The 209,816-nt window shown below is 36.9% G+C and overlaps 1 protein-coding gene across 3 annotated transcripts; it reads left to right on the forward strand.

The window, feature by feature from the left end:
• The first annotated feature begins 21,861 nt into the window (after positions 1-21,861).
• On the forward strand, positions 21,862-203,786 carry LOC150081648 (tyrosine kinase receptor Cad96Ca-like). 3 transcript variants are annotated; one of them, XM_090379510.1, is made up of 10 exons: positions 21,862-22,121; positions 101,296-101,646; positions 126,073-126,221; positions 130,988-131,122; positions 161,367-161,553; positions 163,950-164,060; positions 169,392-169,573; positions 177,155-177,283; positions 197,368-197,479; positions 203,450-203,786. In XM_090379510.1, exons 1-10 carry the CDS (start codon positions 22,061-22,063, stop codon positions 203,719-203,721), a joined length of 1,689 nt encoding a protein of 562 aa, XP_090235636.1. In that variant the 5' UTR covers positions 21,862-22,060; the 3' UTR covers positions 203,722-203,786. The 3 variants fall into 3 exon arrangements, with proteins under 3 accessions (XP_090235636.1, XP_090235638.1, XP_090235639.1); XM_090379512.1 differs by lacking the exon at positions 130,988-131,122; XM_090379513.1 differs by lacking the exon at positions 101,296-101,646.
• Positions 203,787-209,816: the final 6,030 nt, after the last annotated feature.

Genomic DNA, 209,816 nt, shown 5'->3' on the forward strand with positions numbered 1-209,816 from the left:
GTTCCTGATGTTTGAGGCATCTGATCCTCCATTTTTTTTTTTTTTTTTAAATTTACTAGGAATTGGGAAATTTAATTGCTAATTTTGGGCCCCGTCTTCCAAAATAATGTGACTTACCTGTTGCTGAAACAAAATTATGATGTTAGTAATCCCTTATTTAAAACAAGAGTGTGTTATAGCATGTAGTCATTTGTTTATTAAATATAATTATAAGAATAGCGATAATTTATTAATTAGTGTAGATGTCCTGTGTTGTTGCAAAGGAGTAATGCCTCCTACCTATTCTCTTAATGCACGAAATCAACAATCTTACTACTTATCAGTAATCCCTTTAGATTCTTTCTCTTTGCGACTTCTTCTTCTGTGTAGACAGTTTTTCATCCCGCAAAATATTTAATCCTGGACACAATTGTCACCAGTGTTATACTGGGTGTTTTTATTTATTATGCTTCTTGCTTTCTTATTAATTACTTACTTTCGTTCGTTCGGACTTCTCTGGACAACACATCTGTATGGCGGGACACTTTCCTTCCTTAATCATTTGTTCAATGATAACCCCAGTATACTCATGTGATTGTCTAGTGGTTTTTCATATTAGGACAATGATCTCGGCCCTCGGTAAACTATTCAAGGGAATAGGAACTGCAGCTTCGATCAGGCGTTGTGAAAATACTCAAACTCTTTCCAATTATAGGTAGAAATTCGAGTACCCGCGGTATCAGTTCTATTATATAATTCTTTGCTTACTCATTCGTGTGAATAGAGGATAGGCCTGAGGCATATGTTTAAAACAAAATATAGTTTAATATACTCCACTATAGAATTGATACATGTATGAAAACTACTGCCCTAGCGGCAGTGACAAGCAAATCCTAAATCATTTGGTTACAATAATATAAACTGACTTTATGGAAGTATTTAAGAGTTCTTAGCATTTATTGATGTTTTGGAAATTAATGGGTTCTTCACATAGGTGTTCTTCGTGTGGATACTTCATCTCAGGCAAGGACTAGCATATGACATAATGGTTGTACAAACATGATGGGGTCAATACTAAAAATACTGCACTATTTAGGATAGCATGCTTAAGATACATCATTTACCTATTGTTAATTTGTGAAACTGACAATCTAAGTGATGCGCTATTTAAGATAGCAGTATTAAGACATTTTACAATTTATCAATGCTAACATAATTAATTATATTATTGAGGAGTAAGGTTTATGCATAGCTGTGGGATAACTTACCTAAGTAAGGATGACTCATTCTACGGGGGCGGAACTCGGTGAGGGGATTCCGTGCTTTCGCAGCCTTCCTTCGGTTCTGCTATCTTCGCTCGCTCATTCTGTATCTTCTTGCGCTGTTCTTCAAGCTTCTCTCTGTACAGTCATTCTGTAACGTAATTCCCGTTTCCAAAAACTTACTGTATTTTTTCACTCTCTCTCATACAGACTAACTAACCGACTGCTTCTCCCAAAAGCCACCACAAAAACAACCCCCTTTCGCTCATCGTCCACCAGGGTATATGCTCCTTATCGCATGAACTTTCGCCTCACACCGAGCTTGAACTAGGGTGGGACACTTTTCTCACGCGGTCAACATCAGACACACTGACCAGTATTTGTCAGGGAGAGCGAAGCTCGTATTTTCGTGGACTTGTGAACTTACTTCTACGTAGCGACTGTTATCTTCAGTTAGGAAAATAATGGCAAAGGGAATTTATAACTGAGAAAGCAACTAAGTCGAATTTAACCATTCTATATTTGACAAGAAACTGATAGCGGTTACTCATGTACGATTGGCATTTATATTTTCTGCTGAAACGGTCAAAACAACTCTTTAGCAAGAAGGGGCACAGCAAGGGGGGGGGGGGGGGAAATGCATGGGAAATATCTGTAAATTAATATGAAAAATGTGGGCATTTTACAAGACAATGCTGGAACATTATTGTTCACGATGGCAATCTGCGCTATACCAGGACTATTACAACTGGAGTCCCACAAGGCGGGGTTCTGTCCGGAATGTTGTTCTCAGCTGTTCTCGTGCCATTTGTGACAGGCCGAACTGACATCCTCACCTTTGCCGATGACATAAAACTGTTTACTCCCATCAGCCCTGGAGACACTGCTGAATACATCAATACCTTAATCCTTCAGAAAATCCGGAACCTTGAGGCCTTCCTCTCCGGTTTTGGACTTCAAATCAATCCTGAGAAATCAAAACAGTTGACTTTCTCTCTCAAACGGAGCCCAACAATAGTAAAACCCATTTTAAGAGGATGCGCGATTTCTGCAGTCCAACAACATACAGATTTGGGCGTTATTTTTGATCAAAAGCTCTCCTTTCTACTGCCCATAGACCACTTACAAATAAAGTTTTGTCGACTCCGGTGGATGATTAAACAACAACTAATGCACGTCCATGACCAGGCTGTTGGGTGCAGATATATTAAGACATGTATTTATCCGGTCATACTCTATGGCGCCGAAGTCTGGACTTCAACTGCTATGACCCATCTTAGACGGATTTTCGCGGGGGAATTCTGGCTACTGAAGTGGGCCATATGGAAATTTCAGCTTCCCCCTACACCAAGGACCACCCATATGGCGGCAGCTCTCAGCATGAGACGTTTTCCTGCCCTTTTTTTTTGTGTTTATTATGTTATGTGATTTCTTTTATGTGAACCCCTGGCTTGTAGCCGTGAAGGGAGATGTATACTGCAATGTGCTTTCTGTATATAATAAAGAGTTCTTCTTCTTCTAACAGTAGGATTTAGTGAAATTATCCTGATATCAGTTTTTATTTGTTATACCGAGATAAACGTTATTAAATTTACTAATCTTAAGTGTTCTTAAGATTAGTAAGTTCTCATTTAAACTGTAGAAAATGTGCTCGTAGGGTACACCCGGAAGGCTTCGGTTTTAAATACTTTCGTAATGTTTATTTAACCGGTTAACCTTTACAAGCTGATACCCATCAGGTTGATCGTTACGAGTAGCAGTGATTGACATGCCTAGTCCCCTATGGTTAGTGTTAGGGTGTTTATTTCCCCTCCCCTTGCCGCTGTTTTAAAATTGGAAAACGAATTCCCGATTTTAAAACAGCTGTAATGGGGGGAGAGGTTAAACACCCCAAGACTAACCATAGCGGGATAGGAATATGCAGTGAAGTTACGCCTCCTCAAAACTCAACCGGAAGGGTACCAGCTTGTAAAGGTGCAAATCTACGGGAGAAAACAATGTTTAAACTGCTTCACCGACGACAGTTACTTTTGGAAAATGTAAGATTCCCCAGAAGAAAGTCCTTAGAGAATTTATTAGAGATTAAGGATTCCTCTAAAATAACCTTGTAAGAAACCAGTCAAATGGGTGTTCTACTGAAACAATTAGCGCGAGTGTTAACTTGCCCATCACTTAGGGTGGTCAACGTACTCAAAGAACTATGACCCATGGATCATAATATCACCAAACATCAAAAATGTTAAAGTTCCAATGAGAACATTATTGAATCCAAATATGACCGGATTCAAGCCCGTGAATGCTAAATACGGCGTTGTTTCTTGTGTTCTCTCTAACTTGTGAGCTCCTCTGAGCGAGTGGTCGTCCGGAGTAGAAACAGAAAATTTATTTATTTATTGTACTTAAAATAAACACTTACACGTCCAACACACTACATACAAATGGCCGGTTTTGGCGTAAGCTTCAACAACACATGAATATCCCTGTACTTTAGATAATTTTTTCGCTGAATTCCATTTTAATATGTAGTTTGCTAAAAGCTTTCTCTGTCTCACTCAGAGAAAAAAAAAATAATAATAAATAAGTAAATTAAGAATTTAATAATTCCGAATTATTCCTTAACTAAAATTCTTGCTGATTCGACGACTGAATAAACATGAACCAGAATAGTATTTCTGAATGAAGGTGGTGCCCGTATTAATCTTGATAAACTACTGGATTGTAATTATAGTTACATTACGTCCAGCTTGAAGATGTCTCCCTGCAAGTAGCTACTACTAGCAGTTCTGTTACAAATTAATAAGTGAAGTACATGTACACATTTGGTAATAATCAGGGGTCGGAGTAGACTAGAGTGCACCGTAACATTGTTCCGATTCGTCACACGCAAGGGTACTATCACGTACGTACAGTATTTGATTATTAAAAATAAGGGTTATACTCGATATTATGGGTACACCTCCGATGGAAGTGGCTTTTAATTAATTAATTAATTATTTTTTTTTTTTTTTGCGTGAATCCGCCCGGAATTACTGGCCTAAATTAACCTTTTTTTTCACTAGCCAAAAATGAAAGTCCATTAAAAAACCCACACCTCTTTTGCTTGAATCCGTCCTGAATTTGGCCATTCCAGCAACGCGGTTACCCATAATCTGGAGTTCAGCCAAAACAAGATAGTTTACTAAAGGCCTGTTTCTTAAAATTTTTCACGTCGACCCCCTGGTCATAAATAATCATAAATTTTCTCGATCACTCTGTGGTATGTACAGCTGGTCTTTTTAGTTTAGACAAAATCCATTAATCTAAGACAGGGCTGTCCAACCTTAGGTAATCCGAGGGCCACACTTAAAAAAAAAAAAAAAAAAAAAGATCAATCCGAGGGCCGCATCCAGAATAATAAATACAGTACAGATACAGTACACCATGGCTTTTCCTTTATTTCGTAATAAAGGAAAAGTGCTTTCGCAAAGATATGTGCTCCTGAGCATTGAGCACATCTTGAGTCCAAAGTCCCTCAATTTCGGATAGCGCTCTCTCTTGGTAATAATTTTAAAAAATATTCTCCTTTTTCGATTCTGCCAGTATAAAAAGGGTCGGATTGCAAACCGCACAATTCCAGTTGGAGGTCAGATCTTACGTTTTCAATGCTGACAGTCACTGGTTGAATGAAAACAAACTTCTTCAATTTCCTTAATATCACCAAATCGATTCTCAAAGTCCTCCATGATTGTTTCAATGCACTTTATATGAGCTGAAAATGATGTTCTCTCAAATTTCTTCAAATTGTTTTTTGCAATTAGGAAAAAAAGTAAAAATATTATTGGCCAATGTTGATTTCAAAAGCTTCAATTTACTTTTAAAACCATTCAAATGACCATATAAGTTGGTAATATACCAAGGCCGCCATATCCGAGTGGTCAGGCACACGGGTTCAAGCCCGTGACTGCTGAATACGGTGCTGTTTCTTGTATTCTCTCTACCTTGTGAACTCCTACCGTGTGGTCGTCCCGGAGTATAAAGAAAATTTATTATTCTGTTTGAGTTGAACTTAAAGCTGCAGGACATTCAAATGGTTGGTCATATCTGTTAAAAACGCAAGATCAGATAAAATGGTGGGATCTTGCATTTGATTTTCAAGTTCTGTTGTGTTAGACTTCGCTTTGTTTTTAAGAAATATGGGCATTTCTTTACAAATGGCAAAAAAGCGCTCCAGACATATTCCGGCACCTAACCAGCGAATATCAGAATGGAGGAGCAAATCGCCATATGCAGCATCCATTTCGCTCAAGAAATCGCGAAACTTACGGTCAGAGATCTATAATCTCCTCGTATAATATTGGTTACTTTTACAGCTACTTTCATGGCATTGACTTCACGTAGAGATCTTCCACAGAATGCTTCTTGATGAATGATGCAATGAATGGTAGGGCAGTTAATATTATTTTGTTTCAATAGCCCACAAAATCCCGATTCCAGTCCCCGTCATAGCTTTGGCCCCATCAGTGACAATGCAGGAATATTTATCGAATCCTCCATAGTTTATAACAGAATTTTGAACTGCTTCGAAAACCTTTAGTAGTCCCATGCAAAGATACAAGACTGAGCAGTTCTTCATTCATAATAAAGTCCTCCTGAATAGTTCGAACAAAAATTAAAAGTTGACTTACGTCTACCTGATCAGTGCTTTCATCCAGACAATGAAAAGTGCCCACATTTTGCCATTGAATCACACAGCTTTTTTGAAAAGTATTGATCCATGTGTTCTGCGCGTCTTGCGACGGTCTGATGAGATAATGCCACTGTTTCGAACTTCTCGGTTAATTAAATTGTTTTGTCATTTCAATTGCACATTTCTTCAAAATCACACCGTCACTAAAAGGCTTTTTTTGCTTTCGCTAATTCTAGTGCTACTTTGAACGAAGCAGCAAGGCTAGAACTTTGCAAACAAAAAACTCGTTTGATGCGTAATTTTCTTCTTATATTCCGCAATAATGGTGCTTCTTGATTCCCCAATATACATCTCAAATCTTTTACTGTGTAATGTCGTTTCACATTATACTCTTTAGGCACTGACAAAACTTGCATGCAAACAAGACAGTGAATTTTATTCCTGTTGTGTTGTTTGTAATCAAATAGTCCGATTCCCATCGGCTTTGATACATTCGCTTTTCTTCAATTTTTCTTTTCTTGTGAAACATGGTTGTTCGACGATAAGTAGTAATTTATTAAGTAGAAGTGAAGTGAAGTACGTATATTGAAGGTTGTGTCACAGGGTGGGCCCCTGTGACACAACCTTGGTGAACGAACGACATTAACGACGGGCGACCCGCCCCGGAGCATGCGCGATGAAAAGAGATCTAGCATGGACGCAACGAAATGCACTTGAAGTCGCGCGTAGAAGCTAGGTTTGCACACGAGTGCAAAAGTAGTGTTTTGCGATGAGAGTTTTATTTTTTCGCGCGTGAAAATCAAAAGGCCTAACCCACAGAAGGACCGCACAAAATCGTTCAGTGGGCCGCATGCGGAACGATTGGACAGCCCTGATCTAAGAAAAAAGTCCCCAAGGAAAAAGTAGTAATAACTCATTACGTGATACTTCTAGTTTACCATGCAGAACATCACCAGACTCGGGAAAATAAAAAATATTTTTGCTACTTATCTATTTTTACACCGTTAGTTTTAGACTTGTCTCGGAATCGGAAATTACAAAAAGTCAAGGTCCCTTCAACTACAGTTTTGAATTTCGCTAACTGAAATTAGCATATCCAGTTAATACCAAAAAAAAAAAAATAAATTATATGAAGACTAGGCCCGCTTTTGATTAAGTCTATACGGTTATAAAATATGAACAGAAGTCGATAGTAATAAAAGGTAATGGCAGTTGTGCTAAAATTCTGAAATATTATTAGAGTTTAATTGCCCCCCCCTTTTTTTCCCATTTAATAAAATCGCAACTGGATTACTAAATTGATCTACCGATATTTTACTAACTACTCCACTTAATTTTTGTTGTACAGTTAGAACATTCCACGTAAAGACAGATTTCCGTGAAGGAATGGGGCAGAATTATGATATAGTGTCACTTCACTATATCTGTTACGTTATAGTTGTTCTTAGATTTAACGGGAGTTGCATACTGTAAAAAAAGCATAGTTAACGATGGATTATTATAATCAATATTACATTACTCTACCTCTCGTAACTACGCCGAGAGGTAGAGTATTGTAATGTATCTAAAAGCTTGTAATGTAATGTATCTAAAGTTCTACATCAGCATGTTCGGGAGGCAACTAGAGGGAGTAATACTCTTGATTTGATTATCAGCAGTGATTCTTCATGCATTAAGAATCTGCAGATAAATGAACCACTAGGTGGCAGTGATCACAGTGTGCTGAAGTGGGATTTACTCAAAGAGGTAACTACCATTAGGGGTAAAGGGAAGGGTTATTGCTTCCGTAAAGGCGACTACGATGGACTGAGACAGTATTTAAATTCTATACAGTGGGATCAACTGATGATGTTACCAACAGCAAATTCAAATTGGGAAGCATTCAAAGAACTTATCTTGGAAGCTACTAGGCTTTACATACCAACTAAGAAATATTGTTCAAGGTTTAGGCCAAAATGGATGTCAGATGAACTAATGAGGCATATGGCAGAGAAGAAAAATGCATGGGATACTTACAAATTAACACATGACACAGAAGCCTATGATGATACAAGTTGACATGCAACCAAGTTACAAAGGAGGTTAGGCAGGCGAAGGCAGATTACGAGAAATCCTTGGCAAGGGATGCAAAGAAAAACAGCAAAGAGTTCTTTACTTATGTAAACTCTAGAAGGAAGGGGATGAATCAGATTGGTCCACTTGATATTGATGGGTCAACTGTTGATGATCCTGCTCAGGTAGCTAACAAACTAAATGAATATTTTGCATCGACATTCACACATGAGGAGTTATTCAGCGAGGGGAATGCCAGAGGTGTATTCAACTCTAGCAGTAAGCTACAGAATCTTGAAATAACTGGGAGTAAAGTGGAGGAGAAATTGTTGAAGATAAACACAAGAAAGGCACCCGGGGTGGATGGGATCTATCCAGTTATATTAAAGGAGGCAGCAAAGGAAGTAAGCAAACCCTTAGCCATAATTATGAGAGCTTCCTTGGACTCAGGGGAGGTACCCACAGACTGGAAATGTGCAAATGTGACCTCAATTCACTAAGGAGGATCAAAAGCTGACACAAGTAATTATAGACCTGTGAGCTTAACTTCTGGTCCAGGAAAATTAATGGAGGCACTGGTTAAAGAAGCACTGCAGGATCATTTAGACAAGACTTCAGTTATAGCTCGGACACAGCATGGTTTTGTTAAGGGGAAGTCTTGCCTGACCAATTTGATTGGATACTATGATACAGTCACAAAAGAACTGGATGCAGGGAATAGCTTTGATATTATATACTTGGATCTTAGAAAGGCTTTTGATACTGTTGCACATGGAAGACTGCTACACAAATTGGAGCAGTGTGACATTGGAGGCAAATTGCTGCTATGGATAAAGGGGTGGTTGAGGGGGAGAAGACAGAGAGTGGTAATCAATGGACACTGCTCATCGTGGACTAATGTTATTAGTGGAGTCCCTCGGGGCTCAGTGTTGGGTCCATTATTGTTTTCTGTATTTATAATTGATATTGATGATGGTATATCAAGCTTAATGTCCAAGTTTGCAGACGATAGAAAGGTTGGCAGGGTTGTCAAGGACACTACTGACACTATGCTGCTGCAACAGGATCTGGAAAGGTTGAGCAGATGGGCTGAGAGGTGGCAAATGAAGTTTAACATTGACAAATGTGAAGTACTACACATGGGAAACAGCAACCCCAGAGCAACGTATCAACTCTGTGGTACTACACTGACAGTGGTAGAGAATGAAAGGGACTTGGGGGTGGTTGTGCAGGCAGATATGAAGTTCTCTGAGCAGTGCAGACGGGCTGCAAGAGTAGCTCATGGAGTATTGTCAATGATATACAGGAATTTTTCCAGCAGGGATAAGCAGGTGATTATTCCCTTGTATAAGGCAATGGTCAGGCCACACCTAGAGTACTGTATACAGGTCTGGAGGCCTCATTTCAAGAAGGATGTAGAGCTGCTGGAACGAGTACAGAGAAGGGCAACAAGATTAGTGAATGGAACAAAGGGGTGCTCTTACGAAGAAAGGCTTAAGTTTTGCAAATTACAGTGTCTAGAGACTAGGCACCAGCGAGGTGATCTGATAGAGGTGTATAAAGCCTTGAATGGTTTGAGCATGCTCAATGCTGATGGGATTCTTCCTCTAGCTCAGAATCACCTGAGAGGGCATAAATTCAAATTGAGGAAAGACAGATGTAGGATAGACGTGCGGAAATTTGCCTTTAGCCAGCGGGTGGTTGGTTGGTGGAACAGACTTCCATCCCTTGTCGTGGAGGTTGATAGCCTAAATAAGTTTAAGGCTCAGCTGGACAGGTATTTTGAACGAACAGAGGGGTGAAGTGGAAGTGGGTTTTTTTTTTTTTTTTTGGCTGATGCTGCATAAGCTTGCTTTCTTGCATCAAATGCCTCTACTAATGCTAAAGTAATGTATCTAAAAGCTAGTTAAGATCCCAACAGATTTGCATCCAAATATGCAGGTCATTATTCTGGGTCTTATATCTCTCAAATTACGTCAAATAACTAACTGGTTTGGAAGTTATTAACAGAAATTGAATACGAAATTACGTGTGATTTCAGTAATATTATCAATTAATTTAAAATTACGAAACGAACACAACTGGAGAGTAACATTGCTTTCAAGTTGAACTGTTCGCCTGAAAGTATTATAATACGAATTTCGCCGTTTGACTACTTAGCGTTGGCTTTCTGTGGCAGTCTTTCTGTGGCTTTCTTTGCCCATCAATTTAAGGCCATCGCCACCCTTATTTTATCATACAGATTGGATTGCAATAGAATCGGTTGTTGGTCGGAATTATATCACTCACAAATGTTAACTGCCAAGTCGATTTTTTGAATTCAATTACTTTATATTATTACTGCTTCGGAAAAAATATTTGCAATAATCGTTATTCGTGATACAATACTCATTATTCAGTTAATAGGTGAAAAATTTAAAGCTTTTGTGAACTACAGAAGAAATCGAATCAAGCAAACTGCAATTACGTATTCAAGGACCATTTGGCCGAGAAGTAGCGCTGCGACCCTATATGTCGTTAGTAGGCGAAATAAAATTTGCCGACCTAAATGTTGAATACTGATAAACGTTAACCATTCAAAAAGCAATGTAAAGAAAAGAGAAAAAAAAAAAAAAGCGCTCTCCTCAATCGCCGCCCGTAGGCGAAGCCTACCATGCCTATCCACTTGCTGCAGCCCGAGTGGGGGGGGAGGTAAAGCTGCATTTTCCGGGCCTGAAATTTGCTTACATTCTGGTAATCTAGAGGGGAACAGAATGTCTGTTCCCCTCTAGATTACCAGAGGGGATTTAGAGGGGAACAGGCATTCTGTGTGTTATCAGATACTCAGTCTAAAACACTGATGGATCCAATACCTTTCTATCTCAGAAGATTTAGGAGAAACCGGTTGGCCTGCCTCCCTAAAATCCACTCATGCAAACTTTCTTGATGGTAATCACTTAGGTGGCAACGAACGTGTAGAGTGGTTCTCTTCAAGACGCCTGGTCAGCGTGAAGAGGAAAAGACCAAATCCTCCAGCACACGACAGCACAACGAAACAAATGGCCCTCAGTGCCCAGCGGCTTTTACTCCCCCTCTTACGGCAGCCAGAGGATCAGAGTGGAAGCAGAGGGTGCTAAAAATCTCTGGGTATGACCAGGCTGCCATGCAAGGAAACTGAACTTGGCCTGTTACAACGTAAGATCGCTCATCGGTAAAGACGGGATATTAGAGCTGAAAAAGGAATTAAAAAATGTGACTTTGAATATCATCGGTTTGGCTGAAACAAAAAGAAGAAAGGAATCACTTATAAGTTTATCAAGTGGAAATCTGCTTGGAAACAATGGAAACAGTGAAAGGAGTGAAGGTGGAGTTGGCAATCCTGGCCCATAAAGATATAAAAAACAACATTTTGGATTTCAAAAGTACATCACCAAGGGTGTCAAGACTACTACTCAGGATTTCTAAGAGGTACAAGCTAAAGGTTATAATGATTTATGCACCAGCATCGAGCCATGATGATGAAGAGGTTGAAGAAATGTACACAGAAATTCAGTCTTCTAGATGAGCAGAAAACCCACTACACTATCATTACGGGAGACTTCAATGCTAAAGTTGGAAAGAGACAAAACAGCGCAGAAAGGGACTACAGTATAGGAAATTTTGGAATTGGTGAAAGATATGAAAGAGGTGAAAGACTTCTGGAAGTTGCAGAATCTCAAGGATTGTCAGTAATGAACACTTTTTTTTTTCAAGAAAAGGGTGAACAGAAAGTGGACATGTAAGAGCCCAAATGGGTTAACAATTAATGAAATCGACTTCATCCTCACTAACAGAAGATATATCGTGAATGATGTTACCGTCCTGAACGGTGGGCAGGAGCAGCAGTGCGTAGCACACGCTTCTTGATTAGACTGGGGTTCGAGCCCGTAATCACCAAATACGGAGGATGCGGAAAAGTCAGGGAATGACCACCGCATATCCCCGGAGCAATATGGGCTTAGTTGCTAATGCTCCTAAAAAAAAAAAAAAACACACACACACACAAGGTAAATGTTGGAAGTGATCACAGAATGGTAAGATGCACACTTGATATAGATATAAGAAAAGAAAGGAAAAAAATTGACTCGAGTAAATAATACAAAGGTCTTTGAGATAACAGAAGAGGAGAAAAAGCAGTATGTACTGGAACTTAAAAACAAGTTTTAGCTTCTGCAGACGGCTCAGGACCAAGATATCGACGAGGAATATTAAAACTTTCTGAAAGTGAAAGCCCAAGAAACCTACAGGTAAAAAGAAATCCAAAGAAGAAAAAATTAGTCAAGAAACACTTGTCATGATGAACCGAAGACGACAAATTAAGAGCAAGATAACACCGATAAGGAGAAAATTGAGTATACTGAATTATGTAAAGCCGGAAGAGACTCAAAGAGGACATAAGAAGATTTAACACAAGTAAAGTAGAACAAGCATTAAGGGAAAACAAAGGACTTAAATCAGCAGCCATGAGCAGTAATACAGAAAGACAAATGATACTGAAACTGAAGAATACTGATGGTGTACTTATAAATAGCAGAGAAGACATAACTCAAATAGCAGAAGACTACTAGAGAGAATTATACAATGAGTGAGGGAGTGATGCCAGCAGTGGAGAAGATGAGTCGCAAATGACATTACCGATATCCTTCCTGATGAGGTAGAACATGCGTTGAAGAAAATGAAGAGTCAGAAAGCCCCGGGGGGAGATGCAGTTACTGTAGAGCTGTTAAAATTGGGAGGAAGAGACAGGACACAAAAACTGGCAAGACTCTTCCAAAATGCATTAGAAAAGGTGTGATGCCTAAGGAGGAATAATCCAATTAGCTTGTTTTCCCACATCTACAAGTTGTTCACAACGGTCATTACTAACAGATTAGACTTGATGAGAATCAACCGAAAGAGCAAGCTGGCTTTAGGACAGGATTCTCAACTATGGATCACCTTCACGTAATATCACAGCTAATGGAGAAAGCAAATGAATATAAAACACCATTATGCCTGGCGTTTGTGGATTATGAAAAGGCATTACTCCGTACAGCATAAGGCAATGTTTCTGGCACTGGAAAAACAACGGATAGATACCCCATATATTAATATTTTGAAGAAAATATGTGAGAACGCTACCTCCTTTATTAGACTAGTCAAAGACAGTAGCAAATTTAAAATTGAGAAAGGAGTTCGACAAGGAGACACTATCTCCGAAGTTGTTTACAGCCCTTGAGGATGCTTCAGTTAGACTGGTCGTAGAAAGTAGTCAATGTGAATGGAGAGTACCTAAACCATTTACGATTTGCAGATGACATTGTGGTCATAAGCCACGATCCAAAAGAATTAGAGGAAAATTTTAATCAGTTATGCACAGTTAGTAAGGATTTTAGACTAAAGATGAATATGGCTAAAACAAAAGTAATGATGTACAAGTATGCCATAGAAAGGGATATAATGATTGAAGGAGCAGTAATTGAAAAGGTGGAGTCACATACTTATCTGGGACAAGTCATTGGCTGTGATAATGATAAATGGCTGGAAGTCAAGAGAAGAATAAATTTTGAATGGATAGCATTCAGGAAATATAGTCACATACTGAGGAGCAATATCCCAATTTGTCTGAAACGTAAAATAATGAACCAATGTATACTATCCACCATGACTTATGGAAGTGAAACTTGGGCACTCACCAAAAGAATGGAAGAGAAGCTGAACTACACAGCGAAGAATGGAACGAATTATATTTGGGAATCAGACTGTTTAGATAAGAAGAGAAACAGATGGATTAGGCAGCAAACTCAAGTAAAGGGCATTCTTATCAAAACTAAAGAACTAAAATGGTCTTGGGGCAGGACACATAGCTCGAAGATATGATGACAGATGGACTAAGGAGAATAACAGAATGGTATCCAAGAGGAGCTAGAAGAAAACCTGGAAGACGACGAAGGAGATGGACAGGTGAAATTCATGAGTTTGTGAGTAGTAAATGGATGGCCATTGCACAAAACAGAAGGGACTGGAAAGTGTGCTAGAGAGGCCTTCATCCTGCAGTGGATTGAAAAATGGCTGATGATGATCTAGGGACACCAAACTGTTCCTGGGTCTCCGAAAGTGCTCTATTGGGATCTGCTTGTTATTATGCAAAAATTTAAAATTCAAAACTAATGAGGGTTACAGCAACCATCATGACCGCTGGAGAAGTCGGTTATTTGACAAATTACTGAAAAGTGAAAGTTGTCGAAAATCATGGGTTTCCAATCCGAACTGGATTTTTTTTTTTTTTTTTTTTAACTTAGGACAAGCCGTTACAGCGCTTCCTCTTTGGCGTGTGAACTGTTAACCCGAGAATTTTGCTTTCCCTGGAACCATAACCAAGCTACACCAAAACGCAGCTGTTAATATTGTAACAGAAGAACAGCAGGCCTGAGTCGTGAAATCGTAGGGATCATATTGGCAGCCTAAAGCATGAAGAGAAACTTTTTCCGTTATAGCTAAAACGAAGTTTGTATCCCAAATCTGTTTACAAATAATTGCACATAGATTGATGTATGCTTTATTCATTATATGTTTATGGTGCTGAAAAATAGATGTACAGTATACATGACCTTTTTTGTCTAGAATAAATAATTGTTAAGTGTTATTTGAATTGTTGCATTCTCTCTGCCAATATCCTAAACCACGCCAGGGTAAACAAACTAAGAAAATGGATTTTGCGGGATGGAAAGGTGCTAAGCGACCTTCCCATTAAAAAACACAACGCGACCTGTTGCTGCAGAAGTTGAGGGCTCTAAAAATCTCTGATTTCTAAGGGCTCAGGTTATTGTCCTAACTGATATATATATTATTTATTTTATTTATTTTTTTTTTTTGAAATTACAAAAAACATGAAGATTCTACATCAGCATATCAAAACTTAAGGCGCTGAATATTCTTGTGCCGACACTGTTCCAAACTGACCAGTTATGGCGAAAAGCATTATTATTATGCTGGTATTCGGCTGTCTTGTTACATTGAACTTCTTGCTGCCCCTGCCGATTGTGTTTTAATAAATGCTTCAACTGCAAAAAAAAAATGTTGGCTAACCAGCCACTTGTCCATGACTAATATATATATGTATGTGTGTGAGTATATAATTATATATATTTGTTTTTTTTAATGGCACACATCGATCATAACATATAGTACAATGACTCCCACCCCCTTCCCTAGTACAACCAGTGCCGTACGTGGCACGTTTAACTGTCGAATCCTACGAATAGATCCTGTATTCGTGAGCTGCGATACATCTGTTTACATTCCTTATTTATGTATTTAGTTTTTTTAGATTTTTTTTTATATATGTAAAGTTTGTTGTGGGCACTTTAAAAAGTTCCTTCTCCCCCCCCCCCCCTTCATTGTTTAGTGTTTTACGAGCCGGTCAGCCAACTCGTCGTTGTTGGTTATTTCTTCGAATCATAGGTTGCCGACCACTTTTAAATGTCAAAACGGTTACGATAACTACACTTGATATCGCGAACGAATTTAAAAAAAAAATATATATATATTTTGTATATATATAAAGAGGGTGTTTCAAAAGTGATGTTCAATAATTTAAAGGTGAACTGTACAGACTACAATATGCAAAAAAGCCTAGTAAACATGACCTTGAGTGAATCGTTTTCGAGATATTGCACATTTCTAGTTGGGATCCACCGCTGACTTGTTTGTTTAGGTTAGTAGCCGAGTGGTCAGGAGCGGGAGTGCAGTAGCACACGCTCTTTGAGTAGACCGGGGTTCAAGCCCCTGACTGCTGAATACGGTCGATCTGCCAACCTGCACTGGACCAGCGTGGCAGATTATGATCCATTTCCCTCAACATGAATTGTTGAGGAGGCTTCCATCCTGCAGTGGGTTGATAATGGCTGCACTTGAACTTTTTTATGCTCATTCTCTGTTTCCCCCTCTCTCAATGCTCTGAGACGTAGCAGGCATACTAGTACTTGTCAAAGAATAGTTAACATGGAAAGATGTTACAGCAACGAAGAGTATGCGGACATGCACTTCATGTATGGTAAGCTGCAATACACTCGAGGCTGCACGTTTGTACCAAGAAGAAATTCCCTGCCGAAGGCAGCCCAACAGGCGCACATTCATCAGGATACATCAACGCCTTAGAGAACATGGGCGCTTCGGAAATGGAGTACGAGCAGGTAGGCCCAGAAGCATAACACCTAATGTTGAGGAAAGGGTGTCAGAAAGAATATTTTTCAAACTATTTTATTTTTTTATTTTTTTTGGCGCGCTCCAGGATTTCCCCTATTCGCCGCTGAAAGTAATCTACAGTATACATTGTGTACAATTTGTAACTACTATGTACAATGATTAATGATACATAAACAGACTATATACAATGATGGCACATAAATAAATACTGGGCTTCGGAGTCCAGCAGACTGATCAATACATCAGGTAAGAGTAATCCAAAGAAACAGAAAAGTCTAGCATTTTACTGAGCCTCAGGAGTAAGAATTCTTTTTCTCCGTTTAAACAATTTCTCTGCATAGGTGGAGAAGGCAGTATAATATTCAGAGCAGTTAACCAATCTTGGCAGTTCAGAGCAGTCAAATACATTTGTGAGAAGTTGAAAGTCCAGGCTGAAATCATCGTACAGGGGAAAGTAAAAGACGAGGTGCTCAACAGTTTCTTGAGCACCACAACTACAGAGAGGAGTGTTACTTAATCCTAGTGAGAACAATTTAAAGTTAAGACTGCCATGACCGGTATATAAAAACGTAACGTATAAGCCAGGATTGAACCAGTCCATTTTCTTGTCGTAATCAACAACCTCGGGAAAAAACTTAAAAGGTTTCCCTACCCGAGGTAGACCAGGTATTTTGCCACGCTCTACAACATTCATTTCTCATTCTTTTAATGTCTACATTTTCTTGCAAATCAGTATTATATGTTATACCATTTACAACCGCAGGAACGTTTTTTTCTTCTACAATATAAAAGATAGTGTAACATTCCTTCATATTGGATTGGCAGTCGATGACTGAGGACCTGGAGAGCAGCTGTAGAGACAGTTCGACAAGCTCTACTTACAGCGAGAAGAAAGAATCTTTGTGGTTGAGTAAGATATTTTTGAACAAGGGAGTTACCGATTTTGTATTCCCAAGCTTCAGCCGCATAACACACAATTGGTATAAATATACAAGAGTAGTATAATTTAATGGAAGATTTCTTTACACTAAAAGTACTCCTGGTAATCTTAATAATTTTATAGGTCATAGCTTTTATTTTCTGAAGTACATATTTTGCATGGTAATTAAAATTAAGACGGTCATCAAAATGAATTCCTAAGTATTTATGCTGCTGAGTACTCCTATCATTTCTCCATTCAACTTAAATAACAGGTGGTCTATTCACATCAAGAGAGCCCTTTAGTAACATTTGTTGTGTTGTTTTGTTTTATTAGTCGAGATTTGAAGTGTGTGTTTGACACCAGATATTCAAGTCCTCTAGAACTTCATTTGCTCTGCACTCTAGCTCCCGGCGGGAATTACCAAATATCAGAATAGCAAGGTCGTCTGCATAAGCAACCTGAAAGATGTCTCGATCAACCGAGAGCCACCCATCAAGGACCATGTTCCAGCACACAGGGTCAAGAACAGAGCCCTGAGGGCAGCCCCTAGAAACAGATTTGGAGACAGAGCAGAATCCTGAAGAAACTGTGATGCTGTGAGAATCAAAGTAGTTCGAAAGGAGACGGTAAATAGGAGCACAGACCCCAGCCTCTCTGGACCTCGCCAAGACACTCGGCCACCAAAGTGTCGAATGCCCCTTTGAAATCAACAAAGAGACCGAGGACATATTCAGAATTGGAAATTTGAACAGAACTCAAAACCCGACAAATAGCATCAAGAGAAGACCTTCCATGTGTAAAGCCAAATTGAAGTGGGGAACTTAGGTTTCTGTCAAAATAGTAATTTAGAAGACGAGAAACAATTAATTTTTCCAAGACGTGGTTAAGAATAAAAAAAAAAAAAATCCAGGAATTTAAACGAGGGTTGCTCTGTAAGAGCGTGTACTGAGTCATAGCAGTGTGTGGCGAATTTTACATCGCTAATTGCTGTACCCCTACCATATCTAGCGCGTACAAGATCTCAGTAATACAGACTACCTTCCCAGAGTGAACTTCTGCCAGTGGATGCAACAACAGTGTGTCCTAAACCACCAATTTTTTAAACAACATTTTGTTTACTGACTAAGCTGGGTTTACTCGTGATGGCATTTTTAATTTTCATAACTGTCACGTCCGACGAAAATTCCTAATGCAATTCACGAGTCACGACATCAGCAGCGTTTCTCGTTGAGTGTCTGGGCATGACTACTAAGAGACCGTATAATTGGACCACACTTTCTGCCTAACAGGCTAATAGGAGAGCTGTACCGTACCTTCAGAATGTTCTTCCATACCGCCTTGATGATGATAATGTTCCATTTCAACAATGCCAGAACATGTGGTTCATGACTGTTGGTGCACCGGCACATTTTGCTCGAGTTGTGACTCTGTATCTAACTAGAAGGTATGATCAACTGTGGAGGGGTAGAGGTGGGCCTGTAATGTGGCCTCCCAGTTCACCAGACTTAAATCCTACAGATTTTTGTATCTGGGGGCATGTAAAAAGCTTAGTGTACACTTCTGACATTAATACAGTTGAGGAATTGCAGCGTCGGGTTGAAGGAGCCTTTCAGCAAATCAGAAATGATCCAGGAATGCTTGAGAGGATTCGCAACTCAATGCAGAGAAGACTACAAAGCTGCGTACGGATGCAAGGACAGCATATTGAACACCTTTTGCAACATCTAAAATCCTGTGGTGTTGAAACCAAAAATTAAAAATGTATTATCTTATGTTTAATGAATTATCTTATGTTTAGCTTTTTACGAAACTAGTGCTCTCATAGTCAGTGGCGGATCTTAACAGAAAATGTGCATTACCTCGAAAACGGTTCATTTGAGGCACGATGTTCACTGGGACTTTTTTGTTTATTTCAGTTTGTATCTTTCACCTTTAAATTATTGACCATAATTTTTGAAACACTGTGTGTATACAGGATGTCTCAAAAATATTGGTACAAACGTTTAGGGGAGGTAGGTAACATCTAAAGGAATGTGAATCGCATAGGAACCCATAACGTCACCATAAGTCGGTACACGGCGCTGTTCAACCGTTCGCGAGAGGGAAAATTTCTGGTTTACTCATTCAAGCAGTAGTCGCCGCACGAAGAGCATGCATCGATATACGAACTGCGAGCTGGCAGACATGCACCTAGTGTATGGATTAGCAGAGGGCAATGGACGAGCCGCTCAACGAATTTATGGAGAACGCTTCCCAGACAAACATGTACCGGACCACCGTGACAGTAACCTTGACAGTAACCAACGAGAAAAACCTGGAACTAATCAGGTGAAATGAAAAGGAAACCGCAGTGTCCTATCACAGACGAGACCCCGACTGAGGTCAAATGTCAATTCGCGAAGCAGGCGAACAGCCTTCTACCGTAAACACAACAAAAGAACAGATAAACACTCGGGGATTGCCGGCACGGACGAGACCCCGACTAAAAACAAACCCGACTGGACCATAGGTACATCGACTGTGACGATGAAGAAGGAAAAACAAGAAGTGAACTTAATAATGAACACCCACGAGGTACACGACTAGTCGCCTACAAGCAGAACCTGACTACATCCACGTAGCTGGAACAAAGGGATCCTTGCTTCTGTTCCAGGACAAATACCGGACCGACAACTCGGACGGAGTTGATATGTGTGACAGGCAGCCCAGCTGCCGACGCCACATGGCGATCTGAGCCGGGAAACCTAGCCCGACTCTCTTTAAATCCTGGTGTGGGAGGACCCCCATCCCTCCTTTCCTTCTGGTGAGGCATGTGCAGCCTCACTGATCTACTGGGGTCGCCTACTCTATTGTCCCCATACTTCTGCCTTATTCCCCCCCTCCCAGTCTACTCTCTCCTCCCCTTCTATCTTTACGCAAGCGTATACCCCCACACCAAAACCTTAAAAAAAACTCCAAATTAACTACGCCCACTTTCGGCCTTTTTACATCTAAGCGATATTTTCCGACGCATATACGTACATATTACACACACGTATATATTTTATATGTGCGTGTTTATATGTGTATATATATATATATTTTTTTTTCCCCTCTTTTAGGTCCTAGCCGCTGAAATCTCAGGAAATTAGGCGGCAGGACCTGCCAGAGTAAAATTAAGTCTACTAGGTTCTTGGTCTGCCTCCACGGGGCGTAAGTGGAGCAAAGTTTGGCCTCAGCGGGGGTCTAGTGGCTAAACGACCAGATGAACAACGGTACACGACATAACACAAGGCCGACCGGACTAGCCGGGTGGGTAAAGTGCCTTCTTGGCAACCCAAAGGTCGCGGGTTCGAATCCCGCCTCGGGCTTGGATCAGAGTAGAAAATGCAAAAACCTTGGGAGGTGCAATATGGCCACAGAAGCCGATGCGCCAACAACTAACAAAAAAAAAAAAAAAAAAAACCAACACAACTTCAATACCCACACACTTTTAAATCTCTGGTTTTCCCAGCAAACTGGCACACCCACAATGTAAGCAACGCGGAGATGGGGGGGGGAAACCCCTGGTGCCGCTAAACATCAACATACTTTACACTTTACCTAAACATCATTGCTGACCAGGTACACCCTTTCATGCTATGATCTTCCCCTCTGGCGGTGCCGTCTTTCAGCAGGATAATGCGCCGTGCCACACCGCCCGGATTGTTCGAGACTGGTTTACAGAATATGAGGAAGACTTCCAGGTATTGGCCTGGCCTCCAAATTCCCCAGACATCAATCTCATTGAGCATCTGTGGTTTGTTTTGGATCAGCAACTCCGCTCTGCGGCATCTCAACCACGGACTTTACAGGAGTTAAAGGATCTGTTGGTTATGTATTGGTACCAGATACTACAAGACACATTTAGAAATCTTGTAGCGTCCATGCCTCGCCGGGTACGAGTTGTTTTGGCTGCGTGGAAGATCAACATCATATTAGGTAGGTGGTCATGTTTTGGCTCATCGGTGTATAATTTAATTACATTTATGAAAACAAAAGCGCATTTCTGCTATCTGGCCATAAGCGTCATAATTCCGCTTTTAAAAGAAGCACCGAATTAGTGCTTATTTTAAATCCCGCTTTTCTGCTATTAAAAGAAGCACCGAAATAGTTTTACATATCGAAAATAATTTAATTTACACGAAACAGAATTTTTTTCATTAAGGTGCAAAAGGAGAATAGTAGTTAAAGCAATGTTCCAAAGCACGTTCTCAGAATGACCTTGTGGTCCAATACATTCTGTAGAAATTCTATTTCAAGTGAATGAACACTTAGTGGTCCGTGTACAGGTCATAAAACTCATAGTACTGACAGTTATTGGAATAGTAACTGTTTCTGGAAAGTAGATGCGCACAGAGAATAAGGTTATGGGAATTGAGAAAGTAAGGTGGTAATAGTAGAAAGGGTTGAGCTCGTACTTTTTGCCTTTGTTAAGCATATTTGCGAAACAGATTTTGTATACATGTGTAATTGGTACAACAGGCGTTCTAAATTATTCCGACGAGTTTTTATTCACCCCCCCTCGCCTTCCTACCATAATCAAAGACGTGAAGACGTCCACTGCTAAACTGAAAAGAAAAATCAGTGAAGCTCTTCGACTGCCGCTAGGGACAGAAGCGTAGCCCGAGTACCTGTTGCTATTTCAAATCAGGTACAAGGAAGCAGATACTGTCCAATCAAAAGTTATCGTGCAGGTCAGCGTTCTGCCAACACGTAAGCTGAAGAGCCTGAGTGAACGTGAGTGTTGAGCAGACCAACCTGTTTGAGCGAGGCGCAGTGACAGTAGGTGAACTCCGTCGGCAGTGAAGTGACTTACCACAGCCACCCGCTGCATCAGGCTAGGAGTAGGCGTTCTGTTGATCGGGTTCCCAAAGAGTTCAGAATGGGTTTTCGGGAGATGAAGACGATGCGAAAACGGCCAAGTTTCTGTCCCAGGTAGTGAAGACGTTGACGATGAACAGAAGGTCACTTTCATTATTGGTTGGACTCCTCGCAGTTGTTGGGACAGCTACCGGTAGGTGGAGTTTTGTACTGTAGGAATTTTAATGACTGGCATGTGTGAAATAGAAATACACGCACCACTATTGGATTCGGGATTATTCATCAACGTTCCTACATTCGGTTATTCGTCTTTCAAAATAATATTTTTTAAGTTTGTAATTCCCAATTAATACAACGAAAAAACAAAGCGGCAACAGGAAACTGAGTGGATGATATGCTGTCGGGATCATGGATGACAAGAGCTGCTGACTGAATTACTTTCCCTTTCCATCAAGAATCAGGGTCCTAAGTAGGATTCTCCCACCCCCAAATATTCCCGACTGCTTTTTCTAAATATCCAGAGGAGTTTCAGCTGTTATATTGTTGATGTTGGGTTCAAAACTAAATGATAGCGTTCATTATTTTTGGGATTGCGTTGTGTGATGTGGTATTTGACTGTAATAAAACAAATGAGGTCGTAAACTTCTGTGGCCCGTACATACAGAGTATAAACAGAAATTTATTTAAGGTACTAGTATATGTGTATAGAAAGACAGACCAGATCAAGGCCCAAGACACTACTCATCTCGGGTACGTTGTTAAGAATGTTAAGTCGATAGAATACATAAAAAGTAATTGATGTTCAGGAGAAAGTTTGCATTTACTCATTTACTTTATACATGTACAGTATATACTTTTTAGATGTTATAAAAATACTGTGCTTATGCACATATGAACAGTTAATATCATACATCGTAGATAGTTATCAGTGTAATTTGTTTCTCTACAATAAACAAATTACAGTACATTGATTACACAAATGGATGCATAAAATTTTTTCTGTAGATAAATTAGTGGTTGAAAAGCACAATTTTCTAAAATTTCTTCTGTATTGCTAAATCAATTATCGACTACAAAACAAATGAAGTACAAGGCTATCTATACGTAGACATGTTTTACCCTCCTCCGTGGGGAAAGATATTAAAATAATAATAATAATAATAATAACCTACAAGGAACTCCAGAAAGTCGCAATCCTGAACACCCGTAGGATTGTCAGAGTTCCTCGACCAACAGTAACATCAGACATAACAACAGCCACCCTGTGTACTTGGTAGCAATACCCGTCACGAGGTGGACCCCCAATCAGGGAGAAATAATATAAGAGCAGCAATAATAATAATAATAATAATAATAACGAATCCTCTCATCTTTATTGTAAGTAGTGTTGCAGTCCATTTCCACAAAGACAAGTCAGTAAAAGCAAATCCTCAAATCGATTTCCTTGCCTTTCGGAGTAAAAATATATGCCTAAGATGAATATTGTATAATTTTCTTAAAAGTTTGAAGAGGATTTTCGGAGAGAGGTATTTGAACATCGCACTTCGATCAATGGATTTCTTAGAATACATACATACACTGTTCTGGATATGCGCATGTTTATTTATTTGAATTTAAACAGAATTAAATTGTTAAATTGACATAAAAAAATCATCTTTCCTTTCATGTATGGAACAGAAGAAGCTCAAACTGTTTCCTAGTTCTTCTGAATATCACATCTTTCCATGAACTCTAAATGTCAGTCTAATCACCATTCCCCTCCCCCTCTCTCCTTTCGGTTATTGATTTCAGAAGTATTCAGAGCATGTCTCTTAAACATCAAGTAGGTTCTGTCACTGAGTAAAACATGAACATATTTTGAAAATACACAAACTGTGATAATAATACTAGGTGTAAGTCGCAGTTCGTTGAATTAAAAGCATTCTGAAAGATTAAAGAAACCGCGCAATCGGGATTTCTAAAGAAATCCCGATTGCGCGGTTTCCATATGGACACTTGTCCCTAGGTTTTGGAATTTTAAACGTAATAACATACATAAACTGATTTATCCTATTATATATGTAAATTGTTGTGTTATAAATAATTTTGTAATGTAATCGCTATGCATGTTTGATTGTTATGTATAAACCTGTGATTAGTGATCTAATGTACTGTGAACTCCACTAGCATTTTGCTGTCCTGTGGTGAGACCACCTGTCTCTAATTTGAATCAAGTAAATACCGTACGTATATTGGTTTCTTTATGTAGGGGGTTGAGTTGCTTGCTTTTTCTTCCTTCTTTAACCCCCTCCCCTCAAACCTACTTTTGAAGGTCGTGATACATCGGCTTTCACCCAACGTTAGCTCCCTGCCCTTTCATTACTTGTCAATTTATTTTATTAACCATTCTCACCACAAGCACTATATTTAATATTTTGCTGGTTTTGGGCCTTTCTTGAATATAAAATTAAGAGCGGCCACCTGCCGTGCACTGAATTTAGTTTATACGTCACACAGAGTGGTGTTCAATCTTTCAGAACGTGTTTCGAACTTTCCTTTTGTGTGTAGTGATGGAAAATGTCTTTCTCCCCCCCCCCCATAAGAAACTATTTTAACGGTTGGTCCAGAAATATATATTTTAGCGTGAGTTATTCTTTTATAGTACAAATAATATAAACACATGTTAAATTAAAGACAATCTTATTATTCATTTTAACTCCTGTAACTTCTGTTATGTGAAACCCTTGCATGCATTCTGTATTATCCAGTACCCCGATTTGTTTCGGAATTGGCCCACAGCGAGAGAGAGAGAGAAGCGACAGATTTTAAATATTAACAGCTATTTCCCTCCAACGCGGCAGTTGCTGATTCAGGAAGGGTAAGCATTCTCCTTTCTCCTTCCTACCAGAGGCTGAGTAAATGGAACAAATACTGTATTTTATATGGTCTTGTATGTTATATAAATGCTGGTTAAAAATTCGAGTGTAATTTTCAATTATTGTTAATCATATATATCATCATTAACTTTGATCAAAATGACTATCACCCTCCTCAGAAATACAGTGTGTTTCAAAAGTGATGTTCAATAATTTAAAGGTGAAGTGTAGACTACAATATGCAAAAAAAGCCTAATAAAGATGGTCCTTAAGTTTTTTTTGATTTGGTAGTTGTTGGCGCATCGGCTTCTATGGCCATATTGCACCTCCCAAGGTTTTTGCAGTACTTTGATCCAAGCCCGAGGCGCGAATCGAACCCGCGACCTTGGGTTGCCGGGCAGGTACTTTACCCACTCGGCTAGCCCGGTCGGCGGTCCTTAAGTGAATCGTTTTCGAGATATTGCACATTTCTAGTTGGGATACTTGTTTCTTACTTGTCACTTACTTGTTTCTTTAGGTTAGGTTATGCTCATTCTCTCCCTTTCCCCTCTCTCAATGCTCTGAGGCGTAGCAGGCATACTAATACTCGTCAGAGGATAGTCAACATGGAAAGAGTTTACAGCAACAAAGAGTATGCGGACATGCACTTCATGTATGGTAAAGCCAACGGCAGTGCACTCGAGGCTGCACGTTTGTACCAAGAAACATTTCCCTGCCGAAGGCAGCCCAACAGGCGCACATTCATCAGAGTACATCAACGCCTTAGAGAACTGGGCGCTTCACACATGGAGTACGAGCAGGGAGGTCCAGAAGCATAACACCTGACGTTGAGGGAAAGGGTATTAGAAAGAACATCCTGTAACATGTAACATCTGTAAAATACTGTGGTGTTGAAATCAAAAATTAAAACTGTATTATCTTATGTTTAATAAAACCACCTTTAGCAAAGGATTCGCAGCATTTTGCTAAACTAGTGTTCCCATAGTCAGTGGCGGATCTTAACAGAAAATGTGCATTATCTTGAAAGCGGTTCATTTATTGCCCGATGTCACTGGGACTTTTTTTGCTTATTGTAGTTTTTTTGTACTTTTCACCTTTAAATTATTGACCATCATTTTTGAAACACCCTGCATATTTATCTTTATACGTGCCTTCTATCCCTCCCCCCCTTTAAAAAATAATCTAGAACTGTCCCTACATAATGGCTACGTTTTGGAGATGGTTTCTTACTAGTTTATTCAGGATTCACAAAGAATATATGTTCAGCTTTCAAATATCACTTCAGGGAAATGAGAGTTCACTGATGAGACATTTTGAACTTACAGAAAATTTTTAAAATTAGAAGACGAAGAATTTTATAAAAATACAAAATGAAAACAGGTTGTGAAATTAGAGAGGAAAAGAAATGTGGATGAAGTTATTAATCTGAATAGTTTTTATATTTAACTACTTCTGGCGTTATAACCCAGGGTAGATCGTAGCGTTCTGGACGATGTTCCACCAATAAATCCTCCCAAAATTCAAACCTCTCCAACTTATTCTCATGGTCTTTAAGTCCTTTTCTACGTCATCCGTCCATATTTTTCCTGGTCTTCCTCTCTCTCTGTAGGTTTCTATTTCATTATACTCTTAGTTGTTCAGCTATCATCCATTCTCATAACATGTCCCAATCTGATTTGTGAAGAGCCAGAGACTTGCCTGGCTCTTCACAAATCAGATGATGTCCACACCCTGAATAAGATGGTCAAGTTCATGGTTCATTCTGATCTCCAGAATCCTCAACATCTTGTACAGCCCAAAAACGTTTAGTAAAATTCTACGCTAGAACACTCTCAACAACTGTTTATCTTTACTCAATGTCTACTTCACAACCATATGTCAAAACTGGTCTAATGAGGCTTTTGCATACTCTTAATTTTAAATGTCTGTTCAGTACACTGGACTTCAATAGTTTTTCGTGTACATAGAAACATCTGTTTCCACTCAGGATACGGGACTTAATTTCATTAGTAATCGAGTTGGACTGATTTATATGTGAACCTAGTTCTTAATTTTTCAAGGTTATCTGCTGTTCTCCGGACTTAAATATATATATATATATATATATATATATATATATATATATATTTCCATTCCACATACAATGGTAGTTAAATTTGTGTTTAACTACCAACGTATAATTATTTCTCTTCAATACTTTTTGTTATACAGCATCAGCCAAAAAAAAAAAAAAAAAAAACACCTTCCCATTTTCACCTATCCATCCCCTCCAATAGGTTGTCTAGTTCTTGAATTTATTTAAGCTACCCACTTTCACGACATCAGACGGAAGTTTGTTCCTGCAATCAACTACACGGTGGCTAAAGGCCAACTTCCGCATATCCATCCAGCAACCACCTTCCTCATATGGATGGTTGCTGGACGGATAACCTGAGCAAGAGGAAGAATCCCATCAGCATTGAGCTTGCTCAATCCGTTCAAAGCCTTAAGCACCTTAATCACATTGCCTCTCAATGCATAGTCTCCAGACTCTGCAATTTGCAGAAATGAAGCCTCTCTTGGTAAGAGCATCCTCTTTGTTCCCCTCACCAATCGCACAGCCCTTCTCTATACCTCTTCCAGCAGCTCTACATCCTTCCTAAAATGAATCCTCCAGACTTGTATGCAGTACTCGAAATATGGCTAAGTTGTAATTATTCCGTGCGTTATAATGTACATTTGGAAAATCAAAGTAAAATATTTCATTAACTTGACGGAATGATGCGCAAAGTGCATACTGTTATTATTCCCAATCATAATTTTAATTCTCAAAATACACCGCTATGCTAACTGAGGCCAATCTCGAGTACATTAGCTTCTGCTATTCATTAAATAATAGAGCCTAATAGAAGATTATATGAGATGCATAAACTACAGATTAATTAAAAATCGCTTTTTGGATATCTCACTTTTGCCAGACGTTATCAACAAACGGTACAAGTAGACAACACACGAAAACCAATAAACTGACAAGTGCAATCTGGACCTGTCTTCAGATTAAGTTCAGCTGTAGTACGTACGTGTAGGTTGCTCCGTCAACCTAGCTTTACCGTGAGCTACATCTGTTTCAGTGGGTTTCTTTGGGAAGCGGAGGGGAGAAGAATTTAAATGTTTATACTCATATGGCCACTTGGAATCAGAAGAGCTGTTTTGCTCCCTATTATTTTTGAAAAACAGATGGCATTCTGGTTAGTATAGGGACGGACTGGCCAACTGGACTAGCGACCACGGTGTCGGTTACAGATGAGTGTAATACCAGCCCAAAGCATGGTTATGGACCGTGCTTTGAGCTGCTTCTGGTTTGTAATACACGGTTTCCGTTGACATTGCTATCACTTCATGAGGTGATTTCTGGTATCATTCTGAGTGAAAAATATAATACAATGTAAAAATATATTATGTCTGATTCTCAACAGCTACAGAGATGATTATTTTTAATGTAGCATGTTTCCAAATTCAGGCATCAATGTTTCTGCAAGCCAATATATGAGTAGCATATGCATACTGAACAGGGCAGTCAGATCGTTGTTTCGTATCAGAAGTAAATGTGAAAATGCCGTTTTCTAGTAAAAATATGCTGATAAGTACTTTTGACTATGGGCAGGGCCGATCCTGGAGTTCAGAGGATCCAGTTGCGAGAATTTATTCTGGGAGAAAGGACAGCAAGGAAGAGTTCTCCTTGCTTTGATGGAAGGGAAGCGCCATTTATTGGATTTCCGGCCCTTTTCAGCCCGGAGGCTGCCGTAGCCTAGTGGTCAGGCGAGCGGGTGCATAAGTACACGTGCCTTGAGTAACCGGCGTTCAAGCCCGTAACTACTGAATACGGTGCTGTTTCTTGTATTCTGTCTATCTTGTGAACTCCTCTGACCGTTTGGTCGTCCCGGAGTATAAACAGAAAATTTATTTATTTAATTTATTTCATTTACTGTATTCCCTAATGACCGGACTTGTGCATATGGATATGGACATAATATAAATATTGCAACAGTAACGCCAATGTTATCGTTGAGGAATATTGGCGACGAATTCCACGGCGAAAAATTCCAAACTGACAAGCATTCATAATGTTCACCAAGTTCTGCTAGAAAATGGCTCATTCTAGAGTGTGTCGCTGACACATTCTGGAATGAGCCATTCGAACGTTCAATACGAAAGAGACGTGGAGGAAAACATTAATGGAATGTCAGAGCGGGGCTCTTCAGTTAATTCAGAAATTGGTAAGCAGTTAGAATTTGGCAGCTGGTTAGTTGCACATTCCTGTCTGCATCACGTTTGCCACGAAATCAACAACACCAGAAACCCCTATTTATGGACTAGAAATCCATACGGAACAATGGAAAGTAACTTCCAAAATAGTTTCTCTATGAAGGTACAGTGCCCTTAATCACCATCTGCTTGATCGAATATCTGACATGTGATAAACACGCCGGGCTATTGCAAAATGAGCCGCTGGTCCTCTTAGCGAATGTTACTCAGCAAGTACGATTACACACACATATATATGTACTATCAACGTGAAGAAGCATCACGCATTATATGAATGGACAATTTCCTCACCAATTGATCACCGCGTTCGCTGGATCTCACCCCTTAGAATGCTACGTATGGGTCAGATGAAAAACCATGGTGTATGAATGCAAGGTGGATGCAAAAGATGAACTACTTTAGTGGATTTTTTTTTTTTTTTTTTTTTACGGCATAGGACATGTTAATAACGCTGCATTTTTGGCTCATTTGACTGCGTTCCGTAATCAAATGAGCCAGACTTTCATTCGAGCTGACAACGGACATTTACAATTACTGCAAGTAAGCGCCGGCCACAAACATGTTCAACCGGTCCAGTCGAACAGGGCCCCGCGCTCAAATGGTCTAAATAATAATATCATCCACGTCTTTTCTATATTTCTATCAACGAGCCTACCGTCGTTTTAATGTCTAATTACCCGCATTATCGTCACTGCAAGAGCTGCAAAATTTGAAAAAATAAAAAAAACAACTATTACAAAAATACCCCATATAAGTTTTGCACAGGACCCCAGGGTCCCACAAGTAATTCTTGAACAGTGCCCCACAAATTTTGGGGCTGGTTCTACTGTAAGTAATTACAACTTACTGGAACGATTACTCTAAGTTAAACTACGTAAACTGTGCAATGCAGTTATTTTCCTTATAAATACTTGGAAAATTAAATGCACTAGGCATAATCCTTATGGGTTTTATAATATCGGTGTAAATACACCATAGTTAACCCATAGATTTGAGCTACGATTGTAGCGTAGAAGGCATCGTTTTAATTGTACCTCATAATGTGGTTATTTGAAGTAATTCAATAGTAGCTCTCTTGTTGTGAAGGCAACCACATTATGAGATACAATTAAAACGATGCCTTCTACGCTACAATCGTAGCTCAAATGTATGGGTTAACTATGGTGTATTTACACCGATATTATATAGTTACTTATAAATACTGTATATATATTTTTAATACCACCCTCCAAGTCAAACTACATTTCAAATACCCATAGCTTAAACATCGGATCCATGTTGGCGCAACATTTTTATGACAAAGTCGGGGTGGATATATGCGCTTCTGCCGACTGCAACTATCCATCCTTGTGCGCGAGGTTAGGGGGCCCTTTTAGTACCCGAAACGGACCGGATAATGTGTTCTAGCATTATCTTAGCGGGGAGTGCAGAGAGAGAGAGAGAGAGAGAGGATTTCTTTATGCTCTACCCCAGTGATTTCTAAACATGAGTTACTCAAGTCATAAAAGAGTGATTTCCATTGAAGGCAACAATTTTTCTTAAACTCTAGGCATACATGAAGGAGGTCATTGTATACAAAGTTCTGGGACACAGTTTTGAAACCTGTGAAGTTTACTCACTAAATGACATTCACAGTGTTGGGCTTACAACCAACTGCTGAACACACACACTCTACTGCAGACGTAATATACAATGCCGCAATATGGTCTAAATCGCTGATGCACCTAAAAATCAGCAACGACGTGTTTCCATTTTGCGTGGTTAATTAACGTTTACATTTTTCCTGGAAGCATTTTCTGGACTTGTTTTCATAAAGTTTGAAAGATGGAGTTTCACCATATTATCAAATGAAGGTGCGACCTAGGCAGGTAGTCGACATTTTGTGTATATCTTGTCCATCATCTTGATTTTATCCTTTTTTTTTTTTTTTTTCTTATTGTGTGGGGCACTTTATCGTTTTTATGTTATTAAATGGAAAATTCACTACTTTTTTTTTTCATATATTTTAAAGGAATATTTATTGTTTTTTCCCCTAACCCTCTGTTTTCTATGAAACATTACTTTTCGATAATACTGACTTTTTTTATACCAAAATAATACCCAAAATGTGGATCCAGTAAGTGATGCCATCTTCACCCTGAGAAAAGCGCCTGTGTTCCTTGATGCCAACATCAATATTTATCAACAGTAATCGTTCACACTAAGTTAAAAAACAGTAATGCACGTGTACAATAAACACTGGTAAATAATGGATCATTTGCAGACCCTCTGGAAACCCCTTCATGGGTATCTGCAAGAAGGTAGATTCTCTGCTCATTATGTGCTCCACGAATCAGTAGCATAAACAAACAAACAAAAAAAAGTCTTAATTCTGAAAAGTAAGAGGCCAAGAGACCTTCTGTTTGCCATTTCCGGAAACCGAAAAATATAAGGGATGATATTTCTCATTATGGTCATTACTAATTCTAAGAGTTCCGCCGAGCACAGTTTGAAAATTACTATCATGTCGTGTTTTTTTTTTTTTTTCGGTTTTTTTTTTGTTTTTTTTTTTTAATCTCTTCTATCGTGTGTTAGCTTGTTCAGGTTTCACTGAACGGCAACTGTTAACAGCGCTCTACGAATATGTTATTCTTCAGTGTGAAATCGTTAGAAAATAATGTAAATTTGCACAAATATTTTTACACACAATAAATTCGAGTTACTCATATCATCTCCTTACCTATCATCCAGTTTTTCCCTCTAAGCGGTTCTTTACTTATTCTAGGCTACAGACCATATTTTCTTCCTACATATGGCCTTGGAAAGTTGAGACTACACCTAGGAGTAAAAATACAGTTCTTAGCCGGAGTAGCTATTTCAAGTTTTTTTATTATTATTATTATTATTTATTTTTGTTTCTTTATAGCGTGTGCTCGCGCACACGTGTAATGTATAGGCAAACAGAAAGGCATTTCACGTTGCACTTCGTTGTAGCAGTAATGAGAGCACGCGTGCACAATGAAGCTTTCACCAACAAGGTGAAAGGAACAAGCGCACGCGATTCAGAGAGACAGGCTTACGTGCCCAGCGAAATGCCTGCAGAGAATAGGTACGGGTCACGTAAATTTCCTGTTTTTTTTTTAATAATTTGTTTCTGCTAAACAGTTGACACCCCCATGGAATGTCTCTGATATCAAATCTTTTGAAAGCATTTACGAAATGTTAATTTCTTTTTTCTCGAACATGCTCATATTTGAATCGGGGGTTCAAAGATGATTTACAGAAAGAGCATAAAGAACAGCGGAAGTGTAGGAATTGTGCACCGATCAGATTGACTGATTCCCTAAAAAACTGATTCACTAATGATACTTTCAAAGATGTTTCGCATCAACGAATCATTCACTTTTATTTTTAAACAAAAACATAATCCATTAGGAGGATACTTTCAAAATATACTTAATTTTCATTTTTCTGTATTTAATAGTTCCTTACTTAGGTATAAATAGTGCCTAGTGCGCAAAATTTCAGTAAATTTTAATCCAATCTTTTGAGTCTCCTTAAGCGAAAAATTAGGCCAGTATTAACAGTATTTCAGGTTTCTTACCTCTTTAACATGTGCACCCTGTAGGAAAAGTTAACTTGGAGGTAATGGGGTAAACGTTATGGAAAACAAGGTGAAAAACAATGCACAAACCAGTGTTGAACTTTTTCCCGAACAGGTTTTACAAACACAATAGTTATGCATAGAAAACAAGTGAATCAATTGAGAAACTGCCATAATTTAATTAATGCTGATTCGTGTATGATATAAACCTAATGACTAGGACCAGATACATGTATATATAAATGGAAACTCGATCGAGCCAACGTATATGTGTAAAAACGTCAGTCTTTTGGAGTAAAACTTTATGAGATAAAAAAAAATCACAATAATATTAAAGGCTTAGTACTCATTTGAAAGGAACATGTAAAAAAAAAAAAAAAAACAGGAAGACAGCTCTGCAAGGATTTATTAAACGATCAAGCAGCATTTGCAACATCCGATACTTACGTGATATATTCCTTTAAAATTCCTATTTCAAATATGGATTTACTTGATAGTTTACAGGTAAAATACTAGCTAAGGAGCTCTCCGTGTTTGGAGGGGTTCGATTCCCGTTTATAACTAGAGTAATTTCTAAAGTCCTTTCATTCGAGGATGCGGTAATTAGCCGATCTCAGGCAGAGGGAGCAGGATGTTAACCCGTTGGTCGTTCCGGGTTTTTCAGCCAGCGCAACATCAAAAATTTCTCATAAACAAAGAGACAGCACATAACGCAATATTAGTCGCTGATGCGCCTTAAAAAACCCAACAATTAGCTAAGTGACCCAATTTTGCATGGGTTTATTTATGCAGTAATGATTTTCCGAAACGTTCAAAATTTTATTTGTGAGAAATATTTACTAGATCATGTGATAGAGGGCTCCTTCTGCTCTGGAAGTCATTAAAACTAACATGCAGATGCACACACCTTTTAGTTCCTCAGTATGCATGTATGCAAAGTTTCAGGTCTGTTCGTTTTGTAGTCTAGGAGCTGATACATGCCCATGAACAAGTTTTTATTTTATACGCACATACACAGGGTGAGTATAAAATAATTTCTCATGGTGAATTTTAATTTCATAAACAAATATTTAAGTACTCCATGGAAATATAAGGTATTGCAAAATCTGTCTCGGGCACAGTGCCGCCTTAACTATTTAGGCAAACGGGCTCTAGCCTTTTAGGGCGCTTTCGTCTCTTGCTTTTTTTTTTTTTTAAATCTATATTTAGTAAAATGAATATTTAACCTTCCTCGCTAAAATGTGTATTTCACCGAAGAGCGGACGCATTATGTTACTGTCTCAGAATTAAAATTTCTTAAGGCAGCCCTGGCATAGTATCTATGTCCTAAACTCGAGTTTAATGTGGACATCATAGTTTTCAGTTAAACTAATCGAAAAATAAAAGTACTTATGGAGTTATTAAAATGCTCTGGATCAGTACTGAAAACCTGTAAAAGGTTTTCAGTACTGATCCAGAGCATTTTAAAACCTGTTCTAGTTCTAATTCTGGGGGGTTTATAAAAGCGGTCTTTCAAGAAGACCATAACTGGAAGTGGCAAGGAATTAAATCGAGGCTTCGCGGAGGCCATTTAATTTCAAAACTCCGGGGATAATTACAACATTTTTGAATGCATTCTTCAAAAGACTAATTATATGATGAGGCGAAGCGCCATCTTTCTGGAACAAGATTCTCTTAAAAGACTCCTCGTTCACCTCACTTAGGCTAAACCACCCCCGATGTCAACCTCGCATATCATTCGCCAGTTACTGTAATGGCTCTGGGTATCTTATCCCATAAACTTCTTAATCAAAGAAATATGGAACCACTCAAAAACAACGATGTAAGGTTATAACAAACTGACTTTTTCATCACGTGGAGGATTTCGAAGTAAGCGGGGAATTGTCCTTTGTCCTTTGTCCAAATGAAACAATTGTGGGTGTTTACAATGCCATGGAAGTAGAAATGGGCATTAAACAACACCTTAGCTAGCCATCCAGATTTTCATATCATCTTGAGAGACAAATGTTAGGAATATCTAATCTACTCAGATGATAATTCGGAATTATTGATCGCCCTTCCATATGTCTTGTGTATCCAGGCGCGAACCATATAGCTGGCACTGCATATGCTTAAACTTTATGTTCAAGCAATTTTTTGATCATCCAATCAACCACCAAGATTTATTTATAAGTGACTGTACATAAATAAAAATAAATAAATTTTCTGTTTATACTCCGGGACGACCAAATGGTCAGAGGAGTTCACAAGATAGAATAAAGAAACAGCAACGTTTTCATCAGTGTTTTCAGCTTGAACCCCGGTCACTCAAGGCACGTGTACTTGTGCACCGGCGCGCTTGACCACTCGGCTACGGCGGCCTGTATATAAATTCCATTTCATGGACTGTTGCGTCAGGAGTAGGTCATATCAATCTAAGAAGTTTTAATTCATCATAGGAAGATATTTTATGCTTGCCCTGTATATTTGCTCGCGGCTAACACAGTGGGATACGTTCGCTGTTCTTCGAACACCATGAGGAAAAGATCAGGGCTGGAATAACGCTACGAGGAGAACAATTTTTGTGAGTTTTTCCACACAGTGAGAAAGTTGGTCGGATTGGGGTGAAGGTTGCATGGTTTTCGTCAAAAAATCATATTAAACTGCTGAATTTCAGCAAACAGAATAGACGCAATTTATAGACAATTCGCGGCTGCCTCATGGCCAGAGGTGTCTTTATAAAAGTATTAAATAACAATTAATGTATTTTATCATGCCATTTTTGTTTAAATGGAGCCCAAACGATGTAACATAAAATAAAGTCCAGCCAATAAAAAAAAAACCCAGGTAATGTGCAATGGCATTAGTCATTAAAATCAAAAATATATATAGTTTATCAATTCATTAAAAATTATAATTTATTTATGCAGTAATTTTAATTAACTTTGGTTTAGCAGTAGTTAATAAACACACACACACACACACACACACACACACACACATACACGAAGGGGAGGAGGGTTCAAAAAAGATCTGTATTCACTCAGTAGTTGGGATAGAAAGATGAAATATTTTTTGTTTGATATCTTGAAATCTCTATAGCAACCACACAAATTTTGGTTTCGATTTGACAGATTTTTTTTGTAGTGCTGAATTAAGTGAAGAATCACAATGGATAAAGTGGAATACAAATCACTGATTCGGTTCCTCTTTTTGCAAGGGAAAACACCCAAAGCAATCCACGAAGAAATAGTCACTATTTATGGAGAAGACTGCCCTGGTTACAGTGTTGTTGTTGCACATTGGTATAAACAATTCAAATGTGGAAGAACCTCAGTGCATGATGAAGAAATCCCAAGACGCTCAGTAGCTGCTGTAATGGAAGGGAGCGTTTCAAAAATTGTGTTATTAATCCTGGAAGATCGCCGTAGTGTCAAGGAACTAGCAGCTGAACTTGAGATTAGTGTAGGGTCTGTGGAGAACATCATCCATCAACAGTTGCATATGAGCAGTGTCTGCTAGATGGGTTCCCAGACTTCTGACACCTTACCAGGCGAGGGAAAGAGCACAATGTGCACACGAAATGTTGTCAATGTGCCAGGAAAGGCAAGAGCAGTTTTTTCAGCTAGTCATCATGGATTAAACTTGGATCCATCATTATGATCTCGAAACTAAACAAATGTCAAAAAAAAAAAAAAAAAACGGAAACATGGAGAATCACCCCCTTCCCCAAAAAGGAAAAGTGCAACCAAGGCGATACTGTCAGTTTTTTTTGGGTTCAGCATTGTGTAATACTAACAGATTACCTTCAAAAGGACCGCTCTGATGGCGAAGCATTATTCCAACCTCCTCAAGCTACGTGCTGCCATAAAAGAAAAAAAAGCTGTCAAAAGGTGTAAGCCAGCTCCACGATAATGCCTCTGCACATTTCTCGCATGCTGTTATTCACCCGACCTTGCACCCTCGGATTTCTTCCTCTTTCCTGACCTAAAGTTCTTTCTTCGTGGAAAGCACTTTTCTGCTGCCGAGTTGTAGTTTGAAGAACAGTTGGAGAAGTTCTACAAAACTGGCCTGCAGAAGTGTATTGACAGGTGGCAAAAAACGTGTCATTTTGTCTGATGATTATTTTTTATTATTATTATTATTATTTTTTTTTTTTGGTAGTTATTGGCGCATAGGCTTCTGTGGCCATAATGCACCTCCCAAGGTTTTTGCAGTACTTTGATCCAAGCCCGAGGCGGGAATCGAACCCGCGACCTTTGGGTTGCCAGGCAGGCATTTTGCCCACCCGGCTAGCCTGATGATTATGTTGAAAAGTGTAATACAGTACATTGTTTGTTTCAACCTTCTATCACAACTACTTCTGGATGAATACAAATCTGTTTTGAACCAACTCAATGTACATACATGCTGTTCAGTGAGATAGATGCATTATAGCCATTGTTGCTGACGTGCCAATTAAAAAAAAAAAAAAAAACATCCAGTTAATCTCCGTGGGTTGTCCAGAAAGCAGTGACAACATTGCTGAGGCCACACGCTCATGAGTAGGAATCAAACAGCACAGACTACATATAAAAAGGAGAAACAGCAGTTTGTACAATGTATAGCAGAAGTGCCCTCGCGGAAGAACAGTGGTCTTAGCCCTTCCACATTGGGTAGAAGAGGCCTGAGTTCGAATACAGTCAATGACGCAAAGATTTTTTTTTTCTTTCACAACTTACTTCAATTAGTCTGTTTCAGGCGAGGATTGCATGGCTTTTAAAAGAACTCAGATTTTTCGTCGAGCAAACCGACAAAAGAAAACACGCAACTATAGACACAGCCTTAGAGGATATGTAGGATACACAGCCTTAGAGTATTATATAAGACGGGTCCTGAATCTGTTCAACCACGGCAGAGTAGTTCTCTGTGATGATACAGAATTGTGTGCATATAGTTGCTTTGGCACTTAACTACGAATAATATCTAACATAACGACAGCAGTTCGTAACTGCTGGGGGAGTTCTGAACTATGTTTAGAAATCAAAATCGGCGCTCTTGAGTAAAGATCTAAGTATCACGGGTAAACGCAAAGGAATGTTTCAGTGGTTTTTAGAAATCATGTTGGCATGATGCTGTAAGATGTAAAATCTTACAAATTAAATTAAAAATATGTGTTTTGCTAGAAGTAAGGTTAAAGTTTGAAGAACGCTGGATTTGGTAATGGATAGTTTAAGCGTGAGAATTAAGAATAGTAGCAAAGGGGTAAACAAGTAATTCAAATAATATCAGAGAGCAAACGGGGACAGCAGGACTAGGTAAAGGGGTGCCATTTGAGAACGAGCGTGAAGGGGTTGCTTAGGGAAGAACAATAGGACGTGAAACGGGATTATACGATGCGCCTCCTTTGATCTATGACACCGTTTGAACCAAAACAAGAAATGAGTGGACGTCCAGTGTTCGCGTCAAATAAACCGGCGTCAGGCTGACTGAATTTTGGGTGGTGGGATACTTTTAGAGAGCAAGGTGTGAAACGAAAATGAGTTGCCGATGGACATGAAAGGGTCATGCTGCCTGTGAGAAAAAAAAAATAAGAAAGTTCGAGAAAAGGGTTGGTTTGCACGCTAGGGAGACAGCTTGGGAGAATTGTGTTAGCAAATAGGAAGGAACAGAAATTTAAACAGAAAAAGAAGATTGGTTGGAGTCCTTGGGGGAGGCGTGCCAAACTTGAGGGAAAGAGTGAAGTTCGGCGAGAGAAAAATGGGAAGAGAAGAGCATTCTGTGTCTGACTTCTGTGTGGTGTGGTAAAAGGGGAGAAGGTCGTGAGTGTGGTTGAAGTGTCGTGAGTCGTGAGTGGGTTGAAGTGGAGGTAGGCGAATTTGGTAATGTAGGCCCTTGTAAAGAGAATGAGCCAGGTATGTACACCTATGAATATATCGTCTACACAAGAAGGTGCGTCATGTCAAGAGTGCCCCAGCAGTGAACGTATTTCTGTTAGCCTCGAAGGAAAACCGGAGAGCCCAGAACTGGAGTAAGCCTGTCATCCACCTAGGAAGCCTGAACTCAAAGAAATTGGAAGTAGCGGAGATGACAGAATGTAAGTCTGTTCCCTGTTTCTTTATTGAATCCTGAACTCAAGGACTCATAACCTAGCTCTGTAAGCAATTGAGTGATAGATCGTCCTTGTAAAAGAAAGGAACATTCCTGTTGTTAATGATTATGAAGAAATGTAAGGGTGGTTCAGGAGTAGTAAAAGGAAAGTAATAATATAAAGGAATTAGCAAAGAAATTATATTTATAAGGGTAGTACTGTAAGGATGGATTAATCCATTAAATTAGGCCAAGTGCCAAACAATGTAACATATCAGATGAGGTGCAAAGAGAAATAAATTTTATTAATAGAAAAACCTCATGAGTAAAGAGGGATGACTAAGGTGATAACTAGGGTGTCTAAGATATTAATTAAGGCAGAATGGGTGACCTATAAGGAATGTTATTGAGATAAGAGGGTACCAGATGTAATACGTTTTATGTGTAATAGGCTAGAACAAATATTTTAAAGAGTAATAAGAGATGAAGTAAATATTATTGATGTAAGAGAAGGACAGAAAAACAAATTGGTAAGGTAAGAGAATGATTGAGTAATCATTGTGGAGTCAATTTTTGGTAAAATACAATTGATGTTAATAATTCGTATATCGAGAATAATTGAGGAGATAGAGAGACAATGTAGTGTATTGTAGCATGGTTTACATATGTATATGGGAATTGCGATGCTTGTATGTAATTATTTGTTTCTTTTATGTAAATGCTGTATTTATGTAAATGTTGTTGTATGTCATTAAAGGTTTGTTAATTTTTGTAAACAAAAATGTGTGGCTTTAATGTTCTGCTAACAACCGCTTTACACACCCTAGAGATTGGAATTTTCTGAAAATTGTAGTCAGATTTGCGTAGGTAGGGGTGATAAAGACGTCAGTACGGTGTTCGGCAAATTGCAAAATTTTAAGTTAATAAGAGAAGAGAATTGCAAATAATAAGATATAATAAAATAACAATGAAATAACATCCATCCATCTCCCCCTACAATGCAATACTGTATCGTACTGTGGCTAGGTAACATATATCAGTCGAACACAATATGTACGACTAGGATAGCTCATTCTGTGTCACCATTCCAACATGCTTACACGAAAATGCAAGCTAGTGAAACCAGTGGGGAAATCTTTGATCACCATTCTCCGAATGTGAGTCCATCAGACTTGCTTTATTCCACAAGACAAACACAGGTCCACGCTGTCGGACAACACAAGTCAGTAAGCAGTAGATCGAACCTGCCGTACTTCAACAAAGCCGGAGATTTAGAGGGAATGCGTAAATACAGTTTATTTTTTTATTTTATTTTATTTTATTTTTTGTAACAACTGTTCCCATTTATTCTAAAATAATCCTCATATTAATACAACTATTTTGCTGTAAATTATTGTCAGTCTATCGACTCCTCTCTGGATTGTAGAAAGACTAATCACGTAATAACTAAGACTTGTCGAGTATTGTTCCATAGGTATCGGGTTGTTTTTTTTGCTGAAAGAAAAGTATTCGGGGAAATAACACCATGTAACCCTCGTCAGAGAACAACTGTCTCGGCCACATTGCGAAGAAAGCCGATAAAAGTTTCTCCAGTCGAGACGTGATTCGAACCCAGGCTTTTAACACAAGATATGGAAAAAGCAGTCTCGTCACTTTTTTACCGCGTGGGCAAAACGCTATGTGCGGAGTGACGAATCACGCTACACATCCCAGGTATCACACGGTTGCGCCTGGATATGTAAGAAGAACGGTTTACCTAAAATGAAGGTTTCGTAATGGTATATGTCGATTATAGGTATATAGGTGATTTGGACTTGTCCACTGGTTATCATTACTGAGAGAGGAAAAAAAAAAAAAAAAACGAATGCTACTGTTCTGAACGATTCTGCCTTACATAGATCGGGGCCGTATTTATATCAGCATGACAACGCTCCATGTCATTAAAAAAAAAAAAAAATCACTACAGCAGTACTTTGAGGATTATTTTGTCTTATTTTGCAGAAATACTGCAAAATAAGACGTCTTTAGCACGAGCAAACTAGACGCAGCCATACAGGAGAAATGGAGAAAGGGTCCGGTTTCCGCATACCAAAATCTTGTAGAAAGTGTTCCTCAAAGTGGGGGGGCGGGGTTAATGGTATCATTAAAGCCCATGAGGTCATACTCTATATTAAAACTTTCGTTTTGATAAGTATGTATTTTATATTTAGTTGGAGAGTAATGTACATTTGTGTAATATGACTGTGACTAATGAAAACCAAAATTCGATAATTTACATTATCTACAGTATAACCATTTTCTCCCCGTCTTTCCTTCCCAAAACAAGAAGGAAGAAAGAAATAACAAACACCGACGATTATATGTTGTTATAGATATTTTAATACCGAATTATAGTTATTCCTCACATGTCATTTATATCAATAATATAAAAGAACATGCTTTGACATAGTTAAGTACTCGATTCTGTGTGTGTGTGTGTGTGTGTTTTGTTTAAAGCATTGAAGATTATCCATGACTTATGAGTACTAGATATGTGAAGGTCCAGACATATTTCCAAAATGTCCAAACTGACGTTCGTTTCTGATACCGCGACCCACTTTCAGGATTTGCATATCATGCGACCTCTCGTTTTTCTTCGTACAGTACCACCGTGAAAAATTTGGTCGTATACTGCAGGCAATTGAATTTTGTAATAAACATTATATTATTCTTAAGTGTCGTTCCAGTGACAAACATACGTTGATCTCGAAGATAACTTCGAGGCCAAGCAAAAGGCTTATAGGAAATGGAAAAAATCAGGATTGAATGAAGACTTCACGGACTACAAGAATAAAAGAGCCATTTTCTTGAAAAAGAAACGACATTCACGCTACGAAGAGGTTATTAGAAAGCTTCGACATTCGAAAAGAATCGTGAGCAAAAAGGCCGCTAAATTTGAAATGGATGAAACCACATTCGGACATTGGGCTAAGGAGTGCTTTGAAAGGATGCCAGTTGAAGGTAAAGCAAAAAATGTACAAGGATATCAGCTGGAGAATATGGCACAACATATTTTAGTGAGAGGAGGCGTTTGTGAGAATGCTTTATCCACAGTCACGATTTCTAGAGAAGATCTCATCAAGGCCATCAATTCCTTGCCTACCAAATCTACGATTGGCCCCGACAGGTTTCCTATCTTTATTTTAAAAATATGCAGTGCCTATATTGTTGATGTGCTGTTGCACATTTTCCAAAACATCTTGAGAGATGGAATCCTCCCCGAGAGATGGAATCACTACTTTGTGCGACCGGTGCCAAAAAAGAAGAATCCTAAGGCTTCTTCAGACTTTCGGCCTATATCCATCAGTTGTTCTCTTTTAAAGCTTTTTGAGAAAGCCATCCTTCCTGCTTTAACCCAACAGTGTTTCGCGCACAGGCCACCCCACCTCCATACCGTAGTACCGAGACGATCCACTACTACTAATCTGTTGGAGACTCTCTTCAGAATGCAGCACGCATTAAATGAAAAGCCCAAATGGACGTCATATTCCTTGACATAAAGGCAGCTTTCGATAATGTGTCACTACCTGCACTTGAAAACATATTGAAAGTATATTTCCGCATTGAGGGCAAACTATTGCAGATCATCAAGACCATTTTGAAGCCAAGGCACCTCATTGTACAACACCAAGAATTCCGTGCAGAATACACCCTCACTTGGGGCATCCCTCAGGGAGGAGTTTTATCAGCTTTGCTGTTTGCTGCCGCCCTAGAGCCTTTTCTGGCGCGAAATCAGAATTTTATTTCCTACGCCGATGATATTAAGTATTTAGTTGTCTCTAACGAAGGATCTCAGGTGTCCGACGTCAATTTCAATGCCAACGCTAAGCTGTGTGAACTGGAGACATACCTACGCAAAATCGGTTTGTGGCTAAACTCAGACAAGTCAGCACAACTGACAATAACTAATAAGAAGATAAAAAATCAAATCAAATTATCTATTAATGGAGCACAGGTGAAGAAAGTCAACTCATACACCGACCTAGGAGTGACGTGGGACGAGGGCCTAACCTTCCAAAGGCACTTTCAGAACACGAGAACAAAAACTCTCGCTGCCATATGGGCTGTAAGACAGGAAATAACTGGGATTCGAAACCAGCAGCTAGTGACCCAATATATCCAAAGATGTATCGTTCCTGTATCCTTATATGCTTCGACAATTTGGTCCTCTGCTCCAAATACTTATATCAGGAAATTTCTCAGCCTGGAGTACTGGTTGCTCCGGTGGTTAAATAGGATCGCCGGGAAGCCCTTCACAATTTCGAAATCCATACTGTACGCAAACTTGAACATAGCTCCGTGGATTCAGATGATCACAATACGTAACATCTGCACTCTAGCACAACTTCTCACTGGAAGTTTAGATGCCCCTCAAATTGAAAATCTTGTAGTTAGGCCCCGCCCTGGAGCCCGCCTCCTCAACCCTCATAGTCTCCGAAGCGCTCTCCACCACACGGACGGATTAAAGCGGATGTTTCCTGCCAATACTCTGGAGCTGTTTAGAGATCTCAAAATAGACCCGGACAGGTACTGCCACGAGAAAACTTACAGGAAGCTCATTGCAGAGGATCTGTACACAGAACTACAAATATGATAAAGAAAGTAATTGAAGAAAGACTTCAAGTGCCGAACTCATAAAAATCTTAAATGAACGATATATTGTGTTTCCAAAAGACTGTTATAGGACTGAGGGTATTCCTTTTGTTCAGAGAATAAAAATGAGGACCAATTCATAGTGTAAATGACGATGTCATTTTTCTATGTATGTACATTGTTTTGTAATTTTGTAATTTTTCTATGTACATATATTGGTTTGTAATTTTTCTGTGAATGCAGGATGTCTGTATGTAATTCTTCCTCTATGTGTATATATCTTATGTATTTATGTATTTGCTGATATTTAATCCTGTTACACTCTAATAAGTGATGTATGTATGCGCCACCCTCCTAGGAAATTTCTGTACAGGGGTGTTTGTTAAATAAACTGATAATAATAATAATAATAATAATAACTAACACGTCTCAAGGGGATTATTTATTCTAAATATAGAATGTTATGCAATTACAGTTAAACCTGATAAATTCGAATGTGATTTCAGCGTATGATTTTACAAAAACAGCCCCACTCTTTGCTAATCTAATGCGAAAAAAAAAAGCATGTGATTAGATTTTCTCTTTCTGTAGAAGGCGACGTAGATGTCTGAAATATTCGGAGCGGTGGATGGCTATTGGCAGGATGACAGTATAACAATCGCAATAATTAAATGGGTGATTATCAAAATTACCCATTCAGTAATTCATCGGTAACTTCTACAACGGTAATTAATTAAAATAATTAGAATTTTGTAAAACTTTTTAGAAAATTGTACCTCAAACCTATGTTCTAACTCCAAGGCCTGAGAAGATGGGAAACAGTAAGTTCCCGAAATGTAGCCAGAATTGTTTGTGTTTGACATTGAGGTGTTTCAGTCGTACAAATTCTAGCATTTAAATAATAAATTACTTAACTCTACAACATGATATATTATAGTCTCAATTAATTATCTCAAGTTTTTTTTTTTTTTTTGTAATTGCGCCCTCGTTAGTAGGATCGCCGTCCTCCCCACATCTGGTGAAACGACCTGAAAAATGCCAGTAAAAATTCCTCCCCTTATCGAGAGCTGATGCTCTCGATAAGGGGAGAAATTTTTACGGGCATTTTTCACAACGTGGCTGAATTAGTTTGTGTCAGGCGAGGATAGCATGGTTTTTTCTCCCGGAAACTCTGGTTTCGTCCAGCAAACAGAAAATCGACCTCCGAACACACAATTTGCAGACAATATACACGGAGCAAAATGGCCTTAGTCGCTGATGCTCCTAAAACCCTACTACAATAACAATTTCGTAATTGCTGAAAGGACAGCGAAGGTCACGAGGTGTCAGTAAATTTGAATGAAATGAAATCTTTATTGCAGCATAGTACACTGAAAGGACAGAATTAATGGGATACCTGGTTCCTGGGCAACGCGACGCTGTCACCCCTCTCGCTAGTGGATGAACCCACCGCTTGGCAGGTATATAGGTACACTGCATTCACGTATACGATAATTCGATGTCAGTACGAACAAACGTCGTGACCGACTTTGAAAGAGGGATGATGGTGGTTGCCCGATGGGTCACTATCGCGGAGGTGGTACAGAAATTGCACTATCCCCGTTCGACAGTATAAAGAGAGTATCGGGATACGCCATTTCCGGAATAACATCTCATCATGGACAACGCTGTGGGCGGAGAAAGCTGGTGGAATGAACGTGACCGTTGACGTCTCTCTCGTATTGTTTCAACCGGAGTGCGACAGTGACACATATTACTGCCGACTTCAACTAGGGAGGTGCAGAAACGTCTCCATCAAGACCAAAGGCGATCATTAACAGCAATAGGTTATGGGAGCTGCCGACCCACCAGAATCTCATTGCTAATACCACGACACAGGACTCTACGTCTGAAATGGACGAAAGAACATCGGCACTGGACCGTGGATGATTGGAGACGGGTCTCCTGGTCCGATGAGTCCCGTTTCCAGTTATTTCGGACGGACGGGAAAGTGCGTATCTGGAGGAAATCGCACCAAGCTATGCACCCGTCATGTCAACAAGGAACTGTTCAGGCAGGTGGACGGTCGGTAATGGTCTGGGGCGTGTTCAACTGGCACACGTTTGGATCTCTGGTAAATAAATAAATAAATTTTCTGTTTATACTCCGGCACGACAACCAAGTCAGTAGAGTTTACAATAAATCGTCAATACAAATATTTATCGTATTTAGTAGTCACAGGCTTGAACCCCGGTCCACTCAAGGAACGCGTGCTATGCACTCTCGCTCCTGACCACTGGGCTACGTCAGGCCTCGTACGTCCAGACGCATCTCTGTATGGTCAAGGTTACGTATCCATCCTTGCAGACCGTCTGCATCCCTTCATGGTCATCGTGCACCCACAGGGCAATGGACTCTTCCAGCAGGACAATGCGCCTCCCCACGGAGTCGTCCGTGGTGGCTAGAACATGGTTCGAAAAGCATTCCGCAGATTTTACAACCATGGAATGGCCTCCCCGTTCACCGGATATGGATGCTGTGGAAAAGTCCCCGTTCGAGCTTTGGATCTTCCACCCAGGAATGCGACGGAATTATGGACAGCGGTGCAACAAGCATGGATGGAAATACATGTGGAACGCTTTTGTGAACTAGTGGACTCAATGCCTCGCCGTGTGACTGCCCTTATCCAGGCGAAAGGTAGGCCTACCCGTTACTAGGTAGGCATCCCATGATTTCTGTCCACTGAGTGTACATATATATTACCTTTCACGGCCACAAAGTTAGAGGAGAAACTGACTAGTAGAGCAAAATATCGAGATACGGGCTCAAATCAATCAGGACGCTCATTACATGAAAATTATATGTATATAAAAATACTATACTATGGTATGGAAGAATACAACACAGTAACGAAGATTAACTTTGTACAGAGAGTAAAATTAATTTCGCAATACACACCATTAAATATCAATAAATGTACAGGTTATGTATTGTCCGTAAATTGGGTGTACAGTATTCTGTCCAGTTTTTGCTGTGTGTTGGATAAAAAAAAAAATAATAATAATAATAAAAATAAATAAAATTTTCTTCCGGAAGAAAACCGTGAAACCCTCATTTGAAACCAACCTCAGTCTCATTGTGGAAAAAAACTCGCACATTCCCTTTCGTTTTGACGGTTCAAACCCAGTACTTTTCCACACTGTTTAGTGTGGCAAAACAGTGATTATATAACGCTGTGCTAGTTGCGAAGACACACCAGGAGACGGAGGAGGGTCTCAAAGGCAAATTCGAGGTCGGTAAAGAGTTGATATCCCAAGAATTACGCCTGACGTAGCCGAGTGGTCAGGAGCGAGAGTGCATAGCACGCGTTCCTTTAGTGGACCGGAGTTCAAGCCCATGACTACTAAATACGATAAATATTTGTATTGACGACTGATTGTAAACTCTACTGACTTGGTTGTCGTGCCGGAGTATAAACAGAAAATTTATTTAAAATGACCCTAATGGAAAGATGTAGAAATATGCTCTCTCTCGATTTTGCAGCAGGCAACAACGGAATAAATTATGATCAACAAAACTATTTAATTCCCCCGACCGATCGACTTTACCATTACTCGCAAAGTACTTGTTCTTATGAACCGCGTTTTATTTCTGGCTTAACTGCTTCACAACTAGCAATCTGATACAAAAGGCGGCATCACTCTTATTGTAAAACTAGTTTTTGCCCTCCCTCAGGCAACTGTCCTTCTACCTTCAAACTTCTCAGTAGCCTTGTTGTTAATAGAGTGCTTGCTTGCCGATTCATCCTTGGCCCCTTCTGCTTCCCCTCTCCTACTTTCTACCTCCACCTGTCTTAAAGACAGCAATGAAGGTTTCTAAGTGGAGTCTGAAGAAGAGTTCTGTAGGTCAAAGACCGATGTAAATGAAGCAAACCTTTTGTATCATCCGTTGTTTTTGGACTTGATGGGGAGATAATGCAGGTTATTCTAAAGCATTTAACTTTTCAGAAATTGATTTCAAAAGAGCTTAAGAATTCTGTCTTAACCTTTCGAAGAGTATTATTTATTTATTGTATTAAGCTGTCCCGGCCAATACAATACAATAAATAAATAAATAATACCTCTTCGAAAAGCTAAGACAGAATTCTTAAGCTGTTTTGAAATTAATTTCTGAAAAAGTTAAAAAGCTTTGCGAATAACCCTTATTATCTTCCATCAAAACAACAGATGATAACAACATTTACACATCATTAATACATCTTGCTACGCATTTTATTTCGATAATAAAAAACACTTTATATCTGCCTTTTTAAAATTTCCCGCTGAGCAGCCATCATTGTGCATAGTGTTGCTTTTCAACTCCCAAGTGTTCTTTCTTTGTCGACATTTTTAGGTGGTGAAATATCACTGTTGAAGTTCCCGAATACACGAACTCCGTCCCCCTAAAAAAAAGTTAATAAATTTACCTTTAGATAACAATGCAAAACATTTTAATTCAAGATGACGTTTGAGGGCAGGGATCCGAGTTATCTTAATAATCTTTGCTGAAAAATACTGGGTATCATTATTTATTACTTTTGTTTATTGACCTTCGTTTCATCCCCTGTAGAACTGCCTAGCTAGAAGAGCGTATCATAAAAAAGCATAACATAAATACTGTACTGTATTACAAGGAAATCATTGCGTGTTCAACATATAATTTAACTTAAAAAGAAAATAAGTTAGGTTTACAGATGTATTCACAAAAAACATTAAATTAAGTTTAACATCCATTTACAAAGAAATGACTCAGTTTAACATAAGATAAAGTTTTTGACAATATAGTCTTTATTGGAAAGTTCTAAAATAGACTAATCTTTAAAAAAATTAACGAGTACATATTTCTAGTGTTCCTTTCAAATGGCTACATCAACTAGAAAATAGTATCTACCTGGTAGAGCACTGATTAATGTTATTAGTGTCCTATTAAAAAGCAGTAAAGTCAAGGAAATCGCACTTCCATACCTGAGGACTGCTGCACATTATGGATAGTTTCTAAACCGAAGAAAGGCAATGGCCAACCATCACTGAAAAACACTTGGGCTACAGGACATGCATTTACAATGTCATCAACCCTTTATAGTAAACATGTTACTGAAAATGCTTTCCTTGCCAAAGTTAAGTGTGAACGCCCTACGATGCAGAATTTCTTACCAGTATTTCAAGGTGATTAACAAACAAACGAAATGTCTAAGGGAAGCAAATTATCTGTTATGATTCCAGAAGTGGACAATAACAGCTGACAGTCCTTATTACTGCAGTGAGATGGGATATTTCCTGGAGGACACAACTATTTATTATTACTTTAATTCCATAATGCTTCACAAAGCCAATAACCACAGAAGACAGTATTACAGAATTATAGGAAGCTATAATAGCGAAATTACCATACCGCGGGGGTGTGGGGGGGAGAAGAGTCAGTGTGCACAGCGGTTGATAAGTTATGGTTGTTTCAGATTATATAGAGGCCGACCGGAATTTTTTCAGTGGGGTAGAATTTATTAGTTTCGCTGCTGAGCAATTTGTATTTGTATCCTTTTTCAAGAGATTTCCGTAATATAAAAGTTAGTACATTTGTCATTTGAGTGAGCTTTCATCCCAAGTCGCCATCCGGGTTCTCACCCATATGCGACTTGGTTCTTATTTGTGTTTTCAACTCTACCAGTCTAGTAGGTTAATTATCAAAACACAACGACCCAACTGGTCAACACAAAAAAACAATACAAAATAAATTCAATTTAATTTCGACCATTTGGCCTCGTGGCGGGGACGATCCAATCACACCCCACACCACGAGAAAGTAGGTCGCTACTACTAGCTGGGCATCGCCCTTCTAACAAAAGTTAGTACAGTCTAAAGAATACGGAATATTCTGAAGATTTCTTGCAATAAGCAAATAGGATTTAAATTCGAGTGCAAGGAGTCTCTTTTGGAAAGCAGGACGGAAGCCTCGAATCGAATATACATACCAGTTTGGCTACGTCCCGAATCGAACCTTGCCAGTGAAGCAAGTTTATCGCTTCATTCACAGAAGACCAGAATAACCCAATGCATGTCTGTAGTTTTTTTATTTTAATTCAGAAAAAGTATAAATAATAGGAGCCCATTTACTATGTATAGCAAAAAAAAGAGAGACGACATTCAATTAATTATAATGCATGAATATAAATAAATTAAAAATACAGTTGAGTGGAGAATTATAGTAAGCAGGAAAAAATTACTTCTTCAAGAATATATTTAAACTATTTACAATGCAATGTTTACACTATTGACGAGAAAACGATGAACAAAATCAGGTTTCACATATGAATTTTACAAAGCGCCAAATGAGCGGCAGCTTTTAGCAACTGAAGCAATTAAATTACATCGTCCAATTGACTGGTTTACAGTGAACCTGGAGAACCGATTAGTCTGAATGAATTCATTGAGGTTTGCAAACGCATTTAACATAAGTTAATTGACAAGGAAAACTGAACAGACGAGATCGCTGCGGTGATGGATGTCGTGTTGCGATCGTGTCGTGTTTCATATACCCGTATTGGGTATATGAAAGGTGAACTGCTGTCTTGTGCCAACTGCTGGAATGTGGAGAGAGAGAGAGAGAGAGAGAGAGAGAAAACTCTCTCTAAATATGCTGAACGCCGTCTCTGGTGTCAGAATACGTGCGACGAAGGTGTGATGGGGTAGTTTTAAATCATGCAAAACTCTGCGAATTTCCAGCAAATGCATATTGTCTCCTGCGAGACAATATTGGCCCTCTTTTAGTGAGGTAATTGAAGTGACTTTGATCTTGTTCAAAATGGTGTTTCAGTTGACTGGATTCAAAGCGGTGAGACAAATTCATTGTTTGGTAGTACTAGGGCCTTGAAAAGAACAATTGAGAAACGAGGATTCCTATAAATGTGTGTGCATTTCAACAAACTCTACTTGTTTCCTTGATTGGCAAATTGTACTGCTGATGTGATGATCATGAACTTATATGATCATCACATTACATGATCATCAGCAGTACATGATCATCATGTACTGCTGATGTGATGAACTTAGTTGTTTGAAAAGAAATCTTGAGTTCTCTGAAATAATAGCAATATCTAAGCCGGTGAAGAGATCTTTCTTCTTAGGGCCAATGAATGAGAGAACAGCATTTACTAGCGTTTATAGTGATCCCGTTGTCGGTTCCCTATCAGGCAAAGAAATTTATTACTTTCTGAAAGCATCATCAGAGACAGTGTTTGCAAACCTGAAATTTGACGTCGTCCACGAATATCACGGTTCTAACTTCACTGTTGTCAATTGTGTCAGTAAGGTCGTTGGTAAAGAGAAGGGAACCGAGGGAAGAACCTTGTACGACCCAACTGTGGGATAAAGGAACTGGATTTAGTTCTTTGGATAATGACATAGTTGCTCCTGTGTTCCCGTAGTAGCCCATAATCCACGTGGACAGAGGTCCGAGCGTTCCATAGTTTACAAGTTTGGCACCAAGGTAGTGGAACTGTCTGATGCTTTGGCAAGGGCCGCGAAGACAGTATCAACTTGCCTGCTAAGTCGACCTTTCCAATTATAGAATTTCAAAGAGGAATGAGATTTATAAATCGATGCTGTGCATTTGTGGTTTCATTTTTCACTGAATTTATTATTTTATTTTGTGTGAAAATGTGGTGAGAAACGTTTGAGTTTGTACGGAGCTATCTGGTAAAAGGAATATTCACATAAAATGGAATTTTATCAGTGAAGAGAAAACTTTCTGATAAGACACATGCAAATTTGGCACTTTAAAAGTCACGCGCCTAATTTTAGCAGATAGAACGCTTTCTTTGTTTCATCGATATTTTATGTAAGACGTAATCTTTTATTGCGTAATAAGACACAGCAAGTTGTAACAGCTAAGTGGGTTCTTATGAACCCACATAGCCTATACAGCTAAGGGGATGACAAGTTTGCGTAGATCTACATACACTCAGAGATATAATAACATGTGTGGACATGTGTATATGTAAAGGGCGGCTCCTAGAACGTTTGTTCAACTCCGCCTCGTATCTCTGTGAAGAACAGTATCACTACAAATGGACCAGATATGTGTGTGACGTCGGTTTGTGTGTATTATGCGTGTGTTCTGTTATTCTGTTCTGGCCGCTTGGCTACCCAGAAGCATCAGTCACCTGGACAGATGATTCTGGGTACTCGTCCACACCACGAGAAGGTAGGCCAATCCATGTAAAGCACATACTGTCTCAAGAGAGACTTTGACCCACCTGACGTTGTCAGAAGGTAGGCCAGGATCCTCTGGGGGCCCATTCCAGAGAGGGGAAAAAAAACGATCACCCATGGTGCTGGATATGGAACCGAAATTATTAAAATAAAACATTTATAAAAATAAATAAATAAATAATAAAAATAAATAAAATAAAACAAATAAAAAAAAAATAATAAAAAAATAAGTAAAATGGAAGAGAGAGATATAATAACAAGGAAAAAAGGAAATACTCCCTACGGAATTGCAGGTACACTAATATTTCAGTTATGGAAGGAGAGAAAATTATTTAATCAACCACCATAATACAGTAGTCAAATACGAGGGTACAACAGTACACGCGTTTGACTTGAATGTTGGTACGTGATGCTGTTTTTGTAATTTCTATCTTATAAAATCCTCCGTCGATTGAACACTATACGGCCATCTCAGAGTATAAACAGAAATTCCCTTTATATAATTTGGTTATAATAACAGGAAGTTAGGCTAATCTAGAATAATGGTTAATTCCATGTGGAAGAGAAAGAAAAATGACAATGAAAGAACAAATTGGTAGATGTTTAAATAAAACTGTATATAACTGCAATACACACAAACAAACAATATCCGTCGAAAGAAATTTTTTTTTTTCCTGGCCACTGTTTGATGTCACTAGGAACACACTGACTCTTCGAGTATATGCATTCATTTTTTTTTTTTTTTTTTTTTTTTTTTACGTTTCATTGCGCCAAAAAGTTGAGTGTTCCGTGAAATTATAGTGTTTTCACCATTTGTCACTCGTTTGGAGAGAGCTGGGTTCGAGTCCTGTTACTGATTGGCTGATTGACTATTGATTAATGATTGACTGGAGGGATTTCTAATGATCTCTTCAATCGGGGCTTAGCTAATCTTAGGCGGAGGTAGAATCCCCCGTGAGATTTTCCGGATTTTTCAGCCCGAAAATCGGTCTATGAACACCCACACGCACAGTTGTGATCAGGCACAATGTAGTCTAAATCGCTAATGCACCCAAAACCCAACTGGTATCCCAAAAAGGAAAGGCTTTTGCTCTCATTCTTTTGCTCCATTTTATCAGGTAAAGTCCTATTTGGATATTTAAAGTTCCAGTTTAATATCTTATTGAACGACAACAGCCGAGTGGCCAGCGTATCAATACAGGTACTGACGCCGCATGAGTAATTTTGTGTGCCACTAAAAATGCATTGTGTTTGTAATTCTCTGTAAATAATCCTATAACCTTATGCATTTGTACTGAAGTATAAACAGAAAATTTCAGCTCGCAGATCATACACTCATAATTTTACAGTGTTGACAGTTTTTTTTTAGGACTAAACATAAGTGTAGTGACAAAGCCACTATTTCTTTGCACTATTTATTTGTATGTGCAAACAAAATATGCTAAAATATTATATACAGTATATAACAAGTTAATGTACGCAGTTAATAGAAGTGAAAAATAAATAATTAGCCTGTAAATAACTAATTATCTTGTTACCAATTAATTATAATTTATTAACTAATAATATATAAAAGTAATTGTGTTCACTGAACTGCATATACTTCCCCAAGTTATATTCACTCCACATTTTCTGGAACAAGGACTACTTATTTTGTAATCAACAGCGAATGAAATCCAAAGCACAGCAACAAACGTAATATCTAATACTTCAGCTACATTACAACGGTATATAGATAGCCTATGGGATACGTGAATATTTCGAAAAATAAAGAAATATTAATTTCTTTATTTTTCGAAATATTTTTATTGGTCCCATTTTAATGAAATATGGGAAGGCTCAACAAATTGGAGGCACAATAAGTAGTCCTTGTTCCAGAAACTCAAAACAAGAACATTAACAAATCGCTCTAAAAGATCGAAATATAAAATTTCTTGAAAATCTGTCTATTGGGAGTTGAGCGTTACAATGAGGACAGACAAAGAAATAATAACTACCGGATTTCTGTTGATTCAATTTTAATGAAATCGAATAACTCGACAATCTCTCTGATAAAGTCAAATATAAAATTTTATGAAAAGCCATCCATCCACTGGGAGTCAAGTTATTACATACGCATGAACCGTCATGGTGGAAAAAAAAAAAAAAAAAAACACCTTACTGGTCTAAAAACCAATGACATCAAAAATAATAATATCCAAACGTAGCAGAAGACATTATATTACGTAATTTGACCTTCAATAGAGGTGTTTTTTTTTTTTTTTTTTTTTTTTTTGCTACATTAGCCAATATGTTTCATATTTAATCAAAATCGTTATTCAACTTGGAAGAAAATTATTATTATGAAATTTCTCAATCCTTCATGGCTTTTCGTTAATAATTATAATTTTTTGGGTACGTTTTATGTACTACTTCAATGTACAATGATATGAGTATGATAATTTGTTTTGTTATATCGGTATTGTCTCGAATTCAGCAGAACAGCAAAATTCCAGCTTTCAACTTTTATCGATTGATACATCCATCAGTTAATTTGATTAAATTAACAAATTCATTCTGTATCCACATTTTAACGTCATGAGTTGACTGAGCGAATCCTTTGTAAGTTTGAAGAACGCATGGCGAGGTGAAGAGGCTGATTCTTAATATGTAAGAAATAGATTTTTGCGATAACCTTTATTGCTTGTACCCCAGATATACAAACAACTTCGACAGCAAAGATGCCAGGGATTCATAGTTCCAAGTAACAAATATATGCGTGTAGGATATCATTCTGAGTTACAAATGACTACTAGGGTGCCGAGCCAAAAGAATAAATTTCGAAATTGAAGGGGCCACGAGCACTCCTTGAAATGTATAAATTTTGCCTTTCGTTGTAGTCTGCATACATCTAATTTCTTAGCGCTTGGAAAACGTTTACGAAACTCCCGCTGTGTAAAATCATTCGGCCGATGGATTTCTCTCTACGACGCTGAGTTTTCTGTTCAGTGGCGCGTTGTCCACGGCCTACCTGCAACCCGGATACACATCGCTGCGTTTGATAAAGATGGCCCAGGACGCGGCCCTGACCCAATATTTTCCTACTTGGCTTGATAACGTCCAAAGGACGGTTCTAGGGAAATGTGGTTTGTCTGTCAGTGACATGAATCGGGCGAAAACCATGTGGAAGGTCGCATCGTGATCAGTTGGCATTTATTATTACTGCTACGACTGATCAGCTAGATCAGATATCGTTGCTAACGCTATCTGAAAATGCGGGTGGACACTGTGTTGGATATGTGTAAACCCGTGTGCTGAAAATACTTTAACTTTAATATTAAAATCACTGTGCCGTCACGGCCGGCATGGACACTAATGTGTAAATCGATCCTAATCCTTCAACTTCAGAAAATGGAACTGATTTGGACAAATTTTCGTAAAGTCAAAGTATATCGTCGTATACTCTCTCCGTCGAATTGATCTCTACACTCTTCATCTCGGGTGATAATTGCGCATTCCCAGGGCAATGACCATCTACCAGAGCAGCAATAGATCAAGTTTTTTGAAGTCCTTAAACTAAACCTATGCACCAGCCACCTCGACTACGATTTCTACTCTTCGTAGGCTGTACTTTATGCTAATGAGGTTTTATAAAAATGAACTCAGTTTCTCCTGAACTGAGTTCATTTTTATAAAACTATTAAATTAAACACTTCAATTAAACACTTCCCACCTTCGCAGGTACAATGATACATGTTCACATAAGTCACTCATTCGTGTGAAATATTCATACGAAATGGTATGAATACTACACATTGAATGAGTGATTGATCCTGGTCAGTCAGCTGACTAACACGAACTTATCCTTTTGTCATTTGTATATTTTTACTTTTTATTTAAGGTTCCTACATTTTTAAATTGAAATGTACTTTGTTCTGTAAAATTTTAAGCGTAATGCTACTAGCCTTGACTGCCGTGTGGTTAAATCTGTAAAATGATTATTTATTGATTTTAACAATTTGGAAACTTTTTTTTGGGGGGAGGGGGGGAATCTAACGATTGAAACGTTTATTAATTAAGAAGGCTCTCCCGAAATGATATAAACATAATTAACGGAATGATGTTCTGGCGTGCTCCGACCAAGTTCGAGTAGTGTTTGCTCAGATAATTAAATGAGTTATTAGGGATTAAAATTTTTCAAAATAACGAGGAAATAACCGGAGCCGTGAAATTCTGGTTTTGACAATAATCACAAAGCTTCTTCGAAAAAGACATTTGAAAGTCAGCGCGCGCGCACACAAAAAAAAAAAAAAAGTAGAAGGGTTAAGGTGAAGAGTGGCTAATATTTGAAGTTTATGCTAATAATATTTTATATATGAAAAAAAAATAATAATAATAATAAATTCCATTGTAGATGTAACTTAGTATCCCCTAAATTTTGCGCACAAAGCGGCTGCTAATGTTTAAATCGAAGTATACTGCGTCCGAGACCAATCTTCTTAACGATAGTTTTCGTTCAGTATCCATACACGGGCAGGTTACGGATTACCTGCCTCGCTTTACTCAATAACATGCGTACAGAAGGTGATGAAGCCTTTTTTTTTTTTTTTTCTGTTCTTGCACGACATTGTCAACTCGTAAGATATCAGAACCACCTCCAACCGCTGCACGGCAAGAGGTCACACCCAAAGTATTGAGCTTCCGAAGTGTAGGACGAATCTCGGCCTTGGAGAACTTCAGTTCGAACAAGAAACGAGGAAGCATAAGCGAATTTGCAGCATTAAGTACCTGGTGTGTAGGCGCACTACAAATCTTCACCGGTTAGAGATTAACTATGACAATTTTGTAATTTAATTTTCATTTCTCTGTTAAAAAACAGTTTAGTCGTTTCGGAATACTTTGGTTTCATTAAAATATTATATGTCAATAAAGCAAAGCTGTAAATATATATAAAAAAATATATATTAAAATTGTAACCTCGAGCACGTAAATAAAAACAACAAAAACGTAACATTTCTAGTTAAGCATCGTTGTTTTAATTTACGGTATTTACAGACTAGGGAAAAAAAAAAAAAAAAAACTTAGATTCTAAATAATTCTCCGAGGCATTCAACATACAACGTCGGCTGAAGTAACGCGCTGGACACCTAAGTTTGAAAGGAAGTGTCGAAATAAAAAATGTCACTAACCGGTACGCTCTTTAATAAACTCTTAATTTTAATAATCAACTATGTTCATGACATTACTGGTGTGTATGACGAACCAGAACGGCGTTTCTGTGAGCTTCGGCCCATTCCGAGACATGGTGAGTTAGGAGAGAGTGGCGGGATATACAACACTTCTGTGGAGCTTCATGAAGCCTGGAAACATGGAAAGACACTTTCTGCGGCTGCAGAAATTCTTTAAGGTCTCTTCAATCTGGCTGTAGTTGACCATGTCCAGGTTGGTTATTTCATTTTTTTTTTTTTTTTTATGGCGCATTCACAGCTTAGGTCAACGCACCGAGTTAAAGAGGGCGTAGACAGTGTGTATCAAGCTTGAAAAGCTACTAGGGAGTAAGGATTTTCCTGTGAATTATCCTGGATTGCTGTTCCAATTCCTTATTTCAGCCCTTGCTAGTACTTTTAATTTCTTGCATATATTAATTTTTATTACTTTTCCTTTCTCTGCCTCTGTCGGGTCAGCCATGAAATTCACGTCAGCATTTCATATATTAACCGCAACGCTTAACATGGCTTCCACACGAGCTTATATTATAACTTGGCTTCTTTGTATCTACCATGTATAACAGAGGCCTTACTTCTTGTTGCATTTCAATTAGTTTTGACGGCTGACCCTTGAGAAAGACGTTAAAATCATCGAATTTGCAGCATCAAGTACTTTAATATATTATTTTTATCTGGCAGGTACCATTGTTTTACTGTATGATTTCGACTTACGGTTTTATTAGACTATATATATATATATAAGGAGATTTCGCAACTGTTTCCATGACAATCATTTAAAATTCTGTGGCCTTGTCAAATCTGTACATTTTAAAGCATAAGCCTTCTCAAGCGCTATGCCGCTTACTCGAGAACAGCTTCACCTCCTTAACAGAGAAGTTTGGGCCGAAACTCATGATAAAGATACAATTTCAGATTTTGTTTAACTTTTTTTTTTAATTGCCGAGCTGTGATCGCAGTTTACTGAAGAATTATAGTTCGTGCTACTTTCGTGCTAACTAACCCAGCTTCATAGAGTTTCTGGAGATGGTTTCCATTATTTAGTTATTGTTGTTTGGTTTTTAGGAGCATTAGCAACTAAGGCCATATTGCTCCGGGATATGCGGCGGTCATTCCCTGACCTTTCCGCATCCTTCGTATTTGGTGGTGACGGGCTCGAACCCCGGTCTAATCAAGAAGCGTGTGCTACGCACTGCTGCCCCTTCCCACCTGGCTACAGAGGCGCCTAGCCATTATTTAGTCAATCCCCGTGTAATCGGTTTCGAATAAATAGAGTAGTTGGAAATGTCAACCAAACAGAGTGAACTACTTTCTTTACTGAAAGCTATTAAATGACTACGAAAATGAAAGTCTGATACTGATCGCGTGTTGCCGAATCTAACTGCTGTTTTCGCTCTGGTAAAGAGGGACATGTCGACAGGCTACCATTTGCAGTTACATATTAAAAGTACCACCTTTATTTATATATATAAAAGTTGAATAAATTTTCGTATAACTCCTAATGCTTTAAAAGTATCTAATAAATTTAAGCTAATTCAAATCATCATAACTGGAAGTTACATTCTGTATGTTTTTACTTCTTTTTTTTTTTTTTAAGATTAAACACCAAAGATATTAGAATCTATAGTACTTAGTACCGTACATGGGTTGAAGGTTTAGGAGACGAAAGAAGATAATTGTTGACATTAGACTTGAATTTCTGTAGATTGTAATTTTCAGGAAATACGTATGAAGGAAGGTTCCAGAGAATGGAAGTTGAATGAATAAATGATGAAGAAGAAAAATTGGTTCTATGAGTTTGAAGTTAGACGGTAAAAGGATGTTGACTGGTTGCGGCAAGCGTCTGGACTACTTTGGAAGAGGGAGCAAGAATTATAGAAGCCAATTCAGAAGAACACTGCCCATGCAAGTATCTATAGAAAAGGCATGCAGTAGAAACAGAACATCTACGAGACAACAGTGGAGAGACTGTGAGAGACGAGTCTTTAATTAAACTAACTGCCCTCTTTTGAATGGAATCTAGAAGCCTGAGAGAGGATTTGGGAGCACCACCCCAGATATGGGAACAATATTCCATGATATGGAGGATTTGCGATTTCTATAGAGTGAACAGCTATTTGGAAGAAAAGTAAAGGCGAAAAAGAAAACCCAGCTTTTTAGATGCAGAGGTTAGAAGTCATGACAATCCCCAATAGAGAGATATATGACCTTGCCTATAAATCAGAGTGTCATCGAAAATAAGCATAGGAGTAGAAGAATTCTTTTTGCGAGCTATAAGACAGGACTGAGTTTTAGAAGGATTGAAATCAACTAATTTATCTTTGCCCCACTGGAGAATTACCTGTAGATCAGCGCTTAGCACTTTTACACTAACGTAATTGGTAGCGGATATTCGAGAAGTTGAAGCTGTTTTTGCAGGGCAAGGTTTCTCAAACTGGAAAGTGAAATGCAATGTGTTACCTTCAGCAAAACTATGGATAGGATTTCGGGTCAATGAAAGAAAGTCATCAATAGGAAGAGGAAAATAGTGGGGGAAAGAACTGAACCTTGGGGAACAACAGCATTAATGTAGAAGTTAGAAGACAGACAACCATCTACCATCACCCGCAGTGAGCAGTCAGAGAGAAAACTGGGTACCCAATTACAAAAAACAGATGACAGACCATAAGATGGAAACTTATTTAGAAGACCTTTATGCTAAACACGATCAAAAGCCTTTGAAATGTTAAAATGGGTAAAATAAGGAGAATATCACCAGTGGATCAACACTTAAGGAATGCATACCGGCGATCGTTGATGAGATGGAAGGTTTCTAGATAGTGTGCATAGTTTTGGGTTTCTAGATAGTTTGAGTTGGCGGTTAATTGATTTCTCCATTACTTTAGAAAGAGAAGAAGTGCAATGGGATGATAATTGGATGGGAGAGATTTGTCGCCCTTTATAGGAAATGAGCAAATTTCCAAGCAGAAGGGAAAAGAAAACACCTTTAACCCTTAAGCATTCTTTGTGTGCAGTGTACTAGAAGTGGAACGTCTTACTACGGGAATATCGTTTTGGTCTGTCTGCAGCGCTTTTCGTTATCATGATGATTAGTACCCATTTCATCATATGCCATAACTAGTGTCTGATCTCATAGTAACTAGTTTCACGTCTTCCTTCATGTGAAAGAAAGGAGAAACACACAAGAACAAATGCTTTCTGAAGCCTTGTGAATTATATTATGAAGTGCACTGTCATTTAATTATCTTTATTATCAGCTTGTATGACATGGCATATAATACTTACAAGAGCTACTTATTAGCATCAAAGTTAACTGCGAGGTGATTTGCCTGAGAACTTGCGAAAAGAAAATGGTTAGCTGTTAGTTGAACATAATAGGTTTACACGCAATGTCAATGGGATTTTTAAATATTTACGGAGAGGCTTCCATCGACATGTTTTAATGTTTTGAGATAAATTTTTAGTTGGCAATCACAAAGAATATATGAAACCATTAAATTTTGAAATAAAGGTGTTATTTAAATTAGTTATCGAACAATTAGGTCAGAAGTTAAAGTAAATTATATACGTACCAACTAAATTTGTAAGTAAATTTAGTTTGTCGAACTTTTACACTAACATAAATATTCCTATTTTACCCTCTTGCTCTTATATTGACTTATTTTATTCTGTATTAGTACTACTAGTGGAAAATGATGCCAGGAAGCAAGCTTTTATAGCATCAGTAAAAAAAAAAAAAAAAACACCACTTCCCAAACCACAACCTCCATCACCCCTTCTAGTAATTTGTATAATCCTTGAATTTGTTCAAAATACCCACCTCTACAACATCAGATGGAAGCCTGTTCCAACAATCAACTGTGTGATGGCAAATTCCACACGTCTACTCTGCAGACATCCTCCCTCAATTTCAATTTATGCTTCCCCACGTGTGTTTAGTCAGAGAAAAGTATGGCGCCACCAGCATTGAACTTACTCAATCCACTCAAAGCCTTAAACACCGCAATCAGATCTCACTGCAGGTGCTCATACTCTCAATGTTCTGAGACGCAGCAGGCATACTAGTACTGCAATTTTCAGAGTGAAGCCTTTCTTGGGAAAAGTACGTAGTTCATGTCTATATTAATTACCTAGTTTAATAAACCTTACAAACAAAGTGCAAATATGTTTCAAAACCGATGCATTTATATTTTTCTGTCAGTCACCATTCAATACTCCTGGATATGCAACTTATATAAAACAGCCGTATGTTGCAGCGATTATTTATTTATCTACTTAAAAATTTCGCGCATGTACATAGTATGCAGGCCCAAAACTGAAGTATAGAATCATGGTTAGCTTATAACTAATAATAACAATAATAAAACACTAGTTAATGTATGCAGTATGTTCAGGCACGTTAGCAAATAATTAATGATAAATTAAATTAAAATTAAGCCAGTAGTATGACAAACCAAGCGAGCGAAAATAGGTAAAATCTATTTAAAACCTATTTTCGCTGGTTTGTAGTTTTAATATATAAAACCTTATTATATACAGGGTGTTTCCAAAGGTCAATAATTTAAAGGTGAACTGTATAGACTATAACATGCAAAAATAGCCTAGTAAACATGGGTCCCTAAGTGAATCGTTTTCAAGACCAAGACATTGCACATTTCTATTTGGGATCCACCACTGACAAGGTGAACTGTACAGAGTTGGGATCCACCACTGACTTGTTTGTTTAGGTTATGTTATGCTCATTCTCTCCGTTTCCCTTCTCTCAATGCTCTGAGACGTAGCAGGCATACTAGTACTTGTCCAAGGATAGTCAACATGGAAAGAGGTTACAGCAACCAAGAGTATGAGGACATGCACTTCATGTACGATAAAGCCAACGGCAGTGCACTCGAGGCTGCACGTTTTTACCAAGAAGCATTTCCCCGCCGAAGGCAGCCCAACAGGCGCACATTCATCAGGGTACTTGAGAACATGGGCGCTTCGCACATGGAGTACGAGCAGTTAGACCCAGAAGCATAACACCTGATGTTGAGGAAAGGGTATTAGAAAGAACATCTTGTAACGTCTGTAAAATCCTGTGGTGCTGAAACCAAAAATTAAAAATGTATTATCTTACTTTTAATAAAACCAACCTTAACAAAGGTTTCGCAGTTTTTTGCTAAACTAGTGCTCCCATAGTCAGTGGCGGATCTTAACAGAAAATGTGCATTATCTCGAAAACGGTTCATTTGCGGCTGGATGTTCACTGGGACTTTTTTTTGCTTATTTTAGTTTGTACTTTTCACCTTTAAATTATTTACCATCCTGTATATACAGTGGTAGACAAAAAAAAAAAAAAAAAAACCTGCATCACCTTAAAAGTAACATTTGTAGTGACACATAAGATTTTGTTTGTCACAAAGCAAAGGGATTGCATCAGATAACGCTTCTATTGTATCAGTCAGTTGTTGTTGTTGTTATTTGGTTTTTAGCAGCATTAGCAACTAAGGCCATATTGCATTGTATCAATCAGTAATTGCAAGGTATTTCATCAGCCGTCTCTATAAATACGGCGTTGGAAGGGTATACACGCTCATTAGTATCCTGTTTTGCGGAGGTGTAAGCATGGCTCCATATGTTCAGTCGAAACCAAGAAAAAAAAAGTGTAGCTGTTGCTCTGTCCCAGGAACGGTTTTCTATCCGTGCTATCGCTGATAAAATAGTCTGACGCCAGTCAACTGTATCTCAAGTGCTGAAATTAAAGCATGAAGCCTTCCAAAGATCGATATTTGAAAAGCTATGCCTTCGTAGTCGCCATGCTAGTGCTCCTGATCTAAAAGTGGTCTTTGAGATGACCTCTGGTGTTGAAACAAGTGCAAGAATTATCCAAAGACGGCTTTCGGAATGTGGTCTGCAAGCCTATTGCCCCAAGAAGAAGCCTTTGTTGACCCAACAAATGAGGAAGAAGCAATTTTGCTTGGGCTAAAACACACGTTTCACGGACAAAAGAGCAATGGGACACCGTCATCATCTTTTCTGACGAATTGAAATTCAACCTGCATGTGGACGTGTTTTTGTAAAGGGTGGCTCCTAGAATGTCGGTTCAGCTCCACCTCGTATCTCTGTGAAGAACAGTATCACTATCAATGGGCCAGTTATGTGTGTGACGGAGGTTTGTGTGTGTTCTGTTGTTGTGTCTGGCCACTTGGCTACCCAGAAGCATCAGTCACCTGGACAGATAATTCTGGGTACTCGTCCACACCACGGGACATGTGGACATGTGGTTTTGTAAAGGGTGGCACCTAGAACATCTGTTCAACGCCGCCTCATATCTCTGTGAAGAACAGTATCACTACAAATGGGCCAGATATGTGGTGTGTGACGCAGGTTTGTGTGTATTATGTGTGTGTTTTGTTGTTGTTGTGTCTGGCCACTTGGCTACCCAGAAGCATCAATCACCTGGACAGATGATTCTGGGTACTCGTCCACACCACGGGAAGGTGGACCGGTCCCAGTAATACACATACTGTCTCAAAAGACACTGACCCACATGATGTTGCCAGCAGGTAGGTCAAGATCCTCTGGGGGCCCATTCCAGAGGGGCAGACAAAACAAAACAAAACAAAAAAAAACCATAGGTAATGGGGAAAAAAATAAAATAACAAATAATAAAAAAAACCACCCGTGGTGCAGGTTATGGGAAAAAAATAAAAATAATAATTAAAAAAAAAAAAAAATATATATCCAATATGTTAAATTAAATAAAATAAAACATAAGCCAGTAGTATGGCAAAAACTGTAGAGCGAAAATTAACATAAAAATAACCCAAATAAACAATCGAACGAAAAGAAAGAATAGATATAAATAGTAGCCCATAAACCCTTGTATAATTTCGAACTTTAAATCCAATTAAAACTGTACAAAATTTAGACTAATGCCAATTATTTATTAATTTAGCGGTACCCCCCAGAGGTACCAGTTCCGAAAGACGTGAAATATCACCAAAAGAGGGTTAAAGGAACTACCAGACGATAACAAAATCAAATTAATTAAAATAAAATAGACTGACCATCATGCCCCATATCGACAGAGGACCACGAGGCCAATAACGGTCATGGAATCGCTGCATTTCAATCGCTATACAAATCGTCGCCATGGTGAAAAGATCGAAGTACCACTTCACCCTCCCTCCTCCGATCGATCCACCAATGCAGAGGATTTGCACGGCGGTGGTCCTTATGCAGCGAAAAATAAATTTATTTATTTTTCGCTGCATAAAAATAATTATTTATTTATTTATTTCATTATAATTTAACTTTATTTAATATAATTCAATGATAATATATATATATATAATAAATAAAAGTAAGTGTGGAGTGGCTGACTCCAAACAGAATGCAAGGAGGAGAAGAGAAAAAAAAAAACCCATTGTTTAATCCACTTCAGGCCAAATGCCAGGGATGTTGACCACTCTATATGATCTCCTCCTTCGAGCAAAGTTGTGAAGAGCAAATAAACGTTCAGGGGTTTGGAGTAACTGGTCTAATTGATTTTCCGATATTGGGATGGTGTTCACTAAACCTTGTCTCAAGTCTTCGTACAGAATACATAGTCAAAAAGGAGGTGCCTCCAGTTTTTCTTGGCTCCACAATAGCACAGATCAGTCGTGCAGAGGCCTAGTTGGTGCAGTTTTTCATTAAGAGAGCCATGTCCAGTAACTAGGAAGGAAGGCTCCATGGTGAGGGAAAGGCAGGATTGGACCAAATAAATTAGAGGATGTAAAGGTTACATCAGGAAGGAATCTTCTAGTAACCACTCCAACCTGGGATGTATCCCAGCGGGTCTGCCAGATGTTCACTAACTCGTTGTAGCATCTGGCTTTCTCAGCTTTTGGGTCGGTGTCAAGATCAAGCTCGATGTCAAGGAACTTAGTGGAGAATGTTTTTAATTCTAAATACTAATCCTCTGTAAGCAGCATACAAATCCAGAGGAAGAGTTCCAGCTATGACCTGGATGGCTGCTGTAGAAACTGTTCTGCAAACTCTAAGGGTAGCCAGTAGCATTGTACGTTGGATGGAAATCAATCTGTCTCTCATCTTGACCAAGCCAACTCGGTGAAACCAGGTACCGGCTGCATATGTGACGATTGGCAGGAAGACTGCTTTATAGTAGAGACGAAGCGTTCTCTTGGAAAGGCCCCAGTCATTCCTGGAGATACGAATAATGAAGCCAGAAAGCTTCTTGATCTGGGATGGGTGAGGTGTGGCAGGAAGCTCAGTTTGTGGTCAATTACCACTCCAAGAATGGTAGCTTCAGTAACTATGGGAAGCCGGACTCCAGCGATTTTAACCTGTGGTGGAAGCCTGAGGTCTAGCTTGTGCTTAAAAAGCATCATTTTGGTTTTACTTGGATTAATGCGGAGTTTGTTCAATGCTGCCCACGAGGAGAGATCAGACAGGGACCAGATTGGCGTTATGTTCAATGGCACTCCTAGATTTTCCAGACACAATGATTGTAATGTCATCGGCAAAGGCAACAACTTTGGTGTTCTCAAAAGAACGGGAGAGCCAATTCTGTAGAACTATATTCCACACCACAGGCCCCAAAACCGACCCCTGGGGGAATCCCCGAAAGACAGGCCTGAAGACATGTTGATACTTAGATTTTAGGATAACAGTTCTTTCGGAGAAGTAGCTAAGGAAAAGTTTATATAATTGATGGGAACAGGAGGCAGACCGGAGGCGCTCCAAAGCGCTGTCCCACCAGATAGTGTCGAACGCTCCCTCAAAATCAAAAAAGATTGCCAATTCAAACTTGGCCTCGGAGTTTTCTATATGTAACACCAGGTCAAAAAGGGCCTCTTCAGAGGAGCGTCCTGGTGTGAAGCCATATTGATGTGGAGAGATTAGATTTTTTGCCTGGAAAAGACTCTTAGGACCATAAGACGCTCGAGAATTTTCCCGAGATTTGCCAAGAGTGCAATGGGACGGAAGGAGCGAGAATCTGAAGGTGGCTTGTGTGGTTTCTTTATCAGGCGCAGAAGAGCAGTTTTCCAGGCCTTGGGAAAGAAACCTCCCTGGAGGCATTTATTGTACAACAGGAGGTATAGTGGCCTTAGTTTAAACAGATAAAGATGAAGGTATATTCTATCAGGTCTAGGCCAGGGCACTTGTTGGGGTTTATTTTCTGTAATACTGCATTCAGCTCTTCCAGGGTGAAAGGATCCGTTGTGCTTTCTGTGGCATAGTTTCGATTTGCACTTCTGATTGCTGTATGCTCTGGGAGATCCTCAGCAACATCGTCTGGAGGAAACAATCTGTCAAGGATTAGGTTGGCCGAATCATACCAGTTGGAGGTTTCCTGGGAGTTAGCCTGTACAGTGTTGAAAATTTCAGGGGTGAAGGTTTTATCTCTTGTGATTTTATATACTAAACCCACCACACCACGGGATGGCTCGGATGGGAAGCAATATGTCAGAAGACGAAAATCGGAGGCATACCATCCTGACTGCATAACACCGACTGTAAAGTTCCGCGTCAGTCAGATGGTCTGGGGATGCATAACAAGCAAAGGGGTGGGGCGAATTAAGTTTATTAACGGAACGGTGAATGCAGAAACCTACACTGCTATCTTGGAGGCGTGCCTGAAATCTGTTATTAGGGATCACCACACAGACATCCAAAGCTGCATTTTTCAACAGGACTCAGCACCTTGCCACACAGCAAAATTGGTAAGTTTTATGCTATTTAGATTTAATGATGAGTTTGTCTTCTTGCCTCACAAGGCAAGAAGACAAACTCATTATTAAATCTAAGTGGCATAAAACTTACATCAATGTTTTCCCTCGTTTTTCTCCCTTAAGGTGTAGTCATACCTCAGAAATGCTGGCATTACAGTGTTGGACTTGACCGGCTACAGTGAAGATTTTAACCCTATTGAAAATTGCTGATACATAATTTCGTCTAAAATTGCTCAGAAGAAGCCAACAAGTAAGATTCAGTTGCAGGAGAACATTGTACGGGTGTGGCACCACAAAATTGGGCAACCGTATATCCAGAAGTTGATTAACTCTATGCCTGATCGTTGCAAGGCCGTAACTGCTGCTCGAGGAGAAATAACAAAATATTGAGGACCAGTAGCGTAGCTACCCTTTTTCGGGCCCGGAGGCAAAGAACATGTTCGGGCCCCTGCTTAATTAATGAAAGTATTTTCAAAGTATTTTATTAAAGTTTTGCGGGCTCCAGGGTTTCCCCTATCCGCTGCTTAATTAATGAAAATTGCAAAAACAGGAGAAAGCCAAAGACTACTCCGGGCCCTTTAAAGGCCCGGAGGCAATTGCCTTACCTGCCTAAATGGTAACTACGCCACTGTTGAGGACTTATTTTGCTGATTTACAGTACATAATACTATTTCATTAACTTGTCATTTCAGTTTGTACACGTAAATGCAATAAAATGTATGTTTGGTTGTCATGATTGCCATTTACATGATTTCTCATATTTCCATTAATTACTCATTTTACCCTTTGGGAAGATATTTATGGCAATTAGGTATATCAGGAGGAGTCTTTTTATTGGATTTCATTCAAAGAGATATATATATCCCATCTAACAAATGTATTTCAACATTTCTGCAACTTGCAATGCAGCGCAAAAAAACATTTGCAAAATGCAAGTGATGCAGTTTTTTTGTCTGCCCCTGTATATATTAAAAACTCTTACGCAAGAACTTGCCTTTCTGCGTATCCGCCACATTATTTATTCATTCCTCCCCAAGCTCATCGCAACAATAATTAATATGGTGCTTCAGCTACAATACAACGATACATGCATGGGTGGCCTTTGTGATGTGTATTAAAAATATATAATAATAATTGGCGCATTTTCTATTGGTCCTATTTTAATGAAATTTGGGAAGGCAAATCTATCTAAAACATCGAAATATAAAATTTCATGAAAATCCATTCGCTGGGACGCGAGTTATTACATAAGAGCGGATGGACAAAGAAATAATATTTACCGATTTTAATTAATTTAATTAGTCTGATTTTAATTAAATTTTGGAGTAGTTTTGAAAAATAATTTTGAAAGTCTCAAATATAAAATTTCATGAAAATCGATCCATTGAGTGTGAAAATCCATCCATCCAGTGATGCTCAATACGTTCTACTTTGATTTCAATATTTGTATAAGAATAAGAGAAGTTTACCTTATTCTTATACAAATATTGTATATGAATAATGTACTCAGAAATTAAAACTAATATAATATTTGTTTATTAAAAAATAAACGAAAAAGTAGATTAAAAAATCGAAAATATTACATTACAGTAAAAAATAAATTGAACACAATTAAAAATCAATTGAATGCAATTAAAAATTAAAAAATTAATTAAAAGAATTTAAGGAAAATATTAAACCGTTTTGCAAGATTTCGTTAAATTCTTTTAATTAATTTTTTACTTAATTTTTAATTGCGTTCAATTGTTTTCAATTTATTTTTTACTGTAATGTAATAGTTTCGATTTTTTAATGTAATTTTTACTGTAATGTTATATTCGTTTTAATTTCTGGAAAGTATCATACGGAATTGTTCTACGTATCATATTCAGGTAAACTTCTCTTATTCTTTTACAAATAAATAATAACTAGGGGGCTTCGCCCTCCTGCTCGCCAACCCCTCCGCACACTTCTGTACGTAAAATGTAGAGGTATGACGCAGTAAGTCAAATATTTTCTACGTAAAAAACACTTGTCGAAACGCACCAATGTTCTCCTTCCCCTTTTTACTCCCATCCTTCAGCTATATCCCTCACTCATGCTTTTTCCCCCCCTTTTTTTCTGTCAGGAAGCTCAGGCGACCCCTGATGGAGGGTAGCCAGAGTACTGTGGACAGCCTGGCTCACAAAATGGAGTCCCACTAGGGGCTCTGCGGCCAAGAAGCCAGCACAAACAACAGAACCCAACAGTAAACTACATATGCAACACACATTTTTCTGGCTTTTACAGAGTTTCTGTATTCATCACAAGAGTATTGATGGCGCAGATGGGGGAAACCACTTGTTTCATTACAGCCTTGCAACGATCTGGCATAGAGTTAATCAACTTCTGGATATACGGTTGCCCAATTTCGTGGTACCACGCCCTTACAATGTTCTCCTGCAGCTGAATCTTACTTGATGGCTTCTTCTGAGCAATTTTAGACGACATTATGTACCAGCAATTTTCAATGGGGTTCAAATCTTCACTGTAGCTGGGCAAGTCCAACACTGTAATGCCAGTATTTTTTCTGAGGTATGAGTGCACCTTAAGGGAGAAAAACGAGGGAAAACATTAGTGTAAGTATTAAGTTTTAAGCCTTGTGAGACAAGAAGGCAAACTCATCATTAAATCTAAATAGCATAAAACTTACCAATTTTGCTGTGTGGCAAGATGCTGAGTCCTGTGGAAAAATGCAGTTTTGGACATCTGTGTGGTTGATCCCTAATAACGGGTTTCAGGCATGCTTCCAAGATAGCAGTATAGATAACACCGTTCCGTTAATAAACTTAATTCACACCACCCCTTTGCTTGTTATGCATCCCCATACCATCTAACTGGCGGGGAACTTTACAGTCGGTGTTATGCAGTCAGGATGGTATGCCTCCGATTTTCGTCTTCTGACATATCTCTTCCCATCCGAGCCATGAAGATTGAATTTCGATTCGTCAGAAAAGATGACGGTGTCCCATTGCTCTTTTGTCCATGAAACATGCGTTTTAGCCCAAGCAAGTTGCTTCTTCATTTGTTGGGTCAAGGCTTCTTCTTGTGCCGATAGGCATGCAGACCACATTCCGAAAGCAGCCTTTGGATAGTTCGTGCACTTGTTTCATCATCAGAGGCCATTTCAAAGTCCAGTTTTAGATCAGGACCACTAGCATGGCGATTACGAGGTTTCAAATATCGATCTTGGGAAGGCGTAGTCACTCTCTTACGGCCTGATCCAGGTCTTCTCTTCACATCACCGGTTTCAAGCTTTAATTTCAGTGCCTGGGATACTTTTGACTGGTGGCAGAGTATTTTATCAGCGATAGCACGCGTAGAAAGCCCCTTCCTGGGACAGAGCAATAGCTACACTTTTTTTTCTTGGTGTCAACTGAACATATGGAGCCATGCTTACACCTCAGCAAAACAGGATACTAATGAGCATGTACCCATCCAACGCCGTATTTATAGAGACGGCTGATGCAATACCTTACAATTACTGGCTGATGCAATGGAAACGTTAACTGACGCAAAACCTTTGCTTTGCGACAAACAAAATTACTGTAATCAAACAATATCTTATGTGTCACTACAAATGTTACTTTTTTAATTAACGTTTTAATGCTTGAAATGCATCCATCCATGCTACAAATGCACCAGCAACTCATAAACGGATCCTAAATTGATTAGGACCCCTGCCCTAAGTAAAATAATTAACTGTTAACTAATGCAATAGCATTAATTCTACATATCAATAGCACTAACTTAAAAATCAAAAACACAATAAAAAAATTTTTTAATGCGTTGTAGTAACAAAAAACATAAAATAAAGAGATAATAATATATACGTAATGTACAATGTTTCGTATACGCTTTTTCGTATGAAATCAATTCAATTTACTATATACACTGGTGTTCAAAGAAAGTGCATCACCTAGGAATTTCACATTTCTAACCCTTTTTCGCGATGGTATGTTACATTAATGACTAGCATCACAAATAGAAATATAAACGAAAGATATTTATTAATAGTTAAGACAAAGCTAAGTAATATTTGACAGGTGCTCTCAAAATATTCCAAAATGAGCACTTGCAATCTTTATATAATAGTTTTAGTAAACACAACAATTATGGCTGAAATGTTAACCGAAGCCCTCAATTTGCTTCAGTTTATCATTTTAAATGGAAAACAAAATGAAAAGTTCGCCAGGTGGGTGCAAACTAATATTTAGTTGAACCGCCTCTGGCCCTAATAGCACACAGCAGCACACCGTCGAGGCATAGACAAGATCAATTTCTGAAGATAATCAACTGATAGTTCGTGGTTCCAAACACGAATTATGACTCCTCAAGTTCACGGAGGAAGCCAAGTTCCTTCGTGATTTCTTTCTGGCAACTGCAGATTTCACACGATGCCAACAGTTCTCTATAGGATTCAGGTCCGGGCTGTTTTCCGGCTAGCTAAGAGTTGTAATGGACCGTTCTTCCAACCATTTTTTCACCTGTAACAAATGTAAATACATTACTGTCGAACCTCTAATGCAGAAATGAAGCTACAGTAACTACACAAGTGCCTACTTACACTTTTCTCCGATGACAAGGAGCAGAGTCGTCCTGAAAGATTCAGTTACTTGGCAGTTTGAAATGGTCTCTACTAGTTTGCAGCAATTTTCCTTCCAATATAGCCAGGTATCTGTTGGCATTTACGGAACCTTCTAGATGAATCTGGATGGTATTCTTCACCACGTCTACGGCGAATCGTTTGTCTCCCACCAGAGCCATGCAGGTTGAACTTCTCATCCGAGAAAATAACTGACTTCCACTGCTTGGGGGGGGAGGAGGTCCATTTGACATGCTCCTCTACATCAAATTAATCGGGCCTTTTTCATTTTTTGTGGGAGAAGCGGCATCTTGTTAGGACGACGGGCTATAAGTCCATTGTTGAAGAGGTGTCTTCTGACTGTTACTTCACTTGCTACCACTCATGTATGTTCTTTCCATTCTCTTTTCGGCTCAGACGAAGAAGCTGTACGGTTTTTAAGGCACAAGCTCTTCAAAACCCTGTCCTGTTTTGGCGTAGAGACTCGTTTGCGTCCGATTCCTTTTTTCCTATCAGCAGAACCAGTATTCTTGAGTTTGGAAAGAAATCTACTCACTGTCGACTGATTACATGACACTCTATAAGCTTGTTATTTGTTTGTTTGTTATTTGGTTTTTAGGAGCATTAGCAACTAAGGCCATATTGCTCCGGGATATGCGGTGGTCATTCCTTGACCTTTCCGCATACTCCGTATTTGGTGGTGACGGGCTCGAACCCCGGTCTAATCAAGAAGCATGTGCTACGCACTGCTGCTCCTTCCCACCTGGCTACGGAGGCGCCCTCTCTATAAGCAATATGACGGGAAGAACATCCTTCCTCACGTAAAGCAACAATAGCACTTTCTTCGTGCAGTCAACTGCACGTAACTCGCCATCCTGACACAAGCAGAGAATGACTGCAACTCTTGCACAGCGTGCTTATATAGCTGAAGGTAACAGCTGATGCAATATTACGTCATCACCTACACTTGTCAATCTTATCTGATGCAATCAGTAAGAAATATTGCCATATACTTATTATTCGGACGACAATTACAATTTTAAGGGGTGATGCACTTTCTTTGAACGCCAGTGTACATTGGTCCATAGCATTCCAGACCACCGTTTTTGCCTACATATTCTAAAAAATCAGTGTTTTCTTATTTTTTCTCTTGTTTTGATCTACTTGCATTGGCAGAAATGTATGAAACGTTATGGCGCCAGTGTATTATTATGTCATTACATTAATCATATCATTAGCATTGTTTATATTCATTCAGCCTTTTACATCTCTCTTTCTTAAGCTTCCATTTTCTTTTCACTTCTTATAGTCAGCATCTTGCAGAATAAAGATTTCACCTCATTACTTTGACTAAATTACTTTCCTCTCTCTCTGTCAGTCAGTCAACACACACAGTGGGCGCTGCTTATTGTGATCACTTCTGGGGCCTAATTCGTAACAATAACCAGAGAAATAAAAATGCAACTGTTCAGCGTTATTTATTGATGCAAGAACAGACATGTATACATAAAAAGGTGGAAGTGGACATTACATTTATTGTATAAAATAGTACCTGCTAAAACTTTTGCAACATCGCTAGTCAATGTAGAGAATTACAAACCAATTCCACCCCTGCTTGTCCATTTTCAGGTGGGAGGACTTTAAAAAGACAAAAAAGTAAGTCATAACCAGGGGTAGCTCGTCCTTAGGCACTGCGGCACTCCCAGCTATTTAAATCTAGATATACAGTGAACGGAGTTATGAAATTTTGTGAAGAACAATGCAATGCAATGAATATTTTTATTAACAGGACCCGCATATAGTATGCGCATCCTCTATTTCCAGTAATCATTTCAATAATAAACGAATAAAAACAAATCGTTTCCAAATTTGAAGTTTAATTAATCGTAGGCCTCACTGTGCACCAGGCAGTGACACATTTTGCATTCCAGTGAATATCTGGTAGTTGGCTGCCATTGGCAACTTGCCAATATGCATTTTTTTATAGGTGAAACGAATCCAAGTCACTGTAGAGCGCGCAGTGCAGATTTCATCGTTTACCGTGACGTGTGTGTGTGTGTAGCCACAATGTCAGTTTCTTTTTGTTATTCGCCTGAATTCCCATTAAGTAACTAAATAATAGTGTTAAGTCAATACTCAACATTCAACAGTGTAATTATGTGATTACAGATGACCTGAGCTTGAACTTGGTAAGCTGAAGTTGTATTATGAGGTGATGTGTAAGAAAAACATTATTTCTACGACACACGATTTTGTGAAATTTGATTCGATCATGGCCTCCATGCTGCCCCATGAAGTAAATCGCGCGACAGTGAATAAACTTCAGCAACTTAGTTTTTCACAATTATCTCTCCAAGAAAAAAATGCGATTAAAAATAAGGCCGCCCCACACCAAAGATTTAAATTTCTCAGCGGAGAAAAGTAATAACAAGAAATATATTCGCAGTTTTAAAACTGAATGATACCAAAGGAAAAGTTGGCTTTGTGGTTGTGAAGTTAAAAATGCATTGTTTTTTGTTTTCCATGTTTACTGTTCAGAGGTGACTTAACGTGGACAAAAAGTGGCTTCTTTACAAACATAAACAGAACGAAAGAAAAAAGTCTAAAACATGAGAGTTCGAAGAAACATATTGATAATGTGATTTCGCTATCGCAGTTAAAATACATGAATACAGTATATAGGAAAGTTTAAGAATGCCATTCTAAAAATCAGGAATTCAATGTACTGTGAAAATCCTTCAAAAACACTCATGATTGAAGCGAAGGAAGTATGCGACTATATAAGTGTCGACATAGGTGAGAGATATTCTTTTACAAAGCAATTAATTGCTGCTAAATTGTTTAACAAGAAAAACTTATTTTTCGTAAGAAAATGCCCACGGGAGACTACTGAGGCATATTCCATGATTGAAAGAGAAAAAAACTTCTTACGGAATTATTAGTTTTCTATAGAAGACATGACTACACAATTATTGCAAATTAACTGACTTGCTGAAATTTATCTCAGAAAATAACCTAGCTGAAGTTCTTGGTGAACTTACAAAACTCATAAAAGTTCTTTTGACTTCCAATGACTACTTCAGAGCCCGAACGCTGCCATTCGACATTAAAAAGAATAAAAAAACATTTTTAAGGAGCACTATGAATCAGGAAAGGCTAAATGCTCAAGCAATGTTTTCAACAGAGAAAAGCTTGGTCAACAGTGCACCAAACTTGAATGAAAAAGTTATTAATCTATTTTCAACAAATAAAAAACGAAGAATGGATTTTATTTTTAAATAAAAGTTCAAGTCTGTTAATGGTAAATGTCTAGTTAATGTTTTGTAGTATTTTTAACTTGCTTATTATTATCATCACTGTGTGTGTCTAAATGTCTTATAACCAAGGCAATTTAATGCAACTTTAAGACGCAACATCCCCAAGTCACGAGCCGCCGCTGGGACTCATAACAATAATAACTAGAAAATAAGAATATGCATACATATAGGAAACAATTCAAGTTCAAGACTGAGGTTTGCAAGTCCAAGTTAAGGCGTCCAAGGCCTTGCCGAAGACAGAACTGCCAGAACAAGGAGCTTGAACTCTGTAGAATCATGAACTGCGCAAGGAGCTCGAGTTGCAGTAAATATAACAAACTGATGCCTCAAAACGATTGCACAGAACTCTAGGTAATCCAGCACTACACCATACCGCATTACCAATCCAAGGCTTTCAGATGCATAAGTGTCTTCCGCCTAACAAATATAGCAGCTGCGAAGGCCTGGAATGCCAAGAAGTTTTCCTGTTTATCAAGTAGAATTGTCTCGAAGTCTTCTGCCACAAGATTGTGATTACTCATTCGAGATACCAATTCAACTCTTAGATCGCTATACTCCTCACAGTTGTACATAACATTTTCTCATGATTCCCTGGACAGAAAAAAAACATCAAAATCAAGAAATATAAAATACTTTAATATGACTGTCCACTTTTCTTCGAAAACCATCAATGAAAATGAAAACTGTCAATGTTTCTGGAAATCCATAAAAACTACTAAAAACAAAGAAAAAAATATTAAAATCAAGAATTAGAAAAGGGTCAAGGCTCTACTGTAAAACAGTCAGATTGTTGGGAGTACAGATACGGTACTTTCTTTCACGGAGTAAGGACACCGACAAACATAATAACTGAACTGAACCTGCAGCGTGTCCGAGTTCAACAGCATATCGGAATCTTACGTAATCACTTCCACTGGACATGGTAAACCACGATAAGGCAAAAAAGCGGTAACATAAACGGAAGAGCTGATTATAATAAATGTCTTTTTTTATTTTCTTTTGCATGTACGTATGATCGGGAGTAATAACTCCCGATCATACGTACATGCTTCATAAGAGTAATAACATTATCTGCATTAACTTCATAAGAGTAATAACATTATCTGCATTAACTTCATAAGAGTAATAACATTATCTGCATTAACTTCATAAGAGTAATAACATTATCTGCTATCACAATAAGCAGTGTGCACTGTACATATTATATACTACATTGTCAGGGATAGGTATAAAAGCAACTGCATTCATGATAGAAAGCAGAGCAACGAAATACAGAAATGGGACGAGGTGTTTTGCTTAGAAATTTCCACTGGAGAGTCATCATAGCAATTAATCAATTTGGTTATTCTCAAGTGAGGATAACATAATAACCAAACGGAAATTTTAGAGCAGACAGCGTAAATTAATTGAGAGACTGGAAGGCGGTGAGAATACGTAGATCCCGTTTCAGTCCTCGTCGAATATTGCCAACCAGGACTTCCAGGAAACAACAGGAACTGATATTAGTACAAAGGTTATAGGTAGAATGCTGCATAGCATCAGATTTCACCAAAGAGGTGCAGCACTCAAACCAAACGTTATAGCACAGCGTCAACTTGCCTAGTGCACAAATAATCGTAATTTTTTTTTTTTTAATCGTATGATGTGAGCAATACACGAAGGAACCAGTTTTTTCCTGCTTCCTTCGTGCATCGTGGCCGTGAGGTCCAACCGGAGAGTACGGCACCATCGTAATATCCAAGACTCAGGCGGGTTCGAACCCGCGACCTCTGCGTTGCCAGACAGGCACTTTACCCACCCAGCTAGCCCGGTCGGCCATAATCGTAATTGATCCCCGGATTGTAGGACAGTTGTGTTATGGAGCAGTGAATCACGGTATAATACGTTTTACAATCCGATGTCGTGTTCGGCTGATGCCTGGAAAACGTTATTTACCGAAGCGTGTCGTCCCAACTGTTAAGTGTTGCGGAGGTGTCACTGTGTGTTGTTTTTCGTTGTTCTAACTTTGACCATGTGTCATCGTTCCTGGAACAGTGACACTGACATTCTGAATAACTCGCACTTCCAGCACTGTGACAACAGTAGGAAGTGCAGTTCTTTTTTTTTTTTTTTTTTTTTTTGTGTGTTAGCATGACAATGCATAATGTCATACTGCACAGCCAGTGATGACTTTGTTTGAAAATATGGGGTATGCAATAGCTTCATTGGTCTATCCTGAGCTCCAACTGAACTGGGATGTCAGCTTTCGGCGAGGCCAACACATCCCCAATCAATAGCCAAAATTGATGCTGTGATGAAGAAAGGAATACCGCTTTTGTTATCAAAAATTGGTTTGAAGTCTACCGACGCCAATACAGTTTGTAATTAAAGCCACAGTGAGTCGACGCTTTATTAAATATTGCATCAATAAAAGGGTTTCTGAAGTGCATAGTATTAGGGTCGGCGACACCTGTGGTTTCCCACATCTGCGCAATATGGACGCTGTACAGGACACTGTAAAATGCCAGAAAAGTGTTGTGTGTTGAAGACGTATTATTGTTGGGTTCAGTTGTGTGTCCTGGCATTTGGCCGCAGGGCCCTTGGTGGGACTCCACGTTGCCCGCACACACCACTAGGACGTAGCCAGGCGCCCTAGTGGTGTGTGCGGGCAACGTGGAGTTATTCTCTGGCTTGTCTCCGCCAGAGCTTCCTGGACGGAAGAAAAAAAAAAAAAAAAAAAGGTAGATTCGGGGAAGTACAGAGTGTACGCAAGAAAGGGGGGGTTTTAAAGTACAGCATGCAGGTTTCCCGTTACTTTCAGCAGTACACTGTACGCACGAGACAGAAGTTCTATGCTGAATAATGAATCAATTTTGTTAAGCTTTGGATTTGCCTTGAACAGTTTCCACTCGATCCTGGTATACTGCAACCCGGATGCCAAATCGTTTAGTTGTAATATAAATAATGTATGAATAATTTTATCATGCACATTATGCATTTATATCTTATAAAATGTCTACAATATAAGTAAAAAAATAAAATAATTAAGTTAAAGATAAACAGTTAAGAGGATTTTAACACATGCATGACTTTATTTAATTTAATAAGTTTATAAAATTTAATAAGTTTGGCTGTTTAAACAACTACCCATTTCGCTTATTTATATATTTATTACTGTTATTTTTTTCACAGTATGATGTAATACTACTGTGGTTTTACTCTATGGTAGAGAGAGGAAAAAAAAAAAAAAAAAAAAAGCCAGTTTTATGTCACTGGTTAAATTCCAAGTTTTAGTAGTGCTATCAAACGAAACTGCCATTGTTCTTGTGACATCTACTTGTTAGGAGAATTTAAGTTTTCGTCATATCTATGATCGATTAGTCTTTATTTTTCTTTTTCAACAGTGTTCGTTACTTTTCAATTGAAATTATTCTCATGTGATCTAAATTGGAGGAAGAAATTTAATCTGTTCTCGTTCTATTAATACGGGAAGCAACGCAAGTGCTAAAAAGAAAATCATCGGCCAGCTAACGCAGAAGTGAAAATATTTGGATGCACGAACCAGGTCAACCATATTTGACAAAAAAAAAAAAAAAACCATAAATAAATAAAACTTGATGTGACAGTGTGTTATTGAATATGACTTGCGTGATGACAGTATTTTATGGTCCAATGACCTATTAGATGCTACGGTATGTTGACAATTTTTCTTAGATTTCCTTTCTTTTATTTTTCCTTATCTTGAAGTCAGTAATATAGGTCAGATATTCTGTGCGTGAAAATCACGATTTTAGATCAGACTAGATCTAAAACAGTACGGCAATTATATTCAGGAGTTCATCAACATTTTCTCAATTATTTGTTTATAGTGAAAACGAAATGCTCGTTGATACAAGATTCAAAAGTATATTGATGAAATTAGAAAGAATTAATAGAATATACAAAAAGATGGAGAAGTATTGCACCTTGTGTTAAATACTTCTCCATCTTTTTGTATTTTCTATTAATTCTTTCTAATTTCGTCTATATATATATATATATATATATTATTATTATTAGCTGTATGGTGCAAGAAAGCCTGAGGCTTATGCTGCACCAGCCAAAAAAAAAAAAAAATTTCCCGAGTTACCCAGAGTGATAATATATCCAGCTCAGGACCCTGGGTGTGCCAAGCCCATACTCACCAAATGTGAGCCCCTGGGGTTAAATATATATATATATATATAGCGAGAGAGAGGGAGATAATATTCATACTGTATATCTCCAGGGTATTGCACAATTTAAGTAAGCTGAAAATCCTTACCTCAAGAGGCAAGGAATGGGCCTACAGACTCCCCCGTCTCAGGCGGATTTCTGCTAGTTCAGAAATAAAATAAAGTTGTACGGGACAGTTTAAATTTACATGACAAACTACTATCACATCTCTTGTGAAGGGATCTACGCCCTCTTTTTTTTTTTTTTCCTCCTCTCTCTCAACCCATTCTATTCTATTTGTCGAGCGTGTTGCTTCCGTACATAATGCTACTAATAATAACCGGCCATTAATTATTAATGATCTCTGAAATTAACCATTATTTTCCAGTGGTGAGGTGTCCTAATATACATTTTTTTTTTTTTTTTTTTTTTTGATTTGGTAGTTGTTGGCGCATCGGCTTCTGTGGCCATATTGCACCTCCCAAGGTTTTTGCAGTACTTTGATCCAAGCCCGAGGCGGGAATCGAACCCGCGACCTTTGGGTTGCCAAGCAGGTACTTTACCCACTCGGCTAGCCCGGTCGGCCCCTAATATACATGGAGGAGCGTGTATATGCCCTACACACTACACAACAATTTTTTTTTATAATTCTGAATGAATTTTATGTCACAATAAATTACTTTCGTAAGAAACAAGAGTTGCTGAGCATGGGGAACATTTGGTAAATCTTATTGATCCATAAACAGTAATGTCAAAAACATCCCACTATTAATCCCTCCCTCCCTCCCCTATTTAACATCACGCCTTTAATTAACGAAAAACTATCGGACTGTAATTGACGGCGAACAGGAAATGTTTTCGCACCTGTTAGTGGTCGCTGACTTGTCTTCCATTGCCTTTACCTTTTGTGTATGCTTGCGAAAGGGAGGGAGGTGTCTGACCCCGAGACAACATTTTAGTCAGCTTGAAGACCAGTGTGTGGCGTACAGACGTCACGCACCCCTATTCCTAGCGTTTCACTGGTTTCAACGTTGGTAACTGCACTTCCTGCATAATACATTACGGGAGGTAGTGGCAAAATTTAAAGGCATTCGGCCGTTTATATAAAGAATTTCTAGTAGATCAAAAAGAACCAGTTTTCTTTCGCCGGTAACATATCCTCCTACGAGAAAGGGTTGAAACATGTTATGTGGTAGATGTGCTGTGAACCGGAATTGTAATAATCCGGTTTAGGTCTAGCAGTATTTCAGTTTAGTTTGTTCTTAGATGAAGTAAAACGGAAGAGAACAATCTTCGGAATGTGTGATTAAAAAACGCTATCTTTGAACCATGAGTACATACGGAAGTTTTCATGGGGAGAGTAGGGTGCATTACAAATAGTTTTCATAGAAGGGCCTGGTAAAGTAAAAATAAGAATTATTTTTATTTGAGATGATATGAGTGATTTCCCAATAAACTAGTTTTTGAGCGATAATTGCAACAAAAGTTATAAAATACAATAAATGAGTGTAAGAGACTAACAACAAACTTCTTGATAGCCATTTACACTCTGATACAGTTTTTGAATAAAAAAAACATCTTACCCGTTGGTTATTTCTTATTTCCTTAATAGGCGCCTCCGTAGGCAGGAGCAGCAGTGCGTAGCACACGCTTCTTGATTAGACCAGGGTTCGAGCCCGTGACCACCGAATGCAGAAAGGTTAGGGAATGACCACCGCATATCCCCGGAGCAATATGGCCTTAGTTGCTAATGCTCCTAACAAACAAAACAAATATTTCCTTAATATATCTCTAACGTGAGACATGATCAACCGATATCTGCTGGAAACTTGTACGTATTTTTTTAACGTTAACAGTTCTATTCGTCTTGTACTGCTCTTTTCAGGTACACGTCCATGTGATAGTTTCCAAAGTCGGTGGGTCGATAGGCTTTATGAAGAGCATTTTCTAATGTGTTGAAGGATAGTAATGTAACTGTTGAGTTACTCTGCCATCATGAATTACGGGTGTGATATTTAAACATTGGAGTATTGATTCTAGTTATTAGTTTATTTTCTGTGCGGCAGTTCACATCCCAGCATACCCACGGAATGTCTGACGAGTGGTGATCGCAGTACTAATGTTTAGAGCAAATCCCCCCCCCCCTTAATTTCCTGTCGGATATGCCATTTGGGCCTACATACCTCTGATACCACTCTCAAATGAGGTAAAGGTTTAAAACTTTCTTATATTGCTTTAGTGTTTCTGTTTGCGATAGGTTGTTGTTGTTTTAAGATAAACACAGACAACTAGAGCCATGTGATACGTCAGTATACAGTGTTGTAAATTGCTTGTATTTTAGGCCGGCTTGCCTAAAATAAAAATCTGGTATTTATCGCCAATTTGAATTTTTAATACCAGGTTTTTTGGGCGAAAAAGCTTCTCGAGATCAGCTGATAACAGCCAAAAAAAAAAAAAAAAAAAAATACCTTTTATAGAAAATTCCTTTGCTCTGCGAAGGAAAATCGAAACAGTCACTGGTTTTCCACTTGAGCGTTAGCTTGAAAGGCTTGGATGAGTTCATAACTTATGTAATCCACTTGCGACCTCATTTAATCCCTTAAATCTATAGAGCCCCTGCTGTTCAGGAAATGTAAAAGAACTCCTGTCTTGAAAGGTGTTTTTTTGGGGGGGGGGGTTGAGCAGATAATTTCTCATTCTCTCTCTCTGCTGCTCGTTAATTGGATTCTTATTATGAGGTAAGAGACCATTGACTAACTTGACACCTTACTTTATCTTAGGAAGATAATTAACAGAGGTTTCAATATGTCTTGCTTTCTATAGCTAATGAAATCACGCTCCCCGTGGCCGTGTTTGCTACCTCTTCGAGGTAATTGTACAAGAATTCTCTAAGTGGTAGTGATTAAATGTTCATGGGAGAGGAAAGCAGGGAGCTTTGTGACCCCAGTTGTCAGTTTCATCACCCTAGGTGTGAAGATTATTCGTTACCTTCACTGCACGATAAGGAAACAAATCCTGTGATTTGAGAACGTGATAAGAGCTTATATTCACAGCGTTCGACTTCTTGTTTTATAATGTGAAATTCGAATAAGGTAATTTTTCTGAAAATATATTTAGCAAGATGCATACATATAATTTTCCCTCAGGAAGAATACATTGCATATTAGGATAAAACAATGAGAAAAGACAATGACCGTTTTTAGTATAATAATTTAACCCTAGGGCCTAGTTACCGTATAGCAAAAGTAGGCAAAGCCTATGGGGGCCTACTTCACCAGGCCACATAAACATATGCAAGTAGGGGCCGCCCCTACTACGCTAGGGTCTATAGATAGACGCAACATGTAATGAAAATATTTTTCTCACTGAGCTCCTCAACAGTTATACATCTAGAATAAGGAAGGCATTCTTCTTATATCTTATCGCCAAAACATAAACCCAGGCGACGGCAGTCTTTATTTTGCTTTTACAAATGCAACTTTGTATAGTAATCAGACACCCGTTCGGTTACTGTATGTGTATGCGCCATATTCGGTGTTCGGGATTCCCCAACTTGACAGGAGAAAAGGGGAGATAGGCCCACCGTATACGAACATTATTATTTTATTAGCCCTATGGTGCAAGGAAGCCTGAGGTTTATGCTGCACCAGCCAAAAAAAAAAAAAAAAAAAAAAAAAAAAAAAAAAAAATTCCCCAGTTACCCCTGAGAAAGAAAGAGAGAGAGAGAGAAGTAGAAAGGAATCATCAAGAAAGAGAAGAATGACGTTATCCAGCTGAGGACCCTGGGTTTGCCAAGCCCATACTCACCAGATGTGAGCCCCTGGGGTGAAATTTAGCCATATACGTGGTCAAAAGTTGTTAGTTGATTAATTTCAATTCAAGTTTGTTCAAGTTCAAGTCATTATCAAAATAGTAATTGACATACAAACATGTATTTGTTTATTATTGCTATTTGTATTTACAATGTAAAGTTTAAAATTAAATTAATAAAAGTTTGGGTTAAAAATGGATGAAATAAGGAGCCAGAAGAGGGTAAAGAAAAGACCAGCATTGAATCGGAAAATGAGGAATGAGGAAAGGAATGCTGCTGGTATAAATATATCTGTGGATCATTTAAATCAAGCAGGGTCATCAAACGAAAACAATTTAACAATTCGGAAATTAGTGTTGAACGCACTGCACCGTTTATTCCCTCAAGCGCTCTTGCAGAATACATAGACATCAACATTTCCGATGAAACAAAAAGAAACATTGAGTTTGTCACCTCAGAGACCTAAAGGACCATTTCCAAGGGAACCTGAACAAAAAATAGAAGTTTTAGTGACACGTACTACTATTCTACTTCAACATATGGTCCAGTTCCTCGTTGTGACCGTGCGACTCCGGACCACGAGATTGGAAAAATCTATCTTTTCGGATAAAAACTCAAGTGTTTCTCAACATCATACAAGGGCTCACATCTGGTTAGTATGGGTTTGTCACACCCAGGGTCCTGAGCTGGATATCATCATTCTTCTCTTTCTTGGTGATTCCTCTCTCTCTCTCTCTCTCTCTCTCTCTCTCTCTCTCTCTCTCTCTCTCACACACACACACACACACACACACTCACTCAAGAAAATTTTTTGGCTGGTGCAGTATAAGCCTCAGGCTTCCGTATGCTAATAATAATAATATGGCTAATATAATAATAATATCGAGGCATGTGCTATACATGAAATGTGGCAAAGAACGCAACGATTGATAAAGATCTGGAGGAACATGTAAGATACAGTTCTTCATTTTGAAAAATGGTACTAGAACGGTTATTTCGGATAACGCTTATGTCGGCTAAAAATTCTTTAGTTTAGCATTTCGCGGTCATCGGGAAGGATTTTCGGAAGATTGCAACGGCAATTTTTTATCGAAAGTGCGTTTACTTTCCTACTATGATGACGTAATTAAACAAATTATTAATAAGCCATCTGGCACCAAATTAACAAAAGAAAAGTATTACACTCAAAATTAATTTAGCACCATTCTATTCACTAATTTTGAATACTACTCAAGATCTCACAAAAAAAGATTAAGTATTATTGTGCGAAATGTTCACATAATTCGCGACGAAAATGAAAAATCCCAAAGATTTTGAAATTTGTGAAACGTTTTTAGGATTCTATAACATGAATAATCATTCGACAGAAATGATGACGGATAATATAATGAAAATATTACACAAACTAAATATTCCCATTGAAAAATGTTATGGTCAGGGATATATATGATGGCGCTAACGCCACAAGTGGGGTTTATAATGGTGTGCAGTCACGCATTAAAAGGATCCAATCAAATGCAGAGTACAGTACATTCATTGTGCAAGTCACAATTTAAATCTAGTTATTAATGATAGAGTAAATTATTGTAATAACGTTTCATCATTTTTCTACATTCTTCAAATTTTGTATAATTTTTTTGGAAATAGTACAAAAAGATGGGATCTTCTTGCTAAATTTACTGGGGAATCTGAAGTTACATTAAAAAACTCAGTCCTACTCGCTGGTCTGGTACATTACAATTAATAACAGCTCTGAAAGTTCGTTTTGCAGATATTATAAAAGCTTTAACAGAAATGATTCTTAAATCAACTAAAAAAGCAGACGGAGATGAAGCGCGTAGAATAATGAAGCAAATGATGACATTTGATTTTATTTTCATTTGTATATTTTTGAATAACGTGATGTGTGAAATTAATTATGCTTCAAAAACTCTACAGAAGCATGATATAGACCATGATGAATGTACAACTGTATTGGATCGAGTCAGTAAAAATTTACAAATCATTCGAAATTCATACGAACAAATTAAATACGAATCTGAGCAAATTGCCAAGGAGTTCGGGGTAGATCCCAAATTTGAAGACAAACGACAACGTAGAACTAAATGACAGTACGATGAATTAGTTTCAGAGTTTTTTTGTTTGATAATAGAGATTACTTGTTTTTTTTTAAATCAGTGTTTTTTACTGTTTTAAACAAAATTATAATACAAATTAAAAATCGTTTTGAAGTATGAAGTTAGTAAAAAATTATTTTGCAAAACAAGAACAGAAAAAAAATGTCAAATGCTGATTAAGTGAGTGTGAAAATCTCATAAAAATGTATTCATCTATACTCTCTCTCCAACTGCCGATTCAATATTGAAATTTAATCACACTTATTAAACAAGATCTATCAGACAATTTTTTTATTTTACTTTTCAGAAATTTTTACTTTATTTATGTTATTTTTTACCCTGCCAGCTGCCTCTGCCGAAAAAAGATCATTTAATATATACGAATAATAAAAGATTATAAAAATACTATTGTTCAAAGTAGACTGTGCAATCTTGCAATGTTGGCTATTGAGCATAAACATGCCAGTAAAATGGATTTTATTAATGATTTCGCAAAATGTAAAAGCTGTAAAACTAACATTTTAATTTTTTTTTGTGAATTTATTAGCTATAGTATAATTTTTTATGTTTGTCAAATTGTATTTAATAAGTAGTATCATATTGTAATATTAATTTTCACGCTTTTGATGTTTGTAAAATTATAAAGAAATCGTAAATAAAAGACATATTTCTGTTATTAAAATGATTCACATTTTTTTAATATTATACCTAATTAAAATTTATTTTAATAAAAATAAGGAGCCCAAAATGATTTCTTGCCTAAGGGTCCAAAAAACTTAACTACGCCACCGCCCAAGGGGCTCACCGCTGATGAGTATGGGCTTGGCACACCCGGGGTAATGAGCTGGATTCCTTGGTGGTTCCCTTCTACTTCTTACTCTTGTCTGTTCTCTCTCTCAGAAGCCTATGATAGATATAAGCTGGTCTGTAACCAAGTCACAAAGGAGGTTAGGCAGATTACAAGAAATCTTTGGCAAAGGATGCAAAGAAAAACAGCAAAGAGTTCTTTACTTATGTAAAGAACTAGAAGGAAGGGATGAATCAGATTGGTCCACTTGATATCAATGGTTCAACTGTTGATGATCCTGCTCAGGTAGCTAACAAACTAAATGAATATTTTTCATCTACTCACACATGAGGAGTTATTCAGGGAGGGGAATGCCAGAGGTGTATTAAACTCTAGCAGTAAGCTAGATAATCTTGTAATAACTGAGAGTAAAGTGGAAGAGAAATTGTTGAAGATAAACATAAGAAAGGTACCTGGGGTGGATGGAATCTATCCAGTTATATTAAAGGAGGTAGCAAAGAAAGTAAACAAAATGTTAGCTATAATTATGAGAGCTTCCTTGGATGCAGGGGAGGTACCCATGGACTGGAAATGTGAAAATGTTACTCCAGTCCACAAAGGAGGATCAAAGGGAGACACAGGTAATTACAGACCTGTTAGTTTAACTTCTGTTCCAGGGAAATTAATGGAGGCACTGGTTAAAGAAGCATTGCAAGATCATCTAGACAAGACTTCAGTTATAGCTTGGACACAAAATGGGTTTGTTAAGGGGAAGTCTTGTCTGACCAATTTGATTGGATACTATGATGTAGTCATAAAGGAACTGAATGCAAAGAATAATTTTGATATCATATATTTGGATCTTAGAAAGGCTTTTGATATTGTTGCACATGGAAGACTGCTGCACAAATTGGAGCAGTGTGGCATTGGAGGCAAATCGCTGCTATAGATAAAGGGAATGGTTAAGTGGGATAAGACAGACAGTGGTAATCAATGGGCATTGCTCTTTGTGGAGTAATGTTATTAGCGAGTCCCCCAGGGCTCAGTCTATTGTTGGGTCTATTGTTGTTTTCTGTATCCATTAATGATAATGATGATGGTATATCAGGCTTAATGTCCAAGTTTGCAGACGATATGAAGGTTGGCAGGGTTGTTAATGACACTAATGACAGTACGCTGCTGCAACAGGATCAAGGAAATTTGAGCAGATGGGCTGAGAGGTGGCAACTGAAGTTTAACATTGAAAAATGTAAAGCACTGCATATGGGAAGCAGTAACCCCAGAATAACGTATTAACTCTGTGGTACTACATTGACAGTGGGAGAGAGTGAAAAGGACCTGGTGGTAATTGTGCAGGCAGATATGAAATTTTCTAAGCAGTGCAGACTGTCCAAGAGTAGCTCGTGGTGTCTTGCCAATGATGTACAGGAATTTTTCTAGCAGGGATAATAAGGAGGTGATTATCCCCTTGTATAAGGCAATGATCAGACCACACCTTGAGCACTATATACAGGTCTGGAGGCCTCATTTTAAGAAGGATGTAGAGCTGTTGGAACGAGTACAGAGAAGGGAAAAAAAATGAGTGAATGGAACAAAGGGTTGCTCTTACAAAGAAAGGCTTAAGTTTTGCAAATTACAGTGTCTGGAGATTAGGCACCTGCAAGGTGATCTGATTGAGGTGTATAAAGTCTTGAATGGTTTGAGCATACTCAGTGCTGATGGGATTCTTCCTCTTGCTCAGAATAATCGCCTGAGAGGGCATAAATTCAAATTGAGGAAAGACGGTTGTAGAATAGATATGCGGAAGTTTGCCTTTAGTCAGCAGGCGGGTGGTTGATTGCTGGAATAAACTTCCATCTGTCATAGAAGTTGATAGCTTAAACAGATTCTAGGCAGAACTGGACAAACATTTGGAGCGAGTGAATGTGTGAAATGAGAAGGGGTGTGTGTGTGTGTGTGTGTGTGTTTTTTGGCTGGTGCAGAAAAAGCTTCAGGCTTCCTTGCACCATATGGCTAATAATAAGTAAGCAAGGAAATACCAGTTGATTGGAGAAAGTGTAAAGTACTACAAGAATGAACCCCAGGCAGTACTAGAGACCCAAACCCACAAGCTGTACTGGGACCGCACCATAATAACAGATAGGACAATCTCGAGTAACAGACCGGACATAATCCTGGTGGACAAGAAAAAAAAGGATACCTATTTGATTGACACAGCGGTACCCAACACTGGCAACCTGCAGAACCCATGACGAAAAAATCAGGAAGTACACGAACCTAAGACAGGAGATCAAAGAGATGTGGCATGTGCAACAAGTAACAACCATCCTGATCATCGTGTCAACCACAAGTATGGTGCCAAAGACCCTACATAACAGCCTAGCAGCAATAGATCTCCCAGCGAACATCTAAGGAACTCCAGAAAGTCACAATCCTGAACACCAGAATAGTCAGAGAGTTCCTTGACCAACAGTAACACCAGACACAACAACAACCACCCTGTGTAATTGGTGATAATACCCATCACGAGGAACCCCCAATCAAGGAGAAATAATATAAGAGTAATAATAATAATAATGTGTTCCTAAAAATCTACGCATTATGGTATTTTCGCATTAAAAACAACAGGGCCTATGGGGAAAATAGGGATAGGGACAGAGCACTCAAAAAAATGTTCAGTCAGATAAGTAAAACACTAAAAAAACAAGACAGAAACCCAATAAAATTGCTAACATGGGTTTAAACATCTTAAATTCCTAATAAATAAATAAATATTAGAGTAAATATAGCACATTACCTTGACAAGATATGAAGTTTGCTTTTTTGAAGTGGGTGTGTGAAGAGCTGTAGCTGGTGAGATATGGTGAAGAGGTAGAAGGAGGGTTATCATTCTTAGGACGAAATATGTTATTGTTATACCTGATGTGGAAGGGTGTGATTCGCTGTCCTGATTTTCTTTATTCTGCACTGGTTCAAAATAGCGAGCTAGCTTTCGTTGCTTCCTGCATCCTTCTTTCATACAGGAGCTGCCTGTATGGTTCCAAATGGGTCTGAATGCCACCAAGCACTACCTACTACTTTCAGCATTACAATAATTTTCTTCAACCCACTGCAGGTGCTTTTCAATTCCACTTAAAGCAGCTGATAACTCAGCTGTTTTAAGTTCTTGTGGGGCAACCTGCTGGACTTCGTCATCCTCAACTTGACTGGCTGCAACAAGTTGTTGCAAGTCTTCAGTAGACCCTCATTGTGAGACTCTCGAACAGTGGTTTTCGATTGGATTGGTGAAACAACATTCCAGGGGTGCCACGTAATTTGGGTTTAAGTTACTTAAACATTTTTTTTAAATTTATATATTTATTTCATTATAAAAAAGTGTATGATATCTTTTTAATTTTGTGGTGATCTATAATTGCTGTGTATATATATATATATATATATATATATATATATAATATAATTTATATTATGAATTGTAATTTTGTTTATAGTTATATTATTGTAATAACTATCATATAACATATATATTTTTAATATTATATATATATATATATATATATATATATAGAGAGAGAGAGAGAGAGAGAGAGAGAGAGAGGGAGGGAGGATCTAACAGGCAGAGAAATTGAGTAGGGGTGCCATTATTAAAAAAAGGTCGAAAACCACTGCTCTAGAAGCTCTTCTACATCTTCATTTTCTACTTCCTCGAAACCAACTTCTTTTGCAAGAGCAACACAACCTGCTTTGATTTGTTTTAGTTGCTCTGAAGGTTCAAAGCCTTCAAAATCATGAATTAAATGAGGGAAATGTTTCCGCCACACACGATTCATTCAAGCTGTCTTTTGTAACATCATTCCAGGCTTCAACAATCATATCAATGGCAACTTTGATGTTAAATCTCTTCCAAAATTCTATAAAAGTTTGTGCCTTGTCACCTTCAGTAGCAGCAATTAACATCTTGAATGTTCGCCTTAAATACTACTATCACACCACTGCTCAAGGGGCTGTAGTAGAGAGGTTGTGTTCGAAGGTAAAAAGATGAATTTGATATTCGGAGAAAGTTCAGCAACTGTCTGAGGATGGCTTGGTGCATTATCAAGAATTATTAGAATTTTAAAATCTAAGTTCTTCTTGCAATAATTCTTGAAAGCGTTGTGGTAAGCTTCAACTAAAATATCAGTGAATTGTTCTAACGGACTTAATTTTTCCTGTCTTTATATTTTACATACCCGTCCTTTATTTTTCCTACTACAAATTAATCCTTATTTATTTAATTACTTCCCTTTTTCAATGCCCATTTATTAAGGATTTATACAGAACCTTATTCTCTTATATTGTTCTAATACTAATGATAATAAAACCAGGTATTTTAGCAATTATTAATTCATGCCAATAAATGAGGAAAGTGAAAGGAATTAGGTAAATTAATTCCGGTGTAACTGAAGCCCACTGTTCTCAACTATTTCTTAAAATAATAACGTGACCGCTCCAAGGTAAAAGCGGACAGTGAAATTTAATCTGCCTTGCATGGTTGTAATTAGAGATAGATATCCGAACCTCTTAGTATCGAATAATTGATTATGTAAGTGTGGAAAACACAGACAAGTATCGAAGATGATCAGGTGCTATGGAAGAGATAGGAACCTCATCCCAGATCTGGACGGGCGAATGGAAAAGCTGATTTCCATAATTGGGGTGAGAGTTTTCCGAGGTATAAAAAGGCAGACCCCTTAGGAAACAGGAGGAGTTAGTGGTTGTTGTATGTTGCTGGGTAATGAATCGGTGTTAGAAGAGTTCAAAGGAGGAAAGAGGAGTTTTGACGGAGAAGGAGGCTGCAGAAACCATCCAAATTGATGGAGCATGCCGCTAAGAAAAGGAAGTCAATGCCCAAATATACAGGCTAGTTCTTCAGTCGCCTGACTGCCTGAACCTCTGAGGGCTAGCGCCATAGTGAGTATGGTAAGTGGAAATTGTCTATATCACAAATATTATTCCATAAGTATGGGAGGAGAATGTCTGAGTTAACAATGAGTTAATAGAAATAATCAGGTTAATTCCTACCAAAGTGGAAACAATGATAAATGATTCCTTCCTAATATTTGGTGTGGTGTCTTATGTACCTTTTTTTATTATCATTATTATTATTATTAATCAGTCTATTAAGTTTGCTTTTACCCCATGTATAACTGGTTGGCTAGAAGGGTGTACATAGAGTTTTAAAAACATAATTAGAAAAACATATATACATACATACATACATATATATTTTAGTATGTATGTATTCCCATAAATTTGGACCTGGTGCCCGTCAGAGGGGGGCTCTGTTAAATTTCTATTTAATTGGCTTTCAAAATTCAATGAATTATTATTCTTATATTTAGATTTTCTAAATTATTTAAAGAGTTTCTGCTGCAATATTTTTACTCTTGTTACCCCCCCCCCCCCCCCGTTTGGTTTGATTTAATTTCAACTATTTTCGCTCTTGTCTTGCCATACTGTTGGCATTATTTTATTTTATTTTTTATTTTTTATTTTAACTCTCATTCTAATTTATTTGTATGGTTATATTTCAAGCATCATGTAGAGGAATATGCTTTTTTCTGCCTCTGATGTATGCTGTACCTTTTTATTTTTATTATGAAAGATTCCGTTTCCATCTATTTTAAACGTTATTCAAATATATGTATAATTATATCACATGACAGTAGTGGGCGAACTGCTAACGCTGTGCCTGTGCTGCCATCCATAATTCATTATTTGTCTATATAATCTGATTAAGATTACTTTTGTCAGTAGTGTGGCTTTGCACTGGAGTGCTCGTATCTGTTCTATTTTTTTAATTTTCGCTGCATCAGGACCACTGCTGTTCAAATCCCCTGCATTGGTGGTTCGATCTGGGGATCGGATGGTGGACTGATCTTTCGATCGATTCTCCTTTGTGGCAATTTGTCTAGCGATCGAAATGCAGCGATTCCCTGACCATTATTGGCTTTGTGGTCCTCTGTCAAGATGGGGTGTAATGGTCAGTCTATTTTTGGTTTATTTTTGTTTTGTTTCATTGTAATGGTTTATATCTCTGTTGGTGATATTTCACTTAAATTTGGACTTGGTGCCCATCAGAGGGGGGGCGCCGTTAAATTTCTATTTAATTGGCTTTCAAAATTCAATGAATTATTATTCTTATATTCAGATTTTCTAAATTATTTTAGTGTTTCTGCTGCAATATTTTTACTCTCATTACCCCACTCTCTTCGCCCCCTGTTTGCTTTGATTTAATTTAGGTTTAATTTCAACTATTTTTGCTCTTGTCTTGCCATACTGCTGGCATTATTTTATTTTAACTCTCATTCTAATTTATTTGTATGGTTATATATATATATATTGTGTTCTTATTGAAGATTATAATAATGATATCTGCTAAAGTTTATAGTATTAGGTATTTGTCAGTTGTGCAACGTTAATGCTATTGTACATAGGGCAATTAGACATTATACATGCGTGAAATTATATTGGTCGATTTTATTTAATTAAATGGTATTTATCTGTAGGGAATTAGGTGTATATGGATCATGGTACATATACACCAAGCCACCAAGTTAGTAAAAGTAAACTAGCTTTAGCCTGGGTGGCCTATATAACTTTATATTAATGAAATGGAAATAAAAATAAAATAAATATAAAATGATGCTAAAAAATGAAAATATCAATAAAAATGACAATAAACAATGAAAATTGCAAAAAGCAAATAACATTCCCTCACTTGGCCATCTGTCTGCTACTTCATCGGGGGCTTTGAGCAGATCGACAGCCAGACTAAAGGAATGTCTCATAGCTACCCGTTTCTGTTGTCCCCATACCAGTTTTGCCAGTTATTAATTTTTAAGTGATAGTATTGAAATTAAATGTGAATAGATAATATGTTTAATTTAATTTTAGTAAAATTTTTAAATTTTGCAAATGTAGTGTCAGAAACAGCAAACTGGGATAGGCAACACAAAGCCCAACAAGTATGTATCAGAATAAATGAGAAAGGTTCTTACTTCCTTCTTGTTCTGTGGTGGTCAGACTGAAAAGGGGTCAATTCCTGCCTTCTGGTTGTTCTGTGTTGATTAGATTATACTGCGCAGATGTGCCTTTCATAGATTATGGTGTGATGAGAGTGCTTTGAAAGCTATGAGAGGGTTTATATTTGTGCTTGTGGGGGGGGGTTGCTTCTTAAGTGCACCATAGATCTGTGAGGCTAGTGACTATGGATGGTACTTTAGGTGTTCCTAATATTTTTCAACATCATGGTACTTTGGGTCTTAATAATATTTTTCACCATCAGTGTAGTAATGACATTTTAGACACTGTCATGTATTGACTCCCCATAATCTCCATTTTCGTCTAGTTGTGAGGTAGAACAACAATCTCATATATCCTCAATATTAAAGAGAGGAAAAAGGTACCCTTCCCTTTATACTGCAATTTGGATTGGTTGTTTTCATCAAAAGTCTGGTTATGCAAATGGCCGGACCCTCGATGCCTCAATTAACATATATCTTATTTCTACTTCTGGTTGGCATGGATGAGGGTTAGCAGAAAGACAATCATATAGGAAAACAGAACATTTAAACTTACACAATACATTCACAATTTAACATAAATAAAATAACAAGTTCGAATGGTATAGTAGTTTTACATTAGGGAACATATACCCCATCTTCCTTTATTTTAACTGCACACACAAACTTATATAGAAGGATTCCATTTGCATACTAAGAGCACTCAGATAATAGGATACATTAATAGTTAAGTATATGCACTGTGCATTTCGTCTTTAAAATACATTAATAGTTAAGACACCAGAAGACTTTGGCTGTCCTTTTAATAGAGTGTGAATTCATATTGCAAACTTACTTTTCCTGTGTATAAATTCTAACCTGAGTTATCTCCCTTATGTTAGTGTGTGTATATATATTGGTCGATTTTATTTAATTAAATGGTATTTATCTGTAGGGAATTAGGTGTATATGGACCAAGCTACCAAGTTAGTAAAAGTAAGGTAATAAGTAGTGCACTGCTCTTCCCCAGCACCATAAGAGAATATTTGCCCAGTCATCCAACCTTTCTTGCTAGATCTATAGTGAACACCAAGGCTGGATTTCACAATTCCTTTTAAAGCTCGTGGATTGGCAGTGATAAACCACTGCTGGTTTTAGCTTCAAGTCTCCGCTGGCTTTGGCGGAGAACATCACAGTTAAGTGATCTTTTGCAGCCTTAAATCCTGAGGCATGTGCTTCTGCCTTGGAGATGTAGGTCCTTGAAGGCATACATTTCCAACAGAGGCCTGTTTTATCCAGGTTGAAAATCTGATCCAATGTGTAGCCGCTGCATTCAATTATTTTCTGTACCACAGGTGGAAATGCCTTTGAGGCTTCCTATCTGCACTTGCAGCTTCGCCAGGCAGCTTAACATTGTGAAAAGAGTAGCAGTATTTGAAGCCACTAAACCAGCCACTACTAGCATTAAAAGGAGTCACCTCTGCAGGATTTGGCGATTTCTTTTTAAGGTCTTCATATATAGTTAGTGCTTTCCCTTTCACTGTGAGAAATCTTGCTTCAGTTTTTTTTTTTTTGTTTGGTCTTCAATCCATATGCTTAGCAGCCTTTCCATTTCTTCTATTTCTTTAGGTCTTGTTCTAATTGACTTTGCAGCACTTGAAGTTGTTTCAGCTTCAAGTGCTGCGGCTTTTATTTTCGCAGGATTGTCTCTGATGCTGCGCACCATCAGGATTGTCTCTGATGGTGCGCAGTGTGGATTCACTTAAGCCTGTTGTTCTAGAGATATCACATGTTCTCCGATTTCTTTCAAAATGTTTTATTATTTCAAGTTTCTCTTCTATACTTAATTCTCTCCTTTTGCATTCACTACTTGGCTTCTTGGAACTAGGACGTTTACCCATGTCTGGGATGCTGTATGAATATACTTTTTATAAAGAAAAGTTAACAAATGCGGGAGAACAGTCCAAGACACAAACTTGTAGGATAACGCACATGGATGAACTGAGGTAAGCGACGATACACGAGGTTCATGTGTGTGTAAGGTGAGAATAGTGTTTCTGCCTTTAAGGCAGAAACACACTATTATCACCTCATACATTGAGCTCACATGTAAACATGTTAAATTTCAAATGTGTGAGAGCTATATTTCCCATTTAGTTGTATTGGTTGGAGACTATGTACGCTTACGTATATAGCTTAATTATTACTGTTATATATACATACTAATTGATATTTCTGTTCACAGACTTTTTTTTTTGGATTGTAAAATTTATAACAGTAAAAAAGATAAGCAATCAATAACGACAAACACGACACACACAAAAGAAAAGATTCTGAAAGTTTGTTTTTTATATGATTTAAGAGCAGTGGTACATTATACCTTCATGGGGCCTAAGGCAAAATGGAATTTGGGAACCCATCTAAAGAAAAAACTAATAAAGAAAATTTTCAATTTCATTTTATTGTGACAACAAAACAAACAAATTATGACATAAGATGAAATACAAAATTTCATCAAAATCGGTAAAACCATTTTTGAAAAAAAAAAAAAAAAAAAAAAACAATTTTCTAATTAATCTTCAAGTAAAGTTCATTGACCTTGGCAGGTAGAAAGTTCAGTTTCCAATAAAAATCACTTAAAAATATTAGTAAAAAATAGCAATGAGTTTTTGAAACAGTGATTTTGGGACACCACCTCTGATTGGGGGCCCTAGGCAGATGCCTTTTTTGCCTTTAGGATAATACGCCACTGTTGAAGAGGAAGGGGAAATCTCACCATAACGTGAAAACCCACAGAATTCCAGCTATCGCTATTATTGCAAATGCAGTAAGATCGAGTTTACTACCCATTTATAATTAGACTGCGCTAACAGAAAAGTCCAATAAACTGGGAACTGCAAATTGTTTTATGGTAGTGACCTCCAGAAATGTGCTCCTCTGCTCATACTATCCCATCTCATGAAATTTTTGTTCGAACAAAAAATCTTGTGAAGACAGAGAATGACAACAGTGTCACCGACCAATTCAATTACAATAAATGGGAAATATAGCGCTCACACACATTTGACGTTCGGCATTTTTTAAGCTTCGTAAACTTGTATGTATTGCTGCACAGGTTGCTACATTCAGCTTGGTGCCGGGTATTACATTCACCTGGTGTTACTCGCAGACGAAATCGCGCATGGGCCAACGCGAAAATCGCGTTATAGTCACATTGTTCCCTAATACTGTATATCAATCGTTCAATGTAAAATATAAGTTATTTTTGTCTCCCAACAGCAAGGTCTGATGATGGGTATTGGCAAGATACCTGAAACGTTACTCATTGTATATTAGTTTAGGTAACACCTAAATAAAATATATTAAAAACTCCACGTGGTATAAGAGTGGTAATTTAGATATATTATAATTTAAATTTCAATCGTGTTGGAGCAAATTTGCATTGTGAAAATTCACGTTATAGCAGAACTGACTGTATTATGTAGAGGTCACCCTACACGCTCAAACCAAGAGTTCAAATTTGTGATTAACACTAGTACCAGTTGGACTGCACATATCCCGAGTAATTAACCAATCTTGTCGATCGGTCAAGAAATTAAACAGCATAATGCATAAATTTCGATATTTGGTTTTTGATTATCATATGATCGATATATCAATTTCATTCTTATATTGGTTTAGTGGTATGTTATGTGAAAAATGTGAAACCATTGTGCGCATATTGTATAGATACGATTATTATTATTATTAGCCATATGATGCAAGGAAGCCTGAGGCTTATGCTACACCAGCCAAAAAAAAATTCCCGAGTTACTCTGAGAGAGAGAGAGAGAGAGAGAGAGAGAGAGAGTCAAAGGTAAAAGGGAATCATCAAGAAAGAGAAGAATGATTTCCAGCTCAGGACCCTGGGTTTGCCAAGCCCATACTCACCAGATGTTGAGCCCCTGGGGTAAATTATGTATAAAGTGACCAGACATCCCGGATTTCAGTCCTTTGTCCCACATTGCAAACTGTCCCGGATTAGACATGTGGCCTCCATACTTAATAAGAAACATAATGCAAATCATTTGCATTATGTTTGCCAGGAACAAGTGGTACAATGGAAAGAGTTTTTTTTCGGTAATAAATAAGTTGTGGATGTCAACAAAAAAAAAAAAAAAAAAAAACACAACTGACTGGAGAAACGCTGAAAGCAATACTACAAAATAATGAAGAATTATTAAGAAAATTATATTTAATTATATTATTCAATTTCTCTTGTTTTTATAGTTAAAAGAAGTATGTATTTTTATTATTAGTATTATTCTACAGGAAAAAAAAAACATAACCTTTTTTCACTAAACAAAAATGAAAGTTGACCCCTCTAATGAGTGTTATTTGTTTCCTTCTAATAACAACTATTTTTCTCAGTTCATGCCCTTCATGCAACCTTCTGTTCGTCATGTAGCGTAATACAAAGGGTATCTTTCTTAACTTAAAATATAATATTTCAGAATTTTAATATTTTTTAATATCCTATACATTATATTTATTATCCTATTTTTATTTGATCTAAACTCAAAACATCGTTTTAAATTCAAAATGAAGACAGCTTCTCTACAAGAGAAAATCACGATAAATTACCTTTTGTCCTATTTTACGAATATTAGCGGGTCTCGATCACGCAAGTTGTCTGTCCAACATGAGGGGTACTACACTGAATTTCAGCCTTTCTGTAAAAAAAAATATAAAATATATATATATATATATATATATACAGGGTGATTCACTACCAATGCGACAGACTTGCAGGAGGTGTAGGAGGCACAAAGACAAATCGGAATCACATAGCATTGCAGGGTCCGAAATGCCTTCGTCATTTGGTAGAGGACGTTGAACGGGAGATCGCGCGAACAGCGATCCCGCTGGAAGTCAGCATTTGTGAATCGGTTCCCGAGGCAGTAGGATGGACGCACGTATGCACAGAAGGTTACCTGAGACTGGGTGTTTCATGAGAGGTACCATGAATCGAGAGCGAATGACAAGGACGTCAGACAATGAGGAGAATGTCCTACGTCTTGCAGAAGGCAATCCGAGTACGAGTACTCAAGCGAGAGGCCAACGATTGGGTATTTCCCAATCCACTGTATGAAGAATACTGTCAACAAACCAAATGAGTTCATACCATCTGCAATGCGTCCAATCATTGGAGTCTGCAGATTATCCACTCCGGAGGACTTTTGCTACTTGGTTTCTTCAACAGAAACGGTTTGCAAATGCTGACTTCCAGCGGGATCGCTGTTCACGCGATCTCCCGTTCAACGTCCTCTACCACATGACGAAGGCATTTCGGACCCCGCAATGCTATGTGATTCCAATTCGTCTTTGTGCCCCCTACACCTCCTGCAAGTTTGTCACACTGGTAGTGAATCACCCTGTGTGTATATATATATATATATATATATATATATATATATATAGACTATATTTGTTTTTTGTTTTTTTTAAGAAGTGTGATATTTTATTTTATAAGTTTAGTTCAAAGAAGTATATGCATTTAATTTATATTTTCTATGTGAATTTTTTTCTAAATAAAAAAATAAATTAAATATGCGTGTATATTGTTTCTAGGGGGTTGTAAAACTCTCTCCCCCCACGATGGAAGAATTTTACAACCCTATCTGGTCACTTTAATTATGTAAAATATATTTAGCCATGTGAATAGCTGTTAATTGTATATGGGATACACTTTTTACCCTTTAATTTTTTGAAGTTGAACATAAGAAAAGCACCTGGGGTGGATGTGATCCATCCAGTTATATTAAAGGAGGCAGCAAAGGAAGTAAGCAAATCCTTAGCCATAATTATGAAAGCTTCCTTGAACTCAGAGGAGGTTCCCATGAACTGGAAATGTGCAAATGTGTGCCCAATTCACAAAGGGGGATCAAAGGGTGACAAGTAATTAGAGATCTGTTAGTTTAACTTCTGTTCCAGGGAAAATAATGGAGTCACTGGTTAAAGAAACACTGCAGGATCATCAAGACAAGACTGCAGTTAAAGTTCAGACACAGCATGTTTGTTAAGGGAAAGTCTTGCCTTGCAAATTTGATTGGATACTATGAAGTGGTCACAAAGGAACTGGGTGCAAAAAATAATTTTGATATCGTATACTTGAATTTTAGGAAAGCTTTTGATACCGTTGCACAGGGAAGACTACTTGGAGCAGTATGGCATTAAGTACAAGTTGCTGCTATGGATAAAGGAAATTTTGAGGGAAAGAAGACAGAGAGCGGTAATCAATGGACACTGCTCTTAGTGGACTAATGTTATTAGTGAGATCTCAGGGTTTGGTGTTGGGTCCCCTGTTGTTTTCTGTATTTATCAATGATATTGATGAAGGTGTATAAGGGTTAATGTCCAAGTTTGCAGACGATACGAAGGTTGGCAGGGTTGTTAATGACAGTACACTACTGCAACGGGATCTAGAAAAGTTGAGCAGATGGGTTTGAGAGGTGGCAACTGAAGTTTAACATTGACAAATGCAAAGTACTACACATGGGCAGCAGTAGCCTCTGAGTAATGTATCAACTGTGTGGTACAACAATCAGGGTTGGCAGAGAATGAAAAATACCTGGGGTAATTGTGCAGATATGAAGTTTTCTGATCAGTGCAGACAGGTTGCAAGAGTTGCTTACAGTGTCTTGTCAATGATATACAGGAATTTTGCTAGCAGGGATAAGGAGATGATAGGCCCCTTGTATAAGGAAATGGTCAGGCCACACCTTGAGTACTGCATACAGGTCGGGAGGCCTCATTTTAGGAAGGATGTAGAGCTGCTGGAACAAGTTCAGAGAAGGACAACGAGAAGGACAATAAGGTTGGTGAATGGAACAAATGGTTGCTGCTACCAAGAAAGGCTTAAGTTCTGCAAAACTGCAGCATCTGGAAACTAGGTACCTGTGAGGTGATCTGATTAAGGAGTATAAGGTTTTGAATGGTTTGAGCAGGCAAAATGCTGATGGAATTCTTCACCTTGCTCAGATTACTCACTTGAGGGGACGTAAATTCAAATTGAGGAAAGACAATTGTAGAATAAATGGCAATTGGAATTGTAGAATTTAGCCAGTGGGTGGTTGATAGTTGGAATAAACTTCAATCTGTTGTAGTGGAGGTCAACAACTTAAATAAGTTCAAGGCAGAACTAGACAAGCATTTGTAGTGAATGGATGGGTGAAATGGGAAAGTTTTTTTTTTTTTTTTTTTTTTGGCTGATGCTATATAAGTCTGCTTTCTTGTATAATATGCCTCAATTAATGCTAATACTCTGTCTTAATCCTCGCGGATAGTAGCATACTTGATATAATCACTGCCCTTCCCACACCAGATGAAAAGGGCCTGAGGTCGAATCCCGTAAATGACATGAGGAATTTTTAATCGCCTTTTACATGACGTATCTGAATTAATTGGTCTCAGGCGAGGGGGTGTGTGGTTTTTCTTCGAGCAAACTGATTGAAGAATACATGAAAATACATGTATAGCCACAATATAATGGCACCGGATAGCCTTGTAAGTCATCTTCTTTAGAATGGTTCCTGAACGTTAGTTCAGCTCCGCTGTCGTTGTCTGTGATCACAATGATACAAAGATTTTTAAATGGTCCAGAAATGTGTAATGTTTCAAAAGTGCATGTATTGTTACATTGGAGTGTTAGTTGACAAAGCAACTGATGCTATAAGGGGAGACAGATACTGATAATGATACTAGACCAATTGAATTAAAATGTTTCAAAGCCAAATATCTGTTGTGTTGTGCCATTGTTTAGAACTGGGATATGTTCAGATTTTCCTGACTCAATAATAGGGCGCCTCCGTAGCCAGGTGGGAAGGAGCAGCAGTGCGTAGCACACGCTACTTGATTAGACCGTGGTTCGAGCCCGTCACCACCAAATACGGAGGATGCGGAAAGGTCAGGGAATGACCACCGCATATGCAATATGGCCTTAGTTGCTAATGCTCCTAAAAACCAAACAGCAACAACATCCTGACTCAATAAAAAAAAAAAAAAAAAAAAGTCATCAGCATAAGAGACAAATTTAGAGTGAGGCAAGAAAAACTGCTCTCATTTGCGATATTGGTGAGTAACTGTTAGGTTGCACAACAGACTACAATACATTTAGGTTATCTTTTCGATCCAGGTTTGAAACCTTAGCGAAGTCATACTTTATGTATAGGAATATGACATCCAGTTAGCTTTTTTTACATTCAGCGTACACTGGATCTTGAATAATGTACCAAGGAGATTCGTGGTAGTCAATCTCCTATTAATGGCTGCATGCAAATTTTTCTGGTAGATTTGCAGATTGTTTCGAGGGATAACACAGAAATATTAAAGAAGTTTTTTTTAATTCTCTTCAAAATCATACAATTTTTATATTTTCAAATTAACTTTCATATAAGTTGTTGGTTTTACAATGACAGCATCTTAGGCCATATTGTACCAGTGTACTGTGTCTGTACAAGTGTTCATATTCACAGGCTAATTTGGATGCATATAACGAGTAAAAATAGATATATACAGAGCATTAGTTTTATTTTAAAACATGCAAGCTTGTGAAGAGAAATGGTTTGTTACCACTGTCATACATGACCTGAGCATTTTTTAATTTTTGAATGGTTTCATGGACAGTTCTCAACTGGTTAAAACTGTCCTTATTAGGAAGTATGATACACGTGTAAGGTGTGTGTACATGTACAACACTCGAAAGAGTGGAGAGTACCTGTAAATTTGATGCAAAGACGACTTCATTCTTGTCAAAATATTTGTTTGGTGGTGAAGTTTGTTCGTTTTATATTTGATTCTGATAAGTATGCTTTTAACAAATTATGTAATATCTGAAGTATATTTAGATGCTAGTGAGGAGGTAGGGCACTATTCTCAATTTTTATTTTTTTACTTATTTTTTATAGTCTGTGTTGCTACTAATGCAAGCTTTGCTGAAGTCATAGCACTAGGGCAGGGAGACACCGATGAAGACCGCAATTCATCTTTTCCACTTCCTACTCTATCATCGACATCAGATAATCACCTTGATTCATCTACATCCCATGCTACATCAAAGATTGTCTCTTCTGAGCAAAACGAGAGCAACGGTAGTGGAACAGCCATCTCAAAATTCACTCTGCTGGACTCCTCAGTGGTTAAGAGCATTCCTTCCCACACGACCGGTCCATCATCTGATCGCAGTGGAACATACGTGGTGGTGACACGCATAAGGGATGATCCTTTTCTGAGGAATATTTATCGTAACAAAACACTTGGTAAGACAATGATAACGGAGAGTATAAATGATATTCCTTTACTTTAACTTGTATAAATATGTCTTGACAATTAAATTAAATGTTTGCTAATAATTACTGGACAGAACCAGTCATATACAAATGCAATGAAATATAGCATTCGTTATCAACTGTTGTGACAATGCTTGATTTACAGTATGTGAGAACAATTTCCTTATTCTTTTGTGGGACAACTGAAAAATATCTGTCATCCAGAGGTAAAGTTTTACAATAGACTTTTGTGGATGCTCCTATCATAATACTTGCCACATATGCTAAATAACCTCATGATTTAGTTGTTGAAAGTTCAGGGAGACATAGTGTTTGGAGGTAAGGTATCACCAGTGGTCTTCCCTAACTGCACCATCAGTACTCTTGTGAAGTATACAAAACTGTAAATTCCAGAAGTGTGTGGCAGGTTCTATGTGTATACTATTGTGTTGGGTTCTGTTGTTTCTCTGGTTACTTGGTGCAGGGCTCCAGTTGGGACCCTACATTGCCTGTTACTACCACCACCACCATCACCACCACTAGGAAGTGAGTCTGGGTCATTCTCTGGCTGGTCTCAGCCAGGGTCTCCCAAGCTTCCTGAACAGAGTCAAAAAAAAAAAAAAAAGTGTGATAGTTGAGAGCAAGAGTCAAAGCAGAAAGGAAAATGGAAGGACGAAGAGAGGAAAAAAGGCGTCTTCCAGATGAGGGAGGCAGGAAAGAAATGAAGGGTTGGACATTCGGGCTTGGAAGCCCACCCAAGCTCACGAAAGTAAAAGTTTACAGGGCAAAGAACCTTGAAAAGAGGAGTACCATTTGGCATCCCACACCAAGGTGTCAGTGGCACCTTACCCACTTTATGGTATACAGGTGCAGGTGCATGGTCATCCTACACCTGACGATTTTGATGAAAATTCCTGTGCGGGTTTGCAAGATAGGTTGCCCTACTCAGGCACGGGAAGGCAGTATCACTCTGCATTTTAGGGGAATGCCAGCAAGAAGTTCCTACCCAAAGTGGGGCATGCAAGTGAGATATCCCATACAGGGGTTAGCAAGGTGAAGAATCCCACACTCAGGAATACCAGCTGGAATACCACCAGAAATCTTACCAGATGGGAGTGACTTGCAATCCCGCAGCACCAACAAGAATTCTACCCCAAGAGGAGGTTTTCAGGGGGGGGGGTTGTTGTGCCAGAATAGAGGTCTGACCTCAAATGAGGTTTGCATACAATGGGCAGTGTTTCCCAATGAAATAGCAGTGGTTGTGATCACTAAAGTCAAGGTTAGTTGCAAAGTTTGCTGGTTGTCCAGAACACTTCCCAAAACGATTGTTTTTAACACATGGTGCAAAAACCTTATGGGTTTATTCAACCCCCCCAAAAAAAAACACTGTTACTAGCCCATCTAGAAAGTAAAGGTAATGAGATTATTTAGCTCAGCAGGAAATTTCCTAAACTGATGTTTTTAATCTGAGGAACAACCCAAAATTGGGTTGCCCATTCATTACAAATAGGTCACAATGCACGTCCAACTAATTTCCTTTAATACAAACTAACAATGGTGTGCAAAGTTAAAAATTTACACATCATTGTTAGTTTTAGTTTTGTTTAAATGTAACTGCATACACTAAATTTTACATTAAAATTTAATTTGGCTATAAAATTTTTTATTGGGGTATATTGTGAACACTATAGCTCCGTCACTCATTTCTAATTTAAAGAGTTAAAAGTTTTCTCTTTCTGCAGAGTGTAACTTAAACATTTGGAGGAACTGATGGCGATTATCTATCTATACATTAAAAAAAAAAAAAAAAGTTGGCACCTCCATAGCCAGGTGGGAAGGAGCAGCAGTGCATAATACACGCTTCTTGATTAGACCGGGATTCGAGCTCGTCACCACCAAATACGGAGGGTGCGGAAAGGTCAGGGAATGACCACCGCATATTCCCGGGGCAACATGGCCTTAGTTGCTAATGCTCCTAAAAACCAAATAACAAACAATTAAAAAAAGTTTTCCTTGTAGTGATATATATTCGAGCCAATGGGAGAAGAGGGCAAGGCAATTACATCGCTTATTCAAGCCAATAGGAGAAGAGGGCGAGGCAATTATGTCAATATGATTGTCATAATACTAATTCATTTTCATTTTTTAATGAACCAATATGATACGTTCCCAGAGCTCTAAAGACCCTGTTTGATCATTCATAAATAAGAGTTCTCAATCTGAATTCACTGTAAAAATTTAAAAGCTGGAGAGTGATGAAGTGAAAGAGCTTTACAGTTCAGACCCCAGGGGCTCACAACTGGTGAGTATGGGCTTGGCTTGGCACATCCAAGGTCCTGCTGGATATCATCATTTTTCTCTTTCTTGGTGATTCCCTTCTATTTCTGACACACACACACACACACACACACACACACTCTCTCTCTCTCTCTCTCTCTCTCTCTCTCTCTCTCTCTCTCTCTCTCTCTCTCTCTCTCTCTCTCTCTCTCTCCACTGATATCCTTTGATTTAAGTTACACCTTGCAATGAAATACAAAATTAAATTGAAGTGTTTGTACACCTCTAGGAAAGATGATACACAGTCAGTGAAAAACTGTTAAGTGTTCCAATATCACTTCTACCACCAAGTGAAATGTAATATCTTTCCCAGCATTGAAATGTATCTTAAATTTCCTGATCACAGAAACCCATACCATTAAATTTCATTGCGTTTCAATCTTCTTCTTAGGATTTAACCTAAGAAGAAGATTGAATAACAGATAAACCTAACATCTAGATGCCCTCGAAGGAACTAAATTGAGGGGCCCATCAAGCTCTCAGCTGCCCACATCAACGCTAGAGCTTGCACATTGTCATCACGCAACAGAGCGGCAACCCCCAAAGCAGAATGCACTGGTCCCACAGGAACTAGTAGTTGTTGGTGACTATTGTCAGGGAAACGGGGAACATGCTTTGTAAAAAGGATAGGCGGAACAGGGTATGTCTGCCAGCGGCAAAGGTTGATGATGTTGTAGAGCGGATATCATCTTTAAAGGGCACGAAAGGGGATATAGTTGTACATGTTGGCACTAATGATATCAAGAGTAAGAGACCGGCAGAATTACTTAACAAGCACAGGTCACTGTTGAAAAAAAGCCGTGAATTAGGGTTGAATTTGAAAGTGTCTGCAATTCTGCCCAGACACGATAGGAGGGAGTATATGATAAGAGCCTTGTCGATCAATTCGACCCTGGAAAGATTGTGCAAGGCTCAAGGGGTAGAATTTTTTTCAACCTGGACTGTACTTGTTAATAGTAGAGACTGCTTCTACAGGGATGGGATACACTTAAATAGAAAGGGTGCAAGAATATTTGCTGACGCTATCGAGGCAGTGTTAGGTGGGTCGGAAAACTGCTAGCTTGGGGGGGGGGAAGACAAAGACTAACAGATTAACAGTAGCCACTGGCAGAGGTGAAAGAGATTCTTGCACTGCTTCTATTGGAATGAACAGAAGCCTGAAAAACAAGATGCAGGATATTTCAGAGACTGCTGGGAGTCATTGCGGTACAAGTAAACACATGGGTTGTGTTAGGGTAGCTAAGAATAAAAAGAGGTGCATGTATACTTGCGTGTACACCAATGCTAGGAGTTTGGTAAATAAATTTGATGAAATTGAGGTATCGCTCAAAACATCAAAGGCAGATATTGTTGGGATATCAGAGACGTGGTGTCAAACAGATATAAGAAATGCAGAACTGGAATTTGGGGAGTACAACGTCTACAGAAAGGATTGACAGGATAGGAAGGGAGGAGGGGTTATGCTATTAGTTAAGAAACACATAAAATCCAAGGAAGTGAAGCCAGTCGACATCGCTGGACAGTGCAGTGTCGAGTCAGTTTGGTGTGACATAAGCATTGGGAGATCAAATTTGAGAGTAGGAGTGTGCTATAGGCCTAATGACTCTGATGAGTATAATAAGAAACTGTACAGGGAAATAGAGTGGGCCAGTAAATCAGAGAGTCTTATAATGGGGGATTTTAATTTCCCAGATATTGACTGGAATTTGGGGGCTGGTCACTCACACACTAGCAAGGCTTTTGTGGATTTATTGGATGATTGTTTTCTACATCAGCATGTTCGGGAGGCAACTAGAGGGAGTAATACTCTTGATTTGATTATCAGTAGTGATTCTTCATGCATTAAGAATCTGCAGATAAATGAACCACTAGGTGGCAGTGATCACAATGTGCTGAAGTGGAATTTACTCAAAGAGGTAACTACCATTAGGGGTAAAGGGAAGGGTTATTGCTTTCGTAAAGGCGACTACAATTGACTGAGACAGTATTTAAATTCTATACAGTGGGACCAACTGATGATGTTACCAACAGCATATTCAAAATGGGAAGCATTCAAAGAACTTATCTTGGAAGCTACTAGGCTTTACATACCAACTAAGAAATATTGTTCAAGGTTTAGGCCTAAATGGATGTCAGATGAATTAATGAGACATATGGCAGAGAAGAAAAATGCATGAGATACATACAAATTAACACATGACACAGAAGCCTATGATAGATACAAGTTGATCTGTAACCAAGTTACAAAGAAGGTTAGGCAGGCGAAGGCAGATTACGAGAAATCTTTGGAAAGGATGCAAAGAAAAACAGCAAAGAGTTTTTTGCTTATGTAAACTCTAGAAGGAAGGGGATGAATCAGATTGGTCCACCTGATATCGATGGGTCAACTGTTGATGATCCTGCTCAGGTAGCTAACAAACTAAATGAATATTTTGCATCTATATTCACACATGAGGAGTTATTCAGCGAGGGGAATGCCAGAGGTGTATTCAACTCTGGCAGTAAGCTAGAGAATCTTGTAATAATTGAGAGTAAAGTGGAGGAGAAATTGTTGAAGATAAATACAAGAAAGGCACCTGGGGTGGATGGGATCTATCCAATTATATTAAACGAGGCAGCAAAGGAAGTAAGCAAACCCTTAGCCATAATTATGAGAGCTTCCTTGGACTAAGGGGAGGTACCCACAGACTGGAGATGTGCAAATGTGACCCCAATTCACAAAGGAGGATCAAAGGCTGACACAAGTAATTATAGACCTGTGAGTTCAACTTCTGTTCCAGGAAAATTAATGGAGGCACTGGTTAAAGAAGCACTGCAGGATCATCTAGACAAGACTTCAGTTATAGCTCGGACACAGCATGGTTTTGTTAAGGGGAAGTCTTGCCTGACCAATTTGATTGTATACTATGATGCAGTCACAAAAGAACTGGGGAATAACGTTGATATTATATACTTGGATCTTAGAAAGGCTTTTGATACTGTTGCACATGAAAGACTGCTGCACAAATTGGAGCAGTGTGGCATTGGAGGCAAATTGCTGCTATGGATAAAGGCGTGGTTGAGGGGGAGAAGACAGAGAGTGGTAATCAATGGACACTGCTCAACGTGGACTAATGTTATTAGTGGAGTTCCTCAGGGTTCAGTGTTGGGTCCATTGTTGTTTTCTGTATTTATAAATGATATTGATGATGGCATATCAAGCTTAATGTCCAAGTTTGCATACGATACGAAGGTTGGTAGGGTTGTCAAGGACACTACTGACACTATACTGCTGCAACAGGATCTGGAAAGGTTGAGCAGATGGGCTGAGAGGTGGCAAATGAAGTTTAACATTAACAAATGTAAAGTACTACGTATGGGAAACAGCAACCCCAGAGCAACGTATCAACTCTGTGGTACTACACTGACAGTGGTAGAGAATGAAAGGGACCTAGAGGAGGTTGTGCAGGCAGATATGAAGTTCTCTGAGCAGTGCAGACGGGCTGCAAGAGTAGCTAATTGTGTGTTGTCAATGATATATAGGAATTTTTCTAGCAGGGATAAGGAGGTGATTATTCCCTTGTATAAGGAAATGGTCAGGCCACACCTAGAGTACTGTATACAGGTCTGGAGGCCTCATTTCAAGAAGGATGTAGAGCTGCTGGAACGAGATTAGTGAATGGAACAATGGGGTGCTCTTACGAAGAAAGGCTTAAGTTTTGCAAATTACAGTTTCTGGAGACTAGGCACCAGCGAGGTGATCTGATAGAGGTGTATAAAGCCTTGAATGGTTTGAGCATGCTCAATGCTGATGGGATTCTTCCTCTTGCTCAGAATAATCACCTGAGAGGGCAGAAATTCAAATTGAGGAAAGCCAGATGTAGGATAGACGTGCGGAAATTTTCCTTTGGCCAGCGGGTGGTTGGTTGGTGGAACAGACTTCCATCCCTTGTCGTGGAAGTTGATAGCCTAAATAAGTTTAAGGCTCAGCTGGACTGGTATTTCAAACGAACAGAGGAGTGAAGTGGAAGTGGTTTTTTTTTTTTTTTTTTTTGGCTGATGCTGCATAAGCTTGCTTTCTTGCATCAAATGCCTCTACTAATGCTAATCTCCTCAACCTAACATTGAAAAGTCATTCCTTTATTCTTTTTTCCCCCCCATTGTTTTCTGTCTTCCCAATCTCTGTCCATCAGTCCTCTTCTATTCATAGCTGCTCTCACACCCTGTATCCATGTCCTTCTTGGTCTTCCTCTCTTTTTCCTTCTCCATGGCTCCTCTGGACAATCTGTCATCCTCCATTCTCTTCACATGGCCAAACTACTCCAATCTTTTATTCTCTATTTTATCATTAATGATTTTTTGGATGTTCGTTGTATTCCTTATCTCATCATTTCCAACTTTTTCAGTCCTAGACTCTCTTGCTGATCTTCTCCAGGAATCCATCTCAACAGCCAGTAGTCTTTCATTTAAGGTCCAAGTCTCACATTCATATGTTTGCCTTACAGTATGGGATAATAGGAGCGGAGCTTTGATATCTGTAGGCCCCGGGTGCCAAGTGTTATAGTGATCAAGCAATTTTCCGAGTGATTCATAGAACGTTTCCTCAGAGCCACAGTTCTTCTTTAGTTTAAAAAGTTTTTTACGTTCTCTTTAATCAATTGTAAGCAAGTTTTCGGAAAGGAAATCCACCTTTCTTTCTTTTTTTTTTTCCTTAAAATAACATATTAACCCTTGTACCTAGCGGCACTGCTCCTGCCTTACCGTGGCGGGGCCGGTAACCTGGGAGAAGAAATCCACTCTCCCAGGGCTGAAAAGAGCAAAGATGGAAAACAGTTCATTTCCACCTTTAGAGCCATCGAGCTCAAGAACAATGAAAATGACTTTTCTCAACCTGAGAGGTTGAAAACAACCTCTCAAGAGGAGATACCAGCTTTCCTCATCTTACATTCACTCTCTGAACAGCCTCTGAGCAAATTATCACCTTTTCCTGTGCAGAAATGCATTGAGACTGCTGCAGGCTCACCTAAATCAGTAAGGCGACTCCAATCCTCTCCTTCTGGTTGAGACTACACAACCTCAACATTCTACAAAGCTATTAAAGCTCACAACTTTTGGAGGACACCCAATAAAAGTCACTCCCCATGCCACACTAAACTCCTATAAGGGAGTAATAACAGAATGGGATTTATTAACAGTAACAGAGGAGGAAATTGTCAAAGAGCTACACAAACAAAAAGTCATCCAAGCAAGGAGAATTATGACTCGAAAAGATGGTATTCTTGTTCCAACAAGGAGCATAATTCTCACTTTTAACACTCCTAGCTTACCATCATCTGTGAAAGCAGGCTATCAGCATTGCCGTGCCCGACCGCACATCCTACACCCCATCAGGTGCTACAAATGCCAAAAATACGGTCACTTTCAGACTTCATGTCGAGGTGAGGCAATATGTCCAATTGTGGATCAAAAGAGCATAATCAATCTGATTGCACCATTACCATCTGGCTTGTGAACTATGGAAGCAAGGGAAAAAAATTCAAAAATATAAAGTAGAAAACAAAGTGACATACTCAGAGGCAAGAAGAGAAATAATGAAAACAGAAACAAAGCGTACGTATGCCACAGCCACTCAACATTTCCAATCAGTGGGGATTCAAACTGATGTATCAGTTCCTCCGAATATATCCATTGCAAATTGGGCACATTCTTTGCTCACTACCTCGAAACAGTTCTCCTTCTCAACAAACAACTGAACAAGCCAGTAACACCCCAATTACCATACCAACCGATGTTTCCTCAACAAAAGCAAAAATGTCAGAAACCATGAAATCACAAATCATTACTCTCCACCAGAATGGACATTGATGAACGCTATGATGATGGAATCCTAGAATTGCATGCAACTGATGAGATGGATGTGACGCGCCCTTTCTTTTCTAAGAAAGACAAAACAAAAATGGATAGATACAAGCAAACTACAACTAAAAAGCAGTCAGAACCAAAAATATGCCATAAAACCACATAATGGAAAGAATCCTTCAATGGAATTGTAGAGGCTTTCAGAATACAAAAGATGATTTGCAAGATCTTATTGATCGGTACAAGCCAGCCACCATAGCTTTACAGGAAACTCTCTTAAATTCCCATTAAGAACTATGCTATCTTTAGACGCGATAGGAGACAGATGCACCAGCTCATGGAGGGGTGGCATTTTTGTTAGAAACAACATTCCATCCAAACATGTTTCTCTTCAGACTCCTTTTGAGGTAGTGGCAGTGTGCATTGTAATTGGTATTACTCTCACAATAGCTTCTATATATCTCCCTCCTAATTTCTCTTTCTCTTTGGATGACTTAGAAAACTTAATAGATCAGTTGCCATCTCCCTTCTGCTTATTCGGAGATTTCAATGCTCATCATCCGCTATGGGGGATCTCCAAAAGTTGACAAAAGGGGGAAACTAATAGAAGCCCTGCTGTATAGTCATAATCTTACCCTATTAAACACTGGTGAGCCCACATATATCCATTTTTCTACGGGATCCACGACTGCAATAGACCTTACAATCTGCTCTCCATCCATATATGCCAATACAGAGTGGTCAGTTCTAGATAACCCACTAAACAATGATCATCTACTGATCCTATGCAAGATACAAACACAAGTAAACTTGTTCCCATCGCAGTGCTCCAACTGGAAATTCTATCAGGCACATTGGCATGAATACTCCTGTCTAATTCAGTTTGATGATGATATAATCCAGTCCCAGCCCATAGATAACGTCACGGATCATATAACCAACCAGATATTACATGCTGCTACTTCTTCAATATCTAAATCTCAACCTGGGAAACGTAAACACAGCAGTTATTGGTGGAATCAGAAATGCACATATGCTTAACAAGAAAAAAAAAGAGCTTGGAACTTGTTTCGAAAATTTCCTACATCTGGTAATCTTATTAACTTTAAAAGACTCAAGGCAAAGTTCCGCCAAATAAGAAGAAAAGCCAAGAAAGATGCCTGGATAAGTTTTACTTCCACTATTAAAAAGGACACGGACAACAGACTCATCTGGAAGAAATTCCAAGCATTTAACGGTAAATACGTGCAGTACCCATCCTCAATCTTAAACTGGAAAGGACAGGAGTTGTCCACACCATCAGAAATAGCTAATGCATTAGGCGAATCATTTGCTAGTATATCAGCAGTGTCCACATACAACCAAACCTTTCAAAAAATTAAGGCATCTGCAGAAAAACAAAAAATAAATTTCTCTACTAAGGTATCACATCTGTACAATCAGCCATTCACTCTAAAGGAACTTTTGGAGTCTCTGAATAAAACATCCAGTACTGCTGCTGGTCCGGATGGAGTCTGCTATATAATGTTAAAAAAAACTAAATAACAATGCACTAAACTCCCTGTTGAAATTCTACAATAAAATAATTTTAGAAAATAGTTACCCGCAATCCTTTCCAATGTTTTCTGTATTTATAAATGATATTGATGATGGTATATCAAGCTTAATTACTAAGTTTGCAGATGATACAAAGGTTGGCAGGGTTGTTAAGGGCACTACTGACGCTATGCTGCTGCAACAGGATCTGGAAAGGTTGAGCAGATGGGCTGAGAGGTGGCAAATGAAGTTTAACATTGACAAATGTAAAGTACTACATATGAGAAACAGTAACCCCAGAGCAACATATCAACTCTATGGTACTACACTGACAGTGGTAGAGAATGAAAAGGACCTGGGGGTAATTGTGCAGGCAGATATGAAGTTCTCTGAGCAGTGCAAACGGGCTGCAAGAGTAGCTCATGGCATCTTGTCAATGATATACAGGAATTTTTATAGCAGGGATAAGGAGGTGATTATTCCCTTGTATAAGGCAATGGTCAGGCCACACCTTGAGTACTGTATACAGGTCTGGAGGCCTCATTTCAAGAAGGATGTAGAGTTGGTGGAACGAGTACAGAGAAGAGCAACAAGATTAGTGAAGGGAACAAAGGGTTGCTCTTATGAAGAAAGGCTTAAGTTTTGCAAATTACAGTGTCTGGAGACTAGGCACCAGCGAGGTGATCTGATAGAGGTGTATAAAGCCTTGAATGGTTTGAGCATGCTCAATGCCGATGGGATTCTTCCTCTTGCTCAGAATAATCACCTGAGAGGGCATAAATTGAAATTGAGGAAAGACAGATGTAGGATAGATGTGCGGAAATTTGCCTTTAGCCAGCGGGTAGTTGGTTGGTGGAAGAGACTTCTATCCCTTGTTGTGGAAGTTGATAGCCTAAATAAATTTAAAGCTCAGCTGGACAGGTATTTCGAACGAATGGAGGGGTGAAATGGGAATGGTTTGTTTTTTTTTTTTTTTTTTGGCTGATGCTGCATAAGCTTGCTTTCTTGCATCATATGCCTCTAATAATGCTAATCCTGGTGTCACTCAATTGTTCTTGCTTTTCCGAAACCAGGGAAGGATCATACCATCCCGTATAATTACAGGCCGATTTCACTGACTAGCTGTTTAGGAAAAGTCTTAGAAAAATGGTACACAAGCGGCTAACATGGTTTCTGAAAACCAACAATCTGCTAAACAGAAAATGCACTGCATCCCCCCCCCATCGGTCCTGGAATGTACTACTGCAGACTCTACTGCAATAGTGAATTCTCTTGGGGAAACATTTCCTAACATCTCAGCAGAATCACCTTACTCCCCAGAGTTTCTGGTCCTTAAACACAAAATTGAAAAACAGGCCCTTAACTTTACATCAAAGGGTTTCCACCCATATAATGGGCCATCCACGAGCTGAAAACAGCACTTGCTTTTACAAAGGCTGCTGTTGGACCCAACAACGTCCATTATGAAATGATCAAACACCTTTCACCAAAATCCATGCACCTTCTGCTCTTCCTGTACAACAGGATCTTCCTTAAAGAGCAGTTCTGGACACCTGGTGCAAGGCAACTATTCTTTCTTTTGCCAAGCCAGGAAAGGATCCTAATTCTTGGAAAAACTATCGTCCTATTGCTCTGACTAGCTCTTTGTGCAAAATATTGGAGAGAATGGTCAATGTTCGTCTCTTATGATACTTAGAATCAAATGATCTTCTCTCCTACTTTCAGTGTATTTAAGTTCAGTGCAGTTTCCGAAGGAACAGGTCCACTTTAGACCACTTAATTAGACTGGAAAACTTCTTATCTTGCCTTCCAAGTTCAAGTAAGATCCACCCTTTTTCCAAGAGGAGGGGCTACCACAAAGATCTGTTTTAAGTGTTATGCTTTTTGCCATTAAACTCCATTACCAAACAACTTCCTCCAGTGGTCAAGAATGCCCTCTATGTCCATGACTTCAGCATATTTACTCAATCATGCAACATGAGGGACATTGAGAGAAAACTGCAATAAGCCATTGACACCTTAACTCCTGGGCCATAACTGATGGTTTCAGGTTCTGACTGGAGAAGACTGTATGCATCCATTTTTGTCACAAGTGTAACCTTCACCCAGAACCTGAATTAAGACTTGGACAAAGAACCATTTCAGTAGTAGTGGAGATGAAATTCTTGGGACTCATATTTGACAAAAAGCTGATATTCTTCCAGCACATTCATCAGCTGTGTGCAAAGTGAATGAGAGGGCTTAAAATTCTCCGTTCTCTTTCTTCAACTTCTTGCGGTGCAGACGATGCACTTTACGCCATCAGTACCATGCATTTGTACACTCAAAATTAGATTATGGGATTCAGGTATATTCTTCCGCCAAAAATAGCACTCTTCGCTGGCTTGACTCCATTCACCAACAGGTCATTTTTTGTATTGCTACTGGTGCATTCAGATTTTGGAGAGGTAATGTTCTGAATGCACCAGGTCATTTGTATTGCTACTGGTGCATTCAGAACATCACCTCTCCAAAGTCTGCATGTTGAAGCAACTGAACAGTCTTTGTCGCTTTGACAAAAACAATTGGTTGTCTCTACAATATGCATTTAAGCTGAACTTGCTGCCAGACTACCCCACGAGGACATCCATTTTTGAACCACATTGGGTAAATCTTTATAACATCGGACTTCCAACCATCCGTTCACTACTTGTGTCCAAGAGCTACCCAGAGAGCTTAACATAATGGTAGACAAGGTTGCTCAATCACCAAAACAGCCCTTTCCCCCCTTGGCATGCTCTAACTCCAGCATGTGATTTCTTTGAAAACTGGATGAAGTCAGATACACTGCCTACTGTCTACCTTCAGCTCTACTTATAACACTGAGCCGAACATTGACTTCCTGCCTGTGTATACAGATGGCTTGAAGTCAGGATCGTGTAGAATCTGCACCTGTCTTTTATGACTATACTGTATCTGAGCAGAATCCTCCCCCCCAAATTCAGCATATACGCCACAGAACTACATGTTCGAGAGTCAGCCTTGGACCACATAACAACCTGCCAACATCATTGGGTTATTATATATATACCGATTCGTTGAGCACACTCCAGGCTCTATCAGCAATGAGATACAACAATCATCCAACCCTGTCCCGGATTCAGCAGATATGCTCTTTCTATGAAGGCAGATTTAACATCTGCTTCTGTTGGATCCCCAGCCACGTCGATCCCCTTCTGTTGGATCCCCAGCCATTTGTGATGCCTGAGACAAAACCTTATCATTCAGTCTAATTCATATCGTATTGTAATACGTATATATATGCAATAGTGCATATAGCAGCGCCTATTTTGTGCAGTGCCTGTGGCAAGTGCCTCACTTGCACACCCCTAGCATCAGGCCTTCTGATAATGCAGCCAAATCAGCAATCCTGATGAATAATCTTGGTCTGTCAGTCCCATATACAGACTACGGGCAAATAATCCATAAGATTAATTTGCAGTGGCAAGATTCATGGCATGGGTAAGTAACAAACACTATCAGATTATGCCTGTAATCAAATGTGGTGGTCTAGTCTGTGCAGGGATTGTAAAGAGGAAGTTGTTCTTGCTCGGCTCTGCGTAGGACATAGTCATCTGACACATTCTTTTCTACTGAGGGCCAATGATGTTCCTGTGTGTGAACAGTATAACATTGTTTTATCTTTTAAGCATGTTTTAACAATGTCTAAATTTTAGAAGTGCATGCTTTAATTGCTTTTAGCTGTCTGACTGAGCCTTATACACTCAGTCAGATTTTATCTAACAATGACCGTGTGTCAGCAGTTTTTAATTTTTTGTTTTATCAATATGTATAGATGTATATAAAATAGGAAACTTATTTTTATTCTGATACTGCCTTTTACTTATTGATGTAGATACATATATACAACTTTTGACGAGGTAACCTTTTAAAAGGTTACCTCACCAAAAGTTTTTATTTTATGAGGTATCGATATAACGTCCTTTATTATAACGACCATTTTTCTCATCCCCTTTGAGGATTGTGGATTGAGAAAAATGGTCACATACAGTCCATAACAAAATATAACCTACTGAAATCTTGTAGCTAAACAAAATGTTAAAGCCTATTGTTACACAACATAAGGCAAAAGCAGTGTGACGCTACTTGTACTTCTGCCGACATCAAATTTAAGTAACACACAAGTCTGTATGTGCTTTTTTTTTTATTTTAATTAATCCCAATAATAGATAAATGCAATGAAATTTAAGGATTTGGGTTCTGTGAAGAGGAAATTTAATTAAGACTTTTGGATGCTGAAAAAGGAATATTTCACCTGATGGTAGAAATGATATTGGGACAATTTTTCACTGACTTTGTGTATATTACCTTTTCTAGAGATTTACCGAGTACTTTGCAAGGAGTGTTAATTCCTTGCAATTCAATTTTGGATTTTGTCACAAGATGGAACCTAAATGACGGTGTTCTCATTTTATATAATTTTCACTTCGTTAATCTTCTAACTTTTTTTTTTTTTAAATTTATGAACGAATATGGTTGTGGACAAATAATAGTGTCAGTTTTCAAGTTAAAAATGCACATTTTATAATCAATTATTTATACTCATCAATTTGAATAAACAAAATGAAACAATTAGAATCAAAGAAATAATTAATTTGAATGATAAGCACTTACAAAATGCGAAATGTAATATTAAACAAGATTTTTAAAAAAATCGCCACTGACAAACATAACTCAAAGAAATAATAAATTAGAAATTAGAATAACAAACAATTACAAAAAGATGTAAATTATGATATTAAAGACATAAGATTAAAAAAATGCCCATGTGTACCCTGTATGTATGAAAGATGTTTTAAGTGAAAACATCTTTGACGATAACCAGAACCATTTTAAAATCGAACAAATAGAACCGAAGTCATGAACAATATAACGTTTTATGCTCACGCCCATTACTAACTCTACCGACTCAATGTTTGGAAGAAGTTAGCAAAATCCAAGCCAATAGCCTAATTACCCATTTGATTGTAGCCATTTGTTAAATAGTATGATTACAACAATACAAGTATTTGTATTAAAGAGTTTGTTTATGCATGGATACTGCACTTACATCATTTCTACTACCCAGGCTTCAGGCTGAAATTTATTAGGTTCCACCAAAGATATTTTCACATATAAAAAAAAAAAAAAAAAAAAAAAACATTTAGCACCTACGAGCATCTACTACTTTAATTATATCTCACAGTGAGATATAATTAAACGATGCATTCATATTACATAGGTAGTAGAAATGATGTAAGTGCAGTACCCATGAATAAACAAACTCTTTCATACCCTTAGGCATTTAGCCAAGAAATAATTTTAGAAGTATTTGTATTGTTGCAATCCACATTTTCGTTATATTGACAGAGAGGCTTATTTCTCCTCACTTACTGTTCATGCAAATAAGGCGCCTGAGACATGCATATGGACAATACGGCATACTTGGCCAAGTGATCAATATGCCTGTTTCAGTCAACACGATGATCCATCACTTGCCAAGGGAATAGACGACGATCATTGTATAAATATGCATATAAAATGCAAGAAAATGCACAAGTCCAGCTATTCGATTGAGCTAGTAAGAAAGCAAGTGGTTAAAGCACAGCGTCTATATCTGGTTGATACACCTCTCTATCGATTGTATCAAATCACGATAGATCAGTCATTCTTTGATGACAGTTATATGTAAATTAATTTGGCTCAAGACGACATAAGCGAAGCAGTTCCAATCAAGGAAAGTCTCATCGCTCAACAGCAAACTTTGTTGTGGAGCAACAATAATATCTTAGGATTGCCCCAGGAGAAACTAACATACTGCAGAGCGTACTGTTTGATGACCATGCAGAGCAACTGTCCTTTCCCAGCATTTATCTTGGACAATTACGAATATTCTGAGAGAATTTACAAGTGACTCCATTCAGGATGGCAACGAGCGAGCTCGGACAATCTGACTGACACGATGTTACTCCATATCATCTCCTTTACGTAGCAGTGAAGATAATGAGATTGAGAATGAGTGACTCTTTGACGGTGGCTTGCAAATGCATAGATAAAAATACAAAACTGACCTGCAAGTAAGTTTAATCCAAAGAATACGTTAACAGCTGTATTGAAAACAATTTGGCCTTCCCAAGGACAATTCCTAACTCGACCTACTACTAGGCTCAACGTAAGCGCAATCTATTCACTATGATTAGACAGCTCGGTAAACCTACAATGTTCTTGGCTCTGAGTGCCAACGAAACCAGCTGGTTGCATTTGCTTTGGCTATTGTACAAGTTACAGAATAATGGCATGACATTAGTGAGGATAATGCGAGCGACACTGACTTCATGCATAAAGCAACACTAGCCAACAAAGACACTAATTTGTGCGATATACTTCAAGAAGACTGTGGATGTAATTATGAACATATTGCAGTCCAAACGTTATAGACCATTTGATCAATTTTACGTGGTCAACTTTTTTCAGGTGCATAGAGTTTCAATATCGCGGTAGTCTACATGCCCACCATTTTGCTATGGCTAAATAACACTCCCAAAGATCCTTTAGGCAAAATCAAAGAAGATGCTGTTGCAATGATTGACAAGTCTCCGTAAGCAAGGCTTCGGGGAGCATCAAGCTTCAAACTCACCAACATACTTCCCACTGTCTTCATATTCACGTTTTATGAGAAAAGAACGCAGTTAAATGAGAGATATGTCAATTTGAAGCACCATTCGTGTCTTGTTGCATGAATGGTGCTTCAAATCGACAAAATTGTGTTGAAAACGTGATTTTGCAACATAGAAATTTCCAGTGTGCCGAGCAAACTGATAGTTATTGTTATTTGTTATTTTTGGTTTTTAGGAGCATTAACAACTAAGGCCATATTGCTCCGGGCGGTGGTCATTCCCTGACCTTTCCGCATCCTCCGTATTTTGTGGTGGCGGGCTCGAACCCTGGTCTAATCAAGAAGCATGTGCTACGCACTGCTGCTCCTTCCCACCTGGCTACGGAGGCGCCACCGAGCAAACTGACAAGCTGGACATGACATCATTCGGTGACTCAAAATCGTCATTTCCATCATTGACAACTCTTTTGTCCTCTTGGACTTCACTTTTCTGTCAAGATTTTGCGACACGTCATTTCAGTGTCGCAAAATCATAAATTGGTTTTGCTTCAGTCTGAAATTTAGTAGGTGCTGCCAAAGATGTTTTCACATCAAAAATCGTCATTGTCAAACAGTTTTATTTTGATATAAATAATTAGATATAACCACATGCCACCAAAAGCAAGTACGATTTTTATCAGCTATATATTTCCCCCCCCCCACGATCTACAATTCCCCACTAAAACAAAAAGTGCTATTTTAGCATAGCATGCGGTTTACCGGATGCTGTAGTTCGTTGTTGATTGGGGTTTTAAGTGCAAGGGCTACTTAGGCCATATTGCACTTATGGAAGTGGTGCATACTGCCTGCTTTTATTGATTTAGAAGCAGTTAAAAACGGCTATACAATCCTATTCGTTTTAGGAAGGAGAAGAATTCTATGAGATTTGATTTTTTGCCTATGATATGGCTAAGTGACAAAGGTTTCTTTAAATTTGACAGAGAACTGAATGAGTAGTACCAGTAGACCACACAATATAGTGCCAGACTACTGGCACTATATTGTGTGGTCTACTGGTACTATAGCGTGCAGTCTACCAGACGCTATAGTGGATGCTAAAAATATGATACAGCAGACTCTCGATTTACTGGGATCGGATTAACCAGGACACTTCAATATTCCAAATAAAATAAAAAATATAAAAAAAAATCAACAAGAAATCATAAAATTCAAGTAATAAATAGAATAGGTATAAACAGATGTTTTGCAAGTCGTAAATAAGCGGAGTTATAAGTTGTCATTAGGAGATTAGTGTGCCTATTATCTTGCAACCCCCACTGTCTTCACAACCACCACCACCACACAAAAAAAAAAAAAAAAAGACCAAATGTTTAGTTTGTTTTAGTGTGTCGCGTCGATTATTGTGTTCCATTGCACCCCAAAAGAACAAATTTTGTTTCATTATGCATGTCAGGGATGTCGGAAATTTATTATTTTTTTCACTGGTTCTTTAATGGTTCTTTAAATCTCTAAAGAACCATTATAATGTTGGTGACCAAACCATACGCAACATTGTAAAAAATAAAGGGAAGCATCGTATTGGACACGCGAGTGGTAAGTTCTTTATCTATTGACATACTTTTTACGTAAGTTGCTGAACATTTTTCGATACAGCAAGTCCCTGACTTACATTACATTATTTATAATTTTTTTTATATGATTGAAGTTTTCAAGTGAAGGGGACACACATTTCACCCAGTGGTGTATTCGGGCCGGAACAACGTTCCGGTACTTTTTCTAAATGTCATAAGAAAAAATCATTAAATTTATACACCTAATATTATGAAACAATGGCATAATCAAAGAGGAGGGAGAAATATCTATTTTACCCATTGCTACTAAATATATATATTAATAGTAATCTTTAAAATTAATAGATTTATTTAAAATTTTATTTAAAAACAAAAATAAAAATTCCGCAATGAAACTTGAACGTTTCTTACTAAAGTACAATGTGTTAGATAAAGAGATCCAACGAATGAGTTATACTGTTGATGCATGCGAACGCTGCATTTTGATTCGGCATGAGCTGAACGCTAGAACTGGTTGTTCTATGAACCGTGAGTCTGATTCAGTTACTGTACAGTCAATGTAGCGTTATCATATAGTCTTCTGGAGAAAGAGCATTCCGGTACTATTTTTTTTAGTAATACACCTCTGATTTCACCATAATGTAACAACTCACAGAATTCCAGCTATTGGTATTATCGCAAATGCAATAATATCGAGTTTACTATCCGTTTATAATTAATTACTCTAAAGAAAAGCCCACTAACTGGGAAAGTGCAAATTGTTTTTATTTTTTAATGGCAGTGATCTCCAGAAATGAGCTTTATAAAATGTGAGTTCGGGTGGAGTGATAATAGTAAGTTTTCACCTTAACCCTGTGAAATTCTTTTCAGAAATTTTCATTTTGACTGTTATCGTGGTGCCAACTAAGAGAATAATTGACAGCGGTACTAGTAAGTCTATCAAGAAAAGGAAAGTGATCGAGTTGGATCAGAAAATTAAAATAATAAGGATGTATGCAAATGGCCAAACATTAACAAGTATCACGCGGAATTCAGATTTGTCAGTGGCAATGGTGAACACAATAAAGGAGAAAGACAGAATACGAGAAGCGGTCGGCACCAATGAAGGTTAACTATAATAATAACCAAGGCTGCAAAATACATGCCAGTTTTTACAGTACAATAACATGCATTTTTTCTTCTTTTATGTTTTCTTTTCTTATGTGCCACTCCGACTACTTCACCACTGTCCCCAGATAAAGTTTTTAATTGAACTTATTAAAAATATATAACTAATTTTCTTCATTCTTTTGAGGATATTATGTGGTTTTTGTAATTTTGGCATATCAGGGGTATAACAGCAATATTTTATTATTCATTCCCGAGTTACGCAAATCTCGACGGTGCCGTCTGGGTGGAGGTGTCCACCGAGAATAAGTAACAATAGTCTTCTCTATTAGTGAAGCGTTACTTATTCGAAGTAGTGCAATACCATGGCAACTCATTGTGAAGGACGAGCACAATATGAGATACAGAGGAAATGATGCCTCCCACACTACTATCATAGTTTTTTCTTAAGAGTTATATAGTATGAATCAGAGCTGTAATACTCAATATGTTCTATGTTGATAATAATATTAGTAAATTAATAAGAGGAGTTTACCTCAATATAGTACGTGGAACACTTCCGTATGATACCCTCCAGAAATTAGAACGGAAAAAACGAAAAAATCGACAACTTACCGGTACATTAAAGTAAAATATAATTTCTGGAGGGTATCATACGGAAGTGTTCCACGTACTATATTGAGGTAAACTCCTCTTATTAATTTACTAATCTTAAGAGTTATCTATGGTGTATCCACACCGATATTATGTAGATATAAAACTCTTACTCTTAACATATTATGCCTTGTTGCATTTAGTAATTTTAAATTATTTCACATCGTACTTTTGTTGCTAAAAAATTAATAAATTCATTCTGAATTTCTGGAGATAAATAATTAGTGTGGTGTTTAATATGCGATTCCAGAGCATTTTTCATACCAACTTCAAATTGGCTGACAAATTTTATCAAGTTTAAAAATATGCCACAATTTTTATCTACGGTATCGATATTACTAGAATGTCCACAAAATGCCAAATTATTTTCAGCACAGAACAATATACATTTCAATATTATTTTAAATATATGATGGCATTTCGAAATTTCGCTTCTTAGTAATGATTGTGCAGCGTCGTCAATTAGTCCACATTTTTGAAGACCGTCAATTACCACATTTTTGTAGTACTGATGTCCACTTTCTTCTTTGGTGTAAAATTAATTTGGCCTTTATTGTTTTAATTGAATTATAAATAACAATATTCACGATTACCTGTTTATATGGCAATCGCAAAAACACTATAACTTGTAATTTATTCAGTTTGTACACACTATGCATTCGAGCATGCGCTGATGAAGCGATCGTCTGATTGGTCCCTTCAAAGTTACATTCTGGGCAGCAAATAGATCTATGATGCTATGCAATATGTACTGAGATGTAAGGATGCATGCAGGCTTGAATCACCATGTGAAAATTAATTTTCACCCTCCTTGTGCTGTCATCTTGATTCGACATCATCAAGGGGTGCCATTTCATCAGCTAGCCTCAGGTGTCGAAATAGCTTGACATTGTATTGATGTAGTCTGTCAGTGGCGCCTTTCTCCTGTCGGCGCCCTTGGCACCTGCCCCAATGCCAAGGCGTTCCTCCATTCTTCAGCAAGAATCACTGAACCAGATTCACATTCCCGTTCAATAATGGGGATCAAAGTGCCTCTGTCAGGCCATTGCACATAAAAATAAGGACAATCAGTCTTGCTTAAGACCAAAAACCCAGGGGCCATCGATTCTTGGTACATAGTGCCTGTTGCTTTATACAACTGCACTACTATCTTCGGAGAGAGAGGAGCTTGGTTCCCATTAGCATTCTCCCACGATTATATTTCCGCTGACCAGCAAATCTTGCTTCTTCAATTTGAATGGTGTTAAGCTCTGTACCAATCGTCTTACCTTGTGCGTTGTAATAAACAGTGGCTCTACACGCTTATCTGCACATGTTATACCAGTCAGTTATAGTATTGTAAATGCACATGGCAGTTACTCTAACTGCCATGTGCATTGATATTTACGGTACAAAAAAGAACACCAGTTCTAAAATTTTGCACAAACTCAAATTGCAGTGTGATTAGTTGTTCATGTCCGTATAACAGAAGAATGCACTGCCTTTCTGGACATAATGTGAAGTTTGGTGCCCTTTACACGGACAACAAAGTATAGGCCTATATTCTCCATCTCCATCATGTTTTCTTTTTTTCTTGCATGATGCTACCACATCGATGACAAAGCCCTACGTCTTGGGGAAGTCCAGAAGATGGTGTTCACAAGGAAATGCATTCAGCATGTAACTTTGTTTTTATCATAATACTGCACTACATAAAATTAGAGTAGCTAATATTTAGCTACTCTAATTTTATAAAATCCTTAAGCTAATATTTAGTCTTTATTAAAAATCATTTAACACATAATTTTGTGTTTTTGTCACATTCATATTTTTCATATTTTTAGCATCCACTATAACCATCCAGTAGACCGCATGCTATAGTACCGGTAGTGTATTCTCCTATTATCTGTTATTGATTGCGCTCCACGTAAGGTGTGGGGGAAACAATGCACAAAAATGAGTAGCGCTACTGTTTCTTATTACTTCACACCTCAGGTGGGTGAAAGGTAAGTTGAAAAGGTTAGTGTGGGCAACCTCGTGTGTGCGTTTTTCTACTGCAGGCTTCTCGTTTCCAAATTCTGATTGTTGCCTGGTGGATCTCCACCCATCCTAGGGGATGCCTTCTATATCCTTCCCCTAGACTTCTGTCTTCCTCCCTTCTTGACTCCTTACCCCAGCCAGACATTTTGGGACTGCCTGGATACCTCTCAGAGGTTTTTGCGGGAAACGTGGGGTCCCATCAGGGGCCCTGCGGCAGAAAGCTAGATGAACAGCACAAAACAACACACAACTCACACTTCTGGCTTTTACAAGAGTTCTATTCTACCGCACAAGAGAAACGATGCCGCAGTTGTGGGGAAACCACCGGTGGTGCCCCACCCAAACACTATGCTACATGTCAGTTTGTGCAGTTCTGTTTACTTCACAAGAGTACAAATGTCGTAAACCACTGGCAGGTTCCCACAATTGCACTAAACTTAGTTTAGATGAAACCAAACTGTCAGTTTGTACAAATATAACAAATTACGTAATGCAAGGGTGCAGCCAAAATAAAATGTTCATAGGGAGTACTACTTTAATAAATGAAAACAGTAATAATTAAATGTAGTTAAATACAAAAACGAAGCACACTCATATCATAACCAATAAGCATTATGGTTACTGCGCATTGTAATGAGTCAGTTAAAAATTTTAAATGAATTTTTATTCTTAGTAACTAGATCTTATAAAGCAAATACAAGAAGTGTAACGTTTCAAAATGTAAATGCTTTTGAATTGAACTATTGTTTAATTTATTTTAATTGAAGCAAACTGATTTAACCCCAGGGGCTCACATCTGGTGAGTATTGGGCTTGGCACATTCTGAGTACCCTGAGAGGGGTAACTCAGAATTTTTTTTTTTTTTTGCCTGGTGCAGCATAAGCCTCAGGCTTCCTTGCACCATATGGCTATTAATAATAATAAAAATAATAATAATAAAAAGAATGTAACATAAATTTAAAAGTGGTACAGCGTTTCAAAAGGTACCACTTTTAAATTTACGTTACATTCTTTTTAGTTTGCTTCATGAAATAAATCCTTTTTAAAATTTTAGCATTTAAGTTTTTTAGCCAACTATGCTTAGATGAAAGGAGTAAGGAACTACCCTCTCCTCCCCTGTTGAAAATTCAATACACCCAAAAACGGGTGTATCTAATTTTTAAGATGTGTTGTTGTGTCCTTCTTTGGTCAGTTTGTGAGGGGATTCCCCTCAAGTCCACAGCCTGGTTGGTCCAGTTGAGTTGAAGGAGAGCAGGAAAAACTTCCTAAATGCTTCTTGTGGGATCCGAACCCAGATACTTCTACGCCGTGAGTAAGCGCGTTGTGTACGAACTACGTGAACCTTCTGTAAAAGTCGAGTTATATTTACATTTCATCTTCGTGACTGCTGCAAGAAAAACGACATAGCAAAAGGCAATTACATTGAATATTCTCGAGTTGGAGAATTAAAATTTTTCCATATGTTTACAGCGGTCATTCAGAATTTAATCGATCTTCATTTTAGCTGAAATAGCAAGTTTCTAGTAACCGTATGAATTTCTAGTAACCGTATGAATTTTGTACTTTGTTATTTCCAAAATCATGATTTCGCTTCCTGCTGTTTTCATGGTCATAAATGATCGAAATTTTAACTTAATTATCCGCAGTTAAATAAAACTTTACTTTCTGAATTTTAATAATTACTAAACAATGAAAACAGCATTCTAGTTAAACATAGTTTTGATAAAAAAAAAAAACAACCAATCACGTGTAACGGTGAAAATTGGTCCCTGGAACTTTTACAATGCGAACAGACGGTATTTGCGTTATGTTCACCTATTCTTAAGTGCTTATAAGTTTTGGAATGGCCGTTTGTCCACATGTAGGAATTCGACTCCCGATAAATGGATTTCCGTGAAATTTTATATTTTGCCTTTTAAAAAACGTTTTCTTTCATTAATATCCGACACCAATGGTTCATTTTTCCTGAAATCCCAGATGTCCGTATACATTTGTCAGGAACAGGTATAAAAGCAACTGTGATCACTCTGTGCAGATCAAAGAAAGTATACAAGAAGTAAGCGGATCAACGAAATATAGGCGTTTAGCTATGCTACATTCAACGGGGTCATATGATGCCATATCAGCCTTTTATGGCCTGCATGCCAAAAATATAACAATTTATTGTGCCATAGAAAAACGCTGACTAAAATTGTCTTTAATATGTTGTAATTCACCTCTCGGTATTCGACAGAACGTAAGGTGGTAAACCAAGACATATGAATCAAAATTAACCCTCTAGTTTTTTTTTACCGCGGTGATGGACATTATAAATATTTTTGCATGCTCTCTAATGAAAGTAACTTTTTTTTTTTTTTTTTAATTAACCATCCATATTTTTCTTGCCGTTCTTCGAGTTTTGTACCTGCTCCTCCCACCCGTTAGGTTTCTAGTTGCATTGAAAATTACGGTATTTGTTTTGGAACAAAGCAAGCATTATCTGGAAGATGGTTATTAAGCTATTCTGTGTACTACATTACAATAAAGTATTACAAAGAACCGTCAAAATATTAACAATAGAAATACGACCAGAAATGGTACAATACAATACAAAAGGAGGTTGCAAAAAGTATCTGCTCCTATCCTTCCACTATGACTTAATGTGTATCATTGTTCCGTTTCAGTGTGTATGAGCTTACAACTGCACATTTCATATTGCAGGTGCCGTACTCACACCTACCGATAAGGTGGGAGAGATCCCTTCCCCCGTCAGCAGCACGCATGTATACATCATTGGGATTGTAGGCGTTGTGCCAGCCGCCGGAGCTTTTCTATGGTGCGCGAGGTGGCTAATGACAAGGTCACGGAAGGTAAGTAACATATAAGCCTGTTTATTAACTAGGAAGAAATGCTAGTTGACACGAGGAAAAATGCACGTGTTAAAAAACAAACAAACAAACAAGCTTGTATTATTTGTTTTAAGGGGGTTTTATAGTAGGAAACTTCATATTCACATCGCTACCGCAGACAGGCAAGTAACACGGGATGTGAGATAGTTTACTGCAAAAATAACACAAGCAATTCATTAGTTTGGCTTGAATTCTCTTCAGGGTTAGTGGGGGTTGTTTAGTCACAGTTCAGCTCTTTTGGATCAAGGTCAGCCCGGCCAACAAAAATTAATTTCATTTCCTCACGACCTCTTCTATTGTCTCTGAGGATGACATATTTTGGCCTACAGCTCCACCTTCGTTATCTTTCGTAGACCTCTTACCCACTTCCTTGACTCCCACCCATACCATTTCAAAAAATCAGTCTTCCGAGATTGTCTCTGCCCGCATGACTTGAAGTGTTCATAGGAAATGGAACTTTTAAGTAGTTAAAAAAAATTCCGTATTGGATAACACTGCTGAGAATTTCTCAGTGTTCCCGGCTATAATTATATACATTTGAGTAACAAGAAACTGGTGTTTCTAACAGTGCGGTGCCAAAGATCCAGCATTGCTGGAATTCTGAATACTGTATTTTCATATAAATAAAACATATTTAAAAATGTCGTGGAGCTGCACTGAAATATGATAGGTTTCGCTTAACCATATCCCCGTCCGTTGGGGTAAGAGTACACAACCCCTAAGATCACCCTGAGCAGTTTTGCAAGGCTGACGGCTTTGTTTCTCGCCAATAAGATTATTTTGTAGTCAAGTTTCCTTTCGTACCAGCATCAGGTGTTTCTGAACCGTACTAGATTACACAAATAGTTGCTGTTTCTCAAGGATGAGAGACGGACAGACATGTTATACACTTGAAGGCATTTAACTTGACAAAAGACCTAAATAACACTACGAATTGACTGTGTGACTTGGCATTAAAAGTACAATAATGTTGTTAACCTATATACATTATCTCCTGTAATTCGAAGTCCTCATTTTCCATATAGTTTTATTAAAATTAGGGGTTAAAAAAAGAGTAAAAATCTCAACATACACTGGTGGACAAAAATTAGGGTACAGTATGTTTGCATATTTTCCTTAAGATTGTGCGTGTACAAGTAAGTTATGCAAATGAACAGTTCTGTCCCGTTGCATACGTAAGCATCGCTCTGCTGTACACGCATGCACATACCAAGCATGTCTGAGTAACGTTTCACTATCAGTTAACTCTTTGCTGCTAACTACGCAATTAGCAGCAAAGGGCCTCGATGAAATATCCCTAAAGAGCTGTACAAGTTCGACCAATGGTCACAGTTCCAACAGACAGAGCCTTAAATTCGAAAAACAAAATGTCCCCCCCCCGCCCAAAAATGCGAAAGCTCGGCGTTCATTTGTACCCCAAAGAACCTGCGCCCGGATATGCAGCTTCTAGGACCATTCACCGGGTGTGCTGAGTACCAAAATACAGCAACTTGCTTCGTACAGTAGGTAACATTTCGCTTTTCATGATCCCAAAAAAAAAAAAATATATATATATATTTAACCTCGTTGGCTGTCCTCTAAACTATGTATAACCACGCATAAGTCAGAAAATATCGTAAAGGTCGCCATCGTAAGTAGTTAAAAAAAAAAAAAAAAAAAAAAACTTCCCCTCCCACAGCAATTGCAAACAAACGGATTTCACATAATTCCTGAAACCGCCGAGGACCTCCAAGTTTGAATTCGACGGTACTGTGTAATAATTAAACTACGAAAATCAAGCAAATAAATCAAAAAAGAGAAAACTTTGTTCATTCCGTTGAAGTGCTTCATACAAGAAAAACTCTCCCCCCCCCATACATTTTGGGAACACCGGAGTTAGATAATCGAAAGCAAACATTTCATTTTCAAAACTGGATGAGCCATAGCATTTTTTGTTAGTATTGTGAACTCGAAAAGAATTCTGTCTGTGAATAAGGTAAGCATTCATTTCATTTTGTAATTTAAACTGAATTTTGTTAATTAAAAAAAACAGGTTAATCCCATTAATTATATTTGTAGCTTTGCTGAAAAAGTGGTTACAAAGCTCTTCAAGTTCTCAATCACTGTTGGGGCGGGTGAAAGAAATGTTCATCGAAACGTTGTTTGAATAATATTGAAAAGATTAATCCCTATTTTTAAAAATGTCTCCTTGTTGTGCATAATTTATGTTATGTAAATTAATTTACATAACATAAGTTTCAGGGTGTCTCTTGCATTCAGAAACATTGCCACAAATATCAGTATGCAATTATGCTATTACACAAAGTTTTTTTTTTTTTCCCACCCGGGGGGGTTGGAATGTGGACAAGGTGCTGTTTTCCTTTAGGCATGTGAGCCAACTTATGATATAATTATTACTTTTATTTATACATTCATATAGCTATATCCTTGTTATTCCCTAATTAAATTGTTTTAAGTAAGTTTCGGTGAATTACTTAAATACATATATTCATCGTCATACCTCCAAAATCACCCCAACAAATTCTGTGTGCGTCCTGGCTTTTTCCTAACTAAATCACAACGGTTATTTGGATAATTTACCAATTATATTTTGGCTATCCTCTAGAATCTAGATGACCTGAATAACAACACGTGGGCACCACATGTTATTTGTACCGATTGTTTAAATGGATTTCATGACTGGATGAACAAAAGGAAGAAGTCGATGCTATTTGCCATACCCATTATATGGAGGGAGCCATCAGACCACGATGGTGAATAATATTACAAAATGAATCCGATTCTGGATTCAATGACGAGACCAGTGTACCTCTACGGCATGGACTAAATTCTTTAGAAGAAGATATGGAATGCGATGAAGGCGGGATTGGTGGAGACCTGATAACTTCGGCTAATTCTAAGTACACCCCGACATAGAGAGAGAGTCATCGAGTTTACAGCCCTCTTCCAAAGATAAAGGTGAATTTCCCCGAGATTAAAGCAGAAATGAATTCCGATTCTGGATTCGGTGGCGAGACCAGTGTACCAAACAAGGAAAGTGAAAGAAGTAATCTTTGTTTGGGGGTGGGATTCAAATGAAACTATTTTGGGTTTAAGTTACATAAACTTATTATTTTTTTTAAATTTTTATATTTATTTCATTATAAAAAGGTGTACGAGGTATCTTTTTAATTTTGTGGTAATCTGTAATTGATGTTTATTTAGTACCGCTATTTGTAAAAGAATAAGAGAAGTTTAGCTCAATATGATACGTAGAACAACACTCCGTATGATACTCTCCAGAAATTAAAACGAAAACAATTAAAAAATTGAAAATCTCACATTACAGTAAGAAATAATTAAAAATCAAATTCTAATTATTTCTTACGGTAATGTAAGATTTTCGATTTTTTAATTGTTTTCGTTTTAATTTCTGGAGAGTATCATACGGAGTGTTCTACCAGAGCTATAATGCTCAAATATTGAGCATTATAGCTCTGGTTCATACTATCTATTTAATACCTCTATATAAAGAATAAAATTATTATATATAATTTGTATTATGAATTATAATTTTGTTTATAGTTATATTATTGTAATGATTATCATATAACATATTTTTTAATATTATATATATATATATATATATATACATACAGAGAGAGAGAATAGGATCTGACACGCAGAAAATTGAGTATGGGTGCCACAAAATAAAATAAATTACTTAGGGGTGCCGTTATTAAAAAAAAGGTTGAAAACCACTGTATTAGAAGAGCATGACAGGCTTTCAAAATTTTTGGGTAACCGCAGGTCTATTGCATACAAAGAGGGAGTTAAAAAGAAACTAGTCGATGCATATAAAGAAATGAGATGCTGAAATTTTATTTCCTGCATTCGTGTTTAGACTTCTTCCTCGAAAACCTTGGCACAGTACGAGATTCCATGAAGACAGTGGAAAATCGCTACTACTAGATGTACTGAGATATAATCAGGACAAAATGTATTTAATTAAAGAAAACCATCCGCCCAACGTTATTAAATTGTGCACTGGATTATAAACTGTAACCAGTCTCGTGTTTTATAATGAAATCGTCTTAATTAAATTGCATTCTCATATTATCAGCAACCGTATTACGAGAACTACACGTGGTAGGAAGGGGAAAAAAAACCAACAACTAATAACATATCTTAAATCAGCGCACAAAAATTGTTTACATCTTTGATTAAACAAAAAGTTTCCTTTTGTCAACCAGTGTTATTTATTCATTCTGTACCAAGAGGGAAAATAAGATTTTCAAATATTTTCGCAGGATCAAGTGCTTGTCTTCAAAAAATAATAACGCTATTTAAGATCGCAACTGCAGGGCTCTATGTCCAACAATCTGCAAGGAAATTGTTTAGAAATCAGTACTGTTTGACTCTTTACTAGGAAAAACGCAGTTTGGAACGTCTGTAGATATAATTTGCTGCACTACTGAAAAAAGAGAGTACATTCAGATAATCGGCGCATTTCTGATTATTATGATATGCAATATAAACATTTATTTGAAGATAATAAAGCACTCAAACCTGCGTTGGTTTAATTACAGTGTACTTCATAAACTGAACTGGATCCAGTATTCCTGGAATTAATAGGTTTTGGTTTAAAAAAAAACTGCTACTAATTACCTGTATTTACCTAATTGCTTGGCACAGCATGTTTTATTTCCGTGATAGTGCAATTAACGAGACAAAATATTCTTTTCTAGAATTCCAAAAAGACATCCACCCCAACAGCAGATCAGCAGAATTTGGGAATGACGAGAGGCCATCCTAAAATAAGTCTTTCCCAGGAGGTGACAGCAATTGAAGCAAACAAAGCGGCTGATGTTCTGTCAGATGATGTAAGTTATCGTTGTTAAATCCCTTTGGGAGGTGTGTGTGTGTGTATGTATGTATGTATGTGTGTGTATATGTATATATATATATATACACGTTTACAATAGTTCGATTTTCTTAAATACTGGTGTTTTTTTTAACATATAGGTATTGGCGTTAATACATTACTGGTCTTTAAGCTAGCCTTGTCTCGGTTATCTTAAATTCACATGGCCTATACATTTAGGATTTAGAAACGTATTGCTAAAGAAATTTTCATGATAATTACTGATGAAAAAATTTTTTATGTATCTGTAGCAATAGGTAATTAGCAATAACAATGGCATTAACGATGCACAAAAGACAGATTAAGACACAATAGAATGATAATACAAAATAATAATAATATATATATATATATATATATTTTTTTTTTTTTTTTTTCCCTGTTGGTAAGCATTTCATTATTAACGATATCCTTAATATATAGACTCTCGATTATCCGTGGAAGTTAAGTTAAATACCAAAAATCAATATCGGAAATCCGTTACATCTGTATTGTTCCCGTAGGATTTTTAGAAGTCTCGTCCCCACTTTTTTCTTTCTGCCTTCTAACTCACTGTAGTCCAATTTTGGTGATCCTTCAGTTTTACTAATGTCAACATGCTTCTGCGAATTTTTTTTTTAATTGAATGTGTCCATGTTAAAACGGAATTTTTTATTTTTTTCCAGCAAATAAGTTTCAGCTCGCCAATAAACATGGGGAAAAAAAAAAAATCAAAGCCGAGTTTCAACTTTAACAAGTCTCTACTTGACTACATGGAACAACTGTTCTCGCTAGCAAGATGATGTTTTGAAATTTACGTAGTACCGTTTCTGAAGTTTTACTACGTGAATTTTTTGTGTAACCGCAGGTCTATCGCATAGAAAGAGGGAGTTAAAAAGAAACTAGTCGATGCATATAAAGAAATGAGATGCTGAAATTTTATTTCCTGCATTCGCGTTTAGACTTCTTCCTCGAAAACCTTGGCACATGAGGACAGTGGAAAAGTAATGGATTCGAAAACTCGTGTTTGTCATTAAGAAGTTAACCTTCACTTTTGAGATTAGCAGAACATTATTGATAAGTCTGAAAACCAAAAGGTGACGTTAATGAGAACTGGAATAGTCAGTCACTTTTTTTAAAATAAAAACTCCAAAAAACGAAAGGTGTTGGAACTGTGCATGGGTTGAAACTTGACATGAAACTACTGTGGTTTTTATAACCCATTGAAGGATATGCACACCCATTTTCAATGCTTGGATGGCCTTGATTTGGTCTAATTTTCTAAGCTATAAAGTTAACATTTTTTGAATGTACAAAGAATGCTGATGCTCATAATGGAATACACACACACACACACACACACACACACACACACACACACACACACACACACACACACACACACACACACACACACACAGTAAACCAATGTGCTCTACTGGTCAGTAAAATGTTGACTACAGCATCGACAGCCCCCCCCCCCCCCAAAAGGTCGTTTACGGAAAATGCTAAATTCGCTCACAATCTTTGACAGTTTTGCCATTGTACATAAACATTTTGCCTCTAGTTGTAAAAATTTAGCGTTTTCAATCGATTTTTTTTTTAGCTTGCAATGGTGAACATGAATATGTGAAATTTAGCAAAATTAAGTTTTCACATTTTAATGTGTAAATTTCAAAAACAGACGTAATCTTTAAGCTTATAATTGGCTGGGTGATGCATTTGTGTTACCAATTTCTGGTATTTTTAGTTCTTTATTCACTAAAATTGGCATAACAAATATTTATTTCCGTATGCATTCATTATGCTTGAGTATTATTCTGGTAGTCTTGATTGTAAAATTTCATATTCTGTAAGAGATTCCTGGCGTAAGGTGATACTGTGCTTATGCGAAATACAGCATAATGTCAAGTTTTTCAAGTACAGCACAGTAGACTGTCGAAATAACGGCACATTGAGATCGGATGTTAAAATACATACAGCGCAGATGTCTTTCAGTACCGAAAAAAGAAAACGGAAAGTCACGTGAGGGCGGAAACACACTATTATTACCTTACGGGACTCACGTCATTTCAATATAAAGTCGGTCGTAGGAGAAACATTATATTATGTGTTGTTCTCTTTGGAAAAAGCTGAAGCGAAATGAATTTCCACAGTTTCTCTTATTCAGATTTTGAAAATGCATAAACTTTTCTTATAGCCGAGAAAACAAGAGAACAGAAAAAGGCGAATTACATCATTTACTGCAGTACTTAGAAGATGAAAATCGTTTTAAAAGTAATTTAATTTCTTATATAATCTAATTATGACATACGCAATTCAATCAGCGCTAAGGATAGTTGAAATACTGTAAGTTTAATTTTGAATAAGGATTTATTCCGTCAAAACACCAAACAATCTTTTAATTAAATTTAATAACAACATACCACTTCTCAGCGCTAAAAATTGAACTTGTAAGAAATTGTTATGAGTTGTACAAATTGAAATGATCGATTTGTTCGGCCTCTAAATTTGTTAATTGTAATACTGTTGGTCTATTTTCATCCTTTGGCCATTTTGAGCGACTGGACATTTGCGGTGAGCATGCCGAGTAGCTGGTCGAAGTGGAGAGTGCTTCGGTAGAGGCACATTGGCAACGTTCTTGATGTTGTTCGGATTTTCTTACTTGTGCACTCAAAAACAGCATCACTTGTAATTTAATTTTCTATTAGCATTTCCTTCATTTTCCTCTGCTCACGCTATTACGAAATTTCTGTTCGTGAGGCGTGATAGAAAAATGTGAGCTTTGTAGGCCAACGTATTATCTTGTGAATACAGTCAGTGACAACAGTGCGTCTCCGACCAATAAACAAAATGGGAAATATAGCTCCCCGACACATTTTACATGTGAGCTCCCATGAGGTGATATAGTGTTTCCGCCATTTTGAAAGTAAATTCTGTACTGATATTATTATTAGCCATATGGTGCAAGAAAGCCTGAGGCTTATGTCGCACCAGACAAAAAAAAAAAAAAAAAAATCTGAATTACTCTGAGAGAGAAAACAAGAGTCAGAAGTAGAAAGGGATCACGAAGAAAGAGAAGAATGATGATATCCAGCTCAGGATCCTGGGTGTGCCAAGCCCATACTCGCCAGATGTGAGCTCCTGGCGGGTTACACTGCTGTTTTACATTTATTAAAAACCCATCACTATGGCTCCTAAAGTTAATAAACCTCATACAGAGAAGAACAACATTAAAACTTAGTGACAAACTTGATAATCTAAACCAGTGTTTCTCAACCTGCGTGCCGCGGAAAATGTAAATTAAAAAAAAATTTTAAAATTCAAGTTTTATAATAAAAATTAATTCAAATAAAAAATTCGTTTATTTAAGCTGCACCGATCCCAGTCCCTTCCAGCGGTCAACGTGACGTCACGTTTTGATTCCTAGTACTAGATCTGTTCATCTTTAATCCTTATTCACCTTTTGATTCCTATTAGTACATGTAGATCTGTTCACCTTTATTCAGTCATTCTTATTATATGAGAGACTCTCCCAGGTGCCCTGCAGTTATATAAGTGCAACTTGTAAGCAGCATAGTAAGAAATTTCCTTTGTGTTTTAAAAGTACTTTTTTGCGTTTTTATATCTCTAAAATGTCATATGCAGTTAATTCGTATAGAACAAGTATTTTCAATTAACTGTTTTAGTACATTTTAGAAATAACCAATTTTTTCGAAATTATTCGCAATGGATAAATTTTTAGTGAAATGAAATCAGAAGAGGCAACAACGAGCTTGGAGAAAATAACAAAAACGAGCAAACAACAAAAAAGAAGAAAACGTCGTAAATATGATGATGACTATTTGGCAATGGGATTTTCATATACAGTCAGTCCTCGTATAACACGTGTTTACACTACTCGAATTCGATTATACATGATTTAATTTATAAATATGGGAACGCTATCGTATATAACACGAACCGAATTCGCTTATGCACGATTCGCCTTTGTGTTTACAAGAAATGGCAGTCGGACGCGGAATCACCCCAACCGAACGCAACACGATAGGAATGAAGAGAAGATTCTAAAAATGTATTTGTTTTTTATATCAGTGAAGGGGAATCACATTTCACCATAATAACGTAAAATTCCAGCTATCTGTATTATCGCAAATGCAATTAGATAGTTTACTACCAGTTTATAACAGATTCCACTAGCAGAAACGCAACTGGAAATTGTTTTTGTTTTATGGTAGTAACCCCCCAGAAATGTGCTTTAGTAAAATGTGAGCTAGCGAGGTGTTAAGAAAAGTTAGTGGAGTTTCATAATAGAAGAGAACAGTCGAGTAGTCCATAATAGGAAGGCAAGGGTAGTGGCCCATATGCAATGAATGCAGTGTATGGAGAAATAAGCCTAATCCGTAATTGGAAGGCAAGGGTAGTGGCCCATTTGCAGATGAATGAAGTGTATGGAGAAAAATAACCCTAGTCCATCATCTGAAGGCAGTGATAAAGGCCAAGGAAAGAAATAACCCTAGTCCATCATCTGAAGGCAGCGATAAAGGCAAGGCACAGATTAGTGAGCTGAGAAGGTAAAGTTGTAATCCCTAGTCCGCCAGAATAGCTGAACCGAAGGTTAAGTAGCAGAATCGAAGACGAGCCCATAAATTCCTAAAAAGATACAATGATACCCTATCCAGACGTAGACTACAGCCCATTGAGAAACTAGAAGTCCTGAGATGAATGCCGTTGGCAAACGATGATGCCATTCCCAGACAAGGAGCTGAAGGCCCCAAAACAGAGAAATCCGATTCGTAAAATTAAGTAAGTGACTAGTTATAAGGTATTCTCACTTACCTATAAAGGACTGTAGGAACTCTAATATCAGATTAGTAGAAATTTAGAAAGATGTTAAGGGAATTGTACACAAGTATAAATAAATATACATAAATAATATAGAGATAATTCAGATGATAGTTTTGGATTTTGAGTAATGTATAATTAGACATGTGTAGAAAGGCAAGGGAGAGAAATTTGACATTTGTTATTGTTTAACATATAGGTATGATATATTTTGGAAGGGAAGGGTAGAGAAATACAGAGAAAGAAATAGCCTTATGAATGTAGCTAACCCTTAGGACCAGCATTAGTCCAGAAATTGATGTCAAATGTACTGTCTGTCTTGATTAGAGAAAGTTGTGAAATTATATTCCCCAAGACAAAATGGGGCACTAATTAAAACGGAAGTTAAGAGTGAAATTCCTAAATCAATTTATAAGGTAAGAATTTGATTTACATAGGAGAAAGGGTGTTACCTAATCCTCCTAAGTGATTATTGTTCATGTGTGAAGAAGAAGCTATAGCAGTTTTTGTAAAGATATTAAGTTTGTTGTGTAGAAAGAAATAACCCTTCTAGTGTAAACCCAATGTATTAATTTACATATATATCTGATGCTACATAGGCAAATTTGAATAATATTAGTATGTGCTTGAGTTTTGATCACTTTATCATGTTGTTCATATATATGTAAATAAACTATGTTATGTATAAATTAATGTATGTTTTTGTCATTCTTGAACACTTAGCCTTTCCGAAGGGAATTATACGTAATTGAGAAGTTCCCTTGAACCTGAATTCTCCTGTGAATCCAAAGTCAGATGTGTAAGTGGAGGTATAAGAAAAAAGGTCTATATAAATAAAAGGGAACAAAACAAAGAATATTTAATATTATTATTATATAGAAATAAAAGTAAAGACTTCGCCCCCCCCCACAGAGTTATTATTATTAGCCATATGGCGCAAGGAAACCCGAGGCTTACGCTGCACCAGCCAAAAAAAAAAAAAAAAAAAAAAATCTAAGTTACCCTGAGAGACAGAGACAAAAGTGGAAGGAAATCACCAAGAAAGAGAAGAATGATGATATCCAGCTCAGGACCCTGGGTGTGCCAAGCCCATACTCACCAGATGTGATTCCCTGGAGTTGCATGAGGGAATGCTCATATTTTTTTTTCACTGGAGTAATCAAAATTTTGTGATTATTTAAGTGATGAAGTTTGGTGCTGTAGATTAGCTTTTCTAGCAGATTTATTTGCGCAACTTATAAATTAATCAGTATGCAAGGCCCAGAGGAAAATTTACTCACTTCTACTGACAAGTTGTTCGCCTAAAGAAAAGTTGAGTATATGGAAAAAAATAGGTAAATGAAAAATATTTAGAAATGTTTCCATTGACTGCCAAAACGAATTACGCTAAAATAATTAATGTAATAAGTGAAAACATTTAGAGCTGTTAAAGAAAAAATTGTCCATTACCTTCCATCCCTTGATACCAAAAAATATTTGTGGGTAAGAGACCCATTTTCAACAAGAAACCTTCCGACATTAGAACTTAATCTGCAAGAGGAAGAATTGGCTGAGATCCGTAGTGACCAGTCGCTGGAAATTCACTTTACTAACAACGCTGATATTAGCAAAATTCAAAATGAATATCCACGAATTTCGGAAAAGGCAATTAGAATTTTATTGCCATTTTCCACTTTAAATGAGATTAAAAAAAAAAAAAAAAAAAGAGTGAGAGTTAGCTTATCAACAATAAATCCTCGTATTAAAAAAACTGTGCTGTCATTAAACCCAATCGTCTCACTGATTAAAGTGCTATTATTGTATATTTGCTTGTTTTTATATTTAATTATATAACAGTGATTGTAGTGTCCCGCAAAATTTTAGCGCCTTTAAAAGTATGCCGCAACAACGAAAAAGTTGAGAAACACTGATCTAAACTATTGCATTAGGGTTACCCGGAAAGCTAATTCATATACCCTTGTGTATTGCCTGTAAATTGCGCGTGTTCCCTGGTCGATTTTCTGTTTTGCTGGACGAAAAACCCAGTTTTTTTTTTGGGGGGGGGGGGAGAACCTTGCTGTCTACGCCTGAGACCGACTAACTCAGCCACAGAGTGAAAAAGGTCCATAAAAGTTCCTTGCGTCATCGGTATAACCTATTTAGATTTGAATCCGGGTATTTTCCACCCGGTGTGGGGAAGACTATGACGATACCATTGTGCTACACGAGCAGAGACTAAACTTGATATAACAAAGAAAATAGAACGGGGCGTAAGCGGGAGTGTATTAACGGCAAAATATAACATAGGATTGTCAACATGTTTGTTTTTTATGTGTAGTTAATAAAATGCATTCCTAATCTCTCTATTTGTTATTTAGCCTCGTTATTTCTGCATTAAATATATTAAAAATAAATTTTTCTAGATAACGGAAAAATTCAAATAACGGCACCTTCGCGGATTCAAGGTGCAGTTATTCTGAAAATCTACTGTATAATCTAAATAGCATATAAGGCCACATTATACTGTCATATTACGCAAAAAGCATCCCAAAGGTTGTTGCACTTTCCAGAAAAAGTTTTATTAGATGGCGTTCGTGTAATTTAAAAGTTCATACTGTAATCCCCCCCCCTCCCCCTTTTTTTTTTTTTTTGACATGGGTTGTTCCAGAAGTTTATCGTTTGCAATGGGTCATCTGTTTCATAAATCGGCTTTTCAAAACTTGGGACGTTCTTCCGTTAAAACACATCATGATCACCATTGTAACTTTTATAATAAAGTTTTTTTTTTTTTTTTTTTTTTTAACGCTTATTTTTTGGCGATTATCCAGTCAAAGAAATCGGTTATCTTCCGTCATTTGTATCGCATACTCCAGGGTGTTTTCCGAAAATATATGGACCGCTAGATGATGAAACGAAACTCACGGAAACAGTGACATTTCTTTATCTTCCCAAATCAAATTATTAAACTGTTTTCAACTCGCTCACTGCACCATGACAATAAAATTTAGCAACAAAGTGCCGAATTGACAATATTCCAATAGATCAGTTGCATCACAGAACCCACAGCGGTAGTGGGGCAAGAAAGAAACCCAGCAAGCACGTGACGTGTCTTTTATGTTATTACAGCTGTATTTATTTATTTATTTATTTGACTTGAAAAAAAAAAAAAAAAAGATATATATATATATGGTACTTAATGTTACGCGGCCATGTTTATGTGTTCGTCACTGAGGAAGTGCTGATAGTAAGAGAGTTGCACTACACAAAAAAGGGAAACTTCATTGCGTGGGTACGGTTGTTGTTAGATTTGTTGGTGCACCAGTCTTAACGGTGGTTGTCAGCAGCCATTAAAATCAGCACATGATAAAATTCAATGCATATTTACTGTGCGGAAAGCAAGTGAGCCAGCAACTTATACCTTGCTTGTTTTATTTACAAAAGCAAACAGAGTACTGTAAATATAAATCTAAAAAGTAACGTAATGACAAGTTAATTTTAAAATTTAACATTCCAAAATTTTTGTTATTTCTTTGGTGTTCATTTATTGCGTTTATGGCAGTGATATTATTAGTCGCCATTTTTTTTTTTTTTTTTTTTTTTTACCCATCTTTGCGTACGTACACGTTCGCCATCGTTTTAGATTGCAGCAACTGCAATCTAAAACGATGGCGAATCGCGCTGTCACGATAGAAAATTTTAATCGTTTCGTTTTTGAATTATATTAAAAATCTAAGTATTAACATATAAAATCTACGTACCTTTCGAAACTAAGATTCTCCCTGGAAATAACGCTGTGCGATAGCAAAAACTTGCTATTTGGAGCATGCGTGTGAGAGTATTGTGTATATATATATATATATATATATATACACAAGAAGTTGGATTTTTACAGAAAAGAACCTTAGAATTGAAAGGTAGATTAGTTTTATACAATAAAATCTTGTGTATATGAAAATATTTCGTTTTTGGAGAACTTTCCGTATAAAATCAGCTTTGTAAGTCTCGCTTCAACAAAACGGTTTTGTCGAAAAACTGGCAATGGCACTAAAACTACGGTTATCTAAGTTTAAAAAGATCCGTTAAAAGAATTTATTATCATACCGTTCACTGAGCTTTCTTCTTTATTTGAATGATTATTTTGTTTTCATCCCCGTGATACGCACGTTTTCGATTTCACTGAAGTTGAATTAATGCTGGGAAAGAAGTTAATACAGGTAACCATCGTATAACACGGTTCCTGTAAAATGTCGTGTTGTGCGAAACTGTTATGCGATACTAAGAAAAAGTACAAGAGCTCAAAGTTCCAAAAGCTAATAAAAATACACAGTTTTGTTAACGAAATAAACAAAAATACACCATTCTAGATTTCATGTATCTTCTGCTCTCTTTAAAAAAATCGGTAGTCTGGGTTTGTTTGCTTTTGCTTGATAAATCTTTGTGAATTTCATTGTATGGATCTAAGCATTTTTGAAGCTCCCTTTTGAACTTTGGGCTCCTTTCATTCAAGAATCTACTTTGAAAAAATAAGATTCTAATTCCTCGGCTAACTTTATTCCTTCCCCTATGCTTTTTAGTGTAAAATTTGGAAGTTCATCATTTTCATCTGCGATATCATCATTTGAATTGATTTGATTTTACCTCCGATGCCATTTGCACCAAAGCCGCCACGCCGGCTTCTTTTTCTACCAGTAATTCGTGAACGTCTTCAGTAATATCTTTTTTAATTTTTTTAGGAGCATCGGCGACTAAGGCCATGTTACTCCGTGCATATTATCTATAAATTGCATGTGTCCTGAGGTCAATTTTCTGTTTTGCTGGACGAAAAACCTGAGTTTCCAGGAGAAAAAAAACCATGCTACCCTCGCCCGACTAACTCAGCCACGTTGTGAACAATAAAAATACCACCCTTCATCGACGGGATTTGAATTCGGGTATTTTCCAGCTGGTGTGGGGAGGAGGGTGATTCTATCAACTGTTACCCACGAGGGCTTCAGCAGTCATATCATCAAAACCTTCTCCTCCTACCGACGTAGCAAGTTCTACTATCGCACCGATTCCGTTTTCTGCCCGTTCGATCATATTATTATTTCCTGGATGAACTGACTCTGGCCATATATTTTGCCACACGCATTTAATGTTGACGGTTTTACTTCTTTCAGCGATAAAGCTATGATTCTGGTACAGTCCACAATTGAGAAATGTTTCCATGCCTCCATTACTTCAATAGATTCGGAATAAATTTTTTCCAAAATCCACTGTAACGATTTTATGATGGAATAAGTTTTAAAGGTGGATATAATGTCTTGACCTAACGGCTGAATGAAAGAAGTTCTATTAACCTAGTACAACTGTGGCGGTAGGAACAACTTCAACGTTTGGATGACTTAAACCTTTTGGATGGCCTGGCGTGCTATCCAATAGTAATAAAACTTTGAAATCTAGATTTTTACACAAGTTCAACAGCACAGAACGTAACACGGGAATTTCCCAACAAAATAAAATACAGGGATTTCTGAATATATATATATATTTTTTTTTTTTTTTTTGACTAGTGAGTCAACAGCGGAAATGTTGAAAAATTACATCCAACATAATAGCAGGGTTTCCCCCACACAAAAGCTCAAAAATGGCCTGTTATGCGAGGTTTACCGAAATTCTCTAACCGTGTTGTGCGAGGATTGCCGCAATTTATCAATCGTGTTTGAGCAAAACCGTGCTGTACGGGGATTGCCTGTACTTCTTTTGTTTGTGAAAAGTAACAATAAGTTGTATTTACTGTACCGTATTTATTATATATAAAATATTCCGGTTAAAATTCTCGGCGAATAAGAGTGTCCTACCAGAACAAGTAACATCAATTTGTCCATTGGTGAAGTGTTACTTATTCGGGATTGTTACTTATTTGTGCAATATCATGGCAACTCGTTGTGAAGGTATTCACAATATGAGATTTGATTAAAACGATGCTAATTTATTTTCTTCGGTAGTTCACTATGTACAAGCATGATGTAATTGCATTAACCTGTTTGCTAGTAGAATGAATAAATGAGGAATAAGAAAAGTTAGTTCTGTGAGTTTGAAGTTGGACAGTAAAAGGATGTTGACTGGTTGTTGCGACATGTGCCGGACTGCTTTGGAAAAAAGAGTGGAAGTTATAGAAGCCAAATCAGAAGAACAGTGCCCATGGAAATATCTATAGAAAAGGCATGCAGCAGAAACAGAACGTCTATGATAGAGACTGTTAGAGATGAGTTGATTAAACTAACTGCCCTCTTTTGAATGTGATCGAGAAACCCGAGAGAGGTTTTGGAGGCACTGTCCTAGATGTGAGAATAGTATTCCAGGGTATGGCAAATTTGCGATTTGTACAGAGTGAACAACTGTTTGGAAGAAAAGTAACACTGAGAGCGAAAGAGAAAATCCAGTTTTTTTAGATGCAGCGGAAGCAATGTGTTTATGCCGAGAGAGAGAGATTGGAAACCAGAGTAATCCCCAATAGAGATATAAGACAGGACTGAAATCAACTAAGTTATCTTTGTCCCACTGGAGATCAGCATTTATGAAATTTGTAGTGGATATTTGAGAAGTTTAAGCTGTTTCTGCTGGACAAGGTTTCTCAAACTAGAAGGTGGAATGCAATGGATAGGATTTCCCATCAATGGAAGAACCTTGAGGAACACCAGCATTAGTGGAGAAGTTAGAAGAAGACAGCCATCTACGATTACCCAAAGTGAGCAGTCAGAGAGAAAACTGGACACCCAATTACAAAAAAACAGTTGGCAAACCATGAGGTGGAGTTTATTTAGAAGACCTTAATGCCAAACAGGATCCAACCAAAACCCCTTGAAATGTCAAGAGCAACTGCTTGAGTTTCACCAAGATTTTTGAATTTGTCCATAGATGTGTAAGATATGCTGGAATAAAGTGGATTGACACCGATGAAATCCATACTGTCAATCATTGATCAGATGGAAGTTTCTGGATAGTTTGAGTTGGCAGTTAATTGACTTCTCCATTACTTTAGAAACAGTAGAAGAAATGCAGTGGGGCAATAATTAGATGGGTGAGATTTGTCACCCCTTTTAGGAACTGGCTGGATATGAGAAATTACCAAGCAGAAGGGAAACTCCTTTGGAAAGGAAAGTGAAAAAAGGTGATAGAGAACAGGAGTAAGCTCAAGAGCACATGTATTTGAGAACAAGCAGAGAAATACCATTAGAACCTGGAGCTTTCTTAGCAATAAGTTTGTTCACAATCTTTCTGACATCCTTTGACAGAAGATCATAGGAGGCATTGAATGGAGTGTACTGAGAATGATAGGAGGTGGTTTTACCAAGATCATTAATACATGAGTTAGAAATGTGGGATACTAGAAGGTCTGCTTTATCTTTGGCTGAAGTTGCAACAGAACCATTTGTTTTGACAGAGGTTGGAAAAAGTTGTGGCCAGTAGCTTTGGCAAGAGAACAGAATGCTCAACTACCATTTAGACTGATTAAAAACTGCTTTACAATTTGTATCCAAATCTCCAAATTCATTTTGGAGATTTGGATACAAGCCAATTGCAATATGCAACATTCTTATCTTGAACAGCCTTAGTGCATTTATTGGAAAACCAAGGTTTAGATTAAGAATGAGATTTTAAGGTGGAGTGTGGAATAAAGGATTTACAAGAATAATTTCACTGACACGATCTGAGCAAACATTAACATCAGAAGATTTGAAACAGTAATTCGACCAAGGAAAAGAAATCTTGCAGATCATCCCATTTTGCATTCTTGTAATGCCAAACAACATGAGGTTGAGAATGGCTCCATGGGAGAAGAGTCCATCACCAAAAAGCGATCTGAGTTACCTAGAGGACCACTCACCTTGACTGAATTTAGAAGGGTTGTTTGCGAGAAAAAGGTCAAGCATGTTGGCTCAGTGGTGAGCTGTGAATATTTTAAAAATGGGCTCACATTTTTTCTTTTTCCGACTTTCTACCGAGTAAATTTGATTGGTCATAGAAGTGACATCATGCGCGGCCTCCACCAGGAGTGCTTCTCACACTCGCACTACTGTAGCTTGATTAGAGAGCGACGCATTTTTTGTGACCGGTATGATATCTCGAGTCAGGTGCGGATTCAGGGAGGTGGACAGATGGGGCTTATTAATCCCCTTAACCGTGCAATGTTCCTAGGTCTATCTAAAAAAAAAAAAAAAACATTCAAAAACCTGATCGTCATGCCTCCGCTTACGATGATACCTGGGTACGATAGTGTCTGGAGTTCATACTTTTTTGAATAGTATGATGTCACAATCATACTTCCTGAAGTTACTACTGCATTAAGTATGATTGCAACAATACATGCATTAATCATATGACTGCAACAATAGAAGTATTTGTCAACAATTTTTTTTTTTCGTCTCGCATTTTCGTTACATTTCATTGTTAGGTGCCCCTAACAGCTGCGTATGTGACATGTCGCTCAAATACAAGATTGTTAATTCAATCGACGCTGTTTTCTAGAGACATTTAGATACTTTGCAGTCGAAAGTATACGTCTCTTACTATAGTTATCATAAATCCATTTTATCTTGTCTTCCAGAAATGTGAATGATCAATAAAAATATTTACAATAAAGAAGTTCTTTTAATTCGTAATCAGTATACAAATCAAATACCTAAAAGAAACGCGAAGGATGTTTCACATAAACTATCTACCGTGCGTGCTCAGCACACGTGCAACTTTTTTATTCGTCTTTTTTTTTTTTTTAACAACTATATAGGGAAATATAATGGATACATTTTTTTCATGGTAAAATTTTAATATTGGGAATGAAAAATAATATGAAATATTTCCCATATCACAAAACATTCCACAATATAAAAACAAACTATTCTAGGAAAGGTACACAAAAATCACAGATTACATGAAAAAAAATTATTGCACAAATATTAAAAAAAAATTTATTCTAAAAATTGCCATATGCAATTTACTTTATTTATTGTCGATCTTCTGCTTTGCTCAATAGCGGAGCGATGATGTGACGTAACGATCGGGATCGAATAGAAGCAATGGTTTTCCATTTAGATGTATGGTCATCATAATCTGCAACGTGTTTAATTGTCAACATTATTCATTACACTGAAAGCTCGCTCAGCTTCAGCACTTCTAATCGCAATGGTCTCAAAAGATATTTCTGGCTTTCTTAATTGAAAAGGGAATTTCACGCTATTTTAAAGATAAGCTGTCTTCGACAAAAACTCTAAAATCATTAATTTTATTTCATCAGAAAACTTAAATTTCTTATCCGGTTTTCACTCTCTTGCCACTGAGACGAAAGTTCTTTCATATTCCACGATTTCGGGTAGCATATGTTTAAAATTTCTTTCAATTCCTCACCGTCATTGGTATCACTATTTTCTTTAATTTAAAATCGCTCTTTGTTGCATTAATAGCTTATGCTTTAAGGATAAAACAATGCATTTAATAACTTGTCATGAGGCAATTTTGTGTAAATCTGTTCTTACTTTCGATTTTGATTCCTTCAAATTCTTTCCATTTCAACGTGCTCTCAATTTTAGCTTCATAATTTTTCAAATTAGCAATAGCATTGATAGTTCGAATAATTAATTTATTTTCTTTTATCATAGTGATTCTGTAAAGCTTCTGAAAGGTAAGATAGTTCCTCCAGGATGTCAATCATTAGTGCTAAATTGTTAAGAAATTCCAGATTAAAAGTCGGTTTAATAATCCCGAATATTTAACTTTCTGATTCAAAATGTTTACACAAAGTGGGATAATTCCGCAAGCTACCCATCATGGCCCGAACACATGACCGATCTTTATAGTTTCCACATCAAGTTTTTTAGCAATCATCCTTAATTCACGCTGGTTTTTTGGAGATTGTTGATATAGTGCATATAATGCATAGTTTTTTTTAATTATTGCCTTTATGCCATTATATTTTAGAACATTTTCTGCACAGTGAAAGCCTCAACAAAGTTTCAAAATCTAGTTCTTTGAATACTGTGCAAAATGTCGGAATCACACTGATATTCAGCTATTGTGACCACCTAAACATAGACGGAGAAATTTACTGGAAGGCATGAACCATTCACTTCTCCGAAAAACATATGCCTGTTTATCAGAATAAAGGGGAACCACAACAGAGGTTGATCACAATTGTCCATGTCGGGAACCTTCTTAATCCTCTGACTTGCTATGGAAAGGATATTGACTAGTGTGACTGCATAGGTTTTACGGACACCACAAACATTGTGAAACGGCAATCCCTTTCACCCTTAATTCGCGCTAATTGCCTAAAGACCAGAGGTGAGAACAATGCGTACAAAGTTGCTTCTCTTAATCTGTTCATTATATTAAAATTTTTTTTGTTCAACGGAAACTAGTTTTAATGTAATTACCAAGGGGGAATTCAAAAAAATTTGCTGTAAAGAAGTTTGTTAAACAGAGGACCAACTGTAATTAAATCAAAAATGAAGCAATTTTAAAATAATAACTGGTCAATTGCGCATTAAAATGCTTGGGATGGGGGCTCTGCTCGCCCCACTGTAGTTTCGGCTCTGGATACTCAATAATTGCATTCAGGATTTCATTTGTAAAATAAATAATCATCTCAACAATGGGCTCTCGTCAGCCCACTATAGCTCACCACAGTTGGCTGCATGATTAGGATTGTAGTACTATGGTAGATAAATGAACAATCTGTGCAAGGTCAGTAGTAATTGCAAAAGCCTCGGCATCTAGACCAGCTGAAGTTGTGAACATTAAAATTGCCAAGGAAAATTACCTCATTGTTAGGAAAGTCGGACTGGAAAAAGTCAGAGTTCCAAGTGATTAGTGGAGTTAGGAGAACAATAGGGGCAACAGATGAATTAGACAGAATGTGGTACAGAGATTTTAAGCAAAAGAAGATTGAAAAGAGGAGATTCCAAATTACTAAGGCTCTGACAGGGAATATCATAGTGGACATATGTACAAGCACCACCTTTGAAGTGAAAGGAATTGTACAGCAAATGATTTGGACAACTGTGATGGGCAGAGGTTGAATCAACTGATAATTGTGATTCTGTCAGAAAGTACAGGGGTTTTTGCAGACTTGCTGTGTGGCCATCCTTAAATAGCAGATCCACGGCACTCGTCACATGGTTCCTCGGGAGTAAGGCCGGAATTTCTCATTTATGAGATTAAATGCCCGGATTGTGGGGTGTGTTATGTAGGTGAGATGGAGTAAGTGGAAATGGACATCATTTGAACTGAGACCATGTATATTTGTGAAATGAACAAGGAAGTGTTTGAGAGGTTTTAAATTCTTTTTGCAGATAAGTTTGTTCTATTAGTTTGAAAATTCATGTGTGTATTCAGTAACAAGAAAAGGTGGGGGGGGGACATGCTGTATGAAGTAATGAAATTCTCAGATGTGGTGTACACGTGGCAAGAATGTACCCAGCTCCTTGCCGTAATGTGACCTTTACATCCCCCCCGTGCATACACACTACTTAGACTCTCTCTGACAGAGTAAAGGCAGTACGATTATACACTAACTGATCCAGAAGCCTCTTAGGGAATTACCAATAGGTTCAGTCTAGTGGACTAGCTAATGGCTGGCCTGTGAACACCATTTTAGAGCTTTACCCTTGAAATGTAAGGAAGATTGGATCTCGCCCGGATGTCCATTATAACCTTAAATGATATCAATCATACTGCATGATGTAAGAGATGGGTGGGGGGAAGAATTGCTGGAGCTTTGCTCTGGAGACTAAACATAGGTTCCACCATTAAGAAAAGTGGTGGCATTGCACCGGTTGATGAGAGCCATCTACTATCTGTTATTGCCTGCTAACACAGAGAGGTGGAATTTCTCCATGTGGTGCGAATGTCACCTGCTTACATTGGTTTGCACCTGGGTGGCCACCTCCAGTGTATTAGGTACCTTATTTCAGGACTTGCACATGAGGCCTATACTCAGGGTTACTAACAATCCCACCATCATGGAGGTGCAAGCAGAGGATTTGGCTGTCACAGACAAACTGGACTTTGCTGAAATTAGGTTCACTTGATTTGTGATCATCTGAACACAAATCACATGCTGTTGGTGACAAATCACCAACAGCATGTGATTTGTGTGTAACCTGAATATCAGTTACATCAGAATTTTAGACTCTAGGGTAGCAAGCCAAGCTTGACATACTTGAGAATATCTGTGACAGCCTAAAGACCCTGCTATTAATATCTGCAAATAATCTTGTTTACAGAAAATTTAATACTGTGTGCTGAAGCTTTGAGTCTTTAATAACAATATCTAGTCTCTGTGGTATTCTGTCCATCAGTTCTTTTTAAATGTTTTCTGATATTTTCTGTCGTTTGGCCTTCAAGTAGTGAACAGTTCAGCTCTGTTTTTGGACAATCTGTCCTCATATGCACCTGACAATCTAATTCAGCATTTCCCAAACGTTTTTTTAGTCGCAGAACACAAGTTTATTGCAACAGCAAAGAACTGTTTGCTAATATTTTGTTACATATGAGGCACTGAAAATCAGGAGCATCCTTATTTCCAACACATGTAAAGCCGAAATTCAAATAACTGTAATTATACTTTCGTTTTGGTCTTTTATTAGTTAGTTCCTGTTTTCTCACTTCAGATTTTTTGGAAACAAAAGCTGTGATTGTTCATCCTTACTTTGAAGTGTGACAATATTGTGTTTAATTTCATTGACCACAGTTGCAATACTAGAAGTACTTGCTTCTCATTTTAAAGTTCCTTTTTTCAACCACAAATCCATGGTCACATATTTGAATAATAATATTTCAAAAAAAATGTATACAAGGAAGTGGGTTCAGTTATGATATCGGTTCGCTTCCTCCTCTCTTTCAACCCATGTACTCCAGGCTAAATCACATACGAATGGCATATTAGATCACTACATTGCTACTTTTTTGTAGATGTCATTATCCCTACAAAACTTCTCTCCTCTTTGCAAAAGCCCACCAAAATAAAGCATTCCGTGGTCTATTTGATTATTAGTCTATGCCAGTATATTAATAACCGACAAAAAATTATGTTAAATGTTATAATGATACAAAAGGGGTGTACACTACAAATATGCAAAATTTATTTTATTTTTTTAATTATGATTTTTCACAGAACACTTGTTCACATCCCATGGAACACAGTTTGAGAAATGCTGATCTAATTCATCCCAGAGGTTCTCTATAGGATTGAGATCAGAGCTGTGAGCTGACCAGTTCAACTTTTTGATGCTTGCATCTTCAAACCAGCCATGATATGGGGCATTGTCCTGCTGATGCAGGCATGGGTTTTCTATGATGTGCTGCCATATTATTATCCAGGAGATCTAGATCTCAGCATTCATGGTTTTGTCCCAAACAACCAGTGAAAAACGGCCTGATACCAGACCCCCTCAAAATTGTCCTTTATTTAAAAAACATGATATGAAAGTGATTGAAAAAAAGTTTCAAATAAACTTAAACAGCCAGCCAAAGATGTTGGGCCCTTTAGGGTCCCCCAGCATCTTTGACTGACTGTCTCCTGTTTTTGTAATTTTCATTAATTAAGTAGGGCCCCGAACATGTTCTTTGCCTCCGGGCCCAAAAAAGGGTAGCTACACTACTGCTACAGTGTTTGAAGAAAATCTGAATGGGTTATCAATTCTTCACATAAATTCTGATATTGTGCGGGCAAAAGATTTTTCAAAATAATTTTAAAGGAATTAAAATTTCAATTTGGTTAATGTTATTCAGGGCATCAATTACAGTGTTTGGATACTAGGCACCTGCAAGGTGATCTGATTGAGGTGTATAAAGCCTTGAATGGTTTGAGCATGCTCAATGCTGATGGGACTCTTCCTCTAGCTCAGAATAATTGCCTGAGAGGGCATAAATTCAAATTGAGGAAAGACAGATGTAGGATAGACGTGTGGAAGTTTGCCTTTAGCCAGCGGGCGATTGATTGCTGGAACAAACTTCCATCTGTTGTTGAAGTTGATAGCTTAAAAAAAAAAAGATTCAAGGCAGAACTAGATAAACATTTGGAGCGAGTGGATGGGTGAAATGAGAAGGGTGTGTGTGTGATATTTATTTATTTATTTTTTTTGGCTGATGCTATATAAGCTTGCTTTCTTGCATCATGTGCCTTTGCTAAATTATGAAGCATTGTAATTGGTATGATAAATAATTTGTTATATAAAGTTGCTTTTCATAAGTGATAAAAATTTGTTTTATTGATTTTATTCATATATATTTATGGCTTTCAGAGTGGCATGAGCTCCCATCTCACCTCCTTTAGCAAACTTGTTGCAATATAGTCCAGCAGGTAGCTTTCACCTGGCATCTGCTACACTCTGTCAAACTGTAGACCACGTACTGTGAATCATCACTCCAGTGCCTGACATTGGTCAGGGTGGGTAACTGCATAACTGTGGTACCCAGTGTTTCACAGCATCCTGTGCTGACATGTGCAACATGTCAGAACCAGTAGTCGTACAAAGGCCTCTGTTCTGAAGAGATGATTCATTTCAGGGCTCTCTGTCTCAGCTTTGGAGGTTTCTTGGTAATTTCATAACAGTTTCAGCATCAGTCTGCTTCCATTTTCAGATCATATCACCAATTGTCAACTTAAGGATTCAATGCCATGTACGGACTGATTGCTTATGTGGCACCCTGTTATCATTCTGTGCTGGAGGTCTTAACTCGATCGATCAGAGTTGTACTACACTTTCCTTGAAGCCCATGAACATATTTATAGTTGTCTGACACATGATGCTTGAATAGGACATGACTGATGTTTCCATCAACAAACACCAACTCAAAAATGCCAAATGAAGAGAGTGCACATCATGCAGTGACTCCTTCTGCATGTAATGGATTGTCAAAAATGACATATATATCCTCCAACCAAAGCTCAGAATCTTGCATTTTGCTTATTCACATATAAGTGAAAGTGTGCTTTGTCAGAAAACCAAATGTTTCTAATGTTGGGGGTACACCAAATTCCATATTTGGTGATAGTAGCTGGCTGAGCTGAATTTTGTAAAAATATGCTGGCAGATCACTCTGATAAATCTTACTGTGCTGTAAGACATCCTTGTGAAAGTTTATGCAAATTCTTTCTTAGCAAGATTTTCCAAGTTTCATTAACCTTGTCTGGTATTCTTAATGACAGTTAGCCTGCATGACCTTTCCTTTTGTCTAAAACACTGCCTAATTAGTTGGTGCATCATGCACACTGAGAAGCGTTGATATCTTCTTTAGTGGAAACAACTGAATTCCCATATCTACAGTATTCCTTCACAATAAATACTCTTTTGCTCTATGCTATCATTTCTTCATGTCAGCTGAAGAGTATATTCAATGTTGCCAACCAAGTCTCCAAACTTTTCTCTACTGCTTAATGATGTGATGTTGTTGTTATGAAGAATTTGAACCTTGCAAAAAAAGAAATACAGCCACTCCCCGGCTTACCTAAGTTTTTGCCGGCCGGTGCAAATTTAAAAAAAAATTGTAGAAACTATTATTTTGCACCCCGTAGGAATAAATGGAGGTATCGTGAAAATATCGTAATGTGAACCCAATAACAGTTTTTTTTTTTTTTTTTGGTATTTCGTTCCAAGACCTCGGAAATTGAAATTTTCGCTATACTAAGCTATTTATCTCTCTAAAAGATCATTTTTGTAATGGAAATTGTGCTACACTTTCATCTTTATCATATATTCCATTATAAGAATCAATTTTGAATGGCTTTGTCATATTTTTCTAAAACACATTTCTGGAGGTCACTACCATAAAACAATTTGGGCTTTTCTGTTACCGCAATCTATTATAAATGGGTAGTAAACTTGATCTTATTGCATTTGCAATAATACCGATAACTAGAATTTTGTGGGTTTTTATGTTATGGTGAAATGAGTCCCCATTCACTGAAATCTTTAATCATAAATATATTTTCAAAATCTTCTCTTCATTCCTATTTACTTATTACAATGGTGAAGGGAAAGGGACCAACAGAAAGTGCTGGCAGTGCTAGGAAACGTAACAAAATTGGTTTAGAAATGAAGTAGTATGAAGTAGAACAAAGTTTGCATCTATTGACGGAATTAGGTATCACTGCTTCAACAGTGAACACTATTTTAAGGACAGTGCGCGTATAAAAGAACATGTTAAAGGATCAACAGTGATCACAAAACAGCGTTCAGGTACTATATTGAAGATGGAAAATCAGATTCAGAAGAAAGTGGCCCTGAGTCCAATGGCCATTCAAGTAAAAAGTATTTATGAGGATATTTAGGATAAGTAGGGTGAACCCCAAGACATGTTTGTGGCAAGCAACAGGTGGTTTAATAGGTTCAAGCATTGCGCTGGTTTCCAAAACATTAAAGTATGCAGTGAAGTCGCTAGTGCCGATACTGCAGAGAAATTTTGTGATGCGTTGGAAAAAATCCCGTCTAAATCTCCACAGCCTTCAACTTCCGCAGTGACGTGCTTATCAGCTGGAGAGTTAATTCTGGTAAAGATGATCGAAAGGTAAAACTTGCTGATGTTGTGTGTATCCTCTCTCTTTGTAATTTTTCCTGCGCATGAAATAAAAATATTGAATAAATAATTTTATTTACATGTTCGTAGAACATTTATTTTTTGCTTCAATCAAATGTGTGAGTGCTGCATAAGCATTTATGTAGAGTTCCGCGGAACGGGACCCTTACATAAGTCGGGGAGTGGCTATACTATGATGAATAAAATATTGTCCTGTATGATAACTCATGAAGTACTACTTGATATTCTTTTATTGCTTTAACTGCTAGCAGCATCTTTCTTGTAAGCTAATCTGCATGCAAGTGATATTTTAAGTGTTGCTGTCTCTGTTACATTCTAGAAGCAAAAGTAGAGAGAGAGAGTGTTTAATGTCCAAGCAAGAAACTCATTACATGATATTGTGGTAAAAAAAAAATTTAAATAATTCACAGTATAATAATTAATTCAATCTTGTGTGTTTAGCCTAATGTGGAAATGCACAAAGACTGAGACTGGATTACTTTTGAAAATTCATCAGCATATATGCAGCTTACAGTTTTTATAAGGTAATCCTTATAAAAATTGGGGAATTTATAGCCATTTGAATTTTTTTTTATATTCCCATACTGTAATGAATTGGAGACTATGCAGCCCACAATGCAAAGAACTGGAAGGAGGCTTTTTGTCATTTATGTGGAAATACACGCCATGCTCATGATGGATGAAATTCACATTAAACTTTTATAATAATAAAACAATATTGCTGGTGAAAGATCAGCAACAAGAGTTTTTAGGATTTCATAATTAAGTTTTTTTATTCTCTTTTAAAAATGTAATTCAAATCCAGTAATTCTTCATTTTATGTAAAAAAAAATATATATATAATGCTGAACTTGTTTCTATAGATTTCTGAATATATGTTGTTAGAAGCAATATTGTACTTATTGCTTTTTCTAAGCAGCAGAAGTTAAATATATATCTCATCATGTTGAACCATTTAGTACATCAACTGGATAAATTCATGTGTTATTCATTTGATGAAAAATTCGCCATACATACATCACTTTTAACTCAGAAAAAAATTGATATTGAAGAATGAATGGACTGCCAAGGAAAAGTTTACCTCCATCAAATTTAGAAAGAAAAAACTGAATGGCTAGCACTTCAGATTTTCAAAGATCATTATTGAAAGAGTTGAAGTATATTGAATACCCCAACCCCCTCATAAATGCTGCATAACCATTTATGTAGAGTTCCGCGGAACGGAACCCTTACATAAGTCGGGGAGTGGCTATACTATGATGAATAAAAAATTGTCCTGTATGATAACTCATGGAGTACTACTTGATATTCTTTTATTGCTTTAACTGCTAGCAGCATCTTTCTTGTAAGCTAATCTGCATGCAAGTGATATTTTAAGTGATGCTGTCTCTGTTACATTCTAGAAGCAAAAGTAGTGCGAGGGAGAGAGAGAGTGTGTTTAATGTCCAAGCAAGAAACTCATTACATGATATTGTGGTAAAAATCTTTTACAATTAATAATATTTCTATTCACCCAAAAGTAGTTGTGATAGAAGATTGGGGAAAAAAAAAAAAAACACCATAATCACCAGACAAAATGATACAATTTTTCCACCTCTCAATATGCTTCTGAAGGCCAGTTTTGTAGAAGTCCTCTGACTATCCAAACCACAATGTGGCAGCAGAAATCACCTCATCATCAGCAAAGTGTTTTCCATGAAGAAAGGACTTCAGGACAGGAAAGGGGAAGAAATCCAAGGATGCAAGGTCGGGGCAATAAGCAGGATGCGGCAATATTTCAAACCCATATTCATGAGCACATCTCATTGTAGCATGCAAGGAATGTGCAGGGGCACCCACTTCTTGACAGCTTTCCCCACCTTTTTCTTTGCCTTCACATTACAGCTCTTTTTGAAGGTTATCTTTTAGTATTACACCATGCTGATTCCAAAAAATTGACAGCATCACCTTGAACCTTTGCCTTTTTGGAGAGGGAGTGATTCTGCATGCTTCCGCATGCTTCCATTGTTTTGACATTTGTTTAGTTTTGGGATCCAAATTTCATCCATGGTGACTAGCTGTGAAAAAACTCCTTTTCCTGGCACAACAACAATTCATGTGTACATTATGCCCTTTCCTCCTTCTGATAAAGGGTCAATGGTCTAGGACTGATCTAGCACTATGCAACCGTTGATGGAGGATGTTCTCCACAAACACTAAACTAATTTGGAGCTCTGCAGTTATTTCTTTGATGCTAATACAGCAATCTTCCAATTAATGCCTCAGTTTTAGAAACACTCTTCTGTTACAGCAGTTGTTGGGTGTTTTCCATTGCAGAAAGAGGAACTGAATCACTGATCTGTATTCCACTTCACTGCAAATAAAAAAAACGAATTGTAAAATTGAAAATTTGTGTGATTGCTATATAGATTAAGGTATCAAAAAAAAAAGTCTATCACAATTACAAATTATTTTTTGAATCCCTCTCATATTTAGGGCACAGTTTGGCCAATACTGTCAATTTATTGGGTCAGTGTACTGTATAATGTTTCAATTAGTCAAGTATTTAAAAGTAAAAATAAACTAAGGTTACAGAGTTCTGAAAAATTATAATATTAAAAAAAAATTAAATATTAAAAAAAAAAAATTAAATATTTAAATCTGACAAGTTTGGTGAGATTCCAATACAGCAAATTTCCAACCACTGAACAAGGTATGAACCTAGTAAAATAAATTTTCCCAAAGATAATGAAAATCTGCCTGGTTACTGTGTACATAACTATTTACTTGTTCAAAAGTTTGAAACAAATTTCTGAAATTGAGAAACCAAAGGGGTTTTGCTGCATCCAGACTTTTGCTTTCCACTATTCTGTCCTGCTTGTCTAACTTATCAAAACTCTAGTGTGACAGACGCTAACCACACAATAGTTTTTATTGGTAAGTGGGTGGCTGTGCAGAGATGCTTCATCTCCCAGACTATGAACCTTCAGGTGCTGCTGCTATAACAAGTAAATAAATATTTCCTAATCTAATTACTTTGGCTTTATGTTGCTTATTTACAGAAGAAAAACCCTTTGTGTATTATGGGAGTGAAGTTGAAATTTCACATGTTTATTTAATGAAAAAACTTTTGAGCCTACAGGCCAGTAAGGCTCCTGGGGTTGATGATCCTATAATCTTAAGGGAGGCAGCAAGTGAGTGCATTGAACCTAATTATGAGAGCATCACTGGACTCAGGAGTAATTCCGTTGGATTGGAAAAGTGCCAGTGTATCCCCAATACATAAGGGTGGTTCTAGAAGTGAAATGGGAAATTACCGGCCGGTCAGTGTAACTTCAGTAGTAGGAAAAATAATAGAGTTCAGGATCATTTAGATATAAAATGGAATTCTGAAGGATTTGTACATGTCAAAACAGCTAATCTGTTTAGCTATTTTGACAGGGTCACTCAAGAGCTGGATTTTGGGAATAGCATTAGCATGTAGAGGCATTTGATGCAAGAAAGCAAGCTTATGCAGCATCAGCCAAAAAAAAAAAAAAAAAAAAACCACTTACACTTCACCCCTCTGTTCGTTCAAAATACCTGTCCAGCTGAGCCTTAAACTTATTTAGGCTATCAACTTCCACGACAAGGGATGGAAGTCTGTTCCACCAACCAACCACCCGCTGGCTAAAGGCAAATTTCCGCACGTCTATCCTACATCTGTCTTTCCTCAATTTGAATTTATGCCCTCTCAGGTGATTATTCTGAGCGAGAGGAAGAATCCCATCAGCATTGAGCATGCTTAAACTATTCAAGGCTTTATACACCTCTATCAGATCACCTCGCTGGTGCCTAGTCTCCAGACACTAATTTGCAAAACTTAAGCCTTTCTTCGTAAGAGCACCCCTTTGTTCCATTCACTAATCTTGTTGCCCTTCTCTGTACTAGTTCCAGCAGCTCTACATCCTTCTTGAAATGAGGCCTCCAGACCTGTATATAGTATCCTAGGTGTGGCCTGACCATTGCCTTATACAAGGGAATAATCACCTCCTTATCCCTGCTAGAAAAATTCCTATATATCATTGACAATACTCCATGAGCTACTCTTGCAGCCCGTCTGCACTGCTCAGAGAACTTCATATCTGCCTGCACAACCACCCCCAGGTCCCTTTCATTCTCTACCACTGTCAGTGTAGTACCACAGAGTTGATACGTTGCTCTGGGGTTGCTGTTTCCCATGTGTAGTACTTTACATTTGTCAATGTTAAACTTCATTTGCCACCTCTCAGCCCATCTGCTCAACCTTTCCAGATCCTGTTGCAGCAGCATAGTGTCAGTAGTGTCCTTGACAACCCTGCCTACCTTTGTATCGTCTGCAAACTTCGACATTAAGCTTGATATACCATCATCAATATCATTTATGAATACAGAAAACAATAATGGACCCAACACTGAGTCCTGAGGGACTCCACTAATAACATTAGTCCACGATGAGCAGTGTCCATTGATTACCACTCTGTCTTCTCCCCCTCAGCCACCCCTTTATCCACAGCAGCAATTTGCCTCCAATGTCACACTGCTCCAATTTGTGCAACAGTATCAAAAGCCTTTCTAAGATCCAAGTATATAATATCAGAGTTATTCCCTGCATCCAGTTCCTTTGTGACTGCATCATAGTATCCAATCAAATTGGTCAGGCAAGACTTCCCCTTAACAAAACCATGCTGTGTCCGAGCTATAACTGAAGTCTTGTCTAAATGATCCTGCAGTGCTTCTTTAACTAGTGCTTTCATTAATTTTCCTGTAACAGAAGTTAAACTCACAGGTCTATAATTACTTGTGTCAGCCTTTGATCCTCCTTTGTGAATTGGGGTCACATTTGCACATCTCCAGTCTGTGGGTACCTCCCCTGAGTCCAAGGAAGCTCTCATAATTATGGCTAAGGGTTTGCTTACTTCCTCTGCTGCCTCCTTTAATATAACTGGATAGAACATAATTTCGACATTGTTTATTTGGATTTCAGCAAAGCATTTGACTCAGTCCGACATGAGGGGCTCACATTTGGTGAGTATGGGCTTGGCAAACCCAGGGTCCTAAGCTGGATATCATCATTCTTCTCTTTCTTGATGATTCCTTTCTGCTTCTGACTCTCTCAGGGTAACTCAGGGAATTTTTTTTTGGCTGGTGCAACATAAGCCTCAGGCTTCCTTGAATCATATGACTAATAATAATAAGTGGTGACTTTATAAGCTGGAACAGGTTGGAATTGCAGGGAAAATCCTTATATGGATGGCTTCAGGGCAGGAGGCAGAGGGTTGTGATAAATGGCTATTCCTCAGATTGGGTTGATGTAAGAAGGGAAGTAGTGTTCCCCAAGGATCAGTATTAGGACCACTGTTGTTTTTGATTTTCATAAATGACAATGATGAAAGGATAGAAGGCATGTGATGTCTAAATTTCCAGATGATGTAAAGATTGGTAGAGTAGTTATTCACTGCCAAGTAGAGCTTCTTCAGGGATGGTCAGAAAAAGGCAGCTATGCTTTAATCCAGCAAAGTGTAAGTCATTACACCTGGGGAACAGAAATCCCCAAAATAACTTATACATTTGGTGGAGTTGAACTAAAGCCAGTGGTGGAGGAAAGGGACTTGACTGCTACAATACAGTCAGACATGAAGTTCTCTGAGCATTGTAGACAGATTGCAAGGAAGGCGTGGTGTCCTATCGGATGATTTATCGAACAATTGCTAGCAGAGATAAGGATGTCATAATCCCATTATATAAGGCTATTGTTAGATCACACTTGGGATACTGTGTTCAGGTATGGAGACTGCACTTAAAGAAAGACATTGTGCTTCTTGAATGAGTCGAAAGACGGGTAATTCACCTGGTGAGATTGGCAAAAGAGTGTCCATACAAGGAAAGATTTTGACTATGTGGGTTGCAGAGCTTGGAAACTAGGCACCTTAGAGGAGACTTGATTGAGGTGGTTAAGGTTCTGAGAGGATGACAGCTGAATAATAACCTATGGGAGGAGGGTAATATAAGTTGTCTATTTTTTTTTATTAATTATTCACTTTTTTTTTTTGGCTGGTGCAGCATAAGCCATAGGCTTTCTTACACCATGTGGCCATTGCTAATCATTGTTTGGCTCTAATTTTATTTTTATTATTTTTTTTAATTAAGGAAAGTTGAATATATATCATTCCTAAAGGTCAAAGTAGTCATGTATGAAAAAATTGTTGATCTTTTAGTGTTTTGGTATGCAATGCAAGGAAGCAAAGCTTATGCAACAGTCTAAAAAGTTTTTTGTTCTCCAATATCTGGACTCCATTTTCATCCAATTAACATTCTGCATCAAAAAAATAATTAAACAGTGCTTAATGTACTTGGAAATCTGTTCATTCATAAGTATTAACATATTAGAATTTTGACCCCTGTTATGTGATCATTAATACAACATATTGATGGTTTTTTTTTTTTTTTTTTTTTTAACATTGAAGTTGATTGACATCCTGTAGTATTAATAGCTGTTTGTTGGCAGCACTTTATATTATGCAGAAAATAAAATAATAATTGAAACAATTTGAAAATTATGGATGTCAGAAGAATCACTTTTTTGAGATTTCATTGTGCATCCTCCACTTGCTGATATCACATACCAGTGCTAGGGCAGTGGTATTGAACTTTTATTTGTTGACATACCCTTATGTTTATCTAAGAAATTTATCCCCTAAACACTATTAGTTATTACAAGATACTCCCTCAACTGTTTTTTAATAGTAGTACCAAAATATAGGTACCCCCCCATCTTGGAACATTGCTTTTCTACAATATTTAAAGATCTGCCTAATCATTAAACACTTTCATTGTATGACAGCAATGAAAAAAAAATTTAAAGTAATTTATCTTACATCAATTGTGAAATAATTAAACAGCATGAGAGACTAGAAACTGGAGCCAGTTTTGTTGTGGTTCAACAACAGAAGAGCACCAAAGTACAATTTTATTTGCTGTATGGATGCAATGAGAGCCAGTTTTAAAGTGGCATGTTGCTTTTTTCTTGATTTAGAATATGGCTTTAAAAAAAAGTAAATATCTTTTTTTATTTATAAATAGTATATAGTGTTACTGTGGCAGTACTGGATTCAACTGTCACTGTTATTATTAGGGAGGGGTTACATTTCAAACTAGTTAAAAATTATAAACCAAATTTATTTAACTTACCAATAATCCAAAAAAGATTGTATATGATCTTAGAGGTGAATTGTTGGAGGAGCTAGGTGCAAAGGAATTTGGGATAGAAATATATGTCGCCTTCACAAATTGTATGATTGAAATATATTTTTCTTTAAAATTTTTCTATAGAGTTCTTCAGAACACTAAATGCATGATAAACCAACCAAAACAAGAATAAATGTATATCTTTTTATCATAAATTTAAGAATATCATAAAGATGCAAAGTTTCAAACGGTTTTCCATCCATGTTACTTGGGTCTCACTGGAAAATTTCCCAATGTTCCAATCCACTCCATCATCAAGATAATACTGATGACGACTGACAAATTTGCAGATAATTATTTACCGCCCTCCCAAGGTATATGGCAACTCTTAAAGAACGATATGAGAATATTTATCGTTCCCACCAAAGTTCTGGGATGTTGGATTTAAACAAAGAAGGCTAAGCTCAGCCGTACAGTTTGTCAGTTGACCTGATCCTCTGCACTAACAATGGAGTTCTATTTGATCCACAATGAATTTTTAGAAATAATCAAGGGTCACAGCAGAATAATGAGTGGCTAATTCTAAAATAACAAGTGAAATTGGAAAGAAGAAAACTCTGCACTGTTGGTTTAATTTTGTAAAGAATTCTTGCAGGCTTAATGCAAATGCCATGATTTAATTATAGTCTTGTTAGCTGACAGAAGAATCAACCTGTTCTTGAAGCATCTCTGACTGCACAAAACATTTGGGTAATAATGGTTGGATTTCCATATGACAAGTTGTATGTATAAAATATTTTTGTTTCCAGTAAAACTTGACGATATTTTAAAAAATAATAGCAATAATAAAAAAAAAAATCATCAGTCAAGCCCTGAGTGGTTTTCTTTTATTTATATTGCCATTGAAAAATTAATGTCCTTACAATTGTGAGGCTATATTGAAAGAATTGGTAGTGCACCAGTAAGAATAAAAATCTGCTTCTTTCAAGATCCATGTATGTTACTTAATTTTCAATCATATCTTGCTGTTGTCATTCACACTCATTGTAAATGTTAATAGTATGTATTTAGAGAGGTGAATTAAAGTGCCAATATAAAAAGAAATTCTAATTGTAGTAACAAAACTTCCAAAGTGTGCTAGTTATGTAAACTGGTGCATTCACTTTCAGAAGCCTGAAAGTCCATGCACCACATACACACACAGTTTTACCATGCCAGATAATTCTTAGTTTTTTTCCCTTGCATATGTCAGGAGTGGAAGGGCAATTTTCGGAATTGCAATCCAGATCTCTAGAGAAAATTGCTCTTGTGTCGCTGGGATATTTATTATATGCACAGAAACTTCAGTTGATGCTCACATTCAGCTAATGATTAGTGTTGCCATTTGTCAGTCAAACTTTGTCTGTTTAAATAGTCAAATACCTAAATGAACAATGTAGTTACATGTAAATTGGGACTTTGCTGCATAGTTCTTTTCTGTTCAGGAAAAGATATTTTGAATACAATTTTTTTCAGAAAATTAGGGGAGGTTGAAAATTCCTTATATATATAGTCAGTAAAATAAATTATCCATATTCAGTTCAGGAATCACAGACTGATAATATGGAACATGTAATTTTTTCCCTCCCATTCTACAGATTGGTAAAGAGATGAAAAGGAATTCATGGAAGCAACGGAAAATTTCGCCATGGGAAATTCCTCGCCATTACTTACGTTTGCTTCATGTGCTTGGAGAGGGAAACTTTGGTCAAGTCTGGAAAGCAGAGGCACGTCAGTTATGTGGAGTTCCTGGTTCGGTAATTGTAGCAGTTAAAACGGTAAAAGGTAAGGCCAGAGGTTCTGTATTACTTGTATAAAGCTGATTTTCTTCTTGAAACAGTAAGAAACAGTTAGCAACTCCAGTTTTGGTGCAAAATATGCTATTAGCTAGGTGAAAAGCTGACTACATAAAATTAATTTTCTTCAGATGTTGTTTTTCTGTTATCTTTCAACAATTGATCTCCATATTTGAATAGTGTAATTTTCTCAGTCTACATTTGTGTAAATTTGTTAGAAATACTCTCGCTGTGAATTTGGCCTTTTTTTTTTTTTTTTTTTACAGATGATGCATAATTAATTACTGAAAAAAATGAAGTGTTCTCTCCAGATTTTGCAGGATTAATTGTTGAAGTAAAAATAAATTTTCAAAAGACTTGATAGCAGCATCATCACATCTGTAACAATACAAAAAATTATGTTAACAACCTGAGGATATCTGTAGCTAATTTCATATTTTGTGAAATAAATGGGAATTGCCACAAAAAATATATATATTAGTTCCATCAACTTCAGCATTAAAACCTAACAGAAGCTACAATGAAAGAAGTAAATTGAAGTCTAGTGCAGTGCTTCTCAAACTGTCCATGGTCAAGGACCAGTTTCTTTTATTTCTAATCCATCGCAGACTAATACTTTTGTAAAATGAAATGAAAAAAAAAAAAAAAAGACATAAAATTATATTCTACTAAATATAATCAGAACAAACATAACATAGGAAAAAAGAAAAGAATTACAAAAATTGTACATATAGGTGATTAATATAGAGTACTGCCATTGTACTTGTAACTAAACAAAAAGTTGAGTGAAATAGCAATTTTACCCTATTAAACACCTATATGCACACTTCGAACAAACACCATGCATATCGTAATTTATAGCTTTTAATGGGACAAATGGGCTTGCTTGTTAATTTATCTAATCTAGGGTCAGGTCTGCTGCGACCCCATGTGCCGCCCTAAAATATTTGGATTAAAAAATAAAATAAGGTGTAAATAATTATTAATTTATTTTAAAGGCAAAGAATTAGACATTTCATATGTAATGAAACAACAAACAAAAATAACAAAATCTTTCTGAAATTCTAGAAATAAACTTTATAATCATATCCACAATAATAAAGTAAAAGGAAATTATACAAATTTATGTTTTCTCGCTTTAAGATGTGCGAATTTATTAATTATTTCATTTATGTTTATTTGTTCCAAAATATCATTTTCTATTGAAATTATTGCCAAATTAGAGAGTTGTTGAGATATTGTCAATCCTAAATAATTTTTGATAAACTCAGGTTCACCTGAGGTAACTGAAACTGATAAAGTTAGAAAAATTCTTAATACAACTGCTACATTTGGAAAAGTATCTGTAAAACTTCAAGTGGAGCAATATTGTCTTTAATATAAATCTGAAATACTCTAAGTTCTTAAGGTCATGCTAAAACACCAATATTGGACTCATTACGATTAGTAATAGAGGCATGTGATGCAAGAAAGCAAGCGTATGAGCTTATTTTTTGGGTAGATGGGCTGAGAAGTTCAACATTGACAAATGAAAAGTACTGCATATGGGTAGAAGTAACCCCAGAGGAACGTACCAACTGTTTGGTACTACATTTAGGGAGCATCAGCCAAAAAAAAAAAAAAAAATTCACACAACCATTCCCTCTAAATGTTTGTCTAGTTCCTGCTTGAATTTATTTAAGCTATCAACTTATAACGACAGATGGAAGTTTGTTCCAACAATTAACTACCAGCTGGCTAAAGGCAAATTTTCACACCTCTATTCTACAGCTGTCTTTCCTCAATTTGAATTTATGCCCCCTCAGGTTTGTAATCTGAGCAAGCAGAAGAATCCCATCAGAATTCAGCATGCTCAACCCATTCAAGGCCTTATACACCTCAATCAGATCACCTTGCAGGTGCCTACTCTCCAGGTGCTGCAATTTGCAGAATTTAAGCCATTCTTGGTAAGGGCCCCTTTGTTCCCCTTCTTTGTACTCATTCTAGCAACTCTACATCCTTCCTAAAATGAGGCCTCCAGGCCTGTACACAGTACTCTAGGTGTGGCCTGACCATTGCCTTGTATAACGGGATAATACCTAACAAGCGGAGGGTTTGTCCACTGGCGAGAGGGGTGACAGCATTGCATTGCCCAGGAACTAGGTATCACATGAATTCTGTCCTTTCAGTATAAATATTTACTTGTTTATTTGTAGATCATGCAATAGGAGAGGGTATCCACTCCTGTATCTCAATATGTAATATATAATATATATATAACAATATGTAATATATAATTATAATATATAAAATATATAATAATTTATATATAATCACTAAAAATATATAGTAAATCAAAAACTGATAGTGTTCTTTTTTTTTTTTTTTTTCTTCCTCTCTCTTTAGAGAATGCCAGTCTCAAAGATAAAGAGGATTTATTGAAGGAGCTACAGATAATGCAAATGATGGGCCTACATCCTAATGTGGTTACACTCTTGGGTTGCTGTACTCTACAAGGTAATTGACAGTTTCTTCATGCTGATGCAAATCTGACATCTTTCTTAGCAAAAGATTTAAATTAATGCTTTCATTAGTTCTTTGGTTAAAGTATATACAGTAAGTCCCCAACTTACGTAACTTTGGAGTTACATAATTTTTTTTTTTTTTTTTTTTTTTTAGGATTGTAAAATTTAAAACAGTATAATAAATAATGAGGAACACAGCACGCACAATTTGCACAAGTGAGATATGGAGTAACAAGTTTACAAAGCTTAAAAAACAGGAATGAAGAGAAGATTCTCAAAATTTGTTTTTTTATATGACTGACGATTTCAGTGAAGGGGGAGACACACATTTCACCATAATAACAAAACCCCACAGAATTCCAGCTATAAGTATTATCGCAAATTCAATAAGATTGAGTTTACTACGCGTTTATAATGAATTGTACTAACAGAAAAGCCCAACAAACCGGAAACTGCAAATTGTTTTTGTTTTATGGTAGTGACCTCCAGAAATGTGAGCTCGCGTGAGTTGATAATAATGTGCTTCTGCCTTAACCCTGTGAAGTTCTTTACAGAAAATTTAATTTTGACCATTATCATGGTGCCGACTAAGAGAATAAGTGACAGCGGTACCAGTAAAGCTACCAAGAAAAAGAAAGCGATCGATTTGGATCAAAAAATTAAAATGATAAGGATGTATAAAAATGGTGTGAGATTTAGATTTGTCAGTATGAACACAATACGAGAAGCAGTGTAGGGATCGGCACCAATGAAGTCAACTATAAAACTATAATAACGAAGGCTATGAAATGCATATCAGTTTTTACAGTACAATAATATGCTTTTTTTTTTTCCCCTTCTGTCCCCAGATAGTTGAACTAATTAAAAAAATAACTAATTAATTGAAAAATATATAATAATTTTTTCTTCATTCTTTTGCATATTAGGGATATAGCAGCAATATTTTATTAGTCATTCCGGGGTTATGTAAAAAGTCCTGGAACGTATCTCTTATGTATGTTGGGGACTTGCTGTAGTTAAATTGGTGAGTTTGAAAGGTATTATGAAATTAATTTTAAAAAGTTGGCTACAAGGATTACTGATCATTAATCTAGTGTATGCTTTCCTTCCATTTAATATCCAGACACACCCCTCTGTTGATAGCTGGTTACATCCTACCTAAGCCTATCAGGCTTAGATAGGATGTAACCATCTTACCTATCAGGCAACTGTAAATAAATGTTTGTAGGCCTTCAAGGAGACAGTATTACGATTCTGCATGCAAAATACCAGGATTTATGGAGTTAACAGCCTTCCAGTGCAGAATGATAACAGGATGCCACACAAGCAATTGTTCTTGTATGCAACACTGAAGGTCCCTAGGTTGAAGATTGGTGCTGAAACTATCACAAAACAACCTGAATTGTCCATTCAGAACCATGTCCAAGTTTTCACTATGTACCTTTACATGCCTTTAGTGAGATGACTGGAATGCTTCAGCTCCAGTGCAGTCCACAGGATGCTGCATGATAAAGCTTACCATGGGTGTGCAGCCATCCACAAGCCACTAATCATTCTGACTAATACCAGATATTGCTGTTCTTGAACTGTAGACCAGTGGAGTAATGAGTTGTGGCACAGTGTTCCAGTCTGATAGTCAAGCCTGGGAGAATTCTACCTGCTAGACTGTATCATCCTGACAGTGAAGTTTGGAAGTGGCAACACATTGGGGAAGGTCCATGTAGTGACAGACTGGTCAGCTCAGAGCTCTGACCTCAATCCTATTGAGCATCCCTTGGATGAAATGGATTGTTGGGAGTGTGTCCCACAGGTGATTAATGGTAAGGCAAAAACAAGTCATTAAAAAATATGTGAAAAGAATTATTGTTTAGAGCAGGTGACCACATGTCCCTATAAAGATGAAATGGGACACCAAATGGCTTTGTTTCTTTCAGCCATGCCATTTTTATAGTGGTACTTTTAATTTTATTTAAAGTAAACAATTAATGTTTACTCGTCACCTTTCCTGACGCAGTTTATATTTCACTAAGTTACAACCATGTCTTATCCACAAAATAAAATTGCATCAATTTTTACATTATATTTGGATTATATGCTGACTCAAAATTTTAAGCCAAGCTCCAGAACATGCAAATCAGGTGATCTATAAATGTGTACGCTATAATAGAAGCACTCATTTCTAATCTAAGGCAGTACAAAAGGTATTTGATTAGCTTTTCTGTAGGTGGTGAGTTGAAAACAAAGGAGACAAGAGCGGTATCAAATCTAAGTTCAGGGTTGCCCACAAGTTATGCCATCTGAGGATGACTATTATCTGGCTTTAACAGTGAAACTTCATATATACCACTGTTAACATCTCCAAGCAACATATGTTCACAAGCTGAAAAATCTGGAATAACTAACGAGGCCCCCCCTTACACACTCAGATGAATGTGCCATTCATCAGTGGGAATTGAACCTGGACCTCCCCAAACAAGTGGCCAAATGAAATGTATTGTGCTGATTAGGCTACTTCAGAGATAGTGATACTCCATAGAGAAATGAAAGCCAGGTAGCTCTCAGCAACTCTGTGAGACAGCCCATGGTTTGCCTTCCCATCCCTTCCTTACCACAGGAGAGCCTTTCATATGGTGCAGACAACTCCATCTGAATTTGCTCTTGGCAGATTAGTCAAGAATCAATGTTGAAGTTAATATTTTTGAAGAGAAACACCTCCATCACTCAAGGGAAAGGACCACTATTGTGGTAGTGGTCTGGTGAATCATTGGAACATCCTTCGCAGGTGCCACAAACCCTGAATTCACTATCATGGTTGATAATGATACTCCACATAAGGCTGAAGTGGTCAGTGTGAAGAACACCCGTATGGCAATGTGAGTTACAGAACTGAGGAACTAGGTATTTTGTGGAAAACTAATAGACTAGACAAGAATTTATATTTGGTTAAGCATGTTGCTGATCACTGGAATAAACAGATTTCCTGAGTGGATGTTGATTAAATTTAATGGGCAGCTAAATTATAAAGCCAAGTGTTTTAGTTGATGCAACAAAAGGCTTCCTTCTTTGTATCTTTTGACTTTTACTAGTTGTAAACAAGTCATTAATCAATCCAAACTTTATTTTGATAAAACTAGGAAACTTGCTTCTTGTATATGGCTGTAATTTCTGTTAGCTTATATTTCCACCTCTGTTACATACTTATCTAAAGTCAACTCATTAAAATTGATGATCATGATAAATCTATTCTTTCTGTGGCTTTCTGAAAAAGATTTGAAGAGTCCAGTTGGAATTTCTCCATGTGTCCCCTTATACTCTCTGATTTCAATAGTGTGCTTCCTTCTGCTTGGAAATTTTCTCATATCCAACTGACCAACTGTTAAACAATTATGTAAGTTTTTTATTTTTTTTTTATGATATTTCAAACTCCAGAGGCCAGATCTTTATCATCAAATAAGAATATTTGATGATCACCACAAATAATGCAGGGTACCTCACACTCGATGACGTCCATTTTTGAAGTATTTGTACCACTGAATCTCTACCATACACTTCAACAAAGATAAAAAGAAACCTCTGCACCTGTACAACCAAAATACAAGCAACATTTTTCATATACTTCTAACAAATACATCTTGCAACTTCTTGATTCACCTTACATATGTTTTTATAGTATTCTGAATCGTGGTGGAATAGGAAATAATACATGTGACAGAAAGAGACAGTCCTCTGTAGCCCATTTATGCATCTTTTGTTGGCAAAAGGAAGGAGTTTCAGTTATCAAAGGAGCCTTAAAGCATTATCTTCTAAATTCAATGCCATGCAAATGCTACAGATGATTTTTTACCTCAAGTAGAAAATCATTTGTGGCAAATGCATCAATTTGTATTATGCAAACAGTGATCACCTAAAAAAAAATGCATAACATTCTTATATTCATAGATTAAACCTCCATAATAACAGCCTGTTTCTGTTTTTTAACATGCCCTCTCACTATGTCATGTGATCAAACTTCTGGTTTGAGACTGACTCGCAAGTAGTATTGATAACTTGTTAACCTTCCTTCACAACAAAGGTAAGTCGAAGTTGATTGTTATCTAAACTGCCTTATTTGTTTTACTTATAAACATGAGCAATATATCTAAGCCCAATGACATACACATGAAATCTTTACAAATCACAGCTTATTTGATTAACAAAGCTATTATTGTGTTTACATGCCATTTAGAAGTCATTCATTTTACTGATTCCCTTCAGCACCTTTTTATAGTTGAATTAAATCCCTCCCCTCCTCCCAAGTTGTTGAGTTTTGCAGGACAACCTTCTAAGCTACATAGAAGAAAAAAAAAATTACATCCTCCCTACTTGCAAAGGTCTCATAAATCATTGAAAGGACATGTGCCTTCCTTGCTACACCACTTAAAAACTTCATATCTGTTTGTATAATACCCCCCTCCCCATTTATAAGTTATTCCAGGTTTTTATATTTCACAGCATACTTTGGCAACTGATATTATTTGGGAAGAAAGTTTATGCCTCTAAACTTGTCAGTATCATGGTTTTAAAGCCATTCTTAAATATTAATATTTTATGCTGCTTACATTTGCATTTTCTAATATCTTATTTATTAATAGTTGAAATGGGCCTGTTGTCATGTTCATATCCACTTTTTTCTTTTTTCAATTCATGGATTGGAAAGGGTTCTAAATTCCTATAAGCCTTCAGAGTATCACAAGAAGTTGAATATAAACACTTAAGTGTATTATTAAAATCAATTCCTAAAAAGAAAAATTTTTTTTTTTTTTTTTTTTAGGACTCCAATGGAAACAACATTTTGGGTTCTCATTTTACATATGCACCAAATATATATCCACTTTTATAAATGCTTGTTTGCTTTTTCATAGTGGAATTTTTAATGTAGCTTTACAGTATTTACTCATTAATTCAATATAATTCCATGGATCACTTTTAGGTTTTGAATATCACTGTCTTCATGAAGACAGTGCCTGCTGATCGATATAGCTGCTAGTTCATAATTTTCATGACAAAGTTCTTTACAACATTTTTTTAGAATGGCAGTTTGAAAAGCTTCTGAAAAAAACTGTTCACACTTATGTTTTCCATATCTTTCTACCTTTTTTTTGTGTTATAAACTGCATATATTATTATATGCAATGCAATACCAATATAGGAATGTTTTTTCCACACTGCCCAGGTGAAAAGTTTTTTGTTATGCTTTAAAAATGAAATACCTAATTGTTGATTAATTAATCTTGAAATGGATATATTTAAAAAAATTTTTTTTTTTTTAATGATTAAATTTCAGAGCCATACTATGTGATACTAGAATATGTGGTGAAAGGAAAATTACTGACCTACCTCAGAGATCACCGCTTTCACCGAAAGCACTACAACCATGCCCCAAGCATGCTCGCCCTTTCTTCAAGAGACCTCACTTTATTTGCCTACCATGCAGCCACGGGTATGGAATATATCAGCAATAAAGGGGTAGGTTTAACTATTTGTCTTCAAGGGAAAATTTCTATAATTTCATTCTTTGTTGCATGTCTTAAAAGAAAATATACTTAGTATAACCCAAATTCTACTGATACATTTTTGAATTTCTAAAGACAGTTTTTGTACTGAAAGTGAATGATTGGACTAATATTCCACCAGTGTTCAGTTACCTAAAGAACAGCTAAAAAAACAAGTAGTATGGATTAATATTTACTATGGTGTTTGTCAATTTTTTTTTATTGCAGTCATGGGTGCCGGCAGTATTGTGCAAGGTTAATTTATCGAAACATTCAAACAATATAAATTCTACTAAAGGGAAAAAAAAAAAAAAACTAAAATATTAATTCAAATAATTTATTAAAACAACTCTTGCAAAACAGAATTAGACCCTGTTAATTTTCATCGTTATCTTTAAATAAAAATTGCAATCTTCTCTGCGAATATAGTTAGATTTAGTTGCACTCATAAAATCTTCATTGCCAATGACGAAAATTCAGTCTGTGCAGTATTTTCTCCCACCGATCACGAAACGTTGGCTCTGCTGTATATTAAATTAAATCAGTCAAACTTGATTTAATTAAGATATTGCATGTATTCAAAAATTTGTTGAACAAATCATTTATTCTCACATGCACCACCTTCAGTCTGTGCGGGTAGCACAGTGGCATCATCACCGGGTTCGAATCCCGTCGTTGACACAAGGAACTTTTATGGGCTTTTTTCACTTCGTGGCTGAGTAAGTTTTTTTTTATGAAAACCCCAAACACGAAAGGTATCAAAACATATAGTACTTAGTACCGTGCATGGGTTGAAGGAGACGTATGGGGGGAGGGGGATGCCGGAAACTTGGCTCTAGAGACTAAACATGGGTTTCACCACTTCAAGCCTCCAATAAGCAAAGTGGTGGTATTTCACCAGTTGATGAAAGTCATCTACCAAGTTGGTCTCAGGCGTAGGTAGCAAGGTTTTTTCATCCAGCAAAACAGGCAAATCGACTAGAGAACACACGCAATTTACAGACACAACACACGTGGGTATATGTAATACAGTAGAACGTCGATTATCCAAACTATAACTGGGACCAAGGTTGATTCAGTCAATAACACATACACAAGAATACTCAGTTTACATGAAACCAAGTGTAATTAGGCATACAATTAAATTATTGTACACAAGGTTATTGCTACTGTATTTTGAAAAATGGTTTGTAAATAATAACCAAAATGTTTTGAAGAAACAATGTATATTATATATTACATTTATTTTGATCTTACCTAATTGTTTTTCATGGTTTCAACTATAAATCACTTTTTTTTTTTTTTTTACACAAACACAAGTAATTGCACACAAATAAGGGTATAACAACTCTTGGGAAGGTTTATTTTTTAAAATATGTAATCTTGCATTTTTCTTTGAACCATGTGAGTTTTTTTTTTTTTTTTTGTGGTGAGGTCTCTCATCCTCTTTAATAGCAATTTCTATGTAGAACTGCATGCATTCAGACATGCTAGTTAGTTAGTTAGTTTTTAGGAGCATTAGCAACTAAGGCCATATTGCTCCGGGATATGCGGTGGTCATTCCCTGACCTTTCCACATTCTCCGTATTTGGTGGTGACGGGCTCGAACTCCGGTTTAATCAAGAAGCATGTGCTACGCACTGCTGCTCCTTCCCACCTGGCTACGGAGGTGCCAACTTCAGACATGCAGCTCACACCATGCCATTGCAGTTTCTAGCCAGTGAAGGCCTCCGTGTGAGCGGGCTCGCTCCCTCTTCTTCTTCTTTGTCATCAGAATCACCTTGGTTAAGTCAGCCATGCCTTTTTCAGATTTCTCTCCAACATGTTCCAGGCATCTGCTAATGTGTAAGCAACAATCCTTAATGTTGAGCTTCTTTGAAAACTCAACCACGCACTCTTCATCTCCCTCTGGTACCAGCAAGCAATGCAAGACTTGTTTTTTGTACATATTTTTAAGTTTTCATGTAACACCTTGATCCCTTGGCTGCAGCAGGGCTGTAAAAAACTAACAATTAAGTTTTTTTTAAGAGGAGGGTGGGATGGTGCATTATCAAAAGCTAACTCCCCCCCACACTCCCTTGCTCACAACAAGGTCACGGGAGACTATCCTGGGTCCACACAGTAGTTAAAGCCAAGATTTGATTTTCAAATCCTGTAATGACAAATTAAGACTATTTCTATGCTATAGAAATAGTCTTACTGCATATAACTTCAAATAAATAATCTTCAAATATAACTTCAAATAAATAAATCCTATACTGCATATAACTTCAAATAAATAATCAGAAACAAATGCATCAAGCGGCAGGAGTAATATTTCAGCATAACAACCAGTGCACTAAAAGTAGATACTGTAATTTTTTTGGGGCGGCGGTAGTTCGGATAATTGACATTTCAGATAATCTACATTTTTACTGCAGTTTTTTTTTTTTTATTTTTTTTTTGCACCACCTTTCAAAAAAAATTCTGTCAGGGCCCATGGTGGCAGTGGTTACAGCAATTTTTATATATAATATTCTTCCACTTATATGGGCTAGCTTATATTTTTAATACAGTAAGATCCCCGTATCCGTGGGGAATACATTCCAAGACCAACTGCAGATATAAGCGAACACCTGCTGACCCCATATATAACATGATTTTTCTTGTACATACATACATACAAGTAAGACATTACCAACATTAAATACAGTAATAATAAAGTACAGCAGACTCTCGATTTACTGGGATTGGACACTTCAAGACTCCAAATTAAAAAAAAAAAAAAAAAATCAACTAGAAATCATAAAATAACAGATATTTTGCAATTCGTAAATAAGCAACAAGAACTGGTGTTATTAAGTCATCATTGGGAGATTAGTGTACCTACTAATATCTTGTAACCCATTTGAAAACGGTGTATCTGTTAAATCTCTAAAGAACCATTATAATGTTGGTGACCAAACCATATGTGACATTGTAAAAAATAAAGGGAAGCTATTTGATTTAAAATCGACATCATAAAAAATAAAGGGGAGCATCTATTGGCCATGCGAGTAGTATGTATTATGTATTAAGTTTTTTTCATTTTTCTCCCCCATGTTTAACCGTGGGCACAACTGTATAGAGGTTGAAATAAGAAAAAACTAGCTATTGCTTTCTGAACAGAGTTAGCATTATGTAGTGTAAAACTCCTTAGGAACACCAATAAAAAGTATGCCCCTTAAATACTTTTTATTGGTGTTCAAATTAGGCCAGTTTCAGTTGATGACAAATGCTGATTATGAATACAGTGGAAGCCCTCTGAATTGACATATTCCCCTCCCTCTTTAAAACATAGTCTTGCTGCCCACAGCATACCAGTGAATTTATTTGCTGTTGTAAATACAGTTCATAATTTAATTAAATGTATGAGAGCTTAATTGTAAAATACTGGAAAAAAAAAAAAAAAATCCTAGAAGTAATTTTGCCCTACTTTAAAGCCAAAATTAACTCACTCCCTGAATTGGATTTTAGAAAAAAATGCATGGTATTCATGTTTTGAGTATTAGCAGGGAAAGATTTAAAATCATTTATCAACAGAGAAAAATTCTACATTATGGATGAAAAGACCTAAATTATAAGATGCCACCTACAAAAATAATGGCAAAAAAGCGGAGCCTGCAGCACCTACAAAAATAATGGCAAAAAAGCGGAGCCTGCAGCACCAGGATACAAAAAATTCAAAGAGTGAATCATGGTAGTTGCCTGCACTTTGTTGTTGGTAAATGAACTAATCTTAAAGCTTTTAAAAATATAAATTCATCTTTATCAGTTTACTACCACTCGAAAAAATCAGCACTATTCAAAGAATGTTCTTTTTCTGAATAGCAGTCCTTCTCATCTTAATTGTGAGTAACTGGAAGGCCACTGAATGTGTGTGAATATCCTTGATCCAGCTAATGGGTCAGGGGTTCTGTAATGTCTAAAGAGTCCACATAGGCAAAGTTTTATAGAATCAATATCAAAGATGTATTTGCAATATAACCGTAGCATGGAACTAAGTTCAGCATTTACTAAATCTTGGACTGAGGTTGATAACACCACTGAAAGACCTGAACTACAAGAAGGTAATGAATAACATAGTTTATTAACTGATTTCAAGCAAATTGAAGGTTTCAAAAATTTATAAGCAAGAAGACATATTGATGGATTCATTTATTAGAAAATTAAATAGGGACAATGCAGAAATTATATACACTGTGACAGATCTAAGTATGAAGAAGAGGAGATTGAACCAAATCCATAATGAAAAACACCCTCAATACAGTTTTGCATTATATTGAACAACAGTGAATGTTGTGATATATATAAAAGTGAAAGGACTATGCTGCAAAGTGTCATAATATAAATAGATAAAATCATTAAGGTATGTATGTATTCATTTTTTTTAATGATTTTCCCATCTTGAATAAGAGGGTTTATACTGTATCAATAAAAGATTATATATTATACAAGTACTAACATATGCAGACATTATGTTGGCACATGTGGAAAAATGTTATTTTCATTACCAGATTCTGGTTGGTAATATTTTCCATAGCCATGGATTTTATGTATATAAAAATCTACAATGAAAGAAATCATACTAAAAATATAGTGCTCTGCCCCTAGGATTTTATTAAAAAAATATGATCTTGCTATACCTTTCAAGAGAATTCCAACATTAAAATGCCTTTTGTGTAGATTTCCACCCCCATGCCCACACGAATATTTTTTTGGGGGGGGGAACAGTGTTTATGCTAGTTGCACTTGCAAAGTAAACTTTGATTTTTCTTTCGCTTCACTTTTGTTAGAGTGTGACTCTGTATGGTGCACCTGCTCATTTTATTAGAAGAGCGGAAATTGAAAAAATATAATAAAATTTGACTACGACGATAAAGTTAAGTCAACATTAATATTCACACATGGCAGTGTTGAAAGCTTTTGAAGGGTAATATAAAGATACTAAAAAAAAGAAAAGTAATGCATTATGAAATTATAGAAGAAAGATTTGAATTTTTTTCCCCTGGTCACTACAATGTGAAATGTGTTCACAACAGTCAGAAATAAGGATCACTTTGTTCGTATAGAGCAGTCCTTATTTCTGAATTTTCAAACAAGACATTTTTCTTGTCTTGCTCTCTAGTTTTTTTTTCATTTTGGTATAAAAACAGTAAGTCTGTAATCAAGTCACAAAGGATCTTAGAAAGTCTCTGGCAAAGACTTCTATGTTAACCGTAGAAGGAAGTGGCTGAATCACGTTGGCAATAACTGTTGATAATCCTGGCCAGGTTGCTGACAACTGAATAGGCATTTTACATTTACATGAGAAGTTAAATGATTCCATGATAACTGAGAGGAAAGCGGAAGCTTAACATAAAGAAAGCACCTGGGGTGAATGGGATCCATCCAGTTATATTAAGGGAGGCAGCATCTTTGGATTTGGGGGAGGTCCCTATGGACTGGAGATGTGTGAATGTATCCCCAAAGTTGGATCAAAAGGTGATACAAGTAATCACAGACCTTTTAGCTTAACTTCTGTTTCAGGGAAAATAATGGAGTATCTGATTAAAGAAGTAATGCAGGATCTGTTAAGGGGTAATCTTATATGACTGGATACAAAAAATGATTTTGATGTCACATACGGAGTGCAGTTGCACATGCTCTTTGAGTAGACTGGGGTCAAGCCCCTGACTACTAAATACAGTCGATCTGCCAACCCACACTGGACTAACATGGCAGATTATGGTCCATTTCCCTCAACATGAATTATTGAGGCAGTTTCCATCCTGCAGTGGATTGATAATGGCTGCAATTTACTTTTTACTTGGATTTCAGGAGAGATTTTATATACTGTTACCCAGTGTATTCAGTTATGGGCCTATTGTTGTTTTCTATATTTCTTAATGTCAGTAAGCAGGGTAAGCTACTGCAACAAAGTCTAAATGAATTAGGCAGATGGACTTGCCCATTGACAAGTGCAAGGTGTTGAATATGGGTAGTAGTAATCCCAGATTAACATACTAACTCTGGTACTACACTGAGGGTATTGGAAAATGAAAAATACCTGGGAGTAACTTTGTAGTCAGATGTGATGTTCTCTGGGCAATGCAAATAGCTCATGGGGTTTGTCTATGATATACAGGATTATCCTATTGTACAAGGCAATGGTTAGGCACCTGTAGCCTGAGCAAGAATGCCAACAGGCATTCTTCCTATTGCTCCAACTACACATATGGGGGGGGGGGACATAAATTCAAATTGAGGAAGGATGGTTAACTTTTTGAAACAAACTTCCATCTGTTTTTGTGGAGGTGGGAAGATTTTTTTTTTGGCTGATGTGTATAACTTTATTTTTAACAACACATAATGTAGCTCTTTTATCAGTAGGTAAATGAAATATTAACACTAGAAAAAGATTAAAATAGGCTTTATTATTTCTCTTAACAGTGACATTAATGTTGATGACTTAATAATCAATTCATCATTGTTGCCAACGATCCCATGCAGAAATAGCTAAAAAAAAAAAAAAAAAAAAAAAACAAGAAATTCAAATGTAAGGACATCTGCTTCTTACCTTGATTGATAAAGATTGTTTCCATCAACTTCCAAGCTTGTAGACCAATTGCTGGGATTGTGAAGAAATATCCATAACTATCTCTGACTCACTAAAGGAATGGGGGATTTTGGACTGTGTTAAGCTCTTTGTTGAACACCAGCAGAAGTATCATATTAATGGGAAATCTTCATATAGGCATCACATTTACGAATTGATCTCAAAGAGCATTTCAAAATAAAAGTTTTGAATTCAAAACAGGAATGCAATACCCATATATCAGTTCAGCTTTACGTCAGTTATAAAATCCATATTACAGATAACTCCTGGGATTAATAGTAAGTTTTCTTGGAGGAAAGCTGCTGTGCAGCACATATTTTTGGATTTCAGATACCAGGTAAAGCTTGTAGACCCAAGCAACCCAGAAAACTTGTTTAATCCATGTTTTCTGCAAAATCAATAAAAGTACTGTTTGAATTTAGCATTCTAACAAATTGGTCTGAAATGTCTATCCATTTAAAAAACTGCCAGTGATCAGAAGAGGATGATACATTGAATGTTCAGAAGATCCTAGGGAAACTTTTGAGAATCATTGGGTTACAGGCTATGGCCCCACCCACCATAGCCTGTAAGTACCCTATTTTGTTTGACTTGGTTCACAAATTTTATTTTTATCATTGAGGTAATTATTCTCTCAGCAGAAATAATAACAGGAATTTTTGGAGAATTTCCTGTGATGCAGTGCATTTTTAAAGGTAAACAAACACAGCATGTAGTTCTTTACTGTTTAAAGCTTTTAACTTGTTTTCTCCAAGAGGAAACTCAATAAGGAAACATGTATGAGGTATGTGATAATTTCAATATTATAAATAAGAGATATGCCCTCTTAATTTGTATTATGTAGTGGAGCATAATGCAAATATCATTAATAAAAATGTGTGTACACTGCTATCGGCTTAAGTGAAAAAAAAAAAAAATCATTTGAATATATTTATATAGATCCTACATAGAGATTTAGCAGCCCGAAATGTGTTGGTAGATCACAACAATATCTGCAAGGTAGCTGACTTTGGTCTATCACGTAGTATGAAGGATGCAGACTGCCAAATATATGAACAGAAAACAAAGGTGAGTCATTTATTTTTAAAATGAATAGTTATTTCACAACTGAACAGAATGATATAAACCCTAATACAGGCCAGTGTATATTATATCTGAAATATCCCATAAATTTAAGACTACTTAAACCATATATGATAGAGCAAGTGACTCAGTATGGTCTGTCATGCATTTTGATGCCTTTTGTTGGTTGAGATAAAGGAAGAGGGGGGGGGAAACACTGACAAACCTAATAAACTATTCTAATTTCCTCAGCCCATTGGTTTATATAAGTAAAATCCCAGCTTACATCATCTACCTGCCCAAAGTGAAAACCATTCATTCATTATGGTATAAAAAAAAAAAAAAAATTAGAAATTTAGTATTAAGTATCTGCAGACATCCAGTTTCTCTTTTATTAAAAGTGAAATATTAATTATAATGTACTCATGAAGATCATTTAAAATAAAATTAAGAATAGTGTAAGCACTTCTAAGAGTGATGCTAGGTAACTTGGCTTATAGTACTTTATGAAAATGAGTTCATTTGTCTCATTCACATTTTATGCCGATCAATCACCTCAACCATTAGTTTTCATTTCACTAACTCTATGTGAATAGGCATAATATTTCTCATTTTTGATGTGAAAACATTTTTGGTGGCACCTACTAAATTTCAGACTGTAGCAAGACCAATTTGTCACGATTTTGTGACATGGAAATAACATTACTTCATGCCATTTCCGTGTTGTAATTTACGAAAATGACTTCATTCCAGATATGCAGTACTGAATCAAAGTTAGCGTCATTAGTCAATACGTGTACAGTAGAATGACATTTTCGGAAACTACATACCAAATCAAGGTTACTGAGTTAGTGTCATTAGTCGATTTCATTGGCACTCAGAGTCAAGAACATTGTAGGTTTACTGAGCTGTCTAATCCTAGATAAATATTTGTATTGACGATTTACTGTAAACTCTACTGACATGGTTGTCATGCCGGAGTATAAACAGAAAATTTAATTTTTTAAATTTTTTAATGCGACCTACTACTGGGCTCAACGTAAGCGGGGGAAAATCAGAACCGATTTTTTTTATTTTCCCCCTTGTGCTTACGTTGAGCCCAGTAATAGGTTGAGTTAGGAATTGTCCTTAGGTAGGAAGGTCAAATTCTTTTCGATACAGCTGTTAATGTATTCTTTGAATTGAACTCGGGTCAGTTTTGTATCTTTACCTATGTGTTTGAAAGCCACTGTCAAAGAGCCTATCGTCCTCAATCTCATTATCTTCATTTCTATTTAAAGGAGATCATATGGAGTAACACTGCGTCAGTCAGATCGTCTGAGCTTGCTCATTGCCATCACGAACGGAGTCACTTTTGTAAATTCTCTCTGAACATTCTGAATTGTCCAAGATAAATGCAGGAAAGGACAGTTCTTCTGTGTGCTCGTCAAACAGTAGGCTTTGCGGTACTTCAGTTTCTCCTTGGATGATTCTAAGATATTTATTCTCGCTCTACAACAATAACATTTGCTGCTGGGTGATGAGACTTTCCTCGATGGGAACTGCTTCGCTTATGTCATCTTTAGACAAATTAATTTCCATGTGACTGATCTATCATAATATGATACAATCAATAGGGAAGCATGTCGACCAAATATAGAAGCCACACTTTAACCACTTGCTTTCTTATAGCTTGGCTTGTGTATTTTCTTGCATGTTATATGCACATTTATACAATGATCTTCATCAATCTGACTTGGCAAAAGATGAACCATTGTGTTGACTGAAACAGGCACATTGATCACTTGGCGCAGAATGCTGTATTGTCCATGTGCGTGTCTCAGGTGCCTTATTTGCATGAACAGTAAGTGAGGAAAAATAAGCCTCTCTGTCACTAAATCCAACTTAGGTAAATGCGATGGAATTTCTAGATAGACAAAGCCGCTTGACAATTAGATAGTGCTGGAATGTTGTTCTTAAGTGATCCTCTGCAGCTATTACACACAAGGATCCCATCAACATCGGGAAATGCAGTGTATATCAATGGTGTATTTGCAACTGTCTATGTTTTCGAACCATAGACAGTTGCAAATGTAGCATACAGAACCGATTGTTTTTTGCAAATCTCCTTTCAAACTCTTGATGCACGTTCTTATAAATAGTAGTCAGTGTAAGGAAAAGGATCTTGATCATTTCAACTCTGCTCTGCAATTGGAGAAATGCCCCATAATTAATACTCACTTTAGGTACATTGTTGTTAGATGGAGAGGCATTGCTGATTGAAAGCACTGCTAAATCCAGTGCTTGATTTTCTGTTTGTCTTTTGCACAATCTCGATAGTCTTTGTCGTTCTCACACACTCATTGTTACCTCTGTCTTTATTTTCTTAGGTTGGCTTGCTCGATACTCTTGACAACGCTCTGCATTTGACTTCGGCATTGTTGAACACTCAGCTATAGCAGTGTGGCATTCAGTCCCATTCACTAATCAGAAAATTATTGATGTGAAAACATCTATAGCGGAATGTAACGAAAATGCGGATTGCAACAATACAAATACTTGTATTGTTGCTACTAAGATTGTGACATACTATTCAACAAATGGGTAATTAGGCTATCAACTTTGATTTCACTAACCTCTTCCAAACGTTGATTCAGTAGAATAAGTAGTGGGCATGAGCATAAAACATCTTTCATGCGTACCAGGTAGACATGCGATTTTTTTTAATTGCCTTTAATCATGGCTCCTAAGTATCCATTAAGTCTGTGTTTAGAATGGGAAGACACTTTGTCAACAGTGAAAGATCATAAGGATGTTCAGTTCTTGGAGAACCTGCCAGGTTTAGGACAAGTAAGAACCATATAACCTTTTGATATGCAAACAAGAAAGCTTGATTATTTGTTCCTGCAGTGATTTCACAACTACTTTTTCCATGTAATAAAGTTCTTATTATTGATAAACATCCCCCAGCTTCATCATGTTCTAGCCTCTAAATATGACTGTTCTACTGCAAGCCCTAGATTGCAGTGTTAAGTGTTATAGCATCCTTCAAAGTGCACTGCATTATCATCATCAAAAGGGTTAATCGATAAATCATGCTGTCCACCATTAACTGCCTGCTAGGACTGGAGAAGGCTTTAATGATATTGAAATTAGCAGGTAGCAGTCTTATTCTCAAAGCTTTTTGCATATATTATGCAACTCAAACAAAGTTGAAGAGTACATTACTCTCCTACGTTAAAATCCAAAAGAGCCTTTAGGAAACATGCCAAAAATTTTTTTTTCTCTCTCTTCTTCCATCTACACACTGTTCTATTTCATGTATAGAGAGAAGGTTATGCATGTTATATGGTGTTCTTTGACTTACAAGGATTACTGCCTATACCATATTGTGTGTAGAAGTGAAACAGCCACCCTGAGAATTTATACATAAATCTCCAAAGTTGATCTCTGGCCATTGGTCCCATGACAACCATTCAAAAATTTCTGGACATGTTGTTGCCTTTTGTATTTCTGAAAAAAGCTACAAAAAGACTTAGGAGTAGAAAATATATATGCAAAAAAGGGTGTAATGCCTAAACTACAATATAATTACAAACAAATGTTTTTATTATTTTTAATGTTGAATGGCAGCGTTTGGGCGCTGAAGTGGTCATTGGAATGATCAAAAGAATTTTTGAGTTTTGTAAGTTCACCAAGAAGGCTAGATTATTTTCTGAGATAAATTTCAGCAAGTCAATTAATTTTCAATAATTGTTGTAGATCATGTCTGCTATAGAATACTCCTTGGTACATAGCAGATTTGTTTTATTTACATTTATGTGCTGGAGGTTAGAAGAATGTAACAATATTTTATGGTCATGTTGGGCCCTTGAAGAAACTGCACTGATGTTTTTCTACTTATGTATATGCTATCTTACTGTATGCTACTTTTAGTAAGTATCCTAAAGAAATTTGGGTGCTCTTGAAACATCAGTTTATGCAGCCCTGGTTCAAACAAGGAAAATGGCACCTGCCTAAGTAATTAAAGATAATATGTTATCTAAGTACCTGTGTAAAGTTTAATAGAGTTAAAAATCTTATGTTTTCTTCTACCTGCTTCTTTTACAGTTACTGAAGAAGAATCTGAAGTTTAATGAAAATTCTTAGCTATGCATACAGATTTTCTCCATGTGATGATTTTGGCATTTTCATAATCTTTTTTGGGTTGATAATAATTATCAACCCAATGGGTGCCAGTTCAGGAGGGGGCAAAAGTTTTTCTTTGACATAAAGTCGGACCTCTGTTTAACAAACTTCTTTTGTAGCGAAAATTTCTATTTAGCGAATTTTTTTAATTACCTTGGTAATTACATTTAAAATAGTTTCTGTAGAATGAATAAAAATTTACATATAACAAACAAATTACGAGAGACTTAACTGGGAGCGCATTGTTTGCACCTCTGGCCTTCATGCAATTGAGGCAATTAGTGCTGCTGGTAAGCAGGAACTAAGAACCAAAGGGATTACCATCCTGCAACTTAGTGGTACTCGTAAAACTTATCCAACTTGGTCAACTTTTACCAGTATTCAACATGACAAGCAAATAATTTATTTGCCTGCAGTGTAATAATTCACAGATCCAGATAATTGGCCAGAAAATCTGACAATGAAACAATGGGATTATTTGATTCAAAACTATCCTATTCAAATTAAAAATACAGAATATCTTTCTAATGAAAGTCAAAAGAAAATTTTCAGATGTTTATTAAATGAAGAAAAAGCTCAAAGGAAATGGTTACTTTATTTTTATCACGAAATTCTGTATTTTGTTTTTGTTGCAAAATTCAACTAAGTAATCAATTTGGATACAGTAATTGGTGAAATTTATCAACTATTTTAGGTAAGCATGAAACAAGTGCAGTACACATTAAAAATCGTAAAAAATGGTTAGATCTCACAGTCGTTAAAGACAAACACTACAATCGATGCTACAGAATATGTTATACCATTTTTAGCAATGCAATGTATAGCACACGCTTCTTGATTAGACTGGGGTTCGAACCTGTCACCACCAAATATGGAGGATGCGGAAAGGTCAGGGAATGACCACTGCATATCCTGGAGCAATATGGCCTTAGTTGCTAATGCTCCTAAAAACCAAATAACAAACAAACAGCAATGTATAGCGTTCAAAGGATTTTCAAAAGATTTAGATGAAAATGATAATTTTTTAAACTTAACTGAAACAATCGCTAAATTTGATTCAGTTATGGTGGAAAAAAGGAAAGAAAAAGTGACTGGAGTAAATAATACGAAGGTCTTTAAGATAACAGAAGAGGAGAAAAAGCAGTATGTACTGGAACTTAGGAACAAGTTTGAGCTGATGCAGATCTTTCAGGACCAAGATATTGACGAGGAATATGATAACTTTTGAAAGTTATAAAGCCCAAGAAACCTATAGGTAAGAAAAAATCCATCAAGAAACACTTGTCATGATGAACTGAAAACGACAATTGAAGAGCAAGATAAACACTGACAAGGACAAAATTGAGTATACTGAGTCTTGCAAATCCATTAGAAAGAGACTCAGAGAGGACATAAGAAGATATAGCACAAGGAAAACAAAGGACTTAAACCAGCAGTAATAAAGACAAATGATACTAAATCTGAAGAACAGTGATGGTGTACTTATAAATAGCAGAGAAGGCATAATTCAAATAACAGAAGACTACTATAAAATATTATATAAGGAGCAAGGGACTGATGCCAGTAGTGGGGAAGATTGATGACAAATTAGCAACACATACGACATACCCAATATCCTTCCTGATGAGGTAGAACATGCATTGAAAAAAAAAAAAAGAAGAATCAGAAGACTTCAGGTGAATATGAAGTAGTTACTATAGAGTTGTTAAAATTAGGCAGAAACTGGCAAGCCTCTTCACAAAATACATTTGGAAAGGCATGGCATCTAAGGGGTGGAATAATGCATTCATAATTTTGCTGCATAAGAAAAGAGATAATTCAGAAATTGGAAATTATAGACCAATTAGCTTGTCCTCCATCTCCAAGTTCATTACTAACAGATTAGATAGAATACTTGATGAGAACAACTGAAAGGGCAAGCTGGCTTTAGGAGAGGATTCTCAATTATGGATCACCTTCACGTAATATCACAGCTAATGGAGAAAGTAAATGAATATAAAACACCATTATGCCTGGCATTTGTGGATTATGAAAAGGCATTTGACTCTATACAGCATAAGGCATTGTTTTGGGCAATGGAATGACAAGGCATAGATACCTCATATATCATGATTTTGAAGAAAATATATGAGAACGCTACCTCCTTTATTAGACTAGACAAAGATAGTAGCAAATTTAAAATTTAGAAAGGAGTTTGACAAGGAGACACAATATCCCCAAAGTTGTTTACTGCTGCCCTTGAAGAAGTTTCAGAAGATTGGACTGGTTGCAGAAAGAAGTTAATGTGAATGGAGAGTACCTAAAACCATTTACCATTTGCAGATTACATTGTGATCATAAGCCACAATCCCAAAGAATTAGAGGAAAATATTGATCAGTTATGCAGAATTAGTAAGGATTTCGGAATAGAGATTAATATGGTTAAAACAAAAGTATGCTACAGGAAGGGATATAATCATTGAAGAAGCAGAAATTGAAAAGGTGAATTCATATACTTATATTCTTATACTAAAAGTCAAGAGAAGAATAAATCTCGAATGGATAGCATTCAGGAAATAGTAACATATTGAGGAGCAATATCCCAATTTGTCTGAAGCGTAAAATAATAAACCAATGTATACTCCCCACTATAACTTATGGAAGTGAAACTTGGGCACTCTCCAAAAGAATGGAAGAGAAGCTAAAAACTACACAGCGAAGAATGGAATGAATTATATTAGGGATCAGACTGTTGGATAAGAATAGAAAAATGGATTAGGCAGCAAACTCAAGTAAAGGATATTCTTATCAAAACTAAAGAACTGAAATGGACTTGTGCAGGACACATAACTCAAAGACACAATGACAGATGGACTAAGAAAATAATAGAATGGTACCAAAGAGGTGAAAAGAAAACCTGGAAGACAACAAAGGAAATGGAGAGATAAAATTTAAGAGTTTGTGGGCAGTAAATGGATGGCCATTGCACAAAAAGAACTGGAGAGTTGCTGGAGAGGCCACATTCTGCAGTGGATTGAAAATGGCTGTTGATGACGATGGCAGAACATATTCGCTGTATTCAGAAATCTGAATCGAAAAATATCATGCATTATTTATGTGATCAAATACAAAATAATTTCATAAAATATTACAGATAAAATACTAGAAATAACTAAAGAACCTAAATATTTTGCTATGATTTTGGATACGTCTGATGTAAGTCATGTTCAACAGATGACAGTGATACTTAGATTTGTATTTAGAGACATAAGCACCTTGAAAGTTAAAATACGTGAACATTTTCTTGGATTTTGTCCTGTGAGTGATTCTACCGGACAGGGATTGTTTGAATATATATCAAATCTACTTATTGAGCTAAATCTAAATATTCAGAATTTAGGTGGCCAGGGCTATGATAATGGCTGGAATATGCAAAAAAAAAAAAAAAAAAATTTGAAGTTAATCGTAGAGCATTTTTCATTCTGTGTGCCACTCACCCCCTAAATCTTGTTGTAAATGATGCCGCTAAGACTTCCTTTGAAATAGTTGATTTTTTTGGAATTATTCAGGAATTATATTAAGATTATTACTATAATTAATACCACTTGTAATTTCATTAGTATTATTTTTTTCTCGTCATCAACCCATCATTGGAACATACTTCAAAAATATATAAAACACTTTTTGTCTGACACACGATGGGAAGGTAGAAATGAGGCCATTAAATCCACTGGCAATGTATTAGTATTTAGTATTAGCATTAGTAATGGCCGCATGGTGCAAGAAAGCCTATGGCTTATGCTGCACCAGCCAAAAAAAAAAAAAATAAATAAATATCCGAACAAAACAATGATAAAAACAAAAAAAAATAAATAAATAAAATAAATAGATAATAATAATTAATAAAAAAAAAAAAAAAAAAAAGGAAATTAAACCTATCATCCTATGCGCTTCCCTTACCCAAAAGTACTATCCAGATGACCTTTGAATTTCCCCAAACTGTCGGCCTCTACCACCCATGAAGGCAACCTATTCCAGTAATTTATAACTCGCTGGCTAAAATAAAAGTCCAATCTAAACATTTCCCCCCGTAACTTGCATTTATGTCCTCTAGTTCTAGCATCATTTATAATCTTGAAAATTTCGTCCTCATTCATTTTACTGATGCCTCTCAGAGCCTTAAACACCTCAATCAAATCTCCTCTAAGGTGTCTAGTTTCCAAACTCTGCAACCCACATATTCGAAGTCTTTCTTCATAAGGACGCCCTTTTGCAGATCTCACCACCCGTCTGTGCACCCTTTCAAGAAGCTCGATGTCTTTCTTTAGGTGCGGTCTCCATACTTGAACACAGTATTCCAAGTGTGGTCTAACATAAGCCTTATATAATGGGATTATCACGTCCTTATCTCTACTTGCAAAAGTTCAATAGATCATCGATAGGACACCATGGGCCTTCCTTGCAACCTGTTTACAATGCTCAGAGAATTTCATGTCTGACCGTATTGTAACACCCAAGTCCCTTTCCTCCAGTACTGGGTTTAGTTGAACTCCACCAAGTGAATAAGTTATTTTGGGATTACTGTTTCCCAGGTGTAATACCTTACACTTTGTTGGATTAAAGCATAGGTGCCATTTTTCTGACCATTCCTGAAGTCTATCTAGGTCTCTCTGAAGAAGCTCAGCTTGACAGTGATCATTAACTACTCTATCAATTTTAACATCATCTGCAAATTTAGACATCACGCCCTCAATCCCTTCATCGATGTCGTTTATGAAAATTAAAAACAGTGGTCCTAATACTGATCCTTAAGGAACCCCACTTCTTACATCAACCCAATCTGGGGAATAGCCATTTATCACAACCCTCTGCCTCCTGCCCTGAAGCCATCCTTCTATCCATCTAAGGATTTTCCCAGTGATTCCAACCTGTTCCAGCTTATAAAGCAACCGCTCATGGGGGACTGAGTCAAAAGCTTTGCTGAAATCTAAATAAACAATGTTGAAATTATTCCCTAAATCCAGTTCGTGAATGACCCTTTTGAAATAGCTAACCAAATTTGTTAAACATGATTTTCCCTTTACAAAACCATGCTGAGAATCCTTGAGAATTTCAATTCGATCCAAATGATCCTGAATTCCATCCTTGATCATTGCCTCCATGATTTTCCCTACTACTGAAGTCAGATTGGCAGGTCGATAATTTCCAACTTTACTTTTAGAGCCATCCTTATGTATGGGAGATACATTGGCACTTTTCCAATCCAAGGGAATCTCCCCAGAGTCTAGTGATGTTCGCATAATTAGCCTCAATGGTTCAATGCACTCGCTTGCCGCATCCCTTAAGATTATAGGGTATATTCCATCAACTCCAGGAGCCTTACTGGTCTGTAGGCTCGAAAGTTTTTTCATTAAATTACTTGCGAAATTTCAACATCATTAATTACATATTTTTTAACTTCGCTCCCACAATTTCCCATTGCCACAAAAGGTTTTTCATTTGTAAATAATGATGCAAAATAACTGTTGAGTTCATCTGTAATGGCAGCTGGTGTATTTAATACTATCCCATTTCTCTTATGTAAAGGTCCGATCTGGTTTGTCCTGCTCCTCTTGGCATTTATATATGTGAAGAATTCTTTATCCCCCCCCCCCCTCTTTGCTCTGTTTGCTAGTGATTTCTCATAAACTGCCTTTGCCTGTCGAACCTTTTCTGTGGCTCTATTACACATCACCTTGTAGCTGTTATAGGCTTCAGTACTTTTTATTGCTCTGTAACCTTTCCATGCCACCTTTTTCTGCTCAAGTAATGTGGGAACTTCACTATTCCTGCAACTTGGAACCCTCCTCGTGGAGTATTTTTTTTTTTAATGGTATATACGCATTCAAGGCATCCGTGATTAATGTTTTAAAAGCGTACCACAGTTCAAATGTATTCATTTTCTGCACGATATCTACCCAGTTAATAGAGGCCATGTAGTACCTTAAGGCATCGTAATTTCCTTTTCTGAAATTAAAACATTCTTTTTCCTTTTACTTCTGCTACCTCTCTCTCTCGTCATCATCCACCGTAGAACTCCGTGATCACTTCCTGCTACTGGTTCCTCAACTGTTAGCCCTATTATGTCATCTGATTCACGTGTGATGATGAGGTCTAGGATATTCTTTTCTCTAGTTTCCCTGACATCTTGATACAAATAACAGTCATCTAGTTGATTTAAAAATTTTGCTCCCCATGTCGAGTTTCCTTCCCATTTACTCCAATCAATTAGAGGCAAATTGAAATCACCCATAATAAGGCATTGACGCTTACTTGCCCATTCCATTTGCATGTAGAGGCTTTGGTCATAATCTTCACAATCACCTGCTCTGTAGATTACTCCTACTTGCATTATACCTTTGTTTCCAACTATCTCACACCATACAGACTCTATACTAGCATGTGAAATGTCTGAATCCGGGAAAGCTATCGTTGCACTCAGGCTGCTACTGATAAGAAGCATTAGCCCACCACCCCTTCTATCTACCCTATCCTTCCTAAATACATTATACAAGCCATACTGAAACTCATCATCTCCAATTTCCGGGTGGCACCACGTCTCTGTAAGCCCTATTATGTCTGCGTTACTTGTTTTAACCAGCAGTTCAAATTCGCTCATTTTATTGATGACACTTCTAACGTTGCTGTATAAACAATTAAGATTTACAGTTCTTGTATATTTAACAACCCTAACACAACCCTTGAAGTTTTTTAGGCTCTCTTCCCTGATATTAGCTACCTGCTCACGTGAAACGTTTCTGCCCCCAGAACATCTAGATAATACGTCCAGTTGGGGTAGCAGATAAGAAACCAAAGAAACCACTGAGAAACCAAATAAAGAAATTTATAATGCTTTACTAGACATCACTGAAGATATGGATACAAGGAATCGTGCTAAATAAATAGCCTTAAAAAATAAAATCTTATAAGTTTCATTCTTTGTTCAATTATAATTTGTCTTATTTTAAATAAAATTAATCCAGCAAGTAAAATGCTCCAAAAAACGAATTTTGATATACATGAAGCTTTTGAATGTCTACAAAATATTACGGAATATTTTAAAGAAAATAGAACAGAGGAAGCATTCCAAAAAATTCTCTATTGGGCTAATAATATGGCTGCTTTCATTGGCATTGAAGCTTCATTTCCAGAAGTAAGCACTGTAAGGAAAAGATTGAATAAGCTTCATTTTAATTATGAAGTAGAGATGAAGCTATCTAAGATCCACAACAAAATTTCAAAATTCATTTTTTTCAATCAAATTATGAACACAACAATTTTCTCATTAACTGAAAGAACATGTAGAAATATTTTATATTTCTGATTTAAAAAAAAAAAAAATGGTCCGGTGACAATTTATTAAATCATTGCAAAGATTTACATATCAAATTAAGTGACATTGATTGTAATGAGTCTTATATTGATGGCTTGGCATATTTATATTAAAGACAATATTACTCCATTTCAGGTGTTACGATTTTACAAATACTTTTCCAAATGTAGCAGCTGCATTAAGAATTTTTCTAACTTTACCAGTTTCAGTTGCCTCAGGTGAATAGAGTTTTTCAAAATTAAAATTAATCAAAATTTATTTACAATCGACAATGTCTCCACGATGACTCTCTAATTTCTCAATAATCTTTTGGAACAAATAAACATAAATGAAATAATTAATAAATTCGCATCTCTCAAAGCAAGGAAACAAATTTTTATAATTCTTTTAACATTATAATTTTCTTTTCATTTTATTATTGTGATAGAATACGATTACTGTGATTTTGAATTTAAAGTTTCAAATTCAAAATTTCTGAATGATTTTGTTATTTTTGTTTGTTGTTTCATTATATTATAATTTATTTTTTCAATAAATTAATAATAATTATTTAAGCCCCTTATTTTATTTTTAAATCCAAATATTTTGGGGCTGAAAATTTTATCTTGCTTAATGGCAGCACATAGGATCACAGCGGCCCGTCTCCAAGAAAGAGTAAGAACATCATTAAGTTTACTCAATCTGGTCTTCTTGCAAGTAGTGCAATTTTCAGAACTAGTCTTTCATGGTAAGAGTACCCTTTTTGTTCTTGATTTAATTATTAATTTGGTTGTTCTTCTGCACCCATTCCATGAAGTCCACGTCATTTCTTAAAATGAGGCTTCCAGACCTGTACAATTATCCTATGTATCTTTCATTTTCTACCACCTCATTGGTATGTTATTCTGGGATTACTGCTGCTGCTTAAACACCCTGCCAACTTATTTTGATATGCTTTCATCAATATCATAAACAGTAAGGGGCCCATCACTGAACCTTGAGGGACTCCAATAATAAGTACAAGAACCACTTAATTCACTTTACCTGTAGCAGCAACTTGTACAGCAGTTTATCATGTGGACGAATGTCAAAAAAATTTTGTTTGATCTCCCCTTAACAAACCCATTCTGTGATTTCCATTACTGTTATGATGATCTTCTAATACTTCTTTAACCTGACTCCTGGAACAGAAGTCAAGATTACAGGTGTACAGTCTTAGGAACCTCCTTTGACTCCAATTTGCCTAACCTCTTTTAATTTAATTGGATATATCCCATCATTCCTAGAAATTTCCCTTTTTCTTCTCAGGTATGTATCTGGTGTTCCTATTAAAAACATTAATTTAGTTTGTCACATTGTGAACAGGTTCGTCAGGTTTTCAATACTATTTGAAAAAAATCAACTTTTGCATATGAGCCAATAGAAAATTTATTGTTAAATAAATTATGTCAATATTTGTTTGAAAATAGTTATTAATATCTTCTGCCTTTTCAAATTCCTAGGAATTTGAAATGTTTGTCCTTAAAAAAAAAAAAAAAAGGATTTGATTCACTAAAACTCAATTATTTTCCTACTTCTGTAGAATATAAAGTCCTATTACTAACTATTTTTATTATTTAGGATTGAATGAATGAGCAATATCACTTCTTTTACCAATGCTGTTTTATTTAAAAGTGGGTACTTTTATTAATCTTAAATATATTCATGCATAATTTGAGACTCATCTTCAGGCACTTCAGCAGATCCAGTGTTCCTTTTCACCGGCAACTTTTTGTAGAAACTATGGTGACAAGGAGGAATATAAGGCAATAACGAAACCATGTCTGCTTTCTTTTCACTTGTTACGGGCCATCAGTCTTTCTGTAGTTGATTTTGTTTAACTTGTGCCAATGAAGACAGCCGTCTACCAATTTTCTCCTTCTGTACATCAATTTCTTTGAATGGCATTAAATCGCTTGGAGTTTTTGTAAAATACTGAAAAGGGACACCCTCTTTTAAACTGCAACCATTGAAAGTTAAGCCAGTGGACAAGCTCCTTGCTAATGTTTTTTTTTTTCTGTTGATTATGGCCTTTTCTAGAGGCTCTGATGACAAAAAATCATTGTGCTTAAGTTCATTTACTTTAAATCGTGGGTCTCTTTTCTGAGTTTTTTTATTATATTAATCCAGTCATCGGGGCTGTATATCAACGAACGTTTCTTAGTAAACTTTTCTATAACTCCGAAATCGGCATCATTTGTTGGTAGGAGTGATCAGAAACCATGAATGCTACATCAATTGTATTGATGGCCATAGAAAGGGTTATTGCATAACTTCAATAAATTAAGTGCAACCTTTATATTGTGGTTTTGTCCCCCTCCTTCATAAGTGTCATAATAGAAAGTAATGTTGGTGCATTGGTTTGTGTTATCTTTTAAATGCTTTGTAATAACAGTCGAGATTTCTTGAGACACGCTTCCACCTTCTATCTTATTCCACACATACATTATAGAGGGTCCATATTTAATTGGGTGGACACCACAACTGTATATATATACAAATTTCTCTTGTAATAAGTGACGGACGTGGTTAGCTTTGGAAATGCAAGAGCTTCTTGCAAATCAAAAGTGCAAGCAATAATAATTGTAAGAAACCTTGTCAGCCTCTTTCTGTAAGTCAGTTCTGATGTTGTCAGCTTCAGAACCATGAAGCTGTTTTTCAGTTTGTATTTGTGCCCTACTTCCAGGCCTCCGTAGCCAAGTGGTCAGGAGGGTGAGTGCAGTAGCACATGCTGTTTGAGTAGACTGGGGTTCAAGCCCCTGACTGCTAAATACGGTCGATCTGCCAACCCGCACCGGACCAGTGTGGGAGATTATGGTCCATTTCCCTCAGCATGAATTGTTGAGGAAGCTTCCATCCTGCATTGGGTTGATAATGGCTGCAGTTAATCTTTTTCCAGGATCTGCTTCCGGGTTTAATCTAATATTCCATGCGTCACACTTCTTACATGTGTCTTTGTAGGGCACTTTAAAATGCAGGTTATACTTTGTAGAGAAAATGCTGTAATAATATTTTTTCTAAACTGGTGTACACTTTTCCATATACAGAATTTAAATATTTCTTGTTGGGTATGTGATGGCATGTGTAATCTGACTTTGGAGTCATCAATTTTTTTGGAAGAGGGATGCTTACCATGCTAAACAAGTACTGCAAAAACCTCAGGTTTTGCTGTATACTCTACCTCAACCTGTATACTCTACGCCAACTCAGATTAAGGGTTGCCAAAAGAGTTTTTTTTTTTTTTTTTTTTTTTTTTGCATACTGGAATATTTTCAGTTTTTAAGTCAAGGAAATACTGAAAAGTACGTGTTTTACGATTCCTGCTTCCATCCATAAATGAGATCTTTCTGGTTTTTTCTTTCACACAGCCTTGCAAAAATACATTTTGTTGTGAAAAGTTGCCTAACACCCAAAATGAAGTGAAGAAAGTTCTATGTTGTTTTTTTTCTTGACAGTTGATTAGACACTTGCAATCATAATTTGAATTAAACCCTCTACGAGGCACATGTTTACCACTGTTTTGAAGAGTTTCCATGATTTTTCATTTATGGAATGTTTACAGTCAGTCTGATTGTACCTCTTCTTTTTACTAATCTGATTTTCATCCTCTCTATCTGAAATCACATAAAAACCATTGGTTTACTAAATACCCATTGTTGGCAGTACTTTTTTGAAACATCATTAAATAAAATTACAAATAAAAGCAATTATTGAATTTCAAAATACCTTTTTTTGAGCTGGTAGAAGGCCACTTTCTTCAGGCACCTCCCTCATTTGAAGAAATAAAATTCAATGAAATTTCTAGGCAGACTGATGGAATTTCATGATCAAAATATAGAAAAAACTCGCCTAAAAATATATCTATTATTTAATTTTCTATTGTTTTCATGTATTACAGGATATGAACAAATTTGACTTGCTCTCAAATAACGGACATTATACTACTGTTTGTAAAAAAAAATTTAAAGAAGTTTAAATCAAGCAGTCTCTACACAAATATTAATTTTTACGCATATAACTTGCATAATATTATTAAGATTTTGCAAAATGACTTATTTATTGAAAAATTGTATTTTAATGATATATTCTTACCATCATTGTTTGATGCTTCATTATGTAATGGAATGTAAACATCACTACTTCCACTGGAAAATAGTTAATCAGATTTCTTCCATTGCTATCAATAAAAATAACAATGAGAGAATCAAATGTCAGTAACTAAAATTAATTAGACAATATTTATTTTGACAATAACAATCCACTTTCAACGATTCAAATGTTATGGAGAGGTAACTGCATAAAAAACAATGGGACTTGGATCACTTTCCTGCTGAATCTCGTGCAAGATGGATTTGGTCCACTGTAACAACAAACACTATCAGATGTTCTTCAGCGTTATAAGGCACCACTGCTCTCGATTGGCTCGCTAAAGAACTAATGACTTGGTCATTAATGATTTTCACTGAATAATTATTGGCTTGAAGGGACTTAGTACACCTGTAGCCAGACTTGAAGAAAAATTGGACTTGGTTCACTATACTTCTGACCCACTCAGTCATGCTATTCATATATACTGAGCCAATGTTGTCCATCCTTTTATTTCTAGTGTTAAGAACTTCTCATAATCTGCCCTATCTTGTCTAACCCTCTTTGTGACCTCATTGAAGCAGTTCCCACTTCATGATTCCTTTATCTGGATATTCTTAATGCATGAAGAGTTACTGTTGATAATACTGGTCGGGGAAAAAAAAAAAAAAAAAATTCTGTTAAAATTCAGGGTGATTCTTGTAGATCTGATGTTGAAATACCCATTAATTTTAAGGGAGATGGGATTAAACTAAATTTCTAGTAAAAAAGATTTCATATATTTTAAGAAAATATTACATATGGTACTACATATTGAACAATGAATCTATTACCCTTATTGCCATTTTTTGCCTTTTACAATTGTCCATTGGTGTCTCCTGTACAAGATTCCAACAGTAGTCTGCCAACATTTGGATTCAGTATTTTCCATTTGAGAAATATCTTGGTGAAAGGTTTTACCATGTTCATCAGAGACCATTCCCAAGTTTTTAGGAAAGAAGTCTAAATGGGAATGTAGGAAATGAAGCTTTAACGACACGTTGCATCCTAACTCTCTGTACACTATAATTAGCTCATCCACAACTTCACTGTAATTTTGTGATTTCTCATTGCCTAAAAAGTTTCAGCAGACATTTTCAAATGCTTTCCAGATTCTTATTTTTGTAGCATTTAATTTTTTTAGTGAATTGCTCATCTTGGTCTCAAACAGGACAATCCTTTTCATCCATCGCTTTCACAAATATTTTTTTTTATCAAACCTAGCTTGATGTGCAGTGGAGGTAAACAGATTTTTGGCTTATCCACCAAAGGAGGATGTGCTACATTTTTTTGGCCTAGTGTAGTGTCTAAACAGTGGCCATTTTTTTTTTAACTCTGTAGTGGCCGTTCCATTCCACTCGCATAAAAGGCAGCAGTATTTAGCGTATCTACCTTGTAATCCAGTCAGCAAAGTTACCACTTTTAGGTCAGCACAGATATTCCATTATGGAGTAAAACTGACCTTGAATGAACCAATGAAAAGTTTCCAATGCTTGGGAATGTGCTCCATATATAATTCTTTCATTAATTCCTGACATTGTTACAATAAATCAAAGCACCACCCTATTACTCTATGGGTTAGATTGCATTATGTTAGATTGCCTCTACCTATAAAAAGACACCCTTTTCAAGCCATGATTCTTGTTTTTGGAGAAGTCCAAATCATTCAGCTTTGCCTTAGTGACTACATGCGGCTTTGTAGTATCAAGAATCGAAAAGTGTGTACCTTCTGGAGACTCCTTTTTTGATCCTGAATCAGAGTCAAGTCCATAAGTTTCTGACACTATAATCACGAGGAACCAGCCTTAGAGCAGCAGAAGGCATGTTGCAATTTCCCAGAAAAATTGGTCATACGGTCTCAAGGTTCCTGCCATATCACCATAATAGCAAAAGGTATCAATATATGGCTACCTCTAAGCCAGCCTGTTAATGTCCTTGAACAAGAGCTACAGGAAATCTTTGGAGCCCATACATCTTGATCTCCAATCTTGGCTTCCACTGAAATTTTATTACCACTTCTCTGCAAATGTAGCAAAAACTTCAGGCTTATTTTAGAAAGAATGTGACATATTTCGTGTATGGTTGAGGTACACGCACATAAGAAATTGTAGATTTTTATTTCTAATTTGAACACAGTTCACTTTGTTCATCCCTTGCTTGGTGCAGTATATATATATCCCACAAGTTCCAGCCAAAGTCTCCCATTATAAGACATTCAACCTGTCCATTAGTTATTGGTCTATAGTAGACTCCTACTTTCATTTTAGTTTTCAATGCCATGTCACACCAAAATGAGATTCAACACTGCCCTCACCACATTTAATGACTAGTCCTATGAAGATGCACAGCAGGCCTCGCAATGTGACACATTTTGGACTGCTGTTAATCTGGCTATGCCCCTAGGCTACAGTTTTCCAACCCACTTACACAGCCTTGGTAACATCCAAATGTTCCTTCTATTTAAATGTATCCCATTCTCACCAGGGTCAAATTGTAGACACTTTTAACTCATGACTTTTCTCAATATTGCCCTGTAAAGTAAATCTTCAGATCTTCTATTTGTACCAATGGGAGATCTAAATATAAACTGTTTGTGCCCTTAAAAGTTGATAGCTGCTCTACAATTCAACTTTGGTCCCCAGTCTTATTCCACAATATATTTTCCTGGAAATAGCTACCTTCCAAGGACCAGAGATATTTACCATTGAGGATGTTGTTCTTGCAGCATTCTCTCTCTCTCTTTTATTCTTTTGAGAGTACTGACCATATAAAGGTATCAAGCAGTATACTTACTAAAGTTATGTAATTGTGCTTATAGACTAAAACATATCTAATATTAATTATACTCCTAAAAATTTTTTTTTTTTTAAGCAAAGCAACATAAAAGTCAACTTCACAGTTTTCAAAAAGCATCTACTCACCACCCATCAGTTGGTTAGACTGAATATAATTTAAAAACAGACCGCTGTAGTCACATCAGTATGTTATCATTACTGCCACTTAATTACCAGGAAGAGGCAAAGTGGCCTTCAAAATGGGAGCTACAAACAGTCTCCAGACAATAAATATTCTAATGTCACCATACTCACTTGTAGAATTTTTATTAGAGGAAAGCAAAGATTATTACTGTAATGTCTGTGTTGTTATCCCTAAGTATAAAGCAGTGTGTCTTTATGACAAATTGCTTTTGTAATTAGCATTTTGAACTCTCAGATTATATGTAGTGTGATGATGGATTAAATTATGGCATATTTATGCAAGAAAACAATGATAGGCCTGACGTAGCCCAGTGGTCAGGAGCGAGAGTGCATAGCACGCGTTCCTTGAGTGGACCGGGGTTCAAGCCCGTGACTACTAAATATGATAAATATTTGTATTGACGATTTATTGTAAACTCTACTGACTTGGTTGTCGTGCCGGAGTATAAACAGAAAATTTATTTATTTATTTATTTATTTCAAAAAAAAAAAAAAAAAAAACCACTTGAAACTTGAGATATTTAGTGAACATACAATTCTATGCATACCAACTTTATTAAGGTGAGGTGAAACAAATCTTAAAATACAAATGACCTTTGGTTCGACACAGATGTCTAATGAAATATAATGAAATATCTGCTATACATTTATTTTATTTTAATAATTTGTGTAGAAATCTCAGAGGGTGAGGAGTTAAAATAGAGGATAAAAAGTATACAAACAGCACTATATGGTAACATTAGAATATTTGTCTAAAGGTTGAGGGAATGCCATTTTGCCTTCTCCTGGGTTAGTGTATAAAAGAAACAAAGGGAAGAAATTTATGGAATAATATTTTAGGTAATAGAATATTCTAAGTGGTGTGTGTGTGTGTGTGTGCACTCACTATTATCATCATCTGAATATCTGCATAACATGCCCTTAAATGAGTTTACCATATTAGTTTCTTAAGGCAAAAGAAATGTTCCATATCACACTCAAATGTTTGTTTTGGTAAAAATGTAAAGTTAACACCCCCCCCCCCCCATTATAAAAGTATATATTTAACGAATGTTTTGGAAATTTGCTATTTATGTTTATAACCAGTGCTCTTTGTTCTATTAAAAAAAAAAAATTGACAGCCTCACAAAACCTGTCTTTTACTTAATATTTTAATATGGAAATTACAAAACTAGGGTGCAAACTTAATGGTATGAAGCACTGAGAAAAACTAAGGGAATTATGTAACATGTTGAACCGATAATTTTTTTTCCCCAACATTCTGAATATTGTTTATATGTAGGAATTAGATTCTCTGTGTCTTCCAGAATAGGAAAACTTTGTTTGGCCATTTCCATAAAATCTTTAGATTTGACAGTCTGCAAAGCAGTACCTATTTCTTGATTAATAAGTGCAGTTCATATTTTCCTTAATTTGTAAACCTCTCAGTTAATGTTTTGTTTCTGTTTTAGGGAGCACTTCCAATACGATGGATGGCTCCAGAATCATTATATATGAATATTTTTACTGTGAAGTCAGATATTTGGGCATTTGGAATTCTTTTATGGGAAATTGTAACATTAGGTAGGTATGACCCTTTAACAGTTCATTACTGAAATAAGATTTAACAAAGTTCCATGTTTTCTGTGTGGTGAAGTCATGCCTCTTCAAGAACAATTTTTCAATAGCAGCTTTAATTTATGGAGTTGAGCACAAATGATAATTTTCTTTAAGATAAAATGCACTGGTTGAATAAACACACTGACAAGAGAAGACTAGAACCAGAAGTTCAGTTTTAATAAACTCAAGTGATGAATATATTGATCACAGTACTCTTTTGGGAATTAATTTAGGTAAGTTTGACAAATTTATAGCACATGCAGAAACTCCATTATTACATATTATACCTGGTGCACAAAATTAAAGGAGGTGGGAAAAAAAATAATTTCACAATTGTTTATTACAGTATTCAAGGTACTATGTAAATTTAAGTGCCATCAATATACATGCTAAAGTATTCCTCGAGTGGTATGATGCATAAGTAAACTATGTTGTTTGAAGATTATTAGCATATGATGCTACTAAGCTTGCTTTCTTAAAAAAAAACCAAAAAACCCTTCCCATTTCACCGATCCATTTGCTCCAAAAGTTTGTCCAGTTCTTCCTTGAATTTATTTAAGCTATCAACTTCAATGACAACAGATGGAAGTTTGTTCCAGAAATCAACTAAAGGCAAATTCCCGCACATCTATTCTATAACTGTCATTCCTCAAAAGATAATAAAAACACTCAGAACCTGCACAGGCTAAGGGTTACTGTTATGGAATTCTTAATTTTTAGTAAATCAAACATCTAATTCGAAGAATTTTCTTTTAAGAATAATTTTGTATAGTTAATAACAATAATACATCAACACTTAACAGATGTCTTTGCAATATCATTGTCACAAGAACTTGTTTATTTGTTATAAGGGTAAAACAACGTATACTGTGGTTTGGCAGGCAAGGATTATATTTTATAGTATTGAGACTATAAAAGATAATCTCTTAAATAATCCCAAAAGTTGTTTTACAGTAATAACAAATAAACAAATTCAGCTAAGGTAAAGAAAGCCCACACGAGAAGCATGCAAAAGTTCGATGAAATTTACTGGTAAAAGTACTTGGCTGTAACGGCATTTGTATTGTTGTTCGCTCTGTAAACAGATGGTGGGTGTTATTGGTCTGGTGGGTGTTATTGATTCTAAAGAAAAAAGGTCAGGTTGCACCCACGGGGGGTGCAACCTGACCTTTTTTCTTTAGAATCACTAATTGAATCACGAACAGAGTCATATTGGAAGTTCTGGTGTTGTAAAAAATGTTTGTAATGTAGTTTCACCGGTAAACTTTTTCAAAGTTTGCCGTGCTTCTTGTGTGGGCTTCCTTTGCCTTTTTTTTTTTTTAATAAACAGTTTATCCACTAGTCCACCAGTGATTCTAAAGAAAAAAGGTCAGGTTACCCCCTCCACTCCGGGAAGGTTTCAATCTCCCGTGGGATTCAATTTCTATTCCTGACCGATAACACCCACTGTATGTTTACTGAGCGAGCAACGATACAAATGCCTTACGGCAAAGTACTTTTACCAGTAAATTTATCGAACTTTTGTGTGCTTCTCATGTGGGTTTTCTTTACTTTTGCCACAAATTCTTGTGACAGTGATATTGCAAAGACAGCTGGGTAATGTTGATGTATTATTGTTATTTACTATATAAAATTAACCTTAAAACAAAATTTTCTGAATCAGATGTATGTTTGATATGAAAAAATAGTAAGAAAATAGCATGAAATGTTTGACTTCATTATGTACATATTTCCAATTTGGAAATAAATAGATCGTAGATATAGCTTAGCTTAATTTTCAGCACTCACCTCATAGTAATCCGTTTAGTTGGTTGAAAGTTTTACCATGTACATAGTGGTTATGAGATTCTAATAACTTAAAGAAATTGTAAATTTAAAAACTAAGTTATGGGCTTCAAAAATTTTTCTAAGAAAGGAAAGTGCACCTTCCATTCTATGGTTGTCTAATTAAAATAAATTAAATGAAATGAGATAAAAGCTGATAGCCGCACACGAGCGACTTTTGAAATCGTCTTCAGTTAGTTATAGTGCGGAGGGAAGAGCGCGCGAGTGTGTTATATACAGGTTGAGTTCCCGAAATGCATTTCAGTGCATGCGGAAACTTTATACGTGCTAAATTCCAAATAGGGGAGAAGTTGGTGGGAATCTTTTTGTTTAATATGTTGAACGATGTGTGGCACCTAAACCACTCAATGACGAGGGCTTCTTCTTCCCGCCAGCTTTTCCCCTATTTGGAATTTAGCATGTATAAAGTTTCCACGTGCACTGAAATGCATTTTGGGAACTCAACCTGTATATAACACACTCGCGTGCTCTTCCCTCCCCACTATAGCTAACTGAAGACGATTTCAAAAGTCGCTCGTGCACAGCTATCATCTCACTTCATTTAATTTATTTTAATTAGACAACCATAGAATGGAAGGTGCACTTTCCTTTCTTAGAAAAATTTTTGAGGCCCATAACTTAGTTTTTAAATTTATAATTTCTTTAAGTTATTAGAATCTCATAACCACTATGTACGTGGTAAAACTTTCAACCAACTAAGCAAATTACTATGAGGTGAGTGCTGAAAATTAAGCTAAGCTATATCTACAATATAGTCATATCACAGCACATAAGGACTACTTAAAATATCATCAGGAAATAAATATAATAATATCAACATAGGTTTTGAGTGCTTTATTATTATTATCTTCAGACAAACATGCTAAAGTTTTGTGCAATGGAAAAATATTACTCTTCCCTATTTAAAAAAAAAAAGCACATTTTTATAATAGCTGCTGTAGAGACTAAGAACCTTTTCAAAATTGTGGGAAAAAAAAAATCTCCAGGATAAGCCAGAACTGAAGTTATGAAACATTTTTCATAACTTCTAGCATTATTCTCAGATAAAAAAGTTTTGGTATTTGAAGATTCTACCATTTTGTGGTAAAAGAGAAAGTCATGATATTGGCTGAGGTTATTAGGTAGTGTGGGAAATATAGAGACTAATAATTTAACGACAGCAGTAAGGAAGTAGAATTGCTTATATTGGGATGTGTGGCGACACTACTGCTACTCTTAGAAGAGAAATATGAAGTATTGGTTTATTCATCAAATTGTTATGCTTTGTTGAGAAGCACAGTGCAGCCATTGTAATATTGAGTCAGTCTAGCACAGCCCATCATTTAGAAAACAAAATTTAAGAACCAGAAGTCAGCTTTCAACAGGAAGCTCACTTTTATAGCAGCACAAGAAGGCAATATTCTTGTTCTATTAAGAATCTTCAAGTAAAGGAACCATTAGGTAGAAGTGTATTGGAATTTATTCAAAGATATCAAGGGAAGGAATTAAATAATTTTATGCAGAACCAAATAGAAGTTACTAAGCTTTTTATAAATGAGATATTGTTCAACGTTTAGGCTAGCAGAGAAGAAAAATGCATAGCATAATTATGAATTGGCAGGAGACACAGAATCCAAAGTATGTAAGGAAAGGAATGAACTGCCCAATGGTGCAAGAGCTGTTATGACCATACATTTATTTTAATAAGTAAAAGAAAGCCTGACACAAAATCCTGGGTTATCCCACTCATAAATGGCTGCTGTGATTATAATAATAATAAAAAAAAAAATGGTTCAAGGGGTAAGAGACTATCAAAATCTAGACACGATATCTCAATTAGAAAAACAGGCCTTGTGCATCGGGATGCATATCATCCAAGTTTATTGCGATGACCGACTAACTGGTTAAAATAAATTTATAAAAATAAATAAGTGATAAATAAAAAACAAACATATCATTTATTTATTTTACCAGTTCGTCGGTCATTGCAAGAAACTTGGATGATAAGATATCTCAAATCTGTAGAAATTTCCTGTGAGTCCAAGAGCCATTCAACCTTTTTTTTTTTTTGGCTTGGGGCCAAAAACAGATAAAATGCAGAAAGTTGCAGGCTGTAAGACCAGTTTCTTTAGACTATAGCCTAAAAATGTCCGATAACTTATTCATCGACACAAGTAACCTCTAAATGTTCGCTTTCTAACTTGAAGATCTAGATCAAGGTGTTGATCTAGACTCATGTGGAAGAAGCAGTTAACAGTTAAGATGCATTGTTATATATATAAAAGAAGAAATTAGTATAAAACAGCTATGATGCTTAACATGTTCTACTTCAATATTTATAGATGGATAAGAGAAATTTACCTCAATATGATACATAGAACACTTCCATATGATGCTCTCCAGAAATTAAAACGAATATAAAATTAACATAAATTTTGAAAAACAACTTTCCTTCTTGAAGCTGATGGGGCTTTTCAACCATATGTTATGAACATTGATCGCAGGAATCGTTAATTTCATTCCCGTGATCAAGACATATGGTCGAAAAGCCTCATAAGCTTCAGGAAGGAAAGTCGTTTTTCAAAATTTGTTTTAAACTTTTTCAATTGTTTTTATTATTGTAATCATTTTATGTTAATTTTATATTCTGGAGAGTGTCATATTGAGGTAAATTTCTCTTATTCTTCTACAAATATAGAAGAAGCAAATATTAACAAACTTCTTAATCTGGCAGTGGTTGCACAGGAATTGTCAGGTTCTTTGCAAAAAAAAAAAAAAAATTGTTGGTTAAAGTTTAATGACTAAAACATTTTCTACCTTCCTAAACATAGACATTAATCTCCCAATGACAACTTATAATGCTGCTCCTTGTCGTTTTTTTTTATGACTTGCAAAACATCTGTTTATACCTATTCTGGTTATTACTTGAATTTTAGATTTCTGTTTTTTTTTTTTTTGTTTTTTTTTTTAATTTGGAGTCTTGAAGTGTCCCGGTTAATCCGATCAAGGTAAATCTTGAGTCTGCTGCATTAGAACATCCCTCCATTTAAAAAAAAAAAAAAAAAAACAGAATTAGTTGCATATTTTCTATAAAGAGAACATTTCTCAGAGCTAAACCAAACAAAACACTGGCAGTTAGGCCAACTAATGTTAATAGACTTCCAATCTTATCAGAAGAATGGAACTTGCCTTTTGCTACAAATGAAGTATACTCACAAACTCCCTCTTTTTCCTTAAAAGGTATGTGTGTTATCCAGGATAGATAATAATTCACCCAGAATTCAGAGCAAAAAACAAAACTAACCTTTTCTCCAGTAATATTCTAATTTGTTTCTCTTCCTGCTTCTCCTTTAGTATAGTTTGGGTTGACTCTCAGTTTTAGTAGGAAAAGGATGTTAAGTTTGAAGTCACCTGAATTTTTGGAAAAAAACCTTTTCTAAACGATTTCATGATTCTTAATGCTGCATTAGTAAGAGCACTTATTTCTCAATACATGTTTATCAGGTCTCAGAACTGAAGCTTTGCTTGGTCTTTTCCACATGGCATTAACAAAACAATAGGTTTTTTTGGCCTAATATGTTTGGCACAAAGGAAAGATTCTCGTGAGCTTCATAGAATATATTTTTAACAACGTACACACTTCATCAGCAGAAAGACAAAGTAAAAATCTTCCACAATAAGGAATGCAGTTTGAAAACATAGTTAGTTTTGTAACTGGCTCCTCATTTTTATTGGAACAAAGTGATGTTCCTCTCACTTAGTTCAGTGGCATTGTAAAAATTTCCCTCTGTTTATGATTTGCCATGTCATTATTTTTACGATGGGACATTTAATTTTGTGATTGTTGTATTCTGGTCTTCTTTCATTCCTCTCCTTTTTAAAGTATTCAGACTTATATTATTTCTACAATTGAACATAACACCATCAAACCTAAATTGTATATTTTCATATAAGACCACTGGGGTATTCCTCTGTGCAAATAGTTGTCATTCAGATGTTTAGAAATATAATGGATGAAATTTACTTGTACCTTTCTTATCTTACTCAAATTAAACCAATTAATATGTACTAAAAATTTATCAAATTAAAATAATACATTTATTATTACAGGATCCACACCTTATCCTGGAATGGGAGCCAGAGAAGTAATCCAGTATGTTAGGGAAGGCTATGTGATGGAACGACCTGACCACTGTCGCCCAGAACTATACAGAGTTATGCAAACTTGTTGGCTCACCGATCCTAATGAACGTCCAAATTTTTCAGAAGTCAGAGGAGAGTTAGCTAGGTTACTGGAAGTACAGACTGGTTATGTAGATTTGGAACATTTTCCAGAACATTGTTACTATAATTTATACCAGAGTCCAGGTGAAAAAGTTTGATGCCTAAGCTTATCAGCAAGAGTGATGTATAGGTTTGCCGTGCAGCTTAACACTTCCGAATTACGTGTGCCAGTCTTTTTACAGATCTAACAAAAGAATTGAGAAGAAAATAAAACATAGTAATAAGAAATTAAATTTGGCTGGCAATGAAAATATTACTATTTGATATCAAGGCTTGTGAACTGTGTTCAGATCTTTTGACACTCAAATTGTGACTTTTGGAGAAATATAGATCTCAATGTCTGTGTTGACAGGAATTCAAAACCGTGTGAATAGCAATTCTATGTCAAGTTGTGCATTGTCTCATTAGAAAAATATCAACAATTAGAGTAAAATTATCCTGTCTTTACATAAGTATCTGTGAAAGTTGAATTCAAAACAGCTTAATCTTTTTCAAGTATTTTAATAATAAGCTAAACACAGTTAAAACAAAGCAAACTTGTAATTTTGAAATAATTGCATTTTAAAGTAAATATTTATTTCGTGTATGAATAAGAAAGTCCATTATTAACAAAAGCAGAGGAAAACTAGAAAATTTTTATATTTGCTTTTAATTCCATCCATTAATTATTAATTTTGATGCAATCAAAAAATTAATTCAGCACCTCAGAGTTCCAATGTTTTTCCTGGAACACTATCATCTCTAATTCCTACCAATTTTGCTTTGAAACACTGTTCTTCTTTCAGAAACGTAGCTTACATGTTTCCTATGGAAAGTGTAAGCAACACCTATCTTATGCATATAAATTTAAGTAGCATCAAGAAGTGCATATTTGCAAAAAAAAAAAAAATGTATGAGAAAAACTACATTATTGTTTAAAGCACTTTGTTAAAAAACAGCAAAAAGGTTTCATATTTACAGGAATTCCTCGACAAGAAGAAAAAAACAAAATATATGGGAAAAACCCAGGAACTTTAATATTCCATTTATATAATAAGGTTTACAATATAATAAGAAAAACACAATGGAACCAAATGTATATATATGCACATTCATTTTCAGGATATATTTAGAGATCATAATAAAGAATAAATGTTATTTTATATTCCTGTATAATCAAACATCCAAATTATGTTCAGGAAAAATGTTAGTCGAAAACCTACGAGGGGGGCACCAATTGGTAGTCAGCAAGTGATCTGAGCCTAAGTCAATAATTTGATACAGGAAATTTAAAAAAAAAAAAAAAATACAGTGGACCTCAGCTTTACGATTGGTTCACTATACAATGGACTTTCCATCATAAAATACCGCTCACTATATGATATGTAGTAAGCACTGGTCATTGTGATCATATTTGCAAACTGAATTTTAAATGGCGCCTCCATAGCCAGGTGTGAAGCACACGCTTCTTGATTAGACCGGGGTTCGAACCCGTCACCACCAAATACGGAGGATGTGGAAAGGTCAGGGAATGACCACCGCATATCCCGGAGCAATATGGCCTTAGTTGCTAATGCTCCTAAAAACCAAATAACTAATTGAATTTTAATTCTATTAAACGGCAGTCTTAATAAAAAGAATATTATCCACAGGCTATAAGAGTAAAGATATAAAGTGCAAATTTACACTTTACCTTTTTCACTTCCATAAGTCATGGTGGGAGTATACATTGGTTCATTATTTTACATTTCAGACAAATTGGGATATTGCTCCTTAGGCGTCACACCCTTCCTAATGAGTCTTGCTTCTCTTCCTTGGTGCCTCCGTAGCCAGGTGGGAAGGAGCAGCAGTGCGTAGTACACGCTTCTTGATTAGACCGGGGTTCGAGCCCGTCACCACCAAATACGGAAAGGTCAGGGAATGACCACCGCATATTCCGGAGCAATATGGCCTTAGTTGCTAATGCTCCTAAAAAAAAAAAAAAAAAAAAAACCAAACCAAAGCTTCTCTTCCTCACAATTTTAACAACTCTACAGTAACTATCTTCTTCAATGCACTTTCTACCTCATCAGGAAGTATGTCGTATGTGTTACTAATTTGTGATCCCCCCCTGCTGGCATCATTTCCTCGCTCCATGTATAATTATCTAAAGTAGTCTTCCGCTATTTATAAGCAACGGCTTCCGTAGCCGAGTGGGCAGGAGCGGAAGTGCAGTAGCACATGCTCTCCGACTGGGGTTCAAGCCCCTGACTGCTGAATACGGTCGATCTGCCAACCCGCACTGGACCAGCGTGGCAGATTATGGTCCGTTTCCCTCAGCATGAATTGCCGAGGCTTCCATCCTGCAGTGGGTTGATAATGGCTACACTTTACTTTTTTTTTATTTATAAGTACACCATCACTATTCTTCAGTGATGGTATTTTAGTTTTTAATATCCTCAATTTTTTCTTAATATTAATTCACAATGTTTTTTCCTGTTTTTACTGTAAGAAAGATTCAGAATTTTCCAAATAAGGTTGTTAATCTGAAGCATTATAGTGACCATTTCATCATTGAAGTCAGTTTTGACAACATTACAAGGTTTCATTGGTAGGATATTCTTAGTGAGAATTTCCTTACCAAATTTCATACAATAAAAAATTCCCAGTTTCAAATAGAAATAAATGATATATACTATTAAATATCATAATATTCCAGGATAATTCAAAAAGTAAAAGTAATTTGCATATTAAATACATATCATCCATACCAATACAAGATTTTGAGTTGCAACATGTAGCAATTATATTTTTTTGGGATGAGCAAGTGAAATCCTCGGAGATTTACAGATGAAATGGATGGAAAATAGCAGAACAAATGAATATGCTACACATTACAGATTATTTCATATTACATTCATGATAAAACTTTGTTGTTTAGTTTGAAAAGGGTGTAAGTCAATAACTAATACCATTTTCAAAATAAATTGGTGAATTTCCTCTAATAAAGGCATAATGGATGTTCTCAGATTATTTTAATGTTTTTGTTTACATTCTAGACTGCAACATTACTATCATTATTTAATTAAGTATTGTTGTACATCATCATGTGGCTATTCTAGTTTTCTTAAAATGTTGTTTAAATGATGATAGTGACAGTCCATTTTAAGAAAACTAGAATAGCAACATAATGTACAACAATACTTAAATAATGATAGTAATGTTGCAGTCTTGAATGTAAACAAAAACATTAAAATAATCTGAGAACGTCCATTATGCCTTTATTAGAGGAAATTCAATTTATTTTGAAAATGGTATTAGTTATCAACTTTACACCCTTTTCAAACTAAACAAAGTTTTATCATGAGTGTAATATGTAGCATATTCATTTGTTCTGCCACTTTCCATCCATTTCATCTGTAAACCTCCGAGGATTTCACTTGCTCATCCCACAAAAATATAATTGCTACATGTTGCAACTCAAAATCCTGTATTAGTATGGGTGATAAGTATTTAATATGCAAATTACTTTTTTTGAATTATCCTGGAACATTGATATTTAATAGTATATATTATTTATTCTATTTGAAACTGGTTACAAAATTTTTGAAAAAAAAGAAGTCCATTAGTCTCATCTAATAACCTAGCCTTGTTAATTATTTATTAAGTGATAGCTTCCATTAATCACATAACTCAGGAATACCTGTAGCTGAAAAGGAATTTTTGCTCAGTAAAATTTGCTAGCCAGACCAAAAGTCTCTGGTAAATGCAATGCATACCATTACTAGAGAATGTAAATATCCAGTTTATAACTGTTTGAATAGATGCTATTTGCATGATTCTTGTGTCCTGTAATACCAGCAACTCCATACAAATATGATTGGAGAAAGTTACCTTGAGAGTAAAGGCCTCTAGATTAGTCATTAATGATATTTTCCTGCAAAGTTACAAAAATTCAAATCCAGTCAATAATTAATGGAACCTTTCTAAAGTTAGTCAGTCATGTGAGGTTTTTCACTAATAAAGCCTTGACACTTCACTCTTCTAAACAGATATATAACTTTTCAGACCAAATAATTTAGCACTTACCTGCTTGGTCTCTACATCAAATTGTCACAACGTTAAAAGATCCAATCCAAAGAAATGGAATGTTTTGAAAATATATTTAAAGTCAACATTTTAAATGGAAAGATACATTCTTTCTCAATTGTGAATTTATGAAATATAGAGTGGTAGTATTTGCACAAATCTTTTATCTAAAGAATTAGTAGGTACATCAACCCTGTGATGCTAGTTAAGTTGAGCTTTGTATATGTTTATGTAATAATCACACATCAATTTCATGATACACCTGAGCAATTACTAGCCCCATGAGTGTAGCGGGTTTCCTGTGAAACAATTTGTTTTGAAAAACCTCACAGGAAAAAGTCATATGGGTTCATCTGGACTCAGGGGTGGCCAAAAATACCTGCATTTACATGACAATTAGGATATCAGTATGATAACATGCAAAGACCACAAACAGCCAGGAACTGTAGTGGAAAGACACCCTTAACCATATGCAGGTATAAAGGTGTAAGTCAGTAACTAACACCATGCTGTGAGCTGGCAGTTTCACTGAAGAAGTGTCTGGTTACCCACAACTACTTTTTCCATTAAGCTGTTTGTTTGTTTGTTATTTTGGAGCATTAGCAACTAAGGCCATATTGCTCCGGGGATATGTGGTGGTCATTCCTTGACCTTTCCGCATCCTCCGTATTTGGTGGTGATGGGCTCGAACCCCGGTCTAATCAAGAAGCGTGTGGTACCCACTGCTGCTCCTTCCCACCTGGCTACGGAGGCGCCCCCATTAAGCTGTCTGGATATTCTTTTGCTCAGAATATGTTCTGCTTGTTCATAGTCCTGCCCAAATAAAAATAAGCTTCTTCTGACAACCAGACGTTATGTAATAGTGAATTGAAATATTATCTATTTGTCATGTTCAGAAAGTTATTCAGCACTGTAATTTTGTATGGGAAGATTTTCAAATCCGAGCATTCATTCAACAAAATGCCAAGATATTCCAAGTAAGTCAGTGATTTTAAACATAACATACAGTGTATATGTACCTTGGAAGTATTAGAACATCCCTCCATTAAAAAAAAAAAACTGGACTCAAAATCATTTGTGAGCCACTTTTCTTGACTTTTCTGTAAAACGAACACTGGCCGTGCAAATCCATTTTCATTCTTTTACGCAGCCATCCTCTTTGAAATGCTGGGGTAAATAAAGTATTTTGTCTTGCAAGTGCCCAAGAAGTGTTAAAAAAAAAAAGAAAAAAAAAAAAAGACTTCTGCACAGCAGTTGCATTTTTTTATTTTGGTGAGGACAAAGATACAAGCCCTTTTGCTTACTGACAGGAGCATGTAACGTTCTGTGACTTATTGCTGCAGGCTACCACAAACCTTTAACGAATAGTTCATGTATACATTTCTACATTTAATTTTTAATATACAGGAGTCTCCACTTAGCACTCTTAAATGAAACTGTAAAAATAGAGTGCTAAATGAACCTGCATTAAGTGGGGGGGGGGGGATATTTGTCCAAATAATTTTAACTGGTTGGCTTGACTAGTATTTCTGGTTGATATTAAGGTAATGTTTCTCATTATATAATAATACTAAATGTATCATAAACATTTAAATAGACAAAAATTGTGGTAAAACAAGTACAGCATATGTTCAATAAAATACAAAAAAGCTTACCTTAAAATTACAGAATTATGCATACTGTAAATTTTCAAATCACTCATATCCATTAAATGCAGCATAAAACCTAGCACTCACCTGAATTCAGTCTTAATGTCCAATTTAGTTTCCAACAAAAAAGTTTTTCTGATAAATTTTTCATCTTCTTATGCATTATTAGCACTATCTGAATCATGTATGCATTATTAGCACTATCTGAATCATGTATACACAGTATGCTGAAATCCGTCACTACAACACAAAATGCACACAGGAAAAATGTACACCAAAACAGCCCTGTTTTGGTTTACATTTTTGGCTACTGAACACTTCAATAAATATTAGATAATTCCCCCCAAATGGGTGCTCCTATTTCAATAACACTGCCAAGTGGGATTATGTATAAAGTGTATATTTTTGTAATACACAAGATATGCATGGTGACAGCTTTGACATATTTTCCACCTATATCATTAAATGACCATAGCGTTTCACAAAATTTTTGGAAA

This window comes from Mastigoproctus giganteus, chromosome 8, assembly GCF_048544385.1.
Source record: "Mastigoproctus giganteus isolate SK-2022 chromosome 8, ASM4854438v1, whole genome shotgun sequence".
Lineage (NCBI taxonomy): Eukaryota > Metazoa > Arthropoda > Arachnida > Uropygi > Thelyphonidae > Mastigoproctus > Mastigoproctus giganteus.

What these genes read in the sequence shown, in the direction of transcription:
- LOC150081648 (XM_090379510.1), top strand. Translation starts at nt 22,061, where the DNA reads ATGAACAGAAGGTCACTTTCATTATTGGTTGGACTCCTCGCAGTTGTT. An exon ending in AATATATCAGCAATAAAGGG is followed by an intron (nt 169,574 to 177,154) that starts GTAGGTTTAACT and finishes ATATTTATATAG; the next exon opens with ATCCTACATAGAGATTTAGC. An exon ending in ATGGGAAATTGTAACATTAG is followed by an intron (nt 197,480 to 203,449) that starts GTAGGTATGACC and finishes TTATTATTACAG; the next exon opens with GATCCACACCTTATCCTGGA.